The 288,358-nt window shown below is 37.8% G+C and overlaps 1 protein-coding gene across 2 annotated transcripts; it reads left to right on the forward strand.

Moving 5' to 3' along the window:
- The first annotated feature begins 98,044 nt into the window (after window positions 1–98,044).
- Window positions 98,045–234,814, forward strand: ANOS1 (anosmin 1). Of its 2 annotated transcripts, XM_030476733.1 has the most exons (15): window positions 98,045–98,355; window positions 123,887–123,934; window positions 171,729–171,791; window positions 174,837–175,059; window positions 180,375–180,559; window positions 188,887–189,016; window positions 198,101–198,303; window positions 200,060–200,207; window positions 204,978–205,130; window positions 208,180–208,239; window positions 222,953–223,047; window positions 225,392–225,563; window positions 226,704–226,924; window positions 229,587–229,728; window positions 230,416–234,814. In XM_030476733.1, the coding sequence occupies exons 1-15, from the start codon at window positions 98,164–98,166 to the stop codon at window positions 230,472–230,474; spliced, it is 2,094 nt and encodes a 697-aa protein (XP_030332593.1). In that variant the 5' UTR covers window positions 98,045–98,163; the 3' UTR covers window positions 230,475–234,814. The 2 variants fall into 2 exon arrangements, with proteins under 2 accessions (XP_030332593.1, XP_030332594.1); XM_030476734.1 differs by lacking the exon at window positions 208,180–208,239.
- Window positions 234,815–288,358: the final 53,544 nt, after the last annotated feature.

The following is a 288,358-nucleotide window of genomic DNA, read 5'->3' on the forward strand; positions in this document are numbered from 1 at the left end:
GGTTTACCAAGGGCAAGTCTTGGTTAACCAGCCTGACGGGCTGATGTAGAAAAATAATTGGCAATGTGGATAAGGAGAGAGCAGTGATTTTAATAAACATTGATTTCAATGAGGCTTTTGACTCAGTGTCTTACAGTATTCTTGTTTTTAAGCTCAGGAGGTGTGAGCAGGACAAATGGGCTGCTAGAAATGTGGCTGATCAGTGGCTTGATGCCTGGCTGATAGAAGGCGATGGGCAGACTAGTCTTGTACTCTGTATATCAACACCGGAGGCCACATTGTTCATTGTCCCCATCAGTGACCTGGATGGTGACACACAAAGCATTCTCAGCAGATTCACTAATTAGGGGCAGTGACTGACACAATGAATGGCAGACTTTCAGTGCAGAGGGATCTTGGGAAATTTGAGAACTGGGCCAACAGACACCTCATGAAGTTGATCAAGAAGTATAAAGGTCTGCACCCAGCATGGGAATTCCCATGCATTGGAATGGGCTGAGACATGATGGGCTAGCCAGCAGCCCTGCTGAAAAGGACCTGAAATACCCTGATGAAAAGGTCATTACAGTGGACTACTGGGTGAATAGGAGCCAAGAATATGCTCTCATTGTAAATAAAGGAAACTGTACAATGAGTTTCATGAAGAGAGGGTTATGGCCAGCAGATTGGAGAAAATCTGTATCCTCCCTTACTTGGTCCTGGTGAAGCCACCTCTGTAGTACTGTGTTCAGTTCTGGTTGCCCCATTTCAAAAGACATGGTGAGGAAACTGCAGAGTGTTCAGCAGTAGGTTTCCAAGGTAGTCAGGGACCTACAGACATAGTTTGAGGTAATTTGGTTTATTGAGTCTGCTGAAGAGGAGGCTAAAGGGTAATCTAAATTGCAGCCTACAAAACTTGGAGGAGCCAGTGTATTCTTGGTAGTGCAAGATGGCACAGTGAGGTTCTGGGGTCACAGACAATGGCTTGGTATATTCTGCCTGAACATTATGAAAACCTGCTTGACCAGGAGGATGGCACAACACTGGAATGGGGGCCTGTTCTCATTCTTGTGGATTTTCAAGATTTGACTAGATAAGGCCAGGACTCACCAATGTTGGGAATAACCACTAGTGTGAGTGGGACGTTGCACTCGGAGACCTCTAGAGATACCTTTCAACCAACATTTCCATGATGAAAATCGTTTATGGCTATGACTTCTGTGTACGGAAAACTGAAACATAATGACAACAGTGATCTCTAGATTAGGCAGATGTACAACTTCTGCTCTCTCTCCTCATGTGATACAGTAGTCTTGGTGGCCTGGAAATTTGAAGAGATCATGGCAGAGGAGTCATGGCTGTTGAATGGCCCCATCTTAAGAAAAATGGCTTGGAAGTCTGAGCCTTATTCAAGCAAATGGCAAAACTCCCTTAAAAAATATTTTAATATAAACATATAAAAATAAACCTAACAAAAAAAAGGAGGAACTAAAAGGTAACAAAATGTAGTAGGAAAGACTCTCTGTTAGTGCATGGAGAAAGGTAGCTTCAAATATCATCTACATTTTTCAGAATATGAAAGAAAAAGTATGTGACCCATATCTTGGCCATCTGTATAGTATGGGAAGGGAAAATGACAGGCAGTAAATGGAAATTCTCTCTTGGCAGATGATGATTTAGCTTGAGCTGTTCACTCTTGCGTTGCTACTGTTGATGATGACAATAACCCTTGTGGATGCAAAACCATTGGTGTTCAGGGAACTGCAGTCAATGTAGCATGTTTTAGCACCTTTCCAGAGTGACTATGGTTTGCATACCTCTTGGCAACTTACTTGTCCTTCACACTCCCTCATAGAGCAGACTCAAAATTATTGTCTTTGTCCTGAATGTCGTCAGTGCTTTGAGTGAGTTGGTGTCGAAACGTACATCTGCAGTGCATGTGGAGGAAACAACTGATTTCTAAACATGCTATATGACAGCAACCAAACTAGATGAGAAAAGGGAAAATTAGTTCATGTGAAGATTTGTGGTATGGCAGCTGAATTAATTCAACTTCCTAAACTACCTCAAGAACTGCTACCTTATTCTGCAGTTTAGATTTAGACCTGCAACATAGCCCCTGAGTGTCCACAGTTCCAGTGGAGATCTCTGAGACCAGGTAGCCAGCGGCAGACTTGTGATAACGCTTCGGCCTGAGGCCAAGTTTTCCAGAAAGAAAATCACCAGATATTTGCAAGCTGGTAGGTTGTTAAACTCTGAGTTGTTCTGAAAATGACTATGGATGAAATAATCAATGGCAAATACGAGATGAGGACCCTATCAGATAAAAAAATGCCATTTGTCAGTGATCAAATCTCACTGCAGCTGCATTCAAATTGCATGACTCATCATGAGGCATACTGTTGTGAGGATGAAATCATTGGGAGCTTGTCAGGCTTCAACTGGATTCAAACATCCTCCTGGGAAGGACAAGTTGCTATAATCCTGAATTTATAACGTTGCCATCCACAACAGTGTGACAACTATTGTTGTAATATCACCTTTGGGGAATAAAAATATGAACATATTTCAATCATTCTGTTTTGATTTTAAAAAGGGAGTAAGGATGTGAAATATGGCAATATCTAGATGTCTCTGACTATAGTATAACTGGTATTTGACCAGCAATATTAGTCTAAGGCTCAAATTCAGATGAAGAAAAAACCTGCCTTCAAAATGGTGCTGAAATAGATACATAACTAGGTCCTGAATCAGGTGTTGTTTATAGGAAGACTGACTGTCCCAGCCTTGGCAAACTCATTTGCTTTGCCTATGAGACTGCCAGGAGGGAGGCCAGAAGAAAATCAGAAGCCACACTTCAAGCTTCAGATCTGCCTCCACTGTCATTCCCCAGACTGACTTCCACAACAGTTGCCAAACCCAGGATACTCAGGGTATGTGGACTCTAATCATTTGAAGACCACAAGCCACAGTATAGTTACATCAGTATAATGAACACTGGTAACACAGTCGTCCAACAATCTGTATTCTGTACAAGGATTTCCCCCCTTTAGGGTTTGTTTTGGACCCAATGAAAAATGGAGCTGTGATGCCTCCTACTGGCTTTGTTTGTATCTCTTAGTCTTATTTGCCATGTCTCAGGAAAGTTGCCCTTAGATCTTTGAAATATTAATGCTGATGTAATGATGGTAAAGACTGCCTCAGATAAGGTCTCAGATATGAAGACGAGGAGCTATTTAAATTTAAAATGAACTTAAAGAGACGAAAGCAGAAAGTGACTCACAAATACATGTTCAAAAGGAGCTATGCATACATTTTATCTTACAATTTTGCTTTCTGAATGGATAAGGATGGGGTTTTTTTCACAGGTTATTTCATCTCATGTTGTAAGAAAACAAAATATGCTTTTTACACTGACATTACTCTAACACCCCCAAAAGGTCGTTTGCTTCAAATGTTGATCTGCTTCAAAACTAACTATGCACAATCACAAGAAAAAATCATATTTTCTGATGTTACCTCTTTTCCACAGGCTGTAAATTGTACCAGACATAATTTTAAATTGCTCTTGGGATGAAGAGCCTGATAAGTCATTATGTTTGTAGCAAGAATTTATGTTTCAGTACTACCGCATATATCTGGTCTTCTCGTGCAATCTAGAGAGGATGTTATAAATTAACACCTTCAAAATATTTACCAAAATAGTTCTCTTATTATTTAGGAAAAAAAATAAAATCAGTGTTACCTTGGTTGTTAAAATTACAGCTCCTAATATAGGGATTGATCTAATAATTGCAACAGTACTGTTGTTCTGTCACATACTGGATCTTGATAGAACTTTCCCTTTGGCCACCAGGTTAGACAGGAGCACCCCTGAATAGGTTCCACAGAAGTTCTCAGAGTTTCCAGAAAACTCCATGCGCGATCACTGATTTGGGATTACTAGGCATATTCTTAGACTATGCATTTTCAGCCCAGCAATGATCCAGAATTCCGTCCTGATCCAGCATGCTGTCCTCAACAGCTCCACATGCTCCTCTCTTTGCAAATTCTCTCCTCAAAGATAATTTTCATTCAGATGAACTTCCTTAATGTAGGTCAGTAAATGATCATTATATTTAACCTTGGTCTATTTATCACTGAGGAAAACACAAGAAAGCCATTATTGACAATACTGTATTTGTATTTAGAGAAATGTGTACCATGAAATAATAACTATACAGCAACCATATAAATAGGTTTAAGTGGGGACTCAGAGATTTCAAATCATTGTAACCTTAAAAAGCAGAATTACTATGTACTATATTTTTGCGGGTAGTTCAAACGAAGCACAGTGGTGCTGGATGGGAAGATTCAGGACACACAGCAAGCAGCTTTCACAGCTAACAGCTGCCACGCAGAAGGAAAGAACTTGCATTGGGAACTTGAAATGCACAAAAAAAATGTAAACAGGAACCAGTAAGGGAAATCAAAGCACAGATGTAGAAGTGATTATAACACTCCTTGTCTGAGCTGCTAAGATGAAAGAAAAAACTATTAATTTACAATCTAGCTTCTTGAACTCATTCAAACTTTGGTCACAAATGCTAGGCAGAACCTGAAGAAGTTTCTAGGCCAGAAAGAAAAAGGACAAAACCCAGGATCAAACAAGTATAAAATACTCACAGTGTTTGGTTCTGAACTTTATCCAAAGTTTCTCCCAGGATCTGGTTCCAACTCTTGTGAAAAGCTGACTTTTACTATAGCTAGTATTTCTTCAGGAATATGATAAATTACTTGACAGTTTGAAGAGTCTAGGCAAGCAAAGGTGAAGTGACTCATAGGCTAACTAGCTCATCTGTCTACAGCAAAAAGGATATTTTTCTCATGGAAGACCCCTGCTTGCAATTGAACAGATACCCTGCATTTACAGTCATTATTCACACCCACGTTGTCTGAGGACAACATCAATATCAGATACTGCCACAAATGGAAATGAATTCACAGATGTGTGAAAAGCCATCTTTTATTTAGGAAAATGGGCAAAAATATTTTAAAATATGTGTACGAAACAGAAAGTACTTACAGGGTCCTTTAACAGACTCATCAATTTTTTCCTTTTTTCAGCTATGGTTTTGTCACTGTGAATTCTCGTATCATCTTAGCCCTCCTCTTAGCCTGTAAGGTCAAGTCGGTTGATAAGGTATTCTGAACAGAAGTTACTTTGAATGAACTTTTTACAGCACGTGTTGAAATGGTTACTTGATTTTAACAGCAGATTCTGGGCACTCTGTCAACAAAAATAACTTATACCACTATTAAACACAGCCCAGAAAATTACTCCAGTTTCTTGTAGTTTGAGTTTAGTTTTACATAGAGCAAACTTTATGTCGCAAATTGGTAAAGTTTCTGGCTAGCTGCTATCTAGAATGGATTGTATTATTAAGAAGTGTATTGCATTACACCACACATATTGTGTCAATAACCATATAAAATAAGCATTGTCTTTTAGATTTTTTTAGTATTATGTAGAAGAGTTTAGTGTAGTTCTCATACCACTAGTATAATTATGATATTTAAATTATTGATGCCATTTGTCTCTAATTTTTTGCCAAAACCCACACAATTCCATATTTTATAAAAAACTCACAGAAAAATATTACTGACATTGAGGACACATGGTTTTGGAAGCATTACTTTAATCTCCAGGAAGTTATTTAGTAAAAGTGGATTTTTCTACCTCCAGTAGATATCTGAAAAAAAGACCTTCCTATAAATATTGGATATAGAAATGTTCTTACATTAACTGCCAAAGCTCCACCTTAAGAAATAAAAAACTTAATAAAGTTCATCTTTGGTTAATGATCTTTTTCCTTCCTCTAATTTTTTACTGAATGCCAGCTGTTAATAGAATAATCAAATGTGCCCCTAACTTACTTCTATAAATATCCATGTTCTTCCCTGTAGAATGACACCAGAATTGCACCAGATGTGTTTGACTTGATGCCCTTTAGGTACAGATTGTACAGTTTAGTAAGTCTGATCCTCCAAAACCTTTCCACTCCCTTCACTTTTGTTCACTTTAGCTAACGCCATTGAAGTCAAAGGAATGTAAACATACATACATCTTTAGAGGGTCAAACAAATAGACAATAATAGGTAATAATACACAAACAGAATGACCAGTGACTGGTGCTCAGAAAAGTGAAATCGAGCCAGTAGAGCTAGTTTGTTGCAAAAGTTAAATTGCCCATTATCCAGACACACCTGGTAAATATCAAAATGCCAAAGGTCTAATGCACTACTGTGCTAGGCCAGGTTTAGGTCAGGGAGACTCTATATGCCTAAACAGGGGACTTTATAGGCACAAGGGGCTAAGGGTCAAATTCCAAACCTCTGGAGCCCCTCCCTTCTTAAACCCAACTATTTTAACATATTTAGTGATTTATTTCCTATTTTTGTGTCCAACCACCTTTGCAGTCATCCCTAACACCTAAAAGGAATTCAAATATCATTTAATCAAAAGGGAAATGAATCTCAAGCTTCTAATTACTACTGCTCAGGTGATCTTTAATAGGTGCTGGAAAACTGGAGCAGGAGAGAGAGACCAGTTCCTCCTTCCAGAGGAGCAGAGGAAGTCCTGCCACATTCCTAAAAGAAAGAGTATAGACAGCTATCTTGGGAAGATAGATTAGTTTTGGCTTGTGAACCCTTTGTGAACAGACATGTTTCATGACTGCAGCATTCAGACATCAGAAGATGTGGGATTTAAAAGATAAAGCTTTATTTTAGTTTTTCCTGCTGATGCCTATGCGCATCCTAAAGTTGCTTTTCTTTCAGCCTCCCAATTGCTGTGTGCCCTATCCCTGCAATGCCCCCGCTTTGGACTTCACCTGGAGTGAGTGAGCGTTATCTAGCTATACCTGTGCCATTCTATTGAAATTGTCAAACACATTTTCAATGGTCTGATACTGGTGAATTCCTGAATGTTATACAGACATTTTCTCTTTTGGAAATTGGGATTGTTCCCCAGAACTGCTACTCCCTTTCATTCCTAATGATCTTCTAGGACAGGTCAAACCTCCATATTCTCTAGGAAAGGAAAGAATTCATGTCATTTTATGGCATTAAATGCCTCAAATATACAGTGACTTGTAGCTTTGTTCCTTCTTTTTTCTTCATTTTGATATTCAGATATTCCTCATTCTCCCTCTAGGCAATTCCTGTCACAAACAAAATTATTGTTCAGTAGTGATATAGACACAGTCTGCCAATGTGTAGCAAAATGTCACTGACTGCAGTTGCTGTTTCATGGAGCCTTTCCCAAGGCTATAGATCTGGCAAGCCTAACTAATGTAAACCTTATTCACAGTTGTTGCCCCACTCCAATTAACAGAGGTAACGTTTGCTGGTTTGAGTTCACAATTTTACATTTTATAGCCCTGTGAGCAGCCTTTCAAAGCTTTCCTCAAGTATAGTCCTCCAAAGTGTGTATGCCCCTTTAGAAACCATTTCTCTGACACATAGCCTTACCCAAGATTTTGTATAGTCCCATAATGAATGAGAACATGGCAAGAGATTTCGGATTGAGTTTGTCTAGCTAACATACAAAAGTGATTTGGCAGCTGGGGCTCCATGGGGAAGGACGTAGGCAGGAAAAAACACTGTCTGGTTCATAATGAATGTTTTTAAAATCCTCACGAGCCTAGGTACTTACTGACAAGCCCAGCAACTGATGTATCTTATTACGAAAATGTTTCCTTTCCCCCTCCTCTCCCCAGGATCTGTTTTTGAGCATCCATTGGTAATATTGCAAATAATAAATGGCAGTTAGTCTTATCAGGTCACAACAAAATAAGTTATATTTTGCAATATAAATTACTGTTTAAATGTTATTAAGTAGCATTAGCTCTACGGTAACAAGCAATGGCACATTCTGTACAAACAGATAAGCTTGCTCTTCCTACGCCAGTATCTGGGATGCTGGGCTGAGTTTGTTCTCAGAGGGAGAAGGATATGATTACTGAGATAAAACAAAATCGCACATTACAGTCATTATGGGGAAGAAGGAAGGAGAATGTTAAATGTATTTAAACTGCAGGAGGTTTAAATAGTGTGTGCCAAAAAATCTCTGAACATGTCAGGATTAATAACAGCTGGAAGCAGGAGCAGAGCTGACTATCCATTCCTAATGCATGGTTCAGCATTTAAGGTGCCAGGATGCTGAGCTTATCTCTGATTTATCAAGATTTTTCCTACTATTCCAGTACCCCTTCCACAAAATGGGTATCACTGGTGATAAAGAGCGTACAAAATTGCTAAACAATAAATTAATTTTTTACCTTTGGTGTAGCTGAGGAACAATGTTTCAATACCCTGGATTATGCCTCCAAAATCTTGAGGAATAACTAAGGTGTAGCAGTTAAGGATAAAACAATTAAAAGAAATCCAAATCCAGGGGCACGCTCTTAATGAAATAAAAATCCAAAAATCAATCTCAGTAATGTGAGAGAACAGGAAACTCACAATAAGCACATGGCTTTCAAATAATAACATTGTGCTTTTGAACAAAACCTCCTGCAATAAGATCAGAAAGCAAGTCCTTTAGATCCATGAGGTGTAAAATCTGAGGGAAGTAGCATGTGAGTGACACTGACTGATTGCATTTCAAGCTGCATTTGAAGTCAGGACCTTCAACATTAAAATGTATGGGTAACCCGCTCCAAATAGTCAAATTCTGCTAATCAGAATGATAGCATGTTTTCATCTTTTGACAGCCAGCAGGTCCACTTCTTTGATGGTGTTTATACACCTCTTATGTGGGTAAAGCAGCCTATTCTAAGCATTTAAAAGCCTCCAGTGTTATGTTAATGAGCAAAGTTTTACGATAAATGCTTGCTTAGATTATGAATTCTAAAAGCATGAACTGAAAGGAATACCATCCATAGTTGGTATGCATTAATATCTTTTAATGGATGTATGTTAGAAGAGAATGAAAATTTTCATTGTCGGCCAGACTTCTTGGATCTTCCTTCTATCAATTGCACTAAAACTATAAGTGTTAGTGCAACAGTTACTTGCACTAAATATGAGTGTTAGTGCAACAGCTACTTGCACTATCATTGTCCAGAAGTAGAAAGCAGGGCTATTAGTTTCTGCTAGTATAATATTAGTCCCTTTAATTAATAATATTTTGTACATGAAAATCCCAATTATTTTGATGTTATACGTATTCTACAACAGAAAGCCTGAGTCACAGACTGGCAAAACATCTTGCTCTGAGATTAAGCAATCTCTCTACAGCAGATGCAGGAAAGTACCCTAAGGTCTGACCCAGTCTATGGCCCCTGTAGTAACTTAAACTGACACTGTGCAGGACTCAGCCTTAGCCAGAGTCTAAGCCTACAATTTAGTTTAAAATCAGACAAATCTCCAAATTCTACTCCACCACATGCATGAATAAATGCCATAAAAATAGCAAAGATGGTAAATACAATAGTGCAGTTTGTAACCTAAATGCTATGTTTAGTTTTATGAGGAAAGATTCAGAGTTAATCTGCTAATTGGGCATGGGCCAAGCAGTCATCAGCCTTTCATTTGTATGATGTAGTGATGTAAGACTTTCTATCTTTTCTGCAGCTGATCATTCATGTTAGATCTAATGGAAGCTATATATGGTTACCCTCTTGAGAATAAATCCTGCAAATTATTCTGGAATAAAAAGAGTGAAAGAATGATGAGTTTTTTCCCACAAGAGAAGCCAAACACAGTTTTCCTTTAAGCCAAATAACATTTTGTAATGAAGCACAACTCAAACTCAGAACCAGCAGAAAATCAGTCATAAAACTGGGACCGAAACTGTGACTAATTAACAGCTGGATGGAGGGCGGCTGATCATATGGGTTTGCCATCAGGATGCCACTGTCTCAGTGGAAACTGGGTGGGCAGGGAAGACTGGGTGTCAGAGTTGACTTATAGGGTGCTACTGGAGATGCTTGAGAGTTCCAAATGAAGCCTGCATACTGCAGTGTTTGTTTTAAGGGTTGGTTGTCACTTCAAAACCAGATGGGGGGTCTCTGGTTGATGATGGGCTTGGGCTGCTCTGAGTGGGAAGGCTGGGCAGGGAGCTGCTGTAGACCTGGACCTGTGGTTTATGCACTAAAAGTGTTCTGGGAATGAGTGAGGAGTCTGGAAGAGCTGCTGACTGGTGAAAAGTTTAGATAGGTCTCAATTTCTAGCACATCACAGTTTCTGGCACAGATGGCATGTGCTGGGGACAAAGTAACAACACTCTAAACCCGGCATGCAATAAGGACAGAAGTGGCTACAGAAAGTCAGTTCCTCTCTTGCATGGGACACTTGGAAGCTGGATTCATTAGCATCTCTAATGAAACCATATGGACCAGAGGGTGTGCCTGTGGATGCTCATGAGGCTGTGAGAAAGGCAATGTCGCTTTAGTGTAACCTCCTGTAAGGGTCTTCTGTTTTCCTTTGCATGATCCAAGAACTTTCCTGGATTTACTTTTTTGCATCCTAAAATAAGTAAGCTATGCTACTTTAGAAGGTGGGTTGGGAGGTTGGCATTTCCTCAGTCAGCCCTATCCCACATTGTCCCAATGCGACATAAATAAAAAAAGGTCAAATAAAAATCCAATTATAGAACTGCAAACTATGCTCAGGAGGGCAAAGAGGGAAAAGAGAAAAGATACAATAGCATTTGCTGTCACTCTGTTGTTTCTAGCCGAGTCAAGGCAAAAAATCTTGCTTCCTACCTTGATAAACCATTAGTAATAGGTCAGGAGCCAGCTGCTTCCCTTATCAGCACCAGGAGCTTAAATGTCAATGATTAAATGTTTCCATGGAGATCCCCTGAGCTTCACTAATGTGGGCACATTATTTACACCCACACTCTGCCAGAGAAATGATAATGACAGCGCATTTTGTTGTGTCCCAGCATATCTGAAGCAAGCGGTGCAGCTGGACTCTGAAACAGCACCTCAGAGCATAGAGCCAGGTATCAGGGATGCGGGAGACACCTGTTCATCTGATCTTGGGAAATGGCTCTTGCTGGAAAGAAGCAGCCAGCATTTTTAGCATTACATTCTAGACAGATGACTCTAGTGCAGGGGGGCTGTCACAGCTGCTCAGTATTAACAAATGAATTCTTGCAAGAGGCTGCAGTAGATAGTACATCAACAGTGTGACCTACATAGATTGTGCACAGTTTAGTTGTTAATTTATTTCAGCTGGGGAAAGATCAGATAAATTCACGATCAGAGGAGAAGGAATATCTTGTCTGTTCCAAATTAGTTCAGCCTGGTTCAAGCTGATTATCTCACAGGGGAGTCACTCCAGAGTGACTTTCTCCACTCGTATTAATCACTGAAGTGTGAAAATCATTGGTGCTATTTTGATGAATACTTCATCCACCAATTAAATAAACTCTTTTTCATTCCTTCCCACAAGGATGATACTAATGGAAGTGAATTTTGATGTTATGTACACAACATATGTATAACATGTCCCTGAATATTTACTTTCCATCTATGGTGATGTGAAAAAGAGATACTTTTAGGCAAAACAGAAGGAAGTACCATGGGACTTGTTACAGCACCTTCTGCAGCCCGAGCAACTGCATATAGATGGCTGCCAAAATATTTTGTTAAGTAATCTAATCTAACCTGACAGAATGCACAAATATATATTTTAAAGCAGTACAGGCATGTTTATTGATAACCAATAATAAACTATAAACTGTTTCCATTAAAGAAAGCTTCATAGTGAAATCAGCTTTAGACACTGCTTGTTGCATAGATAAGGTAGGTTCTTCCATGGGCAGTCTTTTTTTCCTTCTGAGATGCAAAAATCACTGGAGGATACAATTTGAAAATTTATACGATGGAAATGTCTGAAATTTATATCAAGTCAGGTCAAATATACCATGAGCAACTTAGATTCCCATCTCCTCCACCAGCACTGGCTTTCACATAAAATGGCTCAGCCCTAGAGCCACACAGCCTGCTTCCAATCCTTCTGGGTTTATACCATGGAGCATACTGCTGGTTTTGCTGTAGATGCAATGGAGACTAGATAAAAAGCTTTTCCCTTCCTTCCCAGACACCATCTCCAAGCACTAGAGGAAGCAGAGGTTTGGTCTTTGGGGAGAGAATATAGGGATTTCTAGCTCGATGTAGGCAGGCCTGGAGAATGGAGCAGGACCTGTTGGAGCACTGGAATCTGGCAGACATACGTGTCCTGAGTGCTGGATGCTCAGCAAGGCTCTACTGTGCTGAGTTTCCCCTTGATTAGAGAAGAGGCTGAATCTAGACCTGTCTCTTTGCTGAACAGCTGGGTTGTAGCCACGCTTTTGCAATATTATTCCTGGAAGTACCTCTCTGTTTGATGGCATTTCTGGGAAGGTAGCACAGCACTAGTAACTCTGATTGAGTGTGCAGCTAAAATTAAATCCGTCCTGGAAGTGTGGCTGATTTGTAGGAAGGTGCAAAAATCTTCCTTGTACCGAATGTGTTAAAGCTATTTGTTTATAATTTTGGGGTAGAGAAACACTGCTAGTAAGGACAGTCTTCCTTACAGTACAGTAAGAAACACTACAGTAAGGACTGTATGATCAAATTCATTAAAAACCAGACTTGGATTGATTGTTGCTGATCATGCTTCAAACATGTTTTGCTTTGAACAAATGCAAGACAGAAAAAAACTAATTAGGTTCAGTGAATTTAAGAAGAGGATTCTTCTTTTATCAGTGATGCTAATGAACCTACCAGCAACAAAGTGGATTTTTGATGTAGGCACTACCCTTTTCAATGCCAAACTTGAAAAAGGTCTGCCTTATTAAACACTGAAGAAAAAAAAAAATGCAGCAGTTGGAATCTCTGAATACTTTAGATAAGAAGCAGAGCTGATTGCTTCTCGGTCACTAGTCTTATTCTGGTTCGGGCTGGGAAAAAGAGGAAGTCACCACAGTTTCATGGCTGTAAATGGGAGTAGTTTTCTCAGCCTAGAAGTTAGTGGGTCATTGTCTACAAGTATAAATGGGATATTGGTAGTTCTTATCAATTATCACATAAAGCTGAAGTCTCTTTTGAGAGGTGGCTGGCTGTATGGGTGAGAACCCAATGAATCTATGAGGCACAAATATAGGTGATAGAAATCTTGTTCAGCAGATTGGGGAAATCTACAGTGTTGTTTCCTAAGTTATTCTTCTTCAGAGGGCCTTGACTCTTTTCACTTCAGTTGAATCTGATCCAGCTGACCAGGCAGTTCACGTGTGCTTGGTAATGCGATCTGCAGAAACCCAGAGCTGGAGCAAGAAATACTTAAGCTAACTGCAATCCATTCACTTTTGATGGATCCTGGTTGGAGATCAGTCATGCCATATAAGCAGTGACCACATATGGGTTCCGTTCAGAATTAGTTCAGGTCCAGCTGGGTAATTAGCTTACGGCTGTTAAATTATGCTGCTTGATGAACTCTGGTGTACCTGTCAGACATACCATACCCACAGAATCAGGAGTGCTGAATGTGAGGAAGTGTGTCTTTCCACAGGTACCCTGCTTGTCTTCCCTACCCCTGCACTCCCACTCACACCTTTATGCATTAGTCATGACCACCAGGTGGTGTGAAAGACATATCTTGCCTAATTTGTATAAACATTGCAGACAAAGCATGAAGTGCAGTAGGAAACAGAAAGAAAGAGATATGGCTAAGAAATCTGAGGCCTAGGGATCAAATTCCAAGGTCTCGACCACATCCCAGGGTGCAAGGTCACTGACCAGTCTGCTGCCTGTGGCTTTGCACAGAGCACAGGAGGTAATCCTGCTTTATCCTCTCCGCAGGCCAATGGTTAAACAGACTTCCAGGGAGGCCTTTGAAGGACTCATTTGCCTGAAGACCACCAGTCCACTTCACTCATCTCTCAGATGAATGGTCTAACTACCAAGTAGCAAGATTTCCTGGAGCTGATCTGCCATTTTTCGCTAACGTCCAATATTGGTACCACTATTTTGACTTCCTCCCCACTTTAGAAAGATAAATTTATGTAACAAGGAGTTAGAGAAGCATGTCTGATACTCATTTTAAATCTAGACATCCAGCAGAGAAAAAGATTGCCATGTATGTCTGAAAAAAGAACACTCCATTCTTTTTTTAAGAACATAAAAGAATATAATGTAAATATCTGTATTTTTTCCTTCTACAAAGAAAAAGTAAAACACAAAGAAAAGATCTTGCACTGCGACTCAGGCTTTAACATCTTTTTTGTTTATTCATTTTTTTTTTACACTGCTGCTTGCTTTTTCTGTAAGTACCATGTACCCTTTTAGAGACCCATAGGAATCACTCCAAATCTCCAGTGTAATATTTTATATCATATTTTGCCTTATATTGTACTTCTGTCAATATGGCAGGTTTTATTGCTATGCCATGTTGCAACTTGAGCTGTGAAGAACAGCCTGCTTGCTTTAGATGTCTAACGTGGAAAGAACGATTGTTACTATTGATCCTTGTCAGGAAGTACCGGGAAATCTAACACTTCAAATAAACCTCAAACTTTTACAAAATGAAAACTGAATTTCAACAAGGTTTGAGGCAGAGAAAATCATTAGTTCAATAATCTGACTGCAACAGGTGCAGTATTTGAGCAAAATAGCTAGCACCAAGAAAGTAGTCTTTCCCAGCATCTTCTTTTTCTTCCTCTCACACTAAATGTAGTTTAGTTAAAGACTTTTTTCTGTAATACTTTTTTTTTTTTTTTTTTAATCTATGAGGCAGCAGATTTCATCTGGTCCTGAGAAGGAAATATGATGATGGTATGTTTAAAATGTTACAGGACGTAACACAGTAATTACAGTATTATTATAAACACATGCACACACAGAGAAAAATCTTTTAAACTCTTTGGTACTGCTACCTAACACATTGATGTATTAATTCTGTGATTCAAATTAAGCATTCCCTTTGATTGAATCAGTGTTGGAATTTCAGTGCTGCATTAAAATAAAATCTGTCCTAATTTCTCACTGGATAAATGTGAAATAAAATGATGATGAGTAGCACTACCTTTTGGCTGCAATATGCTTTTCGGAGTAGCTGGAATAACACAACACGAGACCATTAATAAATACGCAACTTCTGTTCTTCAGACCTTCCCAATTCAAGACCTTCCGTATTCAATGTTTCACATTTACCGCAGAAGGAACTAGGAGGCAATGCACCTGAGGCTTCTACCCAGTAGAATAAATAGCTTTCTGTGCTTCCCTTTTCCTCATGCCCACATGTTATTTCTGCTTGCTCTTACACTGAGTGAAATGCTGTATTTTGCAGCAGTATATGCAGGAGAGCTGTGCTGACTTTCAGAGTGTCATGAGCTAAGACAGATCCCCAGGGCTAGTCTGCATCTTCTGAATCACTCAGGAATACAAGACAGACAGTAGGAGGCTGAAGCAGACAGTCTGTAACACCCTGTATAAAGAAATTCATGTGTAGTAACGAGCTCCCTGCTTTTATTGTTAATGCTATGGCATAGTAAGAGGTGAAGAGGCAATTTACTTGAATTCTGTGAAAAATGCATAATCTCTGTCCCTAGGTTATTTTCTTTAGAGTATGTCCATACAGATATGTGCAAGTAAACCCCGTTCCTGGCTGGAATTGACACAGTCATGTCTGAGTGATGCTGTGCCTGAATAAACTGGTACTGAATGGAGCTTGTATCTCACAAAGCATTTGTGGGTTTGTCTGCATACTGAATCTCTGTACATGTGCCCTTTGCTGGCCCTGAATTTATTATAGATAAGTAGGACCAGGGTCACTAAAGGGTTCTGTAGAAACACTTATGCCCATCCCAGTAAGCTACCAAGTGTTATTTATGCATATCATGAACAGAATTTGACTCTGATGCTTGTCAGGAGAAGAGCTTTCGCTGCAACTTGTCAATCCTGCGATGCTCCTACTGAGCCTGATGTTGAAGGTAAGCTGTTTATGAGAGGAAATTCCCATTCCCTCTCTCCTCTTAATCTCCGCTCATCCAGAAGTGCAAGAACTGATACACTTAGCAAAGCAGAAGGCATTCTCCAAACAAAACTTACAGCGTCATGGTACTACTCTTTACCATTAGCTTGTCTGATGGTATATCACACAGGTCACACCATCTCCTGAAGTTCATTTTGAAATATTTTCTAGAAGTGAAGCAAAATAGATCTAGCTTGCAGCAGTCAACTTTACCATGAATAATATAATTGTGAATTTCATAAACTCCTAATGTATGTAACAACCCAGAAGTTTTACTACTAAAAAATAAACCTGCAGAAAAATTCCCTTTTGTTTCTTCTTTTTGTTTGTTTGGTTTTTTTGTTTGGAGTTTTTTTTGGGGGGGGGGGGGTGTTTTGGGTTTTTTTTTTAGTAATAACTATGCAAGTCACAACTAGGTTGTAAATTAAGTTTGGGGTTTTTTCCAAGGTTCTTCTGTTATGCACAAGGCATAGTTATTCAGGCACAATTCTCAGTCTGTCATTCTGGAAGGACTGAAGACCTTTTGGTTTGCACAGGTTGTTTGGGTGATGCCATGCTGGAGAGTCTCTGCTGGTTGCTGGGGATGTGCTAGTGTTACTGCTTATCCTGCACCCCAGTCTCAGACAAATGTGTATTTTCCTGTCTGTATTTCCCTGTCTTCTGTTAGGGATGGAATAATAAATCCTCTTTTTTTTTTTTTTTTTTTTTTAAGATATATATCCATCCTCTGCCATGATACATGAATGACTATGTAGCTGTTATTTGTTTAATGCACTACTTCATTCTAAATACATTGTTTTTCTTTAAAAAAAAACCCCTAATCTAACAAACCTGCAATTTTGGCAGGTTTTACATACACTGACAGTAAGCTTTGACTTTTCAGCATCTCTTTGTGTTATGCCTCGCTGTAGTAAGGTGAAATTCTGTAACGCTAAGGCAGATGTACATTTTGACATTCAACCTTATACAGGGGTGCTATTAAGACCGACACTGAGAGTGCTATTTCATCACAGCATGGCTTACCACATATTTTCTCTGTTTTGTTTGGGTTTGTTTGTTTGTTTTGTTTTGTTTTGTTTTGTTTTTTTAATATAAACACACCCCCCACCCCCATGGTTTGAAATTGTCAAATGTGGCCATTAGACTGCCAATTGCTAGCTGTGATGCTGTTGGAATTGCACTCCTAAGCAATCTGCACAGACTTACTGCTACAATTAAAACTTGCAAATAAAAACTATGCAGTTTGGCACTATATGTCTGAAATGTTTCATTGCTAGGTCTAAAATGGTCACTCTTGTGTCTGGGAGCTTAGCTGGTTCCTAGAGATCTAAATAGTAGTGTATACTAAAGAGGTTGTTTCTGCTGTCTACAATGATTATTTGTCAGCTTTTTAGATTCAAGTTTGTTTGAGTCATTTTAGGAGGAATACGTTTGATGGCAAATTTCTCCTGAAGTTAAGGAAACATAAACTGATGAATTCATCAGATTTTTTTCCAGTGGAAAGAAACTGAGAAAAAATATGTACTATCAGAATGGAGGATATGCATATATGTAAAGAAAGATAGATAAAGGTGTTCTGTTTCAAGTTTTTTGTTTGTTTGTTTGTTTTTTATTCAATAATCCCATTAATGCATGAAATTTAAATTAAGTCAGGTAGTCCCACTACGATACAAATGAAATTTTTGTAAAAAGAACATTTCCTACAAAAATCTCATGGTTTTGGATTTGAAATTGTTTCTAAAGGAGCTCAGTTCAAAATGGGGAATCCAGTGTGAAAATGAAATCTTTTCTCCACATCTCTACTGAGCTACCATAGATGCCACTAGTTCTCCGGACAGAGGTTTCTATTCCAGAGGGGATTCCAAGTATTCTTGAGGAAGTCTCTTTTCTCAGTGACCTAATATTATGAATGAGCTGGTTTATATGTGCTTCTATCAGAAATGAAGTTAAACATCTCCCTTCATGTCTAACTCCTTCCACGAGAGGTAAGTTTTTACCTTAATCTAGTTGTCTTTTTTTTCGTTTTGTTCTAAAGAGCCGGTAATGGAACTGCTACACACCTGCTTACATACCTACTTAGTTACTGTTGTTTTCATGTATTTCTCTGTTCTGATCTGTTTGAGGGTATCTCTATTTTCATACTGTGGGGCTCCTTCACACAGGAAATCAGTGACCTCATAGCATTCTTTTTTCACTAGCAAGTTTTAAAGATATTTGGGAGCGTTCTTTAAAATACCTTTTGCTAGTTCTTTTTTGCTGCTAAAATGGTTTCTTGTCCTTGTATGCATGTAAGAATTTCATACATGCAAACACCATTGCTGGATGATTTCTTTTCAATTTTTGTGTATTTCTGTTCAGATGGCCATAGGGACCTTGAAGCAAAAGCTATCAGCTGTTCCTTTCATTGTAACAATGCCCCAAGCATTGACTCATTGGCATCACACTGCAAATTTGCCTATTTATTTGTGTCATGGCATAGGACAGGGGAGCTGGTGATCAGCAGCCTGGCTGAGGTAACCACAGCTCTCTTGCTTATTTGTTTGCTACATGCCTCAAAGGATTTGCATGCACCTGAGAAGAAGTATTATGGCTGAATTTAGTTCACATTTTTAGACACAGGTAGATTTATGTTAGAGTGGGATATAAACAAGTGTCCTGGATATTATACAGCAGTTAAATACAATTCCAGCTTGTATTTTCTTTTAGATTTACTTCCCTGATTCCTTCTAAAAGATTTGGGATATTGTAGTCCTTATCTGCAATAATTTTATCATGATATTTCCTCAAGCTAGCAGAACACTCACTAACCTGCAGTATAGATATCAGTTTATTTTGGTAGTGTTACTGATAGTTTTCTTTCACATTTTTTTTTTTTCCCTGAGCACCAGTATCTACTTTATAATGTTCAACTTGTAGCAAGGCAATTGGATTTCTCACACAAAAAACCTTGTCAAAATCAGTCTTTTTGCACTGAAATGCTGAAGTGTATTCTTCTAGCCTTTTTATTATTTTCCTGGTAGTAAGATTTAATCACTGCTTTGTTTAAACAATTTGGACCTATGACTCTGAATAATTATTGTGCCACTTACCCAAATGATGGTTCCTCTGACTTAGGCAGTGCTTTTTGCTTTCCTTGGTTCTTTTATTTCCTTTTCCTTCTGAATTTATACAAACATTATCAAGAACCAAGAACCCTGAAGCATCAAGAGGAGGGTCCTGTAATTGGAAGCAACCAGACCATTCGCTGACGGAGCTGCCAGCCTGTGCCCCACAGGCCACCAAACACCTCCTGCTCTCTGAGGCAGGGACTTCAGTACTCAGCATGCTCAAAATGCTGTCATAAGACATGATGTCAGTATTTGGGTTTTTTAACATTTAAATTTAGCTTTATACCTATTCACAGAAATTTTCTTATTCCATGCCCAGTGTCACTAAGTTCATGTATTCACTGGTAGTTTAGCTGAAAGCTATGACACTTCTGATGCGTAAGCCTAGATGGTTTCACTTGGTAATCTACTTGTAATTCATATTTTCCTAATTGTGTTTTGTCTATGTAATTTAAAATTTGTCTGGATTTTCGTTTTGTTTTTTTCTGTTCCACAAGGCTGTGAAAAACTCTGTAGCCTGGTGCATTCACTGATGTCCCGCTGTCTATTTGGCATGCCATTTCCTATTTGCGTGCTGCTTTGTCTTTGCATCTGGTGCTTCTTTGAGCTTTCCAAATCTTTTAATGTTTTGCCATTTTGCACTGCATTAATATCCTCCATGCATAGTCTCATCCTCTCCGTTCCTGCTTGTATCCTTGATATATTGCAATATGATTGTGTTAATTTGTTTTTAAGTTTTGGCATAGTGATATCTCTTGCAGTTATGGTTAGGAACTCAGAATGCTTCATTTGAAGGCTAGATTTAGCAGAAGTTATACGGAATATCCAGATACATTTCTACCACTACTGGTTGGGCACTGAGATGGAGCTGTACCTAGCCTTATTCTTTGATCAGGGTTTTACTACAGTATCCCTACATCTATCTGCCTTTCCCATATCTCTCTCTGCTTTTTTGCCGTATGCATCTGATATATTAACTTCTTGCCTTGGTTGGGTTTTGGGGTTTTTTTTTGTGCACAGCAGATAAGGACTGCTATGATTCACATTCTGGACAGAACTTGGCATATTCTCTAACTTTCCATTTGTCCAAAGCATTCAGTCATTAGAATGGAAGTTAAAATATTCTCAGCTGTGTGCCTGAACCTTTGATCTCTGTTGCTAGTCACTGCAACAGAGATTACTGCATCTTTTAAGAACTATTACTTGCACGGGTCAGCTACTTCTTGCATTGTAGCAGTATCCCAATTACTTATTCAGTGATGGTTGTTGAAAAGGTACCTTTTTTTTATCATCTCCTTTGGGAAACAAAATACTTCTGGAGTAGTTCTTATATTACACTTGGGTCCTCTTCTTTGGATGCTAACATATCTAGCTGATAATAGAACACATGGCACCCTCTATTCAAAATATGAATACTGCATTGTTACATTTGTTTTCTTTTTCCTTTTATCTAAACCTATTACTGTTAATTAGTTTTAACGTTGTTAAATGAGGAATGTCTATTTGCTTTCTCTTTTTGTGAGTAATATTACTATGCCCTCAGGAACTGACTCACTTTGACCATCATGTTCAGGGTAAAACACCAAAGTAGGGGGAACCAAGGCATCACAGTACTCAGGCTTTTCTTCTTCCTCCATAAACACCATCTTCTCACCCTGTAAATAAATCTCTAAGTAAGTTAACATGTCTCTCCTCTCCCTGTGTCACTTTCGCATTTTTTGCTAATTATTTTTGAAGACTTCACTGTCAGCAGAGGTTACACTCGATGACAGCTCCCAATTAGCACTCCTGCAGGCACAAGCCAAACCAAAAAGAGAGGAAAAAGAGAAGGGAAAAAAAAAAAAAAAAAAGGAAAGAGAAGGAAATGAAGGTCTGATCCCTCCCACTTTCACAGAACAGATGGGATCAGAGCTACACAATCATGAGGTGTATATGTGGGATTTGAATTTTCTAAGAATAAAAGATTCTGTGTTTTAAGAGGTCCCTGTGCAGGGCCTGTAAATCTACACCATATTTAAAGAAAAGTGGTATAGAAAATAGTGAATGTAAAATATGTTCTAGAAAGGATGAAATGTCATTTTCTGTGGAATTACAAATATGAGTTAGGAGCAAAATCATCTGCATGCTATAGTCATGATTTCCAAAGGCATTAGTCTACAAAAAGCTTAGCATTATGGCTATCAGTAAGGAATAAGTTAGTATTTTAAGGATAAAGGCCAGGAAAAAGACATAATTAGAGGCCTTTGTCTCAGCTTCTTTAAACTAACATTTAACACTCTCTGTAATTATTATTTACTTGTAATGAGCCAGTAAGCCATTAAAACTAAGCAGGAGGCTTATTTCTGCTATGCACACTCATGAAATGATGTTCAATAGAATTACTTCTGTTTTTACAGTTATACAAGCATGAAATCAATGATCAATGATTTTTTAACCTCTCAATACAGCTTTGTTTTAAAAATCAGTCTTCCAGCTCAGTATTCCTATCCATTTTGTAACATAAGTAACGATTCCTTAAAAATAAAATATAATTGCTTGCACATCAATGTAAGCGCAAGAAATATGAATACATTCTGCCAGAGATAAGCATGAATTTTCCATTCAAACTGTTTCTGAAGTTTCCTGTAGCTCATGCCTCTTAACTTTACTCACCCTGAAAAGTTGAATCATGCAAAATTTCAAGCAGCTTTGGGGAAGCATGAATAAAGTCTAAAAAAACCATTGCAGTATGGGAGTTCATGGTGAAAAGTCAGGTGGCTTAATGAAGCCTCTGACTTCTGCCTGGATGCCCCAAAGTATTGAGGTCCATGACTGTCACAACACACAAAATTCTGGAGCTTCTGCCTCTACTCCTGTTTATAGCAGACAGTCTATTTCAACAGGACAGCCACCATTTTAGTTCTCTGAAACATATCTGCCAACTGTGGTTGCAAACTTTACAGTCAGCTGTAATCTTTATGATAAACTCACTTGGCCACCTGCTTAGTGCTTAATTTTAAATCCCTCATAATACTTTAAGAGAACTCAGCGAGGAGAGAGGCTCATGAAAACTGCGTTTTACTTTTTGCTTTCAGCTTGTGTGAGGTATAGTGAGTCCTCAAATACATGGATTAGACACAGCCTCTAACTCTTTTTGCAAAGTAATAAATAGCTTGCCATTAGACATACTCAGTGTTGGGATATGTTGGATATTCCCTGGGACATATGGTTGCTAAGATCCTTCTACTTAGGGCATACTGAAATACATAGGGCCTCCTGTCCAGCTTGCACAGTTGAGTTGTCATTCTATAGATCCCTACTGTAACAGCAAGAAATAGCAAAAGCGGGTGATCTAAATTTAGCAGTATCAGCTGGTACCAGGGACATTGCCAAGAGACTACCAAGCCTCAGACTACAGTCCACTGACTATTATTCACTGCTATTGTTTCACGTGGGCACCAGTGGTACAGCCAGGAGCAGCCTGAGGAGTAACAAGAGCTACAGAGCCCTGGGAGCGGTGGTAAGGAACTCCAGAGCACAGGCAGTTTTTTCCATCAGTCCTCCCAGTCAAAGGAAAGGGTTGGAAAGGGCCTGTCAAATCTGGTGACTCAACAAATGGTTACAGGACTGGTGTCGCAGTGGACCTGATCAGAGGGCTGAGGCACTGGTCCTATGAAGACAGTCTGAGAGCTGACTTTGTTTAGCCTGGAGAAGGCTCTGGGAAGACATTATAGCAGCCTTCCAGTACCTAAAGGGGACCTAAAAGAAAGTTGGAGAGGGGCTTTTTACATGTAGTGATAGGACAAGGGGAAATGGCTTTGGACTGGAAGAGGGAGATTTAGATTAGGTATCAGAATGAAGTTCTTTACTGTGAAGGTGGTGAGACACTGGCACAGGTTGCCAGAGAAGCTGTGGTTGCCCCAGCCCTGGCAGTGTTCAAGGCCAGGTTGGACAGAGCTTTGAGCAACCTGGTCTAGCGGAAGGTGTCCCTGCCTGTGGCAGGGAGGTTGGAACTAGGTGATCTTTAAGGTCCCTTCAAACCCAAACCACTCTATTGTTCTATGATTCTAATTCTTGAGTTAGAATCATAGAACAATATGATTGTCTTGCAATATGATCAGGTATTGCAAACATCCTTGCAGTAATGACAAGTCTAGAGAGGATCGTGGAAGGTCTGCTTCACATGCTACAGTCAGAAGTCCATTTGCTGCTAACATTTAATAAACTAAAGCCCTATAGTAAAAGACTGAAACCTAGACAATGTACCTTGAGAGGAAAGTAGGACAAGCTAGCAGCTTAGTGCCCAAGGTCCCTGAAACTGCATTTTTAGAGGGAACAACTAAATTGCCAAGCTCTCTCTTAGAAAGTGAGGAATGACTATATTGATAAAAAGAAGAAAAGTCTCCAAGAATATCAACCTAAAATTAAAAGTAAAAATAATAAGAGTGGAAGAGAAGGACTTAGAAATGTAACCTAAGGAAAAAAAAAATTTAAAAAAATCCCTTTTCCTAAGGATGTATTTTGTAATAAAGTTAAACCAGAACACAAGCTTGATAACTAAGCCATCCTCTTGAGATTTGAATGTTCCAAGAAATTTCTCTATTTCCTGCCTACATCTTATTCCTAGCTGTAGACGATGCTAGAAGAAATGAGTCCCCCAACACAAAAGGCCAAACTTAATGCTTAATGCATTCCTGTTTAGGTATCAAACTCCAGTCATAGAATCATAGAATCATAGAATAGTTAGGGTTGGAAGGGACCTTAAGATCATCTAGTTCCAACAAACCTGCCATGGGCAGGGGCACCTCGCACTAAAACATGTTGCCCAAGGCTCTGCCCAACCTGGCCTTGAACACCGCCAGGGATGGAGCATTCACAACTTCCTTGGGCAACCCATTCAAGTGCCTCACCACCCTCACTGTAAAGAACTTCTTCCTTATATCTAATCTAAACCTTCCCTCTTTAAGTTTGAAGCCATTACCCCTTGTCCTACCACTACAGTCCCTAATGAAGAGTCTTTACACATTTGACCAGCTGTGTTCTTCCTATGGTTATTATTGTCTAAACCCGTTCCTCTCTTAAAATTCCCTTTCATTTGATTAGCCTGGCACACCCAGAGATGCTCTTTAATTACAGACTCCATCAACCAAGGTGCCCTTAATTTTCCTGGTTCCTTTACCTGGATTCAGCTCTTGCATTTTCATTCATTCCTGCCAACAGGGAACATTGCAGCTGGACACAGGAACCTACTCTCTGATTGCCTGGGAATCAGAACACTTTGTGTATCATCTTCCATGGCGAAGTTTTACTGAATTCTCTCTTATGTCCTTTTCTTCTCCTTCCCCCTCACCTGGTCATATGGGAGAACTAAGCTTACAGGTTTGGAGTGGTGATTTTTATCTTAAACTAATGGATTAAAAAAAAAATATATATTCCTTTATATTTACCAGTAATTGTAATACAGAGATGCTGTGAACTGTAAACTGTCATGTCACACATAAAGGGAATGTTAATGTTGAACTCAAATTCTAGCTGTGCTCATAAGCTCCATAAATCACAACTATAAATAGACCTGAGTTAGTGCCATGGGGAAAGCCTCTGAATATTCATAAGGCTCTCATTTCATATTTTGTCACCAGAATAAGCCTTGAAACCGTAAGCAGTTTGCATCCAGTGAATCAGTGGCAAGGTAATGGCATTATGATAGCAAAATACATCAGTGTGATAAACAACTGATATCTGCAGATCATCTATATTGTCCTTGTGTGTAAAGTGAAAGCCATTTATTCAAGTGTCATAACTAGCTACTTTGATTAATAACATTAGTTGCCCTTGATAAGACGCTGTTTTCTTGAGGATATCTGGAGGCTAAATATATTTTGATATTCAGAAAAGAAGAAGAAACTATTTTTTCATATTTCTTACACATACTGTAATTATTATTCATTACTTTGATGGCATCGTAGAGGCAAATGATATATTATAAAAATAAAATCCTTTCTCTAAGGATTTTATGATTTAAAGGACCCCAAATTCTTCCTTCAGAAACATCTATTTATGTCTGAACAATTTCCTTCAATAAATCCCCTGAAAAAAAGTGTTTTAAAACAATCCTGCTAATCATGTTTATAAAGTGGATTTAGTAATTATTTTAAACAGAAAAGCTGATGGAACAGATACAAAAATTAAATTAACATTTCATTTCACCATTTCAAAGAATCCTTTTTTGTTTCCATTTAAAGAGGAGAAATCCTTTTGAAATAAATTTCTTTTTAAATATCTAAAAGCAGGGAACAAACCTTTTAGAAAAGGGCAAGGTAATGAGGAGGAAACAAATTTTAGCTCAGGTTAAAGGAGCTGGAAATGAACCTCCACATGTGTAAAAGAGAGCATATTTTGTCTCTAATTTGTGAAACAAATAACAGGCAGAGATAATATGAAAGCAGTCAAGATGAGAAGAACAATTATTCATAAGCAGTTTAGTTATGTAAAAATTGAGAGGAAAACAAAGGCCAATTGCCCATGGTTATAAAAAGATTTGTTTGGAGGCAAAATGCACGTTTGAGGCCATTTCTGGTTACATTGTTATATGTAACATAATGATGTGGTTGAATAGTTCAGGAGAACTGAACATTATTTGAATTTTGCAGTAAGGATCAATTCAACCATATCAAAGCTGAGTTGAAGTGTATTAACGAGTGCATGTGAGTAAATTTCTAATATCACTCCTTGGCTTGCAATGCTCTACAGACACATGAAGGATAAAGTTCTTCAAGAATCTTATTTATCTGCATGTACTGTTTTATTCAAAAAATTAGTATAAAAAGATATCCTCTCACTAAATCTCTTTTTTGCATATTGGATATGATGAATTTTATTTGCTTATTTGATGGCAGAGTTTCTACGGATGCTTATTTCTGAGAGTTCTGAAGATAAAACATGTAATGGATACTGACCTTCTGAGATGCGAAGGGGAAATGTGGTCGTCTACCCACCACATCATTCACAGGCTGCATCTTAACACCAGCAATAACTTAAAATCCAGCCAGTCTCTGTGAACTCATGCAGTTTTTCACTGAGGGCAAAATCTGAGGTGCTGAGAGCTTATTGCAGACTGAAAAACCTTTACTGCAAGTGAAAAAATAGAAGGCAGCAGGAATCCAACATGCACCCAAGATTTTTAACTCATGGGTTGTTTCTGCAAAGGTGACTGTGAAGCGAAAACTATTTAATGGTTAATTGAACACATTCACATTGGTATCATTAAAAAATAGCACCATGGTTACTATGGTACCAGTACTGTGAGAAACTGTGACAACATTCATTCTTATTTGAATCATTCATTCTAACTGGGCCTCCAAAAAGTCCCAGATATGATTTTCTATTTGAAAGAGAAAAATCTGAAATCCAAACCAATAAAACCAATATGTACAAGGAATGCTGAATAATATTAAAATTCACAGTTTAGTATTGTAAGAGATGTATTGGATACTGTGTCATGTCACCTAATACATGTAGTGGAATTTTTATTTTGTATTTTTAGAACTAATAGCTCTTTATCTCCTTCTATTAAGGTAAAAGTTCTGAATGCATTATTCTCCTGGTGCCTCTGAAATCAGCATTTCTTTATAATACACTGAGATACTGCATCAGTATTCCTCCTAGATAAAAAACACAGGGCTTGCTATTTCTCTTTTAAAGACAGTAGTGTCTAATACAAAAAGTGCAACAAGAAAAAGATTAAAAAACAAATAAATAAAGAGGGCTGAAAATTACTCATGGTAACTGGGATAAGCCTGCTCAAATAAATAAACAATGACCCACCATAAAACTGACCTTGGCATTTGCAACTGAAACAGCCTCATGTATTAAGTTATGGACTGCCTTCTACTCATTTGGACCCAGCCAAGTGAGCACCTAAGGGTCAGAATTTCAGGATTCTTTTACCTACTCTGGCACAAATTGTGGCCTGGTTTTAACCACTTTCTCGCTACAAGTTTGCTTCATTGGTAAACTGAGATGAGTCTGTTTTATTTCACAGAAGTGTTGTGTTGCTTGGTATCTGTGAAGCATTCATACTCTTTAGCGCTAAGGAGCATGAGCAGTTTCATGAGAAGAAACAGCTTTCCTCAAGCTCTCATAAAAGCTACAACAGCAAAATAATCATACAATATCAGCCTAACCACACAACAGAACACTTATCTAAGAATTTATGCACTACTGGAGATAATAGTTCAAGGCTTTCCCATGAGGAAAAGAGTCAGGTTGGACAGGGTTTTGAGCAAGTTGGTCCAGTGGAAGGTGTCCCTGCCCATGGCAGGGGGGTTGGAACTAGATGATCTTTAAGGTCCTTTCCAACCCAAACAATTGTGTGATTCTGTGATTCTATGAGTGTGCAGAAAATGTCCCAGACAACTTTCTATCTTGAAGACCCAGTTGTTTGGAAAGAAAGAAATGCAAAATAGTATGTTACACCCCTAGTCTCCCTAGGCACAAAGACACCCAGAGCAAGCCACAATTAAGGTCGATGAAATTCTTTTATCAAAATCTGTACTGTTATTTGACAAAGTGTGTTAGAAGACTTAAGCTATTCTAGGATTTAATAGGAAAGTAAATCCATCAGACAAGTTCTTCTAAAGAAAATAATTGCATAATTCTGGTTTAAGTCTTTTTGAGTAGAGACTACCAGTAATTCTAATTATATTTCACAGTTTCTTGCCACTTGACAGGGATTGCTCTGCTTTTGAAGCTCTATCTGGACTTGAGCTATGACTATAATAAAAATAATTTAACATAAACTGCTGTCATTAAAAACAGCATTACATTAGTCCTAAGACTGTCATGAGGAAAATAATACAATTTTTGAGAATTAGAACTGAAAGACTCCAGCATCTAGGGGAATGAGCACTTTCTGACATCCGACCTACACTCTGGTTTTGCACTGCCCTCTGGCAGTAACTAAAGATCAGAGATTAACACGGACTTTGAATAAAAATGGATAAATTGACTCAGGTATAGCAAGAAAGTATTCATGCATTCCTCCTCAAGCTCAAAACAGATATGAAAGTGGGATATGTGTCATACATGTGTCCCTGCTGCTCTAGGGGTTTGAAAGTCTGGATTAATGGTTGGAAATTCCATGAGGATGGGTTTTTTTCAGCCCAAAATAGAAAACAGGAACTATTAAAAAAATTTTATACTTGGTTCTGTGTTGCTTTTTTTTAAAGGTTTCTGGCATATTAAAATTACATTCAAATTTTAAAGACTGCCACATTTAAACATGAACCCAAACAAAAACTGTGCAACATCAGTTCCAGCCAAAAACCAGAAATCATTTGGAACAGTTAATATTTTTTAATAGAAAATATGAGAAAAGGAAAAAAGTTTTTTAGTTCCTAGATTTTAAGAAAGCAACATCATCTTGTTTACCAAACAAAGATAATATTATTTGAATAATATTCCCTGATAATAACAAGCCTGTTGGTGACAACTTAACATGTACTGTTTTGATACATGACCAAAGATGTAGTTTTGACCTGGCCTGCTAAACTTCTCCAAGATTTATCAGTCTTAAGGAATATGTCCATATTGAACATACCAATACCAGTATCCACATAAAAGAGTACAGACCAACATATTAGTAATGCTCCTCTCTTTCAGTCTTCAAATTGTGTAGTTTTCCTTATTAGTTCGCTCATATCTTTCACTTCACTTCAGTAGTTTGTGATAGGACTATTTCTGAGTACATCAATGTAGTAAACAAAACCAAGCAAACATAGCTACTGTAAACGAAAAAAAAAATATGTCCCAGCTTTCAACTCACACATATTACCTAAAGCTCAGATCAAAAAAGATCAGAAATGCACCTGCAACCATTGAAAGTCAATAATCTGCCACAATCAGAAACCCCAATGTATTATCATTTCCATTAGGTCAGTCTTTGCTGCAAGAATTTAAAGACTGTTATAATAGAAAATAGTCCTGAGATGTAATTAACAAAGATTTTAAGCTGCAGCCTTAGATCTCCTTGGGTGCTTTCTCTATATTCTATGCATTTTCCATGTGGCACTATGTTTTGTGTCATTATATCAAGGCCTCTATAGCCATCCCAAAGGAATGTTAGCAATGATGAGGTCTGACTCCAGAATTATGAAATTTTGTTTCTAATATAAGGAAGAGCAATGCTTTACAACCAAAGGGTTAAAAATGTAAAGCAGCTTTGTGATCAGGCTGCCATATATGCTGTTCAATAGGTCCCTGAGGAGTTAAGGAATTCTTTAAGTACAAAGTGAATAGCAGATTGTAGAATTAGAGTGCTATGCTATGGGCAAGGAGGAGCTCAATTAAAATGGTTTGGGCATGCATGGAAAACTCTGTCAGCAAATAATATGAAATGAAATATGAAAATCTGTCATGAGTAAAGGAGATTCCAGTGAAAGGAAGTTTTGAATTTTCTCCTTAGTAAATATGCATCTTATTCAAAGGTTATTCTAATACAGGTAACAGATTCATTATGAGATACTACTTACAGAGCAATTTGAAAATGGTGTTACATGTAGGGTTAGTGCTTTATTCCATGTAAGTAGGAGATGGTAGATTAATAGAAACAAGTATTTGCAAATGACAGTAAAGAATTCCAAAGCACAAACTGTTTCAAAATGATGCTGTGAAAAGGTGTTGAGCAACTGAATTTCTGCAAAACCCCTCTCCATGGAGCAGTACAAAACATATCAGTAAAACTGATACAGCAGATTTTGTGTAAAAGCACTTGATAAGCTCGAGTCCTGCCCAGGTCGAATATATGGAACAAGCTGCTGACTTCTCAGTTTTTAGCATCTAGGAAAAAAAGTCAGTCAACATAACAAAGGTCAAAAGAAATGTCTGAAACTGGCATTTTTAGTTTTCAGCATCATTGAGCAATGTCAAAAGCAGACCTCAGCTATCATTCTGGCACCTATAAATGCAGCTGTCATTCTCCACTCCCTGCTTGTTCCTTCAGTTTTGTTGACATCATTGTAGAGGTTGGTGGGAGAATTAAGAAAAAATCTCAGTGGAATATTTGGGATAGAAAAGGTGAAAAAAGCCTCCTATTTTCCTATAAAGGTATATATTAACCTTCATTTCTACTGATAAACAGATGTGCCTGAACAATATGAAGCAAGAATGTAAGACATGCTCAGATCAGAAGTCCATATAACTCATTTTACCTCTAGTAATAGTTAATACAGGATTCTTAGGGTTAAAAAGGGTAAGTACAGACTGATCCTTTCTCTGGCATAGCCTACTATATTCCAGCAGTTTACTGGTTTCTAACTGAATTCAGCAAGAATTTTGACATTGTGTCCTACAACATGCTTGCTTAAAAAACTAGAATGCTATGGTGGATGGGTGGACAACTAGTTGGATGAAAACCTGGTTGGATGGTTGGTCTGTGGGGGTGATGTTAATGCATCATAGTATACGTGCCTCTGACAACTGCAGAACAACATGGGGCTGACCTGGGACCTGCCTTGCTTTACTTAACATCTTTATTGAGTATTCTTGTCACATTTGCACGTGATTCCAAAGTTGGGGAATATGCTTGAGGGCACAGCAGCCATCCAGAGGGACCCACAACGGTAGATGGCTTAGGCTGAGAGGAAATCCATGAAATTCAACAAGGGCAAACACCAAGTGCTGCCTGGGAGAGGACAGAACCTTTGGATTGATGCGGGCTGGGGCTGGAGAGACTGGGGAGCAGCAATGTGGGAAAACCCCCGGAGTGGTGGCGGACAGTGAGCTGAACATGAACATAAATTCTCCACTAAGTTACAGTGAATATGCAGAGCCTCTCTCCAACACTTAAGAACTGAAAGATTTCTATTACCTTTAATTACCCTTTCCCTCATCTGAGACTTAGAAAACTAATATACAAAATATACAACTGTAGGAATCCTGTGGATTCTTCTTTTTTTTTTTTTTTTGTTAAATTGTGATTTTCAAGATGGTAAGATTTTGAAAGTGAAAAAGAGAAAAAAGTTTGTATAGATATTAAGCATTGGGTGCAGCACTGCACTCTGAATTTTATCAAAGTTTAGCATTATTATTTTATTTGGGCTCATTTTGAACATACAAATATATGCGCATATATCTGTCTCTTTATATTCTAGGTGAGAAAAATATATGGTTTAGAAAGTACCATTAGTAAGTTATTTTACAAGACATACATGGTTTATATGACAACGTAGGTTATCAGTTAAAGCATTACAATACATTCTCCTAGGGCAGGGGTCAGGAATATCCACTTAATCTGTATTATTCTTGATGATGACTATTATGTGGGCTCTTTCCAAATGTAAGGAACCAGTCAAAAAGTTTTCCTGGATTGGGAGAGGGATGGGGGAAAGGGAGTTACCTACCTACTGCACAGGAAATACCAGAAAGAACTATCTCTTGTGGAATGCAATATTACTAAGACCTGTGAGGTCTTCCAAAGGCATGCTGTTAAGCTTTACCTGTACCATTTTGATTTACTGTTGTTGTTATAAGGCATATCCTAAACCAGATTTTGAGACACAGTTTCTCAAAGTTACTGAAACCATTTCCTTTGAGAGTAAATAGCACTTTAGCTTGGGAGGACCTTAGACTGGGTTATGAATGCTAGGACTCATCCATCCCCATTGTAGTCATCCATGGAAAAATCCTTGGAGATGAGCATCCCCAAGTCCAGTTCCAAGCTGATTTGGGGTATCACCCCAGCAAAAACACAGAACTTTCTATTCTATTTAATTGGCAGTGGTTTTGCTGTTGTTGTTTTGTTTTTGGGGGTTTTTTTGTTTGGTTGGTTTTGTCGTTTCCTCCCTCCTGCCCTCCCCATAACTGTGTGAAGCTTAATTTGCCCAGGCAAAGCTTCACTCATTTCACACTCATCCGGAAACAGGAAGAAGATTTCATGTTCGGAATATTTTTACTGGGGCACTGTAATAAAAAAAAAATTTTAGGGAATACAGTTAACTTTGTAATCTCAGATAAATTAGCTATTATTTTCAAATATGACCTTCACTAGCAGTCCAATGAAAAGTGATAAAGACTTAAAACCTTTGGGGGAAAATTCTTTGCTGAGGACCTCCAGTTTCTTCAGAAACTAAGGGAGCTTGTGCATATCTGATATCTCTTATGAGTAAGTCAAGAGCATCTTGAATACTGTTTTGTATGTTAGTAATTTGCATGGATTTGGAAGATAATAACAAGTCTGCTAGCCAAAAGGAATGTCTGACCTGCTTCTGATTTTCATCTTGCAGTGCTTAACAACATCTTTCATAATATGGGGAGAAGAGAGGAATGTTTGAATAACATTGCTAAGAAATTATCTTATTTCCATGGACAGATTTCTTTCCATAGTCCTGAAGGCAAACAGGGCTGACACATGTTCCTTATTCCACATGGAATTCAGCAGTTCAAATAGTAACCTTACTGAATCCAAACAGGTTCAGCGCATGCAAAGGTATTTTTTTCAAAATGAAAATTGTACCAGAAGCAACGTTGGCTGGCTTAGAGAGAGATGCTTTTGCCTAATCAGAGCTTTGAGTTTACCTATAGCCATAATACTATCCTTACTACTTCTCCATATATAAAGACCTGGTTTACATCTTGTTATAAATATGCAGCTTTCTAGTGTATCTGTACCTGTTCAAATTAATTCCAAGATTTTATTTGAGATTTTGCCTTCTCTTACAATGAAAGTTTGAAAGCCTTTTGTCAGACACTTTCCCAAGAAAAGCTAGGCATTTTTTACTGTAAGTCTGAGCCTTCTTGTCCGGAGAACTAATCTGACCATGAATCACACTATAAAAGCTGATTTCACTACCGTCTTGCTCATTTGTTGCTATAATGGCAAGCATCTATGGAAATCAGTGAAGGAAGTTATATGTCCACTGAAGTCACCACGCAAGCTTTGCTGGTGACTTCATGACAGGCGGGTGTTAATCTGAGTTTTCAGGGATAATATGGGGAACGAAGGCTCAAGATAAAGGACAAAGAAGAGTGACTGACAAGAAATATAAAGATTCCAAATGAGAGAGAGAAGTGCCAGAAGAAAGAAACAAGAAGCAGAATAAATTAAAAAAGGTTTTCAGGTCATTATATTAAAAAAACAAGTAAGAAGGGGTCTATTTGAATGCATACTTGCTACTCACCTTTCCAAGAGCACTCCAAGAAAAAGTTTGGAAACACTGTTACAGGTACAAAAAGCTTTAATGAGACAGCTGTTTTCCCACTATATTTAAATATTTGATTTTGTAAGCAGGATTTCCTATGCAACCACTTATTATTACCCAATGAAACTACTGGTTTAGATACTGCAATTGATGCTTAGCAATTTTTATGGTTTTTTTATGACACATGCATTATTTATATTACAGTACTGCTGAGAGAGCAGTACTCCATTTTGCTAGGTGGCAAGTATAAATATAACCCTTCTCTAAAAACGTATATCATTTATTTAGACAACATAGAGAAATTGTAGGACACAGAAAATGGCAATGTTTTACTTAGGAAAGACAGACGCAATAGCAAATTGGGGGTAGGATTCACCTCTGCCTATTTACAGATATGTTTTCAATGCCTAATTTGTCTTCTCTTTGTAGGCAGTGGAGAGAAGGTGCAAATTATCTGATCTATTTTAGAATACTGTTGTAAGTTTTAATGAACAGTGCTCTAGAGGTGCCCCTTTCTGTGTGTCATCTGTAGCTGATATTGAGACAAGTAGCTCAGAAGAGATTTTTTTCTTTTTTGCAAAATAAAAAAGTCAGAAAAAAATTAATTTATACCTATCAGATCTTTTTAGATGATTTCCATATGTATCAATTTCCTCATGGACAGGACATTTATCTGAAAAACAAAAAAAAAGCATGAATAACACTCAACATGAGAATAATCAATCCTTTATTAGGAAGAACATTTATATGGAACTTGGGAAAACATGACTTAAGCCTTTCATCTTTTGCTTTAGATTCTGAAAGTCAGTGTATTGGGCAGGCAATCTGAGATGTGTTTTCTTTCTCTTCTTCATGCTTCTCTATCTTACAAAAAAAAAAATTTGTTAAGTACATATAAATTATGTCCAACACCACTTGGCCCATATACAATATTATAGACATGTTATACATTAGAATCACAAAATCATAGAATGGTTTGCATTGGAAGGGACTGTTAAAGATCATCTAGTCCAACCACCACCATGGGGAGGGAAATATTTAACTCTGGGCAACCTGTTCTATCTTCCTGTTCCACCACGCTCATTGTAAAATTTTCTTCCTTATATCTAATCTAAATTTAATCTACCTACTTTCAGTTTAAAACCTTTGCCCCTTGTCCTATTACTACAGGCTTTGATAAAAAGTCTCTCTCCAGCTTTCTTATAAACCCCCTTCATATATTGAAAGGCAGCAGTAAGGCTGAACAACCTCAGTCCTCTCAGCCTTTCTTCAGAAGAGAGATGTTCCAGCACTCTGATAATTTTCATGGCCCTCCTCTGGACCTGATTCAACAGGTCCATGTCTGTCTCGTACTGGGGAGCCCACAGCTGAATGTAGCATGCCAGGTAGGGTTCATAAGAGTGGAGTAGAGGGGAAGAATCATGTCCCTTGACCTGCTGGTCATGCTTTTTATGCAGCTCAGGGTACAGTTGGCTTTCAGGACCGTAAGCATACATTGCGGGCTCATGTCTAATTTTTCATCCACTGGTATCCCCCAGTCCTTCTCTGCTGGACAGCTCTCAAGCCTTTCACCGCCCAGCCTGTATTGGTACTGAGGATTGCCCTGACCCAGGTGGCAACTTGGCCCTGTTGAACTTCATGACTTTCACACTGGCCCGCTCCTGAGGCCTGTGAAGGTCCCACTGGATGGCATCCCTTCTCTCAAGCATATAAGCTCCACCACTCAGCTTGGTGTCACGCACCACTTGATGAAAACATATTTGTTATACACTTGACAGAATCTGATATAGCCTCCTCAAACACAGAACTGCAAAAAGTTGAACTGGATGGTGACTGCCTGTGCCACTGGCTGTGGGAGACAGCTGCATGAGTCTAGAGAGCAATTCATCCTGGGCTGGGGGTTCTCACTGTAGCCAGACATGATTTATAAGTATGATTACTTGACAGGATTGTTATGGTTTAATTCCATTTAAACAAATCTAAATTCCTTTGTAATTTTGGGCATTTTCACTAGCAAGTTGAAAAGGCAGCCTTTTAAGTGTTGCGATGCTTTCAACTACTTTATTACTTGCCTTGTTAAAAAGAATCTGTATGTGGTGAGCACAGGTGGCAGTGGGATTCTGGCTCAGTAGGTATATTTACATTTTAAGCTTTAAGGATTTTAAGGATTAACATAAGAAATTACCTGATTTGGTGTGGTTATTCAGTGTAGTACTGAATAAGGTCTGACCATACCTTGCATATAAGACTAGGAAAAAGTCTCCCTCCACAAACAGCATCTGATTTCACAAGGAACTTGTAGAAACATTTTCAGCAGTGGATGTCATCTCATTCAAAGCTCTTGCACAAAAACGAAGGAAGGGAAGGCGGGCATGATAGATACTTCAATGAGTCAAGAAACGTTCCCATAGGAGAGTCAATTTTTACATTATTTATGTCTCTTTTCAGCAATGAATGTTTAACAGCGTGGATCAAGCAATGAATTCTCGGCTATGTGCTTCCTTCTCTCACAGCAAAGCAATATCACAGCTAAATTTTTCTACATGATTTTTCCTGAGAAGCATTTCTAATTTTCACTATAGTATCCATAGCAAGTATACTATAGTATCCGTTTAGCAAGACCATAACAACAGCTTCAGCTGTCCCCAGCTGCTGAGATGGTGTGTATTACTTTCAGGGCTGAAAATGCTGCAGTTGCTTTCCAAAACAAACAGGGAAAACTGTTAGATATATGTGATCTCCTATAGAGATGAAAATAACATCACATGTCTGGGTCTTCGACAAGGTTAGGGTAAGGTTTAACTTTAGATCATACTTTGACAGTTCGGTAATCCTGTTTTCTGCTAATAACTTGGCTTGTAACAAACCCTGCTGTGAACCCTGCTCATATGGTTGGGTTCTTCAAGTACGTTTTCTCCTGAAAGAGGTGTTATTTTCATTTTCTGCCTTTGCATTCACTAGGGAGATATCATACAGCCAGGACATACACTGTTGCTGCCAGATCCCTCTGGAACTTTCTGAAACAAGTGGAGGAGCTAGCAATTATCCTGAACATCTAGAAGCCAGTGACCTGGTGTAAATGGGAGTGTGGTTCCAGTGATGCCGATACATGATACTCCCAGAAGTCCCCCAAAAGGGCAGGACATCAAGAGATTAATAAAACAAATGTATCAGATATGTGCTTATAGACTGATAACACTGCTGCACCTGCACCTTGTCCATGGGCTAACCTCTAACACATGGATGTTGTCCAGCGGAATGAGCAATACCATTTATACACAGAAGAGAAACTAACAACTCTGTGTCTTCTTTTGACTGAAAGGATTTTTATTTTTTTTTTGTCTTATTCAGATCATAAGGTCAACAAATAAATCTTGAAGGGTCTGGAAGTAAATCTGGGCTCTGAGATATGTCAGTACTAAATTGGAAGAGCCTTGGAAAACAGAGATTTAAAGGAGCAAGTGAAGTGGATAAGAAAGGGCATAAAGCAGCTGCAGACAAAATGATAGTAGCCTATGATGGGGGGAGAGGAAGAAGGGGATAAAATGGGGCCCATCAATGGCTGTTTTTCACTGTACTTCCCCTCAATTTGCAGATTGAGAGTTGGGAGGTGGAGAAGAAATGGTGCTTGACCCATGGTCAACCACTTAGATCTTATGATGGTGGAGGAAACTATGTTATATGAAGCAGCTGCAGTATCTTCAGAAGTATTTTAAGCCAGAGCAAAGATAATACCCTTCAGCAGATGATTTGCCATTCAGTCCAAGCTTCCTTGCTTTTTTAAAAAAGAAATTGCCAATTGCATGGCCTAAATTTCTTTTACCCCCTACTCCTCACTTCATGAAGTCTTGAGACTTCTTTCCCTCCCCTGCCCCCTTCTCTTTCCCTCTAGTTAAATACATCTTGAAGTAAAACTTTAGAATGAGCATGACATTTGCCATCCTTCCACTGGCTATTTCTCTTATGTGTGCCATATGCTACAGCTTGTCTCAATATAGCTAATGACCCTTTGGAGCACCCCTCTCTTGGAGGTGCATGGGATTCAGCATAAAGAAGACCCGGTACTGATTGGTCTCAAGGTAGTATGATAATGAACAAATATTAATAAACCAAATTTATTGTGTCTCAAATTCTTCTGAGCAACAGTTTATGAACAAATGCTGCCTGAGTTTATCTTTCTCAGAGCGCCTGCAAAAGTTCTGCGTATGTCTTTTGGTGCTCAGAAAAAAACAAACCAAGCACAAAAAAATGGGGAGAACTTTCTTAAAAAGCAGATATATAGCAGTCATGGTTATGGTAGGCAGCAGTGCGAGATATCCACCAGCAAATTCAAGACCAGAGAACATAAAAAGTGCTAAAGTGCTTCCCTGCTATAGAAATGACCTCTAAAATAATTGGAAGAGAAAGTACAATGGATGGCTGTGGGGAGGCAAGGACAGTTACTATGTTCTCACATTTTTATGAGCCTATATCCTGTAAAGCACCAGTTAGTGCCCTGCATCATCTCTCAGGCTAATATGGCAGGATAGCTACTAGAGCACTGATTACGGCTGTCTGAGGAGAAGTCCACTGATGGTATCACAAATACTAACACTTGGTAAATAGCCAGTGGTATGCAGCATTGATGGCAGGCAAACTAAACTTATTTATGCTAAGTAGCAGTGCTTTGCAGGTGTGATGCTGATATATACTCAGCCAATTGCCAACTTAATAACAATAACAAAAAAAAAGAAGAATTAAGTATATCAACCGGCTCACACAGAAATGCAGGCAATATTCTGCACCAATCCTTTTTTTTTTCCTCCAACACCCAAGGCTAGAAGCCAAGGAAGTCCAGACTTTTGTCCAACATTGTAATACAAATTCAGCTTGGAAGAAATGGTTAAGAGGAAAGTATTAATGTTTCAACATCAATCAAAAAGGCAAAAATAGTTTTGGTGTTGCACTGCATAATGTGATTATTTCAGAGGTTAATGAACAGAAAGGCTTTCTTCTGCCGCAGAATTCTTGTTGACTCAGTTGATATGTAGGTTGCTGCCAACTATACTGTCTGGGACTCATCCATGAGAGAGTAGGTCAGGATGCTGAATGTGGCATTCAGCTTATTTCTGTTTCACTAGCTAAAGTCTTGCATTACTCTCACAGAACTGCAAATGGTCTGTGCAAGTAATTTATGCTTGTATGCACACAACACTCACACTTCATGGTCTGTAGGTGTTAAAAGTATGTTTTCCTCCTGGTCTTCTTTCTCTTACTTCTCTATTAATACAGCAATAGTGTTCTTCCCACATGTAGCTGCAGCTAAAGTCTATATTTATCTGTATATTTATGGTTAAGCTATATCTAGCCTGCTTTTATACTGTTGAAATTTTTATTAAGGAATTCTGAAGGTATGAAATACCACTATACATAACAAAATTATTATAGTGTTGCTCTCTTCTAGTGAACAGGATCTGCTGGCCAGCTGTTATCTGACTGCTACTTCATAAATTCCAATCTTAGATGGAGAGATTAGCAAAGTAGATTAGAGTTCATTAGCTGTATTTTATTTCTTCTCAATCCAAGGAACAGTGTGCTAGTAACACACAAGGCATGGCGACTTATACAAACTCTTGTTCTTGGGTTTTGCAGTTAAAATGCTAAGTTCAAATTTATCCATCAAGAGATTCTGGTTGTTTGTCATACTTGTCACTGGGAATGGCAGCTAATGTTGATAAAGTGTACTTCAGCATATTTTAAAAGCTGTGAATTCAAATTTCACTAGTGCAGGGTATGGCTTTGAAACTAAAAGTAGTTAATGAACTAGCTAAATCATATGTTACTGTAGTGACTCTTTAGGTACAAGTAGTCATCCCCAGCTTCATGTGCTCATACAAATCACACCATACATGCCTCAAGTGCAGCCCCACCATGCTCAGGTCTACATTAGACAAATAAGTATGCCCTGTTGTAACCTGTAGAAATGCACACTTGCTGTGGTAGTTAGGGTTTTACAGACATTTAAAGGAAATGCAAAGTAATGTCAAGATTGACAAGTGAATTGTATGCTTAAGCAGGTTCATGGAATTCTTGGAAATGGCAACGCTACTCAATGGCAGCAAATCCATGCAACTGTTTCAGACCCCTCTTAGCTATATGTCTTTGATACTATGGATTCAGGGCATTTTGCACATATCAAGTATTTTAAAAAAGACGCAGCAGATGTAATGTTAAATCCCTTGTTCTCAAGGAAACGAATATCTGTACTGTTTGTCAAAGATAATTTACATGGGTACAGGTCCTCTTGTTTTCTAAATTAGCACGTATCAAAAAATCTGCATCAATCCTCATTGTTCTGCCACACAGTAGTCGAAATTCTGTTTAGATGTTGAAGTGAGCAGTCTGTGCTCTGTGTAAAGGTAGTCTCTGCATAAAGATAGCTTACACTGCAAGACTGAATTTTTCTTGAATTCACCTATGGATATAGTTTGTATGCTAATAAGAATCAGATAAAACTGATCAGCCTGGGCTGATGTTTCTATTAGAGATTGCACTCATTTTGGTTAGCCAAACTGGTTCATTTATAGCAGATTCATTTTTCACCTCATGATACTGCACGGTGCCATTTTTTTTTTTCCTGAAAAGACGGAGTGCTTTTTTGGTCTGACTGTTTCTAACGAATGATAAGGCTCTGACGAGTCAGGCGAGGCATTAATTTGCATGTCATAAACCAACATCAGTCATCTTCAATTTGCATTAGCATGCAAACCATGCCCATAGGTGAATTAACTACATAAAAATGCATAATTTATAACACATTAATCTATAAATATTATGGCATATCTGCATTTAAATTTTTGCACTGGACACTTTTAAACTAATAAAGAAGAAAATAATACGAATGGGTTGGTTAAAAAACAGCCATTCACTTTTTGCATATTTGCAATAGGGAATACAAATGTGTCGAATATAAAGGAATATCACTCGGTGCTCTGTTTTGCTAAAACTCCTTATTGTTGTTTTGTGCCATCATAGCCAGTGTGGTGTTTCAAAAGGACTACACCAGTCTATTTTTCTCAGAGAGTACCATATGCCTACAGAACACTGCCTATTCCTAAGGTGGTAAATGGTTAAAGAGGTAATTACCAGTGTGGGAGAAGATAAGAACACAAAGCATGGAATACGAGAGGCTATTTAAATGCAGAGCAGAGAGTTATATTTTTTTTTCTTATATCTTTAGATATTTCTGTGCTTTTGTCTTAAACAGCATGAACTTGAGTTCACTTTTACTGGGTCGAGTAATTTTAAAAGTGACCCTCTCTAACTCTGTTGATTTGCTGGCATATTAATTCATGCTTTCTTGTGTTAATGGCCAAAGATGTCTTCACTGAAGAGAAAAAGGATTTCTAATTTAAGACTAATTGCATTTCAAAATCTGATTTCATTCTAAATCATCCACTCAAGTGAAACTGTTCAAAGTTTCCCATGAACTACAACTCTTTGAAACAGCAGCAAATGTTACTTCACTGACCACGTGTGCCTCAGGCCCTACAGCAGTACAACTGAATTTCTCTGGATGTAGATAAACTCCATTAGACAGCTGAATGTATTGCAAGAGTCTGTGGGTTAAAGCCAGGTCTGTTGTGGCCCTGGCTCTGTGGAAGAACATGTCTGTGGCTGATCGGGCTGCCCCGCATCCTGACCTGCTTCTCCTCGGAGCCGAGTGCGCTCAGGGCCCCTGGGCTCCTTGCTGAGTTTTGTACACACCCTGACCATCAGTGACGGAAGGTCACTCAGCCAAAGATACACCAAACAAAGGATGTTGAGCTTGATTCTGCAAATGTTAGTGAAAAATATCAGCCACTTCTATTTTTACTTTTGATAAACAAGTGGAGCTTACTGTGCTTTACCCATTCCTATGAGAATAATTTAGTTAACTGCCTCCTGTGAACCTATTTAGCCCCACCAGCTTAAAAATGAGCTGTGCCAGTCCCCTTGTGAAAATAATCTTTAGTATCTTGTGTTCTCTTACTTCAGCAAGCCAGGAAATCAGTCTGGACCATAGATGAGTTTGCAGAAATAGCAGTTAGAAAAAGCAAACAGCTTGGAAAGTAACCATATTTGATACTGGAGCTACTGAAAGACAGTAAACATGAAACCTACAGATATCGGTTTCACAGGGTCACTTTTCAGAGGGAAACTGTGTGATAAACAGTGTTTTTTAGAAGAAGAGCTTTTTCTTGATTTGAATTATTCATTTTTACTCTTGACCATTATTCCTATGTCGGGTGGTGATAAAGCATATCATATCAAATAATAATATGGTATCATAGCAACATAAAGGAAGCCAGTCTCTCAGATTCTGGAGTTGCTGATATCATTGCATTTAGTTAATGCAAAACAATTGTTGAGATGACATATTTGAATAGGTTTATCATCCAGCTAAAAAAGTGGTTCTAGTATGTGATATGACATTGTGCCTCTATGTTGTTTCAGGCTTCTTTTAAAAAGTGTCTAAAAGTCAATTCTTTTTTGTAATAACAGTACTGTTAAAAAACTTTGTCATAGCCTTGGCTCTTGAGCTAGCTGTGCTGGAAAATATTTTTCTTTCCTTTTAATGTCAACCACCAACCCAAAGCTGTCATTGCAATAATACTGAAAAAGTTGTGTACCAGCTAACATCCCCTGCTGTGCAATCTTTTTTTTTTTTTAATAGAGTATATGAGAGAACAGCTATTTCAAAAAACAGATCTCTAAGTTGTGTAATACTAACTAGGGTCATAATAACAGGTACTCAAAGAGTATTTTCATATATGCAAGTGTTTCCAAGCTCATCTTCCTGATCTGAAATGCTATAGAGCTAGAGCTGGGTCAGTAAAAAAAACCCCAAAAACTAGATACAAATTTTACTTCTTTCAAGAAGCTTCAAAAATTATCAGAGGATCAAGCTCTATAATTAAGTTTTCCTGCAGAATACCTGTAAGCCTCTTCAGATTCTCAATTTTTAGTAAACTGAAAGCTCTGGAAGTAAAATTCTGCATTGTTTCCAGGAAGTAGCACTTCCTCCCTAACAGTAATTTCCAAACTACACTGCAGTAGAGACGGTTCAAAATTCATGGACTGGAAATTAGACACACTTTTTACAAAGCATCCCTGAGAACTCCAAAACATTTGCAAGCATTTTTGCCACTGTCATTTTAGGTTTTCTTCAGAAATTTGTGGTGTTTTTGCATTTTATCAAAAGCTGCTTTTGTCTCTAATACTGTACATTGCAGTGCCATCTAGCGTGGAAAGAGAATATGAAGAAGAAAATGGATGGTTTGAGCTTCAGTTTGTGTGAAAGCAAAATCAGTGCCATACAAAGCCCTCACTGAAAAGGATTATGCCTGTCTTTAACAACTACGTCTTTAATTTCAGTAGCTCATCATTGGACTTTATGCAGTACCAAATACAGAAATATCACCAGTTCTGTATTTTCATGTGATTTTGTTAGTTGTGGCATTATACTTCATGAAACAGAATTCTTTATTTAGTCTTTGACGATCAGAAACTATCCACCTTGACCTCCTACTGCATAAAATGGGCTTAAAAATGTAAAGAGAAATATGAGAGGGATGATGCTTTAATAATTGATTATTTTGCAGTGCAAATTTCTCATAAAAAAGACTGCATGTATCCACAACTAGCTCTTTGGAGCCAGCTGAGCTGCTGCTGCTGTCTAGATGAGACAATGTATTGCAGCACTGCAAAGAAAAGAAACCTGGAAGGTAAATCAAATTCTGAGAAAATCAGTTTTCTCTTTTTCACCAAATTTGGTGATAGAGATGAGGCACCACAAGTGTGAAGGTCTGTCAATGTGCAGTGACAGGGAACACAAGAGGTCCCTGTCACAAGACACCAGGTCCTACACAAGAGGTAGAACAGACTCTGACATGCTTCTTGACCTGATGTGTATTTTAATATGCTTGAGCTCTGTTTTGTGCTTGAGATACACATCCCTGAAAATTTTTTCTCATGGGTGGGCTTGTATTCTCCCTTATGTTTGGACTGACCTGAGAAGGAAAGATCAGCAGTCTTGGTTTAGTAGGCATGTTGACTCAAAACGGATGGACTGTAATCTTCCAAAGATGTACCAGAAGGTCTTGCGAGTTCAACCTGCTGCTTTCCCAGCTACATGTTTTGGCTGTAGCATGCAGCTGTAAAACTCTGTACACACTGCATGTTTCTGGGAAACATCACTTGGCACCATACCAGGTGCTTAAGGAAGACCTGTGGGGCCAGTGTCCAAGAGGCACTGATGCTGCCTGCTGCAGTGAGACCTCTCCTGGGCTAGCAGCTGGCAAGGCGGAATCTGCAGCCTCTCCACTTGGCATTGCCTCCTCCACACTCCAGCCAACTAAAGCAAAACCAAAACAGGTCAGAAATTACACAGCCAACTGCTTCCTCTGCTCTGAGAAGCACAGCAGATTTGGTGTGCTTTCAAGGCACCTGGGTGCCATGGTATAGCTTGCCAGGGTTGGGCACATCCCTCCAGTCCCCACCAGAGCTCCTGACCACTACTGGCATGGTCTGCTGGCTGCCTACTAACTCAGAGATGTTTTACCTGGAGGGTGCAGTCCAGGCAGGTTGGGCTCTGGACCTTTGGGAAGGTCCATACCCATCACTTTTATTCTGGGGAAGTAGGAATTTCAGAGCAGCTTCAGGACTATATTACATGGTGCCACAAAAAGAATAAGTGCTGAGGAGATTAGAAACTGGATGTACACCTGAAAAAGCCAAATAAGAAGGAAACAGCAGCCTTCCAATATCTGAAGGGGGCCTACAAGGATGCCGGGGAGGGACTCTTCAGCAGCGACTATAGTGAGGGGACAAGGGGCAATGGGTTTAAACTCAAACAGGGGAAGTTCAGGTTAGATATAAAGAAAAAATTCTTTACTGTGAGGGTGGTGAGGCACTGGAACAGGTTGCCCAAAAGAGTCATAAATGCTCCATCCCTGGCAGTGGTCAAGGCCAGGTTAGATGAGGCTTTGAGCAATCTAGTCTAGTGTGAGATGTCCCTGCCCATGGCAGAGAGGTTGGAACTAGAGGATCTTATGGTCCTTTACAATGCTAACCTTTCTGATTCTATGGATTGGTATCCATGGCTGTGGGAATACTGGTGTTGGCTTCTTTGAAAATAACTTTTCAAAGAACTGAGTACAAGGTATAGGACAGCTTGGTTTTCTTGTTTCTTTCATAGGGCTTTTTAATTACACTTGAGGATACTGGATCCCTTAAATAGAATTTTGGTTATACATGTAATTCCTACCGGTAACTCAGCCTTTAGGAGACTATGTTGCAATAGGAGGTATGGTGTTTTCCCTGGATATATTGCAAACCAAGGCTCCTTTGGAATATTCTCTGTACTTTTCAGAAAATCCATTTCTTAGCAATATGATATACCTCTGTATGTACACATGGATCCATGTCAGAAAACAAATTCCTGCTCCTCTGACTTCAGGGGAGACAGTATTGCACTCACACTTTTTCATTTCCAAGAACAATGAATAAATACATGGAAGCCTAATAACAATTTTACACATTCTCATCTTCAATGCTTTCCTAAATGTTTTTTGATTCTCTGCAAACTTCCATTCTGTGTATACTCTCCCCCTCTAAAGATATTGCTTCTAAATGAGAGGTTGATGGACTATTTATTCAGAACCAGCTTCTGTGTTTAAACAAAATTATTACTTTGAATGTTTTGATTGTAAAAATTCTGACAGAATAAGAACTTTTCAAACCAGATATGAAAAAAAGAAAGCATGCACTGCAGGACAAGGTTTTAGCAAATCTGAACACTAGGCAAGCACCTGCAAATTAATAGAAAAAAATTATATCAGCCATGTTACTTGTGTAATAGCTTAGCAGAAAGCCAGGTATTCTTATGCTTTATGCTCCCTGCTGTCAGCTTAAGAGCAACAGCAAAATCATTTAGGGATTTTTTTTTTCAATCCAGATGATGTAAAGGGCTTTGGAGGAAGCGTATTAAAAAAGCACATTTTTTTTCTCTTTGTCTAAAGAGATGGGTATGTGACTTCTATATCAGACACTGTCCGGATTAAAACATGTTTAGAATTTAAATTTCTTCTATATTTAATATTGATAAATCTAATTCACAGCCTTCCTGCTCCTTCTTTAACCTAGAGACAGCATTAATATTCATGAGATTGCTCTTGGTGATGTGCAAGCAATTCTGTAAGTCAAATTCACTCAACCTGTATTTCCATGGAGTATTTACCTTTTCTATAATATCTTTAGTTTTGTCAACACTGAGAGCAGATCCTGACTTTGTTTTTAAGGTTGGTAAAAAAATCGTCAAACTGTTTTGACGTTCAGCATAGTGCTATCCTTTCCTCCCCCCCCAAGAAAATAACAAAAGGTCTCCAACAAAAAACAACCATAAATAATGTTGTTCTGTTCTGGCAGGCAAATTCTTGGCATCTCGTAAGTTCTGAAACTGTAGCACTACCTGCTTTATTCCTATGGCGATAATGCTAAACAGAGAGGATACCAGCTACATTTCTTTGTGACTTAATGCGAGTGCTCCTGGCCAAAATTAAGGGGTGTTATTAGTCGATTTTTTTTAGCTCAAACGGAAATATGTTAAAAGATAATTTTGCTAAAAAAGGACCATTTCTGACCATTTCTGTTGTTCAGGCATTAGGTAAAAATAACATGGGTTTGCTATGTTCCATCTCTGCTAGTTGTCACTGGGGGTAGCTTAACAAATGGTGATTCGGCCTTTGGTCAGAAGCTCATGGTTGTGAGCCTGCTTCAAATGTCATAAATACAGTTTGTTGGGATGTTTTATTTCTCTCACTTCCCTGCAGGCAGCCCAGACTGGAATGGATTTATGTATTTTTATTTTGGGACTGTTTCTGCTGCAAGGCCTACAAAAAAAGCAGACATTGCATTTTGAGAGAGCTGAAGTTGCACACCATGTACATCTTAATTTAGCTATTGAGTTGATTTATGCTCAGAAATATCTGAAGTCATCTTCCTTCAATACTTTTCAGATCCTGAGATATTTTCTTTCCTTTCCTTGCCCAGCTCCAAATAAGAACAGTTTGGATAAGTATCAGCCTTAGATTTTTGCTATTAAATTTTGATTATCTTCTTGTATCAACAGTTCTACTGAGGCTGCCTGGAGAATACTTTGAGGCCCTTACTGTAGCTAGTGGTATCAATTCGGTACAACATAATTATCTCTGTAAATGTCAGTGTACCCACTCCAAAATAAAATCTGATTTATTTACTGCAAGGATTATTTTAACAGAACACACTCATTAGAATATTAGTATGACATATCCTAGGAGGTGTCTATAGCCTCCAGCTGAGTACAGTGTACAGAGATCCCTATAAATGAACTGACGTACTCAGATATACCAATCAAACAAAGCAGCATCATTCAGAGTTCTCACTGGGCTTCAGAAAGCAATATAGCTGAATTACCATAGTGCTGTGCTAACAGCAATTAGTCATGGGGTAGAACTGGGTTTACAAGCCTGTGCATAGTGCCATGGGGTGCTGAGGCTGTCATACTGACAGGCATTAACTCTGCACCACCATCACTGTTTCAGCAGCATTGTCTGACCACAGCGAAGGTGGTGAGACACTGGAACATGTTGCCCAGAGAAGCTGTGGCCGCCCCATCCCTGGCAGTGTTCAAGGCCAGATTGGACGGGGCTTGGAGCAACCTTGTCTAGTGTGATGTGTCCCTGCCCATGGCAGGGGGGTGGGAACTGGATGAGCTTTAAGGTCCCTTCCAACCCAAACCATTCATGATTCAATGATCTCCGCTCTCCTTTGCCTACAAGGGACCTGGCAGTGCAGGTTTGCTCTTGGGCACCTGCTGGCTCATGAAATGGGCTGGAGAAGTCAGGGGGCAACCTTGCTTTTGGACTTCACTGCTCATTTTCCCGCTTGAATGGATGGGACAGAGGTATCTGCTCTGCCGTATAGCAGTTTTGGATTGCTGGCACACTCAGCAGTGTAAGCCGAGTCCAGTGTAAGCTGCACTTAAAAGTGAGGAAATTCAGGTATGGCTCCACCTTAGAACAGCTTTATTAATCCAATGTGTATTCAGCTGTCCAAATATGATTTAGCCACAAGCTGAGTCAGAGCCCTTAGTTTACATTTTCCAGTGAAATTTTTGTCTTGCTTTTTGTAAAGACATAACCATTAAGACCTTATTTTGTCCCTTGCTACCCACCAGTGGTACCAAAGGAAGGTAGCGCATTAGTACATGATCCTCTCCTTTTCTAGCATGCTTCATAAGAAAGTCAACAGAGAACATCTAAATCATCCTCAAACATTGCTAAGGCAAGTTATATTAAGTAGGGACATGTACATTTATCTCCAAGACACTGCTTCAGATTCTCTTTAGATGAAAGTAAACATCTGTTTCAATTTTCATTAGAAACTTTCGAAGGTGAAAATAAGTACCATTACAGAGAAGAAGAAATTCAAACAAATTCTGATTCTTCATAACAAGGTGATTATCTCAGACCTATCTGTGTGTGATGTTCTTAGGATTGTAGAAGAGTGTGAGAGCGAAACACAGTACTTATATTTCTTATTCCTAGTAACATGTTAAGGATCATGATGATGCTTTATATGCAAATATACCTTCTATTATTTCTTTTTTACACCGTGACAGCACATAGGCAGCACAGCCTGGTATGTATATTAGGCATATGTAGAGAAAAGTCTGTTTTCTGAAGAGAAACGTAATAACTTCCCTCTGTCTTGCAGGAAAGTAATATTGAACATCTGTGAATGGTTCTTTGAACCACAGCAAGAAGAGTGAAGAGATCATCATTACAAAGGTAACATTTGTTTGACCCTGAGACATGGATGAAAGTATGGAACAAACTTGAGATTGTCAACAATAAATGAGCTCAGATTCATGAGCTCATAAGTTATTTTCAGGGGAGTGCTGTCAGACATTATAACATCCTCCACTATGGCTTTATTACTGTCCTTTGCATCTTTCTGAACAAACACTATCAGCCTGTCATTTGTTCCATCTGTGCTCAAGTGTAATACTGTTAATGTCTTGTATGGGCAAATTCGAAGGTTTTTTATAAACTATTGGAAATTAAAATTAAATGCTAATTTCACAAATTTGGGTGTTTCTCTTGAAGTTTCTCTTTAAAACTATTTTTTTATACGCCTGCTTAACTTATCAGAGCACTGAGACTGACATTTGTGATAAGTAATGCAAACGTTGCTTTTATATGACATAATTAGACTCTGGTGCCAACTTTTCTTATGCTGGCAACATTGTGCCAGCTCCTCTAAACAAACTGTTTCATAATAAATATAAAGATATCACATACAAATAAATTTAGTGACTTGGCTCCTGAATGCAACAGAGCAATGTCTGTTACTTGATGTGCCATAGTTTCTAATGTGTTACGTGCTGAAACAGACAAAAAAGATAAAAGGTATCAGGAAGACACTTTGAGGAGGGGCAAGACTTAAGATGGGGATTGATAAGCTCAGAGGGAGGTATGTGGCTTTGGAGGTGGATGGCCCAGAAGAACTGAGTTCTGTGTGGCTCCAGGACACAGCACAATGGGGGGTGGCTGCATTCATCATCCTGGTCATCTACAGCCTACTTCAGCCTCAGTCTCATCAATAAAGGAGTAAGATAAAGTTTGTCAGTGCATAAGTGCTCATTTGAAAGGTATGTTTCTATGCAGGTTTCTACTTTATTACATAACGCAGACGTACCATGTGTTTGTGGCTAAGTGGTCTTAGACGCTGTTGCAGTCTTGAGACTAAAAGACTTACAGCTTATCAGCAAAAACAAACAATTACACATAAACCTAAAATGAGTACATCATAGCCAGTTCCTCCATTGAGTAACTGCCAGCATACATGTCTTCTCTGAAATAGCCGGTTTGTAAATTGTCTTTTTAATCTTCCTTTTCCTAAAAGTCTTTAAAATCTAGAAGTGGTGTACGTTTTTTGCTTTTCTGCTGCAGATACTGGGTAATTCTAACACATGGAATCATATTAAAATTTGATATTTTTTTTTCTTAATTCCAAGATAACTATTGTAAAGGAAGCGTAAAGTTTTCTTCATGGAAATTATTCTGGTTTTGTCTTCCGGAAAATAGGTAGAAGCCCACTTTTCTGAGTATGTTTGTACTTTGTTATTGTCAGCATCCAAGAAACCCCTTAGTTTGTGCCTAATGTTTAATAGTGCATTTTTCCTCAAATATATATTTTTTTAACTTCACACTAGCATCTGAATTAAACCAGATTATTTTGGAACTGATGAAAGTTTTTATCAGTTAACTAGATGATGGCAGTGTACACTCTAAGTTTACAGACAGCATCAAAATGGGAGGAACTATCCACAGCTCAGGAGACAGAATTAATGCTCAGAGTAACCTTGACAAATGGAAAAATGAAAAAAACCCCCAAAACTATTTAATGAACATAAAATTACATATTTAGGCAGCAGTAACTGTCTGCACTGAGAGACTAAGAAATAGCTGGCTGGGGAATAGTTGTGCACAGAAGGCTCTAGGTGTCATAGTGGATCTCGAACTTGTAAGGAGATGAATCAACTGAGTGATGGCTTTCGTCTGCAATGTGTACAGTGTGTAAATAAACATGTAGTCTGCAAAATAATTTTTTCATTTTGTTGAGCACAGATAAACAGACCTTTTTGCAATTCTAGGCTTTAATTTTTAGCTTTAAGTAAGTTAATCCAAATTTTTTCCGTCATACCTGCCAGAAACCTGGCCTCATCCAGTCTACAAGTGGCTTCAGTAACTAATGTACTGTAATCCCTGAATGGCCACTGAGCTTCATGCAGCCTCTTAACCTTCAGTTACAGCCCACCCCTTATCCCAAAACATGATGATGACCTTGAGAAATTCATACAAGCTTTCTTTTTCTTACACTTGACATATCAAAAACCTGGCTTGGCTAACCTTGCTAAGGAATAACAAAATGTCAAGGGTTGAAGTCATGGTTGTTTTCCATTGATGTAACTTGGGCCAGGATTTCACCCAGGGATACAAAGTGATTAATCACACGTCAAACAGCAGCAGAAAACTGTTGTGAAATCCAGACCATTTGACCTGTGATCTGTCTGATCGCGTGGCTGTGCTCCTACATTTTGACACCCTGTATTGGAAGAACCTTCAAATTGAAGCAGTAATGCAGAACAGGAAGATTTTACAACAGCCCCATAAATAGAGCATCAACAAACATAGCTGTCTGTCTTAGCAAAAAGGGAGTTTGAGCCCCTTTTCTCAGTCCATAAGGTAAACTTGGAGCATCCTGGATTAGACAACTATGTACTAGACGCTGCAAGGAAATGGATCACACATGTCAATACAGAGTTTGTGAAAAGCACAGTGGAACACCAGAATTTCAGAGAGAAATCTGAAAACAGTGGAAGATTCTCAGTGTCCAGATATTAGGTCATTCTAGGTACAGAGTGAGCATGAGGAAAGCCACAGAGATGTGATTAGAAAGAGCAGGAAGGAGCATCCAGGAAGAACGAGTCAATGGGGCGTGGGCACACAGTAGTCAGCAGAAACTGGCTCTGAAATGCAATCAGAAGCACAGCGGCACAACAACTTGAAAGCAAGGTTGGGAAGTTGAAATGAGGACAGATGCCTGTAGCTGGGCCAGCTTGAGGTCTCGGTGCTTTATTCTGAGCTGAAGTCAAGACAAACAAGAACACTTTTGTGGCTTTCAGGACTGTGATATACATCCCTACTTTGTTGCTTCATTATGCAGCTGTGTAAAGATAATTGAGAGAACTATGCTAGATTTTTCATCAACAAGCAATAAAATGTGATAAATATGTTACATGGAATGGCAAATGTTAGAATTAATAAGCTGAAATGTTGACGAATTACTGTTTATACACTTGACATGTAATAATTGCTTCATTTATCATCTGAATCTGGAAAACTTAAATAGCAGGCATTTATAATTAATTTTCTTCCTTTGCAAACTGCAATTCATTCCACACTCAAATCAGTCAGTGTTAATTTCTTTTCTATCAGCCACAGGCCATAAGTTAATGCATTAAAAAAATCAGAAGATTTAAAATAAGTCTAATTAAATTATATCCTCTACTGTTGGAGAAAAACACATGATTCTTCAGGAGATAATCAGTCATCACTGTAAACATCATTTAGTTCTTCTCACAAATCTGTGTCTACCCACTGGCAATCTTAGACTGTCAAGATGAAAAATTCACTTTACTGAGCAGATGAAGGATATTGACTTCAGCCTCATTAGCAACTTAAAATGAGAATGACAATGGGAGTTCATTAAATAATAATATTTTTCCATATACTGAGTTTCCTTCATCATGCAGAGGAATATGCTTTACACAGGGTCTGACAAAGCCCATGTTTCAGAGCTGTGCTTTCCCGTCAATCATCTGGATAATGCCCTTTCCTTAATGTTTTTCGTGTTTGAGCAGTAAAGTCTTGCTACTACCTGACTGAAACCAGAAAGGCAGACGGTGCTCACCTCAACTCAGAATGCTGGAAATGCCTTGTTCCAGGCTGGATGCATCTCAGTCACTGGGAAGATCTAGGGTCCTCCAGGAGGACCAAGTCAGCCAAAGCTGCTATGTACAAAGCATTCTTCAACAGCAGTTTCTGTCTTATGGAGTTGAGTGGAAATGTCTCATTAAAGACACGGGCTTTTACTCATCCAGCTTTGCTAGTCAAAGAATGTCCAAATAGGTATAAGAAATCCACTTAATGTCAGAGACCGGCTGTTACTAGATCAGCTACTTTTCTGCAGCAAAATGAACTCAGGTCTCCAACAAATAGCTACCCATTTGACTATGCATAGTAACTTAGGCTCTGTGTGTGGTGCCTGTGAACATCACCCATGTAGCTACTCCAAGGGCTATTTTATTATAGAGTTGTTACAGCTGAAAAATAATTGTTTGGTTTGGTGTTTGGTTTGGTTTGGTTTGGTTTGGTTTGGTTTGGTTTGGTTTGGTTTGGTTTGGTTCGGTTTGGTTCGGTTTGGTTTTTCTGCTGGCGACATTCTCATGTCGTAAGTATCATTAAGTTCTGGCAAAAGATTGAGTACCTCATGTTAAAAAAATCACCTCAGTATAATCTATTTACTTTTAATGATGTTTTTCTATCTGTGTACTAGCAAGAATCTTGAAATACTAAGGGTAAGGATATTTCACAAGATGAAAATAATGAATGCTTCTTTGTGTATGGCCGCTACCAATTAGTTCTCAATTCTATGTTAAGAATGGATTTTCAAGTATTTTTAATTTCAAGATCTTCAGGGCAAAAGAGCATGTGACTTCTCTTACTGCTCCCTACACCAATTAGTAACTGAATTCTACATAGAGCTAAGCAGAACTGACAGACTACAGCTTCTCCTGCATTCTTGCAATTCTCTTTTACTAAGATACCATTGAGGTCAGGGGCTTTAGAAGAGGATAGAAATTCGTCTCTTTCAAGAGGCATTCCAGCACCTTTCTCACAGAAATGTAGGAAGGTCATTCGTTTATGCAGGTTATTCCATAGTCCTCTCTGCAGTATTTAAAATTTCAAGAGAGTGCTCCAATACTTGCTGTCTCTAAGAAAAGGCAGACCTCTGTCTAGCAAGCTGTACTCTCTATGTAATCCATAAAGTTCTGGCTCTTGCTCCCACAACTGTTTAGGCACTTTGCACTGCAAGGTCATGGGAAACAATCTACAGAAACCTCTCAGAGGGCTTCAGTGCTTTCTCTTCCCAGAAGAATGACTTTGCCAATGGGCAGCTGGATCAGACTTCATTGGTGCTCTCCTGCCCTGCCTGGTGGGGCAGTGAAGAGAGGACGGAAATTCTCCCTCTTGACAGCACTGAGGATGCTCACTTGGGACATAAGTCATGAGCATTTGAGCTCATTGTAGATCAGCCCAAATCATGTTAAGACACTATTTAAAGATGAGTGGCAGTAACTTCTCTTACAAGACTGCAGGAAAAAAGAGTAAGCCAATTGTCTATACTGAAAGGGATATGCTCAGCATCTAAATCCCAGAGGTCATTTTAGGCAGGAAATCTAATTTCACCTAAGTGCCTGCCTGTATCCCTGACTTAGCTCTAGGGTTAAATGAGAAAGAGTATGCTAGAATTTCTTTGAAGCTGCCAGAGATGCCCTCTTCTCTCCGTGCCTCCCTCCCTTGGCAGACTGACTACAGTTTGGAGTTGCAGCTTTGGCCCCTGGAACTGAGCACTTAAAAGATGTGTGGTGCTCAGCACTGGCACATCCTTGTCCCTTTACTGATCATGGCAGGAATCACCTAAGGTTGTGTTAAAAAGTCAACGTAACCTAGGCTCACTAAATTTGAAGACATTATACCATAGAAGGGAAAGTCAGTCCAAATTCCTTTCTCATAACAACACTGGCTTCACATGAATAGACATCTTGATCATGCAGTTGAGTGGACATCCTTATTGCAGCTGGGATACCAGGGATTTTTGCCCAGTGGCTTTTTATAAAGCTTTAGAGAAAAAAACAACAACAAAAATTCGTAACAGCTGAAGCAATGAACAGACAATTTCTCCAGTGTTATACAGAAAATGAAACTATCAACTATCTAAATACACTTCATAATTCAGATACATTAGCAATAATTATTTTTAACAAATTGTAACTGTATTATAACTACACTGCAATTACACTAATTGTAGTGAAGTTAATGTGCCTGTACTACAACGTGCATTTGTTTTCTTCCGTTAAACCCAAGTAATCAGGTGAACTAATTACAAAGAATCCTTTGAGCTGCAAGATAACCATTCTTTGCTGGCACAGGTCTAGCCATATTCATCATCTTAGGTAATTACAACTTGTTGGGTTCACCGCATAAGGTCTTTGGCCTTCTCCAATAAGCAGCATGAAAAATGGTGCAGACAGTAATTTGAGAAATAGGGCAACATTTTAAAACATTGGAATTCATACTGAAGGAGAGGATGTTAACCCGACCTGGGGTAAAATCACTTCTTCTCCCCTCCTCTCCTCTCCTCTCCTCTCCTCTCCTCTCCTCTCCTCTCCTCTCCTCTCCTCTCCTCTCCTCTCCTCTCCTCTCCTCTCCTCTCCTCTCCTCTCCTCTCCTCTCCTCTCCTCTCCTCTCCTCTCCTCTCCTCTCCTCTCCTCTCCTCTCCATTCCACTCCCTCTCCTTTTCCCTCTCCCTCTCCCTCTCCCTCTCCCTCTCTCTCTCCCTCTCCCTTTTTTTTCTTCATGTATTCTTTATTCTAGGTACTGTAGGTGTTTTAATTTTTTTTTTCCCATGAATCACTGTTCTGTTCTAACTCAGTTTTCCTTCTGCACAATTTATTCCTACTTCTTGTTCCTTCTCCTTCTCAGATTACCTTTTCTTTCCTCTACTTCTAAATTCATGGTAACATTGGTTTTGGTTGGTTGGTTGTTTTTTGCTTTTTTGTTGGGTTTTTTTGTTGGTTTTTTTTTTTTACTTAATAAAATGAGGCAATTAATATCAGTCTAAAGAAAGAACTAATTTGTCAGCTCCTAGCAGTTTCCAGGTAACAGACTACAACATCACCAGTCAGTTGATGGTGGGCTTAATTACTGTCTAAATAAGTATTGTTTAGGCTTGAATTGTCTCCTTGAATGGTCCTAAGATGAAGTCCACTGTCCCCACACAGGAAAGATAGCAAGCACTAGGATTGTTAATTGCCCCACATAAAACAAACTCTCTTCTATTATCTAATAAAAAAATCCATGCCATACGTGGACGTGCAGGACACAAACTCTCACTGCAACTATTGCTTTCCCAAAGGTACCTGGACACATAGGCTGACAGGGGGATGAAGAAGCCAATGTGCAGAAGCCATGCATGAGTTTTGCTGCTATGTATATAATAAAATATAATTCTGTCTTTCGGGGACAATAGAGGCCTATTGATCACATTAATCTACTAGTATGAAACAATCACCTTAACTTGCACACTTAACCTGGATGGTAGTACAGGCTAAACTGAAATCCCAGCAGGCATTGCTGAGAAAAAAAAAAAAAGAGCTGAGCAGTTCCGTAAGAAATCAGAGCAGATGGACTTTCTCAAGCTTTCCCTAATCCACTTCTTTATGTGAAGAGAAATGAAAAATTCAGAAAAGATCTGAAATAGGACTCTGGGAACTTTAGCCAAAATTGCTGTCCAAAATATCTTTACACATTAGTCACCTAAGTCTGGTGTGTGCCTGCATTTGACCTGCATATGTTTTTAATTCTTTGCAGGCTTATAACTGCTTTGACCTGAACACATGGGCATCTGTGCTGGTTTGAGGTCCTAAATCTCCTATTTTCACTATCATGCTTAGAAATAATTCATGAGCAGACATGGTCCTTCACTACGGGATGGTGGCCAGGAGGTTTCAAAACACAGCCAGGAAAAAACCTGTCCCTCCACATCTAAATATTTTAAATTCTAGACTACTACTCCAAAAATGGGGAAACCCTGAGATTTTTGAGCAATGGAGCAATATTTCTTTTCCACTTCTCACTTAGCAGTCTTCCAGGCTATTAGCTAGTTAGATTATCTAAGTTAATGTAATGAACAGAAAAACTTCTTGGACAGAGAGACATGATTCCTGTGACCAGAAACAGGGAGACCAGAAGAGTCTGTGCCCTCTGTCAAAGCAGGAAAGATGTATGAGGAAACTGGAAAGACAGATACACTTTTCAGCATGCTGGCCATAGGACCCACTTCTCAATATGAGAACTATTTCATGGTGCAGTGTTATCAGAGTGTCCGAAAATACCTTAAAAGTCTTTTCTCATTATTACTGAGTACTTAGTTGAAGCCAAGTATCAGGTCCAATAAGACTTGCAGAAAATAAAAGCACACAGTTACATTTTTAGTCTTTCTCAGGTTTAATGGTGAAAACGTAAATGTTTTTAACCAGGAAAAAAAAAAATCCTGGGGTTTTTTTTGGGCTATTGCTGAAGATGTAGACTATAAACTGATAAAAAAATTGTTGAAGTGAATTCTCAGATTTCTTTTTATCTAATTCGAATTCAGTAGTCAAATTTGTACTAATAGGCAACTTTGAGAGATGTTTGAATGCCTCACTATTTATGCGGTTTTGTAATTAACCACCTATGCTTCTATGGACAATTAAACATCATGATATTTGGCAATAATTCTCTCCTTTCATTTATGCTATTCAGCTATCATTTCTAGATACATATCTTCATAAGTAAGCACTCTGAAATGCAAATCTAAAAGTAGCTGTTGTGGATCAGAAAAATAGTTGGGTTTTTTCCCATTAGTAAGTACCTTTAAAAATTCAGGCCTATTATAAATAAAAAGAAACCAGAGGAAATGAAATCATGCTTAGATGCTTAACATAATTTCAGCTTTTAACGACTTAATCACTTTTCTTCATGGCCTGTGTCCAAGAACATGCATGTCTGATTCAGTGTACTGGTTTCAGCTGTAACAATTATTTTTTTTCCTTCCTAGTAGCTGGTGCAGTGCTGTGTTTCGGCTTTAGTCTGAGAACAGTGTTAATAACACATCAATGTTTTTAATTGTTGCTAAGTAATGCTTACTCAAGCACTTTTCAGTCTCATGCTCTGACAGTGAGGAGGTGCACAGGAAGCCAGGAGGGAGCAGAGGCAGGACACTTGACCCAAACTGGCCAAAAGGGTATTCTGTACTGCAGCACATTATGCCCAGTATATAAACTGGGGGGAGTTACCCGGAAGGCCAGATCATTGCTTGGGTCGAGCTGGGTAGCAGTCAGCAGGTGGTGAGAAATTGTATTGTGCATCATTTGTATTTACTGTTGGGCTTTTTTTCCCCTTCCCTTTTTAGTTTTATATTCTTTTACCTTGTTATTTCCCTTATCATTATTATTATTAGTAGCAGTAGTCGTATTATACTGTACTTTAGTCATTAAACTGTTCCTATCTCAACCCATGGGTTTTACATTCTTTTGATTTATTTCCCCTGCCCAGGGAGTGGCAAAAGAGGTGTGAGAGAAGAGCTGCATGATTCTGAGTTACTGTCTGGGCTTAAACCACTACATGCATTAAAGTGCTTCAATTATTTCACACTTGAAGATAACATTTGAAGTTATAATAAGACCAACTTGAAGATGTAATAAATACAAAGTGAGGAAACTGAGTCCATGCTGTTAAATCAGAGAGCTGTATGTAGCTATGGCAATTTGATAAATATCTTTTGAGAGACGTTGACTCATGAACAATAAAACCACTACAGTCCTTAAATTTTTACATGTAAGATTTTTGATTAATTATTTTCCTGGTGTTATTGAGACATCTTTCACTTACCAAAACTCATTTTGTCTGACTGTGTTAATTAGTACATAGATTTTAATACATAATAAGGCCCATACTCCATGCAAAACCATTATAATTTGTCTCAAGCCAGTCCTGTTGTAATGCCAAGGACTGACTGATGTGCTACAAAACAGAATGATTCTTAATGTCTTTTAGCAGAAAATCTACTCAGCTGCCTACACAGTGCCAAAACAATGATTCTATAACCAGAGATAAATGATGACATTGGAGTATGCCACTGGTTGCTCAGGAACTCTTATGGTACATGTGCAGAACATGGGAAGGGAGGAGATGAGATATTGGTAAGGGGAACTTAAAGAGACTTTAATCTGTTTAATGCTTGGCCAACAGCAATCTCATGCTCTTATATTTACAGGTGAATGAAGGAGAGCTCTGATTATTGCTGGAAGACAGCTGTAGCAGCTGCAGTACATATCATGGTCATTTACGTTAATATGTGAGGCTATAAGCTGAAGAGACTGAGGAGAGGATAAGCATGCCATTCAACTGGTTACTAAGCAGGGTGGTAATCCTCAACACACATATAAAGGAGACACCTGGAACAGTAACAAAATGTATCTGACATTAATGAATCAGAACCACAAGAGTCTGGAAAAGACCTCTAGTCACACCTCTGCTCAAGGTAGTGGCGATTAGAGCAGGGTGCTCTAATTCCTTAAGAAATCAAGGTCTTACTATGAGTAGCCTAGCAATCTAAACAGCATGTTGCAACTCACAGGATTAATCTTCGTCAGTGCAGGAGTAGTTCAATTCAGCTAGAGACAAAAATTTGTTTCATCTTTTACATGAGAGATTTGCGGAGATTCATGTCTGGGGTTTGGGACTATTTCAGAAATGGATTCAATCAATTGTAGTGATTGAAGAAGTTCTAACTGAAAAGTCACTAAGGTTTGCAGATTTTTTTTTTTTTTTTTTTTGCTTAATATTATGTTATTTTTTTCATTTGGTGGCATAAATGTATACTGGATGTTTAAAAAAACATATGAGTTAAGATGATATGGAGGACAGAGAGGTTAGTGTAATACTTAATGTCTTGTGAGACAGTCTTGTCCATTTTATGATAAGGTGAATTAAGGGTCAAATTTGGTCCTCACATTGGTGAATGCCAACAGATTTGAGAGAAAACCATGAGGGAAAACCAAGCTTATTCCCATGATACCTCTTTTTATTTTAAAATCAATCAAAACTTAAAATCATAATTGAAGTTAGATGCTTGACTTGATTCCTAACTGTTTCAATGTAAAGTGCCGAATGAGACCCAAAAAGTTTTTCTAGGGTTTTGAGTTCCCACTGATCAGAGAGAGTGAGTTTTGTTTAGAGGTATTAAGAAATAACATTAGGTACTAAACCAGTTTGTTATTATTTTATATAACTGGTTTTGACATTGGTTTTATTTTATGCACTCAAAAGTTTGTCTGCACATTATTTCTGATTTAAATAATTGATTGAGAGTCAGGTTCAGGTACTGAAAAAATGGAGGTGAGAGCCAAACAGATGTTGTCAAAGTCCAAAACTGGGGATTTCACACACAACCTATCTTCCCTTCTTAGTCTGTGTGTGCTTCCACTTAAACCCATCAGATTTGTATACTTCTTCCCTATTTAAAGGGAACTCTCTATACAAATTTTGCTTATTATTGACGTGACTAAAATCATTGCTTTCATTTTCTTGCCCAGCATTTTCCTATCTGTCATAGCTAAGGTTGGAAATGGGACAGTGCTCTTCTGTATTTCAACCTTCATGTGTCTTTGAAGGAAAACTAGTAATTAGAAACCAATAAACAAGCAGAGTATTGCTCCGCATTTGCTGTGAGGGAAGTTAAATTCCATCTCATTGAAAAGCTTGGCTACATTTTAAATAGAAACAGAACACAGATTTAGCAATTACCGGTGCAGTGGGTTATTCCTTTTTGGAGGACTGTTCCTTTTTTTAATCTTTTTGCCATAGGACACCCAGTCATAGTATTGAAATGTGAACAATTCAGGACTTTGGTGACTTCTTTTTTTAACCCTTAAGCAGTTGTGCATCCAGAGGTGCTGTAGTAGTTCACATAGGATTTAAGACATGAACAATAATTTTAAGTTCATTAGCTGAGCAAAAACATATCTGAAAATCAAAGGAAGACTGATTTAATATGAATATTAATATTTAGTTTAATATGAACTAAAAACATACAACTTAATCTGCTTGCCTCCTTCTTCGCCAAAGAACACCTGGTGCACAAAGATGAACGTGGGTCAGTCGTGTGCCCTTGTAGCAAAGAAGGACATGAGGGTGGCCAAACATTGGAGTGATTTGCCCAGTGAAGATGTAAAATTTCAATTCTTGCAGATAATCAAAATCTTACTGTGCAAGAACTTGAGCAACCTGATGTAAGCTGGCCCTGCTTTGTAGCAGATGACCTCAGAGGTTCCTTCCAAACTATTTTATTCCATTATTCTATATTTATATTTATGTATATTTATATATTTATTTATATCTATGTTACTGTGGTAAAATTTACAGAGACATTCACTTTAGTGTTTTACATATTAAATTTTTTTTTTCTCTACAATATATAACTATTTCAGATTGAAACATTGTAGCATCAGTGACTAATATTTCTAATCACTAACTATAATATATTAACTCTAAAATTAAAAGAGGAAGTTATTGTGTCTTTTTTCTCTTTCCTCTTTATTATTATCCTCTCATGTTCTTATCTAGGCTACTGCCCTGAAGCAATGGCCTGCCTGTCTGCTGGAAGTTAAGGAACTCAGAAGATTTAGAATTTCTGCTTATATTCTTCTATAATCATAGATAAATGAAATTACTTATCTATGTATCAATGTAGTGAGCCAAATAGCATCTTGAAACTTGTTTTTGAGCAGAAAGCAAACTAAAGAGAGAGGAAGAGCAGAAAGATGACTGCATTCTGCTTACTTCTTGGTGTCATTGCTTATACCATGCACCACTCACACAAACCATATGTTCTTTCATTCAGATATTGATCCCTGTTGAACATTCGGGCTTCCTTAACATGAAAATGGTTGCATATGTGCAAAATGGAGCACACAGCTCTGTCATCTATGTATTTTGGCCTATTATGTTTATAGACTCTCAGTCATTCACAAGCTTAGGAACAGAAATGGTAACAAAGGGATAAATTAGTCTGTTTGGAGCATACGGAAGTCTTACAGAGAAATATGGTAATTAAGAGGTTCACCACACTGATGGTACAACCACAGCACAAGACAGAGGGAGAAGTTTGTTCCTATACAAGGGTTTATAGCCATAATATAAAGGATAATATGAAATCACATTTAAATCAACAAATGCTAAGGGGAAAAAACAGAGAGGGGGTTGTGATTAAAAAGAATAGTGTTATATTACTGGATTAAACAACTTTTAAAAGATGACTGTGTATTCCTTTTACAGCTCTACACCTTGTGAACGTACAGATAGAATTTAACAAAGAAATTGAAATACTCATTTCTTTGATTTGCCAGGGCAGACTGGAGCACAGAGGAAAGAGTGCCACCTTCTGCCTCAGCTGCCACCACACGATCCTAGGCACGGCCTCAGGGTGAAGTCCCCCTGCTCCCTCACCCCTCCACTGAGCTCTTACAGAGGTGCTCACAGGTTTAGAACACAAAGGAAATACTGCACATTGACTAATACTAGTCGATAAGGATTAGGAACCAATCCTAGCCTACTATTGGCTATAAGAACATGAAACTTTAACATTCCCTTTTAGCACGAAAGATGATCACCCAATTTCACACATACATAGGACTGCTACCCCTAGGTAAGTTGGCTGCAGCAACAGTAGCCTTATGTTTGTTGTTTAAACAAAATTAGTATGTTTTTATTCAAAAGAGAGCCCTATCTGAATACAGTTAACTTATTTCAACAGGAATGCTACTGTGTTAAAAGTTTGAGATAATGCTTAAAAACTTAGTTGAGCTGTGCAGACATTCCTATAAATTTTAACATAAAGGTAATTTATCTCATTTTTAAAATGGTAAGTAATCTATTGCAGAGAATGTATGAAAGCAGCTTCACTGAAAAAAGGTATGATTAAACGATAGCAAAAGTCTGTTTATTTTGCTATGTAAACTAAAGTGTTCCTTTATGGCAGTGGTTCCACAAGCAGTGTACTTCAGAGAAGGTGAACAGGAAAGATTAAATCATCTCTTTTTAGTGACTCTTTTTAGTGACTCAGCTTTATTCAGCTTAGCAGTTACAGTCACAGTATCCTTCAAAGTGTTTTATTGCTCTAAGCATGCACTAAGCCAGATCCTAGTTTTCCAGTTAACTACACTAGGACCATTAATGCATATCTAATTTGCACATGAATTATTCAGCTCCCATTACTTTGGGCATTATTAAAAACCTTTAGCAAGTCAGGTAAGTGGATAAGAGAAGATAAATGCATTTGCCACTCTGTAAATGCACCCCATTTGCAACAGTGTAATTACATTGCTAGGGGAGATGGGAGTATTTGCTGATGACTTGCATTATAAAAACATTATAAAAATATGTGAGGACAGATCATCACTGGAGTCACATTTAAGGTCAACCCTGACAATCACCTGTGTGTGTCGCTCTGTCAGAGCTTGACTACACCATAGAGCTTGTTCCACAAGCAAACCCTTCAAGAAACCTACTCCTTTCCTTCTTGAAAATCTATGGTTTCAAGTAAAGGTAGCAGAAATTGAATTAGTGAAGAAATGAAAGAGAGCAGAAATGATGATTAATGACATGAACCCTGTGGGCTATTCAAGATTTGTTCCAAGGACCTGCTGGATACGGAGAAACTCTGAACAGCGTTTGGGCCTTGGGCACTGATCTTTAGAAAGATTCCGTCTGTCCTGCACTGAAGACAAACTTAGCGGTGAGCAGGAGAGACATTAGGGCATCTACAGAATGGAAGTGAACCTGGCTTTTGACATGAGTTCACAGTTTCCATAGAGCATGACATTCAGCCACGGTGTGGCGGAAGTGGCATACCGTTAAAGAGCTAGAAGATCTTGCCAGCTCACAGGAGACTGCTTCTGGACAGAAATTGTTCACATAATGAATTTAAACAATAATTCTTGAGCGATCAGGGAGCTTGTGGTTTTTTGCATCTTAGCTGCTGCAGTCCAACAAAACATTTAGCCACTTACTTCAGTAAGCTGTAACTTAAATGTTTAATTTAAACACTTTTAGCTATTTCTGTTGACATGTTCTTAAACGCTTTGCAAAGTTACTGTTCTCTGGAACTCTGCCACCAGCATTGCATATGACTGCCTTTACCAAAAATACATTTTAATGGGAAATCCCGAATTGTGCTGGCATCTGTACTGGCAAATCTTGTGTGGTGTATAGGGGAGTTTATGAACGGCACAGATACAGCTATAGGTAAGCTGCAAAAACTTAAAAGGATTACCCCATTTATTTCACTCTAGTAATGAATAATTGGAAGGAGTCAGCTCAAGAGAACTGAAGTTCTTTACAGCGTAATTCAAACAAGTAGAGACTATTTTGGCAATACTGTTTGGAAAAGTGTATTGCCATTTGGCTGCATTTATTCATATCACATGGCAGGGAATGGTAAAACATATCCAAACACTTCTTTATGCAAGTGCCTTTCTCAGTACTAAGTGCTAACATTTGTTTAGCTGTATGGTATCTAATAAACCAGCATAGTACTCCATCTATTCCATTAACAGGTAGCAGAAATATTACCCATTATTGTAAATAGACTTATTTATTCTCCACTATGTATAAATGAAATTCATATATTCATCATAGATGTAGGAATTGCATTTTAATGTTGTAGTCCAGTACCAGTCACAGGAGAAAGGCTGGTAGAGAATACTTAGGTTCTTGAATTAGGTGAGAATTCTTGAACTAGGTGAGATTCATCTCACCTAATTTCAGCCTTTTTCTTCTGCTTACTTAGGTTTTCTTTACTGACTAGAATGGAAGATAAACACCTCCAGAGGGTAAGCCATTAGATAGAACCAAGTGCAGAAAAATCAATTCAACCCCAGATGCTTGATAATAAAGAAGTTTTACCTAACACTCAAGTCTTGTGTTTTGGACCTTGTTTGCCTTGATGGTCCTGCTAATTACTAGTCAACTCAGCTTTCCTGTGCATTGTACTTTCTTTCCCTATTAATCGGAACTGATCTACCCCACAACTTTTGCCAAAGGGAAATTAGGAGACAAAGCGTGATCTTTCTTGTGGATATTGCCAGGCTTTTTATCTTTTATAACTGTCATGACATATGCCAATTCAGAGCTGGTTCTATTATGACTTACACAAGCCATGTCCAATTCATTTAGCCTTTACATTACTCTCTCATTAAAAAAAAAAAAAAAAAAAAAAGAAATATATGTCTCAGTAATTAGCACTTGTCTGGCAGCTTTAAGGCAGGTTAAAATGAAGCTGCCATTTTAATTATGACTTCCTTTTGACAATGTAATAGGAACTAATTATTATGGACTAAATAGGATAAGATGTATATGAAAAATGTGAAGGGTCATTAATAATTCTTTCCAGGTCCCATTTATTCTAGGAACCTCTGCCAATATCATACATCTGCTGTAATGTGCTGGCTCACCTCCTACACCTACCAATAGCAAGAATGATATCAAGTCTTCACCTGTTTCCTTGCCTGACCTAAATTAGGAGCAAAGCTCAGGACACAGACCATGCCAACAGTTTTCCAGAGGCACACGTCTTGTGCAGGTTCACTTTTGAAAATAGGGCTGGAGAACTTCAATGGGAATTTTCGAAGTGTTAGCTTAGAGTATATTCACAAGGTCTTTGTGATGTGGTGTACATTTTATCCTAGGAAAGATCAGGGAGAAAACAGAAGTTTACACACTGTCTTGAAGACAGTGCATAGAGATTTTTATTTGATGACATGTAGAAGATTTATTATAGATCTCCCTTGTGACACTGAAGTGGACAATTTCCATCTGCCTCCTCCAAAAGTTCCTGAAATGGGAATACTTGTAGTAAAGAGTCCCCAAAGGCCTGAAAGGTCAGTAAACTTTTACACTCCTTTAAGAGAACTGTAGATCATTTCTCAGTCAGTTGGGTTGTGCCACATTAAAAAAACACAGCCTCTCTGTGTGTGCAGTTAAATGGCTTCAAACTGTATTTCTTGACATTTTTTGACTGATAAGAAGGTACACCTAAGAATAAAATGCACATATGAGACATTTATTTGTCATGCCATCCCTGACAAGTGAAATTTCCCATTAGACTATAAATACAGAACAGCTGTGGAAACCTAGACAAGTTATTATAAGCAAATATAGGCTGAGCTAGAAAACAAAAAGCAGTTATTTTGGAAATAGAGTCTTAAGGCTTGAAATAACCTTATAGAAAATTTAATGAAGTTCTTTATACTAATGTTTTCTTGAAAGGAGAAACATGGTGTTGGGTTTTCTTTTTTTTTTTTTTTTTTTTTTTATTTTGGTGATACTGGTGTCTTCAAACTTCATCTTTTTTATTTTTTGATTAATTTAATTAATTGACAGAAAATACAATCAGCAGTAATATATGTTATCATCTTATACTGACATAAGTTCAAATGTGAGATCCGATCATTCCAAGACATTTAAAGTATGCTTGTAAGCGGCATACAAGTTATAACATGGTTTTCATGGTTTGGGCCATGTCAAAATACAGAGTTTTAGAAAAAGTTTGGATAAATTCTGCTATCTGTAAACCCATATTAATCATGAGACTTATTCTAAAGTTTACTAGATTGTATGACTGTTTGTCCTATGCAAAAACAATGGAAGGCATATGTAAAATATTTTATAACTAAGTTACATTGCAGCATACTCTATTAAACAAATCGCTTAGAAGTAGGATTTTAGAAGCTTTTCTTTTCAAAATATAGGTTCCATATAAAAATCAGATGGAAGATTTATGTAGTCATGTCAACAGAGAAAGATATATTTCAGGCACTGAAATCAACATAATTCCTCGGGCACATGCTACAGAATAATTTAACACAACTGGTGGTCTATGGAAAGGCCAAACACTGGAGCAGCAGGAATTCTACAGGTCAAGAAACAGCGTGGGAAAACCTGCTGGTAAGATAGATGGCATCCTTGTTTCAGCAAAAAGAGATTTTAAACAGTCTTTTAAAGTCATCAGTAAATACATAAAATCTTTCAGATGAATTTTCAGTTTAGACAATTAGCAGCAAAGATGAGAGATAAATGGTTACCTTACATCTAACTTTAAGACATTTACATTTTCCAGTGCTAGTGTTCCAGGATATACAACAGCATCTGGATAGTTAAGAAATAAAACGTGCTGAAACTTTTTATTAATAGTAATCTGCAGTGATAGCTCGTATTCTTAGCAATGCTAGAATTAACTTTAAAATATCATCATAAAAAGTATTTAAAAATGGGCTTCAAAACTGTATTATGTTATGAGATTCAAAAATGTCAAGTTAACATTTCATGTCCTTCACTGTAAAAATTAAAATTAATTAAACACATTTTAAATCAGTAATTATGGTAGCTTGGTCTGCCTAACATGAGTTAAAACAAGTCAGAGATTATGTTAATTACATTAAATACCTGAAATATAATTTTTGTTACAAGCAGAAATATTTTAGAAACTTGATAGAAAAGCACTGAATAGTCTGCCATAAGAACGTCTATGGAAATGTGCTAATTTTTCCATATACTTTTTCACCTTTCCCTTCAATACCCAGACAGAATAAACTTTCCTCTTCACTCTTCTCTACCCCTATTCATTTAAAAAGCATGTCATCACAATTGAGGCAAATGCTGATCATCAAAAGAAAACAGGAGAAATAAAAGAAGGCATTCTACTTCTGTTTCACCACAATAGCTATCTTTTATCTTGCATCTTTGTTAAGTAGACATCTACAAATTCTCTTCAGATCTGGTGCTTGAACCCAGGAAGTAAGAAGGCCTTTGTCCTTTTCAGTAAGTGAAAGCCTGGGTCTAATATGTCCCACTAACATTGAAACACAGCACCGTGTTATCTTTACCTAGTAATATGATTAATAGACAAACCCTGTCTTTTTAACTGTACTTTTTTTTTGATGGCAGGTTTAGTCTGAATCTCTAAAATGACATATATAGTTGACTCAAACTATCCCACAGGGCTGTCTCTATTCTTTCCAGAATTTCACATTTATAAGTTTATATAAGGTCATCTTTCCCCACAGGCTAAAAATTGCAGCAATGTCATTTTTCCTGCTTAATAAAACCAGTTCCTAAAAAGGTGAGTTACTACAGGATCCAATTGCTTGCAAATTATTTACAAGAAGCCAAGAGAGAGCAAAGAGAAGATGAGATTTAAAAATACCTTGCATTTATCCAGGAATTTAAAATTTCGAAATTATGTTGTCTGTTAAGAATGGTGATGCATATCACTGCTTTTAGAAAGCATAGACTGGTCAAAGGATTGAGCTAATGCTGAAGTCAGTGGAAAAAACCCATACATGAGCTAAGGGACCCAAGGTCACAATTAAGTCAGCTGTAGTGACAGCAATCAAGTGTATGTTGATGGAGGACAGTGCTGCGTGCCCAGAAAAGAAAGGTATTCTCCCCATTTCTGGGATCTGCTATTCATTACTCACAAGGGATTGTATGAAGTTCTGATGCAACTCCATTCTCGTTCTGGTGACAGCTGCAGAGACTAATTTTCTCTGGCATTTGTTTTTACAGTACACCACCACCCCCACCCTCACCCCTTAGTAGCAATATACAGTATTTGAAATTTTCCACTACAGTTAGATTGAATCTTTAAGAGCACAAATGCTATTCATCTTTACGTAAAAAACCCCAAACACACACCCCCCAAATACCTTTTGTCTCTTTCAGTTGGATTTATGCCATCAAGAATACCTTCCTCCTTCTGATTTAAGATTGTTAAAAAACCCAGACACAGTCAAAGAACTTTTACAACAAAATGTCACTTTCCTCTTCTTAATTGCAAAAGTCCAGGGTTTTTTGTCGTCTTTAGTTTTGTTTTGTTTTATTTGGCACAACAAAGTAGCTTTTCAGTTTTAGACTGTATAAAACAGCGTAGTTGCTTATGCTATAGGAAATCTTGACTTGTACGTGATCCAGACTTGCAACTCCCAGTTCCTCCTGATCTATTTCTCTTGACTATTGCTGTTTCCTATAGCAGAATCACATAAAATACTGCTTTGTTCTCTGCTATAATCTTATTTACAAGCTTCCTTTCCTTCCACTAAAGCCAAAGAACCCCACAATTACCATCAAAAATCCCCATCAGATTTGCATATCACAAAAGCCCCAGTGGGTATGGAGATAGAGGGTGTTTCACCTGCATTTTACCTTGTTTTCAGAATGATGATTCCCTAATTTCTACACAGAATTATAGAATCAACTAGGTTGGAAATAAAACTATAAACTTCAGTTATTATTAAACAGGAGAAAACGTCTCATGAAACTCTTTTATAAATTGAATCCGCTTATGAACATGTATGATTAAGAAAGCAAACATTGGTACTGACACTCCATCAGGACCACCTTACCTTCCCTGTTTTCAGTTACACCCTTGCTTTACCTTTTTCTCCCCATTCTGCTTAGCTGTCTGGGTTTTCCAGGTGGTCCTTCAGCTCTCAGCACTTTTGAATCCCTAATACTATATTAGCAGGGATGTCAATCCATATTATACAAGGTGCTCGCCATGGGGTGTGCTATGATCTCTGCCTCTGGTTATGCAGATTAAGGAAATGATTAGAAGCCCTCCATATCATTCCACATTTACATTTTTTCCCGTGAAAACCAAAACGTGGAGGTGCTCTTAGCTTCCACAGTTAAGGTATAATCCAACATAACTGTGCTGTAAAGCTGAGTTAAACATGATTAGTTTTCCTGTAACTCCTGAAGGAGAGTAACCGCCAGTGTCATGCTGAACCTACAGTTCATCAGTTCTGTCAGAGCCACAAAGTTCATCGTTTCAGACATTTAAAATCTTCTTGAACAGGGGCATCACACAGAAATGCGCATATCCTATCACACAAGGTTTTCACCTGGAGAGTCTTAGAAAGCAGGGAGGATAAAAGACTCTATACTTCCCTTGTTACAAAAAAAGTTAATGCTCAGCTCATACAGTGAAGCTCTGAGATGCCCAGGTAAACAACAGTGTTCACACTTGTAAATTCATAATGTCAATGGTAGTTGGTAAATATGCAAAGCAGTATTAGTTTCATCTGTTCATCTGCATGTATTCATATAGATACCAGAGAGTGTGTATGAAGTATGCAATCAGGAAAACAACAACTCTTACACCTCAATATCAGTATGGTTTTGCTATGTAGCTATGTACCATTTTTGTCTACAGGGAAGCTGCAAGTCAGGTGCTTTCCTCATGGTGCAGTTTTAAGAACTAAAGGGGTATAGAAATTGAGACCTGAGGGATTTAGAGACAAGATGTCTTGGAGTTCAAATGTTCAGTCAGAAAAACTTCACGAACATAAAAGTTCATAACATAAAACTTCATAAAATTTCATTTCACCTTTGGGATTATGCTGTCATTAAGGTTGCTTTTTCCTATTCACTCTTTCATTCAGTCATTCATTCATCATGCTATAATGACCTACTTCTAAGGAATAATATGAATGTCTCTTCTCTTAATTTGGCCTGTGATAGAAAAAAACAGAAGGAAAATAACTCTGTATAATGCAATTCTTTTTTCAGTATTTTCTCCTACTACCATCGTTCTCCCATCTTATTCGAATTTCATAAGAGAAATGAAACACAACAGCTGCCTTCCCATAATCTTGATGTCCTAGAAGTTTCAGATTGGTGGAAAACTCCACAAACTCTTTAGTTTTACATTAACTCTAGGGTACAAAATGACTCTGAAGTTCTTTTATCTTTTTGTAGGTAATATCTACAATAAACAAAAGATGGACTAGACAGTGGGAACTAAGTATAGTTTCTTAAAAAAGATCAAGCTGAGAAACTCCAGTGTGACAGCAGAGGGTATACTGAACTAATTCCTATCCTGCAGCTTGTCTGGGATATCAGAGCCCACAGTTCAGAGCCATAGGACATTGAAGTGAAAACCCAAGCAAACAGAAAAAAAACCAGCTATGAGTGGGACTAAGGCTATAGATTATGCAGTTAGTAGGTGTCAGTCATTATTAGTCACTGAGTATTATTGCTCTCCAATCAGCTACAGAAAAGAACTGATAAAAATGCATTAAGGCATATAAAAGCTTTACATAACATGGAGCTGTTCCCACTTCAATTCAAATTCAAATATGCCCCATCAACTTGAGTGTGTTTTAGATCATGCCTGCCCTACTATAAAATGATGCAGAGAAAACATCAACTAGATTTTAACATCTACATCCTGCAAATATTTTAACAGCTTTGCTTTATTATTTTTTTTTTTTCTTACATTGAAGATCACAAACCCACAAAATATGTGCTTGGATATGTCAAATACTACTACATATGGAGTGAAACAGCTCAGAAAGCTAAAGATGTGTCAGACATGGACTACTCTGAAATTTAATTAAGTGCTTAAATTCTGCGTGCAGTAGGCAGTTAACAATGGAATTGGTAAGTTTGCATCACTGATTTGAGTAGCTCAAAGACTGTATAGATTAGGTGTCATTGCTTACAACAGGCTATAAGGCAGACCTTGCTGCAAGCCAACAATCTTCACAGTCTTGCTGCCATTAATATTTACAGAACTTTGATTTTGTGTTTCCTTTCCTATTAGTAGTAGTAAGCTAGGGTTTAACTCCTTTGTACATTATTCATAGAATCACAGAATGGTCTGGGTTGGAAAAGACCTTAAGATCATCTAGTTCCAACACCCCTGCCATGGGGAGGGATATCTCACACTAGACCACGTCACCCAAGACTCTGGCCAACCTGGCCTTGGACACTGCCAGAGATGGAGCATTTACCACTTCTTTGGGCAACCTGTTCCAGTGCCTCACCACCCTCACAGTAAAGAACTTCTCTATATCCAACCTGAACTTCCCCTGTCTAAGTTTGAATCCATTATCCCTTGTCCTATCGCTACAGTTCCTGATGAAGAGCCCCTCTCCAGCATCCTTGTAGGCCCTCTTCAGATACTGGAAGGCTGCTATGAGGGCTCCACGCAGCCTTCTCTCTCCAGACTGAACAGCCCCATCTTTCTTATCTGATATCAAGATTTTGCCCTGACAGGTTATTTCACCCCGTGCAACCTTTTCATTTGTGACCAGTGCTTTAATTCCTGTTACCTTTGCTGAGGTATTTATATGTTGTTAATGCAGATAACTGTTAACACTAGTTCTTCTTCATTTTCACTACAGCATATTACTGCAGTTCAAGGCAAAAACTGATTTAATATCATTAGGCATTTTGGACTGTAGAAATAATCGAAGTATAAAATAACTTAAAAAATGGATCTGGAGTGCATGGGAATTAATGCAAGACTTTTTTCTTTCATGTGTGAGAAGAAATGGTGCCGAGAATGTCATTGAAGCTTACGTATTAGTAAATTCCACTTCTCCTCTCGCTGAGGGGAATCCTTTCTTTTCACAAGACAGTTAAATTAGGGAAGGAGATAATAGATATGAAGATATATCAACACTCAGTTCATATCTCCCTATTATCCTTGGCAATAATTGCTTCTACAATTAGGGACACTTGCAAGGTGTTATATAAAGGAGTATGGGAACATTTTCTTTTTTCAGTTTCCATGGCTCTTTGATTCCATTGAAGGCTTGTTGATTCCTGGAAGTTTAAGAAAGACTAAAATTCTCTGCAAATACCATCACACAAGCCAAATCTTTTCCACAAATGTCAATGAGAGATTTTGTTCAACATCTTGAAATCCCAACACAATTGGAATGCCCATGTTTATCAACAAGCTGACAGCATTCATTATTTTCAATACGTCTGTAAATCTAAAACCTCTGATAATAAGTGAATTCCTCAGTGTTGAAATTCATGTGGCAGGATCCATTCAATGGATAATATCTATGCTTGAGTTCAAGTTCACTTCAGAATAAATTTTTCCACATAGACATTTATGAAGGAAGGGTGTGGATTACTTCATTCTGCAATTCCCTTGAAAGTCCATTTTTTCACAGTCAGCCAGCTTGGTTATCAATATTTTTCATTTAAGCAGATTCAGTGTCTCATAATTTTGTGTTATCATTTGCGCTTCATTCTCAGGTGTTTCTAATCTAGTTTTTATAGAAGACAGAACCTTCTCAAAAAGTTATATATCTTCATAAATTTTTCCAAATTTAACTGGCAGGAAGTCTTTAGGAGCTGATGTTGGGGGAAGAAAAGTGGCTGCTGCATATCTGAATCTATCCTGAGACTCATTTAGGTCAGTGTGCTTTGAAATTTTAGTTGTTATCTAATCTTTTTTCAGCTATCAGTTTTGTTTAATCACAGATTAGGAATTACTATTTTTGCCAGACTAGACAATGACATGTAGGATCTGAGCTGTGTTGGAGCAAGAATAATTTTTTACCTACGTTTCACTGAATCTAGATAGTAACAATTCAGAAATAAAAGAATAAACCAAGAAAAACCCACAAAAATATAGTTAAAATGTTGCCTGTGAAACAAAAGGTTTTCATTATGTGCAAATTATTTTTATTCTACCTACAAACAACAAATAATAGAAACAATTTGAAATAAGACACAAAAAGTTATAAAATATTATTTAAATGTTGCTTATTAATTGTCTCAGTTGCAACCTTGAGGTAATACATCATCAACAATAATAATAACAGTAATAATTCAGTTTTGCCTTGTGTTTGAAATCTTTCAGAGAAAATAATTTAAGGAAAATAGAAATCTAAAAAGTATAACATGATCTAAATAAAACTTGCTCCCGTAAAGTGAAACTGTGGGCTCAAGCATCGCTTTTACAACATATAGCTGAAGATGGCAAGGGTATTCAAGTTTGAACAATGCTCATGACATAGCCTCTGCTATGGCCTATATGATATATTGTATATATGGTATAGCCTGTAACAGACATATTTATCTACCTATATATTCCTGCAGGAATATCCTAAATGTAATAAGCTGTGACACTGTGCAGTCACATCCTAGAAAGCATCTCTAAAAGCAGAGAATGCAACAGTTTATGTATATGTATTTAAAATACACTCTTGGTGTAAAATGGGCAATGATGTTAAAACCACCATGTTCTGATGGGACATTAGGAGAGACTGGCATATACACATGAATCAATGAGAGAATGGTCATGACCTTTTAGACTAACTAAGCCTGGGGGGATTGGATGAATTACTGATAGACCGCTAAGTGCTTCTAAAGGTTTTGTGTGTTGCTATGAAAATATGAAATTGCACTTTTTCTCTTTTCTGACATTTATTTCAAGCATATGTGATTCTAGCTTTCTAAGTCATATCTATCAGTTATGTACTGCAGGCCCAGATACTCTGTACATATGGATTAAATTACATATTGGGACATCAGTCAGATCTTAACAGTGATGTGATGATCTTCAGATGGGATTTACCCTTCTTGAGCACAAAGGCCTGAGGTATACATTAAACCATAAAAATCCTGTTTAGAGTAGTGTTAAAGCACTAGAGTAGTGAGCAGTACTCAAGACGATGAAAGCTGAAGTCACTGATGAGCAGAAAATATTGTGAAAGTGGAATACTTGCTTTCCAAAAGCAGTATCTTAGAAGAAAATCTGACAAACTGACTGCTAAGAACAGACCTCATAAACTTCATGAGCTTCATACATAAGCAGTTCCACGGGTACTAGGCACTTACATGTAACTTGTTTGCCATGTTGTGAAATAATCCTGTTACCATTACTTTTAATTTTTTAATTGTAACTATTTAGGAGTTGATTTTATATTTCATTGAAAGATATTATTTCCTTTCATAATTTCGATGAAGACTAGCTTTTTATTTTTTGAATGAAAACATGTTTTCTCTGAAAAAAAAGTTGGTTCTGTTTTTTCTCACAGAAAGGTATCATTAATCTCACTGGAGTCAAAATTTGTACAGAAGGGAAACAGTTTTTATTAGACCTGTGATATAGCTAGAAAAAAACCCCTCAAAACAGAAAGAAAACTATTTACACATGGAAACCTTTATTCAGATTTTTTTAATTTGTTTGATTATTATTTGTCATTTTAGTCTTTTAAACAAATCATTATTTTTGTTTACTTTTAGCTAGAACTTGTTTTATTTCTTAGTGACAAAAAATAATCTAACCTTGCAGCATTTATGCCATCCTTCCTCCTTTTTATTGCTGTAAATTCATTGATATCTGTTTTTTTACTCAGCTCTTTTATCTTTATGCTTTTGCTCATTTTTCCTGCTTCATAATATTGCAAAATATCCACAATATTCTAACTTTTATAAAAAGCAAAGTTACCCTCATCCATTTTTCAACAAGAAAAATGTCTAATCCCAGATTTTTTATTTTTTTTTTTAAATTATATTCAGTGGCAACAAAGAAAAAAATGACTACAGGTCAGAAATATTCTTTAGTGATTAAAAAAAGATTAGGAACTGTTCTATTTTAAAACTTTGAGGGGAAACTGTACTGAAGAGAATTTAAACACTTTTATAAATTAATTTTTCTATTAATTTTTTCATTTTTTTCCCCAAAAGTTTCTAGGTTTTACATTTAGTTGAAAGTTGTAGCCACAATTATCCTGGAATTAGCTTGGGAACTATTCTAATCAGAGAAGAAATATGAATTAACCTGAATTTAGTTTCAGTGGAAATAGGCTGATGGCAGCCTTTCATACAAGAGAGAGGGAAAATTTATCGCTGTGTAAAACTTAAAGTTTGGAAAAGGAAACAATAGGAAACCCATTTGTTTCCCTGAAATGATATTTTGATACTTTCTGGGCCTCGGTCTGCTAACTGCTAGCTCACTTAACTTTAGTACTGATAGAAATTTATGGCTTCACAAACTTAAAATCTTAAACTTAAGCTACGCATTTTAGCACACATCTAGAGAATGAGTTATTAAAGATTGTTTACATACCAAATTACTTAGCAATTTCTTCTCACTGCTTATTTTTTACACAATCTGTTCTATTTAAGGTATTAGCAAGATCAGAATTTATAATATTTAATACAGTTTTTTTGCTCCTGGATTAGATGTCACCAAATGTAATTGACATCTTTTCCAATATATTTATGATGATAAACTTTAGTCTATGCATTACTACTTTAAGCTATTCATGCAAAACTGTCCAGAATTTTATATCATCCTTACTTACAAGTAGATTAATGCAGCAGCTGCATATATGTGACCTGCAAAGAATATAATTTTGGTGAGCCTTCAGCGTTTTACAAATTAGAGATCTATGAAAGAAAATTCATTCTTCATTTAAAGATATTTCCGAAGAACCTACATTGAAGAACCTATTTATTTTGAAAACCTATGAGATACTTACAGCAAAATGTATTTTACTATTCATATCCCCTTAGATAGATGGTTGCCTTACAAATGCCTGCTGCTTTGTTCTCTGAAGGTAGTGCAACTCCCTAATCAGGTATGAGGTGCATTTGCAGACTGAAACTTCCCGAAATGATCAAAAAAGGACCACCTCATTAGCAATTACTTTTAAGAGTGAAGTTCTCTAAGCAGTGAATATCATAGCAGTGAAAACTGCTATTTTAATCCAGGCTAAATACGATCTGATATGAACTATGTTAATATACAGAAGTCATACACCAACTTCATTCTAATTGGCCTACAGCTGTATCACGCTTTTAAGAACATACATCTGAATGTTCCTCTTATGGGGTACGTATTTCTGTTTGTTCAGTTTATCTAACTCATAAAGGTCATAACTCAAGATGTTCGGCAGAATGACATTTGAAGGGCAAAGCAAGTGTTTGTTATGGGAAAAAAAAACAGATAAACAGGAATATAGAAGAAAGCACTGAATGTCAAGCACTTCAACACCATGGCACTTTTCAAGGTTCTTATGTTAAAGTATTTACATACGAATTCATAACATAGTTAGGAGAAGTGGATCAACAGTAGGTAAAGAGATAAGGTGTAATTTAGAAATAAATATTGGAGAAGAGTCTACATATATTACTTTCACTACATGAGAAGACCTAAAACACAGAATGGATGTTACCAGTGACAGTGCGAGAAAAGAGAAGAGAGTTTGCTCCACTTCTCTTTCCCCTGCCAGGATATCAGCACTTTGCTAATGCAGCCAGAAGTGCACCACCAACGCTTTTTTTTCTGTTTTCTCAACTCCATGCATCACAGCCAAGGAATCAGAGAGATAAGATGTTGTACAGTCACCAGAAGATGTGTTCTGTGCATTCACAGCACATCGCTGTAAACTCGCACCTCCCCACCATAAACTGCTATAAGGAGAGAAGGGCTCAAGAACTCGTTTTATATAAGGTCTGAGCCCATACCTTAAACAGCATACTCTGCATGGAAGAATGCAAAGTCCTCTGCACAAATAACAAAGTGGAGCTAGAGAAGACTTCCAAATCAAAGCACCTAGTATGCTCTGTCACACTACAATCAAAAATGTATTTTATAATAGTGCTATAAGCTAGACTTCCTATTAGCTGAATCTGAAGTGCAAAACCCTAGTTCCAATGGCAGCAATATGAATTTCATCATTGACTTTATTGAGGATAGATTTCAGCTGTTGCATTGTGACTGGCTGATCCTATGATGATTTGCACCAGTTGAGGATTTGGCCCAGATTTCCTGAGCATTGCTAGGCTTCACATTATGGACATTTGTCCACAAGGGATAAAGTTAACCATCAACTTGCTTTACAGGCAAAGCAATATCCATCAAAAGGTCAGAACTCCCTGTCAGGACCAGCTCTAAGTGGATTTCAGAGACTGCTATGAAAGTACCTTAATGAAATGCAGAAGACAATACAGTAACCCATTAGCCACTTTACAGCAAAGGAGAATATATGACTTTCATACTGAAGAACATATAATGGATTATTCTTTCCTCCATTATTGCTCTATCTTTTCTTTTTTTTAATAGTTACAGACTTAACTTTGAATCTTACTTCACTTAATTTTGTGGCCACATTTTAATAGTAACTGTATGAGATATAGTCACAGACCCTTTGTACAGATGATCTGATACCAAATAGATTCAGGATTTTATTTTAAGAATTCATCCTTACCTTTGGATAAAACTCGATCAGCATTTAGGAGTGCATTATATTTTCATCAGTCAGAACAACTAACTGGAGTAGAATGACAAAACTTTTCCTCAAATACCATGGGTTCGCTCCATTATTAGGAATCTAGTTTCCTTGTCCAGAATATTTCTGATCCGCTAAATGCAAGACTTCCAGCTCTTACCGTATCCCTTCTGCCTTCACTTGAACCATAAAGAAATGTGTGCAGTGATGTAGGAATGGCACTTCATTTCTGACAGTCTGCATTGCCTATGGCATTGTAGAATTTGTTCCATTTATCCTACGAAGGGCATGATGATCATGCTTTATCTAACTTCTTAACTATTAAGAAAATCTTTAAAAAAAGGATCTCTCATCCTTTGTTTCTTGTGGACTTCTGTCTCTAACTGAATTTCGAGTTGAAGACCAAATGTCATAGCTAGAAGCATTTAAGTACGAGGCTGTCAAAATGAAAACAATATTTTCAAGGGGCATTACCTCAGTAATCTTTCATATAATTTTTCTGCCTTACCAGAGAACACTGTGCCGGCAAGAGCAGTCCCAAATGTCCAGGTAGATTTACCATATAAGACACTTTCCAAGCCTTCCTGCAGGGTGCATGAACATCTAAGGCCAGATATACCCATGACTTCAAAAGGAGAGACTGAGGGTTGTAGTTACACATTGTATGTACAGAGTGTGTGAAAGTCTGCCTCTGGGCACTCAGGCTACTGTTCTGGCACCTTCCCGAAGCTCACTAACTGCGAGAGAGGTAGGATTTGTTGCATAGCATGTGCATTAGAAGTCCTCCTTCTCTGTACACTCCTGATGAACTTGATTTAGCAACTCAGAGAATCTGAATATACTTTCTTAGTAGAACAAAAGACGAAAGGTGCCCAGAAAAGTGAACCATCTCATTTCATGAAACTACTGAGTGCACATCATAGCTCTTAAACATCAAAAGTAATGAAGAAAAAAACATATTGGGTAGCATAAATGCATATCCGTAAGTTAATTTTGGGGTCCAGTGTGCTACTGTAGGAAATGCAGTTGTCTGAACTGTAAAATAAAACAACAGTGATTACCATTCAAAAGTTTGGCTTTACTCCAAAGCATTGCGGCAGAAGCAATATTGTTATTCTGTATTTGCAGTGTATGGAAACTTTGCAGAATCTTAAATTCCATTGCAAATGCTGACTTTTAATGGGTATTTCAATAACAGAATGGGAAATTAATGTATCCAACAGGAAAAACAGAAGGGATAATAACACTAGAGGAAGTGAAAAACATTATAAATGTACGCAAAGGGTAGATTAAAAAGAATGCACGAGAATCTAACCACGGAATGGAGCTTCCTTGCACAATGTATGTTTGAGGAAAGGAAATGAAAAATATAAGTTCCGAATATAGGCACAATGTGTAGGTTTAGAAGATTATTATGAGTAGATTTATTAACCCAGCTGGAAAGGAATATAAAATATGGCACAAAATAGCAGGAAATAGGGTGTAGTGGAATGCTCTGAAAGAAACATGAAGAAATCAATTATCATTGTACCTGCGACAAGATTTACAAAACAAAAGCATAACTATGTTAGGCGATTCTTACATCATTATTTTATGTCAAAGTATACAGAGCTAGAAAGCTAGATGTTGGCTATAATAAAAGAATAAAGGACCATGCCATGTCAAAACCTTTACTTTTCCATTTGACAAGAAATTTCACTTGACATGCAGAAAACACTGATGGGTATGAATAATCAGACCAGAAAACCCGGAGTAGAAAAAGCAAGACTTTAATTCCAATGCTTTACATTGGTTTGAATCCCATGATGTGGCTGTGATAGCTATAACATATAATATTGCTTCCACTAAAAGGTAATGAGTCCTTCTAAAAGCAAAATCCAGGGACATTCCTAAATACTGCAGAAGCCCATTTCAGAGTCATGGAGTCTTAATGTAATCAATGGCTGCATTAGCAATGCTATCTTTGATGCTCCAGGTAATAAATAAGGTAAGTAATCAACAAATTAATAGTTTTTACACATACTTCTCAGAAGGGCTTTCCAAGATAAAGAAATATTATTGTCCTTGTGCAAACAGCAATCCAAAGCACAGAGAGAACATCATATCTGATTATGGTTGCACAGTAAATCTGAAGCATAACTGGGAACAGAGCACAAGGTTACTAACTCCCAGCCTGGGACTCTAACCGCATAAAAACATAACTGTTGGCTGAAATCATATTCCTAAGTTACACTGTACCGAGAGAATTGGCATAGTAGCCATTGGACAACCATTATATCTGTACAACACTTGAATTTATAGGAGCTTGTCTAAATCTTCTTTACGGACTTGAAATAGAGCAAAGTTAGTGAAGTCTCAGTGGAGCCTGTGAAAGCGCAACAGCTCTCTGAAGTAATATAGGATGAAGGCATAATTTGTTGCAGAATGAATTCTGCAAGATAACATTCTGATTGCTTGGAATGATTCCAAAAAAGCAGAGCTTTTTCATCTGTGATAAAAACAACAATCCTGCCTTAAAGCTTTCATTAAGAATTTCACTGTTATTTGTTATATAATTTAACCTTTGGCACACTTTAGTATCATGCTCTTTGATGCTCTTCTCCTGTGATAGACAGGCAAAAGTTACATGGTATTGCAGCAAATGAAAAAAGGCTGTGAAACCAACACCAAATCCTTATATGCGCTCATTTCAAGCCTAAACTTCCACTTCAGTATGCAGAACCTCTCAGACTGCACCTGCAGTCTAATGGAAACAAAACCCAGGCTACAGCAGGTTAAGTCAAGTCTATAGCAAATATGTTTTCATTAAGTGGTGAATGACATCAAGCTGAGTGGTGTAGTTGATATGCTTGAGGGAAGGGATGCCACCCAGAGAGACCTTGACAGACAGGAATTGTCAGACTTCCATGTTTGTCATCTAGTCTGCATGCCGGGTAATGAACATCATTTGCAGTGCTGTGACCATGCACTCCTTCCTCTTTAACACTTGTCAAAATTTTTCATTTTCTTATGTATGCCCTACATAAATCAAGTTTAGCTAACAAAAATGGCTGCATTCCGTCTTACCAAGTCCATCTTCGAAGCTTAAGGAAATCAGAAAAGATCTGTTTTTCCCAGGAAGAATTATCATTTGCTCTAACCGAAAAGAACAATGAAAATAACTGGACTTCAAAAAGAAAAAAAAAAAAAAAAGTAAAAAAAAAGACCTCAGGAAGGAGGGACTGAAAAGGCGTACTACTAGGAATGCTTCAGGAAAAACAATGAAAAGAAGATGGCATTGTTAGAATTTGCAAGTATGTAAAATGCTTCTGGAATGAAGAAAGACATAATCAGGATGAAAAAAGAATTAATGGGCTTGAATTACAGCCAGGAAGATTTAAGATAGATATTGAGTAAAATTTTCTAATGACATAGATCATGACACACTAGAACAGATTGCCTGAAGAGCTTTTGGCATTTCAGTCATTGGAAATCTCTAAGGACAGGTTAGGTAAACATCTATCTGAAGTGACAGGTAGAGTTGATTTTGCCTGCAGGCAAAAGCATAGAGTAGATGACTTCCTGAGGTCTCTTTCAGCCTCTTTGTCTCTGATTCTGTGGTAGGCAGTGGTTTAGTCTACAAGTACCCTCATACTTAATAGGGGTATTTAAAGAAGAAAGTACTCTTCAAAAAGACATTTGCAGAGATGTCAATATTTTTCTGGAAGTAAGGAGGTATGCATAAAAAGATAGAGGTCCTGGCTGAAAATGTCATCCACAACCTTTTTTCTGACCAAAAAAATCACATATTATATTTTAGATGCTAGATTTTCTCAAGACTGCAGATAACATTTGAATTTTGAAGAAGCTGTGCCTGGAAAACAATACTGCTTCCCACAGCATTATAATGTCTGTCTTCTGTATGCTCTACAGGACATGAATTTTGTAGAGGTAATTTCTTTAGTACTGAGCACTTAACTGACACTGAGGAGATGGTATATCTTTGTCTGACTATCTGCCCCACACAATTCATCTGTATGGTTATTATAAAGAACTCCGCATTCTTTGAGTAATCTGAACAAATATCTGCAGTTATAGACATTTGCACATCTACACATGAGACTTCCTTTGGAGTCAGTGGAGAGGAACAGGCATTCACCACAAGGTTCATCTGACTTATTTTCAATGTCTCCTTTTGGATGAGATAATTTGTGCGCTGGAAATATTTATTTCCAGTGACTATGAAGAAAACAAGAAGTGAGCAGTTGAAAAGTGGACATCTGTATTAAACAGATAAGTAAATGAATATCACACTTCCTTGGATAGATTTTCACATGGTATATTATCATTTCCTAGTCTTTCACATACTTTTCCCCACACAGCTTCTGTGGAATAGGAAGAGCTGTTGGCTTCTTTTTGAAGATGCAGAAATGAAGCACAGGACAGTTATGAGACTTGCCCAAGGCTACACCAGAAAATTCAACACAAGAGAGGCCCGAATCTACGTTTGTGATGTCTCTGACTGTTCCAGTGGATTTTCTTCTCTCTCTTGTTTTTTTTTTTTCCTTTTAAATAGCAAGAAATTAATTTTTTAACAAAGCAGTGTTTCTAAGACAGTCACTGTCACAAGCCAGTCACTCTTGTGACTCTTGACTTTATCCCACCAAATAAACATTAAATCCCTTAGCTAGGTTGTTAAATGAAAAAAAAAAAAAAAAATTGTTCTGTGCTCTGCTCTTCTAATTAGGATGCTGCAAAGCATTCAAGAATTACATAATAGAAAATGGTTCAAGGATAGCAAATCTGCAAAAATGCAGATCTTCAGAATGAGCATAATCTTACAAGCATCCATATGGTAAAACATATCTTTTTTTTCTTATTTGAAAATGCATAAATAATTTTCCAGGGCTAAAATATACATATACACACACTTGTATTCAAGTACTATGTGTGTATTCATACTTACATGATATATATAAGCATATCTGAGTTTTCATTAGTTTGATTTAAGGATGGGTCAAACTGTTTTCTTCAGAATGCCTAGCAAAAGGGAAACAGAAGTATGGAATAATAGAACTGATAAATGCCTAGTGCTTTAAATATTTTTTTCAAGACGAATTGCCAAGCAAATTTGTGTGGGAAAATCATGTTTATCTTCAGGTATGTGGCAAGTGGTATCATTCCTACCAGAGAAGGTACCAAAGAAGAGTAAGCTGTAAGAACATATTTTAGATTCTAAGTTTCCACTAAATTCAATAGGCCTTGATGTCTTCAGTTTTGCCATAAATATTTCAGATAAAATCCTGGTCTCATTTGAGCTGAATAACAACAACCCCTTGGTATATGAATGAGAGACACATTTCCTTCTTGGTTCATATGAGGATTGGAGCTTTAGAACCTAATGTCTGAAATGTATATTTAGTGCTTGAAATAAAGAGCTGGGAAGAGAAAGGAGGAAAGAAATAAAAGAGTAGAGAAAATAACTTTTCCACAGCATAGAAAAAACATGCAATGAAGAATCTCTATGACACACAGAAGTACTTTGTGAAACACAGTAAAGCCCTAGATTCTTCTCCAGTTCCCATGATATTATCTCCAAAAGTATGTTTGCATACAGCCAGCTCTTATATTAAAGACATTAGTCTTATATTGGGAATAAATCTCACATGGGCTAATATACCCTGCTTCTCAATATACAGAGACTTTAAAGAGCATCAAGCTTAAATCCCCTGGTAATTCTGATGGTCTAATGTTCATTATGTACCTTGAGCAAGGTGAAAAGATCTTGTAAGATGTGAAGAAGATCAGAAAGATTATTGAATGTTTCTGATTAACCTAGAAAATGTTACTTGTAAGGTTCTTAGAAATTCCATTTAGAATTGGTATAGCTGGTTTTAAACTATCCAGCACAGGAAACGCCAGATCAGGGATAATGCTGGCAGTGACAAGAAGCGGCTACAATGCACAGTTTATTTTTTCTTATTGATATGTGAAACAACACATCCATTAGCAGAAATATTTTGTTCAGATTACAAAACCTTAACCAATAACATCAGTGAGAAAAGTGGCTATATGCAAATACTAATTAATCTTTTCAGCAAAACTAAAGACAGAGGACCAAGGAAAATTTAATTAAGCTTCATTATGTTAGTAGTTCTGGGGACAAACCTGGGCTCTAGCCCAGGCTGGTATAAGCCCTTAGTGAAGTGCAGATGGTGCCTCCGTGATGTGGTCTTAAATGCATTACACAATGATTACAGCTCCTAATTTTACTAATACAACATATGTGAATCTTTTATGTATTCTCAGTGGGCTAAGCAAAACTTCATACTCTTCGTAAATGTCATGCAGAAGTCCTCTATGGATTAGGAAACTTGTTGTCTTCTGTACAGTAGAACAAATTTACAGCAGAATATTATTCTCCATCAAAGTAATAATTTAACAATAAATGTATAGAACAGTGGTCTTTCTTGAACTGACCCGTTTTCAGTTATCATAGAATCATAGAATCATAGAATAGTAAGGGTTGGAAAGGACCTTAAGATCATCTAGTTCCAACAAACCTGCCATGGGCAGGGACACCTCGCACTAAACCGTGTCGCCCAAGGCTCTGTCCAACCTGGCTTTGAACACCGCCAGGGATGAAGCATTCACAACTTCCTTGGGCAACCCGTTCCAGTGCTTCACCACCCTCACTGTAAAGAACTTCTTCCTTATATCTAATCTAAACTTCCCCTGTTTAAGTTTGAAGCCATTACCCCTTGTCCTACCGCTACAGTCCCTAAGGTAGAGTGCCTCCCCAGCATCCTTATAGACCCCTTTCAGGTACTGGAAGGCTGCTATGAGGTCTCCACGCAGCCTTCTCTTCTCCAGTTATTTGGGCTGAAGTCCAACCAATTTAATTTGTAAGCCTTTTTCTAAAGTAAGATAGGATGGAATTCTAAAATATCTATACCTAAATCCATTACTGGTTGATGAATACTATGGTAAATGTAAAATGGTAAAATCAGTATGGGTTCAAAGAAATATATCAATAAATTTAAGGAAAGCAGCAAATAAAGCAGATGAAATTCACATTTTTGCTTCACTTCTGCAGATTCTTCCTATGATACAGAAATTTAAAAAAGATTTGCAGATAATAACATTATTTCATTTTTCAATATAAGTTTTCTGCACAGAAATTCTTTGCTCTATTATGTTTTATACATGCCAGATTATGTGGCAAGAGGAGGCCTTGAAGCATGTAACTGCACAGGCCACATGGCTGGTCTGCAGGAAGACAGGGACCCAGTGATTGGTGTTTTGAATCATCAGCTGTATTGAAAATTGAGCACAACATGTATGTTGTTCTAGAGCTACACCGACAAAATCTTGCATTTCATTACAAACTCTACCTTTCTACCATGAGATTTACTTCATCTTTTCTTTCTGTAATTTTGTTTAAATATACTGCTTAATATATTTCAGTACCTTTTACAAAACTTTACCTTTTTGTTCTTCCCCTCTTCCTATCCTCAAATGAAATAAATATTTCTTTTTACCAATTTCTTTTTTTATATCCACTGTAGTTTTGAAGGTAGTTTTACTCTGAGTCCTGGGATGTTTTTTGGAACATTTTCTTCTTTGTTTAGCCTGCAAATTCGTTATAGAGTTTGCTTCTTTTGAATTACTGTGCATGGTTTTCTATATTAAAGTCCTTAAACTCTCAATCCAGTCATTGTCTGTAATTGGTTCTCATAATTTCTCAAAGTTTGCCCTTTCAAAATCAAAATCCTTACTCACAGACATACTTTTGTTTATCCTACTGTTTCATTTAAAATGGATCAGCTAGGGATCATTAGATTCAAGGTGTTCTGCAGAAGGCTCTTTTATAACGTGACTCTCATGTTGCCATACATTTCATATTACATCCATGTCTTATAATTTCCATTAAAAATAGTTATCGAAGATATAGGACAGCTACTGAGTGAAGGTATTTTAGATATTATTATATTATACACCATAAATCTGCATCTAAAACCAATGGTATTAAAATCACAAATTCCATTCCAAAACAGGAATTACAATGCAAAATCTAAATTACCCTGACAATTAATTATGCCCATGTCACACGTATATCATGTTAAGGTATTTAGTTATGTGATCAAATCTCACTTCTATTTTCCACAGTATTCCTCCCTCAGGTGGTGCACAAAAAGCATGAAGATGAAAATGAAGATGTCTTCTTGGAAATAGAAGACTCCTTCACCCAAATCTTTACACAAATGTACGACAAGAATGGCAGAAACACTGTTTTCCAAGAGACTGGTTCACTTCTCAGATTCAGTCATAGCAGTATATACCTTTGTCACATCAGTACTGAATTCTCGTGGGTTCAACAGGAAGCAACAGGAAAACTACAACTAATTAAATATCTACAGTTTGGTGGAGCAAAATTAACATGAAAACACCGTTCCAATATTTAGCAAAGTAGATGTGTCTCATTCAAAATTCTAGCCTCACAGATAGTTTTGGGCTACCGTGGTAGCCCAATTTTGGATGTAGCCCAATGAGAAATGTTTCTCATGGCAACTAAAGGCCATACACACCATTACAGCCCAGATTTTTATGTATTTAGGACAATTTCCCTACAGTTTCTACCACAAATTGAAAGCATATTCCAAATACTTTGAATGTGACTCTTGAAGACTTTGTTCAGTGGTGACAAACCAGTACCATTATTTAGCAGCTGCACAGATTTTCCATCTGTCCATTTCCACTAAGTTTTTAAGACAGGAAGACCTGGGCAATATAGAATAATATGGTATGGCTCCAGTTTGATTACTTTAAAAAAAAAAATCTTTCCTCAGATTGAAGAAGAAAAGCAATCTTTTTGTTTCATAGTCTGATCCTGACACTCACTTTCCCATTGACTTGGTTTATTTCTAAAAACTAAGTGAATTAGGTTAGCTGGGGTAATTTGCTCAGTTCTGAGAAAAGAATTTTTAGTAAAATCATTGGACTTTTACGATAAAGTCTTCTAAACCATTATGCAGAACTTTATCACAACGTCATTTGTCACTAGGAAATGACCTTGCTTTCTCAAAGTCATAAAATCTTATTTTAGGAGGGTGAACAATCTCACCTTTATGATGATGAGACAATAAGGAAGGTGGGAAAACTGCATAATTAAACAGCTCTCAAAAACTGGAATGTTCATGAAGGGATTTACTGCCGTTAAAACACACAGGTTGAATTCAGTTTTTGTTATTTTGTCAGGAACGCCCCAAGCTAGGAAGACTGGAGTGAGAAAGACTTCAGTCAGAGGTCTTGAAGACTTGATGTAATTTTAAAATTTAATTTAAAATTTTGTCAATTTAAAACATTTATTGTATCCTGCCTTACAAAGCAAAAGAGAAACTAAAGTATTTTCTCATTATCTTATTTCTAATAGCCATGAAATATTATCTGTTCAGAAAATCACAATCTGCTTTCTCTTTTTCCTTTTACATTTTTTTTTTCCCCCAGTTACCATGACAACCATAGAATTTTGGCAGGGTAAAAGATTTGACAAGCATGTTATCTTTCTTCTTTTAAAGTCTTCGTGGCAACAGAGATGATCAGACAGGCATTATTAAACAAAGCTGAGCATTATACAAGGACTTGAGGAGGTCAAGAGAAATTGTATTTCCTGTCAAGATGATGATAGAAAACGACACAGGAATTTGTCATTGCAGTGACAAACATTAAAACCATGATTTGTTTTTTTACAAGGGTGGTAGGATATTTTGGCCCATTCCTGGCAGTGTTCAAGACCAGGTTGGATGGGGTTTTGAGCAACCTGGTCTAGTGGAAGGTGTTCCTGCCCATGGCAGGGGGTTTGGAACTAGATGAACTTAAGGTCACTTCTAACCCAAACCACTCTATGATTCTAGAAATGGACTTGATACAAGTGAGAAAAGGTGTAAAAAGAACAGTTCAGCATCAAGACCAATTTATTATTGGTCCAACCTCTCAAATAAATTAGAGAAGTTTAAAAAATAGTACAAAAAGCAAACATTCTCTGAGGATCCATCTCTTGCTCCAGGTCACCAAGATACCAGATATGCACCTCTTTTTCTAGACATTAAAACTATTAAACAGATTTTGAGAAGACTGAGGAAAAACCTCTTAAATTCTTGGCATTCTAATTCAAATTGAAAATGCAGCACTTCAAAAAACGGTTTAATTCTGATTTGGAACTAAACTTCAAAATGTCTCCTAAAAAAATGTTGAAAACACATCACTTGGGGTGATTTTTGCTTAGCTAAAGTAAAATATTCCCCCCCACAACTGGAAGAATATTTTTTGTTGTTGTTAATTTAGTAGATTTGCATAATTTATACTATGTTTTATTTTTATAGTTATCAGTTTATGGCATATCATTATCAGCATATTAACCTATAGCACTACTACTGGCATATGACAGTAAGAAAAAATACTAAAGTATTTCATTATTCTTAAAATCAATACCATTTGGCACATTTGGAACACTGCTCTTTCCCCTCCCCCCCCCCCCCCCCCCCTCGCTTTATCAAAAGGCTTTACTACAAACACAAACAGGAGATGCTTTAGTGGAAGTATCAAACTGTTTCACTTTTTCTTTTCAAAGCATTCTTTACCTGAGAGAATTTTAATTAAAATTTAGCATCTTTATCAGTGATCTGGAGGTGATAATGGAGTGCACTCTCAACAAGTTAGCAGATGACTTCAAACCGGGAAGAAGAGTAAACATGCTGGAGGGCAGGGCTGCCATCCAAAGGGACCCAGGCAGGCTGGAGCAACGGGCCAACATGTACCTTATGAAGTACAAGAAGAATTGCAACTGAAAAGGAAGAATCCCAGGTACCAATACGTGCTGAGGACTGATGGACTGGCACAGACATGGGAAGGCGGGTATTAGTACTGATATTACATATATGTCTGTCTGCACATGCAAAAACACAGGAACATATAACCATTTTTAGTACAATTAATAAAAGATTGGGGATAAAAGCAAATACTTTACTATGGATTTTCATTCTGTTAGTTCAAAAATTAACCTTGAAGAGAGAACTGAACAATAGAAGTCTGAATTATTCTGTATTTTAAATCTTAACATTTGCAACGTAGAGCAGGAAAATCCATACAAGCAAATATGCAGGTTCAGCTTCTTCTTAATTGTTGTCATTTTTCATTCTATCACTTTCAGTGTTATTTTAGATTGAAGGATACAGTGCACAAACAACCTCTCAAGCACATCAAAAGGTTTCAGCTTAATTTAAGGGTGCACAGAATGTTTTTATACACCATGCCTTACCCTTAGTTATTTTTTGCGCAAAAGTTGTTATTGTACACATCAAACAGGAATATTAAGACTTCATAGTTATTTGTTAGGTATGTTTATAAAGAAGGATCAATTAATTACGTTGTAGTTCTGCCATCCTGAATGCTGTTTTCTTAAATATTTTACAAATAAATAAATCTTGAAGGATATATGATATTAAAATTATGCAGTGATGTAAATTGAGAAGGACTGATCTGTGTTGTGTAACAGACTGGATAGTTGTTTAAGATTGAGGCTAACTAAAAAGAATTATTACAACTATGTCACGTATTCCGTTCAGATCCACACAAATTGGTTGTACAGCCTAGCCCAAGAAGGCCTTCACCTTGACAGGTCTGCTTCTCCTTGGCAAAAGCAACAATGGCAAGTATGGCAGCAAATTAAACTAATAAATGCATGAAAAGACTTTTCATACACATATACAACGCAAATCTGACATTGTCTTTTGAGGCAATTACAAATCTGACTGGCAAAGACAATGTCAAACTCATGTAATTTGGCTTATTATTATGTGACTTTCTAACTAAAACTTGATATTCAGCAATAATCAATGAAAAATATTTGTGTTACCTAGATTGGGAAAAAACCGTTGATAACTATACCATCTCCAAAACTTATTGTAAATGGGAAATCATAACAGAAATTAGTGAGTTCAGTACTGTCTGTTCTTGACCCAGTGTTATTTAGCTTGTGTATAGGTAATCTAGAAACAAATAATAAAATCACTTCTTCGGAAGTTTCCATATGACATGATTGTTGACTTGAGTGATAAATAATATACAGAGAATTCTGAATCACTCAGTAATCTAAATTCATTTTTAAATGTCATGCCTTTTAATGAATGCAAGACCATACATCTAGGAACACAGAAAGTAGGTCACACTCATAGGACACAAAAATGTTTCTTAGAAAGCCTGTATCTGTGAAAGCCTATGAAAGTAATCAACTGAACATAAGCTCACAACGTAATAGAATGACTAACTATATAAGGTTAAGACCAGTAAGACAGACTGCAGATATATTACATCTGTATGGTATTACTGACACAATTACTAGAATACCATGTCCAAACCAAGGTGTAAACCTCAAGGTTGGAAAGTTTCTGTAAAAAACCCCAGGTTTACAAAATCTGCAATACAGTAAAACTTCATGAAGAAACCTAAGTCTGGTTTATTTATAAAAGGAGTTAATTGTGGTCTGCAAGTAACTGCTCCTTATATCCCATATTTATTTTTATAGAACGGTTTGGGTTAGAAGGGAGCTTGAAGATCATCTAATTCCAGCCCCTTACCATGGACCTTCCGCTAGACCAGGTTGCTCAAAGCCCTGTCCAACCTGGCCTTGAACACTCCCAGGGATGGGGCAGCCGCAACTTCTCTGCATGTCCTGCCTTCAGTCCTGGCTCCCACTGTGGGGAGAGGGGAGAGTGAGTGAGCAGCAGCATGGTACTTAGATGCCAGCGGGGGTGAAATCATGATATTGGACAACCTGTTCCAGCATCTCACCACCCTCACAATAAAGAGCTCCTTCCTAATATATAATCTAAATCTACCCACTGTTGAATTTAAAGTCATTACTCCTTGTCCTATCACTTCAAAAAGTCCCTCTTGTAAAAAGTCCCTCTCCAGCTTTATTGTAGGCCCCCTTTAGGTACTGGAAGGCTGCTATCAGGTCTCCTCAGAGCTTTGTCTTCCCCAGACTGAACAAGCCCAACTCTATTAGCTGTCTTCACAGGAGAGGTGCTCCAACCCTCTGATCATCTTCGTGGCCTCCTCTGGACTTGCTCCAACAGTTCCATGTCCTTCTTATGTTGGGGACACCAGAACTGCACACAGTACTCCAAGTGAGGTCTCATGAGAGCAGAGTAGAGGGGCAGGATCACCTCCTTTGACCTGCTGGTCACACTTCTTTTGATGCAGCCCAGGACACAGCTGGCTTTCTGGGCTGCAGGTGCACACTGCTGGCTCATGTTGAGCTGTCAACCAACACCCCCAAGTCCTTCTCCTCAGGGCTGCTCTCAATCCATCCTCTGCCTGTCCTGTATTTGTACTTGGGATTGCCCTGACCCATGTGCAGGACCTTGCACTTGGCCTTGTTGAACTTCATGAGGTTTGCATAGGCCCACCTCTCCAGGTTGTCAAGATCCCTCTGGATCTCTGTCTTCAGGTGGATTTCAACATGAAAGGCAGTCTTCATCTATGGAAATGGTGGAAAAAAGATCAATGTCTTTGATCAATGCAATGTAACACTGCAGTTAGGTTAGAATTAAGGTACACATTTTTAGAGTGAAACAACCACAAAAAAAAAAAAGCTTCTCCAAAGCTGTGCTGATTTCTACATTGTTTTTTCTTCTCATTTAATGAGTGGGTGCCTGTTTAAAAACATGCTCTAGTTCAATCATAAGTATGGGATATACAAAACAGAAGACAGAATTATGGCCTGTTTGAAACAAGAAATCAGACCAAATGACTGGAATGACAAGAGACAGCTGGGAACATGACAGTAAAATATATTTTTATTGGAAAACTTATTTTTGCAAACTAGCTGAAGACATGAAGACATAGATTTGGAGCAAGTGAGGCCTTGGCTTTGTCCTATTCTATGCGACCTTGAAGAAGATGAGAGTCCATGGGAAGAAATAAGTACGTTAATTCAGCTTATACCATTGTTTGCCTCCGACCTTTCTTTATGGGTGTCTCAACTTCAATATGTTTCTAATTTGTCTTGTTTTGTCTCCTTTCTTTAGTGTTGTGGATGAAACCACATTCAGGAGACTCTTTTGGGCACCATCTTTGATTCTAAGGCATTGATCTCCATGTCTTGAAAATCAAAGTTTGTTTAAATCTGCATTCTTCAGCATAATGTCTCTAACATTCAATCCTTTCTATTCATTCATGCAGCTAAACTCTTACTGTTTTCCAATTTAAACACCATGACTTCTCTGCTCTTGATATAATAGCAAATTTTCACTTGCCAACAATAGAGCAAAAGGTGCTTTCCCAGCCCTTGTTTCGTCACCTGTGTTCTCTTTGTATTTCTGAATTTGCTTCTCTTCCACACGGTATCAAGACACAGAGCACTAAGTATGAGTTCAACACTGAAAAATCCATTCCTTCTTATAGTCAACCAATGATGTTAGTATTTATTTTTCATTTCTTACATTTTAAAATAAGCACTTCGTGCTTTCTGTTATGTTTCTTCTTATATTTGGGAAAAATGCCCAGTGAATCTGTCTAAAGCCATCCCACCATTTTGCTTCAAACCCCTCTTCAGACCTCACTGCTCTTGTGTTCCTTACACATGCAATGAGGCCTACCACATAGTTCAAAATGACCTAATTGGTTTACTGCATTTTCCCAGCAATCTTTGGATTTGGAAGATGCATCTGTGGCCTCTTGCTTTATACACAGATGATGAGATTTTTGGAACAGTGAACCCTTATTTCATTCTGCCTTCCACTATGACTGTTAACTGTACTACTAGTACTCCTATTACCTAATACTGATTTCTCTTGTACAAAAAAAAAGAGTGACTCAGAAGATTCCTATTGATTTGCTCCCGGGAAAAAGTATTGTTATAAGGATTGCAATTCTACATCTTAAATGCATAATACCAGCTATGTGAGACACAGAGACAGATTTCTGGATTTTATTCACAGGCTTGAGTTATAGGACTATGCAAAACCCTATTTCTCAAAAGGAGTTTGAGAAGGTCATTAACTTCAGGGTGGTGGAAAGAACGCTGTAAGAGCCTATAAGAGCTGAGGGGAAAAAAATTTACTATGGGGCCCTTACCACAGGAACGGAGTTGTGTTTGGTCTTTGAAGGAAGGTTTAAAGCCATAAGAAAGTCTATTTCATCCTCCTATTCACAGGCATGAGGTTTGTCCACAGACTGCATAATTTCTGGCACAAATTCATTCTTCTTTCCATGTCAGTTCTGGCTTCCATTGTTTTACTTTCAGAAAGAAATGATTTTGTGGAAGTATCTTTCGAAATCACTTCATTTGCCATGGTAAATGCTTTCAGCTTGTCTTGAGCAGCAGCAAACCACAGAAGACACAGGCTGGATTCAAAATTCAGACAGAAAATTAAAGACCAGTATCTAGCAGAGTTCTAGTTATTGCAGCTTCTTGGGTGAACTGCTGCTAGCAAGAAATCACAATAAAGAAATCACAGGTGAGCCAGACGTCTCCCAAACCTCTATTAAGTCTATGTGTACAGCTAAAATAGATTAAAAACATATCTAATATTACATCTAAATTATTGTATATCTCATACATACAGGGAACCTCCTGAGTTTCAGTTTGTGACCACTGCCTCTGGTTCTGTCACTGGGCACCACAGAAAAGAGCCTGGCTCCATTTTCTTCATACCCTTCCTTCAAGTTTTTTATATACAAGGTTAGGAGATTCCCTCAGCCTTCTCTTTTGTAGGCTAAATGTTCTCAGCTCTCTCAGCTTCTCTTAATTGGAGAAAGTAAGTCTCCAGTCCTTTTGCCATCTTCATGACCTTTCACTGGACTCTTTCCAGCATGTCCTTGTCTCTCTTGTACTGAGTAGCCCTAGAACTGGACACAGGACTCCAGCTGTGGCCTCACTGCCAAGGAGAAGGGAAGGATGACCTCCCTTGTTCTGTTTGCAATACTTTGCCTAATGCAGATGAGGATAACATCAGCACTCTTTTCTGCAGGGGCACATTACTGGCTCATGTTCAACTCGGTGTCCACCAGGCCCCCCAGGACCTTTTCTGCCAAGATGTTTTCCAGACATGTGGCCCTGAACATATATATTCGTTCATGGGTTTGTTCCTCCCCAGGTGCAGGACTTTGTACCTCCCCTTGTTGAACTGCATAAGGATCCTGTCAGCCCCTTTCTCCAGCCTGTTGAGGTCCTTCTGAATGGCAGCATGATCCACTGGCTTATCAGCCGCTCCTCCCTGTTTAGTGTCATCAGCAAACTGTGTGAGGATACACTCTGCCCCATCACCTAGGTCAGTAATGAAGATGTTAAACAGGACTGGACCCAGTTCTGAGCTCTGGGATACATCCCTTGTCGCTAGTCTCCAACTAGGCTTTGTGCCACTGGTCACCATCCTCTTGGCCTAGACATTCAGCCAGTTTTCAACCAGCTATCTCCTCATCCAGCCCATATATCAACATCTTGTCTGTAAGGATCTTGTAGGAGATAGTGTCAAAGGCCTTACTGTAGTCCAGAGAGACAACATCCACTGCTCTCCCATTATCTGCCAGGCCAGTTACTTCATCAGTATTCCCTGACCTGATCATCTTCCACCAAAGGCACATCTCCCCTCCTCTAACCCTTCCCCCTGGTCTCTGGGACCTGGCATTCCTGAAGGCTGGTCATGCTAGTAAAGAAGGCATTCAGTATCTCTGCCTTTTCCATGTCCTGTTTAACAAAGAAGCCCCTCGTCTTGTTGAGCAATGGTCCCACATTTTCCCTAGTATTCTTTTTGTCTCCCATATACTTACAGAAGCCCTTCTTGTTGTCCTTGATGTCCCTGGCAAGATTAAATTACATTTGAGCTCTAGCTTTTCCAGCTTCATCCCCGAATGCTCAGAAAATGTTTCTGTATTCCTCCCAGTTTATCAGTCCCTGCTTCCACCCTTTGTATGGGTTGTTTCCGTGTTTGCTACGAGCTCCTTGTTCATCCACGAGGGCCTCCTGGTGTTTTTGCCTGACTTCCTATTCATTGGGATGGACTGCTATTGAGCTTGAAGGGGTGATCCTTGAATATTAACCAACTTTCTTTTCCTCCCTCCGAGATCTTATCACATGGGACTCTTTCATGCAGATCTCTGAAAAGGGTGAAGTCTGTTCTCTTGAAGGTATGGGTTCTGCCTGCTCCCTGCCCTCAGGATTCTGAACTCCACCATCTCATGGTCTCTGCTTCCAAGGATGCCTTTAATTTTCATATCCCAAACAGCCCTGCATATTGGTATGAAGTCCAGCAGATTACCTCTCCTTGCTGGCTCCTCTATCACTCAGAGGAGGAAGTTATCAACAATGCACTCCAGGAAGTTCCTGGATTGCTTATGCCCTGCTGTGTTGTCCCTCCATCCAATATTGGGGTGGTTGAAGTCCCTCATATGGATAGGACCTATGAACATGAGGCTGCTCCCATCTGTCTGTAGAGAACCTCATCCACTTGTTCTTCCTGGTCAGGTGGCCTACAGCAGAAACCCATTATAATGTCATCTTTACCTGTCCTGTCTTTATTCCTAACTCCTAGGTGCTCATCTGGCTCCTTATCCATATTCAGGAAGAGCTTCATGCACTCCAGCTGCTTTCTCACGTAAGGGCAACTCCGTCTCCTTGTTTTCTCATCCTGTCCTTCCTAAAGGGCCTATATTCTTCTATTGCAGCACTCCAGCCATGGAAGCCATTCCACCACGTCTCCGTGATCCTGGCAAGATTGTAGCCCTGCAGTTGCACACAGATCTCTGACTCATCATGTCTAGTCCTCAAACTGTCCCCATTAGTATGCAGGCACCACAGCATGTTGAGTTGCTGGAAAGGGTTTGGGGGATTATGTTGTGCCTAGAGTTATAATCATCACCTTTGACATAAAATAATTAAAGCTGAAGAGAACTGAGTAAAGAATGTCACATTAGGATGATTTAATATGATAAACTAAATCAGTGAGCTAGAATACAGTAGTTTAGATGAAAACAATAAATACTTTTAAGATTAAAAATATCCCCTTTATTTGTATAGTTGAAATTAGAACCTAAGGTTGGGAATCCCCCTTAGAATAAGAAGTAATTACTTAAGATGCAGTCATGTTTATTTAAAATCGATTAAATCAAAGTCATTAAACAGAACTAAATCAGTACAAAGCCCAGAAGCTCTCACCTCACAAAACCAGCATGTGGCGCTGTCTCCTGTAAAAAAACTGCTCAGAGCTCCGCAAGGCTTGGCTTCCGAAAAGCTTGTTTTTACATTATCAGACTGCTCTGAAGCACAAGCAGGAAAATAACCACTGTATTTTTATCGTGAGACCAACACTCTGCATTTGCAGGAACTTGTTGGTACTAATTCTACTGCTTCTAATACTAAAAGATTATTTAATGTCATTTAGTGAAAAAAAAAGAATGTCAGCGAGCAAAATAGACTAATGTGTCTATATGTCTATTTATGTGGTTACGGACCACGGTTATCTTTAAAATTCACTGGATCGTATATATGATTTATTTCCAAATTTCCATATTCTGCAACCAATTTATTAACCTCTTTGAGTATATTTACAAACTAGTGTTTCTTGTCTATCGGATTAAGACCATAGTGAATTTTAACTACCTACTAAATTCTTGAGCTACCGAGCCTGTTTCTTAATCTCCATGTAAGGGAACAGGACCTGTGTGAATGAAGTTTTACTGGAACTGAACAGCCAGTCTTTTGTGTGCAAACCAAGTCAGCTCTCACTAAAATGGAATTCACAGGCTGTGCTGATGATCTCTGTAACCATGACCTTTCAAACAAAAGCAAACTGAGTAAACTGTGTATTCACAAACATTTTATTTTTAATGGCTCTATACCCTTCGCTACCAGACTTTATAAAACAAAAGAAACAAGATTCGTAACCTTTTACTTAAAGCTGGGGTTTATAATATACAACATAAATTGCATTAGTACTAACATGGAGGGGATGTATCTACAGAACCATCTGCCCTCTCTAGATTTGCATCTGATTTACAGATAGCTACATATTTTTTCAAGCAGTTCCTATTATCTGCTAAAATATGGCAAAAGTTGAAAGCATTTGGTGTACCTGTAAACACTATGAATCAGCAAAGCAATTTTCTCTTCCTGACTCAAGGCAAAAAGTTGTGAAATTTTTAGTCAAGGCTTAAGAAAACCTATTTGAAAGTTAGTCAGCTAGAAACCGGAATGCCCTGAACTTAATACTGAGGACTGAATGGGCTCATCACTATTTGTCGCAATATTGCTAGGACTGTGCATTTATTTCTGTGTTGTTCTATACTGTGGGTGTTTTTTCTTTTTAAATATAGGGATGCTGGATTAGGCAAAGTAACTGGTTCTGTAGCAGTAAGAAATCAGTCAGAATTGGGAACAGCATTTCTGAGCCACTTATGCCCTATGTTCAATGCAGGAAGCAGGTAGTCAGCTCCAAAGATGAGGAAGACTTCTGGAGGCGTAGCTGAGACAGTCTTCCTTGCCTAGCCAGGGCACTTCCAAAACAGCCAGAGGAGCATGCTTACACAGTGCAAGCAGCAGGGAACTTGTGTGCCAGGACGTGGCAGGTGACCTTGTCTTCTAGCAACTGTGATCCCTCAAGCATCCAAGGGCGCGAACTGTCATCTCAATGTGTTCACACTTGCAGCCGGGATTCTAGCCTACTGGCTCCGTTCAAGTGAAGATTTCTGGCCAGCTGAAGAGACACTGTAAGCTTCAGAGGAACATCTAAACTAAAATTTCTCTCGCTTCCTATTGTATTTATACACTACCAATGCTGCTTCTCTTTTTAATCTGTGCCTTTTCTGGTAAGACGGTAAAACTATAGCTAGAATCTAAAGCTAGAATTTAATTACTGTTTTAGTAGTTTGGATGTAGCAAACCTTTTTATACTTTGATTTTCTGATATATAGAGGTGTGTTGAAGGTGTATGCATATAGAATAATGACATTGGGGAATATGCTCTATTTCAGACTTGCGTACATAAGGATATCTATAAAGAGAGACATTATACCCATGCAAAATTAGCACAAGCCAGACGGGTTGAAGGCTTTGCTGTCTTTTGATGAGATTTTAGGTGACTTTCCTAATAAGCGCTTAATTTATGTTAAAATTTGTTCCAGTAAAGGAGGCTCCTCCAGTTTGTTTAATATAGGGTTTGATAATCACATTAAACTACTACTTATAGTAATTAACTAATCTAGTATTAACTCCTGAAGTGACCTGAAGGCTTTTTATTTCAGCTCATATAACCTTGGGATTTTCAAATTTGGGAGGCTCAATCCACAGGCTTCAGTGAGAAAAGATCCACTTGCTCTTTCTAGTAGCACACATACTTGCAACGGGAGGATTCCATAGAGCATACGCAGGGAGAGGAATGTGGTACGTAACCTCTGTGCTACACACTGCGGCGTGCGCTCCCTGCCCTGCAACTGACTGAAAGGACGTGAGCTGAAGATGTACACCGCATGGGAGCCATTTTAAAGCTCAAGGCGCTGATTTAATTTTGCAGTTATTACTCAGAGGTATTTGAACTAATGACTTGTTCATTTTAATTTTTAAATAACTCTTCGGAGGTGCCTTTATGGGTTTCACCTTGGGACAAATGCTCACCGCGGTGTTCCTCTGTAAGAAACACCGAGTTTCAAAAAGTAGTTTTCATGCGTTCTTGCCTCCCTGTCCTTTTTCTTAGGAGAAGTAAAAGGGACTACCACAGACAAGGCTTCAAGGGCCGGCCCCTTCGCAAGGCTGCCGATACGCAAAGCCACGACCGGGCCGCTCCGCTCCGGCAGCGTAAGGGCCAGCACCCGGCTCAGCCCCGTCAGACCGCGGTGCTGGCCCTGCGCTACCGTGCCGTTGCCAGCGGGAAGACCCCCCCGCCGCACCGGCGGATGTGTGAGGACAGGGCGAGCAGCTGCCCCTGCCCGCCCCGGCGCCTCACAGGTGCTGGCGGGCGGCGAGGTCCCCCTGTGCCAGCGGCAGCCCCACCGGGCCGACCTGCCTGCGGCCAAAGGGTCCGCCCGCCCCGGCGGGGGCGCTCGGCGCAGCCAATGGCGCGGGCGCTGTCAGCCTCGGCCCGCCCGCCGCCGGGCGGGGGAGGGCTGTGGGCCGGGCCGGGGCGGGCGGGAGAGGGCGGGGGGTGAGGAGAGTTGAGTGATTGAACTTTCTTGTGTAGTTTGTGCGGCGCGGAGCTGTCTGTTCCCAGCGCAGCCCGGCACCAGCCCACCAAGCGGGAGCTTACCCCGGCGCCTGCCGCCCTCCGTAGCGCCCGACCGCTCCGCTGCCCTGCTCTCCCGCGGAGCGATGGTGCGGAGGGCGCCCGGCGCGACCCTCGCCCTGCTCCTCTGGGTAACGACCGTCTGCGGCAGCCCCGACGGGCTAGGGGCGGGCGCCGCCGCCCGCAGGCAAGACGAGGCGTTCTCCACCGCCAGATGCACCTCCAGGTGCCTGAGCCTCCAGATCACCCGCATCTCCGCCTTCTTCAAGCATTTCCAGGTAGGGGCATGGCGCCACGCTGGGGCGCACCGCCGCTGCCCGGCCCGCCCGGCGGGTGGGGAGGGTGCCCCGGTACCGGCGCGGGGTCGGGGCAGAAAGGACGGTGGGAACCGGGGCGCCTCTTGGCTAACTTGGTGGCCGGCAGCCGGAGGCGGCAGCGGGCAGGTGGGCATGGCCCCGCGGCAGCGCCGGGACCCGCCGGTGCGTGCCGGTGCCGGGCGGGCTCTATGCATGGCTGGGTGGTGGATCGAGGGTCTCTCGGCACGCCGCGCCCCGCCACACGCCTGTCAGCTGCTTGCCGGGCGGGCGGGCTGAGCCCCGGGCACCGCTGAGCCCCGGCTCCTTGCAGGTGCTTGGCGCGCCCGGCCGCTGCTTGTGGCACGGCGGGACGGGCCCCGGCCGCTGTCTCCGGGGATGCCCGAAGCCAGGCGGCCGCAGCGCGGGGCTCCTGGGCCGTGGGTGCGGTTTACTCCCGGGCGGTGCTGGGCAATCCCGCGGGGCTCCGCCTGCCGCCGGCCGGGCAGGTTGTCGCGCTCAGCCGCCTGCGGGCGGTTCGCTTCTCCAGCCTGGCGGGGAAGTTTGAGCTTATTTGTTACGAGCGGTGGTCGGGAAAGGGTAATACTTGGTTCTGATTTCCTGGGAGGTGAGAGTGGGAGTAACGCTTTATTTTCTGAACCGCAGGGGCACATCTCTGGCTACCGGGAGTGAGGGAAATGGGAATGAAGTGGCGGGAGACCTGTCGGGTATGAAATGAAATGAGGGGGAGCGAGCCCCGAAAGCGACCGCGCTGGAAGCGGTGCGGGAGGCGGTGTAACAGCAGCGGGTATCTGCCCGTCCTTTCTCGACTTCTAGTTCTACGCGCATCTTTCCGTCTTCCTTCCCCACCTGTTCTACATTGTGAAAGTATCAAACGCAGCCGACTCTATCCAAACCGTGTAACCGCCTCCTGTACAGTCGACACTCTCCCTCCCTGCCCGCCAAGTCCTTTCTTAGGGAGGGCTGGCCAGCCCGGTGGGAACGGGGTGACCCCACCTTTCGGCAGCGCGCAGGGGACCAAGCGGGGAACGCGCTGCCCAGTGCTTTCCTGCCGGCCGGAAACGGGAACCACTCGGGAAACGTTTCGGACAAAACAATGTTCAGGGCCGGGGTGTTGGCACGAAGGGCAGGTTCGAGAGATATTTAAGGATAACTCGATTTAAAAAGAAGTCGGTGTGAAAGGAAAGCTTAACGGATTCTTTTCAACGACAGCAGGAGAGGTTCTGTGCCTCTAACTAGGTTTGGGCTAAAAAGACTGGGGGTGCACCCCGAGGCGGGTGGGGAAGGGGGCTGCCCTGTCCGCTGCGGCCAGGCGCGGCGGAGCGCTTGCTGTCAACGTGGTCTCCGCTTCACTGGATGGCTTGAAGGAGGGTACCCAGTTCCTTATCTTGGAAATGGATTAGTATTTTTAATTGCGTTGTCAGGCGGTTGTAACTGACTTCTTTTACAGTTTCAGTGGCTAAAGAGGCAGTTTAGATCTAGCCAATTCCTGGTGAAAGGCGCTTTTTGTGTTTTCTTGGCAAGATTTCTTTTCCGAGGTAAAAATGCTGACAGAATGCACATTGCCAAACAATAGTGATTACATTTTAATTAGCCAGGGTGAAATAAGCTGCAAATTACTCAGTTAGGACTTGATAACGGGCTGTTTTCTTGTAATCAGTTGAAAATCTCGGAGTTTTAACCTCAACCTGCTGAAGCACACGGTAATTTATCTAAATTACCAGGGATTAAACTCCTGCTAGACAGGGAACGACTGTAATGTTTGGAAGATAAAGTGTTCTCCTTTATAAAAGTTAAGCTTCCCATTGTCTTTTAATAAGGGAGAGGAGGAGAGTTTTAGAGTACCGCCAGCATCCAGTGTTCTCACCAGAGACTGATAATACACAGTGGACTGTAGGACATGTAGGTATGTTATCCCATGAGGGCTAAAGGATACGATGTTCCTTTCATCCACCCTCTCTTCTCCCTCTTTCTAAGCTTCCCCCTCCCTCCCTCCCCATTTTCATCTCAACTGGTGGCAATTTCTGGAGTTCTTTTCATTTTGGAGATGCCCACTTATCTTGTAATCTGATTCAACCTTTGAAGCGAACTAAACGCTAGCTCGTCCAAACTAGAGCAGGAAGGAACTCCAGTGTCTCCCAGTTAGGACAAGAACTGAAAGAAGACAGACCCACTCATTTCCCAGCCCTGCTTTAGATACAGCCTCAGTGGTGGGGGTAATGGAGACAGTAGCTGGGGGCTTCATGGGAGGCGGCCTGCCTGACACTTCAGAGAGACCTCATTTCGTGTAGTTCATGGAACTGAAACTGCATCACTAGCAATCTTTTAGAGGGCCTGAGGTAGTATGAACAGGAAGTCAGGATTAATTCTGTACCGGCTCCCTTGTTTGAAAGCCAGCTGATATTTTTCAAATTTCCAGAACACTCACAAGATATTTTAATTTCTTTCCCCCCCACAGAGAGTTTTTCATGCATTTTTCTTTAACATCCTTATTTGTGAAAAGGTCAAGAGAGGTGTTCTTTTTTAAAAAAAAAATAAAAAAATAAAAAAATATTTGCATTTGGGTAGCAGTTTCAAGCCTATTTTAAAGGCACATTCTCTGTAGGAAGTTGTTCTAACCAATGCATACATCAAATAACTTACTTTCCCCTTCCCTCCCATGTAGACTATTGGTGTGGATGAGAATTAATTACCTAAATCTGAAGTCTGTTATCTTCAGCATACCTGTTGAAGACGCTTGCTTTTTGCTATGAAATTCACATGTTTTGGGAGTTTTGAGGAATCTAGGTAGTGGTTACACCAAAGGATGTTTGGGATCAATATGAGAGTTATTGTACCACATAGGTCTTATAGCCTCATGAAATATATGTGGTTTGTATCTCCCTATAACCTATCTACAGGCTGGGAAGTTTCACACAGAACATGCTGGCACAAAGTCCTTTCATGAAAAAGCAAACAAACAAGAAAATATAAGCAGAATGGGTCATAGTGTTTTCTTCTTTTATATAACAACATATTAATTACATACTCATTCACAGGAGAGAATGATGTTTAATCTATGAGTGAAGGGACTCCTACATATCTCTTCTGTCTTCCTGGAGTAGCAACATTGAGCTTTAGCTTACTTTGGCAGGTGAGAGAAAGCATTTTTATCCTAACTGTGTAATTTGGGCTACTAGACAGCACTGAATGAAGCATTTATAGAGCTGTGACCTGGAAGAGTAGGGCAAAGACAACATGAAATCTAGGCTAATGTATAGGGTGTTCACTTTTAGGTGTTTTTGGTGTTGAGACTGGGGTTTTACAAAGGCTGTTTACAAAGACATGTATAACATGTATAAGTGAGTAATCTGAGCATTCTCTGATACCCGTCCATGCTCCTGGGTGACTTCATTGACAAGCAGAGTAGAGTTCCTTGTGCTGTGCTTTGTTTTTGGCAAAATTCTTTGTAAATCAACCGAACAGGTGATAGTGGTGAGAATGTTCTTCCAGCAACCAAAAGCCAAGTCAAGTGGCTGGCCTACAGTGTAGAAGATGTAAATTTGGACCTGACAGTCCTGTGTCATAATCGATGTTGTATTCATTTGGCTGTTGTCTAAAAGAGCATGCCTGTGTGTTGGTAAGGTGCTCTTATAAGATGGGAAAGGGATTCCTCCTCTAGTTTGGAATGAAAGGGAGGGCTAAGGTGACTGATTTAAGAAATATCAAGACTCTGAATCCTGTGTGGAAAAAGGCATGCTGTTTTAGGGACTGAGATTGTAAAGAAGAGCGATGTCATTGGTTACATTCCTTCCCTCAACACTTTCTTCTAAGGCAGTTCTCAGTGTTTTAGCTGATTTACAGCTAAATTATGAATTACAGCTGAATTGAGTTCTAATTTGATTAAATAATTAATTAGATTAATCCAAAGATTATTTGTGAATCTAGTTTTATAGTAACCTACGAAAAACCCTCATGATGATGAGGTCGCAGTTATTGCACAAGTTTTTGTATTGCTGAAAATGGTATGGATATAAATAGGGACCTCTCAAGTGTCTTCCTGCTTAATATGTGAAACTTGACGAATTAGCTAGGGTAAAGGAGATGTCAGTCTTATTTACTGGGTCAAAAACTGAGAGGGTGGAAGAGCATACTGCAGGAATTAAGAATGTATGGAAGAATGGCGGTAGCAATAATTTCGGGGTAGTTGCCAGCCAAATTGACAGGCTGTGTTTTGTGGTATGAAGTCACAGGAACAGAGAGAGGCCACAGCCACATGCTCACAGTGTCAGAGTAGTTGAGGCTGGACAGCACCTCTCGGCAATCTGTTCTAGGGTTAGACCACCCTCACAATGAGGAAAAGTGTGTTTTCTTATTTTCCGATGGAATTTCCTGTGTTTTAGTTATTGCCCGTTGCCTCTTCTCCTGTTTCTGGGCACCACTGAGAAGAGTCTGGCTCCATCTTCTTTACTCCCTCCCATCAGGTATTTACAAACACTGATAAGAAGTGTTTGAGCCTTTTCTATTCCATGCTAAACAATCCCAGTTCTCTCAGCCTCTTCTCATGTGAGACATGCTACAATCCCTTTGGGGACATGCTCCACTGAGTCCATTTCTCTCTGTGTAGTGGGGAGCCTAGCACTGGACCTAGTGCGCCAGATGTGGAGGAGTGACTAGAACAGAGAATGGGAGTAGTTGCATTTTAAAGATATAACGCCTGCTAAATATTGGCACTTCCTTCTAAATTCATTTTCACTATTTATATGCGGTTTTTTTTTTCCATTAGTTTATATATGACCATTTATGATTATTGGCGCCTTAAAAACAAAATGCTAATGCTAAATAAGATTTTTTTTTTTTTTCCCCTCCACATTTTTATGTATTGGTACATCTCACTGTAGTTTTAATGTTATGTTTTGTTTTGTTTCAGTGGTAAATTGGATTTTAGCAATCTGTTTCTTTATTCTTAAGAGGGAAGTGCAGGTACTTTGGGACATATAGTGTGATCCAGAACTGTGGTTCATGCTTGCGTAGGCTCATGAGAGATTGTTTGAACTCGTTAAGATGTATACTGTTTTAAAAGCATACCAGCAAGTGTGTGGATGATGACCTTGGTCACCTTGGGGGTTCTGCATTTTCGTACCTAAGCTAACTTATTTGAGTGGTTGCATGAGTTACGGTCAAAACTTTTGATGCATTGTAGACATAGCTCAAGTGATAAGCCAGTTTCATGTTATATGAGGGGAAATTAACTGAGAGAGTTCCCCTTGTAAGTGTGGTTTAGTATAAATCTCATTGTAATGTAGTAAAAATTAGTACTTAGGAATTAGTACCAAGTTAGATCAGGTAATGCTAACTCTTTTTTTTAAGTGAAAATACTGTTTTCGGCTAAGAGATTTATATGTTGCATGTTTAGTAGCTGTAAGAGGGAACAATGAGACTTTAAAAGCTTGTTTTATCAAATGATTGATAAATTTATGGTGGTAGGAAGTTGCTTTCACTATTATAGGTGGACTGTTGCCTGTCAGGATAACTGAAGTTTTTGAGGAAAAACAGGCAGTGCTTTTAAATAAATAATGAAAAGTTCTCTGATTTTATATCTGCAAGTAAATAGTGTGCAAGTGGTTACCTCTAGATACACAATACAGATTTTACTTACAAGTCAGGCAGCTAGTTGTCTGAATGCCAGCACATCTGCCTTCAAATTGCTTGTAACTCCAAAGTGACTGCACCTGCAAAAATCTGCAATTGATTTCAGCTGGGAAAGTGGTAGGCCAGGCTGTAAGTCTAGGGTGCATGTGCCTCTGTGCTCTGCATTAGAGGTGGTGGAGATAATGAAGAAACCATTTATTGTAGCTGTCTTGAGTAATTCTGAAACTGTGAATTACCTTTCATGAAATCTTTGGGAAAGATGTAATACTTCTGTAGTAAGATGTAGTAGATATGTTGTGTGTTATTCCCGGAATGTTTCAGTTCCAGTGGGTAAGCTGCCCAGGAACTGAATTTGCTTAGATCTTCTGGGACATGTTCACAATCTTTTCCTACATGTTACTACTTAGGAAGTGTGTACCATCTGGTTGTGTTGCCATTTCAGTACTCATCTCCTTTCCAAACACGATCCTTGTGTTACATAATTTTGACTTTCGTATGTCTTGAAGAGCACACTGCTGTTAATTTCTTTCCACAGACAAATTTAAACATTTGTCATTACTTTGATTTTCTCAAAACTTGTTAAAATTCGCAATCATTCTTCTGTCTGTATTGTTCATATGGTGTATGATCTGAATAATTATTCTGGCATTTGGTGTGCTCTTATTATTGAGATCTGCTGTCATGAACAAGAGGTGCAAAGATCTTATATGTAAAAACTTTGAAGACAAAAGGTTTGTTTTGAATGATAATAGTTGCATCTAGTGAAAACACTTGCATTATTCACCATATAGCGGAATTGAGCCACAGTCTTTGCAGATGTATTCTGGTCTGGTAGGAACCTCCCTGATTTCAGTGGGCGTTATGTTTGCTTTCTGATAACCAAACTAAAATTTCTTCCACACAAGTGAAGGCTTGCCCAGTTGATATAAGTGCAGGGGTTACAGAGCCCGGTCATTGTTTTCTAGCAGTTTCAGTTACTCAGATTTGGGACCTGACCCTTGATCATTGCCTTCCCAAATTAGAATGTTGGCTGTGCCTCAGCTCTAAGTTTTAAAAACAAATCAAATGAAGTGTATGAAAATGTAAATAAATGGTGAGCAATTGTGTTGAACAAGAAGAGTTGCCAAGATACTTTTCTTTCATTTTACTTGCGGATGCTTACAATTTAGAAAATTCTTTATGCTATCTTGTTCATAAAATTGCTGTTAAATTGGTAAATGTGCCTGATACCAGATACAATAAACCCAATAAGAACGTTACTAATATGTTTGGAGGCAGATATTTACATGTAGAAAATATTGGCAATGCAGAGTTTTAATGTCACAGGTGTGTGTCAGGAAGTGGAGGAGATGTTGCTTTTGAAGACATAGAAAACTTCTGAAAGAAAAACACTGTGAATTCTAAAATGTAAATCCTTTTTTTTTTTCGAACATGCATATCCACTTACTACAGAGTGAAAGGTTATATGCTAGGTAGCGTTCATAATAAAATTATTATTACAACATTATTCACTGTCTGCATATTAACACTGTCTTTGTGATTAACTAGTCTTCTGAACTGTATTTAAATGTTTGGCTTAGTAATTGGCCGATAAGAAAAAAAAAAACTCAGTACATTTCTGAGACAGATTGAAAACCAGACTGATCTAGATGCTGAGCATTTATCATTTTGGAAAGGGAAAGCTTCTTGAGACTGAGTGCTGAATTTGTGTGTGTCTACAAATGGGGATTATTATTCATAAGCTGGTCTACGTCTCCATTGGCTCTTCTGTGTGAATTTTTGCTTTCTCTGATTTTGAGTACATATCCAAATTTTGTAAACCGAAAAAGGAAGTGCTGTTATTTGGCATCCATATTTTTAAAGATTGAAAAGATGATTAATATCTGAATATCAGGATTATGATACAGAAGAAAGACACATTCATATTAGTATTATGCAGTCAGCGCCTAGCAAATGTAAACCTTGCACCAAAAAGGTGCTTGCCTAGGAGTTTACACCAAGGATCTTAATTTTTTGACCTTTCCCACAGCCGAGCCTTATAAAGCCTTATATTTCAAAAACCTTTGATGTCCATGAAAAGCCTTTTGTTGATTTCAGCTGGATCAGGTCCATGTATTAACACTAGGTCCATGCAGCCTTCATCAACAAAGAGCGCCGTGAACTTGGTATTCCAACTCTAGTTATACCCCTTTTTAAATCTTTTAATGTCCAAGAGATCACAGGACACAAAGTTGGAGAACTGGGTGTGTTGAAAGGTAAGTGGACCCTTTAAACTTGAATGTAGAGTACTGCTCTTTTCATCTCTGATTGTAAAGAATCACACAATCATATCAATCCTCTGAAGAGAGTATTAGATATTTTGGAGATTTGGGGAATAATCCCAACCCAAAGTTTTAATCAAATTTCCATTGACTTTTGTGAACCATGTTTTCACCAATGTGTCTGTAGATTTTCACAGAGGTATGACATCAAAGTTATGTAAAAATATAATACAGGAAAATACATGCATCTTTCACAAGGCTTATTATACCTTTACGGACACTGCATGTTTTTTTCCCCTCAGTCTGTGTGTTACATTATGTTTCTTTAAAACAGAAGTGACTTTACTCAAGCTTTCAAAGGGCGTGACTGTCCTGGTAAGCCGCTGAGATTCCTGAGGAGGCATGGCTCAAGAACTTGCAGGAGAGGCAAAAGAAGAGACAGAGTCTCAGAAGGGAGAAAGCTGGAGCTACTAGGGGACCTCCAGCAGGCACACAATACTGGGAAGAGAAATTATCTAGGAATACAGGGGACTGTAGATTTTACTGTTACACAGTAAATTGAAACTAAGGCTGTAAAGACAGAATAGACACAATAGGTGTAGGAAATGTTGTTTGTAAATATTTTTTATTTTTACTCTTGGAGTTTTACTTGATTTAAAAAGGTTAATTTTTCTTTTTTGTAGGCTAGTAAAAATGCGGTTTGAAAATCCTTTTGTCTTCATTGGAAAGTCTAGTTACAGGTAAAACCTCCAAGGATATTCACCACAAAGTTCTAGCTAATTTGTGGTCCATGTATATACTAATGCAGGCAAATAAACTTTAGGTTTGTTCTAGAGCAGGGATGCTCAAGTGTGCAGCCTGTCCAGGTAATGCTGCTGATCTATGGCTGGCTTCTTCTCAGCTTGTTTTCATTCATTCCTTTATTAAAAGTAACTTCGGAGTCTGGAGGCAGTTGATGGGCTGAGTGTGTTGTAGTGGTGGCAATTTACTCCTCATTTCTGTCTTTCCGGAAGACTGTAAACACACCAATGGATTGTGAGAAAAGAGGGGCAAAGGAACGAATGGGCTACTTTGGATTTCTGTACAATTCCTGCTCTCCAAACATTACAAATTTACTTTCTGGGAAGTTTTCAACAAGAAATATGTTCTGGTGATGGCAGCCTGCTCTCTTGGGTCAGTACTGTGATTTACTTAACGTGTATTCTGAATTAAATAGTAATTCCAGTTCTTTGGAAAAAGCTTTGAATCTTCTTATGCATGTGTTCTTTGCGTTTTCAGAAGTGCTGGATTTACAGTATTGCACATCTATGGTAAAGTTTGGTCATGTGATGAGAGAAAAACTGCACGTCTTTTATTCCCATACAGTAGAGAAAGTGAAGTGGCCTCTCCTGGCAGTATGTTGGGCACTTGTCTAATGCAAGGATGTTGTCTTTCAAGTCAGAAGTTTGACAAACTGCTTCCACTATAATTTCTTAAGTGGTCACAACTCAAACTGCAAACCTAGCCAAGGTAGTGAAGACTTGGTTTATACTGCCTGCGCGGGTTGCAATCCAGCTGCCACAGATATTGTAATAAGATAATGTAAGGGAAATAATAAGATTTATGCAGAACAGTTGTTTTCTGTCCAGAGAGTCAGAGATTGAGGTTTGTGGTGATAATTGGGTGAAAATAATGTGCTTGTTTAATCCAGTGCAAATATAGTTCAACCTTCCTTTGCATTCGTATCGGAATTTATAAGCATAGTTCAGTTTTTCTTTTTTATGGATTATTCTTTAGGGGAGTTATCTTCACACTAACTTAAAAAAAGAGGAACAAAAAGAACACAAGTAATCACAGTTCACATACCTGAACATGGTTTCTCATCTCATGATTTCAGCTGTAGATCTAGGGCTATACATCATTTGTAGTTAATTGATAATGCTTTTTAACTGTTAATGATTTCTTTATACTACTAGAACATTCCAGTCAGGCCTCAGGGCATTTTTGGACCTAGGCAATATAAATTAATTTCTTAACCTCATTTGCTGGAAGACTTCGGGTTTTGTTGGAGTTTAGTACATGTGTGAGCAGATATGTGAGTCAGCAAATAGTTGAATGTTGAGGAAGGACTGATAATAGTATTAGTAAACAATAATAATAACATGTCCTAATACAGTGACTGCCTTGGTGTTTTGTTTTGGTCCCCTCCCCCCGAATTTGTGTTCCTATATAGAAACTAATTCGATATGTTTTCTTTTAAAACAATGAAATTGCATTACTGTGTAACTACAGCTCCACAATAATGAATTGCATTGCTACCTACCACCATTTTTCTTACTCACAAAGAGTATATAATGTATTGATGTTTGATTCACGTCTAGCAATTCTGGGAAGGGAACTGGAACTAGGAGAGCTTGTGGCTTTCTTCTGTTTTGAGATTTCTTTCTATGCAACTATGAATGAAGAGATCATGAATTAGCAAAGCGTTGGTCACTCTGGATCTGCAGTAGATAGAAGGAACATTTGGGGTTAGATAAACTGACACAAAGAGGTAAAAATAATGCCATTAATGAGGTGTGTGTCACTCTTCGTATAGTACTTAGTAGCAGCTATGGGACATGTTTGTCAGAATAAATAAGGAAAGAAGATGTAGATTTTTGCAGCTAGCAGTTTATTGTTGGATTTTTTGAGTTAAAGAATTGAACAAACAGTGTGAAAGACAGCAGCATTTTGGTAACTTCCATGCATTTTCTGTTCAATGGATCCTGATTGACCAAGCAGTGTAGGAAATTTGACACTGCACTTGCAGCACATTTATTAGCTCATCTTAAAAGATTTAGCTTAATTGTAGAACTGCACACATACACATTTGAGCACTGGACAGCACCAAAGCTGTAATTATGGTGTCGATAAATGTGCAACAGCAAATAATAATTATGTCAAACCTCTTTCCTGTGTTCAAAACCTTCCTTTTCTTAAGTAGGGAAAAAGAGCAGTAATGTGGACTAACCTTGAAAGTTAAACCTAACCTCAGCCGTTTTCCAAATTGTAGAAAGGAATGAATGTTTACTAAAGAATATACTGACTGTCTTTATTTTGGGATAGAAAGCATAACTCACAGGTAGTTTTAAAGACTAAAAAGCTTTACACATTAATGTAGTATAATTTCCTGTTGTTTTCTTTAGATGGAGATCTTTCAGACTTCTGACTGATACTTATCAGTTCTTCCATTTATATGATTGATAGTTTAATACAGGATTTTTCTGGACCTTTCATTGCTGGCCTGGGTCTTATCCCTATAGTTGATTGTAATGTATCCATTGGTTTTAATGGAAATAAGCTTAGACCAGTGCAAGTGTACTAAAATGTCTGTTCAGAATTTAGAGATAAACCCAAGAAAATTCCCAGTATGCTGTTTAAAGAAAATTAACTTGAGTTTGTTAAATACCATCTTCCTGCATCTTTGCATTGTCCTTTACAATTCAGAGTGGTAGTAAATGGTACTATGCCATTAGGACAAATTGCAAGTTATTTGTCAGATGTAAAGCACCATGACTTCAAATTAAGGTTTAGAAGAGGTTCTTTCAGATGGTAAGGAAAGATAGAAGCAATTTTTATGTAACCAGAGTTGAGTACCACTAAAGACAATGAATAAATAATTGTGTAAAAAAATTAGATATTGCCCAGTTACTGATTGTTACTCTATCTATCCAGGTGCCCTTAGGGATTTCAAAGCATCCCTCTAAGTTTCCTCAATAGGCATGGCTTATCCTCTTAATAATAGGAGCAGATGTCAATTTTTCATGCCCCTGAGATGCTTACTCATATCTAGTAGATCCATCTGGTATAGATCGAGCCTCAGTCAACTTGTTCTCATCCATGACCTTCCCACTGAGAAAGCAAATCAAGCATAGCTCCTCAGTCTAATGAAAAAGAAACTTGAATATTATCAACATATTTGTAGTACCACAAACCACTGCCTTTCTTAATTGCTTTACACAGGTGACAAGGCTGGTAAAATGGAAGGAGTCATTATAATTGGGATAGAATTCCTGGAGCGTACCACCAGTATCTGAGACTTTCCAAAGATAAAACAACTAAAATACTGTCAGTTTTGCAAAAATAGGTGATTTAAGAGAAAGAAACAAAATGTTAATATAAAAAGCCTTCTAATAATACAAGATGTTGACAACTGGTATTAACCTCGTTTGTCTGCATTTTATGAGCTTAAGGATATATATTGTAATGTTTTTCTTTTGTAGGTGTTGATATAGATCAAATGTATAAAAGAAAATACTAGAAAAGAAACTACTAGATTTGAAAATCAGTGTGATCCTTGGAGTGGAATTCTGTGATTCTATGAAAAATTCCATATCCAATTGTTTACATTAACTGAAGGCTTTAAAATTCTGTGGCTTGTGTAGGGACTTAGGCTGATCTTTGTCATCTTTCATGTTACAAGCCTTTCAATAACTTCAATGCAAATTAACCTGTCTTAATGTTTAACTCCTTCACCTAATGCCAGAAAGGTCTGAAACATGATGGATCTGTCAGGAAATGATTGCTCTGCATAACAGCTATATCTTTGGTAACCAAACATGTTAATGACAAATGCTTTAGTCCTGCCTTAAGGAGAGATTTATTTTCTTTTTATGTCTTCATTAGCTAGTTATCAGACTGTATTCTAGAAAGCCAGCACATGAAGGGCTTTTATGCTTGTGGAAAGTTTTATGACAAAATGACGAGGCAGTGTAAATCTTCCACTAAAGATTGTTACTGTAGAAAGATCCGGTTAATATCACTGTAGCTCAAACTGTATAATAGTTGAGAAAGATATTTTTTATCTTTCTCAAATAGTAGAATTTCATGCTGATTTCCTCTCCCTCTCATCTGTCCTTTCACAGTCTTAGGGTGCAGGGTGGCCTAGATGACTGGACTGTAGCAATCGTCCAGTGTAATATATCTTTCTTGTGGCATACAGTTCTTAACAAATTGGGAAAAGGTCCTAAGAAAACTAGAAGAAATGGATTGTATCTATTGTAACCTGTATTAAAAGAATGTGTCTTCCTTTCAGGAATATGCTATTGGTGTTACAGGGCCAAAGGATTCCAGCTAGGATCAGGTTAGCAGGCATGTTAAATTTCGAGTGGAAAGGGAGAAACTCACCCACCCTTCTGTGTTGCTCCTTCACTTGATGCCTGTTTTTCATCCACTGTCAACACAATGTCATTACAACCTTTGCTGTTTTGGGAGCTGTTGCTGTTCCTTAAAATAGCATAGGAATAAAAATGTGGTCTACAGTGTTTACAGATCTGGGAGGTGGGGAAAGAGAACAGCACTGATCTGGTCAGAAGTGGGTCATGACTTCCTCTTCGTTACATGATACAGTTAGGAGGAGGACATTAATTAGGTGCATGATGTGTGATATCTAACCAGTATGCAACTGGCATCCTCTAGTCTTTACTATTGGCTTAATGTGGCAGTCTTGCGTATTTGCTTTCTGCAGAAGTGAGAGCTGGGTTGGGAAGGGACAGACCAGGGGCCAAACCCATGGACCAATGGAGAGAAGAGTGTTAACTTGGATGGTGTGATTTGTTGTTGGGTTGTGCTTTAGAGATGAGACAATAATGTTGTGGGCTAATTAAACTGTATCCATTACATCTTGTCTGTAGTGTCTATAATGAAGGCAGATGTATGGAAAGACTGTAGCAATTAAAATACGTCTGGGAAATAAGACTTCTTGAAATGCTGCTGTAACTGTTGTGGTGAAAACTTTTTTCATGTGGCTTATGTGTTTTTTTTGAATTAATCCTTACTGAGTATGTGTGTTAGTGTTTAACAATATTGTGTTAGTGTTTTGTTCAGATTGAAGATAGGCTGTTCTGTTTATGAGTCCAAGGGTCATTTTAATTTGGACAGTTCTTCAATTCCTGAATGACCACAGAACCCTTTTGCAAAAATTTCTAGGAAATACCAGGTCTGGTGAGATGCACTTCACTTGGTGAGCTAGGTCTTCTATGGAAAAAGAAAAAAAAAAAACAAACCCAAAGACTGTTTTAAAAACTGTCAAAGCTCCAAGGACTGTGCTGATTTTGACACTTTTGAGAGCTTTGTTATGCACTTCAATAATTCTTCTGAAATAGAGTTTTTGTATAGAAAACCTTTAAATATGAATAGGTTTGTGGAACTATAAATGTATAATTATAGTCAAATTTTAGACTGCATATTTCATCTGTAGGATTGTATTTGTGCTGTTTTTTACTGTTGAGATTACACTTTTCTACATGCTTTTACAATACTAAAAAAACTTGGGATACTGAAACAAAGTATTTATATTGGCAATGATGATTATTGAGCTTGTTGCCTTTCGCAGATTCAAGAGGAGAGAGAAATTTTATGGTAATATATCAAGACAATTGGAATAAGATAGGGGATATTTGTCACAAATATTTTCTGTTGAGAAAAGTGCTGCACGGTGTTAATTTGTTTTTCTTTTAAAGGGAAATGAAAATATATGTATATATATGTATATATGTAACCATCAGCTTGTGGTGGATATGGCTGCTACTACTGCTTGAAATACTTATTATCTTGTAAACTAATAACACATACCAAGGAGAAAGGAAATACATTCCTGAAATTTGTGGTGTGAATTTCATGCAATTATATTGGAAGTAATTAGTATGTCAAGTACAAAAGTGTAAGCATAAAATTAGGTGGTGCCTGATACTGAGTCATAATAACATGGGTACTGAAGAGCTGTGAAGTTTTAAGGGCAGGTGTGTAAACATACTCTTACCAAAGATAAAAGTGTAGTATATAATAATGTCACTCCCATACATACTGGAATGGAGTAGGAGAAAGCACAGTAAAACATCACATGGCCCATATGTGGTACAATACCTGTAGCAGTTTTGTAATCAGAAATTACTCCATGACAATTCAACCTGCATGGAGTATCCTGTGTTCATATAGTTTATATTTAGACTATTTGTAATGGGCACTTTAGGTGATCTAAAAAAGTGTGGTGATTAGTTTTTTAAGGACATGAAATGCCAGAACCCTAAGCACTTTGCAAGTCCAGAAGGGAATGCTGTCCTGAATGGCCCTGAAACAGTGTGGCTTCTGAGGAAAATCTTGTCTAGTAGAAAGCATTGCAATACTATTCTTATGCATCTGTGGGAGATGTTAGAAGTGTTGTAGGTGCATCTACACATTAGTGTTTTAATGTGGATCAGAGTTTGTTTTTGAAATGAGTCTTCAGAGCATCATGGTCATCTTTTGTTCCACATCATGAACCACTCTGAAAGTTCATGCAGTGAGTTTCTTCTGAGTGAACGTAACTGGAAGAGATGATCCTGGGGGACCTAATGTCAATAGTGACTAATGGCCATTGTGTCCCTGGGACCACGCGAGAACTAGTTGATGGGAAAGGTGAAGTTGGCATATGTGCAGTGCAGACATCAAATCCGTCAACACCAGTTGTTTCACTCAACAGATGTATCCCTGTGGTTCACACGACTTCCTAGTCTGGAGACACCCTGGGGTGTTTGTAGCTGATTCTGGAATGATCAGCTGGTAGGCAGTGCAGGCGAGTGCAGCCTGTGGTAAGTTGGGAGTCACCCAGCTAACCGATAATCTTATAATTACACAGAATAATAATATGGACTATAATTTTCAGTTATAAAGTCAAGTCAGCATTAAAAGCAGCATGCACATGTTTCTGAAACCTGGATTATTACTATCTTTTTTTTTTTCCCAACTATGTTAATGTAGGTCATGTACGTCTACATTTATATTGTATTTTAGATAAGTAAACATCACATTTTTAGAATAGGGATTATTCTTTTTGATGTTAATTTCCTAGTGGGTTACACTTGCATCACATCTTCAAGCCAGCATATACTTTTGTTGTCTCATTATTTCATTTGTATAGCAAATCTGCTTTATGACTTGACAAAAAAGGCACATTAGCTTTTTGGAAGGGTGGGGGTTTTGAAATAGAGCCTACAAACAAATAGTTGACAAGCTATCTTTTGCTTTCCGTATTAATGCTATTAGATTAGTTTCTGTTCTTTTCCACTGGATTATTTAACCTCAATAAATGTGCAGAATTTGGCCCAAAGTATTTGCGTTAATGTTGAGATTCCATATTTAATATCTTCAAGTTAGTGTCAGTGTATTTAATTCCTTCTACTGCTTAGTGAAGTTTATTTCATCTGGATTCTTTTACAGATTAATATAAACATCCGCTAATTAGAATAAGATCTCTGTTGAGATCAGTCTTAGAAGTGGTAAGAGTGAAGTCTGTGAAACCACAAGAAGGCAGTCATAACTCACAAGTGTGATGGAGACAAAAGGATTCCTGTGGCTCATCTGTTTTTACAGCTTGTGTTTATCTAGTAGTTTTTCTATGCATTTGAGAAGACACTGCTATAAACAAAAAGAAGTGTTCAGTATTTGAGATACAGATTTAATCCAAGCAATAAATAGTCTGTATCTTCAAAACTACTGACCTCTTGCTCTTTCATTGGTAATGACCTTTGGTGACAGCTAGAAAATGAATACTGTTATGTCTCATGGTTTAGGTGATGGTTGTTGATTTTACTGAATGTCTTTTGTAATTATTCTGATCTTACATTTTCTCTATTTCCATTTTGGTTCATGTAAAGTTGTGGATTTAAATATTTCAGTGTAAACTATAATGAAAAAGTCTGTATAGAAATGAAGGTTGAAGATGCCTTTGCATGAATTGTTTAGGAAATATCAATGAATGGTTTAGGTCAATAGACTTCTGCTTGTATCCATTTGTCTACAGGGGGATCCACCATATCATTGTGATAGGAGTAATACATTATAGGTGATGGCAGCATTAGTGTAAATTCAAAAGAAAACATAAGACTTTTAAAAATTGTTTGTGGTATCTATATTTTCTAGTGTTAAATCCAGATGTTTAAAATTAGACTGCAGCATTAGTCAAGCTGTTACCCATGATAATTTAATTTTGGTTTATATTTACAAACTGCAGTTATGTCACCAGAATGAATTATCAGGCTGATCAGTTTTATAACTATTTCTTACATTCAGTCACCTCTTTAACTTAATCTATTTCAGTTAACCAGGAACCAGCGTTTACTTTTCTATAGTTTAAACATCTGTGGTATAGAAATGGCTTCTGCTAAGGAGGATGTACATTTGATTTTGGTATCAGGGACCACACTGGCTAGTTACAGTAACAGAACAACTCCATGTGTATGTTCCAAAATGTGTTCTTGCTTTTGGCTTCCTATTCAGAATGTATGTTAAGCTTAATGCTGTATTTCTACATAAGTTTTTATAAAACCCACTCATAAATTTATCCAAGTGTCTGATGGTAATACATTTAAGCAACATGACTAATACCCACTAAATACTGTTTGTTCTTTTACCTTTTCTCATGTTAGAATCCTATGCAGTGTGTTTATTTTTATTTTTTCCCTTTTGGGAGGTTTTATATGTTGTGTTGTTTTGTCTGGCTTGGGTAAGCGTTACTTGGTTTTGTTGTTGAAATTTTGCTCTGTGCTTTTGTTAACTGGAGAAAAGCCTAAGGATATTTCTTATAAATCAGAAATAAATTAATACGTTGTTATAGACCCCAAATCACAATCTCCTACTGTCAGGTTCAGTGAGGGCTGGCTGCTCCCAGGGGAGCTGTGGGCTGAGGGTGACCCCATTGCAGGCTGTGGCCTCTCCAAGGGGAGCAGCTCCAAAGGGCCTGTGCAGGGTGGGCAGAGCTGGGTGCTGGTAACAGGGTCAACAGCAGCTCCAGGCATGGCAAGTGATGTGTCAGGGGCAGCCAGGGGCAACTGCAGGATGAGGGGGTTCGTGGTGCAGAGTGAAGAACTGGCTGAAGGGCGGAGCTCAGAGGGTTGTAATGGGTGGGGCTGCATCTGGCTCATGACTGGTTGTCTTGAGGGACAAGAGGCCTTGCAAAGGGGTCTGGATAGATTGGATCATTGGGCTGTGATTAATGGGATAAAATTTAACAAGATTCTGCATCTGGGATGGAGTGAAGATGGGCACGAATATGAACTGGGAGAGGAATGGCTGGAGAGCAGTCCTGCAGGAAGGGATCTGGGGGTGCTGGTAGACAGCAGGTTCAGTAGGAGTCAGCAATGTGTGACCTGGAAGCCAAGAGCACAAACCGTACCCTGGTGTGCATCCAACACAGCATAACCAGCTCTTCAAAAGAGGCGACTATCCTGCTGTATTCAGCGTTGGTGCATCCTCACCTTGAGCACTGTGTGTAGTTCTAGGCCCCACAATTTGAGAAGGATATTAAAGGTCTTTGAATGTGTCGCAGACGAGGGCACAAAGCTGGTCAAAGGGCTGGGAGGAACGTCCTGTGAGGAGTAGCTGAGGACTTTGGGCTTGTCTAGGTTGGAGAGGAGGCAGCTGAAGGGCAACCTCATTGCTCTCTACAGCTTCCTGAGGAGGGGGATGTGGAGAGGGAGGTGCTGAGCTCTTCTCCCTGGGATCCAGTGATAGGACATGTGGGAATGATTCAAAGCTGCTTCAGGGCAGGTTTATACTGGACATGAGGAAGCGTTTCTTTACCAAGATGGTGGTACAGGAACAGTGCAACAAGCTTCTTAGAGATGTAATTGATGCCTCAAGCCTGTCAGTATTTAAGAGGCATTTGGACAATGCCCTTAACAGGTTTTAACTTTTGTCCAGCTCTGAATTGGTCAGGCTGTTGGACTAGATGATTGTTGTAGGTCCCTTCCAACTGAGAGAGTCTAGTCTATTCTGTTCTGTTCTACTCTAGAAGGAGACAGAGCTGGAGACATGGCCTCAGCCCAAATCACACCCTTGGTTTTAGGGCCATCCACCAGTGACAGACCCTGGAGCAGAGGACCCTGTGTCCATGGTACCAATGGCTGGAGTGAGTAAGGGTCTAGGTAATGGCAGCTGGGCTGGGACTGTGTGCCAGAGGGCCCGTGTGCTGTGGCCAGAAGGACTAGAGTGAGGGAAAACAAGTGCCAGCTCCTGGCATGGGACTGTGGGTCACAAGGGCCTATGTGTCTGTGATGGCAGTGGCTGGATTGAGTGTGGGTGAGTGTGTGAGCCCTAGTGAAGAGCCAGCCGGGCCAGCTCATGGATAGGTGAGGTAGCCTGGGAGCTGGGTATGAGCGTGTGCCTCCTGGGGTGAGAGGACAGCAGGTTGTCTACTTCCTAGTAGTAATTAGGGTTGTCACATAGTTTAACGTAGCTTAGAGGTGGTGAAAGTGTAGCTAACCAAGATTTGATCATTTTCTATTGTGAAATATCCCAATCAAATGTTTCTGGTGGAAACTGCTGCTATACATGCATTTCTAAGTATCAGAAATGGTCTTGCTTAATAACACTCAATTTATGAATTGTTGCTGCTTGCTTTATTCAATTTCGTTCCTTCTTAGAACCATTACAAGGCAACAGAAACCCCTCGGTAAGGAAATAATCATTTCCTTAAGACATAATATACAATGAAAAAAAAAATCTTTTTAAAAGGAACAGAATGTACACATTTAAGTTGTTTTCTATGTCCTTCCTGTCTTTCCTGAAAGGAAGCCAAGGAACCAGAATATTTCTGGGATTCTATTGTGTTTTAGGGGTGGTTTCATGTCATACTGATCCTCTTCTATCCATGGCTTCTCCAGTGGATGGTCTTCAAACTTGCCGTACATTGCACAAGCACATGGAAGTGAAGATACTAAAAATAGGTCTGTATAAATTGTCCTTGAAGGAGCAGTCTTGTTCCCAGAGGTGGACCTCATCACTGGGCTTTATGATGTTGCTTGTTCACTGTCTATAACTTCATGTATGTCTTGTTAATTTCTACAGAGTGGTTTAGTTTTGCTGTCCAGGTTTCAGTCTTCACTCTAGCCTGTTGCTGAAAGTAATTTCAGAGTGCATAAGGCCTTACATTTGCTCTAGCTTGGTGAAAGATTTCTGGGGCAAGTGGTCAAGCTGTTGTACAAAAGGATATCCTATCTTAATTTTTCTGCCATATTTTCAAAGAAAAATTTGTTCTAGTTATTTATATGCAAAAGGGTAACTAAACAGAGCCCAGGAGAAGTGAGACTGTGGTTCCCCTGTCCATACATCTATTGCAAGTTCATGTTTAATCTCAAAAGAAAGGCTTTGAGAAATAAAATTTTCTTCAGCATTTTCTATCTGCTGGGTTTGATATCTTTGCCTGCTAAGTGTACAGGTGTTTCTGAAATTCATTCCTACGTGCATACTTAGGTATTTGGGAACTGGAAAGCCTTGCTTGAATGTGTTGGTTCCATTCTGCACCTTAATTCCACACTTTAGAGTTGGGCCTGGGGACAGCACTGCCATAGGTAAGTCCCTCTGTTGGTTTGTGTCTTAGTGAGCATGCAGTCAGGAAATGTATGTTAGGCACAGTAGAAATTGTATTTTACTATTGCGTAGTTTCAGGCTGAGATTTTTGAAAGGTTAAGGAAAGCGTTGGGAACCTGTCTCTTTAAATTCATCATTGCAGCAGCTATTGATTTGTCTATTTAAATGATCTGTTTCATGTCTGTGGGCACTGTTGTTTGAGGGGCTTATTTCTATTCTTTTTTGTCATTTTTAAAGAATCAGTGAAGTCATTGGCAGAGGCCGCTTTTGAGACATAGCAGATTCACTCAAATGTGAATTGAAGATTGGACAGGGGAGAAAGACTTCTATAACTGATAATAGGTGTGCAGATACCATCGTAGCAGATTAAGTGGCTAGTTCTTTGTGCATGGGTTTTTTTTTGTTTTTGTTTTTTGCTATTTGTCTGATGAAAGGCCAGTTTTTACTTGCTTCTGAAGGTTATTAATTTTTTTTTTTTTCCCCTAGGGCACACTGTAGGTAGATGAAGATTGATTCTTCATTGCTTCTCTATATGCTTTTTTTCTTTTTTTTTTTTTTCCTTACAAGAGATGCTGCAAACTTTTTTTCTTTATTTTTTCTGAATTGTTTAGGCCCAAGGACATTTGTGGTTTACCAGAGGAAAGCAAGTGTGTATATATGCTTGCTGAAATGAAGCCTAGCAAGACTAAGCTTTTCTGAACTCTTGCCTTATACGTGCCAAACAGTCCTGGTTTTTGAAGGTCTGATTCTATTTGTCTGCAGTTTCCTTTCTGGCAGATTGAAAATACCTGGGGCTCAGGCAGTGGCCTGAGTTCCTGCTGTCTTCATCTACTGTGTGATGCTGGAGAATCTTTTAATGTCATCTGCCCGATGTCTTTCATATGACATGTCAGTGCTGAGAAGATAAAATTTTTGGAGTTGGGCACAGTTTCTTTTCCTCTTCAGCATAGACATTAAGGTACTTTGAGGTTGCTGTGAAGGTACACTGGTAAAAGGTTTACAGATGGACAGAAAAAGTGGTATGTAACTCTTTGTTGTGGCCATTTCTTCTCAGCAGAGTTAAACCATCACTAAAGACTGTGTCAAAACTCTCACTGGTATAAGTCAGATCAGGACTGGGTTTGAAGAAAAACAGATGTGAGGGAACTGAGGATGTTATCTGGGAGCATGTAAAATACTACAGATAAAATACAAATTTCTGATCATTTGAAATTAGAGTTTCAGCCAGGTACACTAGATTAAAAGCAGAAAAAACACACAGCTGAACATTTTTGTAACTTAAATTAATCATTTGCTAAGATGCAGAATGGAGGAGAGCATTCATTTAGCATTCCTACTTTGTTGTTCAAAGGAAGCCTGTAGAATTTGCTCTTTCACCTTGTACAATGAAAGATCATTTACATCGTTAGTTTGTATAAAGTTAGTTCCTAAACAAGACTTTTAAATGTTTTTCTAAACTTACTTTTTAATTCAAGTGGCAGTAGTTTTCAGTAGAAAAATGAAAACAGTTGTAGACATTGAAATTACGAGGTAGGGGAGCCACACATGTGGATATTTATGGTGTTATTGGCTCAAGTAACAGATGTAATTGAAAAGCAGGAGTGCTTTTTCTAGTTCAGTGGAAAGCAACAGCATAACTGAAACTATGTGGTGAGCTGCTACTAATCTGTTATTGCAATCAGCTACCTCTGTCACATTTTATATGAAGAAGAAAGGGGGGATAAATTGAAAGTAGCACATAAAATATTGTTTTAACATTACTGCTAGCTAGATCTGTAAACGGAAATAATAAATCCTCATATAGCATTGAGTATAACACTAAAGTATTCCCACTGGAATATGTTATTTACGGCTGTTCTAAAGTTTTATTTCTTCTATTTATGTCTCTCTTTTTGAAGAGGTTGGACCTGACATGGTGCTCATGGTTAGCTCTTATGTTATCAAATCTCAGTTTTAGCTAGATTCAACAGTAATGGTGAATAGAATGCTATTATAAAATCAAATAATGATTGCATTGTAATCTGCTGGGAAGATAAGACAAAATAAATTTTCATAAAATATTGCAATTAAATTGCATGGACTAATTCTTTTAAATTGCTTCTAAATAAGTTTACAAGTGGAAGGGAGTTAATGTGTCTTTTTTCATTTATCATCCCCAGAGCTCCTTAGATAATACAGGAATAGAAATGTTTAGCATTAAAGCTCATGAAAAAAATGGCATATATAAAAGTTTCTGAAATTCAGATTGAAAGTTTAGGTGAAAGCTGAAGTATTATTTGAATTAGTTTGGGTCTTAAGGTACAAGAGTAACATTCAAGTTCAGTGCTTTTGTTTCAGTTCTTGAGCTTCTCAAAGTGTCTGATCCAAAATTGTGTTACTGACTTCTCTTTGCATTGTATCAGATTCAAAAGATGCGTAATCTCAGAATGAAGAAGCCGGTGAGGTATCTTGTGAGGCTGAAACACACAAGTTTGTGGACCAGGTACTTTAAACTGAATTCAGTTTACCAAGCTGAAACTCAGGAGGTTATCTCTGAACAGGAAGAAACACTTTCTTACCTGTGAGGGTGACTGAGCACTGGTGCAGGTTTCTCAGAGAGATTGTGGAGTTTCCATCATCGAAGATATTCAAAAGCTGTCTGGACATGGTCCTGGGCAACTGGCTTTAGGTGGCCCTGCTTGAGCAGGGGGGTTGGACCAGATGGCCTCCAGAAGTCGCTTTCAACCTGAACATTCTGTGAATGGGTGACTTGAAAAATTTTCATTGTCATAGAATCACACAATCGGTCTGCTCCCCACTCTTCCACTTCCCCAGGAAGCGACATCTTTCATGAGATCATGTTTCTCAAAGCCTTTGTCCAACCTGACTTTAAACAGTTCAGTGATGGGGCATCCACCACTTCTTGGGGCAACCTGTTCCACCCTTACAGTTTCTTCCTTATGCCCAATCTATATCTACCCTCTTTAAAACTGTTGCCGCTTGTTCTGTCACTACAGACCTCGGAAAAATGCCTCTCCCTATCTTTCTTATAAGCCCCCTTTTATATATTGAAAGGTTGCAGTAAGGTCTCCCTGGAGCCTTCTCTTCTGCAGGCTGAAAAACCCCAGCTCTTTCAGCTTTTCTTCAGAGGAGAGGTTCTCCAGCCCTCTAACCATTTTTGTGGCCTCCCTCTGGATCCACTCCAACAGATCCATGATTTTTTTGTACTAGGGACCTCAGAGCTGGATGTAGGACAAGTGAGAGCAGAGTAGAAAGGGCCGATCACTTCCTTTGACCTGCTGGCCCCATCTTAGGAGCTTTTGTGAGGGTGTGACTACACAATCACATGAAGACATGCACAAACATAATCTCTTCAAACATTTGCTCAGAGAGATCCAGCTTCAAAGGACAGATTTCATAATTGTAGTAGCAAGTCACTGTATTCGAGCTTATAAGCTTTGCTGAGATCAGAACAGAGTACTGCTGTTTAGAGAAACTGATCTAGTTGGCTTGGTTACAGTGCATGCTAATGTATCTATTTCTGCTTCTGACTTGTAGTAGTTGTACATCCAGAAAATAATTTTTTGCTTTATCTGTTGATTTTTTATACATAGAAAGTTAAGGATTGTAGCGCTTTAACCCCAGCTTGCAACTAAGCCCCAGCTGGTGGCATGGGGGAGAGAATCAAAAGAGTAAAAGTGAGAAAACTCTTGAGTTGAGATAAACAGTTTAATAGGCAAAGCAAAACCATGCACACAACCAAAGAAAAACAGAAATTTTTCACTGCTTCCCATCAGCTGGCAGCTGTTCAGCCATCTCTGGGAATGGTGTGAGGAGCAGAAAAGGCCTAGACTCTGTGCAAGCACTGCTCAGTAGTAACTAAAACATCCCTGTGTTATCAACACTGTTTTCAGCACAAATCCGAAAGATAGTCCCTTACTAACTACTATGAAAAAAATGAACCCTATCCCAGCCAAAACCAGTGCATGTATATATTATTCCATTATTTACATCTCCCCTTATTAAAACAAGTAAACAAGAGAAAAGTATAGTCCTCCTAGTCCTTCAAATCCTGGCGTACCTCAATTCTTCTTCTTTGGAGACAGATTTCCAAATCTATAGTCAATGCCAAAGGAGAAGGTATAGTGCAATCACATTAATTCATCCCTGGGGAAATACCTTCAGTAATTCATATGAAAGAATGTCCTGTTATTCCCTTATAGACTCACCATTGTAGTCAAATTTTGAACAACAAATTTAGCAGAGTTTTCATCTGTTCTGTTTCCAGAGTATGCGCTTATAAATTAGGGAAGAAATATATACATATTTCCTAAGTACATGAACGTGCACTCGGTGTTGCAGAGTTTGTACCCCATTTGTCATATTCAGGTCACAGCATCACTCAAGTCTTCCTGATGTTGTTTTGATCTTCCACTATACAGAAAGTGAATCAATATTTTGTCGCATCTCTTAACCCCAGAAACAAACACTTCTTTTTCCTGAGCTGTGGTTTTTTTTTTTTTTTTTAACCAGGAAATATTGTATCCAAAATGTACCCTTCAGAAGCTCCTCTAGTAGAACAGCAGGTTGCTGTTTGTCCCTGTGCCAGTTTCATATTTATCATTCTGTTCTCATCATGTTCTGTTTTCCTCTAGCTTAAATTATTATTTTGCATGTGATACTGTAGTGGTTGTTTTACTGCAGTCAAGATAAATGAAAGCTATAGTGCATCTGGGAAATGCACTTTATCAAAAAAGTAAAATAAAAATGGCACAGTTGACTTTTGGTAAAATCATGTTGCATTTAATTAAATTTTCCATTTACTTCAATGCTGTTTATTATCTTTCCTTGATAATTTAAGTATTGTGCAATATTGAAATGTGACTAATGAGCTTTCCATTCATGAATTGCTACCAATCCATATCAATTTCTTAAATACAAGTGTTACCTTTTGTTTGCTTCCTAACAAGTCTAGATAGTAAGTGTTTACAAAGATGGACTAAAAGGTGACTTAGTCATCTTTCAGTCAGTTTTCAACCAGCCTTGCCTGATGACATGCTTTCCTAACTTTTATCTGGTCACCTTACACCACCTTTCACTCAACACAAGGGAGCTGGAGTCAGGATTGGTACCAGTGTTGTGACACAGCATCATTCTCAAAGCAAAACTGGGTGGTGTATTCTGTTTAAGCCTGTTAGTGTGATCATGTGTAAAAGTCCTAAAGAAATATTAATATTAATGTAATTTTCTTTGTCTTTCAGAACAATGGGTCACTTGCTTGGTGCCAGAATCATAAACAGTGTTCAAAGGTATGTCCTTTTCCCCCTGCCCTCCCCTCATTTAAGTTACCTAGCTGCTTTCAATCTCTTGTGTGTGGATGAAGCACTTCTCATTTTAGCCTGTTTTTGGAAGCATTTGTTTATATTTTATTTGGAAACCTCAACCTATAATAAAATACCCCAAATTAAAACCAAACAATTTACTTTTTCAGGACAAAGGAGTCATGTTTGAAGATACATATCAAGCTTAGTTAAACCAACATGATTCTGTAGTTATCAACAAACTTTATCCTGGTGTATCATTTGTGTTCTTTCAATATTTTTGGTCATAAGAGAGTAAAACTGTCAATCACTTTTTAAAATCTTCCTCCAGCAGCACAGAGGTATATCAACTTCCAACATTTCATTCAGTTTGGGTCTTTGATTTTTAACTCAATAGTTTTTCTTTGAAAATATTCTTGATACAAACCCTAGTGGCTCTACTGGTGCCCTGCCCTGTCCTAGGGCTTTAAGTCTGGAGGCCTAGAGGGTAGGTGAGCAGACTGTCAACTGATTCACTTGTGCAAGAGTCTTTCTACGATGCCTGAATAGAAGCAACAGTGGTTTGGGAGCCTTGATAGGTCAAATGACACACTGGTGCCGATTGTTCGTAAATGTCATGGAAGATGCTTCTATTGAAAATTTACATAAAAATGCTGAAGGTAGTATTTTTGTCTAATCTTCCCGAAAATGTGTTTTTACAATAGCTTAGGCTTTTTAACTTCAATATTTATTCCTTATTCTGTGAAGGCTGTACTGCAAATAGGATTAAATCCAAGTAGCATTATTCTGTATTGTTTTAATAATGTAATTTGTGAAAGTGCTAATCCTTGATTTTAACAGGTAATTTATTCTCTACATTTAAAGAGTGAAATTACTGTTTCACTAATCTAGCTTCTATTGAAATAAATGGGACTGGAAATGGACCGATTTGTTGTTGACTGTTAATCTCAAGAAAATAAAATTAATTTGATTGCTTTCGTCAGTGTTAAAACCAGGGTATAACAATGTCAGCATAAGAAGAGAATGGAACATTTCCTATTAGCTGTACCATGCTGCTGAGGGTTGCACTTCTGCAACGAAATCTCATTATTCTTAAAAACACCTAGACAAACAGAGATGCAAAGAATGTGTTTCATCATAAGTGAACTGACTTTTAAAGAAAGCATGGGGTTCTTGTACCACAGTGATCCTGATGTAATTTTCTTTTTTACTTGGTTACGGAGACTACCATGGTATGTCTGAGTATCATACAAGATAAGTTATCCAGCTTTTAAATCAGGGCAGAGGTTATAGGATTGTCTCTCCAAGTCACTCCCAAGTTCATAGAATCCACATAAGGTGTATATAAAGTATTGTGAATTTAAGGTTTACTTTAGGATTGTGTTAATCTCTTGAAATCACTGTAAGAGTCTATAAAATAATGTTATAATACAAAATGCAACAACAGTTTAAGTTTTAAATTAATTACTTGACATGTACTTTACAGTTACCTTATGTTTTCATTCCATCTTAGGAAGGTAATCCATTTTCCTTAAAAAAGCAGCTTTTTCATATTTAGAAAAATAAATAAAAATAAGCTTGATCTTGTTAGCAGAGCTGAACATTAGCAGAATGTTCTTGTTTCAGGCAAGCTTTGGTTTTTTGTGTTTTCAAATGCAAACAATTGCGTTACCTAACTGAAACTTTCAAAGCAGTGCAGGAGATTGAGTTAACCTTTTAAAAATGCAAATCCTTTCACTGCTTCTCAGCACCTGAGTTGGAGGAGGTTTATATGAGTGTGATTCTGCTAAATAGGACATTTTTTCTAAAGGGTTCTCTCAGAATCTGCTTTTGTGTTTGTGGTGTTTAATGACACAGCTTTTTCAGGTTATTTGAGGTAAAGCGCAGATGACAGCAAACATCCAACTACTTTGTTAGTGGGGCGACTTTAGAGCATAGAAGCACCTTTTGTTTGCATGTGATACACAGTGGAGAAAATCTATTTGAAAGTTACATTAATGTATCAGACAGCAGCTGATACAGCAATAAAAAAATTACATAGTTAATTCAGTAACTTTTCTATTATTTTACTCTTTCATATAAGATGGAAAAGGTACAATGTAGTCCATCTTCTTACTTCTAAAAAAATCCCAATTTTAGAAGCATTTTTTTCATTCCAAGACCATACAGTAGCCTGTAAAAGTAGAAATCCTGGATTGGAGATGGAGGTATGGAGAAGAAAAAAGTCATCATGAAGCATCTGATACAGGGCATGTGTTCTCCTCATTGCAAGTTTGACATCTGTTTTGGCTTCACGTTGCCTAGACCTAAATTGCCCAAAAGCTGTTCTAAAGTATCTGTCCATTATTCTCTGAGAGTACGATCAGTCTGGCTTAAAATTCTGTGGAAATTTTGTGGTCATAATTTTGTGCATAGAAGAACCAGGAAAAATATCTTCATATCAGCATACAAAGAGATTTACTGTTTTCCTCATGGAGGTCTGTGGTCTTTAAGAATACTTCTGTAGTTAAAGATAGCTGTTGATCAGATATTGTTCAAGTTTAGTCAGTGAAGTACAGTTAATTCCATCTATTATACCATTGCCCTCTAATATAAGTTTAGACAACAAATGCTAGTTTGAAGATGAATACCTTTGAGAACGACTAATTATTCAAAGAGGTACAAATCTAATGAACTAAAATGGTTTTAGCTCTCACAGGAACAGTTGTAGACTGCTACCTACATCCCAAACAGCTATTTATTTTTGTTATTTTAATGGATCAAGCCACAAAAGCATGACTGTGAGCAGCAAAATATGCACCAATTATTTATGTAACTTAATAACATCTCTCCAGAGGTCTGTTTTATGAGAAAACACAAAAGCTCATGAATGCTTGCCCTGTTTTGACATCGTGGGTAATTTTGGTATCTTAAACATACTCTGTTATATTTAGGACAACTATTAGATCATTAAATATATTGCCATTTTTGGTTTGGTACTTGTAGAGAGCAATAGGGTCTCTCCTGAGCCTACTTTTCTCCAGACTAAACAACCTCATTTCTCTCAGCTGCTCCTCAGAGACTATATTTCAGAGGGAAGGGACCTACAACAATCATCTAGTCCAACAGCCTGACCAATTCAGAGCTGGACAAAAGTTAAAACCTGTTATTAAGTGTCCAAATGCCTCTTAAATACTGACAGGCTTGAGGCATCAATTACATCTCTAGGAAGCTTGTTGCACTGTTCCTGTACCACCATCTTGGTAAAGAAACGCTTCCTCATGTCCAGTATAAACCTGCCCTGAAGCAGCTTTGAATCATTCCCACATGTCCTATCACTGGATCCCAGGGAGAAGAGCTCAGCACCTCCCTCTCCACTTCCCTTCCTCGGGAACCTATAGAGAACAAAGAGGTTTGCCACTTGGCTTCCAACACAGACTGCTGGCACACTGCTATTGAGCTTGCTGTCCACCAGCACCCCCAGATCCATTCCTGCGGGGCTGCTCTCCAGCCACTCCTCTCCCAGTTTATACTTGTATCCAGCATTACTTTGTCCCAGATGCGGAATTCGGTATGTTGACTTCTTAAATTTTATCCCAATGGAGCTCAATGCTCCAATCTATCCAGACTCCTCTGCAAGGCCTCTTGACCCTCAAGAGAATCAACATTCCAGCTTGGTATCATCATCAAACTTGCTTATGGTGCATTCAACTTCTGCATCCAGATCGTTGATAAATATATTGAACAGAAATGGCCCTAGAATTGAGTCCTAAGGAACGCTGCGGGTGACCGGTCCCATTCAGTACAACCCTCTGAGCTCCACCCTTCAGCCACTTCTTTACCACTTTTCCACTTGAGCTTCACAAGGAGTTTTCTGTTCAGCCAAGTTGGTCTTCTGCCCCACTTGTTTGATTTACAGCACAGTGGAATTGCCTGGTCTGGTGCTTCTAAAGGGTAGTTCCTAAAAGTGACCAACACTCATGGACTCCTAAGTCCTCAATTGCAGATTCCCAGGGTCCTTTGCCAAGCAGCTCCCTGAATAGCTTGAAGTTTGCTCTCCTGAAGCCCAGAGCAGCAACTCTGCTGTCCTTTTTCCCTAGTACAATGAAAATTTTAAACTCAACCATTTCATTACCCCTGTGGCCAAGACAGCCACCTACCATCACATCTCCCACGAGTCCTTCTTTGTTCACAAGCAGCAAGTGTAGGAGGGCATCTTTCCTAGTTAGCTCACTGCGTACTTATGACAAGAAGTTATCTCCCACAAACTTAAAGAATTCCCAAGACCTGCTGATCACAGGAGTATGATATTCCCAGTTGTTGTCTGAGAAGTTGAAATCTCCCATAAGGACAAGGGCTACTGATGCAGAAATTTCTCGTAATTGCCTATAGAGTAACTCACCAGTGCTAACTTCCTGGCTGGTTGATTGGTAGCAGACACCCATTATACTATCTCCTTTGTTTTACATCCCCCTAATCCTCACACAGAGGATCTCAACCACATTGTCACTAAGGGCTGTACAATCAAACCTGCCCTGCCTATCCCTTCTGAACTATTATTCTCCACCCCAGCACTACAATAGTTGTAATCATTCCACCAAGTCTCACTAATACCAATTATATCATAGTTTCAGGAACTAACCAACTCTTTCAGTTCATCCTGTTTGTTTCTCATACTGTATGCGTTGGTGTACAAGCATTTCAGATATTCTCTTGAGCTCTGCATGCTCCCAGGAGCAGTATAAATGTTCCCTCTGGCATTGATACCCTCTTTAGGATTGATACTACATGATATAGAACTTGCTCTATGTCCTGAGTTTCCATTTAGATTTGGTCTAGACAATGAAAGTTAAAATTTATCTTTTCTTTACTAGTAGGTTACTGACAGTCTGTCAGATTTGCTGAGTAAGGCAAAGGTGGGCTCATAAACCACATCATGAGAAAGTAGAGAGACTGGGAAAAAGCAGAATGGGCTGGGCTGGGTTGTGCTCAGTATTTCTTGACACACATTCATTGGACCATTACCTAGGTCTCAGTCATCTCTACTCATTCCTGGACATCACATGGGTCAAAAGCTTGTTTGTGGAGAAAACCAGACAAGTAGAGACTTGCTTCTTTTCTTCCACATACATGACTACGTAAGACCCCAGCTCCTGTTGCCAACAGCTGGACTCCTTCAGAATAGAAGCTCTGCAGATTGTATTGTCTGGTTGAGGGAAGATCCAGTATATTTATGCAAGTTGGGCTTAAGTCTTTCATTGCAGAAAAATCTTTGGCTTTCATACTGCAATTAAAAATATTTTCATGCCTATCCTCTGTAGGCCATCTTTAAAAACAAAAATAAATAATATTTTGACATGGGTTACATGTGTAGGTATGCAAATAAAATCACCTTATTCCTCCTTTTCCCCTCTGATTCATCATATTTTCTATGATATCTCATACTCTGAGTTACAGAAGTAGTTATTTTAAAGTGTTATGAGGTACTTATATACAAGATGAAGTAGCGTCTGTAATATATCAGTCTCATCTAACATATAATAATCTGTTATTTCAATTTAAAGAATTCAACTTGTTTCCAACACAGATAGTTAGTCAGTTCTGATACACTTTTGTAACTCTCATTAGTAATGGAAAAGTTTCCTCTAAATGGAAACATGTAGAAAAAACCTTTGTTATTTTTCAATGTAGTGGCAGCTGCTAGGGAGGGAAGGGTAGGCAAATCAGTGTTTAAAATACCATTGGTTGAATATATAGTGTCTAAAACAGAATATCTAGTGCTGCTGTTGAGTAATAATAATGACACTTTTTTTAGAGATTTGTTTATAATTTGTTAAAGTGATGAGTCTCAGAACATTTTTTTCCTTTTTCTAAGAGCGATTTTATAAATTAAAGTTACATAATGAAATCCATAGGGATTCGGGTTCTTTCTGCAAGCGTGATTCTCATTGACATTAATGAGAAATTCTGAGTAGAGAGATGTGTGTTCAGTGTTGAGAGAAGAATTTTGCCCAAGTAGGGTTATTATTAGATTTGTGTTTTCCAGAGCTGATCTTATACATCTTTACTTGCAATTCCCAATATTCACAAGGGTATAAAATAGTATTCTTGGTTTTGTCCTATGTACAGATGTTGTTATCTGGCAGTTTCATTATATTGCTTCTTAAAATGAAATACAATTTACTTAGGTTCAAGAGAAAAATAGAAAATGTCCACCCATTTTCACAACTGTTTATTTTTAGTTATGCATGTTAACCCACTAACTATATACATAGACTGACTGCACGTGGAGGGTGTGTTTCAAACGCTTGTTGTTTGCACTGGCCAGTAACTTCTCCTTTATGCAATCGACAGAATTGTAGAATAGTTTGGGTTGGAAGTGATGCTTAAAGGTCATCTAGTTCAACCCCCTATCCCTGCTATGAGGAGGGACATCTTCAACTAGATGAGGTTGCTCAGAGCCTCTGTCCAGCATGGCCTTGTAAGTTTCTAGGGATCAGGCACCATGCTTATTGTAAAAAATTTCTTCCTTGTATCTAGTCTAAATCTGCCCTCTTTTAGTTTAAAAACATTACGCCTTGTCTGGTCGCAACTGGCCCTTCTAAAATGTTTGTCCCTATCTTTCTTGTAGGCCCCCCTTCTTTAGGTCCTGGGAAGCTGCAGTAACGTCTTCCTGGACTCTTCCCTTCTCCACGCTGAACAAACCCAACTCTCTCATCCTTTCTTCAGAGGAGAGGTGTTCCACCCCTGTGATCATTTTGATGGCCTTCCTCTGGACCCTCTGTGACAGGTCTATGTCTTTCTTGTACTGAGGATTCCAGAGCTGAATGCAATACTCCAGGTGGGGTCTCACAAGAGTGGAGCAAAGGGGCAGAATCACCTCCCTCAACCTGCTGGCATCGCTTCTTTTGATGCAGCCCAAAAAAACGGTTGGCTTTCTGGGCTGTGAGTGCACACTGGTGGCTCATGTCCAGCTTTTCATCTACCAGTATCCTCAAGTCCTTCTCTGCAGGGCTGCTCTCAATCCCTTCATCCCCCAGCCTGTACTGATGCTGAGGGTTGCCCCATCCCAGGTGCAGGACCTTGCACTTGGCCTTGTTGAACCTTGTGAGATTCACATGGACTCACTTCTAGAGCTTGTTCAGGTCCCTCTGGATAGCATCCCATCCCTCAGCCATGTGAGCTGTGCCACTCAGCTTCTTATCATCTGCCTAGCCAATTCCTCATCAACTGAATGGTCCACCCATCAAATCCATACTTTTCCAGGATGTTGTGGAAGACTGTGTCAAAAATCTTACAGAAATCCAGATAGACGACATCCATAGCTCTTACCACATTTACTGATGTAGTAACTCCATCATAAAAGGCAGCTAGGTTGGTCAGGCAGGACTTGTCCTTGGGGAAGTTGTGCTGACTGTCTTGAATCACCTTCCTGTCATCCATGTGTCTTAGGAGTATCTGTTCCAGGATCTTCTGAGTCACATATGTGAGGCTGACAGGTCTCACATCTACAGCAGGATCCTGCTTTCTACTCTTTTTATAAATGGGCACAATTTTTCCCTTTTTCTAGTCGGGAGGGACTTCACCTGACTGCCATGACTTCTGAAATATGAGAGTGGCTTGGCAACTACATCAGCCAGTTCCTTTAGGACTCTGGGATGCATCTTGTCAGGTGTTAGAGGCTTATGTATGTTCAGGTTCCCCAGATGGTTACGAACCTGGTCTTCTCTTACAGTGGGAAGGACTTTGCTCCTCCAGTCCCTGCCTTGCGGTCCATCCACTCAAGAGGCGTAGGAAGAGAGGTTGCTAGTGAAGACTGAGGCAAAAAAAAGTTGTTTTGAAAAAACAAAAAGTTTGTTGTTTTTTTCAAAAAACAAAAAAGAGAACCTCAGTGTTCTCTTCATCCATTGTTACCAGTTTTCCAGTCTTGTTCATCAGGGAGGTATGCTTTCTTTGACCTTAGTTTTCTGGCTGACATAGCTATAGAAACCCTTCTTACTAGTCTTTGCATACCTTGCCATCAGGCATTTATAAATACAGGTAAGATCCCTCTGAGCTGCCTTCTCTCCAGGCTGAACTGTCCCAGCTCTGTGAGCTTCTCCATCTATGGCAGGTGCTCCAGTTCCTTAATAGCATTTGTGGCCGTATGTTTTCTTGTTTTCTACTTACGCTTTCTAACCCCCAAATGACTCCTGCCTACTATCATTCACAGAACTCCTGTCCTGACCTTACAGTCCCACTGCCTTGTGTCATCATATTAACTGCAAGTCTTGCTAAACTTTATGTAAGTGCATAGCTTTTGTTTCATTTTGCCAGCTTTTACATTGTGAGCTCAGTAGTACTGAGGCCATTCTTCTCCAGTACTTGGAAGCGCTGAGCACATAAGAGGTGCTTTCCTATAAAAACAGCAGTAAGAGTCGAACGCTAGTGAGAGTAATATGAAATGACAAAGTGTCTTATGTTGATGCTGGTTTAGTGAAAAATGTATTTTAGCCCGGGGAGCGAAGCAAAATTACTTAAGAAAGGCATTTCAAGAAGTTTGTGAGGTAGAGATATTTATTTTTTTTACATATTCTTACACAGGTTTTTCTTTTTGTAAGCAACTGAAAGTCAAAGGATCAGCAGGCATAATCTAGAGCTGCATGTGTAGTGGCGTTTACAAGGACTGGAGATAAATGGGGATCATCATAATGCACTGTGAATTGCAATATGACTTTCTTGTTCCCAGCAGCCAAGGCAGTGGTCCCTGATTGATTGATTGATTCTGCAGGAAGGCTGAAAGGCTTTTTTTGAGTTTTCAAAACTGAGAGGAAAATGTGAAAATAAAGAAGTTTACAAATGCTGCAGCCAAATATACCGACTGTTTCAAAAAGACGACTCTAATTTCTTTGTAGAATAATACACACTCATGAATTCAGTCTGTGAGCAATTGTTTCAGGCTTCCAGCTGAGCTCTTTCCAAAGATAATGCAGGTGGAAAGATGAGTTAATGGTTTAAACAATTAGAGATTTGATGCACTCTTCCATCTGTCAGAGCCCACTGAAATGAAAGCTCACAGTTTTAATTTGTGCCTCCAGATCTAACTCAGCCTGAAATGGTGTCAGCGATTTGCCCTGCCCACAGTACTGTCATTCTTATGGTAAGCATTCTGTGCACACATGCTGGGAGACTTTTATCAAACATATTAGTGTGCATTTGAGAGATCATTAGCCTGAAGTAGCTGGAACATTCCAGGTTTCTTAGCCTGGAAACTCACATCTCTGCTGGAAAGTGTGTTGAGCCACTGTTATTTACACAAGAAAGCTACAGCAGGATAGGGGTAGCTTTGTAAAATTTAAGAGAAATAGTGGTTCTTGGTATTGTCAATTTATTGTGGTTTAAGTACCACACATAAGAGGGTGAGATAATGGATGGTTTGATTTTTGGCTAAAAAGAAAGAATGAATAAAAATTTATTTCTTGATCTGTTAGGCAGAGTGTTTTTCTTTCGTCTAGTAAAACATAAGATAAAGCTACTTAGAATCAGAGTTCACAAGATTGGTCAGATTATGTTAAATAGATAAAATAATCCTGGGCATATAAGAAATAAGAAGGCAGATGTAATACTAATTGCTTGTATTCTTAAAGATGATTTTTTTTTAAATATTCGTCTATAAGGAGGTAGAAGGGGCTGAGAGAACTATAGTGGTTAAATGACTAAAGCTGAACTAGCTAAGAAATAGGTTGACTGAAGATTCTGGATGTTTGTGTTTGGGGAAATAGAAGAAAGAGCTTTGTGATTCAGTGTTTACATTTATATAAAAGCATTAATTTATAAATGTGCTGTGATGACAGGAATCCCTTTGTTCTCTCAGGGCCTTGAGAACTGACAACTAAATAGAGTTGAAATCCAAACAGTGTTTACAGTACTTTGTAATTCTCTCATGTATTGCTGAATATTTGTAAATACCAAGTTTTATTTTTCAAGTATCAAAAAAACCTAGTTGTATTAGAACATGGGACACTGAAATAAGTGGAAATGAAGAAAGTTCATGTTCTTCACAAGTTGCCATGTTGGATCACGCCAGTCATCCTTCCAGTCTAATACTGTGTTACCAGCTAGATTCTCCATCGCTAAGTAAACCTGCAGGTCTGGAATAACCTGCTGCTAGAAAAAACTTACTTAAGCCCTATTACTTATTTTTATGTAGTACTGTGAAACATAAAGGGTATGTCCTTTTCAATACACCAGTTTTGGTTTCTCAGCCCTTACTGTTTATTGTTTTGTTCAACTTAAATGTTTTTGACTTGAAGAACAGACCTTGGGGCTTGATGGAAGGTGTTTTGCTTGGCCTTCCCTCTGAATGGTTCTGCTGATAACTTTCTGTCTCTAGGATGCATGGTTAAAATGAAGTTATTTTTATTTTTCTTCTGGTAAAAGATTATTACCACTGCTAGAGCCCTTATGATGGGTGGGGAGGAAAAGATAATTTGATTGCCTGTCCCTGTACCCCATCTTTTTGTTGGTGCAGAATTCTGCTGAGTTTTTCATTGTTCTTCATCATGGGTTTATAGAAAACGTTAGCTCTTTTGGAGCTTTTCTGGCCAGTTTTATCTAGTCCACTTGTTAACTGAGGTAGGCAAGTCTGATCACTGTGCTGCTTGAAATCTGAACTACTGAATACTGAGCAAACTGAGCCAATGCTGAGCATAGCCAGCCAAAGATTAAGTAGCTCTCTTTCACAGAGAAAGGACACAAAATCGTCATTAATGACTGAATTGTGCCAACACTGGCTTTGAGGATAATAGCATAGCAGCCTCAAGTCCAGTCTCAGAAATGCAAATGCTGGCTTTAGACCTTAAGTCTGCATACTCTACACTGTATACAGACATACACCAGAGCTAAAGGGAGAAATGTGTGCATGGGTGCGCACACACGTACACATACCCGACAGATATTTGTTGGAGCTGGCACACTGAAGCACTAAATGCTTCTTTAACTTAGCTTTATCTGCTCCAGTGAACACTGTTCAGAATCCAGGGATATTGAGACTGCAGAATCCTTTATTTAGAGGTATCTGAGCACAAAAATAATCCCTTCCTAGAACCTTTTGAAATAGCAACGGAGCTATGCAGCCTAATCAACTGTAAATTTTTGTCATCTAGAAAGCAGTTGATTAAGTGACATCTAGCAGAAGACCAATCATCACTGGAGCAACACTGATCAGACACTAAAGACATACAGTACTACTAAGACTAATGAAAATTAGCAGTAAATCGGCTTGAAAACAAGCAACAGATTTATCCTCCTAAATTTAGAGTTTTCCCAGGTCTCTCACCACTCAGTTTGCTCAAACCTTGTACATATTTTTTTTCTAATTTTTCAGTAACTTTGCACCCTATATGCAGAGGGAAATATGTAACATGGAAGTGTATTTGAGATTTTGATTTCCCAAATACAATCTTAGTTCCCTAAGCTCAGCTGCATGAATTACTGTTCAGAAATTTTAATAGCTCACGTAAGTCAGAGAATCTGTACAAAATTTATAACTCCAGTTGAGATCAGAATCTTAATTTTATCTTATTAAATTACATTTCATTAACCTAATTAATTATTCGTGCAAACCAGGCTGTGATAGTCTGCTTAAATGTATGGCCCTTTTCTCTTGTGGGAGACAACTGCAGAGTTAGATCAAATATACGTCTAGTTAAGTGACAAAGACAAAATGTACTTGCATTGACCTTTAATGTAGTAATGAAATATATTTGAGCCACTGTAAAGGGACAGAGCCTGAAAACCATGCATGTCAGTATCTTAGCCTTGACTTTAAAAGCAGTTTTGCTTGACTAGACCCAGGGCGTTATTCAAAACCCACTGAAGTAAGGAATACTGACTTTAAACAAGCTTTATATCTATCCATAAGGCAAGACTCTGCTTTTTCAAGTGACCTACCTTGCAGTTTCTGCATATCTTTACCATAATATTGAAGGAAATATAAAAATGTGCTTAGGTAGATGAGGTTACTGTGCTGAGAGGAAGGCAACTGTCTTTGAGACACCCAGACAAGGGTGTAAGTGCCCTTTTCTCCACACACTCATTGAGGTGTAAGGAAAGCATTGAGCTGAAAGTGGGAGCTATGGCTTTTTTTATCCTTCTGAGTGCCTGCAAAGCATTGGGAAGCTATCTGGGCACAGAAGCATGGTTCTGTTTCCTAAAACAGAAATTGCAGGTTTTGTTTTGTAACACCAAGTGTGGTATTTAATTGGGTTTTAAAGAATTAATTGCCTTTTAGCACTGTCTGTATATTCGAATAGGTGCAACAGGCGAAAAAAAGTATTTCTGAGGTATTGCAGTGTTAAAGAGCTGGTTTTGTGCCATGGATTTTAAGCAGATCTCCTCATTGAGTTTCCTTAGAAGGTTCTTCTTAAAGTCAATTTGGGGTATAGTCTCAGGTTAATAGGTCAAAAAAGTAACTGCTTTTGACAGTTCTTCCATAATAATCACACCCACCACAGGGATTACAAACATGCATTCTGATTTCAATCAAATCAAATGTTTTTAGCTATTTCAATGGCCTGAAGAATTTTAACACACAGAGACAGTGTAGAACAATATAGATACAATCCCCAAAACTGAGATAGTGACAGGAAAATACTCAGGCCTGGCTACTTCCTGCAGTCTAATTTAAAACTGGTTTTCATCCTCATTTTATACAAGTGAACAGTTACTTGGGGTGTAAAGTGAAGGGGAAAATCATGACCATATTTCTAGAATGTTGATATAAAAATTTAATGTCAATGGGAAATGTGAAGAGGTAGTTTGGGTTCATGTTCAACCTAAGGAGTTCCCCACGTAGGAGTACCAGCAGGATCCACTACACTGAAATGAAAGAAGACAAAGGATAACTATTCAGCATTTTCATGCTGGTGCATATATGCATAAAAGGGATTTCCTTTATCAGGAAGGTGTTTTCAGCTTATGCATTTCGGAGTGAAAGGATTGCCGTAATTAATTCTGGAAAGGGATTTTTCTTTTGGAATGTGAACCAGGAGACTGAGTTAGGAACAAGGATTTTTACCCCAGAATATCTAATGTTGTGCTTTCTTTAAGATGTAAAACCTGTGGATTCCAACAACTGTCAGAGTTTGCAGCCTCTGACTTTGGATAAAGAAAACAGGTGCCTATGTTTTGGGTTTTTTTTCTTACAGAGATGATATTGTTATATCCAAAAATATATTAAATTTCAATATCCACAATAAATCAGGGCATGAGAAGAGAAAGAAAACTGAGTTACAGCACTTGGGATTTGAACTTCACCCTCTGAAGATAGTAGAAATTTTCCAAAGTTAGGAATGCAGAATCAATCTTTAAAGCAGTTTAATACTAGGAATGAATCATCTCCAATTTTATGGTTTATGTAAAATGTTTTGCTGTAACTAGGTGAATTTTGAACTCCTTCAGGAGGAAAACAGACTTATTTTTGTTTTACATGCATATGAGAACTGTTTTAGCCCTGGTAGATAATGATGATATTGGTTAAATAGTAGTTGCTGCTTTATTATTGTATTCAACTTTACCTGAATCAGGCTTTAGCATCATATAGATTCTGATGTGTTGCTGCTCTTAACGTCTGGAATTCTTACAGTTTGGCCTGAGAATGCAATACAGCCTGGTCTGTGCAGCTGTTGTTAGGAGGAGAACTAACTGTGCTTGATTCTGGGTGGCAGGAGTGCTTATGGGAAGCATGGTCAGACCCAGCAGGCAGAGATCAGTTTGGCTACAGTTGTTAATTTCTGTTTGGATCTGGACCATATTGCTGAGTGATATCTGAGGGTATCATAATTCACTCACTGGGTGGCAGGTATAACGCTCCTAAAGGGCTATGATTAAGGGAAGGAGTTGAAGTTTTCTGGAGGAGATTTTTGGGAGGCTGGGAGTTGTAGCTCTAAAGAAGCATGGAGACAATGACAGCTGATGAGTAACTATTTAAATCAATGAAAACATTACCAAAGCTGTCTTTGCTACCTTGGAGGTCATTAACTCAGCAAATATTTCTTTTAAAGAACTGCTGTCTCAGAGAAAACCTCCAACAATTTTCTACCAGAGATCTGCCCATATTATTTAGGATTCTGTTTTCCTACCATTCTTTATCACTGAAGGTATCTGTATGACAGAAGTATTGTGTTTTGTTAGAGCTCAGCTGTTCCTGCTGTACAATTTCCTCATCCAAAGTAATCTTTCACTTTGCATCATCATACACAACTCTTATGATAATTGTAACCTTCATCTTCTGGTGGGGTCATGATACAGAAAATAATCACCTTTTAATTGTTCATTTTCTTCAGAAGATGAATTAAATCTTTTGGTTTCATAACTGAATATTTTAAAATTAATCTATAGTTATGTAATGCATTTGAATAACAAATTAGTGTTTAAAAAACCCAAGCTATTTGGTCGGTAGCTTTCTTGCTTTGTTTTTTCCTTTTAATTTCTACATCTACTATTAAATAAACTGAACCCAGGAGAACTAAAATAATGTAGCTTTATTGTGTGGAAATACATTTTTTTATTAAAGGAGAATAGTGATGCATAAAATCACAATGTGTGCTACATTCAAAGTAATATCTGGCTGTAAGGGAAATCATGTGATTTTCATGTTTCCTAAGCTTAATAAGGGTTTGAAAGTATTGCAGAAAGAAGAATTTAATTCCTAAAATGGCAAATAAGTAGGTCATGATCATCTTCAGGGAAGGGCTTATTTGTCCTCATTATTCCTGGGTCCAACATTATGCAAATTCATTTTATAATATACTTGAAAGTAGTTTTTGTAAGGAAGTGGGTGTATCTCTACACAGTTCTTTAAAGATGTCCTTTTATTTATTTATTTATCCAAACAACAGCAGCAGCAAAATAGGTTTGCAAAAACTATTAATATACATGAATGTTTTTAATCACTAATACAGGAAGATTGAATTAATTAGAAATTCAGCTCTTCTTCCCCCTTTTTACTGGTTCAGTTGTCGGAAAATTGTCAGATGTAATACTGATTTAAAAGTGTTTGTGAAGTGTATGATGCACTTAATGGCTGTTTAAACTTCTACTTTTAGCAGATCATTTAAAAACGTTAAAGGCATTGGTGGTATTCTGTAAAAGAACTAGTAAGAGCAACGTGTGGTGGTGAAGAGGCAGTGAACAGGCTGTAGTGTAGTAGTGTGGGCAGACCTCAGACCAATATCTTTGCCAACAAATGGCAGGGATCATTCCTGCCCTGCCAGCAGGATCATTCTAGTGTAGGCTTGTTGCACCTCTGCCATCTGCCTACAGAATTGTCCCGTTGTTAAAAATGAGCTGTGGTTTTACTTCTTTGACTTACTTTTTATTAAAAACAAAAACAAAAAAAATTGTTCACCATGGAATTAAAAAGAGAAAGAAGACCTTGTATCATCATAATTTGAAGGATTCCCTCCCCCTCGCCCCGAGTTGTCACAGTTTTCTGTGTAGATCAGTACAATTCGAACAGGTGAATGGGTGGCAAGTGTATTATGTGTTTGCATAGACACTCACTTGATTGATCTGTTAGTTCAAAGTAACATTTTAAGTGCATTACAGTTTGGGTTTTGCTTATTTTTCTGTGGAAAGGCTGACATACCTCAATACAGTTGTACTTTTTATTGTAGTTTTATCAAATACTGAATTTGGGGAAAAGCTCTTGAGTATGTTTGATAGTGGTGTCAGGGAAAGCTGGTGTGTTTTTTCATTATTTCTAGCATTTGTTGGGTGATGACAGGTTATCAAACAGTACGGAGCTGTTTAACACCTTGGAAGAAGACAATAAAGAAACTTGTGACACTTGCTTAACAAGCAGCACAGTGTGTTTTGGTAGATGTCAGTGAGAAGGCAGGCCTGTAAAGATGTCAGGCCTATTTTGACCTTTTTGCCCCTTGTTTGTATTCTACTGTTCCAGCTTCGCAAATGACTCCACGTTTGGTACTTGATTTGAATGTAGACATCATATAACCTGGAAAGGATATGAATAGGTTTCAGAAATGTTTTATTGTGCAGTGCAAAAAAACCCAGTTTTTGTAATGTCTACAATTGCACTCAAAAATATGATTGCACTTTCTGATCATGGCTCCAGAATATTGCTAAAGGAAGTAAAATTATTTTCTTGTTTAAATAAATTATGTATGTAGTTGGTTTTTTGAGGGGCTGTCTGTCAAAATAGTGAATATTGCATCAAATCCACATACTACTAATGCATGGTACTGTATGTCTACAGTAATCTGAGCTGCTCTGTAATGATGTATGACATTTACTTTGCATGCTCAGTGCTATATTTTATCCAGTATTTGGATAGCATGATATTCTGACCTTGTCTGATTGGTGTCTCATTTACTGTGAATGTTGCAAGAACAGTAAACAAAGCTTGGAAGAATTGTCAAGCTGACAAGTCATATTGTTCTGTACCTTTTCAGGACAAAGCCACAGAAACTTATCTGTCTTGACACCTTTGCCTCTTGTATTAAGAAAGCCTTAGGTAACTTCTCTTTAGTTCTGTGGTCTACCATCTAAAAATGCCACATGTTATAAAGAGAACAGGTGGAAAGGCTTTTAAGAAGAAGCCAGGGAGATGGAATAAGTTAGGAAAAAGTAACAGCAGCTAAGTTGTCTAAGGGATTCCAAGATTGACAAGAGTGCATCATAAAACAGTGTATGAAACATTTAAATATTGCTTCTGTATTATAACTTATAAATAATGATGAATTAGGCTAGTGTGTAAATATGTTGTACAGATATGTTGAGTAGGACAGTACTGGTTTTGCATTGCAGACAGCCCTTTACAAATGTCAGTGATTGCAGGAATTCTGAAATCATCTTGTTTTAATGTGTTTTCTTTTCACCGTCCTCTTGCACTCCCTCAAGAAACCTATAAAAGAGAAATGTTCCACTCTGTTCAAACCATATGGGGGCTTTGCATCTAACTCCTGTAGGCTCTCTGGAAAATCTGAACCTAAATCCGTACAGAAGTTACTTTCAGTTGAATATTGAGCTTGTTTTATTTGGACTATTTAAATTTCATATGTGAAAGATATGCACTGGGATATAGAATCACATCTTAATAATGTGGTTGTACTTAAATCAAATTGCTTAAACTGGCTTTTGTAACTACTTTTGCTTTTAATGTGGAGTTGCTATTAACACCACATCTTCAGTAGATATTTATAAACAATGAGAACTTCAAAAGTGAAGGAAGTATGTAAGAAAGTGGCAATCTGAATAGAAAGTGTGATTATAGGATGCTTTTACTGGGATTTGGATGTAAGGTCTCTAATTCATTTATAACAAAGTTAATAATCTTCTAGTTGAACAGTTAAATACTGAGAACATCTCTTTTTTGAGTTGTCCTATGCTTCAGCCAATTGACAGAAGATAAGCTTCTGTACCCATCCCTCCCAGCACTTTCAAAGTGCAGTGGAGCTTATTATAAATGAATGACTCATACATAGGGTGGAACAAATGCACCACTGGTAGCCTACAGAGATAATAACACTGACCTCCGGTCATTTTACAAGAGAACTCTCTCGTGTAGGTCGACTTCCCACTGCTTTAAACCCAACCTAAATAGACTATTCATGGGTAACTGGATTGACAGATTAGAGATTTATATGCACAAATGTAGGCATTAGCAGCATGGTCCCTGCACTTCAGGACACGAGAAGTAGTTTAAATATCTGACCACTAAAAGCAGAGGGACATTTTTGTGTAAAGAAGTAGGTCTGTAAACTTCCTTCAGACCTGCTGAAATATGTAGGGCAGTCATAGAAGTCCAACCTTGCAGTCTGTATTTATGCAGGATTTCCAATAATATGAAATTGTTCAGAAATAAGCGTTATGGTAGCACTGCCGTGTCAACATATGCATATAAAAATGCATGGTTTGCTTTCTCCCCTTTAATTTATATAGGTACACAAAATAAATAATAATTTTGTCAAACTATGAAGTTTAACATTTTTCAAATGATTGGAGAATCTTTTTTTAGGGAATCTTGAGGTACTAAAGAATTTTTAGATACTAAATTTAAGCTTTAGAATATGAAAGTGAAAATGTGCACTAGTTCAAATTTTTACAATACAAAGTATAATCTAAGTTTGTCAAATACCTTCATATTCCAACTATAAGTATTAATGCTTATATAATGCAATTTGTCAGTAGAACTCATCCACCCAGTGTGTACAAGAAAGAAATTTAATTTGCGCCTTTCTGCAGAAAGAGATGTGTTCTTCTGCCTGATTTTAACAAAAAGGTTATATTGAAAGGAATGATTTCAAAGCAGATGACAAATTACTGAAAAGACATTTTCATTGTACAATAGCATTCTTCCGCAGAGGAAAGAAAAACAAGGGGGTGGGGGAGAGAACACCCCCTCCCCCCCCGCCAACATTCTCTAACACTAATTTAAGGGAAAACACACAAAGAGGCAACGTTATGTTTTCTTCTTTTGCTGTTCTTTTAATTTCTTTTAAAGGATGAGAAAGTTAACAGATTCTTGCATTTTTTCTGGTACAAAACACTGACATACAGTTGGATCTCTTAAAAAAGGTTGTTTTTTAACATGATTATTGCAGTTATATTCTACCTGCAGAATATATGACAAGTGAATCAGTGGTACTTGATATAAATCAATCAAGTAAATAGGGAGAAAAATAGAAAAATATATTGTATATTTCTATGAAAGAAAATTGTAAAACTCTTAATGAGAGATTCAATCCAAATGTATATATACCAACCTGACCCCCTTAGTCAGCCTTTATGTGATATATAAGAATTTTCAACTAGATATTATAAGCTATTGTGATACATTTTCAAGATGTTAATTATCTGAATCTGTTTTGGTACTACAGTTTTCAACTTTTATTGAAAGCACTGAAACTATTGCTCGGTTTTAAACTGCTTCTATGCTCCAAACCCGATCATTTAACTTCTGAGAAAATAATTCTTGTTGATTGATAATACAGTATGTATCTATATATATCTGTATATTTGAAAATCAATATTTTTTATTCTTTCTGAAACAGATGAATTAATGTTAGCAATGACATTCAATTACCTGTCTCTGGAGGCTTTTTTCAAGACTGAATCCAGAAATCTTTACTTGGTCAGACCTCCCACAGGACAAATCCAGCATAGCAATTTCCTGGTCTTCCCTTACTTTATACCCACACAAAATTTCGGTGAAAATCAAGACACTGCAGTGATACAAAGTCTTCTTTTTCCAGCAATAACTCCCTTCAGGTTGAAGATTTTGCAACTGGGCTCAAAACTTGCAATGATTTTTGTATTTGGAAGTTGCAGGAGGCAGCTGTGAAAACACACATTCATTCTTTGTGACTGGTTAATGATGGAGGTTTTTGCTAAAGCACCTTGGGTAAAGAAATGTCAGTTTTTATGCAGAATTCATATTTCAAGTCTAGTTGTCTTTTCACATATCTGGGCTTTTAAAAAAACAACATAAAGTAGAAACTTCTTCCTGGGAGAGATATAACATTTTTACTTGTTATTTCTGCTGCATTATCTATGTAAACTAGCATCTACCTATGTAGAAATGCACAATTCTCAAATATGCTTATTTCTCTTGCTTTTTAAATTCCACTTGCTTAAACTTTCTTTTTTTAAAGTGCTATGGGCTTGGAGAGCCTATTGATTTTTCAAATATGTGGATTAAGCTTAACATTTGTTGTGACTTTTGCTAGCATTTACAAAGATGTGCCTTTGATTGTTAGAGACAGTTGCCATGAAAAGGTGGAAAAGAAGCACAAACATTTGGCATCTTCTACTTCCAGATGTCTTACACATCATCTCACCTCATCTTTCAGCTTCCATCTTGAAACATCATTTCCCTGGAAAAACTTACGTGGGTCCAGTAGTCCATTCAGATAAGTGGATGCATCCTTGCCTCTGTAAGGAAGAACTGGGGAAGAATTTTTGTTTGAAAACTCTAAGTTTTAGCTGGATCTAAGTGCAGATTTAAAATTTTATAACAGATTTAAAATTTTATAATCTGATTTTGGTTTTGCTGCTTCACAAAGTGTTACTTTTACAGCAGCAGAGAACATAGGCTATGCTACACAGAAAACTGGCTTGGCACAGATGCTGAAATGTGTTTGGGACTGCTGCCTCTCGTTGCACAACTGGAATGGTGAAGATGAGTCATTCATCTTGGTGAATACTTTAGTTCCTGTGAGCTTTTTGACTGATGTCTCTTTAATATTATACAATATTTTAAAAGTCTCATTTTCTGCTTGAAATCCAGTTTGAGGTCACCATGCTGGTTTTCATTTTTTATTTAGAGTATATATTTTTATAAAATATGGCCAGTCAAGCTTATGTTCAAAATGGCCATGTGTGCTGTTGAACATAACCAGTTTTCCAAAATAATAACAATAACAATGATAACAATTCCAATAATAATAATAACAATAATAACAATCAAACCATGAGGGTGCTTTGAGAGACTTTTTTTTTTTTTTTTTTAAGGCATTTAGAAAGACAGTATGCAGTGAGATGTTTCAGAGGAAAGCTAGAAATCTGTTAAAGATGATTTGTGATTGTCATAAAGTTCTGCACTTTAGTTGCTATTCAGAGACACTTGTACGTGCTTTCTCTGTTGTGTTTTTCAGGTAAAATTCAGTTCCCAAGGAGGTCAGTGTAATTTTCTCTGAAAGTGTCATTGTGATAAGAAATGGCACTGGAGTTCATTGAACGTGGAGTAACATCTTTGCAGATAGTGTAGTTCTGAAACTAAACAGTGGTGCTTTACATACAACAGTTCATACAATTTCAGGATTTGCTTTTCCTTGTTGGTGCAGAAATCTTTACAGAGGATTAGAGCCTGGGCTCAGAACTCATAGAGTGCTCTTTACAAGAATGTCTAGATAAAATGTCTATGCATCTACTATAAACTGTATCTTACTGAAGGATAATGTCTGTCTAAAATGCTGGGCTGATACTATAATTCACGTCACTATTTATAAAATAGATTAAATCTGTTAGTGACTGATATGTCTAGATGGGCTGAAATTACAAGAAAAAATTACTAACCCCCTAATATTTCTTTAGTTATCTTTTTGTCCAGTAGCTAGCTCATGTCTGAAAGTGCATCCTCAAGTAGTGTCTGTGTCCAAGCATATCCATGCTGAATCATACCTGCTTGGCCAACCCTTAAATGCAGCCGTTATGTAGCTTGTTATGGCAGTATAATTCTCTCTAGCATTGCTTCTGTTCAGAAGGTTATGTTGAAATGGGTATTCTGTGAAGGCTGAGCATATTGGCAATTGCAGTTACTTTTATTCTTTACATTGTGGTGTAGTCATTTTTTGAACAATTTTTATTTGTATAGGAAACTTGTCAGGCCACAAAATTATTTCTTACAGAGCTTTTGTGCAAACAGTTATATAGGATCCTAATGTAATCAGAGCATGGGCCTGCTGCTGTAGTACAGAAGAATATGTAATAACAGCACACTCTTCTCTCTGTATAGGTATTGAGCAACTTGCTTCTGTGGACTCTGCTTTGAGCAGAGGGAGTTGGACTAGATAATCTCCAGAGGTCACTTCCAATTTCAACTATTTTGTGATATACGTATCACCGTGAAGTAATATACTAGGAAAAAATGAGACCCTCTGATTGATTGTAATACATGCTGCTTTGCACAGTCATTCCTTACCAGCCAAACCAGGTGTTGTAAGATGCAAAATTGAAAAGGGGAGATATGAAACACAAAAGGAAGAGTTGGCAGATACTTCTTATCTTCTTCATTATCTTCATTATCCAACATAAAATTGACTATTTCCTTTGAAATGCAGATTTTGTTCAAAAGAAGAAAAAGAAGAGAAGCAGCATATAAGTCATATTCAGGTTGATGTGAATTTTTTTAAAGGAACAGATAAAATACCTTGAAGGAGGGGTATGTGTTAATTTTAGGTTTGCACAGGCTGTCTTTTGATCTACAAGAAAGCTGCTAATTTTTAGCAACCTTTATCACTGAGGAGTACTGCAGCTAAGACTGATGGTTACTTGGTCACTTTATAATTGCAGATGACTTTATTCACAAGGTGGATGTATGCTGCTTGTACTTGTATAATTCACAATTATAACAGGAGTACAGAAAAAAATTAAATTGAGTTCTAATATAAGCATGTTGTCATTAAATAGTCATGCTAGTGTTTAATTTGGGACATTAACTAACTGCGTAAATAGCTTCCTTTTTTTTTTTTTTTATTTACATTCACTTTTATTGCTGGTGAGAGTAGGAAATCAGACTGCTGTAAGTCAGTGGATGAGAATTAAATCAACCCCTTTTTCTCCTCTCCTTTGGAGCTTGTGATTTACCTTCAACTTCTGCTCTTACTGTTCCTCAGGTTCAGTTTTTTGGGCTTTCTCACTGTGAGCATTCATTTAATGATCATTCATAGTTCAGGTTACTGTGGTGCTAACTAGGTAGATTCTCTGCCTAGCACAGTACATGTCTTCAAGCTGGGCTGCAGATTATGATTTGTGTGCTACACCTTTTTTTCATTTTTATAGTAACCACTGGAGAGGTTATTGTCCCCAGCTGTTTAACACTTCTTCCATCTCCACCGTATCCCTGCTATTACTGCTTCTCCACTCTGCTACTCCAGTGAGCACATCCTAACCTTTTTCAGCCAAAGCAAGTTAATCTGGACAAAGTTACAGGTTTTTCTCACCAGCCTCATTTTGACTGGAAAAAGTCAAAAGATCCAGCTGCCTGAGGAAATCTTAGGGTGCAGTATTTTCTGCTGTGAAGGGAGCACAGCAGAAGGCAGAGGTGGATCTGGGGATTGTCACTGAGCATAGTAGTTAAGGCTTGGGGGTATGTATGCTGTCATTCAGGGATAGAAAGTGATTTGAAATGGTGAATTGCCTTTAGGTGACTGTAACTGAGGTAGGAGAAAGATTCTTTTGCTTTAGCTGGATTTGAGACACACATGTTCTTATAGCTGATACACTTTAAGCATACTTAGGAAAGTCTGTGCCCTCTCTCTTCTCTAACTTCCCCATCTGTAAAATAGGATGGTGTTTACCTCTCATGAACTTTATTGGAAATAGTTTTTTTCACGGTCAATAAAGTACATAGGTGTCACTGTTGAGCAAGACTGCTGTTGAACTAAAAAATAATTCTGTTCCATAACTTTGGCATTGCATACATGGCTTTATACTGAAATTTTTCTTGAGAAGAAAGCTATAACAGTGTTTGAAATTAAAATACTACTTGTCTCCCACAGCTGTCTTTGTAGAATGAAGTATTTTAGTGAATATAGGAAACGTTTGCTGTCCTGTGTCTTTGCTGAGAGTCTGCACCAACTCAAATTTGTTATGATTTCATGTAAACCACTGATGAGAGGCGGGGAAGAAAGAAATATGAGTACATGACACATTAACATAATAGCAACCAGAGGCAACTCTGGTGGAGGGGAGGATTGCTTTCCTGTGAAATGTTAATCCTATTTTTATATTGCTTTTTTTGTTTTTTCAACTAAGAACAAGATAGGCAAGTTATTTTTAGGATACACATGCAGGCATGTAGGGTGCCTGGTCACTAGTGTCTACTTGAATAATACCACTGAATTCTATAATAATTTTTCATGACATCTGATCTCAATACAACAGAGTAGTGAATAACTCAGTGATGAAAATGCTCATTATATTCTCTACTAGGGAAATCACAAACCCTTTTCACAGATTCTTGTACTTATAACTATGTGTTGATTACACTTCTTTATGCTAAGTAGGAAAAGGATTATACTGTATTAGTATAAATTGCTTTGCCAAAGTGGAAACTTTACTGGGATATTTATGGAGTAATTAATGTGTCATAATGTAATATATGTTCCCTTTGGCTAGACTAACGTTCTAGATTAATTCTGATCTTCATTTCTTTTGGATGATAACTGACACCTTGATAAACTGATAGATGTGAAATAATTCTGCCATACTTTGGCTCTCTGTTTCCATAGATAAATAGATAAAATGCTTGATTATTCTTACACATCAGAAACTACTGTAATAGATTGTTTTAAATTGGTGTCCTCTAAAGATGGTTGATAAAATATTTTAACTTTCTTAATATATGCTGGTCTGACATGAATATTTACTGTATTGATTGGGGTAAACTCCTAAGTGGCTAGCAATAGAGAATAAACTCAGCAGTGTACTAGTGTAATATCTTGTGATAACAGGTAGCCTGATGGAGCAGGAAAATGATGAGTAAATAGGTGGCCTTACTTCTCGTATGGAGAGCTAATATAAAATGTAGTAAAAGGGATTCACAAGGCTAAGAAGGATTTCGAAACTGAAATTAAATCTACTCTCAATCCCTGATCATAAATCTTTATTTTGTTATACACTTTTATTTTTATATATATTTCTTGTTATATACATTTGCAAATCTAAATTTGTATGTAACCATTATACTTTGGTAATTTAATATAATCAGTTTCATGCTGATGAGCTTTCAGAGCTAGTGTTAGCATAGTCCAGGTGGGTTAGAGTGCAGCATCTCAACATTTGTCCCAAAGACAGGAAGAAAGAAGGGGAGAGATGAATTCTGGTTTCCTGTCTGAATCAACAGAATTCATAAACTTTAATGCTGGTAAATATTAAGGTGGGGGATTTTCAGATAAAAAAGATGAGGGTTTAACATGTGTCCTTTTCTGGAGTCTTTTCTGAGGAGCAGGTAGCTAGGATGAGGAAGTAGAGTAACCAAATCCTTTATCAGCTCTCAGTTTGCTACTGCAAAACCAACACCAGTCATGATACGACTGTCAAAGCAGCATAGCCACGAAAACAAGTTCTTAAAAAGCTTCAGAAACAAACAAAAAAGCTAATGTGTTTATCCATCACTGCAGTATTTCTTCATGTTTATATGCAGAATCAAAGCTAAAAAGTCATATCCCCTCCTCTGCCCACTTATTCTCTCCCTTTCTTTGGATAAAGCTGTCACATGCTGCTGTGTAAATTATCTCAGTCTCCTTAGTGATGGTGGTTGAAGTTTGATGACCGCGATGTGAAATGTGATGAAAGTGTAATATTTGTTTCTATATTGTGACCCAAAAGATAAAAGATAATAATCTAGTTCATAAGAAATCAAATGCTTTACCTTCTCTTATTCTGTGAAACTAAAATTTATACTGGTTTATGTTGCTTTTTTTTCATTTTCTTCTTTAGATAAGAAAATGAAAGCTAGTAATAAGTAAGACAAAAGAGTGACAGCGTAAGTCTGAGACAAATTTAATTTTGTGTTCTAATTGAATAATTCCATACCAAAGAATCTAGCATGTCAGCTGAGTGTGGGAAACAATCACAGCTAACTCTTTTGTATGTGTGAGGTTGGAGGAAGCATTTGGATAAACCCATAATGATCATACTTCTAATTTTATTTGAAAGACATACAGGTCTGACTAGACATTGTTTAAGCTGTCAATCGTTCTAATCTGTTTTACAACTACAATGAGGAAAAAATTGTTATCAGAAGCCATCTTTAGTCAGACTTTCATTTTAGGGGTTAGTGTAGAAGGCCAAATACATAAAGAAATAATCTACAAAGTTGTCTGCCAAGTCTTCGTCTGTAGATCTTGCTTTTTCCTCGATGGCATGTCTCCTAAAATCACTACAAAATATGCAAAACATATTGTATGGCTCAGAAAAGAAGAAATGAATTTGGTATAAATATTGTTGTTTCAGTCTCAGAGAATTTTTACTAAAATTGACTTAAAAATTCCTTTACATGATTTCCCATGGTTTTTCAGTCAACAGCTGAATTATATCAACATCAATGGCCTACCTAACAAAAATACACAAGATAACAAGCATAAAATAAAAATACAGATGACTCCTGTGTGCTCCCTGATGCACAAAAAAAGTTATAGCTGAGTTGAAGTATAGTTACAGCTTTAAGGTTTAAGGGAGAAGTTCTTGCTGTGCTCTAAATCCATGGGAGACTAGGATGTTACATTAATTTGTTCTCATGGCTGAGATAATACTTGAATCTGTTTCAGCATGATCAGGAACTTATTTATTTGGAACACTTCTACTCTTCAGGGCAAAGTACTTTAGCTGGGAACTGTACAGAAGGCAATCTTCCTCCAGTCTTCTGGTGTCTTGTTTGCCATGTGGAATTGGTGTTCTTCTTCTCTAACAATATAGTCTCTTTAAGCATGTCTGTAACTAGGCATACATTTTGCTTGTTGCAGCATGGATCTGTTGCTTTAAAATGTAGGATTCCGTGCACCACATAAATCTGATTAGCAAGCTCTTCCAACTGGCCATGTGCAGTTGCAGAAGCTGATTGGTGTGCAGGTGTGTCATATGAGGGCATAAAGCTAGAGGGGTAAGCTTGAGGGAAAAGGGGGAGGGAGAGGGGACTTAAGGTGAAGGCCAAAATAGTGAGCATCTCTCTTGTCATAGTAGACTTGACAGTTCTTTTATTTTGTTCTTCTCTGTTCCTCCTCTTCAGCGAAAATAGAGGGAAGACATGTATTGCCCAAATCATGAACAGACTTCATAGGGGAAATCACGTTTTAAATCCTTTGAGAACTATTTCAGAAGTTTCTTCAGCACTCTTACAAAAGCGCGGAGAAATGCAGAAATATTAATACTCCGTACTACTTCCATCATGTCATGTGTACATATTTCAGACTTCCAAAGACAACCAAATATGGGAAAATATAGACTGTCGTGTATGTGCTTTTCTATTTTTGTTATAGGAAAGTATTGCTCACTTTTTTAAATCTCATGACTTGTTATGTACCATAAATCTTCATAAAAATGTAATTTCATGTTATTTATGCACATTGAATATTAGATGTTGCACCCAGTTTAACTACATAATTAATCAATGAATCAGCCTGATTTTTTTTTCTGCATCTGTTATTGGAGTAAACATACTGAAGCAGCTATACTTATAATCTGTGCATATGTCAGACAAACATTTGGAAGAGGTTTCAAATTTACAAAAGAGATTATTTTTCTCAACATGTTTTCCTGTTTATTAAACTATAAGGACGTTACATCATTTGGAGTCAAAGTAATGAACTGTTGTAAATATAGTTTAAGATTTCATCAGATATTAGCAATAAACCTAGTCTAAATTGAATGTCTGGGAATAATTCCAGTTTTTATCAAATCACCCATAATGTTTCGCTGAAAAATAATGGGAAACAAGAAAATACAAACTCATAAGTTAAGTTTTCAACAGGTCTTGGAATTCTTAAGTGCCAAACATGTTTTTCACGCTCAGAAGCTATTGACCAAATCCTTTTTGAATTACAAATTATTTTGAGCTTGAAAGCCTGTTGTTAGGGAAATGCAGGCTGTGAATTCTAATTTGGATCTGCTTTAGCAAGTAAGAACTGTAGTTTGAGCTGGACACATTTTCTTTGAACAATTCTTTACTATAAATGTGTGAATGCAACACCTATGAGCTGTGCTAATGAAGGTTACTATCAAGTTTAACAGACAAGGTTAGTAATCAGACAATATTTTTGCAACTGCTTAACAGCTCTCAAACTGGTACAGTTGCAAGGTTGTCCAGAAATTAATGTCTTCTGTTTTGTAGAAGAGCTTCAAAAGACAAGTTTTGCTGTAAAATCTGGTGCAATGATTTGGCTGTTTTTCAAAGTGATAGACGAGAACTACTAGGACAGGTGTCATGGTTTGAGCCCAGCCGGTAACTCAGAACCACACAGCCGCTCACTCACTCCCCCCCCCCCCGCCTTTCTTCCTCCCCCCGCTCCCGGAGGGATGGGGAGGAGAATGGGAAGAATGTAACTCCCACGGGTTGAGATAAGAGCAGTCCCGCAACTAAGGTATAATACAAAACCACTACTGCTACCACCAATGATAATAACGATTAGTGAAATAACAAGGGGAGAGGATACAATTGCTCACCACCCGCCGACCGATACCCAGCCCGACCCGAGCAGTGATCTGGGCCTTCCGGGTAACTCCCCCCGGTTTATATACTGGGCATGACGTGCTGTGGTATGGAATACCCCTTTGGCTAGTTTGGGTCAGATGTCCTGTCTCTGCTTCCTCCCGGCTTCCTCTCCTCCCTGGCAAAGCATGAGACTGAGAAAGTCCTTGGTTGGAATAAACATTACTTAGCAACAACTAAAAACATTGGTGTTATCAGCGTTGTTCCCAGGCTGAAAGTTAAAAAACACAGCACTGCACCAGCTACTAAGAAGGAGAAAAATGACTGCTATAGCTGAACCCAGGACAACAGGTTAATAAAATCACCACTTTATAAGACATTTCTAAATACAATGCATACATTTGCGTACAATGTTTATTTCTATAAAATTGCTGAAGTTCAGTAAACAAAGGTTTAAATATTTCATGTTTTGATATTGTACTGAAAGTGTGCTCAACTGTGGAAACAACAATCTGCTAATTTTTCATTGAGAAAATGAAAAATGAGTTCCTCTGGAAGGAAATTCTAGGACGAAATTGCAAGTTTTCTTTGAAAGGCAAGGTGTTTCACGCCTTGAATAAACAAAACTCATAAAGATGTTTGAACACTGTGAAACTTTTATTTTGGAAGTTCATGGTGAAAAAAATACAACCTTGAATAAATACTTACCAAAAAATATGCTCATTCAAACTACAGAGATGGTAAACAAATGGTAGAAAAAAGGCCTTTTGTGATTAACATTCTCAGTTTTCAACTATTATTGTAATGTACATGATATGATCGTGAGTTATCTTTCAAGACTCAATTAAAGCAATTATAGCCCTATTGAAAGTCTGCTGAAGGAAATGCAAAGGTATCATTGATTTAAGTTGACTTTGATTTGAAGCCTTATTGGCTATTTGTGATTATTATTTTCAGTTTTAAAAATCTTATTTCTAATGATAGCATTTTCAGAATGCCATTCCCTGCCCTTGCTCTGGTTATTTTTCATTATTATTCATTTGGCCAGTATTGCATCTTCATTTCTTCCATTTTAAGGCTCTCAGGGTTTAATAAAGGTCTGTTCATTTATATTTTTACTATCTATCACAGTATCAGTTTCAGGAAAGGTAAGAAATGTTTATCTCTCTCTCCTGGATTCTTCAGGTTTCTCAGATGCACTTGAGAAGCCCCTGAGCTTTTTTAAGGATAGTTTCTTCAGAATAGGCACTGTAATAAGTTGCATGCACCCAAGACTTGTGAAGATCCAGAGCATAGAACGCGTAGTTGGTGTAGAGGGTGAGACATTCTAGAGTGGGAAAACAGGAGGGCAGTTCACTCTTCTAAGATCTGGGAATACTTGTGGCAGGCAGCAGGGAGCCCAGAATTGAAACCTGGTAGATTCTTCAACTCCCATATTCTGTTGCTTTCAGGGGTTACATGTGAGGTTAGGGAGGGAGGGGAGTAGAAAAAGTTTCACTCTCTTTGCTCTGCTCCTTAACAGCTGTGCCAGTTTGACAGTGAAGAAAGAAGATCAGAATATATGATTGCAAATAAGTTTTTTGCCTGAATTAGTAGCAAATTATCTCTATCAAAGATGATTTAATGGCCAAATTTTAATTGCAGTGTAAGAGTTTGGTCACTGGACCAGTCATAGAGCAGTATGGTAACACAACTGTCTTCTTTGGGAGTATGTTTTGTAATGCTCAGGTTGCTCAAATTTATGTCTCTGTGTATGAGACCTTGAACAGAAATAGGGCAAATAAAGCATTATTATTGTAGAATGCAATACTCCTTTCTTTGAGGATCATGGCAACAGTTCACCTCCAAATACAGAAGTAGAAGAAAAATACACTAAAACTTTTTTTTTTTTTTTTTTGGGTGGTTACTTTAAAATATCAAAGATTTTTCAGTTTAGTAAGAGGACAAGAAAAAAGCAAATTTTCAAAACAGAATATTTCAAAACAGAATTTTTGGGTGGGCTGGCCATAAGGCTGTTTTATATTTGGTTGACATGGCAAAGGGCAGTCTTCCCTTCCCCCAGCTACTTGTTCTGCCCTAGTACCTTATGTTGACTTTCCAGTGAGAAAGGTCAGCTCACATGTCTGGCTGAAAACTTCTCGGGGGGGGAGGAGATGAGCAAAGGGAGAGTTTTCAGCATTGCCAACCTAAAAGTGTGTTCACTTTTTCAGTTTAAGTGCAGAAGAGCAAATATGGTGGGCAGCCCAGACAGAGTGGGAGGGCAGAACCAGGGTATCTGCCCATGGTTGATTTGGCTTATGCTGCTCATTGATCGTCACCTCTGCTCATCTCTGCAGAGTGTTTGCTCACTCTCATAAAGGGCAGTGAGACTTGAGTATCCTGTCACTTGTACTTCTTAACTTGAATAGCTGTAGGGGAGAATGCCATTTCTTCACTACATCTTGACTAACGCGAAGTGGCTCTCACTTAACCTTCACTGATTGCTTTGTAAAGACACCATCTCTAATTTCCAAACTGGAACCAATGAGTTGGAAAACACTATTGTTCTGTTTTCCTATCACTTGATTTGTGCTTGATTTGAATGGCTCTACAAGAAGCAGTGCACTGGAAGGTAAAGCCCACTACAGGTCTTGCATTGTGTAAAATCTGCATAAAGTTGAATAAAGCTTTTGTAAGGCACTAGCATAACTCGGGGGGTAGGGGTGATGGAATGAAATAAAAAACACCCTGAAAAGCTTTAGAGATATATAGACCCTCAGGTATTTATTTTATTATTTATATATAGTAGGAGGATGGTGAGTGTGTTAGACGAATGAAGTGTTCCTTGTGTAAGCTTGGAAAATAAATGCCACTGTTTAGTCTGCTTCTGCTTTCTTATGTTTTGAAGTCACTGTTACAAACATGAAATGTCCCTATCTTCTATATTGTATATTGTGTTATAGTAGTAAAAGTGATCCTTTTAAGGCTACATTTGTACTTCTTTTTAAAAGCAAATCTGTTAGATGGTGTGTAATTTAGAAAAATCAGTAAAATGCTTTGATAGAGGAAATAACTTCTGGAGACTCTCATATAGAAAATGTTGTGATTGATTGTCCTTCTTGGGGGTAACTGGAGCAGTTTGGATTATTAATATGGCAAATAAACTACAGAGTATTCTCTTCTTTGTCTGAGATATTACATCGAGGTTTGTGGAGTACATGAAATGTAGTTCTACTTTTGCAGTGGGAAATGGCAAAATGTGCCAAAACGATCCATGAAACAAATAAAATAAAGCTTTTAAATGAAAGATTTAGCTTATAGTATTTTCAGGGCAAGCCAGTTACTTGAGAACAGTTAGTGGCAATAAATTAGTTTAAAATGCATTACAGATGGGACCAGCATGTTTTTTCTCTGTGAGTTCTTGGATTGGATTTGTGCCTGGAGAGATTTGGTGACATTTTTTCAAGAACTGAGTTATAATGATTTTTGGCTAGAAGTAGTCTTCTATTTTAAAAAAACACTTTAATTGTCTTAACACCATACCTTTGTTATGCTGTTGTCAGATCCATGAGAGGAGAGAAATATAAAAATATATCAGCAGCTAGTTTGGCAGTATAGATTGGAGTAGTAGAACTTTTTGTTACTCCTCTATCAAAATACTTTTAGGGATGTAGTTATAATAGCATAAAAGGGCTTTTACAGGCTGAGAATATTTCAACTTAACAGTGTTAGGCTGTGTCTTTAAGAGCATATTATATAATACTGTAAGCTTCACTTAAATTAGAATGATTTTGTACATATCATGAGTCTTAGTAACCAAAATAAAGCCTGAGATACACTCAGGAAGTGTAGATTGTCTAACTCCATCTAACTGTAGATTTTCTAAGTCCATCTTTGCCTACACTGATGTCCCTTTTCTGGAAAGGCTCTGATATCTAAAGTGTTTTGATACAAACATCTCTGTTGGTCATCTTCAGGCTTGGAAAGGATTTCAGTTGTTACTGAACAAGAAAAGAATGCATGAAGAGTCTGAGGAAGAAGTAAGTAAATTAGCTGTAATGGCCACAATTAATGAGAATATAATTTTTAAGCTACTTTTTATTGTCTGAAGGAAAATTCTATTCACAGAAGAACTAAAAAAAGACATGATTTGAATTTCGTTTCTTAAGAATACAGGTACAGATTAGACTAAGATTAAAATTAGAAAGAGAAACGTATTTGGGCAATGACAGCTGTGACAGCTGGTGTTGCTTGTTGCCTTTTTTAAGAATATGAAAGATTGTTTATATAAGTGGCTTGGCCTAAATGTTCTTCCAGAATTTGTGCCAAGTACATAAATTATTCTTAAGATACTTTGGACCAAACTCTGTCTCATTGATTGCTTGGGTGGCTCCTATTGATTTTAATGAACATTGCATATGTTAATTCAAGCACAAAATATGCCCTGTGATACTGACTCACTGAGGTTAAACCGTAAAACAGGTCATTTCGGTATGAATGCGTAAGCAAATTTTAGGATAATAGAAGAATACATTTGTCAGATGCCTGCAGGCTTTTACAGCCATTCCATTAGGCAATTTTAAAATGCAGGAGAGAGGTATTATATTTCTTGACAGTCAGACATTACTAAGATATCTATAATAGTGAAATCCTGAAATATTCTTCATTCTGTTGTGTATAAAAAACACTATTCAAAAATTTTTCACTGTTCTCAAAAAAAGTGTAGTTGTGATTGGATTCGTAGCAATTGGCATTTACAATAATGACTGTATGTCTGGTTTATGTTACAAGTAATTCTGTAACCAGTTTTGGTATGCTAGCAATCTTGCCGCTGGTCAGTGGCATTTTTACATGATGGTAGAAAAATTCTATCTAGCTGTCTTGTGGAGGTTAGGGAAAAGAGAGAATTGTTTGGGGTTTTTTTATTATATGGTATCAATTGATGCATTTGTTGAGACAAATATACGATGGTTACCCTAAGGTGCTTATTTATTAATCTCTAGCCACTTGACCGAAGAAATACTATGGAAAGTATAAAATGACTAAGACAGTTTATTTGAATAAACAAAAAAACCGGTGCCTTGGTGGTTTCATACATAGACCTAAACATATTTGAAATGTTACAGCAATTGAGAATTATCTAAATTGAAAATATCTAAATTGGATTGAGGGAATAAAGATGAATAAAATCATGTAAAAAATGTGACTGGCAGTGAAACGAACCAAGTTGTGTTTTGTTCGGAATTCTCTACTTGAGTACTCTTCTATCTACTTCTATGACTGAGTGTTTTTACATTAAAAAAATAGAATACAGACACAAGATTATAAATGTTGGCCTGAAATGCTTGTTACAGAAGTATTCTATTTCCAGGAATATTCTGGAATATTACAGTTGTTGGGTAGGAAATGGTTACTCAATATGGTAATCCCACCACGCTAATCAAATTAACAATACTTAGACCAGCGGTGGGACTTAACTTGAGATTCCAACACCTGAATTTTGCATTCTATGCAATTTATGTGACAGAGGTATCCAGGCTCCCTCTGTTGTCAATAGGGATCAAGTTAGTCCAATCAGTAACCTTCAGAGAGCTACTTTATCTTACCCTGTAGGAGACACCTGTATTTGGTTAACTGAGTGGTTCTCCATATGCTATTGATTTTATTGACTAGATCATCATCAGCTAATGGGTAGTTGAGTCCTTGTCTCACATGTAGACATGCAGTTTAGAGGCTGAATCCCACAGAAAGGTTGTATTATTCATTTACTCATGAGCATATAGTTCCATTTGAGCTTCTGTAGAGTCCTGAAGGCATCCATGTGGGGCTCTCATCTCTAAGAAAAAGGTGTTTGCCTTTCAGGAGTGGCAGCTGGAGGCTGGTTGCCATACTGTGCATTATATTGGATACAGGTAGCTGTGAATGGGCAACTGTCTCATGTACTTTTTTTCCTGACATTTAGTTTCAAATAGTTTAACTCTTAAAAGAAAATCCCTAAAACATTTAATTGAAAGAAGTAGCTATATAGAAAACAGAAAACTTGGAAATATCTTGACTGAATGAAAAGCTGCAGTATTTGATTAGACATTAATATACTCTCAAGGATGTACTGCAGTCCTTACAGATGACTTCGCACTAGCAGGACTAGTTTTTCCCTATAGCCCCATTTTCTATTTCCCTCACCCAGTGCCATTGTTTTCCTCCTTTTGGCACAGAGTCATCCAACCTGCCATTTTACCACTATTACCCAATTTAACTCTGTTTGTACCCAATTTAACCCTGTTTGTTGAGATGAGTGGTAAAAAAAATGACATCCAGTTAGAGCTGCTGCAGCTCCGGAGCCCTCAGTGAAGATTTTTCAGGATTGTCAAGTTTTGCAGTTCACAATGATGGTAACTACAGAGCAGCTCACAGGTACATGCTCCCTATACAGAATCGAGTATTCTGATACTCTAATCCAGATATGCATTACCACAAGAATTAGGATGCAAGCACAGGAAGTCAGTTGGTGGGCACCTGCAATCTGTGCTGATTTAATGTAGAATTATGACTTCTGGTTATGACCCTTTGGCTATACTTCATTAACTAGTGTGCATTTCCTTGCATGCATTTGCATAAAAAGGCAAGCTATCCATTTCATCTGTCAGCATATAGAGTGCTGTGCAAAGAGCTGCTTTTCAGGCAGTTGTTCTCTGGGGGATTAATACCAACATGCTGCCATAGTCTTACTCTCCGATTCCTCTGAGAGCTTGCTCAAGTGTCCCATTAAGATGAATGGCAGAAAACTAGGTTAAGCATTGCATATCCCAAATTTCCACTTTACATTTTTTGCTGTGCTACAGCATCACCTTATCACACTTATATTCCATTTCATAGAATCATAGAATCATTTAGGTTGGAAAGGACCCTTAAGATCATCAAGTCCAACTGTTAAAGATCATTTCATCATCTTAACATCTGCACATTGTGATAGGTCACTTTAGGATGATTAGAAGTATATTACTATCAGTCTTTCCCTTTATGTATTGTAGTCCATGACTGGAAGGATCAGTATGTTTTAATAATGTTAGAACTTAGGGATAATTAATCAAAATACTCAGCTTTCAAGCTACAGTTAGGAAAAAAAAAAAAAAAAAAGCAACATATTCAGCCACAGTCCTAGAGTTCTTTTAAGAATAATATCTGCCAGCAAAATTTCATATTTAAGAAAAACTTTGCTTTCTCAGTTAACAATCTAAGTTTATACAGTGAAGTAATGCAGTGATGCCTGTCTGAGCTGCAGAGCTGATCTAGCCCCTTCATGAATGCTGAAAGTGGAATGTGTTCCTAGGGTTCAGCCTGGGACAGTCTGGACAGTCAAGTTGCCCTCCCTTCTGTCCTGGAAGGGGAAATGGCCAGTGGTCTGGCCTAGACTATTACCAGGGAAAATGTATCCAGCATAAGGCTGATGTTTGATTTAACAGTTTATTATGTTCTATGATAGTTTAATCAGAACTGTTTGTTTATTTATTAACTCAGCTACCAGTTTGTCTCACTTACCTCTCAACACCATAATGTTAAGCTTTATTACCTAGCCTTGGAGGGAAAATGAGATATTAGTTGTTTTTCAGACTGTGATTCTATGGCTAGCATAAGCTGTTGTAAGTGCAGGCTCTCAATTAAAGAGGTGTTTACAGACTCTTCTCTCCTTCCCTTTTTGTGTATGTCCTCGACCCAGATACCTAGTTTTTATGAGGCTTCTGAGCGAGCTGAATGGGGAAGTTTACTTGGCTAAAAACTGGTTAATTTTTCATCAAGTCTGCCTGTTTCAGCACACTCACATCCAAAGGAGTGCTAGTCCCAGTTCAGGACTGCCCCTCTTTCAGTGGCATTATGGATTTAGATTCGCTTATACGCATCGTGTAACTATAATGTAAAAACTGTAACAAATACAGATACTTATCAAGAAATCTAGCATGTAAGTGTGGTCTTTCTTGCTCATGTGTAGCATGCATTGAAAAATAATAGGAGGGAGGGCATTTATTTAATAATCTTTGAAAGAAACAAGATAGCTATTTTAGGTTACTTTATTTGGATTTTCTAAGGTATTCAAACACTTTATTATTTAAATAACAATCTTTTTCTTTCCTTCCCCCCCCCAATAATATGTGAAACTGTCTAAAAGCATTACTCAACAGTGTTTATTCTGTGAATTATCATGTAAACTGGTAGAATTTTACTAATTTTGGTGTTTCAGTAGACTGTGTTAAGATACATGTGATTATTGTGAAAAGGAATCACATTATCTCTTTTTACAAAAGATTCAATGGATGCAATAGGATTTCTAAACATGGGACAGAAAAACATTCTTGGTGTAGTGGGAATATATTTTTAAAAAGCCAAGATAAGTGTAGAACACGTCAGAGTTTCCTGCTACATGTTGGCTTTTGGTTCTTCTTGTGCTTGGGGTTAATGAAATTTTAACTTCTGTTTCTATAGAATGAAGCAGTATTTCTATTACATATGATCCTGGTACTTTTTAGAAGCATCATATTTCTTCTTTGTTACTGCTGATCATCTTCAGTGGGTTTTTTTTAATGTGAATTTGTTTAGTCTGAAATTAGTAAAAATGAAAATTTATTTTCATTAGATCTGCTGGTTTTTGTGGGGTATTTTTTGGTTTTTTTTTTCCCTCTTCCTCTTCCTACACAAATTTGTATCATCAGTCTACTTTAGGTCAATAAATTCTCCAGTAAAGCAACAAGTATATCTCTGAGTACATTGAAAACTTTCTAGACTTACTATTATTAGATTGATTGGTCTGTCAATGAGGTGGACAACAGATATATTTAAAAATATTTAGGCCAAGCAGTAAAATGTGAATTGCTTGCTTCAGAGTAGGGGATATATTTTTCAAGACATCTCCTTTTCATTTTTCTGTTCTTTTTCCTCCTCTTTTGCCATAACTGCATGAAGAGGCATGCACAGATGCCTGCTGCCAGAGCGTGATACTTAACCTGACCGTCAGACAAGCTTCACAAAGGAAAGCTTTTCAGGTCCCCCAGTGAAAAAAACACTGCATTTTATTACGGCGTGAAATTAGAAGTGAAAAGCCCTGTGGCTGTTGCTGTTTAGTAATGCGGAATATGTCGTTTCTGATGGTGGTGGTAGTGCTGGCAGGGAAATAGAAAGCCAAGGAATAGAAACAAAGTAACGATTTAGACAAAGAGGGCTCCCCTATTTTATATTGCCTCTGATTGTTAGGTGGTCTGTAAAACCATAGTACTGTGGTGTCTAAAGCAAAAAGAACACTTAGTTGCGGCTCTTTCATTCAGAAGTGTATGTGTGAATTTGCAGGGTGATGTATAAGGAGAATCATTCATTATCGGAAGAGTTCACCAGTTTAACTCATTTATAAACAGCAACAAAAAACTTGACTTTGCTTGGAGAGAACAGCCCTGCTCTGACAGACACTTAAAGCAGCATAGCAAGATGGTGTTTATAACAAGACTGTGTGGTTATCTGAAGCTGCTTTGTAACAGATTGGAAGGGGAAAGTGCCAGCTTGAAGAGGCTTTTCCTTGTCTGAGATTAAAAGAATCATGTTTTCTCAATGAAAAATTCTGTTCATATATAAAATGTCAAAATACTTATGTTCGCTTTTACTTGAAAAGTTTTATGTAATTACTAAAGCAAACAGCCAACTATTAGGAAGTGAAAAGACAATTTGGGAGAGAGATTTTGGAACAGAAGATGTGCTTCTTTTCATAGATTCCTAGAATCAGATAGGTTGGAAAAGACCTTTAAGATTGAATCTAACCATAAAGTTATTCATCAGTTGATCACTATCTCTGTTGCTGGAAACAAATTGTGAAAGCTCACCTACAGCTTTAATATCTGGAAGGGAAAAGCCATTAGATTTTTCAGATCCATATTGTCAGCAGCAAATATTACTGTTATTTTTACTAGATTACCTTCTTTGGACCCTATCCGTAGGGAAAGGGTGGCAGGGAACAGTCATCTAGAAACAGTAGGCACATACAGGTAGAACGTTTCTGTCATGTTGCTTACTCTTTAGGTTATAGAAGCAATCTTGAAGAAGCTTTAAAAGCAGAAAGAATGAGTTGGCATGGCTGGTCCATGGTAGACTGGTGGAACAGATGCAAACATGACAAATCAGTTAATTGATAAACTGCACTGAAGGACTGCAGCCTGGAGGAAGAAAGTTCAGACAGAGAAGCAAAACTGCTACTGTGTTTTAATTCAGGTAATTCATGTCATTATTCATCAATATGGTACCCACATTACCAAAGCATTCTGTATGTAAGCAATAGTACAGAAAGAAGCAGGAAGGTGCTAAGCAGTTAAAGCTATTAACACTATCAGAAAGAAGTCTATTACAGAAGAGCTGCTTAACCTTTTTAGACTGTATCACTCTTCATTTGATTTAGAATATTTTATGCATTTTGGCACAGTATATATCTTGCGTGCACACTAGTGCTCCAGGCTTGACTTGCTGCTTCATAGCATTTTGTCAATGCTACTCCTTATATCTTGACAGCTGAAACTTCAGAATGTGGAGATTTAGAATAAGGCCCAGGAAGAGTTTTGGAAAAAGAGAACTAAATGGCACTTGATGCAGCACATAAAAGAAAGGCAATCGAAGAGTAGGAAAATAATCTTTGAGGTAACAGTTTGAATAGGGATGCTTGGAACAACAATTTTAAGGCCAGAGTAGGTTGGTAAACAAAGATATGAAAAAAGGAAAGCATGAAATAGAATATTATCTCTGTAGCAAAGAAGTGGTGGTGGAATAGCTACTGTGCTGAGTCATAACCAAAATATTTTTACCTGTTATAAGCCTTTCAAAAGAACTTCAGGAGGATCAGAAAGTACTGCTAGGGCATGTCCCTGCAAGGTGAGAGGTTCACATTCAAGGCTCTCCTCTATAGAAGAACTAACTGCTTGTACAAGATGAAACAGATTCATCAGGAAAGAGAAAGCTCCATCAAATACTTTTAGAGGATTCATCTTGAATGTAGGAAGTTTAAGTTCAATTCTGTGTTTCAAAATCAGGCAAAACAAGAATTCTAAACTTGTATTTTGCTGACTGCCTTAAGCTCTAGGCTGTGAGGCAGGAAGAAAGTACGTGTCCCAGTTTCATATGCTGGTACAAAACCCTGTAAACAAACTTTGAAAAGAACTGGTCAGGAATGAACTAACGTTTGAGAGCCAATTTTCTGTTGACATTGATGGCCATGATTTTGATTTGGTAACAAAGAATGGTAACATTAAAAGCTTCCTAGGATTGTTCTGTCCTTTCAAACAAGCACTTCTGCTGGCAAAGTTTGACATGCCAGACAACTAAGCCATACACATAAATATCAAGCTTTCAGTGTTGAGTTATTTTCCTTTAATCTAAAAGGAGTAAAGTTGAAACTACTGCATTTATGCTACAGTGTGATGATATGGTTTCTCCTCTTTTTTTTACTTTTTTTTTCCTTTTTTTTTTTTTAATAGTAATTTACTTTCCAAATATTTTATGTCAAAACAGTTAATTTTCAGCACCTTCAGTACATCTGCAACTGTTCTGGTAGCTTTCACTTTCTGTTTAATTCTGGGAATTTAGAGCAAAGGCTGCATGGACTTCCAGAAAATTTGACCTGAAGTTCTTGGCAAGGGTCTTGGTCTTTCTGGTGTTCTAATGCAGGATGTTGGAGCGTATGGGGATTTGAAATGGTGGATTTTCAGAGATCTTTGCAGTCAGAACAGATTTTTTTTATCCAAATTTTTGAAATAAAGCCTCCATTTTAAGAACAAAGCCTGTAATGCTACTCTGTATATGCAAAGGTCTAGACAGACTTAGCTGTTACACTGTGACTAGCCCTTTACCTCTGTTCCAGGAAATATTGATACTGAACTGAAGTCATAAGGCTTCCTTTATTTGCTTTGGGTATTGAAGGCATTCTGTAACTCAAATTGCTAACACCTACAATTGTTGTATTAGCACGCCTGATGTTGTCTGCTGAAACGAACCAGACAAGAAAAGGAAATTACTTTTTCAAGCTCATGTTTTTGTTAGACATCCAACAATTGCACTTCTGAAAATTTCCTTTACCACGGGTCCTGATTTGATATTAGCAAGTTTGCATAACTGCGGAGAACAGTAATACCTGTCCCTGTGTGCTTTTAGTCCCTCCACACCCAAGCAAAATAAATACATATTGAATGCAGCTATTTGTTATAGCAGTTTAAACTAAGACTCTATGACTTTGCAACCAGTAAAGTTTCTCAGAAATGTTCCATTCTGCTCTGGAATAACCATTCAAATGACCAAAGCACTCTCCAAAGAGCTGGTGACAGATAAAAGTCCACTGCACCTGAAACTTCTGTATTTTGCTTCAGAGCTGTATGTCTAAGCCTTGTAAGAGGCTGAGTAAACAGAGCTGAAATCAAGGGTTTGTCTGCCTCTCTGCTCAAGTAGCAAAATAGAACTTCAAAGAAACATGTCAGCATGCTGTCTTTCTCTTACTTACCTGGATATTATTTTGAATAATAATATTTTATTTTTTCCTATGTCCTTCAGAATTTGTAATTGGAAGATATTGTAGCTATGTTCTGCAGGGTTTGGTGAAGTGAAGGTTTTAGTGGTCTGTTATGAGACACTGACAGTCCCATCTGCAGAAACAATTTACATTTAGTGAGAGTACACTGATTGGATGTGAAACCAGAAGTAAAATCATTTAATGCTGGTTTTCAAATGTAATTTTAAAAAGTATATCAGTTTTAACACCATTTTGAGGTGAATAAGGATTGTTCATACCTTTCAAGGCTTCAGTTCAAGGTGCCAAATAGGGAAGGTCTCACTTTGTAGGTTAATATTTAGCATACATGTGGAAGATGTAATTTACCATCTTTTTCTTAAAATATAAAAATAGTGAGAAAAATAGAAAGAATCCAATTCCTGGAAAACTATCTAAAGCAAGTGATGTGTCCCAAGTTCCATATTTTACCTGCAGGTTGAAATATCATCATGTTACTTAGATAAGAATTATGAAAAATAAATCTCAGTTGCATATGTAATGATATGTTTTGGATCTCAGTATGCAGCTTTTGCTAGTCTTTTCATAAGAGATATACCAAATGCTGCCTGGAAATAAGACCACTGCTGGATGGCTTAGATTCCCTCTTACTTTCTGATGTTAGAACTCAGCATAAAATGCTGTATTCTCATAACTTTGACCCTTAGTACTTTAATGCCAAATTGCTCTGGATGAGGTGACTCGAATTAACCAGAAAAGTCTGCTAGGGTGTTAGCCTCAAGATTAATCCCATCACTGCAGGTACACCCGTATGTGATGGAATATAATGTAATGTCATGGTGACCATGTGGTTGCTTTCTGTTTCTTGTCTGTTCTTACTTGCTTCTTTTGGACCCTGGAGGTTTATGCTGTATTGATTTACCTTACAATTGAAGAGGACTCACAATATGCAAGGTATCTATCTGTAGCTACATCTCTGAAAGAGACACCATTCCCTTAGTTTCAGTGCCAGCCCCAGGTATTTTGTTGTCACTTTTTTCTGAGCAGTTGACTTCTGAAAAAACCAGATCTGTTGTCTGTCTTAAAACTTAAGGATAAACTGTCTCAATGTTGATTTACAAATGAAGAATTTTTCTTCATGTATATATACATTTATTAATAAGAATAAATTAGTACTTACAGATGATAACAAATTCCACATTAGTAACCTGTTCCTTGTCATCTACCCTATCACAGTACATGTCAGGGTGTCATCAGTATAGAACAATAAAAAATACATTTCAAGGAAAACCAAGAAGTGCTCCTTAAAGGATTTTAAATACCCAGATCACTCTAACCAAGTAGCACATTCTTTAGTGACCATTTAAAATCTAAGACATGGCTTTCATTCAAAACCAGCTCTACAATTAGCAATACTTTCAGACAGTATCAGCTGGGTTCCCAGTGTACATGATAATGTCACAGAATAACCCCAACTGTAACTAATTTAATTAAGACTTGATCCTCGAATACGAGATCACTTCTTTTCACCAAATCATGATGCTCACTGACCTACAGGAGAAAAAACAGGCAACACAGACAGGGAATCTTTCTCTGCCATTTAACCCATTTGTTTATTCAGTTACAAGGGAAATATATTGCTAGTGTAATTCTCATGAGAATCTATTTGATGTGGACAGAGGAGTAACTCCAGGTAGCCACATGAAGCTGCTATTTTACATAAATGAATACATTTCACAGTTGGTTGTTCCTATTAGACTTTCAAAGCTTTGAAGATATTTAAACCTCTCCCAGTCTACATTAAATGTAACTGAATTTTAGGAGCTAAGATGTCGCACTGACTTTCTAGAAAGTTGATGACTAGTGCTCCAGTGGTGATTCTTGCCTACTTTTATGTGTAATTAATATTCTATTCGGCTAAATTATTTCTGTATAGGTATAGCTTGTAGAATTACACCATGTCCTCCTAAGTGCGGAAGTACCAAATCAGACTCATGCGTCAAGTTGAAGAATCTAATTTGGTCTTTGATTCAAACAGTAAAATAAATAGTGATATTTCTTTTGGGCATTAATAAATGAATAGTTTCTTCTAGACAGAGAATGTTTGAGGATTGTTTTGTGCATGTAAGGATCTTTTGGGAAAACATAATCCAGAACTAATAGGAGATTTTTATTTTTTTTTTTTAATTGATGTGCCAAAATTTTTAAATTATAAATCTTCCTGATGCATTGCCTCACTTTTATAGTGAAAAATAGTTTCCGTAAACACATCCTGCAGAAAAGTAGTTGTTCAGACTCTTCAAAAGATGTTGTATGGTATGATATTGCTAATATCTGATATTGTTCTACCAAGCTGTTAATTAATTTGGACTGGGTAAATATTCAACTGTGCATTTACTGTTCTGAAAGCAAAAAATTGTGTTCTTCAGACAACTCACAGTCCAATAAGAAACACAGAAGGTAACAATTCCTATTCCTATTGATAGCAGATGTAGATAAAAATAAAAGTCTCAAAATCAGTAATTTTTGTCTTGCAGTCTGTTTGTATTTGTTTGCATTGTGTTTACTGCCACAGAGCATTGTGTTTGCATTGTGTTTACTGCCACTGAGCTGAGATTTACAGATTGAAAATTGCTTTCCTCACAATTCCTTTTGGCACATCCATATATTTAAGTGTAGCCATCACAAAATTATTCTCTCTAAGAGTGATGAACACTATATTCTCCTTTGGTTAAATTCCTGACTCCAATAATTTTCTCTGCTCAGTGCCTGATAGTGAGCACCTGCATTTTTCAGGTACTTGTCTTCATGACATGGCAGGTTCTTAGGAGACTGTACACTGAAAGGTGGCTATTTTAGCCATCTAAGTTCCATTTAATTAAACACCTTAGGAGAGCACAACACTTAAACGTATGTCGTAAACATCAGTCTTTAATGTCTGACCTCACTGTTGTGAGCAACTGGAATGTTGAATGATAATGAAAAGAATAATTATATTCCAGCTGTAATACTTTGTGTCCATTCTTTTTGCAAGAGTTTGCATATGACTTAGTTCCACTTCGGTAGAGGAAGAAGCCTTATCAGACAAAAATATTGTAGGTAGACTCCTCTATTCTGAAATAAATAATTTTTTGCTGTTTAAATAGTTATAAGATATTCAGCTATTTAACTTAAATGTAATATTTGAATAAATATTCAGTATTTGAATAAATATTTCAATACTTAAATGATGATTTGCAATTCTTTAGACTTTCAAAATTGCTATGTTGATGCAACTCTCTCCCATCCAGGTCAAAGGCAACATATCCTAAGCAAAAGTTTTAGTAGACTATTTTGAAAGTCCCTTTATTAACAAATGTAAATGGCATGCATCATGTAATAATCCATAGTTGCTTTATTTATAATTTAAAAATTAAAACCCACTTCTCTAACAGAGCCCTTAGCTGCATATTTTTTTTTTACTAAATATAAAATAAAATATTTTAAAACAACTTCTTCCTCGAATGAAGTAGTACTTTGCTATTGTGCCTAATTTTATACAGTCTATTAACAGATCTATAGTACTACCTGATATATACTTTTATACCTCTCTGTGTGTGTGTATGTAAACTCCTTCTCCCCCTCCCCCAGTTTTGAAGGATGGCAAATGCCGAGACACTTTCTATTAGCACTCCTTTTGGCTTTTGATGCAATTGTTTAGTACTGAAAAACAATTCTGCAGCAGTCTGGATAAAGAAAGCAAGCCTACAGCTTCCAGATTTAACCACAGCAGATGATAAAACAGGTGCTTTAGGAGGATTCAATTTGGCAAGACCAGTGTGATTAACACCCATCATCTGAAGAATGCCATTGACCAGTAATGATGGGTTCGACACTGTGATTCATATCTCTTCCCACTCCAGCGGCAGAGCAGCTTTCGTGATGGTGCCAGGGCAGCAGTCAGCGGTGGCTCCAAGGGAGCAGTGACATCTGCCGAATGGACTGCCGGGATGCTTCCCATGTACTGCCCTCCTGCCTGCTGGTGGTCTGCCATCTACATGGCATACATCGACATCTAAGCTTAGCTTCTGAGGGTGGGTGGTAATGTCTGCGAGGTATATTTTATTATATAAAGTAGAGCCAAAACCAGCTGCCAGCTGCTGCTTGGCCTAGATTTCTCCTTATCCTGGAAAGAGAATTTCAGTATCCTTTTAACAGGCACACACATTCACACTAATCCAGAAAATCTGGATGTGTTTACCTGATGGGTGGGAATAGTTTTCTCATGGGTGATTTAGGTATTTCCTTGAAACTCTTCTTATTGGTGAGAAATGCTGTGTGCTTTCCTTTTAGATGTCAAGGCTAAGCTAAAGACCAGTGAAATAACTCCTGTTGGTGTGGGGGAACTTTGGGTCAGGCCTCTGCTGAGTTGCTTTGAAATTATTAGAAATGTAGTACTGAAATTTCAAATATAAGATGTATGCTTCTTTTTGTATTCTCTGAAGACTTGGATTTAAGAAAACAGGTGTTATTGCCAACTAGTTCTGACTCACATTTTCTTGATTATAATTTTTATTATGCACGGAATGATACCTGTCAGAAAATCTTCCGTCACTGTTAATATATTGAGATCCATATAATGTCGATATGGAGATCCATAGAGGAGGGAGAAATGCTTTACTACAGTATTGTGCAGAGCATGGGAAAATGTCTGTTCTTCAATAGACTCATCTTGATGCATGTTCATACCAGAGCATGCCAAAGATGAGAAAAACCCTCAATCCTTTGCAGAGAAAAGATAAAGCTCAGAGTTACAAATATAAATGGGGTGAAAAAGTTTAACGGAACCAGGCCAGCTAAAGTTTATAAGGACAGAGAGTTTGCTGGAAAGCTGAGATGTCTGGAAAAGGACAAATTTGTTTACACAATAGCCCTTCTTCAGAGCTAGGCTGCATAGAGCACATTGGATCTGGAACACATTTCTCTCTCCATATAAAAAACATCAGGAGAGACTTAATGGGGAAAAAAGGTATCTCTCTCTACCTGTGATTGCCTTTCAGAGGACAAAGCTCAAAGTGTGTGGGATCTCAGGATCTCAGCTGACTTACAGTTTAACTCACGGGTGCAAAGGTGAGACCTGGATCCAAGCTTCCAGCTTTTCTGGCGTCCCACTTTAGGGGAACCTCATAACAGGGTAGCTTAGAGGATAAATGCACAAACCACAGTGGTTTTGAGGTGCTCTCATCTTTGCTATTGCAAGCTTAATGCTGCCTTTTTAGAAGGACGATCCAAACTCTTCTGGTGCAGTTATTGGCAACATTTCTGCCTGCTAGCAGTTTTTCTCCAACCTACTGAATGCTGCAGCTCCACTAAAGCTAAGCAATCAGCTTCTGCAGCAGCCCATGGTACTAGGCTACTCCCAATGCTCTGAGGACTCCTCATACAGTGGAAGTAGGAAGATTTTTTTTTTGTTCATGTATAGGTAAGAGCATGTACTCTAATCGGAGCCTATAAAGCTTATGATGGAGGCCTTATGGCTTGCTACATCATCTGTTTTCCTTGGAGTATTCTGAGAGCAATTGTATTGCAGGATACTGCTCAGCCCTGGTTCATTTTGTCTGTCTGTCCTTTGAAGTGTCTGAGTTGAAATGCCCATCATCTCTGCCTGCCCTGATTGCAGGAGATGCTGAGGCTCAGCTAAAAGTAGTCTGGGCTGTCCTGAGTGATATCGTGACAGAGTGGCAACCAGACAAGGCATCAAGTATTGGAGGCTACTTATATAGCAGGTAAAGACATCCTGGTACAAATGCCTTCAACAAACCCTATGAAGCATCCAGCATCTTGGTCTTTCCTTCCAGGAGTACCAACTGTTTTGCTCTAGAGCCTGCAAGTAAGCTGGTCCAGTCAGCGTGAACTTGTTCCTAGTTGTCAACTCAAGATTGATACGTTGGTGTAGATGCGCTCTGTGTGCTGTGCAGCAAGGATATGAAAATCCTGAGAGCCTTGGGGATCATTGACAAAGTCCGAATGTTGCTCATTTTGTCTTTACACCATTTATACCTCTATAATTTGGGGCTAAATCCATCAGACAGGAGAACTGTAAAATTGGCATGGCAGTGGAATTGAGCTCAAACGTGCAGTAAATATACCATAGGAGGAACCAACACTCTGGAATTAATTAAACTTACAGATTTCAGTCACATTTTATTATGTATCCTTCCAATTACTTTGTATAAAGCACACATATTGTGAATTTTGAAAAGCTGGAAGTTGAGTCTAAAATTCCAAAATATATATACATAGGAAATGTTTAAGCGGTATTTGTCATTGCTGAAATACGTATCTCTGTGACTAATGGTTTTATTATATTTTTCAGGCTTTATCGCTAATAAGAGAAATACTGAACTTTTAAAAAGCTTATTTTTTTAGTATATGTATTATATAGGTGGGCAGCTGAGATGCAGCCCATATGTATTTATGCTTGGTTTTGAAGAGCATAAATGTATATGGATCCAGTCTAATACCATGTATAAAAGAAACAAATTATATAATTACTAAATTGCATGTCAAAAGCCTTTCTTTTTGGTGCAGTATCTTTTGGTGCAATAGTATGCACTATTACCAGAAGGAGTCGGTGATATTAATTCCTTACAATGACATTATTTTCCGAGATCATATGTCTTAACAAAGAAAGAGAAAAGGGTTCTGGATGTGAGTCTAAATTTATGTTTCAGCTGCAGTAAATGATGTTAATCGTTTGATTTTTCTATGCTGTGAAGCTTGACTTTGGTTTGCAGAGTTTAAATCTTAACTCTCTGTGTAAACATTACAGTAGAGGTTGAAGGTGAAGAAATGATAATATGGTACTTGAAATAAAGTGGTTTTGCTAACAGACCAGCGAACATTGTCTATTTATGCAGGAATAGTGGTTAAACCTCTGCTATGGAGTTTACTCCATAGCTTGATGAAGTAGTTTCTGGCTTGGGAAGGCAATGTACCCATTAAATCTTTAGGCTGCTCAGTGAGGGGAAGATTTAACTTTCTGTAGTTTAGAGTAGTGCTTTTGACATTGTCTCTGTGATCTAGTGGCCCAGTGTTAAATGGTGTTAGGACCTAAATTCAATAATGTGGAAAATAGGATGGCATATAATCAAGTGAGGCAATTGCTTTGTACAGTAAGAAAAACTGAAAATATTTCTTGTAATCTAACCATGGCTTGGCATGACCTTGCTCTGATACCATGGCTCAATGACAGTCCTATCCTCAGGAGAAGAAGATTTTTAAAGCCTATTATTAACTTCCAATGGGCTAAACAAACAACTGGAGAAGAAATGGGGTCATTTGTGCTTGTTTATTTCTTTCTCTTCCTGACATGTCCTCCTGATTTTTCCTAGTGCCTGGAGCCCTGCAAAGAGTCCTGGGACCTGAAGAAAAACCATTGCCAAAGCTTCTGTGATGTAAGTCAGCCCAAAGGCACTCTTCTCACTTTGTTGTGGCTTCTTTTTCATTTAAGTTATTACCTTCAAGGACACAGCCGACAAACACGGGATTTTCACAGCATTTGCCTGCATTTGAATAGGTACACATATAACAATGTAGCTGTATTGAGTTTAAAAAAAAAAAATTTTTTTTTTTTTTCTGTGCAAATGATGTATCTCAGCTTGAAGTTTTAAGACTTGATCCAGCCACACTTACATAGCTTCTCTCAGAAGGTGCTGTTAAATCTCTCCTGTAAGATGCTGTTTCTGCCACATGCCGTTCTATCTTTTCTGGCCATAGAAATAAAGAGTAAGAAAGAGCATTTTTGTTTAAAAGATAAAATGTCATAGTGTGAAAATCCTTGTGTAGGGTAGCTCGAACAGATGCTTTCCTGCATGTAAAAGTCAATCTGATTTCTAGAAAAGAAAAAAGAAATGGTTTTACTGGATTTGAAACATGGCTCTGCTGAGTTGGCAGAAGTCAACTGTTACAGTTTTGAGATGGTTTTTAGTACAAGACGGAAATACAATCTCAGTTGAATTTTGCTTTATTATAACTAAATCAATATAAATATACAAGTTTATTCAAGTCTATGAAAGTGTATGTTTATAAAGATTTTAAGCTTTTTCTATAAAAAAAAATAGAAGTGACCTGCATTGAAATAATGATCTCGCTGCTAATACTGATATAACTCCTCCCTCGCCACTCTGGGCACTCTTTTTCCAATACAAGATAATGTTTTATGTTTAAATGACTTTAAGCATCATGAAGATGATTGGGAAAAAGCTGAAATTTCAACTAAAAAAAATTAGATCTAATTATGTGTAAATAAGGATTACTCATCTAAGTATTTACAAGACAAAGTAAAAACTTCTCATGAAAACCAATCCTTGTATGAGCTTTTTAGCACAGATTAATTGCTGTTTCCTCATACACAAAACTCTAGGGTAGTCTAATAAAGTATTTTTAGTGGATCTAATTTATGTTGATCTCATATATCACTTTTCACTCAGGCTGTATGTTTCCAGATTTGGGTGAAAACATGTATAAAATTGGTTTAAAAGGAAAACATTTGTAGAACAGTGTTCTATTGTAGTTAAAAACAGTGAGCATCCCTCCTTGATTAGTGTTTTGTGGTTGAAGCTAAATTTAGAACTTCAAAGGCCCTTAAGGAAGAACAGCACATTTAGCAGCTAACTGAAAAATGAGCTGTGAAATAGGGTGAGGAGGAGAAGCCTTGAGGACATATTATGCCTCAGGGAGCTATAAGGTTTTTAATTAAGTAGCTGCAAATTTGTGATGTTTTAGGATTTGAAATTAGTTTCACACACACAAAAGCACAGGGCCACTTTCCTCTCTCTCAGGGTCATCTGTGCTCCATAGACATTGTTTGATTGAATTAAACAAGGCTGTTTTTCTTTGAGAATGTTTTCAATCTTTTTGTATTCTGTAAAAAATCTGGAAGCAACAATTTAGCGTTATGTTTCTCAAGGTCTCTGTTTGGCATGTTACTTCTTATCTACTGAATGAGTGTACTAATATTAAAGCAACCTTATGTGTGAGGAAGAAAAGAAGACAGTTTATTTCTTTTTTTCCCTATAAGTTCAATTTCCTGCTGGTAGCTTCTTAACTGGCTAACCATGGGATCAGGTGCATCCCAATGGCAGGAACAGCGTGAGCCCATGTGCAAAGATCACTGAGGTCAGTAGGAGATATAAGGACTTCTCAGTTTTGGCATTCTTTAAGCTGGTTAAGCCATAACACTCAAATGCATCCTTAAAAGCCTGATTCAAAAATTCTGGACTGTTCTGGAGGACAAGATGGGAGAGGTAATGTAGTGGCATTGTTCTTAGACCAGGGTGACTTTTGAAAATAAACTGACACACAATCCGTGAAACACCTGGGCCTCCATAATACTGAAGTCTTTCTCATTTTGCCAGAAATATGAGAACAATAAAAATAAGAAAGTAAAACATTTTAAGATGGAAGGAAGTTGAAGAAGTTATATGAATAGTTGGATGGAGAGTGGGTTATAATTCCTTTGTAGGCTTAGGAATCTGTAAATCAGATCTGTCAGAGTGGAAGGTTTTTGGTTACTCTGACATAGAAAGGCAGGCTGTAGATAACCCCAGTTACATGGGTTGCCCATCTACAATTACACCAACCACTTTGAGGGACTCACTTTAGCTGGTTTTGCACCAAGCTAAATAAATCACCAGATAAAAGAGGATATGAAATGCCCATGTCACACACAAAGTTCTCCCTAGGGTGCTAGATGCTTCCTTAATACAGTTTTAAGTGAACCTTGCAAATCTCTGCATAATACAAATGCTATAGTATGTCGATGCACTGAATCAACTGCTCATATATCTAGGACTTGATTTCTCACAAAAGTAGCATTTACTTTGATCTTTAATCAATATATTTAAGGCTTATTTTAATCTGTATTTTTTGTTAATCTTTTTATCAGAAAATTAGTTCCAGTTCCATGAAGAATTACACAATTACTAATATGCTGGCAAGAACATAAAGATGCTGCAAAATCTTCTCATAGCCAACTCAGTTTAAACAGTATAATGAAACAAGATTGCACTTATATATCTAGCGTGGCAGTACATCAGATATTGTGGGTACAGTGTTATGAAGTACAAATGGAGGAATGTGGGGTAGTCCAAAAAAAAAAGGACCTTCTGATCATTGCTTCCCTTTCGTTTTGGACATGTTTTTAATCTGTCATTGAGCAACTTTGTAGCCAGCCAATGTGAGGGAAACAAGGGAAAGCTGGCAGACAAAAATAACTTATTCTGTTAAAAATGGTGTCTTACTTGAGGGAATTCATCATTCTGTACTTGGAATGATTTTTTAGAAGTGTCTTGAATATATAAATCTTCAGGGATAGTCTTGCAAAAGCTGAGAATCCGAATTTTTCTTTAGGAGGTCTTGGAAAAAGTACAACTTTTACATTTATTATTGATTTTTGATCCTGTTGAAAACTTTATACAATTCTTTTGTTTTCTCTTTAGCCTCTTTTCCCAAAGAAGAATTATGAATGCCTAACTAGCTGTGAATTCCTTAAGTACATCCTGTCTGTGAAGCAAGGGGACTGCCCAGCACCTGAGAAGGCCAGTGGTTTTGCAGCTGCCTGTGTTGAAAGTTGTGAAGCTGATAATGAATGTTCTGGGGTGAAGAAATGCTGTTCCAATGGATGTGGGCATACGTGCCAAGTTCCAAAAAATCTATACAAAGGTAGAGATTATTAATACGTACTCATACTGGGCTAATAACTTCGGGCCATAATAAAGTCTCCTCAAAAACCAGGTCTTTCATTTCACATGAATTTATATGGAAAGGAAGAAAAAGGAGAGGTGCCTCTAGAGATGTGGCAGGACACTGAAAAAGTGGAAAGCCATAGAAAAATGTTGCTCAGCTTTCGGATTTTTATTTTTTTTTCCCCTTGTGAAGCCCGTGTCTGGAAATCTGTGAAATGTAAACATGTGGCTATTATGAATCATCTCAAGCAGAACAAACTTGCCAGTTTAGGGGAAGTCTCACATAATTTGGTGCAGATGAGAAAGAATGCAGCAGGAAAATGTTTAACAATAAATAGTCCAAATCCTATTAATCAAACATAACATTTTTGTTTATAAGCCAAGCAGGTAGGACTACCAAATAAGATGTGTGAGATAAGCTGGTAAAGCAACAAATTAATGTGGTATATTTGGCATTGGTGTTCTTAATGACCTAAAAAAAAAAAAATAGTGAAAGATTATAATATCGACATATATATGTATATTTATTATTTAAATCTAAGGCAGTATTATTCAAAAATTTTAATTGAGTCCTGAGATTCTGTGAAAAAAGGTTTTCTTTGACATCCATGGGCAAGAACTTATACACGAAGTAATGATTTGCTTAGATAAACTCCAGATTTTAATTTGTTTGAATTATAAAAAGCTTTATACATGGATATATTCTGAAAATGTGCTTCTAATGCAGAACAATTAACATTTATGAAATGCATTTTCTTGTTCCACAGAATTGGAATGTTTTGTTAGAAATCCGTTCTCCTTACTTCAGTGATAAAAAACAAACATTAATCAGTTATTCTTCTGATAGCATGGGCTCTCTGTGGAGAGTCTAATCAGCAGAACTCTGAACTAAGCTCCAGGATTTATTTCTGTGGATGGAAAAATAGTAAAATATGTGAAGGAGATGGTGATTTTATTTTTAAGTTTCTTGTTTTAACTGAAATGTTGCTGCATCTTTTTGAATGTCTCTAATGATGAGAATGTATGTCAGAAATAATGTGCTTTGACTTTTGAATCCTGTCATTCAATGTACAGGATGGGCTGTCAGGAAGCACTGTCTTATTTACTTACATAAATGGAGAAAGTTTTATCTAGAAGTCATAGAGGTTGAGTAAGCATAAAACTGATGAAGATAGAACTCAAAGCATTTCGAACAGCAGGCAATACTGTGATCTAGATTTCCAGTGCAGAAGGGAATTTCTCTTGCTTCCAAGATACTTCAGAGCAGCCCCTTTAAAACTGTAAGGAATTAATACACTCTTGTACACAGCACCTTTCAAAATGAAAATTATTAAAATTTATCACTTAGCTATTTCTTTCATCTTCTTGAGACAAATGATCAGAGTGATAAACTGGCATTTTTATTGTATATATAATGATTTACACGATCAGGCTTCATACCAAAACTACAAAGCATTGCAGTAAATGTAATAGCTGAAAAAAAGTAAAAAAAACCAAAACAAGCGAAAAAAACAACCAACCAAATGAAACAAGACTACATGCGTTTGCAGAGGACATAGGGTATGACAGGATATGGTATGTTGTGTAACTGCACACTGGAAAGTCCACTACTGTTCAGCCTGATTATATAGGAATAGAATTAACCTCTAACATCACCTATCTGCAGGAGGTGCTTGCTTGTAAGAGCACATATGTCTCACAGAGGAAGGGCAAGCCCAGTACCTTGCTGCCTTCTCAGCTGATGAATTCGACTAATTAGCTACTTCAACCTGTCTTTCTGCAACAAAGGACAAATAGAAGCAGAGCAGGCTTGCTATTCATTTCCTCCAAGGGCAAATGACCTTCCTGTCACTAAGGAAGAGCAAACTCTGCAAGCATGTCTAAGATCTAGTGAATGAGTTTAGTATTTACTCTTATCATTTTGACAACACTCACAGCTGGAAAATGAATTCAGATTGAATCTAAGAGTCTACAGGAGTTCCTATGGTTTTACTGTTGATCAAGCTCATAGTAGTAACGGCAGTAGATTTAAAATACCTATCTGATTTGCTGGATTTACAAGCTGGATTTGCCCTCTACTACTGAGTGCTAAATCCCAATTCTAAAAGAATATTAATGTAAGTACGCTGCCACCAAAGCCATATATTGCAAATGTTGTTAGATTAACATAACAAGTCTGATTACTTGTTACCTTAATTATTTATTGGCTTGCATTCACTATAAACTTTAAACTGTCCATTATCATTGTATTTTTTCATCTTTGTTGGGAGTATTCCTAATCAGTTACATAGTTTTGACATTTTTAGTTCCTTTTACTGGAGATACCAAATGTTCTGTCCTACTCTTCTGTTCTCTTCCTCATCCTCCTTCTTTACGTCACCTCGACTAGTGAAGGACTTTAGAAAGTGTCACTTCTCCCTGGCCTACATATTTTTTTTTCTATGTGGACATAATGATGTTATAAACAACAATAAGTACCTGAAGTAGATTTGGTACTTTAGAAATAAAAATGGGAGCAATATCTCTGATCAGAAATAAAACAGTTCAAAATGCAGAGGAAAAAAGAATGAAGAGAAAAGGATGGAAAATGTGTGATCACATTCACTTTGTCTATCCTGTGCTTATGCATTCCCCAAGAAAGGACAAGGACATGTATCTTTTTCTACACACAGCTGGTAACAGCTGAAAAAATTACTCATCATCTCTTTTTCTGTTCAGCAGTTAGTGGTCTCTCAGATGCGATGATATACCGACCTGTGTGAACTTTCCAGGTCCTCTTTTTAACAGAAATTTAGGGTTCATGCTATCTAAAGCAGCCTAACTACTTTTGTCTGAAACGTGTAAGGGAGCAATCCATACTGCAGACTGAACTGCGGATCTGAGCAAGGTAAATTGTGAAGAGAAGATATGACATTTAAAGGGTGTGATGGTATGACAACATCACAATAGGGTAGCTGGAGCCACATAGACACCGATAGTTTAAAGGCTCTTCTCATGCTTAAAGAAAAATAGTTTTGTATTAAAAAAATAGTGTACAGTTTTAAAAGTGCACATCTCTGAGTCTTTGAACAACTGTGTTACAATGGTACAGATGCCAGAAGTATACCCTTTACAGTCCAAAACCCTTCCATGGAAATTTATGAATTCCTGGGGATCTGACATTTAAGATACAGATTCTTATGAGGGACCAATGTGCATTTGTGTTTTCATGGCACAGCGATGCACGTGCTGTTTGAAAGACACCTTTAGAAACATTTTTCCTGGGTTCTGGTATTGCACACATACAGCAATCACAGATTTGAATTCTTCAATTAAGCACTGTGGACTTCAGAGGACTAATTTGTTTGAGCACGACGAAAGGGCTGACCATTTACATAACAAAAAGCACATTGAAGAATAATTGGGTCTACACATATGGATATTAAATTGATGGTGCTGGCTATACAAAAGTATTTTAAAATGCACTTGTGCAGTGCTCTCGCCATTTGTGCTGCTGCGCCCCATGTGTGCGCAATTACGTAACAGCAGAGAGACTTGAGATACTTGCAATCAAGTGAATCCAACTGCCCCTAATGCAAAGCAGATGGAAGTTTTCTTAACATGCAAATTGTAGTATTATTGTACATCGTAATTAAAGAAGGGTTTTCATATGTGGAAATCCGAGCTGACATGTTCTGTGATTTTCATTATATTAGACTAAGACTGCAGGCTGTGGAGGATATCCAGGCTTTAAACTGCTATGATAACCAGATTTAAGTACTGGATTTCCCTCAGGTTGATTTTAGGTTTCTTCAAGGGCTACAGGATCAATTTTTATTTACTTGTAGCTAATTGTATAATCAGATTTAGGATAAGACCTCTTAAAATATAAAAGTGATTTGTTCACCGAAGGAAATTTTGGTACTCAGTCATCCATGGCAGACTGAGTAGGAAACAATTTATCAAACCAACACATACAGCTGTAGTTCTGTGGATACCCATTGAAATGACAAAATAACTAAAATACATACAATAAGTTGCTAAGAAGGTTTATATGTCAGCATAGAAATCTTATTTGTGACATATTCTGAAGTGACAAAATGCTGTGCACTGAAATATATGAGTTCCTAAATTCTGTCTAGAGAAATGTATCTAACACTTGATTTGTTGATTTAATCAAAAGACGTCAAATTTGAAGAGTTTTTTACTTCAAGCTACTGCAGATGTTTTAAAACCATGATGTTACCACCAGTATAAACAACAGAACTGTCCTTCAGTGTCACTGTGTAATGAGAAATTACAGTAAAGTTTTAGAAACACGTCTTTGTCTCCAAAATGTAATAATTGAAGATTATACATTAAAGCTATCTATTCCAAGATGCCTTGGAATTACCTTTCCTATATATTCAGAGAAGAGTGGATAGTGACATATCGTACAATACAGCTGCATAGGAGTCAGTAAGATCTTGCTGTCATGAAGAAGGCAAACAGCTTTCTTAAGTATATCAGACTAATGTAAGATGTGTGAAAGGGTAAGAGTTTAGACACAGTCTGTGTCCAGTTTTAGGCCTGACTCTGAAGAAGGGCTGTGTGCCAATGGGAGAGTTTCCAAAGAGAGCCGCAAGAATGATCAAAGATCTAGAAACACTGATTTAAAAGAAAATGAAGTGCACTGAGGTTATTAGACTGGAAAGAAAACATTCAGGGGCATGATAAGAGTCTTGACGTACATAAAAGGCTTCTCCATAGATGAAAGAATGAATATGTTCTCCACAATCCATGAACATCATGGACAACTACCAAGTTTAAGTGTAGGAGACTAAACATGGTAGTGTGAAAGGTTTTTAATGGTAAGGATAGAAGTAGTAGAATGGATTACTGTGTCATGCTGTGGGAATTCTGTCATTAAATGTGTTTAAGGACAAATTAGGTTAAAAACTGAACAACAGGAATAGCTGATTCTGCTTGGGATTAAAGGGATCTTTCTCTATATTATCAAAGCATATTTGGGAGGTATTTTCTGTGAGATCAATTTTAGCTTACAACTTTCAGATCCTTTAGTTTTTAAATGAAATAAAGAAATAATTTTGAAGACTTCTGTAAAAACAAATTTTACTGTTAGCAGAGAGAGGTCAGCTATGAGCCCTCCTAAAACTCCCATGCTCATCAGCTTATCCATTCCCCCCTTTTTTCCTTCTGTCTAGCCAACAATCTTCTTTTTCCTTAGTTATTTTTTATACGGCTAAATCTATATATGGTTTAATCACATCTTTAAATTATTCACATATTTTTGTCTACATGTTCCTATTACAGGTGTTCCACTGAAACCCCGGAAAGAATTAAAATTCATAGAACTTCAGTCTGGTGACCTAGAAGTGAAGTGGTCTTCAAAGTTCAATATTTCCATTGAGCCTGTGATCTATGTTGTTCAGAGAAGGTGGAATCAAGGAATCCATCCAAGCGAGGATGATGCTACCAACTGGCAAACTGTGGCACAGGTCAGTTCTTTATAAAGTGAAACAGGTTCCTACCTTCCAGACCCTATCTAAAGGTCTTCTTCAGATTGGAGAAGAGTTAGATCACTTACAACTGGGGAAGCTCATGCAGAGGGATACCTTTATAGGGTCTCTCTTCAGGTCGCAACAGTGCTGCACCCAGAATCCAGATCTCCAAGGTCTTAACTACACTGCTCAATGAACCAGACTGGACTGGTTCGTTGATTTCTAGACTGACTGGGTACTTCAGTATTTTTCCTTCCAGTTTTTCAGTTACAGAAACATCAAATGCTTTTGGTATTAAAAATGACTTCATAAAAAGTATGTGAATATATCAGTAAAAAAATAAGTAGTGGTTTCCTTGTCCCCAAAAGAAGAAGAATCCTCAGAGGTTTAACTTTTCAAAATCAGTTTATTTTGTAGGTTTGCTCACTATAGATAAAAACCTATAGAACTAGCTGGAGGCTTGATTTGCATAGGCCAGTAGGTAGCACTTTCTTGTAAGCACATACTTATGATCTATTCAGATGAGAATTCCAAAGTCTCTGAAAGTCATAAATCTCTTGAAAAATGTAGAATTCAATACCAAAATCCATTGAAGGAAACATATAAGAGAAATAGTCCTTCTGAGGTTAGTGGGACTCGGTACATAGTGTTGAAAGCATGGCTTGTGTCTTATAAAAAAGATAAGAAATATAATTGGTGAAAAGGCTATTTTTTAAAAATAAACCAGAAAAAAATAATAAAATCTTTATTCTCTGTAAAGTTTGGTTTTTTTCAGATGTGGCCCTCCTGGTTTGGAAAAGCCTATGATGTCATGCTCTTATCATTCAGTTCAATCCAATCTGAAAATGTAAGATTCATGAGCAAATGTTTCTTAATGAGAAGCAGCCAACAGCATAAATTTTCACTTAGTTCTTTCCCAGTTTCAGTCTGGTTTTTAACATGCTGACAGTCCACCTGGATGGCAGAGTTCCAGTCGTTTATCTTAACTGCTTCACCCTCATCCCTACTGACAAGAAAAGTAAAATGCTGATTTTGAAAAGACCTGAAAAACATCATTATAGCTGGGAAAAAAGGGAAAGAAAGAATAAATAGAACCATCTACAAAATAAAGTAAGGAGTTTATATTCTGTGACAATCTGTGTTCATTCTCAATTCAGATTGTGTAGGAAGAAGCTATCTTAAAATAATGTCAAGTGTCAAAGCTTGCGAAACTGAACACTCAGAAGTGAAGTTCTTCTCTTCAGTGTTATGGTACAGGGGGCTGTCACTATGCTAGAGTTTTGCTTAGAAAGTCAACTACAGCAGAGCCTGGCATGAAATCCTGCTTGTGCAAGCCTAAGGGAACGTGCACATCTCCAAACCTGGTAAAGTCTCAGTGACTTACTTATTATCTCTCAGCTGAGGTGCAGGTCTCAAATGTGCATTGTCCATATTCAGCAAACAACCTCCTGTCTTTGCTACCAGGAAAATACCATGTAGCAAAAATAAGCCAGATCTGAATTAGTCCTCACTGTTATCATGCCATGTATATGTGCTAGACTGTTGAAGTCCAACTCTTTTGGCTGTTGGATCCAGACTGTAAAGGTCTGGAGGAAGAGCACTGCTGTGAAACAGACCTCATGTATATTTCTGGAAGCATGCATTATATATGCTGCACTACTCCACTACAAACCTCTGCCTTGCAGTAGATGTACAGGAGAGAATGTTTCAGAAACATCTTCCTGTGTAAGAGTGATAGGAACCCTGACAGCTGCCTTTGCTGCGGGTCTGTTATATGGTGGCAGAAGTGGCTGACTTAATCACTGTGGCAGGAGAAGCTTCCTCCAGCTGACATCTTTCTGACAACTTCGCTGTCCCTTCTGCATCACAAGAGTCATGTTTTTGATTGTGTGATGGACCCCACTGGGGATGTCAGTTCAGAACAATCTTCAGGATGCCTGACTGGCTTTGCAAACTGTGTACACCTTATGGGACATACAGGCTGGGTACCCCTGAGGGGTGCTAGTAATCAGAATTTCTGTCTCTTTAGAGTTATGTACCCCCATGGTGTTTGTAGTTTTAGACATCCCACCGGGCAGTCACATTTGTTAAGTATGGCTGCATGCAGCAGAATTTATTTTGCAATATCAAGCAAGAAAGATGGATATCCAGTTTGACTAATGTGACTGTGTGCACAGCCTCTGGGCTTTTCTTGTCCATACAACTGAGAATTTTTTATTGTATGATTCGTAAACATTGGGGTGTGAGACCTTAATTATAGGCAAAGGCTGTGAAGAGCTCAACCATTTGGTATTGAAAAAATAATTTTGAACACGTTTGCTTTGTATTGTATTGTGTCATCAGGTCATTAAGAGGAAGGCTCAATCTATTAATACATTATTTATTTAAGTCTCCAAATCTATAAAGAAAGCAAACACATTCAAAACAATTTTAGTTATTTTTCCCTTCAGGAAGAAGAGATTTTGTTAACTTTAGGTTTTTACTACATATTTTTGAGAAAACTTGGCATAATTAACTGATTGACTAATTTCCATTAGTTAACATAAAAACTATGGGAACTAAGATACTAGTTAGCTATGATGTATGGTGTCCTAATTGGTTATGCAAACTTCTTACACTGCTGTTTTTCAAGGTTTAGTCTGCTGAACAGGACCTACTGCTCTATCCCATGAGAATACCTGCTGAAGGAGCTGGCAGAGGAGGTTGCTAAGCCACTCTCCATTATTTATTAGCAGTTCTGGTCTAGCGGGCAGTTCCCTGAGGATCGGAGGTTGGTCAACATGACTCCTCTATAAAAAGGGCAAGAAGGAAGACCCTGGAAGCTACAGGCATGTCAGCCTGAGCTCAGTGCCAGAGAATGGAGCAGTTGATCCTAGGTGAAATTGTAAGGCACATGTGGGAAAATGGAGGGATCAGGCCCAGTCAGCATGGGTTCATGAAGGACAAGTCCTGCTTCTATGATAAGGTGACCCACCTGGTTGATGAGGGAAAGGCTGTAGGCATTGTCTATTTGGACTTTATTAAAGCATTTGACGTTGTCTCCCACAGCATTCTCCTGGAGAAGTGGGCTGCTAGTGGCCTGGATAGGTGTGTTCTTCACTGATTTGGAAACTGGCTGGATGGCGTAGCCCAAAGACTGGTGGTAAATGGTGTCACATCTAGTTAGTGACCAGTCTCATGCAAAAGGTGCTCAGCAGAAAAGGACCTGTTGTGTTGGTCGACAGCTGTCTGAACATGAGCAGCTTGTGCCCAGGCAGCCAAGAAGGCCAACGGCATCCTGGCCTGTATAAGAAATAGTGTAGCCATCAGGGCCAGGGCAGTGATCATCATCCCCCTGTACTCGGCACTGGTGAGGCCGCACCTCAAATCAGTTCAGTTTTGCGCCCCTCACTACAAGAGAGACATTGAGGTGCTGGAGCAGGTCCAGAGAAGAGCAACAAAGTTGGTGAAGGGTCTGGAGCACAAGTGTGATGAGGAAGGGCTGAGGGAACTGGGGTTGTTTAGTCTGGAGAAGAGAAGGTTCAGGGGGGGACCGTATTGTTCTCTACAACTGCCTGAGAGGAGGTTTTAGTGAGGTGGGTGTTGGTCTCTTCTCCCAAGCAACAAGTGCTAGGACAAGAGGTAACGGCCTTAAGCTGCGCCAGGGGAGGTTTAGATTGCATATTAGGAAAAATTTCTTCACTGAAAGGGTGATCAGGCATTGGAACAGGCTGCCCAGGGAAGTGGTGAAATCACCATCACTGGAAGTGTTCAAAAATCATGTAGATGAGGCCCTTAGTGACATGGTTTAGTGGTGGACTTGGCAGTCCTGGGGTAATGGTTGGACTTGATGATCTTAAAGGTCTTTTCCAACCTTGATTCTATGATTCTACGGTTCTACTGTATATCTAATGAACAAACTTACTGTTCTGTTTGGTGCTAATGCTTTCCTAAAATAATAGTATTACTGTTTACATTTGATATGTAGATATACAATTGTATTAAGTTAATTAGTGAAGTTAATTCAAGTATGCCAGGTCAGTTATTTTCAGACAGAATATGTGCATGTTGTGTGAATGGATGTCAAGACTGCGTGTACATGTATATCCACACATATGTATGTATGTATACATATGGGCAGGCAGACAATAAAAATGAGTTTACCCATTAGTTTATTCCTTTATTAAAAAAAAAAACAAAACAACCACCCAAAACAAAACAAGGACTGTATTTATTGCTAGCTTGATTGTGACAGGCTTTAGTGCTTCTCTTTAACTTAAAGTTTCTGAGGCACCTAAAATTCTGTTTCTGAGCATCACAAGAAGTTTCTCAGTCCTCAGCAGTGAGAAATCCCTGCTGGAGTTAACCAGCAGTCCTGTATGCTAAAAGTTTCTTTCTCCATCTCCCAGGAACGGTTTGCTTTGGTAAGTGTTCTTAGAGAGTGCCCACCTTGTGTGGGATTGCACTCACCTGAAATAGGGGAGGTCTGCTGTCCTTTGATAGAGTAGTAGATGCAGCACTGTCAGGTTTCTTCTGTATCAGAGGAAACAAACTCAGCTCTTCTGATACCCTGGATGGTGTACCTTTACCCTCTGAACTGCAAATTCTTTTACCACTGTGTGTTGTTTCAAATACAGGTGTAGAGCTAGTAACTCAGCAGGGTAAGGCTGTCCTCTCCTATTTCCATTAAACCTTTGTACTACAGAAAGGAATCAGGATTGACAGTGCGAAAGTAAGGGAATGAACACAGTGAAAAAGTCCATTTGATACTGTAATCCTTGGATAGGGGAGAGTCCTCTGCACCAGTCTTTGCTATGAAGACCTTGCACCAATTTTTACGTAGATATATATGTATATGACAGAAAAAAAAGTCCTTGGGCTGGTGACACAAGATTCCCATCTGTCTGGCCTAACTCCTGTGCTGCTAAATCGTATATTCTCTTTCTTCTTTCACCCCATCCCTTTTCCTGAGGAGAAGCTGTAACTTTCAGCCTTCCTTTCTCTGAGGAACAGATTTGCCCATGAATGTAGAACATGGTCCAATTCAAAAAAGCATGAAACATCCAAGATGCTACAGAATATTTTCTCCCATCCTTTCAGACAAAGGAAGGGATTGAACATAGGTCATCCACACTCTGGGTAAGTACTTTAATCATTAGTCAGTTGTATGAGCAGCAGGGGGAGATTTCTGTAGGTATTTTGAAGAGGGTAGCAGATAATCCGCTTTTGAAAGACTGGGTGAGGGTTCTACTTTCAGGAGAGGTCTCAGGGCTTGAACAGTTAAGGGCTGCTGGAAGATGAGTAGAATTGTCAGTGCTTCCAAAATGGGGTGGCTCTTGGCAGATCTTAGACAAATTCTCACTGGAAAGCACAACCACTTTCTTCTTTCTGGCTACTGGAGGTGGCCTGTTGTCCTTGGGCCTAAAATGCACTCTTGAGAAGAAGAGTGAAGCTATTCTCTGTATTCTCTAGGTTATGTTATTGCAATTACATGCTGCTCTTATATAAAGTTGTATCCTGATGTAATTAATAGGAAATTTCCCTTGTCTTCACTGAACTTTGGATGATGCTAAAGGTGGACATGTTGGCCAGTGATTTTTATCTGAGGATTCATTTGTTATTTTATTCCAAATGAAACACCTAGTAAGATTATAAGTTAGCTTCAAAACATTCCTTTTTTAATTAAATAGGTAATGCATAGCCAAAATAAATACTAATTATGATCCCATAATTATATTTTTGGGTTTTATTTGTGATTCTTAAAAAAATATATACTAGCATTCTAAGAAATCAGTAAAATTATTTCTCCAATGTTCAGGCAAAATTTTAGGTGTGTGATGAAATTCAAACATTAGTTATTTAACACCACGTAACAAACCATTTAGTGTGGTATTACATTTATATAAGACAAATATTGAAAGGACTCTGAATATTATGATCTCAGCTCAAAACATACTTAAGTAGCGAGAACTAACCTAAAGCAATTAAGCTAAAAAATTCAATTTACAATTAAGGTAGTATGAGATATCTCAGTAGTATTTAGCTCTTTCTTGAAATTTATCAGATCTATGTAAAAGTTGCTTAGAGGTGCCAAGTAGTTTATAATGCAGGAATTACAGATACACGTCTTGCATGCCACTGAGTTTAACAGGAGCTTTGCCAACAAAATGAATGATGAAAGTAATAGGCCCCAAGGCATGTTCATAAATTAAAATAATTTTGGTAATATGGATTGACAGATTATTTGATCTTACAATATTTCATGGTTGCCATGGAAGACTGACACAAATGAAATCCTTTCTTTTAATTAGTCCTAGCAGTATGGCTGAGCTGATGCAAACAACAAACAAGATTCCTTAGCTGAGGAGTTTGGGGTCAAGTCTGTTCAGATAATACTTGCCTTGTAACTACATTTAGCAAATCTGTTTTTAAAAACCCAACTAGTTAATTAGAATTAGGTATTGGTCCTGATACTGATTTCAGTTGCAGCAATAGCCTGAATATATCCCTGATTTTCTTCTGTTGATATAGTGATAGTTTATATTACTCTAGTTCACTGTTGTGTCTTATCTATAAATTTTTGAGAATGTGAGCTTGCATGCTGGAAAAAAAATAGCACATTTGAATGCTCCATACAATGAAAATAATAGTAAAAGTTGGTTCAGGTAGGCTTTTCCTTCCCTAGGGGAACCCCTTGACTGGAGGAGATAATTCACTCTACAGGCAACATAAAAGCTGAAAAAAAGAAAAAAGAGGCAGATGATGAAAATGTCTGGATGGTTACCCATGCTTAAACTAAAAAGACAAATTCAGCAGTCTGAATGTGAGGGGCTCAAAGTCTGCAGCACTTACCAGTCTGAGAGCAGTTAATAGTGCAGTTTAGAAAGGCTCTCTTTCCTTTACATGCACACACAAATGAGCTATCTCTTTCCCTAAATTTTGCTTGTCACCACATGAAGAAATTAAGTCCAGGATTGCACCTACAAATTTTATTTTTTTAGGGCTCTAAAAATACCATTACTGGAGAGCTAAAGCAACTTCCTCAAGTTCTGGCTATCTGAGTTAGGTCTGCAGCTGCTACTTTCTTATACAGATTGGAAAGGGAGCAAAAAGCAGAAATTATGCCATGCCTTTTCTGGGAACTACTTGGCATCATTGCAAGTAACATTAAATCCTATACGGAAAAGGTGGGATTTTGAAGTTATAGACAACATATATTTATTTGTAAAAATAAATTTATGTCACTACATTTTTAATGAGGTCACATGTGTGGTCAGTAATGATCATCAGTAACCATTGTACAGTATATTTAGACATGTACAGGACATTTGGTTCAGGTTCATGTGTTATTTTGATTAAAGAATTAAAATGCAATAAACATGACATCCTAAAATAAATTGAACACTGGATAATAGAGGGGTAATTGCAAAAGTAAAATCTACAACAAGTTTCTGATGAGTTCTATAAAAATGCTATGTCTTCTGTACTTGGCAGTGATTCAGTGGTTACCAGGAAGCTGTACTCAGTTCCAGTGTTTGTACCTTTGGAAAAATAAGAAACAGTGCAGAAGATAGCTAGCTTTTTAAACGTTGAAAAGGAAAAAGAAAAAAAAGAGGAAAGCAAGGCTCAGAATAAGAGCACGTAAAGCACCTCTTACTGAAAGGGTTCACAAAGCATCTATGCTTACGCCATATTTCAGGAGTTAAGGCACTCTCCACAGAAGTTGGAAATTGAACTCATGACACTTAACAGTCTCAGTGGGTGTTGTTGGAGGAAAAGGTCATCTCCTATGACCTGAGAAAAGTCTGCAGGGAAGAGTTAAGGCTGCGAGTGTCTTTTTGACATAAGTGCCAAAGATCTGAAGAAGGCTTCCGTTCATTACCTGAGGGGTTTGTGTTTCCTATGAATGGAAAGGTGGCTACCCATGCATTTCATGAAACTGTTCTGGATCTCCAGTTCTGAGAGTTGGAGAAATCAGTCCTGTGGCCTGGAGCAGTGAGCTCCCTGAGATGTCAACACCTGAATACCTAGGCCCCATACACTGGTGAAGGTTGTGATAACTGGAAAACTAATTTTGTGAATTTAACACTTCACCAATTTTCTAAAGGTTACTTTTTCCAGAAGATGCCTCCAATGCACTGTAAAATGGGGTGGTTATATGATTTTTTTCCACAGCTGTAAATGCTTTGCAGTGCAGAATGATGCTTGGAGTCAGGTGAAGTGGTTGCATTCAGCATGCTGACACAGGTGTGTCTTCAGTCTGACTAAGAGGTATTGCATGGGAGGGGACAGCACAACTAGCCATGTCAGAACAATGCATGTAAGCTTGACGTTTTCCCCACCAGACTACAGATGAGCGGGTTCGGCTGCCAGACATCCGAGCGAGCAGGTGGTACCAGTTCCGTGTTGCAGCTGTGAATGTGCACGGGACGAGAGGGTTCACGGCACCCAGCAAACACTTCCGATCCTCAAAAGGTTAGTTTTCATTCATTGTGTCTGGTGCTTGCCTTCCACTCACGTGGAGTGCAACCTGGTCTGCCTGCTTTTGTGGTAGAAGGTTTTAACAGGTGGGTTTTCAGGTAGTTTTGCCATTGGCTTTAGAAATGGTGTGAGGTTTGTCTGAAGTCGGCAAAGTAATTAAAGGTTAAAGATATCATTATTCTTTCATCAGTAAGGGTGAAAGTAAGTAATCAGTAAGAGTATTGAAATATTTTGTTGCCTGTATCTAGATAATTGTAGCAACATTGTTTTGATGGAACTGTGGGCTCTCTTAATATAACCTTCCCCTTGCTAGCACTAACTGTAAGGGCTTAAGAATAAAGAGTATAAATGCTAAGTAGCATGTTTCTGTTCATTAGAAAGGCATGCTGGACAATCCACAAAGTCCTGTAGGATTTTTTGTTGCCATTTCTGGTTTTGCAAGGGTTTGGGTAATAAAATAACTTCGAAAATTATTTGTGTACCAGTAAACGGTACTTGGAGGGTGGGGGAGATAGAAATGGATCTCCCCTTCTGTGAAGTTGCTAGCTTTGTCCCTCACGTGCCTTTGACCCGCACAAAATATTTTCCCGGATGACTCTCGGGCTTAGTATAGGAGTTAGCACAGGCCAGAAACTATTCCCAATGGACAGATGGTCTGGATGTGGTCACCCTCTCTTAAAGGCAGTTAATAATGTGGGCATTGCCAGACCATGCTAGTTGACTTTAGTGCTGAAGAATGAGATCTAGCATTCTTTACTCGACTCATAGAAGATGTTTCTAATAGAAAGACTTGTCTTTGTTTTAGTAGTGACAGAATCTTTATACTTGTATAATGCATACTTTGAGGAATGCATTTCCTCTTTGTTCTGCAGACAGAATGATCTTGCAATACAGGCAGTGGCCATCTGTGGGTTCCCATGCTACCTTTTTGCTTGCTGTTAGGCTATAGTTCTAGAAAAAAATCTTACTGTAAATGAAATTATAGAGGCATACAAATGCTTTTGCTGGTATGGATAGCTTAATTACTTATGGAATAATTATACGTTAGATTTAATAATTTTTTGGTGCCATAACCACATTTGTAGTGGGAAGGTTGGCTGGCATAGCCATCCCATTCCTGCTTTGACCACAAACCTTTTCAAGTATAACAGAATATTATTTAAGAATTTATTATACTTGAGTAGCATACCATTTCAGTCAAATAAAAAATACAGTTCCTTCAAGCTGCGTTGAGCTTACTGCAAGGACTCAGCTGCAGCAGTAGCTTTTATTTCACTTTTCTTCATGAGCAGCACTTCAGCAGATACAGCACTTTGTTACTGAATCTGGCACCAACTTTCTTTTAGACTGAGATCATTGTCAGTTGTTTTATTGAGTTTGTAAAGATTTTCCAGCTATTCTGCTTGGAACCACTATAATTGCAATTACATAAAGGTATATCATGGTAACTGAGGTTTTGGCTTGAACATGACATTTTCAGGCAGGATTTGTATTACTTCCCCAGAAATTCATCCCCTACTGATTGCGCTAGCCACAGGAGTATAATGTTCAAAATACCTACACTGGTAATGAATGTCCATGGTAAGTCATACTGAAGCTCTCTTTAGCTCAGTATCTGACCCCAGCCAAAAGTAGGTTTCTGGAGAACAGTTGTGAGAGCAGGATAAGCACATAGGGATATGTCTTCAGAACAGTCTCCCAGATGGCACTGATTTGTGTTTCAAGAGCTTGTGGTTTTGAAATGACTGTGTGTTAGATATCAGAGTTGTCTTTTATTGTGGTCTCTGCAGCTACCCCTGAGCCATTTGCTCTTTTTGAGTACTGCTCATGGTTGTCTGGTGGAAAGTACTCCTAGAACTTTGTGGCAAGGACAGCAGGAGCCAGTACTACCTCTGCATGCTCTTTACCTAGTAAAGCAAAATAATGGGATCTTGATAATTGCACAAAGTGTGTAGCCAGCATTGTTCAGAAGGCTTCTGTAACTCAAAACAACGATTTTTCAAATCTAAATTCCAGCCCTTGGCAGAGAATTGTGAATTGCCAGAAAAATGGCAAGGAGTTCAGTTAGCTATCAGCTTTGCAGCCAAAATCATCCTACTGCGGCAGCTCATCTGACTGCTTTAGAGTCTTTGGTATTGTCAGTGGTTATTGTAAAGATAATATGTTCACCAGATAAACGTGTAGATGCGCTAGGTGACTCACATGAAAACGCTGCTAGGTGGTGACTGTTGGGAATGATACTGGGATGCTTCAATTGGTATTTCTTAGCCTTCATGTCCCCAAGTAGGCGCTCATAGCGGTAACAGTTATAGTGTCATATAGACATTTAATTACTAATTTGGGGCTCAGTGGGAAGTGGCAGCCCCTGCCTGGCAGAGAGGCAAGAAACTGCTGCTTAGATGTGCCTAGTGTTTTGAGTGCCAGCATCTACTGGCGCCTGCTGAGCTCCTACAGGCACTTTAACCTCCAGTTTGGAAAAGGAAAGTGGACTTTGGCAGGCTACCTTTGGAAGGTTGCTGACTGTCTGTGCTACGTTTGTATGAAGTGTGGACAGAAATTCACATCAGTTCTCGTACTGTTTCACTTCACCCTATTGTGCCAAGACCAAGAGAAGATTATTATCTGTGTCAGACTTAGCAGAAGTTTTCTTTAAAAAGAAATCCTTTGATCAGGAAACATGACAGCAATTCCTAAGACGGTTTCTCATGCAAGATGCTGAACTTTTACCAGTTGCTCATAAGTTATAATGAATAGCAAATTATTTGGGTTTATTTTTTCTTCAAAGTAGGACAAACATGATATATAATCTGAATCTAGAGAGGAGTATGGCACCACAATGTCTCTGTCGCTAAATATTTTAGGCTGTTAAAAGGAATATTCAAAAACACTGGTGCTGTAATTACTTGGAGAAAGACTTTTTGTCTGGTTACCACAAAACTGTTTTATACTGCTTTATGGGGTTTTTTTCAAATGTAAAAAATATGATTTCTAAGTAGACACAGCAAAGAAAGGTTTTGGTATATTCCAATTAATGTGAAGTCTACTGAGGTATGTAATTTCCATTAACTTTTCTATCGTTAAATAAAACTCCTTATTAACCAAATTAAATAAATTTCCCAGTCATGAAATAGGCAAAACCAGAAAAACAAGAGTATTTCATCAAGCATTTCAGCTTACCATTCTCATCTAGTTGTATTTTGAGGTTTTATCTATTGCAGCTTTTGATGCTCTTATACTATAAACTTTTGAGTTGAGGTTTATGAACTGTTCTACACTGCCTCATGTGTTCATTTAAGGCATTAATCTGTAAACAATAATCAAAGTGACACATCTGAGATAATTTATGAAATATTCAGAGCTTAAGCAGAGGTTTTTTTAATGTTGTTTATTTCTTTTTAATAAAGGAAATAAGGGGTTTATATGTGTTTGTCTGGGATGACCCTTCACAGGAATGAAGTGATGCTTCATTTTACCAAAATGCAATTCCAAAATTACAAGAAACACAGGTTAGACTAGGCCTATCTGTTTGGAGCAGAGTTGCTAGAACATGAAGTAAATACTGCACCTAGGAGAGTGTAGTATTCCTAGATTCCTATTCCTATTCCTTCTTTCCTAGAAGTAGGACTCTGCACATGGATTTCCAGATTGATACTGTCAGCTAAAATTGATCAAAACTTTCCACTATTTTGACAGTGGTTTGCAGTATTTTCAAGGTTTTTAAACGGTGTGTGCTTTCTTTTTCATCTTCAACTGAATGGCAATACTTTGCAATAACAGCAATAAATAAAGATAACGGAATGCCTGAGAGAACATTTTTGGTTCCCAAAGTTACACATATATTTCTTTTAATATTTTGGCTGGCACTCTCCAACTGCTTTATTTTCTCTGGAAGCAGAAGAGAACTGTTCCTACAATCCACATGTGAATCTCCTTGGATGAAAAGCTACCTCTGTTTTTCTCCCATAAAGCAGGCACCACATAGGCTAACTGAACTAGTGAGAAGCTGCTCAGCACTAGTAATACAATTTTTGATTTGTTGCAAGAATTTTTAGGCTATTTTTTTCTAGCTTTTTATGATTTATGATAAGAATGAACTCTTCGTAAACAGAGACTGCAGTTACCTAACGGGATAAGTGTTAAGCATTTCCATGTTATCTTGCTGGTCTGTAGTTAGGTACAGTGCTTTTTCCGAGACAGAATGAAGCTGTAAGATCAACACAATGAGCCCAAACCATCTGATCCTTCTACGTCTCCTGAAGGTTTTTGTCTTCAATATGAAGGCAGTTGCTAGCATACGTAGGATAAATTGTCAAGCAAAAGGAAGCAGACAACATTGTTTTCACAACACATAAGTACCATACTGGATGTGATTTCACGCATACGTTACTGAGTGTTAGAAAAACTAGAACAGACACCCACTCCCAGCAATAAAATTCTTTCTGTCTCTCCTTTGGGACCAATGATTTTTTTATGCTGTTGCACAGCTGGTTTATGTGTGCCATTTCCATTGGGCAAAGCCCGTCTTCCTGCTTATGTCTTGGAACTGTTTAATGGTTGGAAACCATTGCTGTCTGTAGAGCAGCTTCAGCAGATTTTTAGTGTTGGAAGGTCTAATGTTTAAAAGATAGCAATGGCAAACCCATTTTAAGTCAGAAAAAAAAGCTCTTGAAAAAGGCTTTAAATTAGAGTCAAACTTGCTATCACTTTTACAGCTCAAAATGAGAATTCTGGTTCCAATGTCATTCTTTCCTTCTTTGACAATATTCTAAATCATTTACTGTTTTCACCACAGTTGCCACATTTAAAGCCAAAGTGGATGCATTGCATGTGTGGATGCAAGTGGATGCAAGTGTATGGTGATATGATTCTTGTGTACAGCTTGCCCATACTGTTTTGTTAAGGTTATAAAAGTGCTTCCAGATCCTGATTGGAAAAAAAAAAATGTAAAATATAAATTGTCTGTCACTATGTTTACAAATATGAGTGTGGGAAGATGTGCATTTTGAAATGGTGATGATGTGAGGGTTTTCTTTTTTTCTTTTATTTACTGCAAGCAATCCTCCCTTTTGGGGACTGGAGACAGAATTTTGCTTGTGATGGCTGAGTAGCCAGCAAGACAAGAATTTAAGCCCTTTGAGTATACTAAAGCCAGATGCAATCCAGACAAATGCAGTACTTACTCCATGTGCTGGAACAGCAGCTTCAGCCTTGACCTAATGAAGCTATCATTTCTAGCAGTGAGAAGTGATTTACTTGTCAGTCTGCTGAGACCAGATTTTTTTTTCAGATTTGAGGACAGCTGTCTGTGCCAAATTCTAGTATATATAAAATGACTTTTATTTTATTTGAGTTGTAGTATAAACTGCAAAGGAAAAGCTGCAACTAGCATCACTATTTCTGCAAACCAAAGAATTTAACACTCAGATAAATTCATGTATATAAAATTTCAGAACTTTACATTTGAAAAACTGGCAGTAGTTTCCATTCCAGTAATTTAATGTTTATGTATCTGAATTATACATGTGGGCAGTCAGTCAAAGGGATCACAGATATATGAAGACTAACAGCAGTATGGCTGTTAGCTTTATAGTCAACAGAATGCCAGTTCAGCTTCATAGTCAGGTTAACAAACACCTTATGTATATAAGCTTTATCATCCAGTACCAGTTATTAGAGCCTGAAGTATTTCAGCATGACTTGTATACTGCTTTTAGTTTGCATAGACATAAGCATAGCAGAGCACCTTCTAGAAGCATGACTTTTCCATTCAGTAATGCAGAAGAAAACAACTCATCTGTTACCTGGTAACTGGCAAGCATACATTATGGAGGAGCATGCTCTTATACTTTACAGTTTTTTGGAACTTGGATGGAGGGGAGGGGAGGGGGCAGGCTTTTGAGAGGTCTGGGTTTGGGATTTTTGGAGTTTGGGGTTTTGGGGGGGGGTTGGTTTTTCTTTTTTAATTATTATTTTTGTTGTTGTGGTTCTTTGAGGATGGGTTGTAGGTCATTTGAGTTTTTCTCCTGTTAATAACAGAGATCACAATATCATGCCTTGCTGCTATTCTTTCTTACCTGTTTGTTTTGCTGGTGAAGCTCAATTCATTTCAAATTAAAAATTAATATTCTTGGGGTCTTGGCTCAAAAAATGATAGTTCTGTCAGTTGTAATAGTGATGAGGGTCACAGAAATATATAGAAATAGATGAATAAATTATATAGTGGTATTGAAACTCCAGCTAAGGAATGGATCCTTAGCTGGAATAAAATGCTCACTAAGTGGCTTCATATTTCAGGTAATACACTCCAAATCCAAGAAATATTTTAGTGTTGTGTCTCTACAGTTTGGTTGTGGTGTTTTTCGGATGATTAAATGCAAAACTGTAATAAATTAAGTTTTGTTCAACTTTGACATCTTATGTTTTTCTAGATAATTATTTTCTCCAGATTAGTCAGCTAGTTTCAAAAAAGCTCTTTTAGAAAATGGCGCTTTCAAATGTCTCACTTTTTCATTTCTGTCAGCTGCAGATCTCCTTCCTTTCTGTCTTCTACTGCTAGCACCACCATTCTTCCTCCTCTTCAAAGTCATTTTTGAGGATGACATTTGCAAGGCTTGCGAAAGAGAGACTTTGAAGAAGGAGGGCACTCAGGAAAATGTTTCTGCTATTGCTGTTTTATTTCACATCTGTATTCCTTTTAAAAGGACGTTCTTTCTTTTCTTAACTATAATTACTCAATGCATTTTTAATACAATGTTTACATTCTCCCATAGCAAAGGAACACTACTGGGTTTTCTTTTAAATATGGATCAGTGTTTTGCCTGCTGACTGGACTGTTTCTAACAAACACAGCTGAAGTGCTATTGATAAAGTAATGTTTCCAATAAACTGAGCAATTATAAAAAGTACAAAGTGAAATTCTGGTGCTCTAGAAGGCAGAAGAAATGATCTGTTGGTTTCTGTATGCACGTAGTTCTTCCTTACTGCTTTCTCTTTCTGCTTATGTCACTGGGAAAAACAGGCATGTTTGAAGTTACCTTAAAATAAACAAATAAACAAATTCCTGTGATTCTGAGTCATATAAAAGCTTCATTCTGGTCAATTGTTAACTTTGTACAAGGAAAAATTACACACTATCTTATTTTCTTAAGGGGACAGAAACATTTGAAAAGGAAGAACATTAATTCGGTCATTTGCTTTAGACCTATGAAAAACAGGTGAATAGAACTTCAGATTATTTTTAATCATTTTGTCCATAAAAGCTATTTCATTCAACTTTTAGATTTATTTTTTTTTTTTAGTGACTCACGAAGTCTTTTATAGGTACAGAATGAAGACAAACATATTTTATGTTTAAAATTGTTTTTTCTTACATCTGACCATTTGTGAAGACATATTCTCTGAAACATTTTAATTCTATCCCATATGTTATCTATAAATAATACATGATACATAGTACTTCTGGGAGTTAACCTGAATAATTCACCTACAGTAATACGATCATGTTGCACTTCAGGTTATAAATCTTTTATTGCCGTAATACATTGTCATATAACATAAAAAACACCTATTATTTTAAATCAGTGAAGGTGAATACTTAATAAAGATTTTGGATTTGTGAATCATGATTTTGCTCATATTTATTGTACCTAAATTTCACTTTATATCCACTTGCTTTATCAACCAATAGAAGTAAATGGAAAGTTGTGTTAGAGAACAGTATAAACCATTTAACTAAATTACCTCTTAAATTTATCCCTTCCAATATAAATAGCTTTTATACATTATACAAGTAGTTCCCATAAAGGGATCTGGCTTGCAAGCTGATTAAAAAAAAAAAAAAAAAAGTGAGAAGAAATAAGGAATTCTCATTATTTTGAAAATTAATTTAAATTTCCAGAATTCTTAAACTCAAGTATGCTTTGTAACTTTTATGGCCAAAAGTTAGGTTGAATTATATGTGTGAGGAAACAAGGACATCCATTACTATTTAACTAAAATGGCATGTGTGAGGAAACAGGAGCATAGCATCCATTGTTATTTAACCAAGACACTTTGTTAAATAACAGGAATGAGCAATTATTTCACATCTGCTGATCTTTAAAAGGGAAATGCTGTCCTTATTCATTCTGAATGTGTCTGTTTGCATGAACTAAATGATGGAATTTTTCAGTGAGACGGTTTGTGATAGGGATTATCTGATGAACGTAGTATGCCTGGAAAGTGTATTTAACAACTCATTTACCATTATAAAAAGATGCAGTTGAACCATACAATAAATGAATGCCTGGTGTCTCTGCACACCCCGAGTTTTATTTCTTGCAAATAAGTGGTGGCTCATTTAGCTGAAAAGTTATACGAAAATGGTTTCTTTTCGGTCAGATTGTTTTTTTCTTGGCTACAGGTTCATAATATGGCCTAATTATTATGGATTTCCTTTATTCTGCCTGATATATTTTTTTTCTTTTTTGAGTCACACTGTTTTCTTTTTCAATTTTGTTTTTGCAGTTGCCTTATATTTTGTCAATATTTGACTTTTATGAAAGCATAATGTATCATTACATCTTATATTTATTCTAAGAAAGTGTTTGTGTCCCATAGATATCAATACTAGAATTTTAAAGAAAGACTCAACATGTAGAAAGTTAATTTTTTCATCTGAGAATTGTCTGTCAACAATAAAAAAAATATTCAGTGTTTCCACCATACAATTCTGTGATGACTATACAAGGCCACTTGTAGAAGAGGAGTGTTTAACACGCTATGTATTTGAAGTAGTGTATCACTGAAGTAAAACTGATAGTCTAGTACATTTTGATAAAGCTTTATAATGTTTATGAGCTACCGTCCATACAGAATAATGACAAAACCAGATGCTAACCCATAATTTTTATTTTGAATTTCTAGAATTTACAAGAAGCCATATCACTTATTGAAAATTTTTGCCTCAAATTTCTTCAATGTATTAAGAATGCTTAACCCAGCTCTTGTATGCCTGGTAAATACATAAGGTGAAGATGATCTTTAACTTACTGAAGATAATCTTTATTTTAGAATATTTTTGTTTGCTTTAAATTCTAGATCCATCTGCTCCACCAGCTCCATCTAATATCAGAATTGCCAATATCAGTGCAAACAACGATGGGAGTGTAAATGTAATGATTACTTGGGATCTTCCAGAAGAACCTGATATCCCAGTGCACCACTACAAAGTCTTCTGGAGCTGGACATACAGCAAATACGTAATCCCAGCCAAAAAAAAGAGAAGAAAGATTACTGATGGGGTAAGAAAGAAAATAGTAAATGAGACAGAAGTATGGTTTATTTCTGGCACAAAATAGAGTGTAAGTATAAAATACGTGATAAATTGCAATGATTTCAGCTGCTGGTAAACTAGTGGTCTTAATTTTTAATATCACCAGCCCCATAGACAATTTTGATCTCCCAGTCCCTATCTTTCACTGAACTCAGGGAGAGAAGTAGACTTCAGCCTTAAAATGCAGGCAACTGCTATCAGATTTTGCAGGAAAGACGAATAGAAAGTTAAGTGCTATTTGTCCTCTAAATTCAGGCTTATTTTTTAGTGCTTCTAAAAGATACAGTGCTTTGTTTTATTTAAAAAGCCTAGCATCATCTGTCACATTGTCTTTTCACTATGCATGTAAAACTTGTGACACAGTGATATAGAGTAACCATTAAATAATCAGTGTAGGTCCAAGGGAAAAAAACAACCCAAAACTCTTTAAATAAGCTTCTGTACCACAGATCTGGCATATTTCCATAGCAGCCAGCTCCTATGGGTTTTTTGAATGATGTATCAAATACTGCTTTACTGGAAAATTATTTGTTGTGATATCCCTAAGCATACTGCATATTGTTTTAAAGTAGTTAATAGAAACAGAAATAAATTACAGATAACAGGCCTGAACTTAATTCTAAATGCTTTTAATAAGTGTATTGTGAGAATTTGGTCCCAAGTCTATGTTAACTCTGTGTTTTGGCTCTGGCTGCCCACCTGCAATGTGATGAGTGACAGCTGGAGGGTTGTAGTTCCCTCTGTCCCTCAGTCACCAAACCCTGAGAGAAATAAAAGCAATGAAGGCTGTGTGCTGAATTCTTGCAAGTAAATACACACAGAAAAGAAAGTTAGTTCTTTGTTGTACCCTTAAAATATCACTTTGGCAAGATAGGAGTAAGGTTGGTCTGTGTTATGTAGAAAAGTCTGTGTTTCTCAGAAAAGCTGCCATTGACTGGAGATCTTCATGACAGAGGCTGGAGCCTAAAGGTATAGGGGAGCTTTTTCTCCAGAAGCTCGTCCTTAAATCACGTCCGTAAACCCAAAGAATTTTAAGATTGAGCTGGGTCCTTAATTTTGTGTTGGCATTTTGCATAGGGTACATCCTACCTATAAATACGTTACAATAGATCCAGTATACAACATTACGGTAATTGGAACCACGTTCTGACCTTGAATATAGGGAAATCCAGAAGATCCAGAGCATATTTTAGAGAAAAGGTAGGCTCTTAGAATATATTTCGTATTACTCCTATCTCACTGTAATTTTTCTTCTGGAGCATGAGGTTGAAACAAATAGACTATATTGAAAAATGTAGTGAATGTTGGATTTTAGCTGTCTGCAGACTGGCTGTCTCTAGAAAAAGTTTCCAATTTGTTTGCTAACACAGAAATTGGGGAATAAACAGTTTAAATTCCTTTGGCTAAAATAATTTTGGCATAAGAAAAAAACTGTTATGTAGAAAAAAACCTTTATTTTTTTCCTATACAGTAGGTATCTGTATTTGCCAAGGAATTACCAAAATTATGTAAACATCAAGAAGGGTAGTATTTTAAAAATTACAGAGAAAACCAGAGCCTAATAAAATATATTTTAAAGAAAGGAAATTTTGCTCTGTTGAAATTTTTACATGAGTTTATTTTCTAATTTCAAAAAAGCGGTGTGCCTAACATAACAGGCCTGCTTTTATTAAGTGCCTGTTTCAGTAATACTATAACTGCTTTGTATTTTTATTCTATTATAGGCCCAAAATTATGTGGTCCTGGAGGGACTCCAGCCCAATAGCAACTACAATGTAGAACTGCAGGCAGTAACACGCTGGGGCCAGATACGCCTAAAAAGTGCTAAGGTTTCTCTCCATTTTAGTACAACTCAGGACACCAGGAATAATAGTGAGTAATTGTATTCAAACACCTGAATGCTTTATCTCTTCTCTATCTGGAATTTGAATGTTTTGTATAATGAGTTCTCAAATAAAATAAAAAAAAAATTAGTTCTTAAAGCAGACTGTTTGATAGCATAGTCATCCTATCCCAGTCGAGTAACCTTTTAATGTTAAATTTCTTATCTAAAAAATGGTGACAGTTTTTGCCTAATTCTTTGTCTTAGATTCCACTCATCTAAAATAAACAATTGCAGTGAAAATGGAACCATTTGCACAAATATGGTGTTAATATTTTTCAAATGCAATACAGGTATAAATACTGACTATATTTCTCAGAGGCTGGAATAAAACCATTTCTGTGTCTCTGTCTTAACTGGACAGTTTTAGCTTGCAGTGTTTTTCAAAATCCTGACTATTTTGAGTAGGCCATTGAGTCAGATTCTTGGACCACATAAACACATATCTACTCTGAAGTGATATAAAACATTGATTATTCTATTAAGGAGATATAAAACGTTCCATGCCTGACAAACAATGCATTCTCAAAATGTGTCACACATAGTACTCACATTCAAATTGAAATCTTGAGATCTTTAAATGTCAGACTATGTCTTGTTAAGATCTTTGCAACCTTACATGCTAAGTAATGTAATTGAAAAGCCTATCTGAATCTCAGAGTAAACCATGATTCTTTTTCTTAGTGAAATGCTATTTGTACAATTGCAATATGATCCTGAGTTACTGCTGCAACTGCTGATGTGTCTCTAATTAACTAATACAGCAAAATTCTGATAAGATGTTGAAGAATATAATTTTAAGTATCCTGCCCTGACTCCATTTTATTTGGCGTCCATTCGCGTTTTCTTTTTAAAGTACACTAACAGTTTAAACTTTACTTGTTGCCATTTTCATAACATAACTAATTACTTTCACCCTAAGTAATCAATTGCTATTGTTGCTGGACCATTCTTCAAGCATATTGAGTTTGGATATACATATAACATTTTAAAGTACTTGTTAGCTATGACAGACCTTCATATCTACAGTTGCTTCCCATGTTAATGTACGGAGAAGAAAAAATACACCTAAATATCCTTCTTTTTCCCATATTAAGCTTATTTTTACTACTTTTGGGGTATCTTAAGAGACATCAGAAGGCCAAGTTTCCATCTCATCAATACGCTGAGTCTTTGCTTGAAATCCATACTAGAATATGAACTTGAATTTCCACAGTGTGTACATAAAGCAACTTTGGGTTAAATCCTCAGTGAAGTCCAATGTAAGCGAATATAAGAGTACAGCCCTTTCCATACTGGCCCTCCTGGACTTTACCCGTGTTTTCTGCTATCCACTAGAAAGGTGACCTAGTTTTCAGAACTGCACAATATACCACATTTAGTTTTTCTTTCATTTTTATATGTACACAGGAGATGTAATAGAAGACGAACTATGGTGGGACCTGGATGTGTAATTCTAGTACACTCAGGCACTGAGCTTAACTAGAAGCCTATCATTGGTGTTTATGAGAGATGTTCTCATTTTGCGGAGTATTTTCCTAAGAATTTTTTGTTGGGTTTGCTGCTTTTTTTTTTTCCCCTGTTGTTTGGGGGATTTTGGGTGGTTTTATTTGTTTTTCTTTTTTTTCTGCAAAGCATATTTTGCTAGATAAACAAGCAAAAAAAAACCAAAATATTTTTTTTTTTTTTTTTTACCATCCCTCCTTCTCCCATTTTGGCTTTGGTTTTTTTTTTTTTTCTCTTCTGATTAGAAGTTTCTGTGAAGTTCTGGATCTCAGTGCTAAACTTCAGGGTGTTTACTTTTCAGTCCAATCATCTTGACTGGCATTTCATCAGATTACATCACAGCTCTGAGAAAGGACATGCAACAGAGTTTGAGTTTACATCCAATCACAGGAGAAGGCTGGTGCCTGGATTTCACCTGGGTCTGAGGCGGGGCTGTGTTCTGGTAACTGGGAGGAAATTCTGGGTGCCATTATACACACCTATCCAAAGTGACATTGGGCAAGCTGTTGAATTTCTTTCTCTCATTTTACTATGAGAATAGTCTTATAAACTTTCCCTTCTTGGCAGCAGGGATAATTAATCAACTGATGTTCGTCAGGCTTTATTGCTAGTCCTGACATTAGGTCACATCATCATAGTCTTTAAACATGATTGTAAATAAAGACTTTCCATATAACAAAAACTCCCTAAACTGAAGATGAGTAATTGATATTGGACTGTGTCATTTTTCTATACCATTCTATACTTACTGTGAGAAAACCTTTTATTGGTAGTATCAATTCTCTCCATGGCCTCACTAATGTTCTGTCACTCATGGTCTATATCACCAATGGGATTGTGTTGGGAGAGGAAGATTTTTGTTTCACTTTTCCCTCTATGAAAGGTTGTCCCCTCTACGAAATGGAGTTCATTTACCCTGTATCTCATATGTGCCTTTGGTGGTTTCATCATCTTACGTCCACTCCAGTGGCATCTATTTCCTATCATCATCATCACAGCTAGATTTAAATTCCTTCCACAATTTTGCTTGGACAATTTGCCCTCTCCTTGATTGTTTTGCTTCAGAAAACAGTCCATCAGCAGTTTCTGTGAAAGTCTGCTATCTCCTAATGTCCAAATAGAGCTCATTTACCCTGTGCCTTTGGTGGTTTCATCATTATAGACTTTCCAATGCCTTGTGCTTTATTTCATTTTGTTGTGGTGACCTTCTTCGACCAAAAGGTTTATTAATTGTTGTATTGTTTTTTAAACCAAAGTAATACTATACTAAGAGCAATATTTTTGTTTTCTCATATACTCAAAGTATTTGACTGTAATGTTCAAGTTATGAACATGCATTTAGTTAATTAGCAGTATTTTCTTAGTGCCTGAGCACTAGTATCACACATTTCAGTGGATAGAGAACTCTGCTGAGAAGTGTATTTGGACCTCTTTGGACATTTTTAAAAAAATGGCTAAATTATAGCTTACATAGAAAAGCAAAAAAAACTACTCCTGGAGGAGATGCAAATTCATCTTTCGAATCTCACTGAGGTTAGTTAGGAACAGAGCCAGTTCTGCTTGAGGTACTTCTGAGAGTGCTCAGAAGCAGATGGAGAAATATGAAAAAGAAAAAAAAAAATTGCCTGAAATATCATCTAGGACATGACATTCATGGCCTGTCTTTATTTGGGGACTTCCATGGCTTTTGGGAAGTAGTTCCAGAAGCAACGTGCCAATTTTGTTGAAGTCTCTCTGTCAGTTCTGCTCTCTGTGGAATTAAGCTCTGGATTTTTTCGGTGTCTTTTCCTATTGTCAGAATAAAAAATAGTCCATAACCTGCTGAAGTAATTTAGTCCTACAGACCTCTGTGAGCTTTGACCCTGGCCCTCTGGCATTACATTTCCCCACACTCAGAAATGCATTGCCTCACTATATTTGTAAGCTTTGCTTCTGGGAAATGCAGCAAGACTGACTCTCTTGATCTTTATATAGAAATATTCTAAATCTGTGCCCTGGTTTTTCTGGAAGTGGAGCAGACAGAGAACATAAAAGCAGTAAAATTAAAATACTTTAAATTGAGGTATACCTAATAGATTTAAGTCTACTTCTCTCTATCAGTTTCTTTATTTTCTTTGTAGTATAAACATTATGGTTACCTTGAAAAAAAATAATTTGCTAAAGTTTGGTAGTTTTGCTTTTATTTAAAACAAGCAAAGAAAATATAAAATTGTATCAGATTAAGCAAAGGATTAAGAAAGTAAAATTTGGCCAAAAAGCAAGTTGGTTTCAGCTGAAGCTATATGTAGGGCAAAATATTCAAGTTTACATGTTACTTATGATAATTATTGAAATCTGAATCTTTCCCTTTTTCTCTCAAGTATGGAATTAATAATTTTCCACTTCCTTATCAAAATCTTTATTTTTCATTTATGTGTAGTAGTGAATTAAATACAGCTTTTTAAAATCTGATGCAAATACCATCCTCTGAATTGGAACGGATATATTTGCATGTGTGCAGTGAAAATGCAGTTTGAATCAACATTGTTGCCTTTTCAACTGAAAATACCTATAAGTACTGCCGACCCTGCTAAATGTTGATAAACTGTTGCTAAACGAAATGCTTGATGAAGGACATCCCATTACCATTAGTTGTTGGAAGCTAGGCACATAACACCAAAGGGATTGCTCAAAGTTAATTTTGCTCTTACAATGTTTTCCTAAGCATTCACTGTTCAGGAAACAGGAAAGTGGGCAAGAAAGATCTTTAATCTGACCATAGTGTTCCTACATAGCATATCAAAGGACTGTGTTTACTTTGATGTAATAACCGCATGTGGCACTCTGTGGGTTACACTCAATGCCATCCTTGGGTTTTGTGTATATTCAAACACTGCACAAATATAAAGGCCATGAATGATTATACAGATACTATGCCAGTTTAAAAAGTTAGTGTGTTAACAATTCGAGTTCTTGGGGATATAAATACACTCCCTTTCCTTATGATTCTTTTGAAAATTTACAGAACATTTTCATACAAAAATATATTTCACTTTTTCTCTCTCTAAAATATTTTTTGACTGAATTTCAAACAAATTATATGCTTTTCAACCATTATGAACAACTTGTTATTTATGTTAATTTCGTTTAGGTAAGATACTGAAATAAGGTAATTTGGATTAAAGATAGTATAATTTTCTGAATTGCAGTACTGTTAACATAGTCATTATGCAGCACATAAATAAATAATTTCCTGATTGTTCTGTGTATTGCAGAGGAACGAACATCATCTTCTGGGAAACCCCAGAAAGGACTGGTAGATCCTTACCCAACCTTTCAAAGAAGAAAACCCACTCGTTTTCTTAAAATTGGAAGTCCTTTCTATCAGGACAATCAACTTCAGGTCAAAGTATACTGGAAGAAGAGAGGTTTGTCAAATTTTTGTTTTACTATTTTTTTCTAAGGAGGAGCTCTCAGAGTTGTAGAACATTAACATAATATAATGAACTTTATACAACAGTTCAAAGTTAAATCCTACACCAATACTTCCATCCTTTCACCTTCATGTTAGAATGAAACATTGGTCTCTCTTTGTGTTGTCTGTGTAAATGTCTCGCAGAAGGAAATGACATGAATCAGCTACCCTAAAATTACAGTCAGTCATGTTGGGAATTTCGTCTAATGATACTACAGTATCACTTGAGTCAGTAAATGAATGTATATGGAAATCATGCACTGGTGTCACAAAAACTAAACTGCAGTTCAAACCACAAAATTTAGAGCTATAGTGGCTCATGTTAGGGCCACAATAGGCTTTATGTTAAACTTTATCAGTCACCTTGAATTACAAAAGGATGAATAGTTGGCCATAACCACTGGCAAAATCTGTAAGTTGGTTTTCTGCTAGGCAGCATTCACCCTTCTATTTTTCAGAAAAATCTTAACAACAATTTTATGTTTAAGTCTTCCAGTCTAAAGGAAAATGCCATAAACTTTGAGCGTCTGATCAGATTCAGAAATAAAAAAAGGGATTTTCCTTTCTTACCCTTTAGGAGCATATAGGTTGTTACACATTGCTCCAGCTTAGCCATGACAGGTTCATACAATATTATTTGAAAATGTGCTAACACTGTTAGTGTTTTAACTTGGAGCAATCTACGTGCGTAGCAGTAGCACATGTATAAAATCCACTCAATTTTTGTCTTTGAAATAAAGGACTACAAAATGGATAATCATAGAATCATAGAATGCATAGGGTTGGAGAGGACCTTAAGATCACCTAGTTCCAACCCCCCTGCCATGAGTAGGGACACCTCACCCTAGACCATGTTGCCCAAGGCTCTGTCCAACCTGGCCTTGAACACTGCCAAGGATGGATCACCCTTTCTTCTGCAAATTTTTAAAGAATTTCAGAAATATTAAAGTTATTTTGGGTTTAGGTGTATGCAGCACCACCCTGAATGAGAAAATGGTATATAACCATTCAGTTGTGGTATGCAACATAAGAATGTGTCACGCTGAATGGTGTGGATTGTGAGCAGTATAGAGTGCTTCTTAAAAACATTTACCTATCTAGCCCTGCTATATCAAATAATTAAAATCAAATGCTTATTCCTCCATAAAATCTGCAAGCTTTGGCTCAGCCTGACTACACATATTTTAAATGTTTGTCCCTGTCTTGGCTATGCTAGTTTTCATTTTTTCTGGCTTTCCCCATTATATCTCATTTTTGCCTAACTTCACGAAAAGCTGGAATAATTTAAAGTTTACATACAAGTTGGGGCATTTTTAATTATGAATACTAAGCTTACTTAAAAAATACAGTTTTGGTTATCCAAAATGTGATTTACATATTCTGAGCTTTGAACTGATCACCTTAAGCTTTAGCTTTCTGCAAGTGAGATACAACTCATTGTCCAAGCTTCTTTTATATCAGAAAAGCAGGTGACTTCTGAAGCAATTCATCCCACACAGCAGCAGAAGCATTCTCTGGAGATGCCTCTGTTCCTTATGAGTACAGAAGGGAGGCCAGACAACTCATTTGTAGAAGGCTTAGAGACACCTAACATCTCTCTGTGAGCTGAGTTCAGTTCTCAGCAGATTGAACTAAAAAAAATTAGGAGCAGGATTCAAAGATGAGGAGATTATGATGTCTCCCACTGGCATAAGGTTGTACAACTCACACTCTGTACTGGGCAAAATTCAGTCCAGTACAACAATTGATCCAGCTGCAGCTGTTTCCCTTCCAGCCTGTTTGCAGAAGAAAGATTGCGTGTCCTATGGCCAAAATGCCAGCACCCCTAGTAAAATGCACCTTATTAATAGTTTTCCAAAATTAATGGAGAGAAAATCATAACCAATACAGCAATATTCCTGTTCCAAAGAAAATACCGTGAGCTAAGTGTCCACCAATTATAATGGTAACTTAGATATTGAGCTTATAAGTAGACATTGTGTCGTAGATACCTACATACTGACATCTAAATCTGGAGCTGAATCCTACCCTGTGTTACATACCTGGAGGTAATATTTGTATTAAAGGCTATAGATACCTATAAAAAGAAATAAAGTAGTCAGCATTCTCATAGTGGCTCATAGTTTGGAAATAAAAGCGTTTGGAAGTAGTGTAATCTCCACAATTGGAGATCTTCAAAGACAGATATGGCACAGACCTGTTTGTTAGAAATTACATGGATTTACATGCTGTCACCTTGAGCCAGGGATGGATTAGTTGAGTTCCTGAGTAGCTGACTGTACAGCTGACTCATCTTGTGTGAATCTCTGCACCTCCAGCTATATAAGGGAGACACCCAGAAGTCCATCTTCGTCACGTGCTGGGAGCAAGCTCTGTCACATCCACTACGTTGTTTAGGTATATGCCCCAGACACAGAGTAGAAAACACCTTCATTTTCCTCACAAAATGAACAGTGATGGCAAAGGTGTGTGAAGAGTGGCAGAATATAGCAGTTTTTCAGACATTTTTCCTTTCTTTTCTTAAAAGAAAATATCTGAGTTCTGAGTGGCAGGATATGTTCTGAGTAACAGAACAGAAACCATTCATTCAGCAGGAACCATTATCTCATGTGGAACTGAAATACAGCCAGTTACCTGCTCCTGAGAAGCTAGCAGCTTCTATGAGCTCTTACAGGAGTTTGGAGGTTACGTAGTACATGGTTGAGGTACTGACTGTAAATTTACTAGTGACAATTTACTGCAGAGCAAGTCTGTTTCACTGTGCAGGGAACACTGCAGGAGAAGCATATTGACTGTGTCATGTCTTTATGAAAGATAGCAATTACTGGAGCCAGCTGCTTTGGGAAATATACCCACACATCTTTCTGTTTTATGAACTTCACTGTCTCAAGTCATGTTTAGGGAGTTATAAGAGGTCTAAGAGTGCAGCAACTGCAACAGGAAATACTGAGAGAAAATTTACCTTAGTCAATTGCCTGATGTCTAGGCTATTTTCATTGCAGATATGCAGTCAGAGTTCACATACTTCCTGACAGAGAATTGTCCTCTTTGTCTCCTACATGGTGGGTGAAAACAGGAGGCCTTGTTGATTGCTCCAGTTATTTTTTGCCTGCTGTTAAAACCAGCACTTGTTTGGTGGTGGAGCACAGCTATTCTGTAGTCCTAAATCAGGATGTGTGATTTAAAACAAATAAAAATTAAGAAACTCTCATGAAACCATGTGAAATAAGTATCTTGATAATGGTGAGAGGTCCCATAATGTAAAAAATAATTGAAGAAATAAAATTCGCAAGCTTGAACATGTTGGACATTTGTAAATTGAGCAAAATTTCAATTGGTTGTAGCAATCTTTGTTTTGTTTGGTTTGGTTTTCAAGGTTTTTTTGTACGTTCTGTGATAGACTTCATGGTCCTAACAAGAGGTGGTTGCAGTGGTGATGAAATAAATACATTATATAGACTTTGAATTTTAGTAAGATGAATACTTTTAAACCAGTATGTTATGTTGATATAGAGTTTCTTCAGCTGAAATGAAAACTTGAACAGCTACTAAAATAGCAGTCTTTTATTTAGTAAGAATAGTTTTATTTATTTTCTATAGTAATAACTGCTCAGAATTTTTGTTGTACTCCTGAATTCAGTGCTCATACCTTTCTATGATGACCTGAGATTTTTTTTAATTTTTTTTTTATTTTCTCCCAAACCAAGGTGGCTCTATAGAACAGTTTTGTACTGCCTCCCAACATCGTAGCATCATAGCACACCATAAGTTACAGAAACAGAAGGGAAGACTTGTGTGGATTTCTTATTCCACTTAAAGAAACATAAACATGTTCCTAAGGTTATTTTAGATTATTTCGTTATTTTCATTGGTCCCTTTGTTAGCTGAGAAATTGAATTTGAACCATTTTACTCTGTCTAAAAAGGACAAAATAGATCAGGATCACAGAATAATTTAAATGGGTTGGAAAGGACCTTTGGAGGTCAGCTGCTCCAACCATCTGCTTCAAGTAGGACTAACTCTGAAGTTAAATCAAGTTGTTCAGTCCTATCTGTAAGGCCTTGTAACAGATGTTATTATTGTTTTCTGAATGACAGGGAGTTTGTCCTTTATGAATACCAGGCTGCAGAGGCCACCTAAGTTGATTGCAATGTACCTTAGGATTTCCAGAAGGTATGGTGATATCTCTTGACATGCAACGATTGTTCTTCCATTACTATAAGAAGATGTGTTCCTCATTGTCATTTGCAATTGTGCCTCTAGGAAGCCAGCGAAAGAACACAGTGATGACATCAGAGCTGAAGCTCTTGTTTTTACATTATTCCTCTGAATAGAATTCATCAGACCTCTGTTCTGTTCAACAACTGCAACAGAGGGGGTGTTGCAAGCTATTACTGAACTAGCTTTATTATACATTAAAGAAGTGATTGCTAACCAGACCTCAGAAACTGAACACAGTGTTTGAGTTAAAGTCTGAGTAAGTAGATGGAAGATCCTATTTCCATATATATACATCATAATGTGCCGCAGTTTGGTAGCGGGAAAGACTTATCTAGGCCTGTTCATCAAGTGTTCTTTCTTAAGTCCCCTTAGCTTCAGTAAGCGTGAGGCATGAATGGAACGTAGGATCCGGACTTTACATTAAAATAAATCTCTTTCTGAAACAATCTTTCAATTTGAATGCTTGGGTATGATGGCAATAATAACTTTACTTCAGGATCTATGCTAGCAAAAGTAACTCCACACTTCAAGCAGTACAAGGTGCTTAGCAAATGCACATAATTTTGCTAGACAGTCATTACAAAAGCATATTGCAATTATATGAATACAATAGCTTCTTTCTGAAAGAAGAAAATGTCTTTCACTTGTTGCCTCTGACTTAGGCCTAGGATTAGAGAAACACAGTACATTCCTTAAACAGCATGAATCCCACTTTTGTAAATGAAAAAAAGAGCTTGCTTGTGGCCAGATTTTTTGGCCATCTCGACCATATGAAATTAGAAATTATGTGCTATTTATGTCAGATAGTGGAATCAGCTTAAATCACTTTTAACTCCTTGGTGCTAGAGTCACAGAGTACCAACCATTACCAAGAATGGAGGCACTCTGAACCCTCTGCTTAAAAAGATCAGCTACTTAGGATAATTAAAATCCTCAGTATCTTGTGCAGTAATCAAGACTGAAAGTGTGAAAATAAAAAGATCGTTGTGTTTCCTCTGTGCCTCAGTGGTTTGGCAACTAGAGAGCTGAGGTTTTGGACTTCAGCTGAAAAGCCTTCAAGTTGCTGCAAATTTGTATATGAAATAAAATATTTCCCATAGACAGAAAGAAATATTCTCTCTGAACTCACTGCATCAATTCTCATCACTTGCTGCAATAATTATAATACATTAAAAGAATAGAATGTAATTTAGTATTATGATTTCTTTCCACAGCAACAAGTCACAATGATATTTTCTGACCCATGACTCTGCCTCCAGTACCGTTTTCTTAGTGCTTGTTATTGGAGTATAATGTACTTGCTTAGGTAAAGCTTTAGTTTCCTTTGCTTTTCTTTGAGTAAAGGCTATGTGCATTTACATCCCCCTGTTTAAATTAAACATTTAAAGTACTTCTGGATATTTAAAATCAATATATCTGCCCCTTGGTTTTGCTTAAAAAGACAAATATTTAAAATGCATTAAGAGTTGGCTTCAGGCATCTTTCTTTGTGTTTCTGGTAAATGCTAAAGCAGAAAAAAAAAGAACACTTAAGGCAGGGAGAGGCAAAGAATCCTCCATTGTCTGATAAATCAACCAAACAAGAATAATGAATTAAATTACAGGGAAGAATAAAATGCAAGGCAAGGCAAAGCAAACAGAAAGCTGCCATGAATGCTTTTAAAACCAGATCTTAGGAAAACAAAATTAACTTTCACTTAGTTCAGGGAGATAAATGAAGTGACTGTGCTGACTCTTTGTTTGCAATAAGGTATTGCATATGACAGGTTTTAAAATAATTGAAAGTTTTCCCCATGTTATCCAATGGTCCTTTCCTATGGAACTAGACCCATTGAAGCTAATGAAACTCTTCAATACCAGTTGGAGTTTCTAGCTGTTATTGTAATGAATTCAGCAGTAGTTGCTTAATGCTAATGAAATATTTAGTTTGATACTAACTGTTGCACTAGGAAGTTCAGTGTTTGAGCAGCTGGCCATTCTCTAATTGCAGATATGTAACTAGGAAAATATTTGTACTCGAAGGTATCACTTTGGTCCAGGTAGTTCTTTCAACAAGAAGACCTCACTGGTAATTATAGTGAACTCTACACCAATGTATTGCCCTCATACTCTGTGTGAGTACAGAGACATTGGCTCAGCAGGGATTGATTGTGTGGGTATGCATAATGTGCACATGTATTTAGAGATTTAATTAGTAAAGCTGGCCACGAGGACAGGAATCTTCAACTAGATCACCTCTTTAGAAATTCATCAGTAGACATGGCATAATTTGCTTTTCCATGTGTGCCACAGCTGACTCAGATGCCTGTATCCTGTAGAGTTCTCCAGCATCCTGCCTGGGTTAGGTAATGCTGTCAGCTTTAACTGTCATGGGAAATTATTCCAGAGTTAAAAGAATATCCTGTCAGAAGTATCCTCTGTGCAATTCCTGCTCCTCCCTAACTTTGTCTCACATAGGCTTAATGTAGTGCCAGGAAAAATGTCTTTGCCATTTTCCTGACTGGAGAAAATGAAAAGGGGAGCATCTGACCATCTCCAGTTATATTTGTTATACTTTATAAACTGATCACAGGACTCTGACTATTTGGTTTGCATTTGCTTCATGTCCAAATGTGAAGTGCTAACAATAGTTAAAATGTTGCTGGTGGCCGACAAAAACATCAACAACAATTACTACAATTTGGTAGATCAGGTAGAATGCAACTTCTCAAACCATATGCAATTGATTAGTGGGACAAATAATGAAGTTTTAAAATCACATTTACAATAGTGGCAACCTCAGTGGCATCTCCCCTGCAAATGGGACAATACTGAGGAGTCTTTTCAAGGGCAGAGTTTACTGCATTTCATGTTTCCACAGGCACAACAGAAAACTGTTACTGGCTTCCTTTCACTTGCTTCCAAACCTCCATACCTTTCAGGGTAGGTGGTTAAAACTCTTGTTATGAGAGGCTTAGAGGCAAGCCTGTCCAACACTTACTCCCAGGAATGTAATTGGAATGGATTCAAAGTGTGCCGGGAAATCAAGTATCACAAGCCAAATCAGAACTACCCACTGTGATCCCAGAGCTCAGACAGCACAGAAGACTGATTTTGCTAACAGGCGCCCACTGTTGTCTGCTGAAGGCAGATTGTGGCTACACTGGTCTGGTTTGGTCCAGAACATTCATCAAACTAGTCCTAACGCTTTGTGTGGTTGATCCATTTACTGCTTCATTTTAAAATTTACATATAGCATGCTGTTCAGAAGCCCTCAGTATGACATGAATCATACTCCAGAATATCTTTTGTGATTGTGAAAGTGTATTTAATGTGACTTAATATATGCATTTAAAAGTAGTATTCTTTTTTTTTAAACTTAATAACTGAATACACATTTAAGCTTGATTTCTTTTGAACTTACATTAAAAGATCAAATAGAAATGTAAATGCAAATTACCTGGTCCATGAATGCAATTCAAAGATAGACCATCATTATGTGGGATGAGTACCTGTGGTCAGACTGCAGATACACATTCAATATTGTGTTGCAAAATCATTTATCAAGACTTAACTCACTGCAAGGCATTGAAAAAAATAACTGGCCAACTAATAAATAAAATTTTACCTGATTTGTAATTCTTCAGGAAAAAATAATGTTTTCAATACCAGTATCTTTATGTACCTTCAAAAATATCCGTCTACCAAGTACAAAATTTTTAACATTTCTTATTACTTCTTGAGTATTACCGCAACCTATAAAATTAATTATTTTAACAAAAAATGCAGAACTTTATATATATACCTACATATACAGTCACTAAGATTGTCAATGGCAATGTCTGTTGGTAGGCAGTCTGAATAACTGAAAGAGAAAATGACAAGCTTTTTACCATCAAATTCATCCCCTCCTTTCCCCAAACTGTATCACTAGGTCATATTCAGTCAAAGTTTTGTCTTATATGCTTACACTATCATACTTGGAACAATCCTACCATTCCTACTGTGAGTAAAGACATACTGAGGTGCTGCAGTTTAGGAAGATACCTTTCATCAAGTATGGGCTAATAACTTCTCATGAGTGATCTCTTAGCCTGCCAAAGTTCTGAAGTAAAATACTTAGCTTATGATCCAGGGGAGGTTAAACTGTCAGCAGGGGGTCATCATGCTCATGGTGAAGGTGGTTTAAACTAATGAGTGTCCTCTTGTAAATTGGGTCAGTTTTCTTCCACGTGCTTCTTTTTAACTTGTATTGTTTAATTAGCCTAGTTTATAAGGTGGCCATGAACACTACAATCAGGGAAGGAAACGACTATTTGAATGAGTAGCAGGAGGTGGAGGGAAAGACACCAAAAAAAGAATATCTGACACTGAAATTATAATCTAAAATTAAAGATGTCACGTGTATGCAGCTGATGAATAATGAGTTCTTATACACCAGTTGCTTTGACTCCTGGGGCCATAAGCTGAATATAAAAATGTCTATAGCAGTTTAGACCAAAGATCCATCCCAACAAGTATTCTGTTCTTGTCAGTGGCCAAAAGCAAACTGAAAGGAACACAAGAATGGGGCAAACAGGTAATGATACTTCTGCAGATTATTGTCCCATCTTCAGACAACTTCTAGTTCATGGGATTTCCTGAGCCAAATGTGATTTCATTTTTTTTTTATTCACATTTCGCTTCCATGATAATATCTAGTGTCCTGTCAGGGTCACATAAGTTTGGGACATTTGAAACATTCTATGTTATGGAGTTCCAGAGTTTTAAGCTTTAAGGAGTTCCAGAGTTATGGAGTTCCAGAGTTTTAAGACATTAAGGTTCTTTTAGGAAAAAACATTTTTTTTTATTTGTTCTGAAGCCACTTCTAGGTTCATTTTAATTCTAATTCTTGCATTGGAGACATAGAAAACAGTCATACTCTGTTCACCCTATCTGTACACACATGATTTTATAAATAAATGTTTTCACTCTGTTCTTTTTCTCATAGAGTCATAGTCTTAAACTGCAGATTTAGAAACTGCATATTAATGCTATTAACATTATGAATAACATTTCAGCAGAGCAACATCGTGATATGACATGCCATGATGCTTACTATGCTGCAAGTCCAGTTTTGGAACTCCATGGAGCATTGTACATGCATGCAAACCCACCTGTACAGCTTTTGCATAGAGTATGAGAGAGAGAGGAGTAACAGGGGTATCTCTGCATCTCCTCCCACTGAGGAGTTAGGAGTAAGATGGGTCTGTATCTTGACTTTGGAACTGGGAAGGACTCGCAGATTACCTACCCTCAATATAGCCTCCCCACCTAAATTAATGTCCAGATTTGTCAAAGTCACACAGAAGGCTAAAGTTAATGATAGAGTACCTAGTGACATTTTCAACAGAATGGATAAGCATAGCGAGCCTTGGACTTGTTTGGGATTTTTAATATTTCATTAAATTCAGTTTTTGGATGCTTAGCTACCTTTGAAAATCTGACTGTTAAGGGAGTAATGTGGGAAGCTTCTGTTCAGGCTGCAAGCAGCTATTGTGAGACTTGGAGCTTACGAGAGGCAAATTTCCTTGTAATAGAAAACCAGAATAAGATACTGTTGAACTCACTTTGTATAGGGTGTTGTGTGGAGGAAAAGGAGTGAGGGTAGAGGTAGTCCAGTTTAGGAACGATCCCAAACTTAAATCCCTCAATATAAACATCTTTAAACTTTGAGGATTCCTAGGTCTAGATGTGGACACAAATATTGTGGCTCAGGCTTGTCTTCAAATTACACACTAATTGTTAATACCATTTTTTGAAGGGCTTAACATTGTGTTATACAAAGAATGTGTTCTACAGAAAGAAAGTTTATTTTAAATAGCATAATGTGAGAAGCAAAATCTTTATGATTTAATCAATATTGCTTATATTCCGTGTAAGAGCAGGAAACAGTATTGTTTGCCTTGTTAGGAAGTGTTTATGGAATGAAGTTTAAATGTCCACTGAGGGGTTTGGTGTTTATTTTAATCATACTGCTTGAATAGGTGATTATTAAAAAGTTCTTTTTCTCAGAGGTGTCAGGAATACCATGAATTTAATAACCAAACATTTGACACTGGATTTTTTTTCTTTATATATATACTACTGAATGAATCAGTGCACAAACAGTTAAAAAGCCTAAGCTGTTTTCATTTAATTTTCTTAAGACAACTTACCTACAATACCTGAGAGAGAAGACATCAACAACATAGTTTTTACAGGGAAGAGTGCAGAGCAGCTCACAATGCGTTAGCACATCAATGCAGCATTTCATCATTAGTTGAAGGTAAATTGTGTTTACCTATATATCCTAAGACCGATAACTCACTTTGCATTTTGCTAAACTGCCATAAGTAAAATAACAGTTGTTATTCTATCATTATTTCTTGTCCTGTCATTAGCTTCAGGTTGCAAATGTTGGCAGGAAACACCACAATTCAGAGAGGCATAGAACGGCTCATGAACCAGTAAATGTTATGATCAAGTACTGACTGAGATCATGTTTTGCTTCTCTGCAGTAAGCTGGAGTATTCCTTCCCTAACTGTTCTTCAATTATGCTGTTACTACAGCGCGATAAATAAAATATGGATCACTTTATACTAATTGTGTCTTCAAAACTGAAGCAACTAGTAGTAAATAACACTGCTTCCTTAATTCACTTGTATTTTGCCTATATTTAAGCTGTCCCTGCATATTTTTCAGGACCAATCCAGCATCTGAGTTTTAGCAGAAAAAGCATTTATGGAAACTTGCACATTGTAGAACTCTCTGTTGGCATGGAGAAGAATGGTGGCCTGATAAACAGATGAATGCAAGTCTGAGAGCAAAAAACACTTCACTGTATTCTATTTCAACTACTTACGTAATAGTTCTTGGTGTGGAAATACAGGCAGGTTATGCTGCAGAGCAGATGCTGCTGCTCATCCTCCTGCCAGAATGGTGGTTTGGAAGCAGTGCTGTGTTGTATTAGATACACAGTTGTAAAGGTGTATCGGGGTTGCATACTGGGAGAAGGCAGAGCAGGGACATTTCTTCAGGAAGCCTTTGTACGCATCTTTGGATGCTTCAGAGATGATAAAATATTTTTCTTTATGCAAAACATCATAAATTTCACCACTTACCATTATTACTTTTATATTCACTATAGCACAGCTTCACCATTCAATACAATGAGATAAGTAATTTTTGTCCTGGGTGGTGTGTTGTTTGACACAGGATTTATACGGTGCTCCACAAAATCATACTATAACTTTGCCACAGAAACAATTAATCAAGCTTATAGATACTGAAACATGCACTTCATATGCCCTGAACAGATTCTGCCCTGTGCTGTGATATTAAATATAAAATCTTTACCCCTTCTTATAGCCTATTTTTAGAGCAGTAATTCTTCAAGAAACTTGATCCAGAAAGGAAATTACTTAATTTTGCTCGATTTTCTTCTTGCTATTAGTCTAAAACAATTGAAAACATGTTCAAGGCTATCTTTTAACTATAGTTTGTATGGTCATTAGTGTCTTGATCATGGTGGGTACTAAACTTTCTGGCCTGATTCATTAGCTACTCTTAACTGTCGAAGTCAACATGACTGTTCATATGCTTAAGTGCTTTGTTGAAGCAGGGCCAGAGTGCTCAGAAGCTTGTAAGATCAACCCCCCGCTATAAGAAAAACAAAACCCATGTGGCCAGTCAGAAATAATCATTGCAGTTTGCTGTATGAAATATCAGATTTAACAATAGATAATAAAGTCAAAGGTTTAGCTACACGCAGAACAAAATCTTTCAGTAATTTTCTTACTGAATAGCTTCACAGAAATTTCAGTCTCCTTATGGCATTCTGTTTGAAGAAACGTTAGGTTTGAATGAAGACAGCAGGTTTACATATGGCTAATTATTTTCCAAACTTTCATAACTCCTTTTGACATACAGTTACCATATTAATTATATGTATATATTTTTGAAGGAGTCAGTTTGCTGAGTCACTTGAAAAGAAATATAGAACACCTTTTCCTTTCATACTGAAATAATCATTTGACTATTTCATATGCTTGTTATTTATATTAAATTAATATTTTTGTGCTGCCAGGTAAAGGTTTTCATTTAAGTATGTCTTATTTTATAATTTTTACTTTTTTTTTTACCATATTTTAACCTAATGGGAAAAATCTATCAGAGACTGGTTGTTAATTAGTTCAAATCCTGTTACAATACAGAAATCAGCTTTATGTTACTGTGTTTATTGATGCTAGACACTTTTATCGTAATAAACCTTAATTTGAGCCGCTGTTGTTGAACATATCTGCTTTGAAATCTTGTTTTCCAGCAAACCCCATTTGATTTTTCTTTCTAATAAGTTTTTGTAATTTGATTGCCTGCATAATAGTGATGTCACAGTTAGCATTAATTGCCATTTTTATGCCAAATTGTAGAGACCCATCATCAGAATAACATACCAATCTAGAGCTGAAATACTTTTACATCAGAAACTGTTATCATTATCACCACTCAACAGGGGTGGAACAGAGGTAAGGTGCCATGAAATGCTTGCGTAAAGACCTCCAGCAAACCAGCGCAGGAACTAGCACCAGTTCCCAAAATAGTCTGCTGCAATTTTGTTGCTATGGATCACAGGAATACCTCTCAAACCTGTTTACCTGGTCTCCTGGAGTGACAATAGGTAGTTGTCATATTGGTGGCATTGGATTGTGTGAACAAATTTCACTTCTGTTCCTGCCTATGCAATGCCAGTTTTCTGGCTACAAAGGAGACTCCAGTTCCTCATGATTGTCAAGTTGGCACCTCTCTGCACCAATACATGTAAAATAAAGCTGGAAAAAATATTTGAGGCAAAGAAAGGAGCTGTCTGCAGTAACATAGAAAAAAAAAAGAAACCACATTAGATGAGATTATTCACATGGTTGACAGTAGTGGAAATGTACATCAGAACAGAAATGTGGCAAAGGTGAGGAAAGAGATCACTTTTTTATTTGGTTTATTTTCAATAAACTGTAGAACCACTGAAACCAGAAATTCCAGCTAGGAAAAGCTGCAGAGTTACCTGGCATCGTGTTGGGTGATTTTTCTGAATGGGTCTCAGAGCTTCGATTCTCTGGGGAGATTATGAGATTTAACAAGTGTAGAATGTAGGCCTGTGGCATTCCTATTGATCAGTGTGCGGCTGTGCCTTAGGGTACGTTGTGGTACTTTAAGCAAAACTTTTCAATCTAAGGTGCTTAAATTGTGCATATGAACCTGAACTTTTCAAAGTGGTAAAAAATGTATTTGGCATTGTCATTAATAGAAATTTGAGCTGCTTTTACAGCTTAAAGCTACAGAATAAATGTGTATTTCACCCCCAGAAAAATCTTAAATATATTTATTTTTATTAAAATGAAACTAAAGAGTTTAGGGTCGGGGGGTACGGGAAGGGAAGCAGATAAATCTGGTGAAGAACATCTTCCTAAACACAATCAATAGAGAGATAGCTTTGTGGAGATATTCATGTGAAATTAAGGGTGGTTTTGGGTGAAATATGAGGGAGGAAATCAAAACAGGTATCTTTTCAACATGCTTTAAAGTATCCCTTGATTAACAGATTTCTAGTTAGAGATTTAAGATTTCTGTCCAACAAAGTTAGCTTCATAGCCTTGTTCAGCAAAAGAGCTAAGCATATATGGAATTTTAAGAACATGTTCATGTGATGTTAGTATAGGAATGTTTTCTTAAGTCTAGGAACTCATTTGATACTTCAGAAAATTTACTTTAAAAATCATAGCCAAAATAATTAACATTAGCTATTAGTTTATTTGAAAAGATAAGCATTATGCAACTGTCTGAAAGATCTAAAAATGGCTTGGGCAGAGGGAGATCATTTCCATGTCAGTAACCTTAAGAAATTTTTAATGTAATTTTCCTGGTTTGCTTTTTTAATTTTTTTTCCTAAGTTTAAGAAACTTGAAAATAAAAGTAATTGTTTGAATAAGTTGTCTGCCATAGCAGTCCTTTAAGGAGTTCTGACTTAAGTAACAATTCTGTTGATTAATTTCAGAAGCTTAAAAGTGCTCAAATGAGTGCTAGCACTTAGTATGTTCTTCAAGTTTAGTGTTTCTGTACAAATATTTTGAGTTCTGGGAAATAAGAATGTTTGCTCTTTGTGCAAGCACCAGTCTTTTTAGTGTCAAACAGTATACTTTCTAACCATGAGAACAATGAAGTTATAAAGCTTTATAAAGACTCCTAATTGGAAGTACAGATTCAAGAAAACTCTGAACTATTAAGAAGGAGTTTGTTCATGTACGAAAAGGCTTTATACTGTGACAGCTGGAATATCAGAAAACCAGACTGAAGGAAACTGAAGGCAGTTTCTTTTCAGTGTTATGCTTTCCAATAAATTGGCCAAAATCAGTCCCGTTAGGTACTAGATATTCTGTTAATATTAACTACTAAAATGACTTTTCAGAAAAAGATGTGGCTGTGGGTTACAATGTATTAAATTTAGCTGGGCTTTGTTCAGAACCATTAGCTTTGGTGGCAGTGGCTGGCACTCAGCTAGACTGCAGCTTGGACAGCTTGTCCAGGACCTACCACTGAGTTTGTAATGGACAGCTGAAAACAAAAATCTAAATAAAATTGTAGCAGTGATCTCACTAGGATAGTGTATATTACTGAACGGAAGGCTGGGAGAAGCTTTTCTTTTGCATAAAAGTGAATCTCTAGAGCCATGAGCTTTATGAGCAACTTTATAAAACAAATGCATATTTTCATCCTTTTTTTTTCTTAAGTGTCTTATGTGACTCTTTAAATCATCCTATACATCCTGTCTCCTTTTGCTCTTAAAAAATTTAGAGATAATTTCTAAACCAGTCTTGTTTCTTAATGTGTACTTCATGCATGCACATACACTGAGTTTTTCATGCTTCTAACTAGAATGTCCCACCTTTCCTATTTTTTTAAAAGTTTCTATCTCAAGTAAGAGCTACTTCCTATCATATTTCAGTTTTGCAACCCAAATTACTCAGGCTTTATCCCTGACGGTATAGATTTTTTAAAAGGAGAAAATTGGTTTTATTTTTATCAATTGTTTTGGCTTTTTTTTTTTAAACAAAAAGGAATTAGCATGCTTATGTTCAAATCTTTCAGATAACAGCAGTCACTACGATGGAGATTAGAATTGAAGAAGTTTCAGTCTTGAAAAAAAAATTAGAGAAGTCAAAAAGGCCTGTTCTACTGAAAAGTTTTGATTAAACTTAGCTAGTGCTGTCACGATGCATTACAGTTTACAGCAGTTGATGTGGTTGTATGTATGTATGCAAAACCATTTTTGAAATATCTTAATTACGTGCACACTGAAAAGAAAGAAAATCCTGTCTTTTCAATATAGGTTATCAGGATACCAGATGTGAGCACTATCAAATACAAGATTCATTTGTTCATTTTGTTTAAATACAAAATTATGAAATGAAAATCTTCATCCTACATTTACGGTCTAAGTAAGTTGATAGGAAGTGAAATTTAAAAAAAAAAATTCTTGCTGATTTTCTAGCTCAAATAAAGAAGGCATCAGAAACCACATCTTTTTATGAATGGGTTGCTAAGGGAAGAAGATGCAAGAGAGGAGAAGAAGGAAGAAGAGAATGACCTGAAAGTAGAAGCTCACATGAGCAATGGAGGTGGAGCTGCATTGGAATCCAACAAAATTCTACTGTGCCAGGAGCTGGAAATACCAAATATCTTGGGTTACAATCTGTTTAATTACATTTCTGAGCAGATGCTTAGTAAATCTCTACAGAGGTATATCTGGATGCTGAACTGTTGTAACCTCTTGATGCTTGAGATTTATTTTTCCCTGATTGCCCATCGAGTGATATTTACTGACCTACCTGAGATATGTGTCTTACCCAGTTCTTGATGGCTGGATTATGGCAAGGTTTAATTTGCTTGGATAATGTCTACCAAAGAGGGAGTGATTTGTTTATGGATTGCAAGTGAAAGTTATTATAAGTGAAAATAGCCATTTTGTAACTTTACAGAGAGCAGCCCACCTTACATGCAGATAGTTGAAAGTAATAAATTGTGATTATCAGATAATATACAATCAATAACAAATTCACTGTGCTTAACTGGCACAGAGTGTACATCGTTAATATAGCATGATTAATATAGCAGCACAAAGTTTTCAGGTTCCAAGAAGCTAGGTGTTCTGTTTTTCTGTCCCAGGAGAGGGACACAAGCAGATGACAGGCAATAATTGAATGAACTGAAAGAGATTAAATCAGATGAAACCTACTTATAAATGCACTGTGAGTTCATGTCTTCATCCAATAGCCACATAAGGTGGGAAAGCTCAGCATCTAAGAGGCAAATGAAAGCACATCAATTTTATTTTTAAATGAGACGGAACGATCGCAGGACAAGTTATTTCTTTATAGATTTCTTTCTTTCTGGAAAAAAAAAAAAAAAAGTTTCCAGAGAAATTACACAATTAACACATATGTTGTTATGAAGATAGCAGCTGCAAAGATCTATTTCAAGGAGCTTCTAATCAGTCTTTTTATTACAATACCATTTAAGCTAGTTTCAGACACTACTTCTTTTCTCTTCAGTTTACAATCCTTCCCATCTGCATCCAAATTGCTCATAGCAGTCTAATGTCAGATCAGCCCTTAAGGCATCAAAGAAATTTTTTTTCCTTCCTGAAACCCACAATTAGGCACTTGGCGTTAGTGGCTATGTCATACCAAGCTAATTAATAATAACAGACATAATTTAGTATCCCCTGTATAAAGATAGAGGAGAACTAAATACAGAAAAATTACAGGATGTATTTGCACTACCTGATGAGTTTTTTCTTCTTTTTTCTAATTTTTTATTGCCCTTTGTTTTGCTTCCTTATGCAATCAGTATTAGACAAGAAGCTAAAAGAGCTGGAAATAGGTTGAAGGCTTATACAATTGATACTGCAGCAAGTTTTGTCATTGATTTAAATGGGAGCAAACTCGAGCCTTTGGTATTACTCCTAGGAGTCGAGACTAGAATTTTATTTGGACAAAAACTGAACAGTTCTTATGATGTATTCTGAAAGAAGAAAGTTCAGGTATTTACAGACATTTTCACATATCTTCAGGCACAGATTTCTTAAGCCGTGCCAGGCAGCAGTGTTGTAATGCTCTGACAATATAAACAGTCACAGGCAGTTGACACAAAGTCATTCCCATAATTTTCAGGATGTTTAGAAGTAGCAGCATTGAGATATTTTTCTTTTTAATGCTCAATATAAATGCTTGATTTAAAAAAAAGTGTAAGCAGCATATGCTTACATATCAGAAAATGCCAATTCACTATTTTTAGATTTGTCTCCATTAGCTGACATAAGCTTTAAATTACGTAATTGTATAATACTTTCTCCATTCTATTAAAGGATGGTTAGAAAAAGTGAGGAACTACCATCTCTACAATACTTAAAACTCCTATTTTTAACCAGAGAAGCCAGAAAAGTTGTAATGGTGAAAGCATAATTATGATATATGTCTTTTCCTCTCTTTTTATATCATTCAGATATCAGCATGAATCAATTCCAAGTCCACTGGTTACTGGAGTCCTGTGCACACAATGACAGCAAAGGACCCGGGAAAGTAACAGAGCTGACTTATGTAAGTATCCATTCAGCCTTCTGCTTGACTCTGAATAGCTTCTAAGTAGTATGATTTATACCATGCTTCATAGATAGATAAGGATATTTCTTCTTTATGTTCCTCTTTGGCAAAGGATAAAAACAATGCATCTGGACTGTTTGGGGGTTTTGTTGTGGTGGTCGGGGGTTTTTTAATCCATACTAGGCTAATTTTTTTTTTTTTTTTGTCATTATTATTTAGAAAACAAAAGCAGCAAACAAACTTCTAAGTACATCTACATTTCTAGAACATATACAACATCGGGCTTTATCTATAGTTAGTGCTGTAGGGCTCTATCAGAGTGCCAATACTGAACAGTAATAATAGTAATTAATAAACTAGGCTTTCTTTTAGACATGCAGGTGGGGTTCACAACCTTGAGGGCAGTAATGGAATAAGAAAAAAGGACCATAGGTGAAAAATACTAGACATTAAATCTGGAAGTCAGACAGGTATCAGATAAGAGGAAAAGCTCTATATAAGTACATGTCAGCCCAAATATATATTGCAGTGACAGTTCTTCATACTCAATTTGTTGGCAATCTAGTGTCATCTGTCTCTGTAAAGCATTATTTGAACAACATTGTAATGTGGTTGGTGCATCACAATTGATTTAGTGGGTTATGGAGAATGGAAGAAATCACAATTCACCTTTCCTTCTTACCCTGACATATACTACCAGATCAATTCAGTGGAGTTAATGGTATGTAAAAGTACAGTAAGTCAAAAGACATCATTTTTCATGTAGGAGACTGTTAGCTTGTAAGATTTACTGCTTCATGGGGTCAGCAAAGCAAATTATTAGAGGTGGATTAAAAAAATGATTGTGACATACTGGTATGATCAGTCATAATATTTCAAGTTATGCACATCGAAGATAGGAGAAATTTGACATTTAAGGAGTTTATTTCCACTAGAGGTCAGGAAAGACTCTTTGTAAATTTGTCCAAATGCATTATGGGATTAGTTCATTATTGCTGCCCAAAGAAGTGGTAAATGCTCCATCCCTGGCAGTGTTCAAGGCCAGGTTGGACAGAGCCTTGGGCAACATGGTCTAGGGTGAGGCGTCCCTGCCCATGGCAGGGGGGTTGGAACTAGGTGATCTTAAGGTCCTTTCCAACCCTAACCATTTTATGATTCTATGATTCTATTTCCTCTCAATCATCTTACAGTAATTGGTCCAATGTACTTTGGGGAACTGTTTCTTAAGGGGAAGAATCTAGGTACAAGCAAACAAGAAGGTGGATGCTACAAAATCTTTGATACTGGATATGATAGTCAAGGTGAATACAGGCCTAATGTTTCCAGTGTTGAGCATTGAGGGCCTGTCACAATAAATTAAAATAGTCCTAAGGAAGTGTCAAGTCTGTTAGAGCACTCTTCTGGCAGATGGAAGGTGGGGAGTCAAGTCCATGCTCAGCCTTGCCTCAATGAAGATGAATTTCCAAGTGCACATTAGACTAATCCAATTTGGCATTAGAAAAAAGTAGTTATGTAGAAGAACACTGGAAAATAGGGATTCTGAAGGGAAGTAAAGACCTAAAAGACAGTGAAAGACTTTTGACCTTAGACAGTAAGGTATTATTGGACAGAAAAAAACAAAACAACAAAACAAACCAAAAAAGCAAACCCCACATTTTTCTCTCATATATGATTTCTCCTAAAGCTTTCAGGCTTTGATTTTCAAAAGCACTTTAGAGGACAAGAAGAATTTAGCAGGACACTTGCACTTTGTGTAAAGTTTTCTTCTCTGGTTATTGTTTTTAAATGGAGACTTGTGTTTTGTAGTTCAGCTGTGGAGCTTTTCTTCCTGACAAGAAGGTAGAAGTAGTTAATGTTCTAAAGTGAAAAAAAAAAATGTATCCTTAATGCGATGCTGGACTTTGAATGTGCTTTTAAAAAGTTGAATGTAGATGAAGCCTGTCATTTACAGCAGCTTAACTCAGCTTCCTTACATTTATTTAATTCGACTAGCATTTGCATCCTCACATTGCTGCTCCCACTCCATCATGTCAGAAATACTGTTCTAAATGTTAGAAGCCAGTTGCTTTGATGCAGCATGGCAAAGGAACTGTGTAGAATTGAAGGACATATCCAAATACCATGATAATATATTGTACTACTGAAAATAATCATAATGTAGGCAATGTTTGCTTTGTTCTCTGAGTAAAAGCCATGTTGGCATGTGTTAAGCATATCAGGAAAATATTTTATTGGAGAAAATGTTTCATCTTCTGCCAACCTTTTAATTTTTATTTTTTTTTTTTTTTTCCCCTGGAGGTCTGTTTGCACCATGTGATCTTTTTGGTTTTCTTTCTTGTAGGAAAACTACATAATTCTGAAGGACCTGTCATTTTCATGCAAATACAAAGTAACTGTTTTGCCTGCAAAATCTAAAGGTCGTTTTAAGGCTGAGAGTATTTTCTTTGTTACCCCACCTTGTTCTGCACTTAAAGAAAAAACTCACAAGCACATTAATTGTCCTGCTGAAGGAGGTAAGGCATGATCTGGAGAACTAGCCAAATAGTTTCAAATCACCAAAAAAAAAGTCTTTAAAGCTATTCTAAAATTAGAAATGAAAGTTTCAGAACAAGTTAAAATATGATTGGTGCCTATGTGAAAAATCAACTAAAATACAGAGCAGTATAGATTTTGGCTAGTATGTTACTGTCTTGTCTATTAGGTGATAATTTTAGTGGACTGTTTATAAACATATGATGACATTTGTTATTAGTCACTTTTTATTTTTGTAAGGAGGAACTGTTTCAAAACAGTTTGATTTTATTTAGGTTAATTCTGCTCTCAAATAACAAATAAAGACATATCTTCCACAGTGATGCCACAATGGTAGGTACAGCTGGAAAGTTATGGAAATCACAGAATTATGGAGATATTGGTTGGCAAGGGCCTCTGAGGTCAGCTAATCCAGCTACCCACTTGAAGCAGGACTGTTGCCGGCACTAGGTCAAGTCAGCCATGTCTTTGCGCAGCCAAGTCTGGAAACCTCTCTCTTCATTTAGAGGCTGACCCTCTCATTTTGAGTCCCTAGTATCCCCAAGGGTATCCCATGCTCTGTGGGTCATCTCAGAGCCTTGCTGGCCACCACTGCCATTTCCTCACCACCCCTCTTGACAGTTTTCAGCACTACAGCCTTCCTGGGCAACTGCAACTAAGGCTTATGTTTCCCCTAATCAGAGTGCCCGTATTAGCTTCTGCTTCAGTTTTAGAGCATGACTTACCTTTTGCCTGCATCATGGAGTTCTGTGCTATCTTGTGGATTTTCTTGTGGTCCCAAAACTGAAAATCCGAGCTCAAGTATTCCTAAATACAGAGGAGCAGAAGGATGGCTGCCTGTGAATGAGGCATTTACATCTTTACATGCCATAGGCTTTCCTTTCTGTCATCTGCAGCTGACAGCGTTTGATCTGAAGTTTGAATTTGGCCCAAAATGCCAATGGAATATCTCAAAGGTAGGCTTTGGTTAACAGTGAAATTCTGATGCCAGAAAGCTGGCAGGATCCTGGGTAATACCAGAAAGAGAGCTCTATCTGACCTTGATTTGTGGAATTAAATGAACTTTACTGAACATTATCTCTTAAAGTTTAGCTTATCTTTTTTGCTTTCCAAATTTATAGTGCCAGTTCTACCCAAAGTGTTGGCCAAACCCGAGAATCTGTCTGCGTCTTTCATTGTTCAGGAAGGTAACATCACTGGCCATTTTTCCTGGAAGATATCCAAGGCAGACCTTCACCAGCCCATGACAGGGTTCCAAGTCACTTGGGCAGAAGTAACCACGGAAAGCCGGCAGAACAGCTTACCCAACAGCATAATTTCACAGTCACAGATACTGCCAGCAGTAAGTTGTTTGTTACTTTCCTTTGCTGGCGGCTTCATAAGTGTGTGCGTATTTTTAAGGTTTAGTGGTGATGCAGATGTCACACATAGCATTCTCTGGCTCTGCAGGCAAGTTGGAGCAGGAAGTGCTTAATTTTTCCTACTTGCTGGAGCTAGAAAGCACAGCTACTCATCTTAATGACACATCAAACATTTTAATGTGCACAATTGTCAAATTAGCAACAATTGTCTGAGGAATGCCTGAAGGGAGGAAAAGATCATCTGTGTGGCAGTAGGTGGTTTTTATTTTCTTTTGATGATCAGGCTGTTCAACTTGGAAGTTACTACAGTTTTACTAATTATTTGGTGTCCAAGTCAAGGGATTTAAAAGAATTTTCTCTTCCTTTGTATCACTTATTGCTCTAAGAAAAATAAAAATCACTTCCCCTTCTGCCAATATGCACCATTGTCCAATGGACAAATAATTTAAAGGAGAACTAAATTTCACTGTTTATTGAAAGTGTAAGAATTAATAATTTGAATTCTTCCTCCTATTTGCTTTAAGATGGCCTTTGCTATTTCAGTTCCTCCTCTGGCAGAGGCAGGCGAAGAGCACTTCATTCAGACTCTGCTGCCAGATCCACCAGAGTCAACAAAAGGACTTAAGCAGCTGGCCTTGATCCAGGGTCTGCTAATAACATTGGGAGAATTCCATTTGCTTCAGGGAAGTGGATCAGGGCAATTGCTTCTAGAGCAGAACTTGCTGAAAATCTTTTCACATTTGTCTCCTCAAAAAATGTGCAAAATATTTTGTTGGACACATCTTACGTTCAACGCATTTTACACAAATCCAAGGCAAGGTTCTCATCATTCTGTCTTAATTCGTAGCAGACTGACCTAAGGCTATAGGGCACCCATGTTTCAAAACCCGTTGTTCTGCAGGAGAGCAACAAAGTTGACCATGGATTCCTTAGAACTATGGGGCCACTTAGCACAATAATAAGCAAAGTTACAGACCATAAGATGTTGATTTATGCTTTGGATTTCATCTTTTTTCTTAGGAGCAGGCGTATGTTTTATTCAGCATTTCTATTCCTTTTTTTAAGCTTTTGGTCCAGTTAGGTCTGAAATACGTATAAAGTTTTATTTAAAACACTCCTTTGCATTGTGTTTTGCATTAATTTTTTATCTTTATTGTCCTCTGGTTTCACTACTGTAGAGCCTGGAGGTTCATTTTATTTAATTATCTATCTATCTATCTATCTATCAATCAATCTTTGCCTACGGCAACTGGTTAACTTGCAGAAAACTCTGACTTGAGTTGAAACAGTATCTCCTACCTCTCAGAAACCACCAGAACGTAGGGTATTTTATGGCGAGGATCATTCACTCATTCTCTTTGGTAGCCTCTGATTGATAAAAATTTAATATTTGCACAACCAGGGCTGAAATGCACGTGCCAACTGCCAGAGAAGCACCTGAATGAGCAGAGTGAGTGTATGAATGTGAAGTATGAGCTCTTCTCTCTTTTTCTCTCTGTCCCTTCCCCCCCATTCAGCAACAGCAAATTACCAGTTATTCCCACAGCTCTCTTAGATTCCCCTGCATAGCCAACCGGAAGAAGGTGCCTTTCAATTTGCTGGCCAGCCAGCCTGGATGGTTGCAGGAGCACACCTTGCCCACACTGCCCAGCATCACTGCCCTGTTGTCCCCTTTCTGCGACTGGGCCTTTCCAGCTTGGAATAAGAGGAATCAGAACTTTTAATTCCTTAATACCCGTTAGTCTTTAGCCAGATGTGTTCCCATTTAGGAGTGGGTTTTTTAAATTTACTCTGAAATTATTTTCATAAAATCGTAGAATGGTTTGTATTGGAAGGGACTTTAAAGCTCATCTAGTTCCAAAGCCCCTGCCATGGGTAGGGACACCTTCCACTAGACCAGGTTGCTCAAAGCCCCATCCAACCTAGCCTTGAACACTGCCAGGGATGGGTCAGCCACAGCTTCTCTGGGCAACCTGTTCCAGTGTCTCATCACCCTCATAGTAAACAATTTCATCCTAATATGCAGTCTGAATCTGCCCTCTTTCAGCTTTAAGTGCTGATTTTGCAACAAGTGGAAGTGATCACGAAAGGTATGGAGCACTGAAAAGTGAGTCTATCATGCCAGAAGTGGGATTAAGAACAGAAGGCAAATTCTTGTGATGTAATTAGGACAAACCTGAAATCAGTGTAGCCACACTTAGATTCACTAGCTGCAGCAGGGACCCTAGGCCTGCCATTAATTAATTTACCAATTAGTAGAGCTTCCAAGCAGATCCAACATAAAAATGAGTTTATATAATGAACATGTTTGTTAAAAAGAATAATTAGGAAGTTACTTTTTTTTTTTTTTGTGATGAGCATCCACTTTCCAGAACACTAAGGAATAATTTGGACCTCGTACACATGCAACCATAATATTATGGTAAAAAAAGTCTGCTCAAAGGGAATGTCAAGCAAAAAATTCAGAATATATCCTCTCAACAAAATGCTGTAGACATTAAATCCTTTTAACATAATTCTAAGAAAATGATTTATCAGTGCGGAGAGTGACAGAACCTGTTTAAACAACTGATTTGTGTGAGTAGAGCAACCGTGTTGTATTTTTAGATGCTTTGAGGATTAGTGCAATTTATTTATTTTTAGGATCACTATATACTTACTGTGCCCAATCTGAGGCCATCGATGCTGTACCGCTTGGAAGTTCAAGTGCTGACGACTGGTGGGGAAGGGCCAGCTACAATAAAATCATTTCGAACACCCGACCTTCCTCCATTTTCACCCCACAGTAAGTTCTACACCATTTTGACATGTAGTTGTATGCTACAAAACTTCAGTGCTCCACATGTAAACATTTTGCTTGAGCCTTAGAGTCTTTATTGGTGTCAGCAGCATTCCATAAACTGAAGATGTGTGAAAATATGGTGTTCCTCCCACCATCCCAAGCAACGATGGAAGCCCATGCAGTCTTTCACTCAGTTTCTGTGGTCTGATATTTGCCGTTCGTTCCTCCACAGCTCTTTGGCTTATGCCTGTAGCACTTGGGATTCAAAGTTGGTCTGTCCTCCAAGTACTAGCTAGGCCTGGGATTTCTCAGCTTTCAAGACTAAATTTTGCTGGGTGCATTCAGTCCAGCATGGCTAAAGCCTGATCGTATTTCTAAAGCAGTTCAAACCTCTTAATGGCCATTTTCAGCATTTCATGTCTTTCTGAAAAGTACAGCCCAGTGTTATAAAGCAAAGCAAAAAATGTAATGAACTAGTCCAAGATTCATATGCTTGAATCTTTTTGTCTTTTCACAGTCTCACTAAAGTTGTCTGCGCTGAACATGCACGTAGTTGTCAACACAGGCTGTTCATTTACAAACTGAAGGATTGCCAGCTGAAGGCCTCACAAAGCCTTTTTAGTACTGCTAAATGTTGGTGTTACATGTTCAGGGTTTGATGCGTGAATATTTTCCCATTCTTTTGTTTAGGACCTCATCTGAAGCAACATCATCCACATCACTACAAGCCACCCCCAGAGAAATATTAGACTGTTTCAGATGATTATAAGAATAAGAAGAGAAAAAAACTGAGCTCCCAAACGAAGGCTGGGAAAAGGCACATCTGTAGAAGCAATGAACCCAGTTTTCCAGTGGAAGTTACCGTCCTCTACGATCTGTATCTACTTCTCTGTAGTTTAGCCATGAAGAATTGTATTTGCACCAAGACCAGGATGAAGCATATAGCAAGTATCATGTAATTACCACCGCTATTCCACAAACTGAAGATCACATACAACTCAACACCTGTGGGAAAATCAGAAGTTTGTTCATTATAATGAACATTTTTTTGCATTTCCATGTTTAAAGTAGATTGAAATGGTGCAGCGTATACAGCTTTTTCTCTTAGTGACTTCAACGTTAATATTTGCAGGGTTGTCCTGTTATGTATACATACTTTTGAACACTGGAAGCCATGTTCTCATCAGCATATTTAAATGATCTATTTTACTTAAAGCTTTGCCTGTCACCAGTTTAAGCCCCAGTGTATTTTGCTGTTAAAGATCTCCGTAAGTCTGAAATGAGGACGTAAGTAAAATAAATACCAGTAGCAGAAGCCCTAAAATAGTCAGTATTTGATAATTGCAGTATCACCACAGAGGAGGATGACGATACATTTGTATCACCTGTCTATTCTGAAGTAGTATGTTCTAATGTGTAGGTCTTCTATTAACATAGTTAATAGCTAAAATATATACAGGGTAGATGTACCATTGTAAAGGAACAAATGGCAATTGATAGAATTGTTGAAAATTAATGGCAATTAATACAATTAATTGATAGGTCCTACTTTTGAAATCCCACTTATAATTTTTTGGTATATAATATTTCAAGATGAATAGTTAACATTTTAGAAACTGAAATTCTGAGACGCATTTATTATTCAAGTAGCTGCAGAGCTACTTTTTGGCTTTGGATTTTGATATGCATATTTCTTTTCCCCATGGATCTTTTGAACAGAAGGATGGATGTATTGGCTCCATTCTGCTATTCTGCTTACAGAAAGAATTATATGACAATATTCTGATATCTGGAAAACGTTGGTTTATAGTTTATTTGAATGCATTTTTCAAATTTAGACAGAAGGGTGCCCTTTTTAACCATAAGAGAATTCATATTGCCTTATTGTGCAATATAAACTGTCTAAGATAATTTGCCACACAGAGAGACATACCTCGACAGTAAACAGAAACTGCTTAGATTTATGATCGAGAGGATGGAAAGTATCTGCCCATAAATGTTCATACAAATACTCATAATCAGCTTCTAAAGTTCAAGATATTCAACGTGCTCCTGCATTCTTTGATGATACAGGGAACCATTTCCATTTTTCCCTGTATCATCATATGAGGATAACGTACTTCAAACACGCAGGAGTCAAACTGGCCACTTTTTCTACCAGCAGATGCTACAGACTCACCTATACTTCATAGTTGCCTGAGATATTCAGTGTGAGGAGCTCAGCCTTTAGTGGTAAATATATTTTCCTTCTCTTGGTAGTGTTTTGTGGAAAGCAAATATGAAGAAAAGAAATACACACCTGAAACTGAGGATCACAGTTATGTTTATCGTACTAGAGTGTTCACAAAATATTCAAATATGGTTTGTCTGTACTAAAGTTTGTAGCTTTTAGTTTCACGTGGGTTAGTAACACAGGGGGTGAAGGAAGCTGAGTTAATTTTTGCTTATTTCAGTTTTCCTACATTTCTACCTTTGGTTTTAAAGGGCTCCTTTTCCCCCTCCATTCTCTTTCTACTTTGCTGCTTGTCCTTTTTGATACGCACTCAGTGACCAAGAACTTTTCCAGACATTTTCTATTGCTACATGGTTTTGGCTTTTAACAGTAGTTTTAAAAATATTAAAGGCTATGGTACTTTTAATTCCTTCCTCTATCATTCCGTCATCTCCCCTTCTCCAAAATACATTAGGAAATAAACATATGACCTGTTCTTCAGAAAATATGTCATATAAAGCTTTATTTTAAATTTTGGCAGAGACAGATTCGCAGAGATTTTTGTCAGAATGGAAATGTTTTGTGTGTAAAAATGTTTACCAGGAAAACACAATTTGAATGGGACTGGTGTGCAGTACTTCGACATTTAGATTGCACAGGACATAGGTAAGGCTAGAAGTGATCTCCATGGTGTTTGCTGAGAGCAGGAGTCAGTGGGATCAGGGAAAATAATTACCTTAGGTTTCTCTGAAAAATTCTGTCCAAACCTTTCAATCACAGTCTATTCTAGTTATGCTAGAACAAATCTGCAGCGACTTGATTAATGTTAATGAAATTGTGTTTCATTCATAGTGACATGGTAAAGCATAGAACATGGATGTCCATCTTTATTACAATGATACCAAATCTGTCTTGGAGATAAACTAAAAGTTAGCAGCCCTGAGTGATCATACCCTTAGTCTTGATTGCCGAGGGGAAGCCTCAAGCTTCTGAAATGAATCAGAATAGTTACTGTTTACTGATGCCAGTCTCTTTGAAGCATTGAACTTTTAACAGTAACAATGTATTTTTGAAGAACCTGGTGTGGTTTTGCCTTTTAAAGTAGAATCTGGAAATTAAAAAAAATGTTGATAGAGTTGCATTGAACCAGTGTGTTATATAGGGTCCACTAAGACATAAATTATTTTTTTCCTTTTACAAACCAGCATATGAATTCAGCTCTCAAGTCACCCTCCAAATCAAAAATGAAAAATACAAAGTCAACAAAGCTCATGCCTGGATGTTAAATTTCCAACTGTCCATGATTTCGTGATTATTCCTTGAATTTAGTGGTACAGATTTGAAGTTGTTAGTGCCTAATTCATTAAGCCTTGTTTGCTGAATTTTACAGGGTATTGTCCTAATCTACTAGCCTAAGTCATTAAACATTTAATTCGGCAATAGAGTTATAATTGCTATTTGATTCACTAGTTGAAGATTTATTTTCTCTAATGATGTTGCGTAACACAGAGTTAATATAGATCTTGAGATGGTTTTAGATACTCTGCACCTTTACACTGATGTATTATTTGCTATGTATGATTCTGATTAATATGTCTGTTGACTTCAGGATGCATTTTGTTTGTCTTTATTTCTTAAAGGAGAATTATAAGAGTATGCTATTTTTGCTAACTGCTTTGTGAAGTGGATTTTTTTTTGTTCATCAATGATTTTCGTTTAAGAAGAGAACCGTTTGTTCTTTGTTTTTTCACCAGTTTTGAGTTGCTTATAGAGCAGGAGAAACACAAATAAGACAGAGCTTATTCTGTATGTAGATCTATGTGTATAATATTGAACATTCATTAAGAATATAGTGCAGAGACAATAAACAAGAGGTCTGACTTCTGAAATGCTGAACATCCTTGACTTAATGGCTTCAGAAGGAGCTGAGGACATTATGTGGCAATGCTAACATTGACATTAATGTTTGACATGGTCACACACAAAGATAAAAAAATACCGATTGCTAATCTGAATGAGAATTTTACCGTTCATATTAGCAGAACTGCATAGAAACTTTAATACTAAGTCAATTTATTCCACAATGCTTTCATCTCCATGCTCCAAACTGGAGCCAGCGAATTTCAGATAAGCAGGCCCTGATTTAGGAAGGTGTGCAGAAGAGGAAATTTTCATATGCACGAAAGAAGTCAGTGGGATGGAAGTAAACCTGTGCAGTTAAGAATGAGCTTTAGCAATGCCTTGCAGAAAGCACAGATGTCAAAATTTGCTTAAATAGTATATTGAATCAGGGCCTTATAGAACAAAGTGTGAGGCCCAGACAGTTCCAAATTCTGTGTACAACACCATGAAACGTTTTACTTTTGTCTTGTGTATATGTAAATGTCATCGTGATATTGACTTATTTATTAATTCATTTTCTTATACTGTGTGCCAAGTATATTCCTACCCTTTTGAGCAGCACCTGTGAACATCAATTACTAAAAATAATGTTATGCAAACTTGTGCATTGTAACCAGGAAAATGATGCTAATAAGCTGTTGCATGTAGTTTAAAATACTTAAGAAAACCCTTTATTTAAAAAATGTAAATGAATACCTGCCGATGTTAATGATTATATATGGTTTTGCATGCCAAAACTCATTGTTCAGTTGTGGGCATGAAATGTAATGACTGTATTACCTCTACTGAATATATTAGTAAGGTACAATTTACAAAGTAATTATCAGAGCTCTATATGTAAAATTTTTCCTTCTGATTTAATTATATCGTAGTAGAGGTAACAGAACTGCTTCTGTTACCCAGATTGGCTGTAGAAATTATGTTCCCATAACACTCATTTAAAATCAGTATTTATTTATGTATGTAATACAAAAAGATTGCTCTTACGTGTTTGTCCCGTTATTTAGAAAAAAAAAAAAAAAGAAATACACTTGTAAAAACAATTTGTAAAAAAAATGTAAATAGAGTCTGATTTCTTTTGCTCACTATTTTCATGTTTAGAATTTGTACATACTTCTTTAGGTAATAAACTATCCTACATCAAAATCTTGCTACATTATCTCCTCCATACAGAATTTATAGTTTTGGTTTTCTTAAGTTGAAGACATAGAATCATCTAAGGAAAATCGGTGTCATGCCAGGTACCTTTGCTACATCTGTATTTCATTGCTTATAAAGTCATACCATTTTATCCTCCATTTACTACAGCATTTTGTTTTCTTTACAAAGAGATCAAAATAATCTGAAAATAAATTTTTATATCATTTGAGAGTTTTACTTCAAGCAATCCTTGAAGTGAAATATCAGACTCTAGAACTTTCCATCCTGTTCTCTGTTTTAATAGCACAGTTCACTGTCAAGATTTGTTCACCCTTTGTAATACTAACTTAAAATAATTCAGATGTTGCTGATCTAACAAGTGGCCTGATCCTGCAAGTCAAGATTTTCATGATTGAGACTTTGGGTGAAATCTATGTATACACCAGATTTGGAGTATTTTCTATTTGAAAGTGCAGAATCCCATGATTGAAATTCTGTATTTTTAATGAATATAAATATCTGTCTTAGTACAAACATTTAACTGTTTCAAATTGCCAGAGATGTGCTATCATTCTCAGATGCAGTATCTTTAGTTCAGGGATGCACCTTTGACTTACTCTTGACGTACCTAATAAATATTTAGATTTTGTTAACTTGAACATAAACTTCAAAATTTCCTGGTATTGCTTTCTTATTAGAATAACTGCTTGAATTTTTGGGTTTGATTTTCCTTTGACATAGATGAATAATATTTAGAAAAACCCATATAGCTTAATTTCTCTGAGAATTTGAGTATTTAATTATATTTGCCATTTTGGTTCAGTAATCCCAGACAAGAATGATGTGTCACTGTGGACAGATAAGTTGTTATAATAAATGAATAGTTCAAGTGTTCTACACACTTTAATTCAAAATAGCCATTCTTTTTTTCTCCATAACTTCAAGTAAATATTTTATTCAACATTGAATTAAAAGAGACATTGACTGGATGATGTGAATTATATGAAATAAAGCAAATTTGCTGTATACTGAACAGTATTGGTAATTTTGGTTTTCCATTTTATAGTTCATGCTTCTGTACAACTTGGCTTTTGTGCATCTCAAAAAGAATTAATACAATGAGTACAATGAAAGCTTTCTACGGTACAAAAACCCACCCCATCTCTATACTTCTGTTTTCTTATTACAGGTGTTGCATTGTCATTGTATGGATATGTGCCAGCCTCCTTGAGGAAGGCCTTGGGCCAAAACACTGGCTGTTAGCCTGTCAGTGCCAATGCAACACCTGTGAGGATAAAGAAATCACCGGGGAGAACACTGAGAATGTAATCTTTGAAATAGAGCCAATATACAAGACTCCTGCTGTTTTGAAGGGGATGCAGTTCAGCAGAAGCGAATTGCTGTGGCCCCTTTGGATTATGCTTAATAGCCTTCCTGCTTCTGCTCAAGGTGCTGGCAGGAGCATAGATTAATATTTAATACATACCTTGTTATAAGCATTTACTGACAGTGCCGTGTGGCACAGAAACTAAAGAATTTATGAATGCTTTCTGCACCCAGTTCCTCACCTGTGATGGTGGTTTACGCTTGTCACTTAATAATAAACTACATTCCAGAGGTCTGTTACTTCTCAGTGGAAGATCAACTTTGGAAATAGTGGATTGTCATTTTTCAGTTAGGCAAATATGCTACACGCAAATATCCCTTTATATTCTTGTGCAAATATATTTGTACAACAAACAGAGCTTGCATGTCTTTTTTTTCACAAGCTGCCCAGTAATACATATGTGCATTAGGTTCAAAATTGTCAATGTTTAAAAGTAACTCTGGGTTTTCTGAATAGTACTGATTAGCCAAGATATTTTTCATATTTTTATAATTTTGTTTTGAAAACGTGACCTGATTTAAATGGTACAGACTGCATAGTTATTAGTAGGTGCAGAGTGATAGGCTGTAATTTCCACGCTGTCATTTCAATGTAGGTGAAAGACAGAGGGAGCAGATTGGGGATGGAAGAGCATAGACGGCATAAAAAGAAGCTAAACGTGATGTATTTATTTCTTTGCACACACCCAATTTCCAGTATGAGGAGTTATCTGAAAACATTTAAAATAATATTTTAAAATTATTTTCTGAGATGTGCTACAATACTTAATTGAAAAAGAAATATTTCAGTGAACATACCTCAAAACCAAAATTGATTAGACCATAACTCATAAAAAAGAATATATAAGAAAAAAATAAGCCACTGAATGCTAACAGGTTTCTCAGAAAAGGACAACTTTTCTTTTTTGCTTCGTGTTTATTGAATCATACTGAAGACAGAGAAGATCCATATGCAGTGTTCTTGCTTTCAGTGAAATACTTCTTATGAGAAAGGATATTTAATTGGCCGAAGGAACTTCGTGCATGGCTGATGTACAGTGGCTTAACACTGTAATGATGCACTAGTGATTGAACCCTGTACTTTTTAATTTATCTGAAGGTTGTATTAATTTGTCTCCTCTTTTTGCCTGAACTTCAGTGTTTTTTGTTTTGTTTTATAATGGATCACTGTTCATTGCTTTGTGTGTGTGTTCACTGTGAGAACTCGTCTCATTTGTCAATCTTAGTCATACATGATACTCTCAAAGCATGTTTCTCTCCACTGCTCATTACTATAAAGATTTAGTTTTAAGATATCTTTCTAATAAAAAATAAAGCCATTAAGATGATAATATATATATTCATTTATTTAGAGGTGATTTCATTAAAGGGCTTCTTTTCAACAAAGTAATATTAGGTTTTAGATATAAAGTATATCTATCTACAGATATATCTGATTTAAATTATTATGTATGTAATATAGTTTTGGAGAATAGGAAATCTTACTGTCTTTTTATACAACAGCCATGCTAGCCACAGGAAATTGTAGCAAGCACACAGAAGCTTATTAAACTGGTAGATATCTCTCATATTTGCAGCTTCATAAATGCTGCTAAAACAAATTATGTTCAGTTTAGCTAAATACATCACTTCTTAGAAAAACTGATCCCAATTCATCTGCAAGAAAGGAGGTATGAAGGATGAATACCAGAAGTCTGTAGAGAGGTGTAGCAGGAAAAATACAAACTTCTGTACCTGAATAATATCAAACAGCACAAAGCTGACACAGCTTAAATTATCTTTATATGTTTTTTTCCAATCACTAATAGATAATATTCAATACTATCCTAAGATGATCCTACATTTATTTTGTAGGCAATTTGTAACTTTCGTAAGTAACTTTATAAAATATGTGGAACCAATAACAGGAAATTAGTAATTTTATTTCATAAAATTTCATTAAAAAATAATATTTACTATACATCATTCTCGAAATCATAGAATCATAGAGTGGTTCGGGTTGGAAGGGACCTTGAAGATCACCTAGTTCCAATGCCCCTGCCATGGGCAGGACACCTTCCACTAGACCAGGTTGCTCAAAGCCCCGTCCAACCTGGCCTTGAACACTGCCAGGGATGAGGCATCCACAGCTTCTCTGGGCAACCTGTTCCAGTGTCTTACCTCCTTCACAAGGAAGAATTTTTTCCTTATACCTAATCTAAATCCCATCTTTCAGATTAAAGCCATTACCCCTCATCCTATCACTACATGACCTTGTAAAAAGTCACTTTCAGCAGGAAAGCACCTACAGTAATGAGGTCCTGAGCTGCCAAAAGCTGGAGCTGCACTGGGTGTCAGTCAAAAGGAAAGAATTTTCCTTCTAAAGGCAGGGTTTGAGTTCACTGGGAGGCTCATCACACAGTTGAAATCCAGAGACTTACATGCTCAGTCCTTCAGGCAAGATATTAGGTGCCAAGCAAAAGTTTTTCTCGTATAAGTTCTGCAATAGATAAAACAGTGACAGTCAAAGATTAAAAACAAGAGGCAATTTGCATTCTAGAGAACACAGGCAATGAAGAGACCTAGAGGCATGCTAGTTCCTGAACTGTCCTAACTGTGAGGAAACTGACACAAGCAAGGCATTTCTGCATAATCATCAGTTTCCAGTTTTGCCTATTGAACCATTTAGTTTCTGACAAAGGAAAGGGGTGCTGCTCTGGCTTTAGCAACAGTGACTGTGAAATATTTGGAAGCTTAGACTTCTGAAATGCATAGGTTTCCTTTATATCCAAAAGACAAGTCTAAATGCACGACTTGACTTACTGCATTACAACTGAAAGAAAGCCATTCCAGGAATTGTGAAGCATGTGTTAAAATAAATTTGAATGTGGAAATATTGAAATACTTATAGATCAAACAAATACAGATCAAGTAAATGTTTCTCTTCCTCTGCAGATAGTTCATAATGTCTCAGTAAAAGAAAAAGAGTCACCCTTTAAATGAACCCACAGGCACTGATAAGAAAATGAAAAAGATAATTTGATAAGACACTGGGGGAAGAAAACCAACCAAAAAAAAAAAAGAACTTAAAGGAGAAGAAAAAAGTTTTTAACGAGGTGAGAAGTGAAAAAATATTAATAAATATGATTCAAAAGTTTTGTTTTTCTCTTAAATAGTATTCTTAGAAATGATACAACAATATAAGAAATGAAGTTTCTAAATCAGAAACCATTGAAGAGAGCATTTCTGTAAATTCTACAGCATCAATATGTGTAATGTGCTTCTAATCTGTCATGGGAATTGAAAAAAAGCCGATGTTGGGAAGCCTTGAGCTGCATTTCAATGAGGCTGGACATCTTGGATTGTGGTATTTAGTTATTAACATCATATTACTCTTAAAACATGTTAATGACGTTAGAAAAAAATATGTCTTAGCTAAGTGATGACTAGATTCAGCACTATAAGGACACACCACACTGTCAGTTTGTTAATGACTGCGACTTTGTTTTTTGCCATGTTTTTTAGTTGTATGAGCAACAAGAATGGCAAAAATGCATAAACAAAAGCCATGGAAAAAGGTCTTCTGTTTCAGTAAATTCTACACTGATTTTAGGCCATTATTGCCAAATTTAGGCCAAGCTTTTTCCAATTGCTTTTAATCTCCTTCTCAATGACTGTGATTTAGTTAGGCATTTTAGTGTTTGGAATCCCATTAATACCAAGTTTGTCTAATGCACATGCCTTCCCTGTGTCGCTAAGGTAGACTTTGCACTAAACAAGGCAACTTATATGTCCTCAGGGTGATTGAGCACGATCTGCAACTGCTCCAGCTGGTTCCAGGGATCATCTCTTGTAAAGTCACTTTACAAATCAGTCACCTCTGCCCTTAAATCCATTTTAAATTTAATAGTAGTACTGCCGGATTTGAGATTAACAAACCTAACCTGCTCATCATTGTTGACTTTGAAAACAGATCCTAGGTTACGTGAAGCACGCACTTACACTTCATTAGGTAATTTCTCTAACTCTTTCTTTTGACAGACAATCCTGACTTTTCCTTTACACATCTTGGATATAGTTCTGTTGTCTGAGCTTCTCTCCTTTCAGTTGTCTTCTCCATTGTCCCTAACAGCCATAATGCTGCAATGAGAAATACACTCTTCTAAAAAGGTTTTTTATGGAATTCCTTGTTTCTCTAGGGATTTTGCCTTTGCTTTTTCTTGACCACCAGCCCCCTACTTTTTTATTTGATATCTTGAATTTTGCCTGAGTTGGACTGTGATGCTTCTCCATCACTGATTTAAGAGGAAACTCAATTATTAGCTGCAAAATGAGGGGTATGTTTTTTTAAATTCCAATTCCTAAACACTCTGTAATGTATTCCTCAGTTTCAAAACTGAAACTTCTTGTTTATATGTCAACTTCACAAAGTTTTTATTTTATCCTGATCACTATTTTGTAGCAAAAGACTTGCCTGTCTGGGTACAATATACGTTTTAGGTTGCTTATTTTTTAAAGAGTATCATCACCATTACTTTTAATAGAGGTCATCTAGCATTAGTACTGCATTTCTCATTGCATACATTATGAGAAACTTGTGCTTCACAGCTTTGTGTGAAGTTTCCTTTTCGCAATATTTTGTGCTTTGTACTTTCCTCTCAGATGATTCAAGAAGTGATAAATCTTTTTAAAAGCTGGATTGCAGCTGCTCATTTTTCTTATTAGTCTTCTTCAAAATGAGTCTATTTCTCCAATAAAGGATCTAAAAGTGACGGAAAAAAAGTAAATGTTTGTAATGATAAGAATTTCCCCCACCCTGTGCTATTTTCACCATAGAATATTTATACTTTTGGTTTCATTTCAGAGATTTTCCCTAAAATTCTCTTATCCTTCCTTGCCTCCTTCCTTGTTATAAATTTAAAGAAAGGGATGGATATATCCTCACAACAGCTAATAATTATTTCACCAAAAAATTTATTTGATATTTTATTAGGTAACCCTTAAAATGTTTCAGAAGTATGGCTTTGTCCACGGCACTGCACTCTGTGAGTATAGATTCATTCCACTGTAAACTTGCACCGTTTACAAAAGTGTATTTCAGGAAGTATTTCCAGAATGCAGTCAGACATTTAGCTAAGGCAACAGCTTATTACTAAAGACATTTATCTTTTCTTCAACCACTTACCCCTAAGGACAGGTGATTTTGTATTCTTTTATTTTGCTTTTAATTTTGGCTGGCAAAATAATACCCAGAGTTGCAAAACTCATATATGCTTGAAAAATCATAGGCTTCTCTAAAGAGAAAAAATCTGTGATTTGGTTTTACTTTAATTTACATTCTGTTTCCTTGTCAGTCAGGACTTATGTTTTTGAGCTTTTCTCTGTAAATAGGAAAGTTGTAATTTTGCAGGAGTAGCAGTAATGGAAGAGAAGAGGTTGGAAAAGAAGGATGTGAAATTCTCCTGTAGAATTTCAAGAATCAGGTTGAATGAAAAACCAAGTAACACCACTTTTTTGACAAGATTATAAGATTTGCCAATGACAGTGGTGATGGGAGTGACAGTGGGACCCATCTGTTGACAAGACTTGACATTCTGGGAGGCATGCTCCCGCTGAGGAACCTAAATTCTTGGTGTTACTGAAACATTGCTGAGGCTCTTCCAACCCTCTGAACACCACCCCATGCTTATGTTCCACATGGGTGTTAATAACACTACTGGGAATAAGTTTACGCAGATTAAAAGCTACTGTAAGGCTCTGGGAATGGAGAGGTGAAGGGGTCAGGAGCTCAGGTGGCTTTTTTGTCAACTCTGCTGATCAAAGGTCAACGTTTAGGGACAGATGTGACATGGAGATAAATATGTGAGTGAGCAAATGGTGCTGCCAACAGAAAGTCAGCTGCCTTGACCATGGAATAATGTTCCATAAACCTGATGGCACAAGGAAGAATTACACCTCTCCCACACCAATTTACTGATGTATTGAGACAGGTTCACAAAACCCACCAGATCAGTATGAACTATTCTGCCCTTATCAAAAATCTGAATATTGTCAAGAAAATAAATATTTACTGTAAGGTTAGGGGAGAGACAAAAAGAAGAATGGTGGGTTGATCCACCAAACATATTAGATAATGTAGGGATTAAGTAGGAGGAACTGGATGCTTTATTACATGGCCAACATTCTTCTGTAAATGGCATTTGGTTGATTAAAAACTTGTCAGATAATTCATGACATAGAATCATAGAATCATAGAGCCAGCTTGTTGGAAAAGACCTTTAAGATCATCTAGTCCAAACTTTATCCCAGGACTGCCAAGTCCACCACTAAACCATGCACGTTTATTGAACACTTCCAGGGAAGATGATTCCACCACTTCCCTGGGAAGCCTGTTTCAATACCTGATCACCCTTTCAGTGAAGAAATTTTTCCTAATATCCAGTCTAAACCTCCCCTGATGCAGCATGTGTCACAGCATTTATATTGAAGCATATAGCTTGCTCAGAAAAGACAATCAGGAGACTAATGAAGAAGGCAAGAAAATATTCTTAAATGCGAAAGGTGCTTTCGCCTGCTCTGAGATCCCGATTACAGAGAAGCATACATTTCCTGCAAGTGTTCAGAGCCCTCTTCACACTGCTTGGAATTAAAAGAGAAAGAAGGTGGACACTATCATGGTGACGGTCCCGGAGACAGAAATCAGAATAGTTCAAGCATAAGACTTGGTAGTAATATTGTAATTAGTTGGTAGTCACTGTGACTACTCAAGCATAATGTATGGAAATTATGCAGCAAGACATGGCTGTAGAAACTCTCCTGACTAGGGGTAGACTTCTAGAGAGAGGACATCTGTGTCTGTGCTGGTTACTCTCTAGTCAATAGAGGCACTTAAAAGGTGCTGAGATCTGAGTAACTGTGCATTAAAAACTTCTTTATTTTTTATATTGTCAAAAAGAACTTGGAAAGAAAACCTAAGATATGGATGTCTATTCAAATGACACGTAAAGTAGGATGATAGAAATCCCTTCCAGGCAGCCCAACATGTTTTGGAACATGGTGGTGTTTGTTTGTTAACACCTAATAGACTCAGGAGGCAAAATCCTGCAAAGAGGGATGTTATAAAGAAACTGGAAGCTGTTAGGGAAGCAATACCAAGCTGTACTCACAATTTAACTAACTTGCAAGGTATTGATGCCATATATTAGAAAGCATCCTGCCTGTGGGCAGTTCAATAAAGATGCAAATGGGAAAAGTACATAAGTAAAAGTATAAAGGAAGTTCACCTAGCAAAGGATTAAAAAAAAATAAAAATAACAAGGCCCAACCTGTGAAAACTTAACATATAGGCAACAAAATAATCACCAATATGTATTTGTACAGATCAAACTGTAACTGTAGCAAGATTTCTTCATATAACATGGCAAGAAGCCTTCAAGGTAGAAGAGAAGAGCATTTCTACATATCTTCATTTTAGCAGAGCTTTTGACTTTCTCTTCTACTCTTAGGATCAAATTCGAAAAATGTTATTCAGATTAAAGTGTTACAGTATATGCAAACATTGTTTCAAAAAATGTTTAAAGAGTAATTATTAATGGTACATGTCAATTTTGAAGAATGTAGTGTACTACAGGAACGCTTGCTCTGTCCAGGATTATGTATTGTTTTCATCGGCATTTTGGAGGATGAAATAGGGAGTTCTCATTAAATTTGCAGACTTGATAAAGGAAGTACATCTCAAAGAAAGAATAGAATTTAAAGACACCTCAAGTTAATGGTATGCTCTCTTTTAAAACACTAGCTGTAATAAGGGTAAACAAAAAGTACTTTGCTAGAGCTAGAATAATCTGCTAGACACTACAGGTTGGGGAACAGTTAGCTGAGTAGTCATCTTATAGACAAGAATTCATGGGTTAAAGAAAAATTGTCCATAAGCCAACAATATTGTACTGTTGCAAAAGAAAATAAGGCAGACTACACTGAATTATTTAAACAGAAATGTGACACTGGAAATTAAAAAAAAAATAAAAATTAAGTATCATTCTACTTGGCACTACTACAGCTTCTATGGGAGTATTATTCTGAGAATGAAGCTGACTTTAATAAAGACTATAAAAATTACAGAACAAAGAGAATAATCAGAGTTCAGAAAACATGGTTCGTGGTAAAAGAATAAAGGACTTCTAGAATATGGTAATTTAGAGAATAGAAAAAGCAAGGAAATGTTACTTACTTCTAACTGAGTAGAAATGCGCTGCTGTGAGAATCAGGATGAAGAATATCTGATGAATGGATTCAAATTTAAATATTTGGAAAATATTTTGTATTAGTGACAACATTGTCTGAAGAAATTTTATGTGGTTTCCAGGGCTTAAAAGCCATTGAAATAAACTTCTGTCCTAAGCACAGTTCATTTTGTTTTCAGGCACAAAGATGTTTAAAGGTGTCAGCCAGCTTTGAATGTGTGAGAACCAGGCTCTTACTTCAGTCCTGAATTAGAAAGCCTTGTTTTCAGGCGAATTGGATATCTGGGTAGGTGCAGTACAAGTGGAGTGGACAGTGAGAAAATCCCCAAGCAGTGCCACAAGGTACCCTGAGCTCAAGGGTGCTTGTTGGTGCTGGTTATCCTGGTAGAAGAACAAGATTCCATAGAAAGCTTTCTTCCTCCCACCTAGTTGCTGAAGTGGTGATGGCAGAATTCATTAAATGAACAGGGATGTGGATGGTCTCCCATCTTATGTACAATGCCCTGTAATGCCATCATGCACAAAACTTACAAAAAAAAAAAATAAAACAAACAAAAAAATTTCTAGATTTTTTTCAGATGTTTATTATATTTTTGGAGTTTTTTACTTTTCTGTGACAACCTTTGAAAGTTATCAAGTTATTTTGTTTAATCACCATGTCTACTTCACCTAGAAAAGAAAGTGAACACAGCTTAACACCCTGCCTTGAAAGGAGCTTTCCCAGTTCTTCTCATCAATGCTTGTATATCTTTTCTGCAATGTTACAGTGCTTCCTTCAAGAAACTGTGAAGTTATTCTCATTGGCTCCCAAATGACCTGATAGGGATATAGCAGGATGAAATGTACAATTTTTCAAATTTGGTGTGATAACAATCATTTAATGTAAAACAGTGATAACATGATAACTTTATATTGAATTTAACATGGGCAGAACTGGACCATAATGTAAGAAAAATTCTCAGAATTGCCATTTTAAAGATGAATACCAAATGCTTTGGAACTGGCACTGGAAAAAATATAACTCAAATGTACTTTTAAACTGGAGCAATATAACTGCAGAATTTGCTCTTCTTTCAGGAGTTAAATCAATTATATATTGTTGAAAAGAGATGCATTAATTGTTATCTGAAAGTGAAAAAAAAAACCCACATATTTTTCTTATATTTTAGTTATATAGGATTTCTTGCTCCAGGGTGTATTTATCTACTGTGGAGGGGGAAGGAAAATGAAACCAACAAAATAGACTGATTTAGTATTATTTCAATCATATTACTAATTACATCTTGTTTATGTCTAAATTGATGGGTTTTTTGACTGCTCCTTTAGGCTGGAGTCTAAAGATATTGTGTGGTCCTTCCTCCTGCCTGTACAGCCTTGGGTTAGAGAAGGCAGTCTGGACCTGCAGAGCAGAGGGGAACTGCAGAGGGCTGTTGAAATGTTCCCAGACTCTACTCTGGAGGGCAGGACCAAGAAAACGAGGATTTAGCCCTTCCTATAGCCTCAACACAATCACTGTTTTCCACTCATGCACAACCTACTGGATGCTCATAGAGTAAGACAACAAATACTGCTTTTCTACATAATTTTAATTTTAGAATGCAAGAAAAATGACTAGCTATTTCTATAGAAAATATTCAATTCAAATGAAAACATAGATTGTAAACATGGTGCGTTCTCTGTTAATTTAACAGAATTAGTCATCTTACTACAGCAGAGTTCTCCATGAGTTCAACAGTGGTTTGGGGAATATTTTTAGTTCGTGAGATAAAAACTGGAGTATTAAACACATGCAGCTGGTTCAAACATGTCATGTGATTTACTTGGACTTGTGGCCAAAATTGTCGATAAACTTTTGTGTAATTAGAAAATGGTTAAACGACAGTTCTGAGCTGCTGCCCTTAGTCGACTCTCAGTTATACCATACTTTTCCAGGAATGTCATCAAAGCTTGTCATAGTATATTCTCACTGGTTTTGAAGCACACTTATGACAGAGAGATAAAGGGTATCATGTGGATGCTAAAATCTGTTTGTCACCTCAGGATGTAAAACTGCATTGCAAAAGGTCATACATCAACATTTGCTTTAGATAAAAAAAGTCTTGAAATTGCTAATAAGTAAATCTTTGAAAAAAAAATGTTAGACTGCTTTCATTTTGATATCTTTTAATAGACAAACACAGTAGAGGAAGAATAAATATTGGCTAAATAGACAAAAACCACATAGAAAGTCAAAGATTCAGAAAGGTATATATGCACTATGTGCATGTCTGCAATTATTCATCACCTAGATATATTGCCACTTGAATGTAAAGGTCAGTATTGACTAAAAGTTTCCACTGTTACTAAATAATTCTCCATGGTTCATCACTTCTGTGCAATTTACTTCTGTCAGCTCTGCATATGACATTTGCCTTAATGCTGTTTACTATGTGTGGAAAAAGGAATGACCAAGTGGCTGTGTGTTTCATTGTCTTTTAGGGTACACTGATGGAAGAGGATACAGTCAAAAGCGCCTGAGTCCTGACATAGTCCAATAAAATCTTATTGCAGAGGTCTCAACAGAAAGGCTGCCAGACACCCATCCTGTCAACAGGAAAGGCCAGACTCTTTCTCAGGACTAGAAAACAGAAGAATTAGGGCTGAACTCAAAGCATCACAGTTTGCTGTGTAACCTTTGGCAAATCACAGAATTTTGCTGTTTCCTGATTTTTGCTCAAGTGAAATATAGCTAACAGCAATTTCTTGGTTATCTACTTAGGTAATAAATTCTTCTGGCTAGAGATTTTTTACCTAACATTGTATAATGCATAGATAAATACATCCTCAATCTTCTTCTAGGTGTTTCTTTGGTAGAAATTAAGTAAAGACAGGGAATTTCAAAAGTAAAATACTCTAGGATTTCTGACTTGATTGGCTATTTAAAACAAAACGAAACCAAACAAATCAAAACAAAACAATAAATTTAGTTAGTTGAATAATACCTTCAGGAGGAGAAAGAAGTAGATGTGCTTGCAAATTTTAAGCATATGAAGTAAAAGTATAATTCTAAGATGCTGAACAGCCGAACAGGTAACAGCCAGAAAATCAATACAGAGAGAATATGGCATGTTTGATGATGTTGGATTGACTAGATTTTTATGTACCCTAATTGTGTTTGAAAAAACAAAGTAAAAATGAGGGCAATATTGTTTATTCAGATCTTTAATAGACATTTGGCTAGTCTGCAAAATATTGATCTGAGACCTGATTTAACTTTCGCATAATGTGACAGATGTTTGCAACTCTGTTCTGCTGCTCCATATGGAAGTCCAAAGTCCGGGATGCTGACAATTTTATTAATCTCCTTACAGCTACTACAGTGCCTCAGAATCTGTGTAGACTAAGTCCTTCTTTTTATAATGCTCAATATTCACTTTCATCTACAGTAATGTTAATGTTATTAAGATAGAATTGTATTTTATATCAGATTTCAAAAAAACTGGATTGTTTCTGTTCAACCAAAGATGAATGAAGGTATACCTGGAAAAAAAATCTAAAACTATGGCTAGACTGACTGCTAAACATAGAAAGGGCACATCCTTCCTCTCAAGACCTGGTTAGGAAAGAGTTTGTATTCTTGTTAGAAATGAGAAAGGCGAGAGAAATATTAATCTTCTTAAGGGGAACAATGTCTCTCATGACAGTTATCCCTTGAGGTCAAGAGCAAATTAACAAGTTTCTCTTTCATTCCACAAGGTAGGAGCACTAAAGTTGAAATACTTAAACTTGAGCTTGCAATCTGAGTAAGTACAGTGCACTTTCCTTTTGGTCAGATGCAATCAATAAATTCACCCTGTAGCTTCGTTCCCATACTGAGAAACTGTCTTGAGGGAAATAGTATTACTTCAGTCTTACATGATACAAAGCTCCTTGAGCTGGAGTTCTTTGAAGATAAAAGGCTAAATTCTCAGCTACTATAAATCAACATTACTATTTTGACTTTCAGGTACTACCAATTAAAGTGTCTTTTTGCAAGACACCATTATCTTCTTGCTCAATAGTGACTTTAATAATGGTCTATTTAGTCTCTACTGGTTTATGCTATCTAGTCACACCATAAACAGAGAGGCAGTTCTTTTCCTCCAGGTGTTATTTGCCCTGGTGAAGGTCTTCAGCTGCAAATTAATTTTACTCTAAGGTTGTCTGATAGGAACTGGTTCTTTCAAATCCTTACTAGGATTGCACTGTTATGCTGCAGTAAAATCATTTCAGTCTTTGCAGAGCTATTTTGCAGTTCACTCTGGCTTGCTGAATTACATTGTCTTAATTGGTGAGTATTCTTAGTTTCTCTTTCCATGCCGAAGGAACTGGCATACCACCACATTCCTCACAAACCAAACTTTTCCACAGAAGCCAGTTTCTCTGAATATATTTTTTAAATCTTTTCTAAGACTGAAATCAACATAATGAGAAGGAATGTGGAGGAGGTTAATAAAGGTTCATTAAACAAGAACCTCTGACTACCTCATGCTCTTTCAATTCAGTTCTTTCAGTGTCCCAGGGTAGATCAGTTTCATTAGAGCATACAGACACAGTAGTAAGTCAAAGGAAGAAAAGATAGTGTAAGTAAGTTGCTGACAAATGGTTAGAACAAAAAAGAAAATTCAGAATTTCCACATTTTTCCTTATAGTCAATGTACACATGGTGCAAAAGGATAAAGTTCTTGTACATATTTTTTTACAGAAGTCTAATTTATTTACATATTACAGATTCTTGGCATAAACTGATTGTTCTCTGGGTTCTCTGGGTAGGACCCAAATAGGTAACACCTGAATTTTCATATTAAAAAAGCAAAAAAAAAAATCCAAATCAACTGTTCAGGAAAGGTTAAATTAAGGAAAAACTCACAATATAGGACTTGAAGATGAATATTAATTTATAATATACATATTGTGAAAGTGTGATCATATAGAGCTCAAATTCTTCATATAAAAGTTGTGTACATGTAACATTACAAGATATCAGTAACAACAGAAAATACTCTCAGTATTGAATCTCCACATTATTTAATAATCTAATAATTTTAATATGCGCTATTGAAGATATCACATATTCTAAGACATCTACAAATACACAGTAGAAACAATTTCCATTCATAAAATTATATAAACAACACTCATATTTGTCAAGATATAATAGAAGTCTCTTTGCAAAGAGAATTAATGAATTTCCAGCTTGAGTTTTTGAGTAAATTCAAAGGCAATTAGATGCAATCAGAGTCTAAACTGTTATTTCAGAGTTGTGTGTACGTAATAATAACTAAAATCTGCTGGGATGATAATGCTTTAATTGGCTTGTAGTTTTATTGGCTTCATTTATTTAATTGATTTGAGGGGTATGTAAATAGTAATAGCATTCCATGTAATCTTAGCATTATACATTTACCCCAAAGCTGCAGCAGATTAATTTCTGTATCAGATACTGCAGCTAATAACATGAAAGCCTAATTCAAAGCAAAGTAAGAGAATCTGAAAAACTTTTATAGCTGTTGCTCCTAAATATATTTATTTCCCTCTGTCAGTTAATAAATACATATGCAAACACTGTTTAGCACCAACAGCATATTTGATTCTACATTTCTACATAAGACTAATTTACATTGCCCACCCCACAAAATGAAGGCTTGGAGGAACTAATAATTTCAGGTAATTTTTCCTTTTTCTTTGATAGTAAATTAACTTATGAAGAAACCAAAAAAGAGCTCTCCATCTGCAACCCGTGGGAACATAAACAGGTTTTTAAGTGAGATGTAAATGTGCAGCAAGCAGATGGCAACAGCAAACACTTGGCAACGGTTGGAAAAAAGGGCTGCAAAAAGGCAATAAATAGAGATCTGGCACTGTTAACAGTGCAAACAGTTTGAGGGGCATGGTGATGGGCTGTGTGCAAGACACAAGTCAGGGTAATGCAGAGCAAACAAACCTAAAAGCAAAAAACATGAACTTCCAATGGTTAGGAATTAATTAGAGGAAGTAATTCTGGAATAACTTTCTGAAAAGAGAGGGTATAGGTAGCATGAGCAAAGATGTTCATTTTAGATAATCTAAAATGGAGATGGTTATGATGCTTTACCTATGAGAGTGTCTTCTCCCATAACACACAATGTATGCAATTTTAAAATAGAAGTCAAGGTTAGGTGACAAATTAAGCATATTTATTGTTCTGGCCTCAAGGTAGATGATCTAATGGTATGAAGAAAAGAGTCAATATTGTCATTATAGAGCAAAACAGCAAAGATGTGTCCAAAGAATAGATTTTTTGTTCTCTTATCTTCAAAGAAATTGAAACCTTGCTTGTTCAAAACAGCAGTAATGTGAAAGGAAAAGACTGCTTTTCACTTAATGCCAAATATTCAAAAAGATATGCAAAAAAAAAAAAAAAAAAAGTCCAACAAAAAGCTCTGGCTGCTGTCGGTCTCACATTGCTGGGAAAGTAGTATTCTGATGTTATCATGAAATGAGAATAACAGGTGCGTAGCTATGAACACGTCTTATTTGTAACAAACAAAAGGTGGTGAAAGATGGGAGCAAAACAGCACCAAAAGCAGGGCTGAGGAGGGGAGGGGTGGTTCAAACAGCAGTGGGTAAATACGATATTGAGAAGGAAAAGCACAGAAAGAAACACAACCATAAAGGCAGATGATTTAATCCCTACTGTACAAAAACTCTGCTTTTCAAATGCTTGATTATTAAATGAAAAAAACAACGAGCACACCTTCTTAAAACATAATTAAATTAAACTGTTAGTATGCACATATGCATGGGTGAAGCAAATGCACGATTTTGACAGTCATAATCCCTGTGTTTCTACTGCTGTCTTTTGGGTAGGACCTCTCAAAATTATTTTTTTTTTCTATCCAACCACTGACTGAAAAAGCAGATGCCAGGACCTTAGTGGTGTTCTAACACGGGCTTCACTGGAATGCAGAGAAAATGGTGAGCTGTTGCTACAGAGAGCTTCACTTCGTAGCACAACTATATAGTGCGTAATACTGGCAGCTTTTTGCATGTGTGTGTGAGGCAAAATTCAGAAGCTTTGCAATTCTGAGAAATGCAAGATCTCCCAGAGTACAGTTAGACCTCCCAAGAATTTCCAGAAAAATTATCATTAATCCAAAACATAAACTTCCTTGATTTCTTAAAAACAATCCTTACTTCCTCAGCATGTGTTTACATTATCCTACTGAATTGCATCTTCTTTCCTGTTGTAACCTTCTGCAGTTGACAATGATACTGAGAGCTTGGTCCTATGTGCTTAAAAATTCAGGCCTAAGCTTTTGCTCATCACAAAATAAAAAAATTTTCCTTTTTGCCCCAAGCACAGGCAGAGCTTTCATACTTTGAGAGTTCTTTACTTCTATGTGTGGAATAGAGGAGTCTTTAGTAAGGGGAAACAAGGTCTTGGAATTTCAGAAACTCCAGTGGTAATTCAATACTTATGGAAAGACGAAATAATTTGGCTCCACTTTGATCTTTCCATTCCATTTGAAGGGAAAGTATCTGTCTGAGTGTCTGCCTTTCGTAGGGATATAACTTATTAGGATGGTTAGATTGATTTTGTTACAGACACACCAATCTTTGTGAAAACCCAGTGAGCAAAACTTCTGCAATCACAGATGACTCTGTGTAACTCAGACTTCAATTGCAAATTGTAGCATCAATATTTATATTAATATTAATTAACACATTAGTATTCCAGGCATGTCAAGGTGACTGCATATTAATCCTATTCCAGCTGGAGGGACTGCTACCCCAACAAGTATTGCACATAAACTCTGTTTATATGTTGGGTAAGGAGCTTCCCATTCTCTGCTAGGGCTTTCGAAGAGTTTCTTCTGGAAGGTTGGTTTCATGCTGCTTGATTCTCCATAGCTGAACCCCGAACCTTCTGGGACTCCAAACACAAAGGTCTTTTTGCTTAAGATGACCTTGGCGAGTGTTGCCTTTTTGCTTACCTCTTGGTTTTTACCTGTCACCTCCCCACCAGAACCACAGTTGCGTATGTTTAACTAGCTGTGACTGGGAATGGTGTATAAGTAGCATATGAAAATAAGTCTGTCTAAATCCTTGATTTTCTTTTCCTCCTAAAGGAATTCAGATTATTTTTTACCCTGCAGATTCTACTAACAGCCTATATATAGTTTATTTTTCATTGCTTTTCTGTATTACTTCCTTAGTTATTTTGTATTTGTCACCATAACTACTACAGATAACAAACTCCATCAAAGAAAATGCCCTTCTTCTTGTGGTCCCTTCTCACACATAGCTGAGGAGCCAACAGAGACACTGATTGTCTGCTACTGTTAATGGGGGCAACATGGGTCGCTGCAGGTACATCAGGTTCAAGAATACAAGTTTTAGAATTAACCACAAAGTCACTGTAGTGACAAAGTCACTTGTAGTCTTAAGCCATAGAACTGCTAAAATATCTTTTTTTATTTTTTTAATTATTTGATCCCCACTCGGTTTCTCCTCCCACTTCCCAAAACTCTTTCACCCATCTCAGAACAATTTGGAGAATTAGTAGCATTAGTGTCGCTGAGCACGAGAGTAAACTGACTTCTAGTTGTGAGGGCACGACTCTTCTTGTAAAAGATAAAGTGAAATTTGAAGTATTTTTCATAGCAGCATAGAAATTCTTCACAATTCTTCAATGTCTGATTCTGTGGGCAATTTAAAGAATTCTTATGTCTGCCAAAGTGATTCTGTTATCTGTAGTATAAAGTAAGCCTAAAGGAGTACATTCTTTGCAATTAATGAAAACATGAACAGAACAAGCCTAGAGATACATACATTTGCCTCTGGCTTTGAATGCAGGACTTTGTATCTGACAAACTCACCTCCACAGTCTTTAATGGCAAAAAAAAAAAAAAAAAAAAAAAAATAAGGCTTTGATGTAAATGCCTTGAAGTACTCCTGAAGCTTCCAGGCACATGAGACTACCTCTCTTTCCCTTAAAGCTTTCTAAGCATGCATACTGAATGATTTTGGTGGACTACATACTGACTGAATTTGCTTAAAATACACGTCACTGAATATAAATGCTGTGTTCCTCACGACTAATAGGAAACTTGCCTTCAGGAGGGAAATTAACTGTAGCAGTGAGAAACAGCCCTTTCTAGTTAAATTTGTATTGTTAAGTGTACACTCAGCAAAAGCTAAGCAAAAGGTGTGTGCTAAATGCTCACTGACTAGGTCAAACTAAGGGGACTGGAAGCCAGTCCTGCCATTATAAAAATTGTATTCAGATGGCTGCAAAAATTCACACAGATGTTCGCAGAACTGCAGATGCTATCTTTGAGCAGTGTCACTACCACTGCTCACAAATCAGTATTTTAACAGCAAAAAATCGTTCTAGAATGACAAACATAGTATTAGGTGTAGTAGCATTTCAGTATGTTCCTATGTAATAATTAATTAAGCACGTCTAAATGTTATTACTATACTTTATAACCCCTTTAGAGGATACTACCAAAAGATGAGCAGTGACATTAACTCCATAATGGATCAATATAATACCCATATAATGAAACATTTATGAAAATTACTACTACTAGTTCAGAAGAAATATGTAACATAACAATTTCTGGGTCCTAACACTATGATGATACTTCAGAGCTATTATGCTTGGTGATCTGGATAATTTCCAGAGCAGTTTAATCCAGTTTCTGTTATAATTTGTTTTGCATAACCCAAGCAAGGGACAAAAGGCAAACAAAACAAGAAAGCACTAATCAATCATTGTTCTCGCCTGATTCCTTGAAGCAGCCTCTAAAATGCATCAGCCTGAGGTAGAATCTAGGGATTTTATGATGCAAGGGAAAGTTTTTGGAAATATTTGGGAGAAAGGCACATTTTCTCCCTGAATGTTTCCCAGGTTATTCATAAAAAATCATCTCCACTGGGAGGACTAGGTCACTCACCTGAGGACACTCAGGTTTTGTATATTCAGCTGAGAGCCTAATGAAGTTTTCTAATTCCACTAGAAAGGATAGTTTCTAGTTTCACAAAGTGGTAAACTAGTGCTGTACAGAGGTTAGGATTTAATGCTCTGAGTGGTGCTGAAGGAGCTTGCGAATTCTAATAAAATGTTGGTATTTCTGCACTAGTTAACATATTCAGAAAAATAAATTAAAAAGATAAGTGATAAGATAAATTATTCTAAAGATAAAGGCTTAGCTTTATTCTTCTTGTTTCTTGGCTTAAATACCTAGAGAAAACATAGTAAATTTTTGACTGAGACCAATGAAAATTCTATCACACTAAAGGTGGATGACCAAATATGAAGAGCACAAAGACACAACTTGTAGAAGAGGGGTTTTAGTAGAAGATTTTTATGGCAATTTGAATTCATACCTGAAGTGAAAGCTAAACCTTTTTGGCATTCATGAAGTCCTCTGTGCACTACAAGGACCACATTTCCAAATATGGTTTCATCAGATATAGAATATTGAAAAGGCTTTGAAAAAGATCCAGGGGTCCTTTAACTCCAGGATCACTTAATCTGGAAACAAATAAGTAAGGATATTGCTGATGCTTCAGCGTTCCTTTAAGGAGCGTCTCTGTTGCTTTTCATAGTAGCAAAAGGAAGTATCCAGATTTAGAGTAATAAAATAAAGCAATGGTTTGTGCACCAAAACACAAAAAGCCCAATAATAATAAACCCCCCAAAGTTACTCATATCTTATTATGAAATCTACGTGATACACTCAGCATCAGTTAATGTGACGATACAGCTTAAAAAAAATCCTGTAATTTTTATTTCTTTCTATTAAAAGAAAGGCATTGATAATAAAGAGATCCACCAGACTTCACTGCAAGTCATGACCTCTGGATTCAAACAGCAGCACACTAATACATTGATATTAACCTGCATAGAACAATTACTGCATTGTACTTTGTAATTACTGAGGTTGCATCTCTTGGTTGTTGGTGTTTCAGTGAAAAAACTAAACAGCATAAAATATGAACACCTGGAGGATGGGTGTTAAGATTTTTGGTCTAGCATGGAGAAATCAAGTTAACTTTAAAAGAAATTGCTTTGATTAGCTTAGTTTCTCAAATGCCAACCTCCCTACCTACCTCTTTGCTCCTACATATTTATTCATCAATCCAAGGACTGGACATACAGTGCTTTGGAATACTTCTGGAAGAAAATGGATTGATCGTAATATAGAACAATTAATTAACAAATTACGTTACATTATAGTTAATGGAAAACAGTGATTTATTTCCTTTTTGGAAAGGCAATCAAGATTAAAGAGATATTGAGTCATTTAACTAATATTAATTCAAGATACCACAAACAGCTTGGTCTAAAGAAGAGCTGAATAAGTTTCCAAAATTGGCTCCTTCTTCTCAGCTAGATGCATATTGGATTTGAAGACTGTTTTGGTCCATCAGTTGTTACAATACTACAATATACAGTATCTTCTATCTTATTTTACATCTGAAAGATATTTTTTCTAATTTTTTTCTTGGCCTGGAAAACCTGAAGAGGTGGAAGTATTTTCCCCCAGCTAGATAGATGTTTAGCTCACAAGTGCCATTCGGGAGTAACCAGGATTTACTTTTCATCCAGAGGTGGGTAGATTGACATAAAATCTCAGAAACACCTGAGACTTTGCCTGTTTCACACTAAAATATGTGATGGATTTTTATTACACGTTTGTAAAACAGTAAACTTTATTAGTGCCATGCACATCATTTGCCACAGATGAGAAAGCTTTAACTACTACCTATATTACACTTCACAGACCCTGGTAGCTCTGATCTTATCAGCACTGTAACAAAAGCAGAAAATATGTGGTTTCTGACATCTTTGAAATTCACAAGTGCAACTGAGGCTTGTGTCAATACTGCTTTTAGAACAAAACATCTTTGTGACTATGTCCTTAATATCTTTTGCAATTAACCCAGGTGCTGGAAGACTTACTACCCCTTATAATTCCCCAAGTCAGGACTTGGTGAATCAACGGGGCTGGAATGAAGATGTTTCTACTAGCACAGCCCATATTCTGTCACTTCTGGCTTTCGTAAAGTTCTAGCTCTGGTAATGTAAAAGCAACATATTTACACACAAAAATTAAGATCAAGATGAACGGAATATTATAGAATAATAGAATCATAGAATAGTAAGGGTTGGAAAGGACCTTAAGATCATCTAGTTCCAACAAACCTGCCATGGGCAGGGACACCTCACTCTAAACCATGTCGCCCAAGGCTCTGTCCAACCTGGCCTTGAACACCGCCAGGGATGGAGCATCCACAACCTCCCTGGGCAATCCATTCCAGTGCTTCACCACCCTCACTGTAAAGAACTTCTTCCTTATGTCTAATCTAAACTTCCCCTGTTTAAGTTTGAAGCCATTACCCCTTGTCCTACCACTACAGTCCCTAAGGAAGAGTCCCTCCCCAGCATCCTTATAGGCCCCCTTCAGATACTGGAAGGCTGCTATGAGGTCACCATGCAGCCTTCTCTTCTCCAGGCTGAAATGCCCCAACTTTCTCAGCCTGTCTTCATACGGGAGGTTCTCCAGCCCTCTTATCATCCTCGTGGCCCTCCTCTGGACTCGCTCCAACAGCTCCATGTCCTTTTTATGTTGAGGACACCAGAACTGCACACAGTACTCCAAGTGAGGTCTCATGAGAGCAGAGTAGAGGGGCAGGATCACCTCCTTTGACCTGATGGTCATGCTTCTTTTGATGCAGCCCAGGATACGGTTGGCTTTCTGGGTTGCAAGCGCACACTGCCGGCTCATGTTAGGCTTCTCATTAACCAACACCCCCAAGTCCTTCTCTGCAGGGCTGCTCTGAATCTCTTCTCTGCCCAACCTGTAGCAGTGCCTGGGATTGCCCTGACCCAGGTGTAGGACCTTACACTTGGCTTGGTTAAACTTCATAAGGTTGGCATCAGTCCACCTCACCAGCATGTCAAGGTCCCTCTGAATGGCATCCCCTCCCTCCAGCGTATCAACCGAACCACACAGCTTGGTGTCGTCAGCAAACTTGCTGAGGGTGCACTCAATCCCACTGTCCATGTCGCCGACAAAGATGTTGAACAGGACCGGTCCCAACACCGACTCCTGAGGGACACCACTCGTTACAGGTTTCCAACTGGACATCGAGCCATTTACCACAACTCTTTGCGTGCGGCCATCGAGCCAGTTTTTTATCCACCGAGTGGTCCATCTATCAAATTGATGTCTCTCCAATTTAGAGACAAGGATGCCATGCGGGACAGTGTCGAACGCTTTGCACAAGTCCAGGTAGATGACGTCAACTGCTCTGCCCCTGTCCATCAGTTCCGTGGCTCCATCATAGAAGGCCACCAAATTGGTCAGGCAGGATTTCCCCTTAGTGAAGCCATGTTGGCTGTCACCAACCACCTCGTTGTTTTTCATGTGCCTTAGCATGTTTTCCAGAAGAAACTGTTCCAAGATTTTGCCAGGCACAGAGGTGAGGCTGACTGGTCTGTAGTTTCCCGGGTTTTCCACCTTCCCCTTCTTGAAAATGGGGGTTATATTACCCTTTTTCCAGTCATCGGGAACTTCACCTGACTGCCAGGATTTTTCAAATATGATGGACAGTGGTTTAGCAACTTCATTCGCCAGCTCCTTCATGACCCGTGGATGGATTTCATCAGGTCCCATAGACTTGTGCACATTCAGGTTCTTAAGATGGTCTCGAACCTGACCCTCTCCTACAGTGGGCCTAAGGTCTTCATTTTCACAGTCCCTGCATTTGCTTTCCAAGACTTTCGTGGTGTGGTCAGAGCATTTGCTGGTGAAGACTGAGGAAAAGAAGTCATTAAGAACCTCAGCCTTCTCCAAATCCAGGGTAGCCAGTTCTCCTGATAGCTTCCGGAGAGGGCCCACATTGTCCCTAGTCTGTCTTTTATTTGCTACGTATCTATAGAATCCTTTCCTGTTATCTTTTACATCCCTTGCCAAACTTAATTCTAGCTGGGCCTTAGCTTTCCTAACCTGGTCCCTAGCTTCCCAGGCAATGCTCCTATATTCTTCCCAGGCCGCCTGTCCTCGCTTCCACCTTCTATAAGCTTCTTTTTTCCCTCTAAGTTTCCTCAGCAGCTCCCTGTCCATCCATGGAGGTCTCCTGGCCCTCCTGCTGCACTTTCTTCTAGTTGGGATGCAACACTCTTGAGCATGTAGCAGGTGATCCTTGAATATCGACCAGCAGTCTTGGGCCCCCCTGCCCTCTAGGACTGTATCCCATGAAACCTTACTAAGGAGGTTCCTGAAGAGGCCAAAGTCTGCTTTCTTGAAGTCCAGGGCAGTGAGCTTGCTGCACACTCTTCTCACTGTCCTGAGGATCTCAAACTCAACCATCTCGTGATCACTAGACCAAGGCTGCCCTGGAGCGTCACATTTCCAACCAGTCCCTACCTAGTGGTGAGCAACTGTGATGATATAAAAAATAATTATTTAAGGACCAACACAACTGAAGGGGTGCAGTACTGTTCCTCTGGCTTTGAAAAATGGGCAAAAATAACTATATTGAATGCTGATAATGTCAGTGTTTATATAAAGAACTGAAAAGGGAGAAATATTTCCTTGTGATGCTCTCCTAGCAGAAAAAGGAAAAGTTTTGAACAGAGGTTGCTATGTCTTCCCAAAGTAGTTCTGATGTTTAAAAGTATATGGAAGTGCTGATTCTGTGCCAATTAAAATGTAAGCACACTCATTATGTGCAAAGAGAAATATGAATCTTTTTAAGGATGAAAATTATTTAGGTGCTTTCAGCCTTTCATTCTGTCATCAAGTTTGTTCTTTCCATCACTAAAACAACACCTAAAAGAAGAAGCTGGGACATCAAATGAAAAAAGAGATTGTGTTTCTAAAGATCTACAACTTATTATGACATATGTATTGTTTCATTTTAAATGATTAACAGAAAATATAGGCAGCTGCTCACATACTTTAATGATACTTCCCATTGCAATTTGTGTGTAACTCATGAGGATTTCAAGAGAGAAATAACAACTTTATATTTTTTCTCATAATGCAAAGTTAAAAAAATTAAGGAAATACTGTCTGTAAACATCTTTTATAACGATAAATCTCAGAATTCATAATGCCCCCAGCTATGTTTAGAACATTTATTTTCTCTCTACTCCTGACCGAACTATGCCTAACAAATACCACAGGGTAAAAAAATTACTCCCATCATGGGGAAAAATGCATGGAGCAAATGGTATATTTTAAAGATGTAGTTAACCAAGGTCAAAAGGTCAAAAGAGGTCAATAATCCTGCTGCATTAGTCTTTGCAATAAAACATTGGCAAGTACTGTTATAAGCCACTTTGTCTCTCTCCTGATGTTTTGGGAAGGAGATTATTTTTTTACCTCAGCATAGCTAGTAATGTGCAGCCCAAACTGGAGATCCACAGGGAAAACAACATCTGTCTCTTTCTGTATCAAATCCTTTGTCTAAAAAAACCAAAGATTGTTCAGAGAACCTCCATACTTGATTCTACATGGGAATAAACATGGCCATGGTAAAGCAGACATCCAGCCCGTAAAGAGCAAAATTTTATTGTTCAAATATTTCCTTGCAATGACGGAGACCCAGATGTAAGTCTGCACTGTGAAATAGTCCTTTGTGTTGCTCCTCCTCTTACAGGCAATTGAATTCTGATTTTGATAAATGTTTTCATCCTATATACATACAAATTCAAAGCTTTTAATACAAATAATTTAGTTTAGATTAATTGGCATTTTCAGGTGCAGAAGTGCTGGTAAAAATGTCCTTTTTAGTCAAAATACATTCCCTAAATTACCATTGAGAGTGGCTTGCTAAGGTACAGAAGAAGGAAAAAAAAAAATCAAGAATGGGGTGGATATGGAGGTGTCTGTGAAGCTTTTCATGGTTCTGCTTTAGTTTTGTTTGTGCTCTAGATGTTTGCATGTAGATGAGAAACTGAGAGCTAAGCAAATCACAAAATTTTTGTTGTGCTCAAAAAAAAAAAAAATGAATCAATCTAATTTGTGGTATCATAAAAATTCAAAGCCTAAAGCCTGATCTAGTTGAAGTATAGTCTCTCCCTCTTATGAACATAGCTGTACTCTTTCTTGTGGACACATCTGTTAAGGGATGCTAATGTCATGGATATAACATTAGTCACTTTACTAAAGTGATAAAGGTCTAGATTCTTTTTTTCAAAGAAGCACTATTATATCTTGTGAACCTTTATTGTGGCTGGTGCCCTATGCTACTTAGAGGGACAGAACTGCTCCAAAGCTTTACTGAGCTTTGGATTTCAGATTTCTTCCAGGTAGTCACGCAGCCGTTCTTCTTCTCTTGCACATGAGGTACCGTCTATTCACCTGCCCTGAACTTTCTCTTCTCACTTTTCATTTTCCTGGCCTTAGACCATAAGTCATTCACTGTTACTGAAGCACACAACCATCAGTAGGGTACTTTTGTTTGTAACCAGGGCTGCTCTTCGTGGATTTTCTCTGGTGAAAGAAGGAAGCATGTTTCTCACTTGTGTCTCACACCACAGCTGGTCTTGCTTCCAGCAGCCAGGTCCTAGACCAGGAACCCTCTCACCGGGAAAGACGATCTCCAGATTGCCTTGATCCTAAGCAGAGGCAAGGACAGCTGCAGAGGCTAGAGACTACTGTTCAAGGGTCATAATGTCTTGACACAGGGAGAAAGCAGAGTACAAAGGTGAATTGCTTGTAGTAATCTGTTCATCTAAAGATACAGACTGATGAGTTTTGTAGCAGTGATTTGTAGCTTTGGGATTTCATAACTTAATATTGAAGCCAGCATAACACAGATATCCTTGTGGCCTAAACTGTAGGTGCTAATAGAGGCACAATTTTCCGATCAAGCCAGGTCAGAAATGAAAGCTGTGCCCTTGAATGCTTGACGGCTGCACTTCTGTGTGTGCCCAACTGCAGTGTGCCTGAAGTCTGAAAATACTCTACAGTATTAAGAGCCAATTCAACAGTCTAAGGCTGTTTGTCACCCTAAGTGGAACATGATAATCAAGAAGCAGCACATCTTTCCAAACATTCCCACCTTTCCAGTTCTAATGTCTCTTGGTTATTTTTCCCCTTTTTACACAGGACAGAAATTATTTTTTCCTAATCAATGGGTACTAGTATAGAAAGAAATAAAACAAATCTTCTGAGCCTTGATTCAGCGAAAAGCCCCCTGTGGTCTGATTGCTCAGAAGTATTTATAAATGTTGGAATTATGAACATACATATACTCTTTTAAGTAAAATCGAGATTCTGATTAATGTTGGAAAGGTAGACAGATTATCCATAAAAAATGGTTATGGTACAAGATTTAATAAATTTATAATCCATACATCAGTGATATGCATTTTTTTTAAAGTTTATTGTCTGTTAATGATTTTAAAATTACTCATATCTTTCTCATTGGCTACCATTTTTCTAATTCATTGACTTCAATGCTCTCTGAATAAGGTACTCCTTTAATAAAATGATAGCATGCTCACCCCGCATTCTGAAGGTTGGAGGAAAGTTTGCCTGAGTGATGATAGAATATTGTCCCTCATGCTAATTTATTGCTTAGAAACTGAAATTTATGTACTTAAAATTATTTTTAAGTATCAGTATTTACCATTTTACACGTAATAGACTGTAGAGGTGTACTGTAAGTTTCAGTCATAACTACTTCAATGTCTAAATGCTAATAGACACACAATTAATCCTCCCTGACATGTCTAAAACAGTAATTACCTAATGCCATTCACATGGTGTGGGGTTAATTAAAAGAGGTCTTGACCTGCATGACCGATCAGTTTTGCCTTGTCAGCTTGACCCAGGTCAAAGATTCTTTCTGATAACTTTTGCTTATCAATAAGACCTCACTGTATCTAGAAACAGCATTGTATATATAGCTCTGTGTACGTATGCATATCATAAGGGTGTGTATACATATGCAGAATAATAACTAAATAATAGAAATAAAAATATCTGTGCCACTGATTTTTATATTTAATTTTTCTTTTGAAGTAAAATAGGAACTATGTAAATTGCAGAGTGAAGACTGTATTACTTTTTAGTTTGTAGCTGAAACATGATACCAAAGTGTGATTTTCCAGATGAGACTAGAGCAAAGTTATTGTTACTTATGTTATTACAAGTGCTTTTGAAAAGAGGATTTAGCTGACACAAGCTTTTAAAATTATAATATATATTAAAATAAGTCCTCTTTAACGTAATGAGGACTTGTTTTTGATTAGTCAAACATGACAGTGCGTGATGTACATAAATTAGCTGAGTGCAGAAACTGAGATACTGGTTGAATTGTATGCTGTGCTATATAAATGTGTATTCCATTACATCCTCCAAACTTATTAAATGATATTGAAGTTGAAAAGTTGAGTACTTGAAAATCAGGAAACAGCGGAGTTTAAGTTACTCGTGGAGTTACAAGTCAGTGTTTTTGTGCTGAACCCCATGCTACATCTTTAATTATCACAGGGGAGATCACTGCCTCTGCTTCTCCTTTCCTAAGCCCAAAGCCACAGTAGGTACAAATGTATTCAAATACCCGAAGGATGAGTGTAAATAAGACAGAGCCAGGCTCTTTTCAATGGTGCCCAGTGACAGGACCAGATGTAATGGGCACAAACTGAAACACAAGAAATTCTCTCCAAATATCACAGGTCACACTTTTTTACTGTTAGGGTGACTAAACACTGGCACAGGTTGCCCAGGGAGATTGTAGAATCTCCATCCTTGGGAGATATTTAAAAACCATCTGGGCATGGTCTGGGCAATCAGCTCTAGATGGCCCTACTAGATGGTCCTACTTGAGAAGGGATCTTGGACCAGATGACTTCCAGAGGTCCCTTCCAACCTCAGCCATCCTGTGATGCTGTGACAGGTGACATCATAATGCTGTGACATCATAAATTCTCAGGCAGGATACGGTCAGTTGTTTTGTGCAATTAAGGCACATATGTTACATCCATGAGTCTATGAGAAAGAGGACCAGTACCAGATGCCTGGCCAGCCACCTTGCTTAATTGCTGGTTGTTTCCTGTTCTAGATAGGATTGTTCTAACTAGCGAGGCTCAGGGTAAAGCCCAGAGTTTGGATAAGTTTCTCTTGGTACTATTCTCCAGAGGCAGCGTGGAAAAGATGGAACCAGGGTAGTCTGTTAAACCACCCTGTTTAGGTCCCCCTGCCTGATCACCCTAGCACTCCTTTGTGCATCAGCTCAGGCAATGTCACTTATTCCCCTATTTCATTTTACAGCAAAACCACTCAAGAGGACTACAGCACAATCTTCATTCCAGTTTAGTGCAGAAAGCACATGGTAGTAATGATGATGTTTCAGGAAGCATGGAGAAGTGCCATGACAGTCCCTCAAGAGTGTGGTTGTGAGCCAGTCACCCTGGGGGGCTGACAGGAGGTCCTGGGCCCTGGGCAGGGTGAGGGGAGCCCTGCAGGGCTGGTGGTGCCTTCTGGTCCCACAAACAGGCAGGAGGATCACCCTAACCAACCAATCACTCCCAGGCCACATGGCACTGTATTGCTCATCACAGCCATCAGGTCCTCCATTAGCTTACCTACATTTAGTCCTGTATGAATCACACCTTAAAGATGCAGTTCTCAATATGAAATGTATAATGCTTTGAAGATGAACCATAATGCAAGCAGAGTTAATAATGCATTCTCAGTGAAGATTTGTTGGTAAATTATTATGCCTTCAGAGAAAAGGAGCAGATCCAGCAAACTGACCCAGCAGAGACCCTGTGCATAGTTAACCCTGAGTTCTTTATGCATCACATGCTCTGTAATCTTGTTTTCTTTGTCATTTCTCAGATGCACAAATCCTTTCATCCTGTGAGATCAAATCTGAACCCTTATTGATTTTATGCTAAGGTGACCCATGGGCTCCTATGCAGTAGGAGGTCATCATAGGTCAGTTGCCCATTGTAGGTCAGTTGTGGTTTCTGTCTATTGCCTCAGTGTAAAAGTACATTTTACTGGTTAGTCCACCTACTAAATCTGACTCATACATACTGATTTACATCTGTTTCAACCTATTGGCCCATAAGTAGTTATTCAGAACATACATTAAACTAAATCATGTAACTAAAGGGACATATTTTCTCCCATCAAAGTGATAAAGAGAAGACTGTGCTGCCAATCCCGTCACTGGAGGATACATCCCCATAAATACTTTGTGAACTAGACAAGAGACGAGACCCTGTTGTCAAAAATGTTAATGTGTTTTGATTGTCCATCGCCCCTGAAGGCAAAGTATCTTCCAGTTTCAACAAGGGCTGAGATTCTTCATAGGCTGAGTGAATTTAAGAGCAAAAGACACTTTGTAGTCACAGGAACATATAAACTATTGCAAGGTATTAATGAAATCTTTCTAGTGAGATACAACTGATACAGCTTCCAGTATTCTTTTTTCTTCATATAAGGCAATGTATACAAATGGGATACAAAAGCTTTAGAATAATGTGGAATGGGTGGCTGGTTTTCTAAAATTATTTTTAGGGAGTTTTAGGGAAGAAAGCTCCTGCCAGGAATACTTATTTATGAAAATAGTTGTTATGGAATTGATTCTGTTGAGTTTCCTGAAACTGTAGAATATTTATTCCCACGAGTAGTCCCAGGAAAGTAGATTGTGCTTCTCACATATCCTGGCTTTAATTTTTAATAGAAATTATTGAGCTGCGTGAATTTTATTTTATAATAACTGCATACTACATTGTATGTACATACATTTATAGAAATGGGATATTTTGTTACTGATGTCTGCTTGATATCTACAACTGCTCTGAAAATATGTCACAGCAAACTATTCAATTGTCTTCTGTGTGTCTCTTTTCTGCAGCTTTCACTTTCCAGGTTGCCACAGCACCCTCTTTTTCTCAGTCACAATCTTCATCTCCATGGTATTTTTGAAGTATGATGCATTAGATATAAAAGTGATCTGAAACAGTCAGCAGCTGAAATAAAATATCTTATGAATATCAGAATATGGTGCTTGTTGGTCTAGATTTATACTCCCCACTTAGTCAATGAGATACATATGTCTCTGGTGTTTTGGTACTTTCTGAACATGTAATAACTATTATTCCCGGCACGTGTGTGACTGATTGTTTCCAGAATGAACATCAGGCAGCATCATTATGCCTGGTAGATGCAGGCCACACTCTCAACAGTGGTCTTGTTTTTATAAATTAGTTAAATGGTTTCCAGAGAATGATGTGCTGAACTATTTGGGGCACATTTCTTTTAAGCAAATGATGAAAGGATTTCCAAGTAGTTCCAAATGGTCCATATTTGCTTTGTTTAAAAGTCAGGCATACTAGTCACCTGGAAAATATCTATAAAAGATTGAGGTTTTGGCAGAGTCATTTAATTTTATTCGATCTTTACTTTTTTTCAAAGTACTACATGTATACTTAGTAAGACATTACCATATTAATGAAAAGTTAATATACAATCAATCATGAATAGAATAATTTTGTTTATGGCTTAAATCTGTATGGAGTGTTTCTTTACATATATTTGCATTTTAAAAAACTGTATCTTGTAATGTTCACAGATAAAATAGATGATTTATTCTAACACAGAACACAAGATTTTTTGGAAAAATGGTAAATTTCAGACTTAGCTTCATCCTAATAAAAGGTAAGATTCTCTAAGGAATGTTAATTTTTTTGGTGTAACTATGAGCTGATGGTATAAAGTAGATAACAGAAGATGTCTGATTACTCAAAATTACTTTACTTTCCACCAGCTTATAAAAGGAATAAGAATGAAGTAATTTAGAAATATAAAATTATCAAGGTTCCAAATATCGCCCAGGGCAACATACCAAACTGAGAAAAAACATAGCCCCTGTTTTCATCTTTTATTTTGTATCCTGGAAATAATTTCTTTGTAAGACACCTTCTTGTCCCAAAGGAAACTGTTTTTCATTGCACTTGTAATATCTGATCAGATGAGATTGAGATCTGTCATTATTTCTGGTGATTATAATGGTCTCCATTGGAATCTGAAGAATAAACTGAAGAAATATTTCTTTGAGCAGCATGACTTACTTTGTGTTCGAGCAGAACAGGTTTCTAAAAAGCTCTGAACAATACAATTCTCAATGATTTTAACGTCTCTGTAAATGCTCTTGAAAGAAAAAAACACATATTTCTGCCTTGTTGGACTATCTTATCTTCTTCTCATCCTATTCCCTTGTAGTAGTATAGAAGATAAAAATATTTAAATAGCTGTAAATGTTTTCAAAGGAAAGTATTTCTAAAAGTGTTCCAAAGCATTCTGTCCTGCATAAAAAGAAAAGCAGAGAAGTTATTGCAAATATTTTGATGGCTCTTAGGCTTTGGAGGCTTTCACTTGTGGATTCTGCAATAAGATTATCACCTTGTCTTAAATTGAGCTTACAAGCTTCTCTGCTGGTGAAGCTCTGGAGATCATTTTCATTCAGGTCACGGTGTTCAGATCTACTTAAATCCTGTATAGGTCAATGGAAGTCAAGATCACAGCAGAAGCCGAGCAGCATTTAACTACGTCCAAATAGAAATGTATTTTTGGAAATCTAAGTTGTGTCATCATTTGTGCTTGTAGGAAGTTGTATGATTTCTTGTAAAGGAAAGCATGAATATTCAAAAACCTTTTGCTTTAATCTGACCAGATGGAATGAGGCAATGACGAACTTCCTTTTCTAATGCTTAGTCCCTAGTTTCTCATGATCTAGTACTGCTTATTATCCTTAAGGTAGGGATTCCTTAGTATTCCCTAGATCTGAAGTGAATATACAGCAATATATCTCCTGTGAACTAGTGCATCCCATCTAAACTCAGAAATTGCTTTATGCAAGCTGAATTCAATTTCAATACCTATTTTTTTCAATATTTATTTGTGCTTAGACAGCTGTATAAAATGTTAGCCAAAAAAAAACCTCCTAGAAAACAGAAGCAAAAAGTTGCTGGTTCTGAGTGTGATTCACTTACATTGTCCTCATAAACTGTTTCATAACTATTAATGGTTATTGCTCTGATAAAACCCAAACCTGGGAACTCAGACCTTATGCTTTGAGAAACTTGATGATTACCAAATATTTTGTATATATATAAGCTAAAAAGTGACAAAATTAAAAATTCTCTTTTCAATGAAGAGAGGAGAAAGTCAACAGCTCATTCAAACTACAAAGAGAAAATCTGAGAAAACTGGGAAACCTATTGAGACACAACTCCAGGATCAACACACTTTTTTGAAACTTCCTTTTAAGAGAAAATTGCCAAATTTCTCAAAGCTACATTTTAAATGGAAGGTTTGTTTTATTTTATTTCTTTTGCAAATGAAAAGATTCAGTTGTTTCCCAATATGACAGGTGAACTAGCTGTTGTTCGAAGTTGTACTTTCAAGTAAAAGCTCAGCATAAAGCATATCTGGCAATTTGCACTACCAGAGGTATATTCCTTTTGTTGCCCTTTCCACCAACATGGACTTTCATTATAAATCTGCTTCATAATGTAAACCTTTTTTTTTTCCCCAAACTACTAATCCAATAGCCTTTTATTAAAATCCCCCTTTAAAAATACAACACTGAAATAATAATGAACAGCAGTGCCAAAGGCTGACTTAATCTCTAGACATTGCCAGCAGCTTTCAGAACAGCTCAACGTGCTAATTACTTCATACACTTTTCACAATATAGTCTTTCATTTCATTTTTTTTACAGTAAAATCCTATATCATTTTAGTTTTCAATGACTATTTCTGTCTGCTTTATGTGTTATAATTTTAAAACAACTGAAGAACTTACAAGCTGAGAAAGGTAAAATTGTTGAAATTCAGCCTATGAAAGGGTTTGGCTTTGTTTTATCACACCAGTAATTGTTAATGAAAAACAGTCTTTTCCATCAGAAAGTGACTCTTTTAACTTGTACATTTTCTAAAGGAGATAAAAAAATATAATTAAAACATACATTCAAGTTTTAAAAACAACTTCTGGTTTTAAAATAAAGTCAAAAGGAAGTATTACTTAAGTTGTCATGTGAGAAGGTTTACTTTGTTGATGACTGAGGATCAAGTAGCTGATATGAAACTTACATGTACTGCCAGAGCCATCTTGGACATCCAACACAGTTATTCCGCCTTGTTTTATGCTCAGGGAGACAATTAGCCTCCCAACTGCTTGGAGAGGAAGACGAGCTTTGCTATGTTATCATGTCACTGTTTACTCAGAAAGTTCTTATGTCGCTTGTCATATGTTACAGTCCTAGAAGCTAGCCTACATTTACCCAATTTTTGAAATCATTAGGTCAAAGAACTAAGAACTTTGTCTGGGTCCTATACAAGCCCTTGACTAACTGAAGGATAGATTCTGGTTTTCCCGTTTCCCTACAGTCCACCCTGAAGCAGAGTGGATAAAGTGGCAACCTGTCACAGAAGATGACTCCATCTGACCTGCTATGCTTCATGTAGCCAGATAATTTATGCACAGAGAGAGAAATTACATCATTAACACTGCTGAGTCGATGCTTTCAATACTGAGCCATCTTCGCCATCTGTCCCATGTAACCTGCAAGATGGATCCCAGAACTGACATCCAATTTTAACATAAAAAGGTTGGATTACTCAGAATTACACAGAATAGATGAGCTTAGCTTGTCTAGTCTCTTAGGATTGCCCAGTCCACCTTTCCTGCTCAAGCAGGGTCAACTACAGCTGGCTGCTTAGGGCAATGTCCAGTCAGGTTTTGAATATCTCCTAGGATGGAGACTCCACAAACTCCATGAGTAACCTCTTCCAGTGCTGAGTCACCCTCACAGCAGAAAAGTGTTTCCTGATATTCAGATATAAATTCATGTTTGTGCCCTTATCCTGTCAGCAGGCACTACTTAGTTTCCTAATTAGGTTAGAATTGTTCTCACAGCAGAACAATAGGAAAAAAAAAAAAAAAATAGCAACATTTAAAACTGAGCTGGAGAGCAACTTTTGTAGACGGCTAAATAACTAAAGAAAATTGTCTTTAACAGATTGTCCTCCTTCCATGATATTAAAGAGTTGTTCAATTCTCAGAACAAACTTATTTAACTTTCAAATTATATTGAGCAGGGTATCTTGAGCCTGCAAGTAATTCTTAGACCTAGTGATCTTTTCTCACACCATGGCTGTGCAACGTGTTCAAATGAAACTGTCTCTTGAGTTTCCTACCTGTGCTATCCCACCCTTGTGCATTAGATTAACTAGAATGAGATTTTGGAGCTAAAGAAAGAGGGAACTTCAATATATTCAGCAGATCTCCTTGTCTGGAATGGCCAGGGTACCAGCATTACAGGTGTTCCTATAGAGGACCATTGGATAAATCCCAGTTTTTAAGAGATTTAACAAAATAATTTATCTGAGGAAATAAGGCTGGGCACTCAACTGATGCTCTGCAATGTTGCAATTTGCAGTACATAAATACATCGAGGAACACAACTTCCAAACACCCAGGCTAACAAAGGGCAAGATCTCCTCATTAGAAATCTAGGGGCTGTAGAGGTTTATCAGTCTTATCGCAGTGAAAGTGATGGACTATGCTGTGCACTTTTTGCAGTAGAAAGAAGCAAAGAAAAAGTTGTGGCCAAATAGGAAAGATAAGCTTAGCAATGACCAGATAAGTGGTAAGAGCTAATGACTCAATTAGGATGCTCTAGATGATAACTAAGTTTTATATTTGGCAAAAGCTCAGCAGAAAATTATTTTACAAGTTTTGCAGTTGAAGAAGAGTTATACTGTGTTTATAGCAAGGGCATGTTGGACCTTATCCTGGGTAGCCTTTTTTGCTTACAAGTGTAGTTTCTTGATTTCAGTGTGACTTCAGGTCCTTAGCAAGTGACAACTATTAACTTCAATAGGAGGTATACTGCTCATAATATGGCATGATTGCCACACTTTCTAAGCTTACTTAATATACTATTAAGAAAGGCTCATATCTGACTAGATTGTCACAAAGCATAGCCAGGCGGCATAGAGCTATGAGAACAAGTGCAATTCATTTCATTATATACACACAAAGAGACCTTGGCAGGTAGGGAAAAGTGACCCACAAGGGTGTCAAAGGAGCTTTGTGTGCTCCCGCAGCAAAAACACTTTCCCATTCAGACTATGCTTCTGAAACAACCAAAAAGGGGTGGAATTAGACACTGTTTTCCTTTCAGGAACTGGCCCCCTCACTTATACGTGACATCCTTATAGTGTCCTGGATTGTGCAAACTCTAAGATGAAAATGGTTTTATTCAAGGATCTGAAATCACTATATAAGCAGATATAAATATTACTGTCACAAATAAAGAAATAGGAAAACAGAGATTTTCTTTACAAGCTTTTACAGTGGAATTTCCCTCCACTGTATATTCCAAATGGGTGCAAGTCCGTAAGTAAAAATGGAGAATAAAACCACTAAGCACATAAAGCATTAGCATGCAACAAGCAAGTGGGATGTTGTTTTTAATAGGCTATATCTAACTGAAGTATGAGACTTGATTATACTAAGTCTGTAAAAGGTCAGTATTTTAGTATTGTAAATTATACTATCCTGAGCGCTTTTAGTCTAGGGCTCCTTAAGAATCTTTGTAGAGCTATTGTAATCACAGGGCTGTGAGCTGGCCAGTTTATTAAATTGCCAACTCTGCTGCTTGCAGATGTTTAAGGCAGGTGTTCTGTACAGACCAGGGACTTTGCTTTCTTCTGCTGCATGTTTCACTGGAGGTCAGAGGTTACACCTCAATGGCAAGGTCTCAACTGCATGGCAAGTCTCAGAGGTCTTTGTTAGGGGAGAAAAAGAATTCAGTCTCCTTAAAATTTATGTACTGCAAAAGATAACTGCACCTGCAGACTGCTGCTCTTATTGAAAACACATGGTGGCTTGTTGGAAGAAACATAAAATGCTACTCTTTAGTTCCTGTTGAGAATATGCAGGGACTCCAGATGATCAGTATAAGACCAGAGATACCTGAAGGATTCATGATTCAATAGTACACAGTTCTGGTACAAAGTGTATGGTTTTGTCATACACAGGGATTCATACAAATCCACATGTATTTAAAAATTGACTTTGGGTAGCATTGTATTGCCATCAACACTTGCGCCATATAATATAATGTATGCCAGCAGGCATTCCCAATGACCCAGCTAGTTCATAATTGGAAAAGGTTAGTCCAGTCTTTCCTGGCCACCTGTATTTTAGCTTTGTTACTTCCCAAATGGAAACAGCAAAGACAGATTCTTCTAGATGCAGGAAATCGTATAAAGTGGACCACCCTTATTAGAGACTCGTCCTTGTTGAAAAGACCACTGTAGGTTTACAGGATAAAAACCTGCTAGAAATGACCTCCAGCAAACATAAAGTTTTTGTCAGTTAATGTTACATTAGTCAGGTATAAATGATATACTTATGGAAGGGGATGGAAATATCTTTGTGTTTCTTAACTTCTACTGACGTATGTGGCCATGGTACTGCTTTCAGCAATGACTGTTGGGGCTGTAACACTAATAATTGCTGAAAGTTCATAAAAAATTAGGACAAATACAGAATAGCATCACTCAAATCTCTGAGGACAAGGCTTTCCTATCACTTGTTCATCAGAAAGAGCTCTTATAGATTAATTTCTATTACCATGTAGGAAACCTGAATATTCAGTCCTGTGTTCCTGTGATGTTCAGAGTGTTCTTCATGAAAGTTTTGTGTGAAATAATGATGCAGGTTATGATGCAACAAGGAGTTTATTATGCCATTGCATTATATATGCCTTATGCACTATATACAGTTGTGTAAACCATGTACAGTAAAAAGGTATAAAATATATATAGAGGGAATCTAACTATAATTTTTAATTCTGAAAAATCTGTGTGTATCACAAACAGCTATGTGTAGTTCCCTAACATTTGTATTTTTCATGGTTTAAGAGAGCAGAAATGTGATACAGAACATGTAATTTCATAATTTGAAATATTTCTAAACTTCTAACCCCACAAGGATTTTCCTGTTAGTTTCAGAAGTGCAGCATTTTTGCCTATTTTCTGTTTTCTTTTCTTTTTTTTTTTTTATGAATAGTTAATCTACATAGTCACATCCTTTTAAGTACTGGTTACGAGATAACTATTTTCAACTGGAGATGAATAGGGCCTATGTCACAGGCTGGAAAATCTTGCACAAAAACCAACAAAGAGTATATATAATTTGAATGACTTTTTTCAGAACACTTAATATTCACTTCAGCTGCATTCTGCTCACAGAAGTTATGACTTACTTCCAATCCCTAAGCCTTGATAAACAACACTGAATAGTGTTTCATCCAGTTTTTTGATAAAATATTTATACATTATATCATACAGTGTACTGTTGAATGTTATCAAGACTTCTATAGTTATATTTATAGTCATATTTACTTTGAGACAACAAAGACCCTTACACTGCTCTAAGTTATCTACAAAGTCTCTGATGGAGGATAAAATCCTGCACAAATATTGTCTCTAAATAAAGTATGAGGGCAATTAGTGCAAAACTGGATTCAGAACTGACATGCTGAGTGAGAAGCCACCTAAACTAAGCCAACAGCAAGCCTTAAGAATTGGGTGTTTCTTAACCCTATGTCTTTCTGTAACTTCTGCTTTGAATTTCTAGCAACGAACCTTCTCTAGACTGAGATGGCTTTTAAAAATTAACCAATACTGGGGGATTTGCAAAAAGCAGTTTTAAAAATTTCTGACAAGAATAGAAGAGTTTGGGTTTTTTACAGCATCTATGTTTGTAGCACTCATCCAGGATATAGGAAACCTAATTCTACTATCTTTTCTGCCTGAAAAGATTCTCACCCATGCTTTTCACCATCATCCTAATTTGAGTTAGGTTTTAAAACAAGATGCTTTGTAGATCTGAGTAATTTCAAAGACCATGTGTCATAGTGGTTTTATCCACTCCTCTACTCTTCTTCTGGTGAATGTCTCTCTCCACTGTGTTAACAGTGCTGCATGTGCCAAGTTTCAGTTTTGACAAACCACTATTTTTTGTTTAAAGTCTGTTTTATCAGAGCAATTACAGCCACCTGTTTCTCCAAATCCTCTGTTACATATTGGTCTGATATGGAATCTGAGCAGAGCAGAAAATCACTTTTTTTAGGTTTACAATCTGAAAACAGTAAGAATGGGTAAACAGGACAAAACAGAGACACAACTGAGTATTCTGCCAGTAAGGTGACACAGCTAATGCACGCTTAGAGCATATTTGCATTGGCTGCATTAAAAACTAGGGTATTAACTCATCCTGTTAAAAGATAAAACAGTAAAATCGTGTTCAGAATTTTAAAAGTAGACATGTGGGACACATTTGCAAGCACAAATTTTTTGTTAGCTTGCTAGACTCTGCTTATTATTGTTATTATGATGCTTATGTTCGTTTTATGTTTTACTGTGGCTCATATACGATCTGGCTTAGGGAATATCTTTTCTGTTGCCCATCTTGTGTGTTTTGCTCAGACTGCTCAATTATTTGAGTCTCATTTTAGGGCACACATATAGAAATCCTAATATAAATCTGTCACCACTGGCAGTATGAATCTGAATGTTTTAAACTTTTTTTATGTCTCAGCTATTTTAATTTGAACTGGGCTACACAGCATTTCAAGCATCAAGAAACTTTCTTGTTTTCTAATTCTCTAATGTATAGAAGCACCATTCAGGGGAGTTAGCACATGACGTTAATGCTATGCTGTTTCTTCCTATTTTTAAAGAAAATGCAGTTGTACAATGAAACAATAAAAAATATTCCCAATGTTATTGTATTGTTTTAGTCACACCTTCTGCAGGTGGCTTTGAGTAATCTGCACTCCTAAACAGGATGGGATATTTTCCTGTGGATAAGATTTGGTGTTAGAGCTTTTTTTTTTCCCCCCCTGTTAAATAAATGCAAAGTGTCCTGGATTCAGCTATAGCAGTCATTTTTCTCCTTCTTAGTAGCTGGTGCAGTGCTGTGTTTTTTAACTTTCAGCCTGGGAACAACGCTGATAACACTGATGTTTTTAGTTGTTGCTAAGTAATGTTTACTCCAACCAAGGACTTTCTCAGTCTCATGCTTTGCCAGGGAGGAGGGGAAGCCGGGAGGAAGCAGAGACAGGACACCTGACCCAAACTAGCCAAAGGGGTATTCCATACCACAGTACATCATGCCCAGTATATAAACCGGGGGGAGTTACCCGGAAGGCCCAGGTCACTGCTCGGGTCGGGCTGGGTATCGGTCAGCGGATGGTGAACAATTGTATCCTCTCCCCTTCTTATTTCCCTTATCGTTATTATCATTGGTGGTAGCAGTAGTGGTTTTGTATTATACCTTAGTTACTGGACTGTTCTTATGTCTACCCGTGGGAGTTACATTCTTCCGATTCTCCTCCCCATCCCTCTGGGAGCGGTGGGAGGAAGAAGGAGGGGAGTGAGCAAGTGGCTGCGTGGTTCCGAGTTACCGGCTGGGCTCAAACCACGACAAAAGGAAAAAAGAAAATGCATTCTTTTTAACTAAAAAAGATATTTTTGATGAGCAGGGAAAAAAAAACCAAACTATAATCTCTTTCAGAAAATACAGCATAGCCTGCTGAATCAGGTCCTCAACTGTTCTGAGAATGCCAGTGTGATTGGTACTTTTCATTTTTCTTTCTCAGGGCACAACTGCTTCTTGATAAATTGCCTGAGATCTATGAAAATCTAAGAGCGTTCTTCCTCAATGTTGCAAATAACAGCACGGTGAATATAGATCATCCCATCCCGAAGATTAATTTCGATGTGTGGAGAGCCCCATTTGCATGAATTTCCTTCTAATATATTGTGGAAGATGCCCAGGACAGGCAGTCAACAATCTCCCCTTTAATTCTGGCACTACTCTTGCATAAGTAGTGACTTTTTAAAGTTCTCTTGATATCTGGGCATACTCAAGCCTGCAGGATGAACTTGTGTTATGCCAATACAGTTCCTCACCCTGTGCCTCATTTGTTCATCATACTTGTCTTCAGTTCTTTAACAAACAAAAACTTGGATGTATGCCTGCTGTTTTTACTTCTTTTCCTGGTACCATGAAATAATGTCATCTCTGAGCAAGGGAGACTAGACAGTAATACCTGTCAGGTGCTGATACAAGTCTAGCCACAGCTTAGATTTTCTGACCAAGGCCATGGCATGTAACAAACTACAGTCACCTTCACAGACATTGCGTTTGAACAGACAGATTATTCATTTTTTACCACAGTCTACTACAAGTCAGCAGGAACCTAGACATGCTAAACTGTGAATACGAGACTCCACTAGCAGCTGGAGAGGTGTATCTGGCCAGTGAATGGAACTGCCCGTGATGGGGTAGCGTCAGGGTTAAAGAGACCCTCATCAGGCAGATCCCTCAGCCCTAAGACTGCATAGAAAATTCCCACTCTCTCTTCTCTGTTGTTCAGTGACACAGTCTACAAGAAAGGCTTATGTTTCAGATGTCTGATACTTGGATCATTTTTTTTTTCTATTTTTTTGCTAAATTGGAAGTTAAGGTCAAGAATAAAATGGATGCACACAAGAAGTGTCTATATTGATAAGTTCCCACACTGAGACAAAACTTTGTCTGCCAGAACATTCACCAAACTTCTGTGTGCAATTCTTTCCACCTGCAGCTCTACCTCTCTCCCCAGTCTTTATTAGTGTCCAGGTCCTGACTGGCTTAGGAGGTCAGTGACAGAGGCTCTTCATTTGCCACAGCCAGCTACCTTTGCTAAAGCAGCCACAGACCAGTGTCATTCCCATCTCTCTCTGCTGGACAATGAAGTTTCCATGCACATGTCACCCATTATAACTCATCAGATTCAGGTTTTCAGCAACATAACATCTCTTGCAAACAATGGGAGAGAAGGAGGTAGTCCCTTGAGTATGGGTTACAGAACATGAAAGATCCCCATCTCCTACCTCTGGAAGTTCTCTAGGTAAGCAGATCCTAGACCATCACTAGAACTAATGCTATGATCAGTGTGTACTTTCTAATACTTTTTACTGGCATCGTTTGGACTTCTTTGCCTAATGCCCAGGGAATACTCATATACCGTGGTAGCCACTGTTCTTTCTAGCTCCAAAATATCGCAAGAAAGTCTGGTTTACTGGGTGACATTTGGCTAACTGCACATGCAAAGCTAATCAAAGACAATCAAAGCCATGCTGCTCAGGCATACTGCTTCTCACAAAGCTGTACAGCGTAACCTGAGACAAAATGGCAATCTCCATTATGCTGTCACAGACAACAGATTTCCAGTTTACACGAAGTTACTTACGTATTGGTGCAGAATTCACACTTAGCCAAATGAATTAGTTTTGATGGAGACATATTCTCATACAGCTAGACCCAGAATTTACTCTTCAGGCTGGAAGGAGTGGGAGGAGTCATGAGAATTACCCAGATGGGAAGAGATTCATACTGCCAGCTTAATAGCAGTGCACATTTGCCTTCTCACTGGCCTTAAGGAAAGAATGGAAATACTTTTGCATGGGAAGCAAACAGATTTGATAACAGCTGGTATGGTTGGTAGATGCTAGGAATAAGATTGTGGTTCAAAAGAAAACTTTAACACCACCTTAGAAAAAAGATCCCACAGACACTTGAGGGGCTCAGGATGTGGAACAACCTGATAGTTAGGAGCTGTTAGCAGCTGAGATCAGCTACTTGCTTTCTGAAGTAGAAGGTGATGACTGGGTTACCAGAGCCAACCACCTGACTTTTTAAGGCAAAACCCCAAAACAAATACGAAGCAGGGACCACAGGCTTCAGTTTTTCTTATTTTTTCCACATTTTATATGTGATTTTCTTATAGTAACTGTAGCAGGGGCAGCACAAAAGTGTTTTTCCAGAACAGTAAAAAATTGGTGAAAACCAGTTTGGGCCTCAAAAGATCGGTATATTTTTGCCACTATCCTTTGCACTATCATGTACATACTGAAGGAAAGTCTGTCTAGAAGTCACATATTAAAAATGTTTGCAGGAAACAGCATCTGTGTCAGTCTACAAAAGAAAGATCACAATAGTTTAGCCTTCTTCAGGAGGACATCTGACAAGGAAATAACACTGCAGTGACTGTTTCTTGCTTTCTTTCCACAAAGTAAAACAGGACAGTTGTCCACAGCTATCTCATGTCTGATCTATGTCCTCTCCCAAAACAGCCTTTCCACTTTCCTGGGCAAATGATATTTCATCATGAGTACGCATGCAGATTAGATCTTCTGGGGGACTTTTTTTGGACTCTCTCCAGTTTCTCCAACTGGAGATATGCCATTGCATTACTCAATAATTGTGCTGGCTGATTGATTAATCATATCTTTGGCTTTAATAGCTCATTTATCTGTGTGCTAACTCTTAGTCTCCTCTCCTTAGCTTGGTACCTGACAGTTAGTAATATTAATCAGTTATTATATACATTGCCTGACCACTATTCCTAGCCTAGCTTCCAGGCAACAAATTATTCCCTAATTCATTCACAGCATGATCTATTTTCCATTTAAATCAATGGTAGCTTGGGGAGGCTATTGATGAGAACAATATCCTAAAGACACAACAATTTTAGGTTTTCTTTCAATCACCTCTTTTAAAGTTCTTTTAAAATGGGATACCTTTCAGCAGTAACTGAGCAAATCACCTGGACTATAATAAACGAACACAGACACTACCAGCTGACTTCTGCTTGAACCTCTAAGTTGTTTCATTTCTGCAGCTGAAAGACAGAATTCAGGTTTGATGCACTGGAAACTGCTAGTTTAGTTCACATGGTAGTCTAATAATCTAGCATGAAGTGTAAATATGCTTGATCTGAATGCAGTTCAGAACAGCCTGGGTTTGATTTACTGGAATAAAGTTCTGTAAAGATGATATGGATGGACATTGGTGCTTTAAGAAACTTTGAGCCATAGATAGTTGCTTGTTGCAAAAAAAAAAAAAAAAAAGTAGTCCTTTATATGGAAATAAGACCTGCATTTGAATATAAGTAAAATAATAGTTAAGGCTCATCCACATCAGGTATCAATATAACAAATAGTATGGCAATTTGCCAGGGTAGATTTCTCATATAACTACCTACCTTACTATTTAACTCTATATAGCATTATAACACAAAGCAGCTGTTATTGACATTAATATTTTATCCCAAATCACAACAGGATTTCCAACATGCTCAACTTCCCAGCAGCAGCCATTAGGGAAAGTAACCTATGATTAATTTCAACAATATGTCAACCTGTGATAAAAGAAAGTGAACCCTCAAACCCAACAAGCTTATATGTTAGGAATGAGTATGTGTGTAAAACCTGCTGAGACACATGATTTAAATGAACTGACACGTGGGTGTGCCAGCCAACTAGGAATTGCAGTGTAGGAGGTCTTTCTGAGAGCTTTCGACAAATGTTATTGTAATACTGTTGCGCTGCCTTGGGGGCTTGGAAAAAGTTTAACATATCTTTGCAGAGTGAAAACGATAAGATGAATGAGGTATAACAGAATCTTAAGAAGGAAATCTTTCTCATGTTTGTTTCATGACTCAGCAGGGTGTGATGGGGTCTTTCTGCAGCAAGCTTTAGGTTAGAAGTCAAATGTACAAAAGAAAAAAAGGCTTTCTAGAAATGGGGTAAGGAAGTTTTGTTTCAATGCTTACAGCCACAGGAAGTCCCAGTCTGTATGAGCTGCATATAGTGATTTTGGTATTTCTGATCAAGAGTAAAATATGTAACTTCAGTAACTCTGAAATATGAAAATGCAGTAACTGAAAATCCGTACATATGGCAAATACATTAACCTTTAGATGCATCACTACAGTTATATGATACACATGCTTTTCTAAAATGAGCTCAGGAAATCATAACCTGTTTTCCTAGGTTAACAACTTTTTCTTCAAATAGTAAAACATTTTCCTCTGCTCTATTCTCATTCTGCCCTCACCCTCTGGTTTTTCTTGTTTTGTGGTGGCCTAACTACTTGATCAGCAAAGCATAAGACGGCTAGAGGAAGATGGATAGGGAAACTCTGATCTCCACTTCCCCACCCTCCATCCCGAACAGGAATCATTGTAGTATATAAGGAGAATTAAGAAACTTGTTCAGCTTACTTTTATTATAGTGGTTGTGTGCCACTATGGCTTAAAAATACCTCCTAAAAATTCATAAGTAAAAAGAACAATTTACAAACCTGAAAAAGTTCTAGCAATGAGAGCTCTGGATTTATGGACATACCATGTTTTCTTATATATAGAAGCAGCATGTTACTGGCTTCACATTGTGTGGATATGTCTTGTTTTGACTGTCATAGAATATTACAGAAGGACTGAGACTAACCACTGGCTGAGCTACAGCCTCACTTCCAGCTATCACCAGAATCTTTGTCATCTTGATTGCTTTTAAAAAACAATGATACTGTATTTGGCTAAACAGAGACACTTCTGGACAAACTTTGGTGTTCTTTCTGTAAGGTGACATTTGTTTTGCTGAGCTGAAATGGAGCTGATATTCTGTCTTGATTGAGAATAGAAACATTCACCTAAGGAATATTTTGAACTTGCTTATCTCTTACCTTTGCTGCATCGGTACAGTTTCGAGACTAGTAATAATTGCATACGTTTTCTGGTTTGATCCTGACTGAATACCAGACATTTCAGTATCTGATACTTTGAGGTAGCATATGTATAACTACTTTTTGTGTGCTGAATTTAGACAGCTTGATTCATCTTTATGGCTTTACATTTCTTGGGAACTTTTGTTTTCTTTTGAAAGTTTGGCTTTCTCACTATATCTGACCTTGAACTTTTCTGATCATCTTTCTTTTAGAAGGAATTGTAGTTTCCATCTGATCAGCTGGACTGAAGCAAATTGCTGTGCCTTCACAGTTTGAGACAGTAGGGTACATAAGCCATGTTTAGGTCTTTTTGACTTAGTGCCTTGGAAAAAAAAAAACATCGCTGATAAGGTTACTGTCCATAACACTGCACATAATATTTTAGGATCCTTAGCAGCCTATCAAGTTTTACTGAATTCCAGATACTCCCAGAAACTGAAAACAGTGCTGTTGCTTGTCCATCTATTTAGGCAAGAAAAACATACATCCAGTGATATGATTAATGTTTCGATTTGATATAAACTTTCATTTGGATACTTCATGAACAATTTCTGAAGTATGTATACACAATGCTATTTTTAATAGATTCCTGGCATACAAAATCCATAGCAATATGAATATTTAGCTCTTGATTCCTTTAGCTGCAATCTTTCGGTAACACTTCACTACCAAGCCCATTACTATTAGCTAAATTACATAATTGTGTCTTCAACGATTTTAAATAGACATATTTAAAGTCAATATTATATGTTTTATGACTGGTATATTTCTGCCAATGTACAAGTTATCTTATACAAGTCAATGAATTCAGGAAAATTAACGTTATCACCTACATATCATAGCCATAAAACCACTCTCCTTGTGTTAGAGAAATCTGTGTTATTTGATTTGCCATAATTACATGTATTTCTTTCCAGCAGTTGCTCAAGAATAATCTCTCATCATTTTTCAGAGCCACTGTTACCATTATGTCATTTTGAATGGCAAGAATTTATCTCAGCCTTCTTTCACTCCAAAGTATCATAAATGTGTTATCCTGCCTACAAACCAATCAGTTAAATTAAGTGCTAGCTGACTTCTCCATTTACTGAGATATTTTCAGTTTTTTTAAGACACCATCTTGCAGTTCAAGTCCTTTTTTAGCAGGGTGATATATACTATTTAGTGCATGCACTAAAAGTTCTTGTTTTCTTGCCTTTTTTCTTTTTTGACAGCAGTAATCCAGGGGTTGAGGTTTTTTTGTGTGTGGTTTTGGTTTTTGTTTTGTTTTGGGTTTTTGGGGGGGAGCTGAGAGATGTTGGGGGGTTGTTTTTTGTTTGTTTTTTTGTGGTTTTGTTGGTTGGTTGGTTGGGTTTTGTTTGTTTGTTTGTTTCTTCAAAATATATCAGTATTCCTTGGTATACCCACAGCTCTTCAAACTGTCTTTAAAATACCTTTCCAATTATAATCAGACTAAGAGGATTTTTTTATTTGTTCACAGCCAAAAATAATTTGTATTCAAAACTACAGCAGAATCTATTCACAAATTTCAGAACTACACAGTTTAGAGTACAAACAAATAGAGACAGTGGCTTTATTTTCAGAGTCAGGCACAAAAAAAAAAAAAAAGAAGGTATCTATCTGAGGATTTCTAACAGACTGAGATAACTAACATATGATTATTGGAAATACCTAGAACGAAATTATGATGTTGCGTATCATTTCGACATCCAGAGGAAGTTGATCTACTTATTTTGGAATTATTTTCCTTCTCATTGTTTACTCATATTTTAAGGGTTTCAAATCACTATGAGAATATGAACATTTATTCTGACTTTCAGCTGGTCATTATCCATATGATAAGATTAATCTGGGACTATAGAGTGCAACACACACAACATTCAAAGAAGCGAAACATTTGCCTGGTGCCATGATCTAATTTAGGACTTTGGGAGACAGTCAAGAAAAAGACAGGAAGAATAAAAACAACTTCTGAACTTGCTGATACTAGAAATCTTCTGATTTCAGATTTTGGTTATGTAACCCCCTGTAATAGAGAAAGGACTCGTTAAAACCTGAAATGGTCCTTTCCCGAGCCCTTTTTTCTGCAAGGTTTTCATTAGCTTTAGCAAACCAGAGGAAGAGGAATGACAGCTTTTTTTAGCTGTGGAAACATAGAAAGGCTGAGAAATCCATGTATAGAGTTACAAAGATTTCACAACCTTTGCAATACAAGAGAGATCATGAACAGAAAAAAAAGGGGAAGGAGATATGATCTTTAGCAAGGCACCTCACAAAGGGAGCCTAATTTTCTGAGCTATTTCCCAACCATGGAAGCTGAAGTTCCATCTATATTGCTAAATAAAAGTCCAGGGATTGATCTTTTGCTGAAAGGCAGAGTGCTGCCAGCTGGCTGTGGTCCACAATGTTTAGGGCTAAGCACCTCTGTACGAAATTTGTCTTGGAGAGACCAAGCTGCAATATTTCAAAAAAAGAGCCAGGAAGTGCTGTTAATAATTAGGCAGTAAGGATGATATGGTCCAGTACTGACCTCAGCCTCTGGCCCTTTTGTAATACAGTAGAGAGGTATCCAGAGAGATCTTTAGCCTGACTTTATCCGCTGTGAGCCATCTGACTCTCCAGATGAAAGAAAAACATTTTAATCAAAGATCAGTATCAGTAATATACAACCAGCTCTTGTTTGAGAGTCTGGGTCTAATGAGCAACATTAATTAGAATAAAAATGAAATTTGTGTATTGTTTTGATTATAACCTAATCTCAGAAATGTTTCTTATGCCCTTCTTGATTTACAATGTAGTTTTTCTGTGTTCTTATTGTTTTCACTGTTATAAAACAGAAAATGTTGAAAAACTTGAGCTGAGTCCATGCTTAGGTGTATGTTTGATTTTCAATTCTTCTTTTGAATGTAATGAGAATATTAAGAAATATTAAGCGCTTTGCTGGATTGGGTCCAAGATTAACATTGCTAGATAGACTAAGCTATTTTTTACAAAAGCTTTCATAGTCTTTCTCTGTAATGTTGAAAATGAACATCAGCCCTGGCTAAGTAGACTACAGACATTACACAGTGTACCGCAGCAGGAAGGATAAGTTGAAGGTTGTCAGTTTGCCTAATACTGAACAAAAACAAAAGGCTGCTCCTAAATGCTTGAAATAATAGGACCATCATGGATCTCAAATCCAGCTTAATCTTCTTTGGCAGCCTAATACTTTTCTAAAGCCAAACAATCAAAGGACAGGGAAGAAAATGATCAGGTTTAACATACAGACTTGAATTTGGACCTCTGTGTGTTTCATACGTAATTTAGCAGATGCATTTTTCTTGTACATATTCTTATATATAAGAAAATACACTATTTATTTAAGACTTTCATTTGGTGATTCAGTCATTTTTCTTTTTTTCTGTGGTTTTTCTTTTTTTTTTTATTTGTCCACAAAGCACCTTTTACCAGCATTTTCCTCCTGATGAAGCAACCTTGCCAATGTTTTTCCTGAAGGGCTGTGTTTTCTAGTGCTAGCTATGGCAAGCTGATTGTAGGCATATAGAATCAGAGAATCATAGAATAGTAAGGGTTGGAAAGGACCTTAAGATCATCTAGTTCCAACAAACCTGCCATGGGCAAGGACACCTTGCCCTAAACCACGTGGTCCAAGGCTCTGTCCAACCTGGCCTTGAACACCGCCAGGGATGGAGCATTCACAACCACCCTGGGCAACCCATTCCAGTGCTTCACCACCCTCACTGTAAAGAACTTCTTCCTTATATCTAATCTAAACTTCCCCTGTTTAAGTTTGAAGCCATTACCCCTTGTCCTACCACTACAGTCCCTAAGGAAGAGTCCCTCCCCAGCATCCTTGTAGACCCCCTTCAGATACTGGAAGGCTGCTATGAGGTCTCCACGCAGCCTTCTCTTCTCCAGGCTGAACAGCCCCAACTCTCTCAGCCTGCCTTCATATGGGAGGTGCTCCAACCCTCTTATCATCCTCGTGGCCCTCCTCTGGACTCGCTCCAACAGCTCCATGTCCTTTTTATGTTGAGGACACCAGAACTGTACGCAGTACTCCAAGTGGGGTCTCAACAAGAGCAGAGTAGAGGGGCAGGCTCACCTCCTTCGACATGCTGGTCACACTTCTTTTGATGCAGCCCAAGATACGGTTGGCTTTCTGGGCTGCAAGCGCACACTGCCGGCTCATGTTAAGTTTCTCGTCAACCAACACCTCCTAGTCCTTTTCTGCAGGGCTGCTCTGAATCTCTTCTCTGCCCAACCTGTAGCAGTGCCTGGGATTGCCCTGACCCAGGTGTAGGACCTTACACTTGGCTTGGTTAAACTTCATAAGGTTGGCATCAGCCCACCTCACAAGCGTGTCAAGGTCCCTCTGGATGGCATCCCTTCCCTCCAGCGTATCAACCGAACCACACAGCTTGGTGTCATCTGCAAACTTGCTGAGGGCGCACTCCATCCCACTGTCCATGTCACCGACAAAGATGTTAAACAGGACCGGTCCCAACACCGACCCCTGAGGGACACCACTCGTTACAGGTTTCCAACTGGACATCGAGCCATTTACCACAACTCTTTGCGTGCGGCCATCGAGCCAGTTTTTTATCCACCGAGTGGTCCATCTATCAAATTGATGTCTCTCCAATTTAGAGACAAGGATGTCATGCGGGACAGTGTCGAACGCTTTGCACAAGTCCAGGTAGATGACGTCAACTGCTCTGCCCCTGTCCATCAGTTCCGTGGCTCCATCATAGAAGGCCACCAAATTGGTCAGGCAGGATTTCCCCTCAGTGAAGCCATGTTGGCTGTCACCAACCACCTCGTTGTTTTTCATGTGCCTTAGCATGTTTTCCAGAAGAAACTGTTCCAAGATTTTGCCAGGCGCAGAGGTGAGACTGACTGATCTGTATTTCCCTGGGTCTTCCACCTTCCCCTTCTTGAAAATGGGGGTTATATTACCCTTTTTCCAGTCATCGGGAACTTCACCTGACTGCCAGGATTTTTTGAATATGATGGACAGTGGTTTAGCAACTTCATTCGCCAGCTCCTTCAGGACCCGTGGATGGATTTCATCAGGTCCCATGGACTTGTGCACGTTCAGGTTCTTAAGATGGTCTCGAACCTGATGCTCTCCTATGGTGGGCCTAAGGTCTTCATTCCCACAGTCCCTGCATTTGCTTTCCAAGACTTTCGTGGTGTGGTCAGAGCATTTGCTGGTGAAGACTGAGGAAAAGAAGTCATTAAGAACCTCAGCCTTCTCCAAATCCAGGGTAGCCAGTTCTCCTGATAGCTTCCGGAGAGGGCCCACATTGTCCCTAGTCTGTCTTTTATTTGCTACGTATCTATAGAATCCTTTCCTGTTATCTTTTACATCCCTTGCCAAACTTAATTCTAGCTGGGCCTTAGCTTTCCTAACCTGGTCCCTAGCTTCCCAGGCAATGCTCCTATATTCTTCCCAGGCCGCCTGTCCTCGCTTCCACCTTCTGTAAGCTTCTTTTTTCCCTCTAAGTTTCCTCAGCAGCTCCTTGTCCATCCATGGAGGTCTCCTGGCCCTCCTGCTGCACTTTCTTCTAGTCGGGATGCAACACTCTTGAGCACGTAGGAGGTGATCCTTGAATATCGACCAGCAGTCTTGGGCCCCCCTGCCCTCTAGGACTGTATCCCATGAAACCTTACTAAGGAGGTTCCTGAAGAGGCCAAAGTCTGCTTTCTTGAAGTCCAGGGCAGTGAGCTTGCTGCACACTCTTCTCACTGTCCTGAGGATCTCAAACTCAACCATCTCGTGATCACTAGACCAAGGCTGCCCTGGAGCGTCACATTTCCAACCAGTCCCTCCCTGTTGGTGAGCACAAGGTCAAGCACGGCACCTCTCCTCGTGGGCTCCTCCATTGCTTGACAGAGGAAGTTGTCTTCCACACAATCGAGGAACCTCCTGGATTGCTTGTGCCGGGCCATACCGTCCCTCCAACAGATGTCAGGATGGTTGAAGTCCCCCATGAGGACCAGGGCCTGTGAGCGTGAGGCTGCTCCTATCCGTCTGTAGAGCGCTTCATCCACAGAGTCCTCTTGATCAGGCGGCCTGTAACAGATCCCCATCGTAATGTCCCTCATTGCTGTTTTCCCTTTGATCCTGACCCATAAACACTCTGTTACCTCATCACCCGTCCCCAGACAGAGTTCCATACTCTCTAGCCTATCACTGACATAGATAGCAACGCCCCCTCCCCGTCTGCCTGGCCTGTCTTTTCTAAACAGCCTGTAACCTTCCATTCCGACACTCCAGTCATAGGAGCCATTCCAGCATGTTTCTGTGATACCAATGACATCATATTCCTGTAGCCTTGCACACATCTCTAATTCCTCTTGCTTGTTCCCCATACTACGGGCGTTTGTATAGAGGCACCTTAGCCGAGCTCCAAATGCAGCCAACTCAATGGCTGGGGCAGCTGGAACATCTCTGCATCTCTCCAAGCACTTATTACAGGTGCTGGCAACTGACCAGGAGTGTTGGGATGGATCAATGCTCCCCTCCCCCAACACATCTAGTTTAAAGCTTTCTTGACCAGCCTGGCAATCCTCCTACCAAAACAGCTCTTCCCCTTCTTTGTCAGACCAGCTCCACCAGCCTCCAGTAGATCTGGCCTCCCAAATGGAGCCCCATGTTCTAAATAGCCAAACCCCTGACTATGGCACCAGCATTCTAACCATTTATTAACCTGCCAAACGCGCCTAGCTTTTTTAAGGTACTCCCCTTTGTCCTGGAGAATCGATGAAAAAGCTATCTGAGCTCCAGAGCCCCTAACCACCTCTCTCAGGGCTCTGTAGTCCTTCTTAATGTTATCCAGGCTACTGCTATCTCTATCTCTAGCACCCACATGGACCACTAGAAGGGGGTAATAGTCAGCAGGACTTACTAGAGCAGGCAGCCTCTCAGCAACATCCCTGATCCGAGCCCCCAGCAGGCAACACACCTCCCTCGAGACTGGATCAGGCTGGCAGATGAGTGCCTCTGTGCCTTTCAAAGTAGAGTCCCCTACTACTATGACCCTCCGCTTTTTCCTGGAGGCACCAGTAGTGATCCTCTTTACTGGTGCATCAGCAGGATGCTCATTAGGTGTGGTGGGTGCTTTCTCATTAGCCCCCTGCAGAACTGCGAAGCGGTTCTGGGTGGGGACATCAGATTTAGGAGGAAGTCCCTTGTCGCTAATTGTCCTCCTCCTCCTTTTTTTGTTCGTTTTTCTCGTAACTAATTCCCAGCTTCCTGGGTTGCTGCCCTCCTTCTTTCCTATATAAGCAGTGCTGGACGTTTGCAGCCCCTGTACAGTTTGGGCCTGGAGCAAGCAGCCCAGCTTCCTCTCAGCTTCCCTGGCATCTTTTAGCTCTCCAACAGCCTCCCGCAGCTCAGCCACCTGCTGCAGGAGGACCTCCACCAGGGCGCACCGAGTGCAGCCCTGTCCATTGCGCACCCTCGCCTCAAGAGACCAGTCGAGGCACTCTCTACACTCCGAGGTCTGCGCCGCAGCCTCCCCTCTCATCGGCTCTGTCTGGGTGCCTGCGCTGGCCACCGCCGGGGCAGAGCTCCCAGCGCGGGCCCTGCTCCTGAGGCGAGTGCTCACCATCCCGCTCGCTGCCCGCTCGCCCTGCCTGCACCAACTGCCGCGCCACGCCCTGACTGACGTGCCAAGCCCTGTTCGCCGCGCTCCTGGTCGCTCGCGCTCCCTGGGATGGGTTTTTACCCACTGAGGGCTGGTGCCGTCACTCCTGGCGCGGCCCCCTGTGAGTCAGCTGCTCGCGTCAGCTGAGCTGCCGGCTCCTGGGCAAGTCCTGTCGAGGGCTTGAGGCTCCCTCGGTCGCTCTTGCCGCTCCAAACTGAGGCTCTTGGACACTGTGCTTCCCCCCGCTCCGGTGTTAAAGGCGTCCTCTCTGGAGATACTCACCTCGGCAATTCAAATATAACTAAGTTCGCAATAGATGCGTGTATACTCATACTGCCCATACATTTTTGAGTTTATAATTACATGTATTTCTTTCTACATTTTGTGAAAAAAGACTAACTGGAGGACATTGATCAGAACTGTGCATTGCAG

This window comes from Strigops habroptila, chromosome 2 (genome assembly GCF_004027225.2).
Source record: "Strigops habroptila isolate Jane chromosome 2, bStrHab1.2.pri, whole genome shotgun sequence".
Lineage (NCBI taxonomy): Eukaryota > Metazoa > Chordata > Aves > Psittaciformes > Psittacidae > Strigops > Strigops habroptila.

Excerpts from the sequence above, each read along its gene's own strand:
- ANOS1 (XM_030476733.1), top strand. The coding sequence starts at position 98,164 with ATGGTGCGGAGGGCGCCCGGCGCGACCCTCGCCCTGCTCCTCTGGGTA. Across the intron at positions 175,060-180,374 it reads TCCAAAAAATCTATACAAAG|GTGTTCCACTGAAACCCCGG; the intron begins GTAGAGATTATT and ends TTCCTATTACAG. Across the intron at positions 208,240-222,952 it reads TCCTCTTTGTCTCCTACATG|ATATCAGCATGAATCAATTC; the intron begins GTGGGTGAAAAC and ends TATATCATTCAG.